We start from the raw sequence: 258,077 nt of genomic DNA, 5'->3' as shown, positions 1-258,077 counted from the left end.
TAGCAAGTTCCTGGCAACAGAGTATGGGATGATTAATTGTTGGATGATTCCAGAAAGCGGCAAAATAGAGATTGTACCTTATTTTCAGAAGTGTATCTTTGACACCCTGATGTTTGTTGTGTATGTAGTAACACTGAGTGACACAGATATATGTTCCTTCAACTGAAGGCCCTCAGCACTTTTGAGGTTTAATCTTGAATACCTGGTAAACGAGCTCTAGCAAAGACCACTGATTATAGCTTCACGAAACATGTTGCCTGCAACTACTGACTGTAAAAATTACAATGTCGATCAGATTGAATCTGTGAACATTTTAGTAGATGTTTTTCTTAACATTCATCAGACCAGGGCTGAAACCAGAATATGAAAGAACAATGGTTGTTGCTTGGCATGGGATTAGTCAATCAGCGTACACTTCGAGAGTAAGGTTAACCAGCCACTGTTCACTGGGGAATGCGGTTAACCAATGAGTGTACACAAAAGCGGGGTTAACGAGTGGTGGGGAGTAGGGTTAACTGGCCAGTGTACACTGGGGAGTGAGGTTAACCTGTCAGTTTGCACTGGGGATTCGGATGAACAGTGAACACTGGGGAGTGAAATTAGCCACCTAGTGTACACTGGGGAGTGGATTTAACCAACCAATAATTGCACAGGAATGGGGGTAATTGGCTAGTGTATGCCAAGAAATGGGGTTAACCAGCAGTGTGTGATAGACAGTGGGGTTAACTGGCCAGTGTACACTGGGGAGTGGAATTCACCAGTTGGTGTACATTGGGGAATGGGGTTAATAGGCCAGAGTATGCTAAACAACGGGGTTAATCACCAGCCAGTGTACACTAGGGGTGAGGTTAACTGGTGGGAGTGTACTGGGAATTGCAATTAGTCAACCAGGGTACACTAAGGTGTGGGGTCAACTGACCAGTTTATGCCAGAGAGTCAGGTTAACTGGTCTGTGTGCACTGGGAAGTAGGGTTAACCAATTGGGAAGTGGGATTAACCAGCTGGTGTGTACTGAGGAGCAGGTTTCACCAACCAGTGTGCACTGGGGAGTGAGTCCAATCAACCAGTATACGCTAGATAAGATAAGATCTCTTTATTAGTCACATGTACATCGAAACACACAGTGAAATGCATCTTTTGCGTAGAGTGTTCTGGGGGCCGCCCGCAAGTGTCGCCACGCTTCCGGCGCCAACATAGCATGCCCACAATGAGAATGGGTTTAATCAAAAGTGGAAACAGAAAATGCATGAAACACTCAGTAGGTCAGCAGTCTGTGGAAAGAGAAAAGGAGTTAATGTTTCATGTTGAAGACCATCTGTCATGCCGGGAAATGAGAAAACAAAATAGTTATAAGTTAAGAATGAATGGGGGAACAATGGACAGGAGAGAGGGAATATCTCTGGTAGAGTGAGGCGAGGGCTGCCTGGTGTTCCCAATGTTTACAGAGCTGTCTAGTTGATTGATTAATAAGAGAGGTTAGAGCGAGTGAGATAACAGACAACAGGAAATGCTGAAGTGTGAAATGTGGATCAGGGCTGTTGCTGAGGGTCAGTGAAGAGAGGAAACCTGAGGTGACACTACAGATGGATGACCTACAGCAGACCCGGCCAGTTCTGATTCAAACAGGAAAAGCAAGTTATCTGAAATTGTTGAATTTGGGATTGAGACCCCAACAGAAGTTGGAAAAGTGCAGGAGCCACAGACGGGGAGGTCAGAGTGGGAGTGGAATGCAGAATTAAAATAACAAGCAACGGGAAGCTCAGGGCTGGGGACCAAACACAGATGCTCTGCAAAGTGGTCACCCAATCTGCATTTGATTTCTCCAGTGTCAAGGAAACCACATTGTGAACACTGAAACAGAGTACATTAGATTGGAAGAAGTGCATGTGAATTACTGCTTCACCTGGAAGGATTGTTTGGGTCCCTGGTTAGCGGGAATGGATGAGGTGAAAGGACAAGTGTTGTATTACCTGCAATTGCAAGGGAAGGTACAGTAAGTGGGAGGGTGGGGTTGACTGGTGGGGATGGAAGAGCAGACAAGGAGTCAGAAAGGGAAAGGTCCATTTGAAATGCTGAAAGGGGATGGGAGGGGAGTATGTGCCTGGTGGAGAAATTTATCAGCGCTGGTGGAATTTGCGATAGCCGGTCTGTTGAATGTGAAGGCTGGTGGGAAGTGAAGGCCAGAGGAATTGCATCCTTGCTCTGTTCCAGAGGAGTGGGGGTGAAAGCAGGGGTGTGAAAAAAAAGACGAGATACAGTCAGGGGCTCTGTTCACTATGGTAGATGAGAAGCCATAGGTCAGAAAGAAGGAAGACATTTCAGAGGCACGTGTGGTAAGTCCATGGTGAAGATAAGCCGGATGAGACCAGGGATCTGGGATCTGTCAAAGTGGTGGAGGGCATCAGAGGTGTCACGACCTAAGTGAAGTGTGACTGGATCAAGGGAGAATGGATGCAGCCAAGATAGAAAGAAATAAGTTTGGTGGGGCAAGAACAGGCTGAAACAATGGGTCAGCCTGGACAGTCTTGGTTGTGGATCTTGGGTAGTGCAGGGTTGGGACACTGAGGTTGGAGGCTGTGCAGGGAAGGTTGCTTGAGGAAATGATGTCAGTGACTATCTAAGAGACTGAGGCCTGATGCAGACAGGACGTATTTCTGCAGAGTCTTGTGTCTGCTCCGGATTCCGGCATCTGCAGTCTCTTGTATCTCCATACTTATCATATGTGGTTATAACATCCTCAGAACTTCTTCCAGTACAGCCACTCTCTTATGAGCCATCTTATAAAACCAAACAAGGGAATGGAATAATTCAGTTTTCTCTGTTAGAGCCAGTCACAAAATCTGTTTAACATATCGGAGCCCATCTTGGATGTGCTTGGGATCACAGCTTGTCCCTTCACACCACATTTCTGTTGCATTCCTGCAAGCATTGCTACCTTCACAACAGAGTTTATTGCCAGCCTAGAAGGACCCCTTCTCCCGCCAAAACTGTTAGTTAGAGTACACTTTCTGTCAGTTAATGAATATAGATGGGCAATGATAGATGATATTTCATTGTATGTTGTTGTCAATATAACCCTCCCCCTTCCCCTTCCCTCCTAGGATCCATTTTGCCAGACAGTGTTCCTCCACATAACAGGCACCTAATCTCTCCCTGCAGTTATAGAGGAATTTTCTTGTAACTGCCATGGATGTACTGTCTACCAGACCACACTCTAGAAATAACCACAAATGGAAAAAAGATACCTCTGCTAGTAAAGCAACTTCTCTAGTCCATGAATAGAACTGCAACCTTTAATAATAAACCATCCCAATTAAAGGGAGCACTGTAGCAAAAATCATTTACAGATAACAGTACACAATAAGCACAATGTTGGTTCATGAATGGGTGGTGTAGTTCACACTACCGACTTCAGCACAAACTGTTGCTCTTCAAGGAACTCAGGCAACGAATTTAGGCTGTTTACAGATGGATTAATTGTCCCACTACCATAATGGGACATTGCATACAGGGAGCCCTCTGTGATTTGGGATCTACTATAGTGGGGTTGGTTCAGGCTGCTCTCCTGGAGAGCTTTTTGTTGTTCACATCTTCTTAGCTTCTTCTGACAAAGCGTTAAATGGTCAAATTCCAAGGTGAAGAAAGCTGCCTTTCACGCAGCAGCTGCCTGCTGGACCACTAGCTTCATTTCTCAGGCATACTCAGTGGAGGGGTACTTCAAACTGCTCCCAACCAGATCTGCATGGGGACCACAAGAGACTGCAGATGCTGGAACCTGGAGCAACAAACTATCTGCTGGAGGAACTCAGAGGGTCGAGCAGCATCTGTGGGGGGAAAGAATTGTTGACGTTTTGGTTTCAAATCCTGATGCTGGGTCTTGACCCAAAACTTCAACAATTCCTTCCTCCCACAGCTCCTCCAGCAGATGGTTTGTTGCTCCAGATTCCAACATCTGCAGTCCGGTGTGTTTCCAATCTGCTGGAGGAACTGAGTAGGTTGAGCAGCATCTGCGGGGAAAGGAACCATCGACATTTCAGGTCGACAATCCCTTTCCCCACCCCCACAGGACCTACACAGGTCCCATTTTAATGCATAGTCAGGCAGAGCACCAACACACCACTTTTAATATGTCTTTGCCCAATTTCAGAAATGTTTACTGGGGACTGATTGGACACCAAGCAGCTTAGACTTGGTGAAGGAACCCAGTTTTGAGTTAATGGCGGAGTTGGTTTTCCAAGTTGCTCAACTACCCCTTTTACTGTTGTTCATCTATTTATGTTCCTACAATAAATGCCACATGGATTCTGCAGTAGGTGTAGAGTCTGAGCCCCGGGAATTATTAACACTCATAATGCAGATTCTGCATAATGCACAAAACAGCAAGCAAATCCAGGCAGCAATGAACGATCATCAAGCTGCTTACAATCAAATGTATTGTCAACACAAATTGTCAACACAATTTGATGTCCCAGCTGTTGATAAATGCTCATGTAAGGAGCTGCAAGTTTTCACCTCAGAATGCACTTTTAAAACAGGACTTCAAAGAGAGTTTTGATTAGTATTTGGGCATAAACCACCTTTGCAGTGATTAGGAACAAATATATAATACAAACGTCTGTTAATTTATTTTAAAGTCATATGTTTGATCCCAACAAAGATTTGCCTTTATTTTCTCTCCTTTGGTTCAGGGGAATGTGTTCTCACCATGTAGGCACTTCTGGCAAAGCTGCACATATCGCCCACCCTCACCTGCCCAAAGAATGAGGCAGCTCTGTCTCCGACACCAGTGGCAGACTCTGTCTGAAGGGAGCAAGCTGGGGAGGAGGCCATGGGGAAAGAGTTGCAGCTATCTGTAAACAGCCACCAATGTTTCAATGAGAGGGTGCTCAGCACTTACCTCTGTGTGGCATGGCCCTGAGGCTCCATGTCTGCATGCTGTGTGCCCCTGCCCTGGCCACTCTCACTGGATGGAGTGCAGCACAATGATACCTCAGAATCAGAATCAGGTTTATTATCACTGATTTATATGATGTGAAATTTGTTGTTTAGTGGCAGCAGTACAGTGCAAAATCTGCTGGGAATATGCTGCAGGGTATCCCTGGATTGAAACTTGCATCACAATCTCCAGGGTGATTCTATACTCATGTGGCTCCTGTTGTAGTGGGAGTGGCACTCGGTAGTTACATAGAACGTAGAACAGTACAGCACAGAAACGGGGTGTTCGGCCCACAATGTCTGTGTCGAACATGATGCCAATCCAGACTAATCCCATACGCCTGCACACGGTCTGTATCCCTCCATTCCCTGCCTCTTCATGTGTAGTTGCTCTAAGTTGGTCTGTGGACTCCTTGTCACCCCCCTCCCCCCCCACAGAATCCAGGCATTGCTGGTCATTGAAAATGTCTGCCATGTGGTTTTCTTGAGGATGAATTGTCATCCATGCTTCCAGGATATATGATACTTCCCTGAGGAAATTCTTCTGATGATCCTGAACAACCTGCACACTGAGGGAGTATAAACCTTTTCTTCACGGTTCCTTCAATGCAAAGATTCAGGTTATTAATGGCAGCCCTTATGGCAGTGTAATCAATGGTTTCCCACACTAGTGGGAAGTCAGCAATGCAGGCAAATTCCCATTGGCCTCGGTACCTGGTGGTTGTCACTGAAATCCAAATAGACAAAATCACTACTGCACAAGTACAGTGTCTGGGTGACTGGTGCAGGGGTGAAAAGTAAATTGGGAGATGTGGCATAGATCTGCTGGGGCTGCTTGGTACTATCCTGTGGTGATGAAGATGAGAGTCACGGTTACCTTGACCTCGGCAGAGAGGGCAATCCAGGACTGAGAGCATGGTCAAATGCCTCCACACAGAATTTTACACACCTATGTGAAGGTAGCCTTGGAAGACTTGAGCATGCAAAGACATTGGTCACACTGGTCATCAAAGAGGTTCAGTTAAGATGCTGTGTCTTTGTAGACGGTGGAAGTAGTGCCTTCACTGATGGGCATATCTTTGCCTCCTCCCCCAAGCTCACCAATCTACACTGGAACACCTTCAGTAATGAAGAATTGCCAGTGGTGACACCACTGAGGCACCCTTTGAATGAGCCTCTCAATGGCCTATTGCTGTAAAAACATCTTTCCCTGTTAGATGTAGCACACTTTGTGAACTTCTGAAGGTGTTTGAGCAGCCTGCAGGTGTCCATTCAGGTCTCCCGATATCAGCAAAACGTCCCTTCAAATAGATGCAAACGCAACATTGTGCAATGTTCTCTTTGTTGTACTCGGACAAAGGGTGCTTCTTTCTGGCATTTATGTTGGCAATGAACAGAGTATGTGGTCTGCGATGAGTGACGTCATTAGGTGCTCATCTGTCACCGGGAAAACGGCAGACCCATTAAGGTGAAGTGCACACAACGATTTCTGGGGCAATTTCTCAGTGGGAACTATTTCACCCTGAAATGATCGCTAATCTAATCTAACCCAGTTAAATGACTTTTATGCTTATTCCACAAAAAAACCTGACATCACTGGATTAAATGTCTAAGCTCAAATGTATAGAGCATTGAAGAGGTAGAAGCCAGTTCTTAGACAATAAAAGCTACCTTTTGCTGATAGTGTTATTGAGTGATATTACGCAGTATGGGCTGCTAGTTATATACCTTTCCCAGTTGTTGTTTCTATCAACAGGAAGGCTGTATAACCAGCACCTCATGTATTTTACACTTCTCCCTTAAACTAAGTTCCTCCCCTGATCTAGAGAAAGGATCTGGGCATTTAATAACTCTAGTTTTACCAGTTTTATTTGCTGCAGAAAGTTTAAATCCCTAGAAATGCCAGCACAGATCTCAACTGAATGTGATTTCCTAATTTAATCAATTTGTACCCGGGGCTTATCCTTGAGGTAACATCAGTTCTTTGTCTGTAATTTAAACAGACAAGCTGTTGTTACATCAAAGTATTTTGCAGACGATGTTAAACACCCAGGGCTGGAATACCTAACCAATCAAAGGCAATGTTAGTACTTTTCCTGGTCCTTTGCAGTCTGAAGTAAATAAGAAGTGAGACTTGTTTATTATGAATCAGTGAAATAATTGTTTTTATCTTGTGGTATATAACATTACATTGTGTTATATATACTATCCTGTGATCTATGCGTACATTTACCCCGTGAAGTGTGTATAGTACTCTTGATGCTTGCTTGTTTAATCCTGTAATGTGTATATTGTCTAGTGCTGTGCACATTATCTTGTGACATATCCACATGCCATTGTGTGATGTTTGCATTATCCTGAAATCTGAGAACACATTATACTACCTTCTCATATATTACTTGTTCCATCCGGCTCTGCTTCCCTTGTCATTAATTTTTCCTTTTAGTCTTTGCTTATTTATCTGTCTTTTAGTCAACAGTTTTCAGCATTAAATTTCCTTTACAAATACCTCAGTCTTATCTCTGACAGTTGTAAAATGAGGGCTGCCTCACCAACTGTCACAGTAAATAAACAAGCAGTTACAATAATGGAGAATAGCTGCCATGATTAAAGGCCACTAATGTTACTGAATGATTCACAAGCTACAAACATGTGTCAGAAGTATAATATTACCTTACAACAGACAGACACCCTCAAACAGACATATCCAGCAAACACTTGCATACATAAATACTTCCCTACATGTGTACACTAGGAGACATATATATGCAAATACAAAGACAAATACACTCACACACAATGCTCCCTATCACTCTCTCTCTTTGTAAGGAAGTTGCATTATTCTACTTTAGGGCCTCATCGTTGCACGTCCCAAGATCTAAGTACAATCCACTCTGAAGCATTAGTATTTGTGATGTAGCTTGTACAAGTGTGTTGACTAATAACTGTAAGTTATTATCTGGGAAATATTTTACTCAATATTTGTGACATGGTGCCATCATGCTTTAATGGAACAAGTTCCACCAGTTACCTCACACATTTTCCTTAGATAGCTGATTTTACCTAGTCAAGTCACCCAGTTTTCTGAAAGAGGGAAGTGGAGAGACACTACTGGACATACAAAGGATGTCAGCAGTGATTTGGCTATCCAATATTTTTTTTAAATTTTCCTGTTTTCTGCTGTTGCCAATATCTATAGCATAAACAACTGCCACTGAATGACAGTAGGAATAATTGGAAATAAAATGTTAAATGAAGCATCTAAATATCATGGGAATTTCCAGATTAGCAGTAAACTGTTAAGACTGTATAATACTGTGGTCTTTAAACGTTGCAAAACAGGAGAATTAATTAATCAAATTCAGCCATTTTGGGTTTTTGTGCCAACACCTGCCTCAGTTTGGTAAGTTTAGATTAAAATATCCCAGTCCTTTACAAAAATGTGTCAGCAGGTTTGTAAAATTAAAATTGAATTTCCATTTCATCCATTATTGCAGCTGATAGTCGTGGTTACAAGCAAAATTCATACCCATAACTGGAAAAAAGAGAGACATTTCCAGCTTTGTAGTATAGTGAGAGTTCAGAATCCATGTGTTCCTGGAAGGGTGAAAGGTAAGGACAGCAAGTCCGGGGAAATCTAGATATCAAGGGATATCAAAGGGTTTATAACGAAAACACAGACTGCATATGCTGGGTATAGGGCACAGAAAATGGGGAAGACCTTCACGAGTATAGAAAGGATAGCAGGGTGATTAAAAGAGAAATTGGGAGGGCAAAGAGGAGCCACAAAATATCACAAAGAAAGTCCCAAGCATTTTGTAAATATATTAAGAGCAAGAGGGTAATCAGGGAAAGAATGGGGGTCATTAGGGAACAAAAGGGCAATTTGTGCGTGGAGCCAGAGGACATGAGTGATGTCTTATATGAATATTTTTCATCTGTGTTCACTGAAGGGAAAGATGTTGCAGTTGGAGATTTCAGTTGGGACAGTGAAATTCTGGAGCATGTTTGCAAGTTGAAAAGGAAGAGGTATCAAATGTCTTAGCGGACATTGAGGTGGATAAATCCCCAGGGCCTGATGAGATGCCTTCCAGGTTGCTGTGGGAGGCGAGGGTCCTGATGGAGATATTAAAATCTTCAATGGCCATGGGTGAGATGCCTGTTCACTGGAGGACAGCAAAGCAAATGTGATACCTTTATTCAAGAAGGGCAAGTAATTACAGGCGAATCACCAGGATGTTGTCTGGGATGGAAACTTTCTGTAATGAGGAGAAACCGACAGGGTGAGTTTGTTTTCCTTGAACAGAAGAGGCTGACAGAGAAAGAAAAAGAGAGAGAGAGAGAGAGGGAGAGAGAGAGAGAGAGAGAGAGAGAGAGAGAGAGAGAGAGAAGATACTAAGAAACCTTTCCCCATGGCAGAGGTATCTAAGACAAAAGGGTATAGGTTTAAGGTGAGGAGTAATAGGTTTAGAGACAGAATGTTTTTCATCCAGAAGGTCGTTAGAATCTGGAATGGGGGTGGTGCAGGCAGATACACTCACAACACTTAAGAAGCATCTGGAATAACATTTAGTTAGTAGGTCATAGTAGGTCATGGACCAAATGGTGGTAAATGGGATTAGCATAGATAGGGACTTGAAGGTTGGTATAGACACAGTGGGCCATGGGGCCTGTGCTGTATGACTCTATGGTGGGTAGCTTCCCTGTGAAAAATCAGGAGCATAGGGATAACCTCCCATCCCATTTCCAATATCAGCTGTCAGTGGTCATTGCTCACCAAGAGCAACATAATCAAAAAGTAAACCCTCAAAGTTTAGTTCACCCTTAAGTGGCCTCATGTGTATGAGCTTTGGGAAACCAGTGACAGCATGAACCCAAAATAATGCAAACATTTCCTTCTCAGACTGAGTTCACTGTCCAATTCATACTGCATGCACTTTACAATCATTGCCTTTATCTTACTGAGTATTCAGTACAATTTTTTTTGAGTGAATTGCTGATAGATGTTTCATTAGTGCTATGGTGTAATCAGAATATAAGCACAAGTCAAGAGTTGTGTAGTTGAATTGCCGTTAACTGTGAGGAAGCATTGGTAAGTGAACCACTATTTATATGTGGTCAGGTATCTTATAAGTTTTGGATTGCACTTACTTTTGGTTTGAGTCTAATGAGCAAAGAACCCCTTGGAAAGTGAGATGGGCAGAGCTGGAGAGGGATTTGGCCATCTGACCTTTCAGCCTGCCCTATTTGGCAGGGCGTTCTGCACTCCTTATGTCCATCATTGCTCATATTTTAGAGTTCAGTCAGACTAATATTGATGAAGGTTTTGTATATTAAATGGGATTGTGTGTGCAGTCCTTCTTTTAGATTGTTTCCAGCATATTACCTGCTCTGCTTCATTGTAAGTACAGGCTTTACTACATTCAGATGCATTTGCTTGCATGAATATTGATCTCCCTCATTTAATCCAGTCATTTATTAAAAATAATAGAAATTTTCTGAAGTAGTAATGTCTAAATCAAGTAAATTGTTTACACTTTACAGGAAAATAAATTGCTGGAAATAACTAACAGGAATGGTTTCAGAAAGTAAAATGTTATTGTTTCTTTAACAATATCAGCACTAACCTCAAATCTGAACTAAGTTAACTGCAGTATGTAGCATTATTCTGATTACTTGTTTAAAAGATTCCATCTCTACATGTCCTTACATTCATCCAGACAGTTAGAGATAACCAGTGTAGGGGAAATACTTGTAACTTTTTAAAAAATCACCTTACTTTTATATTATTAACAAAAATAGAAAAGGCTGAAAATGCTCAGCAGGTCAGGCAGCACCTTTGGAAAGGGAATCAGATTTAACATTTCAGGTCAAGGAAACTACATCAAAACTGGGAAAAAGCCATTCCCAATTTTGATGTAGGATCCTTGACCTGAAATGTTAACTCTTTTTTTTCTCTTTCCAAAGATGCTGCCGGCTCTGCTGAGTATTTCTAGCATTTTCTTTTTTTATTTCAGGTTTCCAGCACCTGCAATTCAAAAAAAAATCACTTTATTTTCACAATTCCGTGTACGATGGCTTTGAACGATTAGGTTATGTATAACAGTTTATCACTAACTTTATCATAGAAGCAGATAATGTTAATTGCATACTTGAATAACACCATCTGTTCATATTTACCATTCCAGTATTTGAAATTATCTTTCCATATCACAACATTAAATCCCCTCCATCTTTTTCTTGTTACTTCAAATCTGTTCATCTCACAACTACTATCTATCATTGCACGTAACATCTGTCTATTTAGTGTAAATGGGAATGATGATGGAATAGCAATGGTGTCACTGTCTAAATATGAATGCATGCAAAGATATCACTGACACCATAGGAATGATTGACAGTTTCGCTGCATCTAAAATAATTAATGGCAATGGTAACACTCTATATTGATGTCATTGATATCGTTGCCTGTAATGAAGTCAATGCCAACAGCATCATTGCCTATATTGCAATCAGTGCCAATGGTATTGTTACATAAACAAAAGAATGCTAATAGCATTATTCCCACTAACTGCAGATAATGGGAATGGTATAATTGCCTGTTCTATCAAGAACAGCACAGATGCCTTGTAACCATTTAATACTATCACTATTAATATCATGATAAATGCAGTGGCATCACCACTGATATGGTCATGAATGACAATCAGGATCACTGCATAACTAATAAAGAGTAACATCTGCCAATATCGCAGTTAATATCAGTCTCTATCTAATTCTCTTCATTCTTTTGAAGGTGTAAAATTTGTATGTGTCACTTTTTACTGTGTTTCTGAGAGAACTGACAATCACTTACTGTATTTGTTACCAAGTTTAAATAAAAAAATAAATGAAGACGTAGGATTATGTGTGTTCTTAATGTTGTAGTTATTGTCTGCTTGTAAATGAGCAAATAATTCATTTGGGATGATCAAAAAGGGATGGGTAATAAATGCTGGTTTTTCCAACAATGCCTATATCCTAAAAAAAATAAAAGAAAATGAAATTGGGTTGGATTTTGTATTCAAGGTTAAAGAAGGTAAAACCCTCTTCCAACATTGTGTCTTGGATGAACTACAGTTTATTCCAACTAAACATTGATAATTTCAAAGTGATTGGCCTCACCTTACACCCTAAGTTTCATACCATTGCTATATGTTCCTTCAATCTCTGTACCAGATTGTTTGGAACCTTTACAGCCTTCCCAACCCTGAACTTTGTTTCAGTCACAAGGACAATTATAACATTGTCTACCTTGAATTGTCCTCTACTGAAGTCTGCATCTATGATTGTTCCAATTGTCCCCTGCCTGGCCTCTCCATTCACTATATGGAGGTTCCAAACTTTCTTACACCAATCACCATACATCAACATTGAATCCTCACTCAGCTAAATCGGTTCCTGCACAACCAGCCAATTATCCACCTCCCAACTTGCCAAATCAATTAAATTTAAAATTCTTGGTTGTAATCTCAATCCTTCTTGTCTCCGTAACCTGTTCCAAGCCCAGTACCCTTCACAAATTCTGAAATTGTGTCAATCTAAAAATGTTAAGTCTTTTCCAATCTAACTTGCTGAATGTTGCCAGCATCCTTTTTTTAGCTCCAGTTTTCAGCATTGGCTGTGTTTTGTTTGTTTCCATTTCTCTGCTCAGACTGAGGATTGTAGCTCTCCTTCAGCCCATTGCTTGTGCTCAAGGCCCCACACTGGAATTTCCTTGCACCTCGTCACCCTCTTTCTGATCACCTCCTATGAACCTTCATCTGGGTACCTATTTTTTCTTTTGCATCTTTGTGAAAGATACATGCAGGGGTGGGGCTTGAAGGGATATGGGCTAAATGCAGGAAATTGGGACAAGATAGGTAGGGACCATGGATTCAATGGGCTGAAGGGCCTGTATCCTGCTGTTTTGCTCTATGACTATGAAATGCCGTGGGGGTGTTTAATTCCGAGTTAAATGGGGCTTTATTAATGCAGGTTGCTATTGGATCAGTTCAAAGCAAGATATAGGAATAGCTGGCTAAATGTCTGTTATGTAAGATCCTTACATGTACACACAAGTGGAGAGGTCTCATGTGCATAGGCAGGTTTAACAACTATTAAACAGCCAATGTACAGACATAGCTCATGCATGATGCCTACCAAGAGGCATACTGAAGTATGGAACAACATTACATTTACCCACTGTTGTAGGAATGTACATGGAATTTTCAAGCATTTATTTCTTTTGGCTTCATATGCAATACATGGAGGGGAAAGAGATCACAAGTACATATTTGTAACATTACACAGAAAGAAGTATTCCATGACTTTCTGTTTTGATGAAATGAATGACATGGTAGATCTGAAACTTAATGCCATGTTATTCTTGTCTAAAGATATATATTTTTCTCAAGGTTCTTATGACTCCATGGCCCTACCATCACTGAGAGCTGTAATACACCCAACATCGTGGTCCTGTTTACATGGACTGAAGGATCCAATTACTTTTATGCAAACAGTTTGCTTTATTTTTAACATTTTAAAATAAATAATACTATAAAACGTGTAGGAAGCATACTGAAATGAGATAGAAAAACACTACATGGTCTTGTTACAATTACATAACAGCATTTGAATATACAAGTAAAGTTCTGTTTAAATGGATCACATAAATGTTCAGAAACCATTCAACATTACCAGATATAAGAAAATTGTGTGTGTGTGTGTGTTTAATAATAAGGAAACACTGAAGCAGGCATTCACAAAACAATGTAAATTCACAAGCAGTAAATTAAGGCAGCTCTTTCATCCTTGAAAAAGAAACATTAGGGACTTGGAAGGGGAAAGTGTTCAATATTAATCATGATCAGACTGGGGATGATTTCTACACACAGAGCAAAGTTCCACAGTGCATATGTGCGATAATCTTCCATCCTCCCAGGTGGTCAGTGGAGAACTGTGCTTTTCAGTTTTCTTTTAATTTTTTTTAAGAAGGTTGAGTGCAAGGTATTTATTGTGGAATTTTGGCATAATTAATGTAAATACTAAGCTTTGTAAGTTATCGTTTCAAAGACCCTTGCTGGGAAAAGTATGGTTTCCTTTATTTCTCCATCACTAGGCCAATAAAGTGACCATATGAAGATGTCCTGTTTAATTGAGTCTGTACCTTTATACACAGTATATCCACGTACACAACATCTGTATACAAATATGCATTTGAATACCCAGCCTATGCGCAATACACACCTACACGACTTGAAGTTTGGTCCTTCAACCTCTTCTTACTCAAACACTTTTATCAGAACTACTTATACTCGGATACTTTCGTCAAAAACTCTTACCTGCTTGTGTAATGAAGTTGCTTTAAGTGGGGCTGTGCCTGATTCTGAATTTCTCATGCTAAAGTTCAAATTCAAAGGCCAGTGCATACATATACAAACAACCACAAACAGATACACTTCCTTCTGGGCATAAATAGTCAACGGTTCTTGATGAGGTTAGACAACTTTACAGACAGCGTGAGAGATTTTCTGGCACCATATTCACCTTTTGCCGATGATAAAAAGGGAACAATTGCGCATCTTCGCTTCAAAGTTGGGAGTCTGTATGCTGGGCGCTTATTCCATCGCATATCATCTGTTCTACACTCAAGGCTAAATCTAAATAACCTTGATCTATGTTCTGTATTCAGCGGTTGAGCTGGACAGAAGTACCGCTGCTTTTTCAAACACGCTATAAACAGGTACCTTAATCCATGGATTATCATAAATTAACTATGAGCACTGATATTTTGCGGTGAGTGATCGGACGAGCACACTTCAGGCTCCCGGAGCATGGAGCTTGTTTCTAACTGAAGAGATCCCCTGCATTATTAAAGCGGATTAATGCACCTCTATTCACTAGTAATCAATGTTGTAGGGCGAGAACAACTGTTGAGTGTTTTCAGCCGATTACTCTTCAGGGAATAGAATTCAACCTTTAAAACAGTGACCATCAGCAGTCAAATCGAATTTGGCACCAAAAGGAACCTTGGCATATCAGAATAAATAAAGAATATGGAGCAACTGGGTTGGGCGGAAACACTGCTGCTACAACTGCTACTCTTTCAAATAGGTCATGATGTGATGCTTTAATCCCACAATATTGTTAGCACATCAGAAGGACTCCCTTTTCAATGAATATGACTGAGTGAAGCCACTTTTGGAGATACATTCGGAAAATGTAACCTCTCCAAGTTATGTCTGTTGTTAATGGAACTGATTCTGCAATTGAAAACAACAGTATATTTTCCTTCAGATTTCCCTTCATATTTCTGTTAGTGTCCCGTCACATTCACACAAACAAGTTAATCCTGCTGGGAATCACTTGCACTTAGACAACCGTGTACACAAGTCGCGAGCAATGCCGTTTTGCAAAGAAAAAGGTTTATTTTGTCTTCCTAAACAAATGATAATTTTACAAGTTTGAGCCTTTCTCGGGGAGAGACCTGCAGATTAATAATTCAGGGGATCATTGGTGTAAGGACACACTCCCTTCTCCCTGCAGCCAGTGGGAATTTGGTTTATTACTTGTGTAGGCAGATATGTTCAGCTTTCCTGGCGGAAGGTAGGGAGCATCATCAGGAGGCTCTCCATTCCTGTCTGCAATTGTCAGATCACCGATGGTCGGAATGTTACTGCCCAGTGTCAAGATTGTTTTTCTCAATTAGGCGCTCCTGGCATGAAGCAAATGGAAATGAGTAGATTATATGTGGAACAAATTGATGGGTTAGAATGTGCGTGTAATGGGTTTAAGTTGTTCTCTGACCTGTTTTAGAGAAGCAATTAATTTTTATTGTGTTTCTAAGGGTGCAATTTTAACGCAGAAATTCAACTGCATATTGAATGAGCTAACAAGTTTTGTAACAGCTTTGCCAGGAATTAAAGTAAGTAGATTAATCAGCGTACCTGGAATAGCTGGGAAGATCAACCAAATCCACCGGTGGTCAAACAGAGGGCACCATAAAGTGAGGCAATGGGGAGGAGACAACGGCCTCAGACACTTTCCCAGACGTTAATTTTTCGCTTGAAGAGCTTTACCCATCTGAAACCCAACACCTTCAGTGAACCACCGGCGACCCACTCATCCGCGCGACGTCACGCCATTTGATAGGAATCCGGGGAGTTTGACAGCTGAGGGTCACCGGGCCGGACTGATGCGCTCCCAAACCCTTGACCGAATTGTGGTGGGGAGGGGGTGGTTGTCGGGGCGGGGGTGGGGGTTGGCGGCTCTATAACATTCTTGCAGACCACAGTAGAAGTCAGCTGACTGTTTGGAACGAGAGAAATCGAGCGCTGCCAAAAGGCAGGAGCAGTATATTGGGCGCTGCAGGCTTCATCTTCCCCCCTACCATGGTACAGTATATAGATATGTATGGTCACTATTCAACGCAGTCCCTGGACGCTGATCTCGGAAATCTGGAACATATGACTGTCGTTTACCTCAAGACCAGGCTGCTCGACCTTTGATCTCAGTGTAGGTCAATAGTAAGTGTGTGTGTGTGTGTGAGAGAGAGAGAAAGTGTGTGTGTGAGAGAGAGAGAGTGTGTGTGTGTGAGAGAGTGTGTGTGTGAGAGAGCGTGTGCGTGGTGTGAGTGTATGAATGTGTGTTTGAGTGAGTGGGTGTATATGAGTGTGTGTGTGAGTGTGTGTGTGTGTGAGAGAGAGAGACAGATAAATAGACAGAGAGAGAGAAAGAGTTGGGGTAGGGTAAGGGTTCATACAAATTAGGAGGACATTCAAAAAGATCATGGTTGATCTGACTGAACTCTCCCTCCCCGTCTACTCCCAGTAACCTTTCACCCCTTGCTTACCAAGTATCTATAGAACCATAGAACCATAGAAAGTACAGCACAATACAGGCCCTTCGGCCCACCATGTTGTGCCGACGTTTAAACATCGCCTAAGACTATCTAACCCCTTCCTCCCACATATTCCTCTATTTTAAATTCCTCCATATGCTTAACTAACAACCTCTTGAATTTGACCGATGTACCTGCCTCCACCACCACCCCAGACAGCGCATTCCATGTCCCAACCACCCTCTGGGTTAAAAACTTTCCTCTAATATTTCCCTTGAACTTCCCACCCATTACCTTAAAGCCATGTCCTCTTGTATTGAGCATCGGTGCCCTGGGAAAGAGGCGCTGACTGTCTACCCTATCTATTCCTCTTAATATTTTGTACACCTCTATCACGTCTCCCCTCATCCTCCTGCTCTCCAAAGAGTAAAGCCCTATCTATCTGCCCTTGCCTTCAAAAAAATATCCTAAGACCTCTTCCACCACCCTTTGAGGGAGAGAATTCCAAACACCACATGACCCTCTGAGAGACAATAAAACCTGTTTTAAATATGCGACCCTTTCTATACCCTTAGTTCCAGATTCTCTGGTAAGAGTAACAATCCTCTCCACATCCACCTGTCAAACCTTTCCGGAGCTCATATGTTTCAATCAAATCCCCTCTCACTCTTCTAACCTCCAGCGGATACAAGCCCCCGGCCCGTCCAACATTTCCTCATTATCAACCCGCCCATTGCAGGCTGAGTGAACTTAGTAACATGTTTAAGGGTACAAGGGCTGTCAACATCTCATTGAAAATTTTAGGCCGGAGGATCAGGGTGCACGGAGCAGCCGGGATCTTACCGACTGGATGGCAGACACGAGGTCCCTCTGTCTTATGTTCTCAGGCCCCAAGTAGATCTTCATTGAAAACAAAAGATGCTCAGTTTGATAATGTCTAAAATGCAACATTTAGTGCAGATTCAGAATGTGGAGACCTTAGGTTAGGGCTCTTTCAGCTCTGGCATCAACAGTAACCGCCTCCGTCGGTAAATTCTACCGCGCCTTGGTTGGGACAGGAACCAGTCTGGTCTGCTGATTTCTCTGGAACTGGCCACTTTACTTCAAGGACAGAACCAACTCAACTTCTTGCTTCTCTCACTGGACGAGTCTGTGTGTGTCTGAGAGAGTGTGTGTGAATGTGTGTGCGTGAGTGTCGCAGAATGCCCACCCCACCCGCAACCCTCCCCTCACCGCCCGCGGGCAAGCAGTCACAACGCGAGAACAGGCAGCAGCGTGTTGGGTGTGGCAGCGCTCTGTTGACCAGCATCGGCAGGACGGCGTCCCTCCCAGGGGAGCTGCACCCCAGCAGGTGGGCAAAACCTTCGAAAGGGGAGGAGGGGGAAAAGGCGGGAGGAAAGGAGGACACCGTGCTCTAGCTTTGGATGGAAATGAGATTTAGAAACAAACATTGCAGCGGTCTTTATTTTTGTTATTTTGATATGCTACTATTCCCGCCCCCCTATTTTGGATTTCAGAAGCCCAGGGACAGCAGCCTAGTTTTACCTCCACAGTAGAAATAAATTTAGCGGTCTAAGTCCCAGCAACTGGCTCCCAGAACCGGATCCGCGTGGAGAGCAGGTGAGAGCCCAGGTGACTCACTGCACATGAAGAGCTGTAGCACAAGACCTGGGACGAGATAGTAAGGCCAAATGCATTCTTAGTCGGCATGGACACGACGGGCAGAATGGTCTCATTCAGTACCCGACATTTCTGTGATTCTGTGCAAGCAAAATGTGCACTGTGCCTGCCAGCCAACATGGAACCATCAGTATCAGGAGTGTTCAACGCTCGACAAGACTTTTTGAGGCGCCTTACTGATTACTTAATGAGCTAACCTTGCATTGTCTTGCTAGTCCCGGGGGGCTCTTCCAGGTCTGTGTGAAAAAAGCGACAACCTCTCCTTCCTCGGAGACCTGTTTTAACATGTTATACATTGCCTGCTGCACTGAAATTCGAACACGTAATTTAGAGATAAATTTTAAACTGCTTAAATCGTTTAAATTGGGATCCACTGCCAATAGGTTTCACATTAAAGGTTTATTGAATTATTCTCATGGAGTTTAGAATTATTAGAAACTCATCATGGGAAACCCTAATTGGGCTAAAATGCAAGGCTGCTAATGCAATTGTAACAGTGAGAATCCTCGGTCTGAGGCAGTGCCCCGTGGGCCGAGCAGGGCTTGCGTTCACTCCAGTCCTGCCGGTTCTGAAGCCAATGTGGGTCTCGCAGACTCTCCCACAGGCCGGGGAAGGGTGTGTTTGATAGGGCAAGTGGTTGCATGGGCGTTTCTGCATGCTCCTGATGAAGGGACTGAGCATTTTCAATGCCAATCAAAATGCACCTTCTCCATCTTGAACAGTCACGGACCAGGATTTCCGCAAGTTAGTGAACTCTTAACACTTTTTAAAGAAGTGTTTGACAACATCCGGAGATCATTTCTTTTTTTATATAAAGAAGGTCTTTAAGAACATTTTGGATCTTTTCCGCTGACCTCCTGTCAATCTATTGCTCTGACAGAGAGTCTGGTGTTGGGCATAGCAACATCGTGGCCACCCACGTTGACACTGACATTGGTTTCTTTATGTTGTCAGTTGATTTGGAGGATGTTGTGGAGAGAGTGTTGGTTGCATCCAACACACCCCAGTGCTCTGAGGTGTCTGCTGTAAGTAGTCCATACCTCAGAAATGTACAGAAGGGCAAGGATCACTTCTGCCCAATAAACCATGAACTTTGTGGTGTTGAGATCTTGATTTCCAACATTATTTTCCTCAGAGAGCCAAGGCTGTACCGGTGCATTGAGAGCAATGGTGGATTTCACAATTTATACAAGCCTTCAAGGAGACATCGACAGCCACCACCACCCCCCACCCCCCACCACCACACACCCCAATGTGGGAAGTGGATCATGTTTTCCAGGGCCTCTTCATGGACCTTCAGTGTTGTGCTGTGTGGAAAACAACAGGAGAACGTTGGTAGAGCACCCTTACTTTGTGAACGTTAAGGTCCATTCTCTCGTATGCTTCAGCAATCGAATGGACGATGACCTGGAGCTCGGTCTCCGTACGTGCTGGTTAGCAAGCTTCATCTGTGATCTGAAACTTGATGACTGAGGTTGAAGTGACCTTGGTTCTGGAATGAAGGTAATGTAGGATGAATAGTTTCCCATTTGTTCTGTGGATTAGTTCCACTCCAGCTGGAAGCTTGTTGACGGCAAGTTGCAGCATTGTGGTGAAAAAGATTGAGAAGGATTGGGGCAACGATGAGCCTTGAGTGACATTCATCGCAATTGATGGAGTCAAAGGCTTTTGTGAAATCAATGTGGCCATTGGTGAAGAACGTGTCTATTATGCCTCTTGAAGGATGGCAACTGCATCCCAGCCCAACCATCACGGGTACTGGTCGTGACACAGGTGATACCAACATCCTTGTGGTGTCTCACTCAGACGATGAGAGAATCTTAACAGGCACCAATGCCTCAGTTGGAGGTGTTGGCATGAGGTCTTGTACTTGTCTCTCCTGACAAAAAGAGCTAGTTATGACTAGACCGTGCTCCAAGCATTTGGTCAGGAGGATGATTACCTAATAGCCAATCTTCTCTGCTCCTTCATTGGCAACTGCACCTTGCTAATCGTGGTGTGCTGGAGGATTGGGTCCTTTCCTGACCCTGATATTGAAGCTGTCCTGAAGGATCAGTTTATCTCTTGCTGGGACACCGCCTCATCCGGAGCTCCCGGGGCTAAGTCATAAGCACTGGGAGCAAGCTTAACCTGACTGGATCTGCGGGGACCTGGCAAGATCGGATTGCACCCTAGTTTTCCTTTCCATTGACATGCATCCGATCAACTCATCTGGCCAGTGGGCAAGTTGGGTTCAAACTACCTCCAGTGTTATTACTTGACGGGCCACCCTACTTTTTATCATCTGTGGTAGACAATGTGAAACTGGTGGAAAACATCAAATTGCAGATTTAATGATAGCATTTCAAAAATGCCATTGGACGCACGCGTTGGGTCCAAGAACTTCCTGGGGCGGAACTGCTCCTGCTACTGCCAAAACTGGGCATCATAAAGTCATAGAGTATACAGGATAGAAACAGGCCTTTCGGCCCAACTCGCCCATACTGAACGTTGCCTAACTGAGCTAGTTGCATTTGCCTGTACTTGGCCCATATAAACTCCCTAATCCTTTCCTATCCACGTACTTGTCCAAATGTCGTTTAGATATCGTAATTGCATCCGCCTGTACCGCCTCTATCACTACCAGCTGCATTTTGCTGCCTCCTTTAACTGGAAGGATTGGTTCATTATTATTGTCACATGTACCGAGATACAGTGAAAAGCTTTGTTTTGCGTGCCATCCAGACAGATCATGCCATATATAACATCGAGGTAGTGAAAATGAAAACAGGGTGCAGGGCAGTGCGCTATGCACGCTGACACGGGCAACGCCTCCCCAGTACCCCACCACGGCTATTCTACTGGCATGGCCGGGCTGGGTGTCCAATGGGTCGGCTGAAGCTATCTTTCACGACCCATGGTGTGAATGTGTTGCCCTCCCTGAGGTCTGCACAAAGCTATCGCGTCGGCTCCTTTGCCTTTGGTCGCCCTCGATGAGACGATGGAAACACTCGGAGACCCAGGACACTCTCTGAACCAGCCTGCCATTCCATCAGTGAGGTCTTCCTCCCTTCGAAATGGTTTCCTTCGCAGGAGAAGTCTATGCCAACCAGCCTCGTGTGGGCTCCCCCAGACAAGTGGCCGCAGAGCGGACCTCTCATGCACACCAACACATCATCAGCAAACCCTCAGCCCGGGGCGCAGTGACCAGGGAGACGCCAGAGACGGAAGTTGCTGCAATCCGGGGCAACAATCTGCTGGTTGAACTCAGTCGGTCGAGCAGCATCTGTACGGGGGAACGATGGAAGATTTCGATCCCAAACGTCGACAATTCCTTTCTTCCCACAGATGCTGCTCGACCCGATGAGTTCCTCCAGCAAATTGTCTAACCGACTGGGGTGGGTGGGCAGAGTGCAGGGGTGTAGAAGGGTAAGGGAGGTGGTAACTATTCTGATTTGCAGCTTCCGTCTCGATGTCCTGGCATTTGCACCCCATCTTAAACATCCCGTCTTTTTTATCCGCCTCAAATCTTTGTCCCAAGTACATAGAACAGTAGAGCACAGAACAGGCCCTTCGGCCCACAATGTTGTGCTAACTCTTACACTCCAATTCTTCCACTGGCTTCAGAACCTTGAGTTTCTTTTACTCCCATTCCGGCGTGGAGCAATTACGTCGCGGGTCTGACCGCGTTACAGGTACTAGGAGGTTTTCGCTTTGAAGGGCAAGTGGCGGGAAGGTTTCCTTTCACTGTCCTGCCACTCGACGCCAGGAAGAGCGACGGGCTGCAGCCAGCCAGGCCATCTCTGAGCAGTTAACCAGGACAAGTGAAATCCATCTGATGATTAGTTCTTGAGGGGGGAGACGGATAAAACATGTAACAGAATAAAAAAAACTGTGTTTAAAAAAAACTCCTTGTGCGGATCAATGGTTACTCCTAGAGCCAGGGTTAAAACGCGCTGTGCCGCTCCCTAATGCTTGTGCAGGGAGTGGGAACGGACCGCTTCTCTCTCGCCCTCTGCTGCAACAGCTTACGTGAACATTACCGGGAGAAGGACACTGGAGGAGCAGCGAGGAAAGCTGCCGATGACCGCAATTAAACGAAAAACAATTTGATATGGTAACATATTTATCGGACTTTAAAAAAATACACAAAACATCGAAACAAACTGCTGATTGCACAACGTAAACCACCATGCAAAATGAGACTCCCGAACTATACATAGCCAGTATCCTTCAAGGGCAGCGCTAGCAGGCTTGTATAGGGCGCACTGTGCATTCTCGGCTTGGACTGTCACAGTGCAGACAAGAATATCCTACCCTGTTTATCCACCCAGCATCCGCGGATTAAATTGCACATTTCTCTTTAAAAACTCAGACAGGAGAAATTAAAAATAAAATACGAGAGCCTCTTTCTCAATCTTCGTGCAGTGTCTGCGTCGGCTACTTTCAATCCATGCCACCTATTCGTGGTGAGTGTGCGTGGTGGTAGCGGAGTCTGTCTCGCCGACTTCCTCCAGCACTGAACGGAAAAAAAACCACCAGGGTTTGAAATGTCACCACTGTTTATCAATTCGCCGAACAAATTACACCCCCTCCGATTACTCCCCTCCTTCGGGATATCTTGGCGTCTAGAACTCTCTCTCCTTCAGTGCTCCCTGAAGGTGTGCTGCCTGGGCGAGGGGTGGGGGTGGAAAGACTCTGAACACAATGGTTGGATACTGAACGACTGTTCAGATCCCCTTGGCAAACATAAACGCGCGGAATAGCCACGGTACAGAACGCACGATTCGCGCTGCTTCCTGTAACAGTTCCAAATAAAAATCGAGGTTGGTTAAAGCACGTAACACTGGAAAACGCGGCTTTCCCAAGAAACCCGAGGGGGTGCTGGAGGCGGCAGCAGCAGTTTGGAAGGAAGAGGCTCCAACGTTAACCACTCCATTTGCACCCTGACCGAGACCACCGTTAATCAACTGCTTTGCTTCGCTCGCACAAGGAGTAGCCTGGCCTTGCTTCCTGGGTACGAGCGGGACTGCTGATCGAGCTGTTGATTGGAGACGAGGAGCTGAACTTGGCCTCTTGAGCAGCTCAACCATCTGGATCCAGTCCATCGATGCGGGCGGGGACAGGCGCAGAGGGGACTGAGAGAGGGAGAGGGTTTCCTTAAAGAAAAGCAAATGCCTCGAATTGGTCCTTGTATCCGTGCTCGTATAGGAAGGGAAAAAACAAAACCAAAAAGAAAACGAGCCCCCGAAAACCGGTCACTTTAGGGCAGAGTCCCGGGGAGAGGAGACCCCTCTCCGTCCCCGGCCCAGTGGTGGGGGGGGGGGGGGGGGGGAGGAGGAGGAGGAGGAGGGGGGGGGGCAGGACAAGCCACACACTCGGTCTGATGGCTGGATGGTGTTTCTGCAGACGGTCTAGCGAGAGGAGGAGAGGCTGGACTCGGTTTGTTTCTGCACGGCATTATTCCACGCTGTCTCTTTCAACTCCGAACACTGAAAGTAGTGCCGCTTCCGATGGGATATCACCTGGCTCGCAGCGTGCCGCTCCGGAGAGGTGCCGGCTGCCGGCGTTTTGGTGGCGGGGAAGTTGACTGCGCTGCTCCATCTCTCCAGGCTGCTCAGCGGACTGTCAACGGAGATCCCTGCAAAGAGAACAAAACCGTGGGTAAATCATCCCAGGCTCCTCTCTCCAGCTTAGTCCTGACCCGTTGCCGCTATTGGCGTGTGTACAGACAGGGGCGGGCACGGAGCACAAAAGGGCGGCGACCCAACCAGCCCAAGTCCACAGCACCAACTATCAAACCCATCTTATGTGGTGACACGCGTTGTAATTGTGATTGGTTAGAATGCGGAACCTTAAGGGGAGGTTGGATTGAGTACAGGTTAGAAAAGGATAGGTTGGAAGCTCGAAAACAAATAAAAAGCAGAACATGCTGGAATACTCAGCAGGTCAGGCAGCATTCGTGGGGGGGGGGGGGGGGGGGGGAGAGGAGAGGAGAGGTGGAGCGCTAACGTTTCAGCAGAAGGAGACGTCGCTGCGGTTGGCCGAGGCAAGGCACATGGAGCAAAACGTTCCTCAAGTGCGTTGAGCTATTTTAAGTGCAATGTGGTACCATAACGTAGAAACATTTCTCCCGAGTCCTCTGGCAATCGGGAAGCTTTGAATTATGAACTTTTGGTAGGAAACAAAAGCGTAGCATCTTTGGAGAATGGTTGGAGATTGAAATGTGATGGTGTTCAGAGGGGCCGGTGTCCGTGTACACAACTCACTGAAAGGTAACATGCAGGGGCGGTGTGCAATCAGGAAGGGAAATGGTACTCTTCAGAAGAGGATTGGGTTACAAGAGTATTCTTGCTCTAATTATCTAGGGTCCCGCAAAGTGAAACTGGACTAGTGTGCATACTTGTGGTGGCCTAAGTTAAGGAAGGACATATTGATAGTAAAGCAATGAAGATTCACCAGACTTATCCCTTGGATGGTAGGGTTGTGATACAACAGACTAACAGATGGAGTTTAAGAAGAATGAGAGGCAACCTCATTAGAACACAAACCTCTCATTGGGCTTGCCAGTGTAAACGGAGGAATAATGTTTCCCCTGACTGGGTGTCCAACACCAGCTCACAGCCTCAAAATAATGGACGACAAAGTTCTTCACCCAGAGGATAGTGAATCTTTGGAATTCTACACCCAAGGTGGCTTTGGGGGATGAGCCACTGAATGTATTCAACACGGAGGTTGATAGATCTTTGGATATTAAGGGAATTCCAGGATATGTGATTAGAGAAGGAAAGTGATACCAAGGTAAAAGGTTACCCATGATCTTACAGAATGGCACAGGTACAAGGGGTTGAATGGCCTACCCCCATTTCTAATTCTTATGTTCTGATGTGAGAGTAGAGCCAGAGGCTTTGCACTTCATGAATTCAGTGGTCTCCATGAGCTTAGACTGGTAGAGCAGCAGTCTGACTAATCTAAACTGTGTGGCCACAATCACCATGTACATGAGGTATGACTATCGGGTACATGTAATGTGACATTAGATGGAGGCTATGTTGGTGTCACAAAGGCCTTGTCACTGAGAGCACAACTGTCATTTCAGAAGGAAGCTTTCACAATTATGATATAAAATGGAGCTGCTAAATTTGAAGCAGGATTTACTCCTACTAATGGTGTAAGAAAGAAGTTTAACATTTCAAGTTGAAGTAAAAGCCTGTGTGTGTGTGCGTGCGCACACACACACCCAGGAGATCCATGCATGCCTTAAAATCTTACTTTATTATACTCACCATCAGAAATCTGAAGAAAAAAAGTTTCACTATAGAACATGCAACTATTTCAACAGAAGTAAAGATATTGGATTGAAAGAGTAAAGTGTAAAGCAATTGCAGTTTTCCAAAGCTAGTTTTCAAAATGCTTAACATGCCACAATAGATCAATGCCTTACCTTTCTTTATTTGATCTTGGGACAAGGATAACACTAGCAATGCAGTATTCATTAGCCCTCCCTGGGGTCATGAGATAACCTGCAAGATTCGATCAGTGCCACAGGTAGGCCTAGGCAGAGTAGAAGCTGCATTTTTCCTTTCCGGATAATAAAGATGAGCCTTTTGTGATAATGCAGCAGCTTTCATGGACAGTTTTCTAGGTTTACAACTTCCAGATTTATTAAAATGAATTTCATAATTTGCCTCAGAGGGACTTTATCTAAACCTCTAGCTTATTAGTCCTGTGTCATAACCAGTAGTCCTGACAGTGACTTTGCTAAATATCAGTAAAAGTGACAGAAATAGAAAATGCTGGAAATACTCAGAAGATCAAGCCACATCCATTGGGAGATAAAGAGTCTTGATGCTTCAGGTCAAGGACCCCTTCATGTAAACTAGAAAAAGTGAGGGAATAAGCACTGTAGGTTGCAGAGGGAGGGATGGAGAGAGAGGGAATGCTCATTCTTAAGCTTCTTGTTGTCTGTCACTTTACTTCTCTGTCTCATTCCGCTCTGTCCTCTGTTTTTGTTCCCCTACACTGCTCCAAATGATGGCCATCGTAAGCTCGAGGAACACCTCTTTTACCATCCAGCACATTTCAGGTAATCACTATTTCTTTTGTCTCTCCACAGATGTGGCTGAACCTTTCTGTGTCAATTTACTTTTTATCCCCTCCTCTTTCTCCAGCTGCCGGCTTTTAAAGTAATTTTTACCTTGACAGTTTTAATCTGCACACTATCACAGAATGATTAAATCACAAGTCTGTATTTCTCCTCAGAGTGTAAGTAATAAACCCAATCTTAGACTGTACCCTATGAAGGTGCTCCATAAATACTCCCTGAACCCAAAACAATCAAATAAAACTGTTTAATATGCATCTCTTCCAGGGTCTTTCACAGAGGCTATTCAGTTCTATGTGCATTTCATCTTCTCAATATGCATGTAGTACAATTCAAACTTTGTTGGTTTTAATGAATTTGTAAAGGTTTTGCTTGTAAATATATTTAGGAACACAAAGCAGGAAAGACAATATTGCACAAAATATCTAACTGGATTCTTTTTAAGAAAATTATCAACTCAAAATTAACTGGATGTTCCATATTTTCAGTGAGCGGTAGGAAAATCTGTACTGAAAAGCAATGAGAATAAAATGTGGATTGAAGTTCTATAGACAATGGAGTAGTCTTTTTATGAGGGGCTAGAGTATCAAATGGGTGACAGATGATAAAATGGGGGTCTGGTGACTGCAATCTTCCCGTACAGCATGCCAGACCTCCCACACGTGAAAGCAAAAGTAGGCAGCAGTTTCAGTGAGTAATCTTGCCTATCCAACATTACTGTAAACATGGTAGTGTTAAAGATTAAAAGCTGTTAGCAACATCTGAAAGTGTGGTGAGACATCACAGCCCAAAATGCAATCATATATAATAATTTGGTCAGGCCACATTTGGAGTGTTGTATGCAGTTCTGGTTGCTGCATTACAGGAAGGATGTGGACACATTGGAGAGGGTGCAGAAGAGGTTCACCAGCATGCTGCCTGGATTATAGAGTATTAATTGCAAGGAGAGGTTGGACAAACTTGGATTGTTTTCTCTGGAGCAGCAGAAGCTGAGGGGAGACCTGATAGATATTTGTATAATTATGAGAGGCATAGCCACAGTCTTTCTCCCCAGGGCAGAAATGTCAAATACTAGAGGACAAAGCTTTAAGATGAGAGGAGGAACATTTAAAGGCAATGTGCAGGGTAAGTTTTTTTTAAAAAAAAGCAGAGTGTGGCGGGTGCCTGGAATAGGCTGCCAGGGGTGGTGGTGGAAGCAGATATGATAGTGGTGTTTAAAAGGCATTTAGACAGACATATTTCATAGTTTCATAGAACAGTACAGCACAATACAGGCCCTTTGGCCCACAATGTTGTGCCGACCTTTAAACCTCGCCTAAGACTATCTAACCCCTTCCTCCCACATATCCCTCTATTCTAAATTCCTCCATATGCTTATCTAGCAATCTCTTGAATTTGACCAATGTACCTGCCTCCACCACCACCCCAGGCAGCGCATTCCATGCCCCAACCACTCTCTGGGTAAAAAACCTTCCTCTGATACTCCTTGAACTTCCCACCCATTACTTTAAAGCCATGCCCTCTTGTATTGAGCATTGGTGCCCTGGGAAAGAGGTGCTGGTTGTTCACTCTATCTATTCCTCTTAATAATCTTTTCCAACAGCTTACCCACCACAGACATAAGGCTCACTGGTCTGTAATTCCCTGGACTATCCCTACTACCTTTTTTGAATAAGGGGACAACATTTGCCACCCTCCAATCCTCTGGTACCATTCCTGTGGACAACAAGGACTCAAAGATCCTAGCCAAAGGTTCAGCGATCTCCTCCCTTGCCTCACGGAGCAGCCTGGGGAATATGGCAGGGCATGGAGGGATATGGATCATGTGCAGGCAGATAGGTTTAGTTTAATGTGGCACCACAGTCAGCACAGAGATTGTGGGCCAAAGGGCCTGTTCCTGTGCTGTACCTTTCCATGTTCTAAAAGTGCTGTGAAATTGGTTGCTCATTACTCTGGGTCATTACATTCTTGTTTTTGAGAGGTGTTGTCATATATTGCTCCTGAGTGAAGCCACGTGTGCAAAGTTCTTTCTGAAGCCCCACAGTGGGGTGGGGGGGGGGTGGTGGTGTGGGGTGGGAGGCCTCCTGCACATTGCTCCATCCTGCCACTAACTCTGGCTCTCTTCCATGACCTTATTCATTTGCAATCCTACTCCAGCCCCAAATGCAGACATACCCAGTGACAGTGGATTAAAATAAACCGTTCTCAAAGCGGACAAAAGTACCAGCACAGCAGGCAGAATTAATTAAGCAGTGCAGAAATGAGACAAAGGCAAAAGGCACAGAACTTGACTGACAGACTGAGGACAAACGAGAAACAAATCTGCTCAGGGGTATGAGCCTGGGTAGAACATTCTGCAGGATTGTTGACCAAACGTGCCACAAACTGCTGAGCAAGGTTTATCTTGTGGCAAACCATCTATTGGGGTAGAATTTATTTCGTAAAAGAGCCGGTTAGGTGAATGTGATTGTATTAAGTTGTAATGGTGTGTTTTCAGAGAACTCTATTAACAATATCCAGAAGTTCACTCTTAGCATGAAATGGACTGGTTCATGTACCAGTCAAACTAGATCATGGGTACACATTTCAAGCATGAAAAGCTGGCTGAGCATTTTCAAATTTCTGGGCTCGTTTTGGTGTGATAATTAAAAGCTCTCCACTCTCTTTTGAAACTGTTGCATTTTTAACTTTTCCTAATTTTGGTCATCCAGGTAAAATGTTGATTCTGTTTCCCTGGACACAGCTACTGCCCGACCTGCTGAGTATTTCCAGCATTCTGTTTTTATTCTTCACTGATCATTGTACAGACCTCCAACCAGAGTTGATCATCAATCATGTGATTATTCACATAAAGAATCATTTCGTCTATCCCACGGCTAGCCAGGCATCCCTTCGATGTTCTATATGTAAAGTCAGAGGTACCTCTGCAAACTTAGATCACAAGAGCAAGGCTGAAGCACCACTCCAGAGATTTGCAAACATAATCTAGCCTCACTAGTATTAAAGAGCAACACAGTGGCACAGCTAATAGAGTTGCTCCCTCGCAGTTCCAGTGACCCAGATTTGATCCTGACCTCCAGTGCTGTCCAGAGTGTGCAAGTTCTCCTTGTAATGGTATGCATTTCCCCTGGGTGCTCTGGTTTCCTCCCACATCACAAAGACATGTAGGTTGGTAGGTTAATTGGCTTCTATAAATTGGCCCTAGTGTAGGTAGGTAGTAGAATCTGGAAGAATACATGAAAAGTAGGAAGAATAGATTACAGGGAAAATACATGAAGGAACGGGATGGTTGGTGACCCAGCATTGACCTGATAGGTCAAAACGGCCTACGTCATTATAAAATATGAAGGATTGCTGAAATGCACCTCTGGCATGCAAAGAAGAACAAGTAGATGTCTAAGTCATTGCTGTTTGTGGGAGCTTGCTCTGCACCATGTTGCTGGGGGTGTTTGCCTATTTACAACAGCAACTATTGTTGAAAAGCACATTGAATGTGCAGTGCTTTGGAAAATACTGCCATCACATGCACAATACAAAAACAAGTTCTCTTCTATATCCTATTCCTTTATACTGATTTAAAGTGTGGGTCAATGAAGACTACCACAGCGTATCAGGACAGAACTGCAGCCTATGTGATTTTGATTGAAATAAACAAGGAAGGCAATTTTAAAACCTTAAGTATTCTACTTTCTATATTGTACTTCTGAGTACCTTTCTCCATGAACAAGGTACTGGTATCATTTTATTGCACCTTACAGATCTTACTGTATACAAAATAACTGATATTTGCCTACATAAGGAACAGTTATTAGAAACTTACGAACTGACACTTAACTGACAAAATAAGTTACTACATATTGAGGTAATGTTACTACATTTTATTTAGAATTACAAACAGAATATGCTGGAAACACTGAGAAGGTCGAGCAGCTTGATGAAGAGTTAACATTTCTGGCCAAAGCTAACTTCACCCAAGTGTTTCCTACATCTTCTATTTTTATTTTAGATTTCCAACAGATGAAGTATTTTTCATTTTCGTAGAACTAACTAACCCTTTGCACCTTATACAGAACTTTGCTGATTATGAACAAATCATAATGAATGTGAATTATGTTTGACTGCCAGAACAGCACCCTGCTATTATAAACAGTCAGGAATGCACCTTGTTCTCAGTAATGAGGAGACTGGGTGCCTCCCAATATATTACAATTAAGTAATGCAACCAGAGTGTTCTTATGACATCATAAGCCACATGAGCAAAGCTTGAGTGCTTTATGTTTGTCATCTGAATGCCCTCGATTGGATTTCTGGTGTAATTCACTGTGAGGCATCTGGTATTATTTATAATGCATGATGGATTGGGAGCATTTTTCACATAAAATAGGCCTTTTGTTTCAGTGTGGGTTCTAAATGGGAATAATTTTAGTGTTTATAAAACTCCTGCCAATTGATTAAATGCAGCCTTATGACTAAGTCTCAAAGTGTTAACTGCCATGTCCATTTTTAGCAGATTTTTTTTAAATAGTACCAAAAAAAATGACTACATATAAAAAGGGAAGGAAATACCATTGGGTAGCAAACCAAATGGTAGTTTGATAATATAAAATGAAGAGTAAATTAGACAAGGAAATAAAATACAATATAGAAAAATGCAAGGTCAAAGAAATAGAATGGCATGGTATTTTTAAAATGGTGAAAATTGAAAGGTGAAGCTGTTCAGAGGGACCTGGATGTCCATATACACAATTCACTAAAAATTAATGAGTAGGTACAGCAAGAAATTGGGGAGGCAAATGGTACTTTGACCTAAATTACAAGAGGATGTGTGTTAAGAATAGAGATGTCTAGCTCCAATTATACAAAACATTAGCGAGACCACAACTGGAATATTGAACACAGGTCTGATCTCTCTACCCACGGAAGGATATACTTGCAACAAAGGGAGTGCAGTGAAAATTCACCAGATTGATTCCTGGAATAGCAGTTTTGTCATACGAGGAGACATTAAGCAGACTGGATCTTTACTTTTGAGTTCTGAAAAATGAGAGGTAATTTCATTGAAACTGAAAATTTTGAAGGGAATTGACAAGGTGTATGCGGAATGGATGTGTCCCCTGACTGGGGTGTCTAGACCGCGGATCTAAAACTACAGGGTTATGAGATGAGGAGAAAAAGCTCTTCAGCCAGAGGTCAGTGAATCTTTGGAATTCTTTACCCAAGGGTTATGGATATATTTAAGGCAAAGATCAATAGATATTAAAGGAATCAGGAATATGGAGTTAGTGTAGGAAAGTAGCACTCTCGTAAAAGATAGTTCGTGGTCTTATTGAATGACAGGGCAGGTCCATGGGGGCAAGTGTTTATTCCTTTTCATTAACTTCTGAAATCCAACTTAATGATCATGTAATGGTATTCAAAGCATCATTTTCCAATATTCTGAACAACATTTTAACCAACCATCAATGGCACAGAGGGCCATTCATCCAATTGCCTTTCATGGAATCTTGCCATGAAAAGCTGGTCATCAAGTTGTCTATCTGATATAGAGCACATCCAATAGTAACTAATATCCATGACTATTTTGGGGCTTCATAAAGATGCAAAAAAAGTACAAGACAAATCTAGGTTCCCATTTTCTTTTTAAACAAGACGCTGTATCATAGTATAAACAACACAATTGCAGGCTATGCTAAGAGCTGGACTCTTCTGTACAAGCATTGGTGTGGTAATACAATTGACAGAGAAATCCACATTTTTCTTCAGGTCTCATTTGCCATCAATGCTTGGGAGCTGATAAAAGAATTCTTAAAGTTCAAGGTAGCACAAGATAATTATTAAAACTGTCAAGCATTGAGGTATCCATCTCTGATGTAGATCCTTCCCTTGTCAACTGTCAAGCCCATTATGGATATCTTGTTTCATCAATCTTAGTAGCTTCAATGTTTGTAATAACCTATTTCTTCATTCTAGGCTTGGGATCACGATCATTTATTTCCTCCCCAACAAAACTTCGAGTAATGTAGGTATTATATGAACTATCAGTGAGTGATGTGGTGCAGATATACAAGCTGTATTAAATCTTCCCTCTGAATTCCATCACCCACAGATTGCCATCTGACCAACTGAGAAGTCACAGCATTTGTCATTTTAATTCTACGAAGTTGGTTGTCCCCCATCTATCCTGGCAGCTGGTAAAATGTGGTGGTTATACATTTTGCTTATAAAGTGAGACAGTTGTCTGGGTGGGAAATTCCAGAATACAGATCCTCTGCAGGAAGGACCGTGCTGAACTGGATTTGTAAACATTGTATCTTCCAGTTCAAAACTTCAGAAAGTCTATGGGCAAGAACAGGTACAACGAGCTAGTGGAACTGCTTTGGTCACTGCCTGCCACACTACCTTGGTCAATGCATTAGTGGATAAATTAATACATAACTGGACATTTCCATTGTCTAATATTTACACAGCTATATACACTACTGCTTAACTAGAGGGATGTGATTTACCAGATTCACTGGAGGATTCATCCATTTTGCTCTTGGTTATTATATCTTGAGCTTCGGTCTCTCAAAGACTTTCTACATGCATTTCTGCAATTGTTGCTCTTTATAGGCAAATAATCCTCAATTAATGGTTATGTTTGATCCAGTTATTGAAGGCAAGTTCTCATCTAATTGTCAGCATCATGGAATTGTTTCCTCACTAACTTATGGAAGTGATTTCCAATTGGCCCACTATTTCCTCTCTGTTATGTTTCTACAACAAGTAAGGAAATAAGGGAGGTGCAGAAGGATCCACTTACAATAATGTGTCTCTTTGTGAGCAACTTTTCTAATTAGTGAATCTGGGTTGCACACTACCCTCTCCAAATCAAGGCACTAAACTATAATCATCACTGGTTCCAATTGCCTGACATCAGCTAGGTACTTTGCTGCTGGTTATCAGAAGTTACTGCACTCGTGTTCCATGCATCACAGGAGGAATTATTCTGCCAAAATCCCCAATGAGGGTCAGCAGGAAACTCAGACCCAAACAGCTGCACTTTAAAAGGAATCAGGAGAAACATAATATAAACATCTAAAATGAGCTAAAAACGTTGGTCAATTAAGTCTACCATCTGTGAGGACTGAGTGAGGATAGAGAGACGAGCCATGAGAAAATGGGCAATTATAATTTCTGATGTCAGTAGGTAGTAGTCTCATCTTCTCCACCTAATATTCAACTGTAGTAACATCACCAATATCTTGAGGGTCACCATGTACTGGTAACTTAACTGAACTAGCCAATAAATGCCATGACTATAAGAATAGACCCAAGACTAAATCACTTCATGACTCTCATTATCAACAAGGGACAAATTGGTATTGTGATGGAATGCTCTTCACCTGTTGGATGAGTGCAGCTCCCAACATTTGAGAAGCTCAACACCATTCAGGAGAAAGCTGCCCATTTAATCACTTCCCCAACTAACACCTAAAACATCTCCATTTCTGATGAACACTCACTACTGTGGTCAGTAGTTACAAGATGAAATCCATATTTCTCAAGAACCTAAGCAGCAATTCACCCAGACTTTGAAAGCACTTCACACTTGTGACCTCTACCACCTAGACAGAGGAGGACGTCAGGGAAACGGGAAGATTACCACCATTAGGTTTCTCTTCAAGCTACACACCAGCTTGACTTAGATATTATATTGCTATTTCTTTATTGTTGCTGGGGTTAAGTGTTGGAATTCTTTCCCCGAACGCAATGTGGGAGCTCCTTCTGTAGAAGGAAAGCAGTTCAGAAGGTGACTCTTTGGGGGTGAACAATAAGTGCTAGCAATGGCCACATCCCAAAAATTTATGACAAAAGTGACCTTGTGCAACTTTTGGAATATTTTAAGGTATCTGGAGGAAACAAAAATTGTATGAGTATACTGACATGTAGGTTCAATTTATACTGGCTTGTTTCAAACTGTTTAGGAGGAAAGCTGGTCCTAGAATCTGTATTGTTGTTTCTAAAAACAACATAATTGGCTGCATGTTCCACAACCTGGATACATCCATTAGCTTTTCATGGACATCACTATTTGGCTTAGATTTGTGTCTGGCATCCCATCTAATATTTGTAAGGTTTGGTGTCAGGTCTCTACTGAAACTGTGTTTGAACCTGAGTGAAGCACAAAACCACATTCAGCCATTGACAAGCTGTCAAATCCAAAAGTGATGGTGATAGTTGACTGATAACTCTTTTACATCTTGCTATGTAATGCCAAGGAGTATCAGCCTTGAGATAGGGGGTATGACTCTTGCTTCTCACTCGGAAGAGTAGAAGTTAACAGTCTGCTTCAGAGACCAAGTCATGTATTTAGGCTGATAGTGCCACGAGGGATGTGCTGCATCAATGAAACATTCCAAAAGTCAGAGCCCTACAGCACAGAGACTTGCGCTTCAGCCTACCAAGTCCAATCTGAACTTTTGCCCATCTGCACTAATCTCCTTGGCACTGTTTCGGTGCTATTATATCCGTCCTATTGTGTGCCAACCAGAATTGCAGACAATGCTCTGAGGCGTATAACCAGTGTTTTGCGAAGTTGCAACATAACGCCCCAATTCTATGCTCTTCTTCACCACCCTACCGACCGATGTTGCCACTTTCAGGGAACTATGGACTTGGATCCCTGGATCTTTCTGTTCATCAAAGTACATCCTCTCAGGTGCACATAGAAGATCACAATATTCAAAACAAAAGGAAAGCAATATGGGTGGCCTGGCCAATACCAAAATAAATCATTCGATTACTCTTTTTTGTGTTATGGATTCTAGTTGCATTTTAATTGGCTGTGAATTGGTATCGTTATTCTAAGATAGTGAAAAATGTTATATAAATTGAAGTTCTCCTTAAAATCACATTAAAGTGGTAACAGTACCCACCCATTTGGTCAGCATTCTCAAATTATTGCTTTTGCAACATTGCTTCATTTAGAATTAATTAAAAAATTGGCACATCATGTACACTAATGTGTCACAAGAATGACAGATCAGCATTATTATAATACAAACTAACATGCCACCACCCAGGAGAGCGACTAAACGCTAACAAATTCAACTGGGACTAAACTGGTAGGTTAAATGACTTCAAATCAATAAAGATCTGCCTGATTGTGGTAACTTTCTTCAGTGCAGTGTGTGGTAGACCTGTTGCATGGGCTTCTGACTGAGGGGCAAGAGTGACACTCCTAAGTCAAGGTTGACACATTTTGCTATTATGTACCAAGATGTAAAGACTTCTCCAATCAGCACTGCATCTATTGCAAACTAAGCTGACATCAATTCGTGGATGGTTTAGCCAAGAAATTGCCATGTCAATAAGATGTTGAGCCATCAGGTGTATTTAGCATTGAGAAATGAGCAGAAAGAGAGAAAGTGGAAGAACGCTTGGAGCACAGACAGACTCATACAGTATGTAAACAGGCCCTTCAGCCCAACTGGTCCAGGTCAACCAAGACTCCCATCTAAGCTAGTCCCATTTGCCCACATTTGGCCCATATCCCTCTAAACCTTTCCTATCCTTGTACCTGTACAAGTACCTTTTAAATGTTGTTAGCATACCTGCCTCAACCACTTCCTCTGGCAGCTCATTCCATATACTGACCACCCTCCAGGTGAAAAAGTTGCCCCTCGGGTTCCTATTAATCTCTCCCCTCTCACCTTAAACCTATGCTCCCTTGTTCATGATTCCCCAACCCTGGGAATAAAGACTGTCACATTGACCCGATCTATGCCCCTCATGATTTTGTACACCTCTATAAGATCACCCCTCAGTCTCAAACACTCCAATGAAAAAAGTTCCAACCTACTCAACTTCTCTCCATAACTCAGTCCCTCGAGTCCTGGCAACATCCTGGTGAATCTCCTTCGCACCCTTTCCAGCTTAATGGCATCTTTCCTAATAGCAGGGTGACCAAAGCTGAACACAATATTCCAAATGTGGCCTCACCAACATCTTGTACAACTGCAACATAACATCCCGATTTCTATCAGTCAGAGCACTGAGTATGAAGGCCAGTATTCCAAAAGCCTTCTTCACCACCCTGTCTACCTGTCGACCATCACCCTTTGTTTCCTACCATCAAGACAATTAGGTAGCTCTCCCTGGATCCCATACAAATTATGGGTTCTAGTTGCATTTTAATTGGCTGTGAATAAGTATTGTTATTCTAAGGTAGTGAAAAACGTTATATAAATTGGAAGTTCTCCTTAAAATCACATTAAAGTGCTAACAGTACCCACCCATTTGGTCAGCATTCTCAAATTATTGCTATCCAATCCAAATTTCTAGAGCAGCCTACTATGCGGAACCTTATCAAAGGCCCAACTGAAGTCCATATAGACCACTTCTACCTCCCTACCCTCATTGACCTTCTTGGTTACTACTTCAAAAAAAACTTCAAATTCATGAGACATGATCTCCCACACACAAAGCCATGCTGACTATCCCCAATCAACCCATCTTCCCAAATGCTTATATTTCCTATCCCTCAGAATCCCCTCTAGTAACTTACCTACCACAGATGTTAAACTTACTAGTCTTTAGTTTCCAGGTTTTTCTTTGCAGTCTTTCTTAAATAAAGAAAGACACAACATCAGCCACCCTCCAGTCTTCCAGCACTTCACCCATCACTAACGATGATGCGTATACCTCAGTCAGGGCTTGTGCAATTTCTTCTCTAGCTTCCCAGTATTCTTGGATATACCTGATCAGATTTATCCATCTTCATACATTTTAAGACATCAAGTACCTCCACTGCTGTAATGCAGATTATCCCCATTAACTATCTCAAGATCTGAACTCTTTATGTCCTTCTCCATGGTAAACACAGAGGAGAAATATTCATTGAAGACCTTGCCAATCTCCTGTGGCTCCACACAAAGATGTCCACTTTGGTCATTGGGGGGCCCTATCCTCTCTCTCCCTTCCCTTAATATACTTACAAATTCTCTTTGGATTCTCCTTAAAAAACTTGAGGACTCAAAATGAGGGGACTTGGTTAACATCAAAAAGGAAGGTATAAGAACCTAGGAAGGCAAATAAGCAGAAGAAGTGGGGGTGGGAGAAGGGTGTTTTAGCTGGGGGTAAAGGAAAGAAGGACAAATGAAACTGAAAGGAGTTCAAATTTGGAGAAGAACCTTCCAAAGAAAAGCAACCAGCTTTTTGGGTTTTAAGTGTATTGAGAATGATAGTAAACAAAGATAATTTTGTACAGAACAATTAAAGCGCAGTGTGCAATTTTGGGTATCCCAGTCTGATAGGAATACTGAACCTATTGAATGTAGATTGCACAGATCTGTCAAGGTGACAGCAGGAATGGAAGGTAATATTATGACAAGCAACATGTGAAAAATGAATGCATTTAATATACAAGATAGATAAGAAACAAAAGATTTGAGTTTTTAAAAGAAAAAAATGAGGAGCTTTAATGAGGATGAAAAGGGAAGGAAGTGACATCCATTTTAAACATCTGTTTAAAATTGTCACTGTGAGCAGAGTCATTTGAAGGAATTCTTTATAAAGAGAATGTAAGCACCACAGAACTTAAAACACTTTTGTTATGCTGTTTGCAATGCAGATTTGACAGACAGCTGGTAATGTATTTTCTTCTTGATTCACTGATTTATTCCTCTGTACAGCAGGAAATGCCAGAACTCCCCAAACTGTTGGCCATAAAATGAGGCTTTGGAACAATTATCTCTGTGGAATACTGTGCAGTCTTGTTCCATTGCTTATGACCTGTTGTGTAGTCTAGGTGTGGGGACTCCACAGCACTTAGCTCACAATGTACAGCTCTGGCCTCCATGTTACAAAAAACATATGGAGGCACTAAAGAAGGTGGAAGAAAAGATTTAAGAAGCTGGTCTCAGACCAGAAAGATGTACATTTGTGCAAGGTGTCTTTTAAACAGTGTTTGACAAGACAAGTGTAGAGAAGATGTTTCTATGTTTGGGATAATCAAAAACTAAGGGATACAAGTATTAATAGTCACTGATAAATCTAACAGGAATAAAGGCAATCTCGTCACCCAGTGAATCATTATAATGTATAGTCTACAACTTCATGAAGTAGTTGAGGTTAACAGCTTAGATGCATTTAAGACCAGGCCAGGTAAGTATGCAAGGGTAAAAGGAACAGAAAGATGCAAGGGTAAGGTGGAACAGAGTAGGAAAGGGGAGGCTCATAAGGACTAGCAGTTGGAGTAAAATACCCAATTCCATGCTGTAGGATGTTTCAGTATGTTCCTATGTAATCTAAGCAGGGTGTTCAATCGGATTGCACTCAACAATAAAGCTACTTGATAAACAGTGAAATACTAGTTAACAATAGTCAGAACAATCAGTTAGTAAGTGGAAACTGAAAGACAGCAACTGTAGATAATGTTACACATACACATACAATGAAACCACAGAAGACATCAAACCTGCCTGCTTAATGCAACTGACTGTAACAGTATGCAGTGGAGTCAGATGCTAGGCTTGTTGTGGCTATGGTGGGGGAGGGTCATGTTGACAAGAAGTCAAAGGGATGAAGAGGAATGGAAACTCAAGCCATTTTTGTGTGAATTCCACAAAAAAAATCTGTGCAATCCTTAAATCCAAAAATGTCAGTATGAAATTTGTAAAAAAAAAACTTTGATTGGGGATCATGAAGGAAAGCAGTTACACAACCTTAATTCAATTCTTGCATTGCCTATCATATAGCGCAGGAAGCAGCCATATGGCTCACTGGCGCTGTGCTAGGGATATCCAATTAATCCCACTCATTCTCTCTCATCATTGCCCTGTACTCCTTTCTTCTTCACACATGTTGTCTGTGGGGGAAGCACTCCTTCCAGTATTCTCAGTGCTGAATGAAATACCCAAGGAAAGAAACCCAGTCAAAGTGACTGGCACTGATGATTGCAGCATTCATAAGAACATAGGAAATAGGAGCAGTCAAGTCATAGCAGTTCAAAATTATCTTCTTTGCTGATTGCAGGGCTCAGGTCGGGTAGCCAAGCTGAACAGTAGTGCTCGAGAGAATGTTTTCGCATTTAGAAATCCTCTAGACACAAGGAGAAAAACAAAATCCTCTCTCTCTCTGCAACCTTTGACTATTATGTACTAATCGGCAGTGATTCTGTGAAACCTCCACTCTTGCTTGGAGGGGGTGCACGGAAGATTTACTAGGATGGTCTCAGGGATGAGAGATGTTGGGTGAGAGTGGAGTAACTGGGATCAGTCTTCAGAGAGCAGCCAAGGTGGTAAAAATATTTAATTTTGAGAGTGGATGAGGAGGAATTACTTTCACCAGCAGTGCAATCACCAACCGGGGGCACAGATTTCAGTTAATTGGCAAAGGAACTGGAGGGGAGCATGAGAATTTTGTTTTAAATATAGTATGAGCTGAAATATACTGCCTGCACAGATGTGGAGGCAGGTTTAAAGTAAAAAGGGAATTGAATGTATCCTTGCACAAGAAAAAAATTACAGGGCTTTGGGAGAAAGAGCAGTGGCTAATTGGATGGATCAAAGATATTGGAAAGGAATGATGGGTTGAGGGCCCTCTTAAGATGCAAATCTATGATTTCTATTAACCTAAAAATATATGGGCCTACAAACCCTTCATCCTCACTAAAATTCAGTGCATCTCTCCCTCTGCTGTTGTACTTCCACAAAGCATTAGAACTGTAGACTTTTACACCTGTCATCTTCTTCTTTGAAACTGAAGCTTAACCTCAGCTAGCAATCATTTCTCAATTTAGACAGGAGTAATCCCAGTAATATTGCCATTACATTTTGCAGATTGAAAGATTTTTGTGTGATTCTCAATCCATTGCAGTCAATCCATTGCAGTCTGGGGAATCTGCAAGGACTGCTGAGGTAGTCCAAGGTCACTCGGATGAAGACTCAAATCAACAGGACAAAGAAATCCTACCAAGATGCAACATCTGGTCAAAGCAAAACAGTGGCAAATATTCCTTAGTAGCTCTCTGTTCAATGATTAAACAAAAGCACTGGATTATAGATCAGTAACTGATGAAATCAGTCTGCTTCCTAGGGGGAGGGGTGGCGAGGAATGTTACAGCAGTACTTACCATTTGTTCTGCCCTAATGGGATTTATTTTAAACACACAAATTTGTTCGTCTCTGAGCATTGCCTAATCCCTACCATGCTGCAAGGGCCAAACACTTAGGAAGACAGGTGAAGTGAGAGAGAAAAATAAAAATGGACAATGATGGAAGGATGGACAAGGTCAAAAGACAAATGTCATTTGAAGAGGGAACGGCAATGAAAAATGAAAATTTTGTATTATTGATATTTTCATTTACAAAACACAGAACTCATTAACATCTGACTTGCAGAACCAAGTATACTGATATATAGCAGTGTACTGAATATATCGCACAGCAAGAGGCCATTTGGCCCAACTGGTCCATGCCAGTGACCATGCTCATCATCTTCATCTGACCCAATCAGCGTTTCTTGGTGTACCACTGCTGTAGGTGTCGCATGTTATGAGCTACCTGACCTGGTAAAAATTCCTATTGCTTCTTCAGAAGTGCTACTGGTACCCTGTAAGTTTAAACAACTCCAAAATAATCTGTTTCATCCAGGAAATGACACAATGTGGGATAGATGCAGGCTACTTCCAAATTTATACTTTATCCTGTAACTCCTAAGTTCTACAGTCCATTGCAGACTGAAGGCTAAGGTTGACTGAATCACTTCGGTGAATTACAGTCCACTCCTCTTAGTTCAAGTTTGCTGACCACAAATTATCTTTGACCCATCCAGATAATAGCACACTTTAAACAAAAAAATGCTTAATTCCTATCTCAATCATTTGATATTATAAATTCAGTAAAAAACTAAATTATTTGAAATTGGCTGTCCAATGTCTGAACCTAAAGTAAGCCTAATTTGAAGTTATTAAAAATTTCATGATGTAATCCAGACAACATTGTAATACTTCATATTTATAGATTTATGTATTTTCTTGTTTAGTAATGAACTGCAATTAGATTTTATGCTTGAAACACCAATGTTATTAACTTGCTGTATTTCAGAAAAGGTATGCAGTTAAAACTCATTTAGTTTCTATCACAAGAATAGGTTTAGTTCAGTGATAGTTATCTTATTCAGCACCTTGATTTGCGGAGTTTACTCAGGCCATATGATAAGAATTACTCTCCTATTCTCGGTCTGCACAGCTTTAGTCACCTAGAGAGCTAAATGTATCACTGTAATTTTTAATGTATGATATTCACCTGCTTTTCTGACCATTTCATGATATTCAGTTTTCCACATCGGAATATACCCAATTAGGGACATTTTATTAATTTATTAATGAACTGGTCTGAAAGTTTGTTGATTAACTGTTGTTGAATATTAAAAACAAGATAACCTAACACTAGGTCAAATGCAGAAATACTGCCCATTTCCACAATAACAGCCACAAGGTAGCATTGTGGCTGTTAGTGGACTAGCCTGGCTTATTGAGTTTGAATTCAAGCAATTAAATAAATCTGGAATAAAATGCTGGATTCTAGCTTTTATTCCAGATAAATTGTAGCAAAGCCCCATCTGTGTCGCTAATGTTCTTCAGGGAAAAAAATCTGCTTTCCTCACTTGGTCAGGTCTATACACAGCTTCCAGATCCGCCAATGTGATTGACTCTTAACTCTAGACTGAAGTAGCCCACCAAGGCAGGAGACAATTAAAGGTACATAACTAATGATGGCCTTGACTGTGATGTTCACACCCCATGAAGGACTGAATTAAAAAGTTCCTATTTGTTCTTCTCTTCAAGTTCAAAGGTATTGAAACCTTGCTTCCTGCATCGTAATTCAGACCAAATCCTTTTCATCTGTTGTTCTCTGCTTGGATAATCTACATTGCTCCTAATTAAGTCACAGCTTAAATTTTAAAATTCTTAGCCTTATTTTCCAATCTTCCCATGGTATCAACCTACATCATTCCCAGCTCTATAATCAGATATTTAATCACTTAAAGCAACCTGAAAACTCTCCAGCTATTCTGCAACTGTTTTCATCTTTAAGACTCTTCTTGAAAGTTCCCTCTTTAACCAAGCTTTTGGTCATCTGCACGAACATTGCCTTGTGTGGCTTAGCACCAAGCTCCTGCCATCCTGCAAAGCACCTCAGGGACGTTTTGCTAAGTTGAAGCCACTGAATAAATGGAATTTATTTTAGTACAATGTTTCAAATACTTATCTTAAATTTTTACATTCCCATGTAACTGTAAACTAATTCAATGAAGAGCGCTCTTTACCAAGTACTTGATGGAACACTCTACATTCCATTCATAGTGGTGACAATCATCATGGTATTTAATTGCATATGGGAGAATAATTCCAGTCCACACCATCCCCTAGCTTTCTCTCCCCTTTACCATCCACAACACTGCAAAACCAGCACACACAAACTTGCCTTTGTAGTAAATGGTGAACCATTTCCAACCCCTCATACAGGAAAATTAGCCCATGAACCCATGCTCAACAATATTGCAAGCGAGTCCTCCAATCTACCATGATTTCATTTATTTTCATGAGAGCAGCTTTTACCTCTCAGCCGAGGTAAAATCTACCTTATGTAAGATAACGGAAACATTAAGCACTAAGGTTCTCCAACAGCTTACACTGGAATTACAGGCAATAAAAATGGTACAATTGCTTTCAATCTGTCCTTTTTACTGCAGGTCCATATTGTGTGTGCTACTAGACCTATATATGAAGAGCACTTTATATAATTCACTTGAACCAGAGGCTTGAGTTATGTCTGCCCTGTCAGTTAGCCAATCCTTTCAGCCCAGCTAACTCACCAAGTCAATTACATCATCAGCCATCCAATTCTTTGACTTTATAGCTCAAACTGTGTCCTTTCTAGTCATAATAGCTCTCAAGTTCTAATCATGGGCTTCTAAGAAGTTTTATTTTACCTTGACAAACTGGTGGGAATTTAAGGACAGCAAATATAACAGTTAAAAAATATAATCATGACAACAACATTTGCAATCTTCATTTTGAGATTCCTGCACTGGTGTCAATCTAATGATTTAAAACAAAATTATTTCCATTTATTTTCTTCTGGCATTGTTCCAGTTTAATGCCAGACAGGATCCAAATCAAATAGCTTTTTAAAGAGTAAACCTCTTCAGAAATCTGGATATTTTTAATCAGCAAACTCAATGAGAACTATGTCAAAAAAAAGTAAATATTATCCACCTGAACTCAACAAGCCAAGTTTTAATAACTTTTCCTAATGCATTATTAATCTTGTTCTCAACATTTTAAGACTGGTGTGAAGGGGCATGGTATAGTTGTCACTTCCAAGTGCTTGTTTGCCTTTTTCCTCCCTATTGTCAGGATATAAACTGACAAAAATTCTGTATCTAGAATACATCAGGAATATAAGACAATCCAATGTTCATTCCTTGTTACTTGTTATATTAAACTGATTACCACATTTTTATCAATAACAGAAGACCAGGTTTCCTTCCATTCACAGGTCCAAAACTGGTGTGAGAAATCAACACCAACCTCATGATTAATCAGCATACCCAAGAGAGTGCAGCATCAATGAGCTTTGCCACTGGGCAACTCACATTTCAAATCACTAAATAATCTATTTGATTACTAGTGCAAACCACTCCCAGACAGGTGGCTAAAGTCTTATTGGAGGAAAAATGCTAAGCCAATCAACCTTAAACCAGAGGCATTTTAAAAGAAAATTTACAATTAATCATTGTTGCAATGCTCAGTGTCATAGTGGGCAGATATGTCTCTTTGTGTCTTCTTTTGTATTCAATATGTGCTGCCTTCAGGTTTTTGTAAACGCATTTCAAAACAAACCTTTACTTGTTCTGGTTTCGAATCCGGAGACATCTGCGTTTCAGTGGCGGCTCACTGTCCTCGGGCCCTGTGTTGAGTATTGGCGTTGAGGTTATGCAGGGTGCTATGGCAGTCTTTTCAGTCGCTTTTGGCACAGGCTGAATCAAGCAGCCCGTCTTGGGTACTACTCTCAAGGCATATGCATGGTCCTCATCTGCAGGATTATGATTTACATCCTGCCTGTCCACCCCACCCAGGGGTGATTCAATTGAGGCCTTCTTACCTGCCTCTAACTCCAGCTGACAGTTTGATGTGCAGTTGTTTTCTTTGACAGACTCCAGCTCGTTGACAGCGATCTCCTCCAGCTGCTGCTGCGGTGGCTGCTGCTGTTGCTGTGGTGGTTGTGACTGTTGTTGTTGCTGCTGCTGCTGCTGGTCTGAAGGATTTTCTGAGAAGTGGGAACCGTCCACGTTCTTTGTGCCATTCATAACCAGATTGCAAGGTGTTAGATCTGAGTCGCCTCCTGAGCTTCCTGAATTTAGCTGGATTGTGCTGCAGTGGGAAGCACCACTACAAGATAACACCTTTGTTTCAATAGGGTTCAAATGAGGAAAATCCCTACAGTCGATACAGTTCCGTTTATCTGGACTGGAAAGAGTCAAATCTACAACACTTCTGCCTTCATTTTCAACTTTCACAGAAGCATGTAGAGGTCTGTGACCAATGTGATTAAGTCTGCTTCTATGGCTCATGGTCAAGTCTATAACCTCATCATGTGGAAAGTCTACTGCATCAGAGAAAGAAAAATCGCTTTTAATTGGACCATTAGGCTTGACAGTTAGATCGACAATCTCACTCCTGCTGGTGTCAAGAAGCACGGCTGGCTGGTTCAAAGAATGGCTCGAGCAGTTAGATGAGGCTTTAATAGGCTTGGAAGTTCCCTGCTGCCCATTATTCGATGCCAAAGAACTACTTGGCTCTTTAGTGTCATCTTCATTGTTAGTTGTGCTTGGAATTAAACCCTCAGCACTACTGGAAATACCATTGGTATTCTTGGAGTCAAACATGTGAGGGATTGGAATGGGGATTGGAATGGGCACAGGCAGTGGGACAATGACGGGATAGGGCACCAGGAGCGTTGGAGGAGGAACTAAGGGAGCAAGCGATGGCACTCCAAAGTTTAAAAGGTGCGGGACATGCATGTGGCTATTTGGCATCAGATTAACAGGTGGAAACGAAACATTAGGTAAGGGCGCTGCTGGGGGAAGTAACCCTTGATGACTGCCTGGCATGGAGGGTGCTGATGGGTGATGGAGATGTGGTGAAAGCATTGGCCTGTGCATGGGGCTTGAATTAGGACCCATGGTCCTGGAGCCACCTGCGGGGGGACCAAGCCCCGATATCATGTGGTTTGACAGGGGACTATTAGGGCTTGGAGTATGCGGTCCTCGGATAAATGGTGGGCGGATCTGATGCATCATCTGCTGTTCCATGAATACTGGCAGAGGGACGGGTCCTCGATTTGTCATTACCATGGAGGGATTACCTGGGGGGACACCCACCGGAGGCACAATGCTGGCTGGCTGCTGAAGCTGGATTGCTGGAACATTTGGACTTTCATTTGCAGCTATTGGCTTAGAGACTGGAGTGTGGATTTTGGCAGCAGAGCTACTGGCAGGATCAGATGGGGAGAGGGCGGTAGATGCGGTAGGGATGGGAACTTGAGTCTGTGAGGAAGGTGCCACGGGAGATGGGGGCTTTCTCCGAGTATCAGTCAGTGGCATGTTCCAAGACTCTGGAGTTAGTAGTTGTACGCCTGTGTTATCAGACTTTTTTTCCACTGGAGGGTGCACTGTATTGCACAAGCCAGCAGGAAGATTGGCCTGCGTTTCTTTGTAAAAAATGTCCATTTTGTACTGATTGAGGCATTTTGCACTGCAGAATTGTAGCCGTCGCTCTCCATCTCCAAAGTCTAGGTATTCTTTTGTGTGTCGGATGTGCTTGCACCAGTCACATACCTGTGGTCAGAACAATTGAAGCCACATTAGAAAGTACAGCCAATCCAAAGCAAGGAAAAATTTTGTAACAAGTAACAAGAAGATATTTAATGCTATCTAGTTGCCAGCCCAGATTCATTTCATCTTTTAAAGAAACAGTGTTTACTTTTCTTTGGAAATAAACTGAATTTTACATTCTAACAAAATCAGGTAATGTTATTCTACAATGGTTGATCATGGCCAATTATTTTTATTGGTTGAAATACGACCTTAGACTTTAAACATCTTTAATTTAGTAAAATGCAACAAGGTGCTTATAACTTGGCAACTGTATTACTGATGTTCTCTCATTGGTTTTATGACTAATGCTATTATGACTCCAGGCTATTGTTTCTCAAAGATCAGAATACAGCCCAGGACAAACAGAAGAACTGGGTTTTGAGTGAGAAAGGGAGGTGAGGCAATAAGTCAACAGAATGAATTACAAAACAGGCCCTTGGGTTAGGAGTTACACCAAGCTTTCCATGAGCTCTATGGGTGAGCTCTTCCTATTGTCAAAGATCAGGCAGAGGGTGGAAGGGTTGAGTGGAGGATGGAACACCAGTAACTACAGTTTGCACTGTAAACAGAAGCAAAATTACATTTTGTCAAACCTTTCATTGTTCTTTCTAATTTCTCTTGTAAAGAAGATCTTATGCTGCCAATGCTACTTGGTATTTAACTGAACAGAACAGTCTTCATGCATAAATGCTGGCAGGCACAAATTTGCAGAAGGCAAAATGCATCAATACCCAATACCCATGGAGCACAGTTTCCAATGGAACTCTTTTTGGACAGTGATCTGGAGCAGATGGACTTGCTGATTCCCCTCTTCCTACTTCAAGGGCACAAAGACGATTACAACATCCCTTGACCATGTGTCACCCTTACCAGATGCATTTGCTGTAAAGCTTGTCTTTTCTCGATAATTTTGGCTTTGCCTTTGCAATTAGTTTCTGCATCATAAATTATAATATTAATAACCAGACCACAGAACCAAGTCCTTTTCCTGGGAGCATCACTGTTTTACTCCACTGCACATCACTTTCTAATTTTTAGGTTCAGGATATGTTTACACTGCAACTCTGTTACCTGTAGGAAGGGGGACCACTTTAGTATCGTTGGAATCTTGCAAAGTTTACAGATTTTTAGAAGCTTAATTCATGAAGGTATTACAATACAAAAGTTCCAATAGCTTAGCTGTTGTATCTAAGCAGTGTATCACATAAATGCAGTATCTACTTTTTATTCAAAATGATACATGCATCAAGGCAAGAAGGTATATTTAGCCCCATTTCCTTATTGTGCTCAATAATGCGTTCCAATGCAGTTATCTAATGCGTGGAATTAGATGCCACATAACTTTGCTACACATGTCCATCTACACAACTACTCAATTTCCCACTCCAGAAACACTAACACAAGCACTGATAAATATCACTGCAGCTAACTTCTCATTGTAGTTTTCAGGACAAGCCAATCAATATACTTGACCCAACGGAGATGATTAGGAAGCTCAGGTTACATAATTCTCCCTTTTTTTTAATATAATGTTACATACGATTCCTCAGGAATAAATTTTTCTTATATTACATTAGTCAGCCTGGATTCTGCTGCAATTATATCAGTGGGAATCAGTCAACCCCACCATCTGCACCGCCTTTTTAGAAAGATTAGATATTGTGAGGTGAGAGGTTTCTGTGGAATGGTATAGATCTTGAGGTGTCAATTATGACGTGGCTGACTAGGAGCCGAGTTGGTTGACAAAATGGACTAATGCTGTCAAGAACCACTGTAATTTTATGATTTTTCACCTTTGGAATTTGATGAATTTAATAAAGAGTGTAGCAGTTTGATCTGCATCACCTGTCTGCCCATTACAAAACAAAAAATTTACTTGTCTTACCACTTTATTGGACTGCATTGTGTTAATGAAGCCTGGCTGATGAAGTACTGAGTAATTGGTTATTCAATTTTATCATGTTATTCCTATTATTGTTTAATGATCTGCAAATTAATTCTTCATAACTGTGTTCCCCATCATGCATAGCCAGAATTACTCAGTGGTGCAACAGTGGACTTAGCTTTGGTGAAACTAATGATTTCACCAGAAAGTCAAGTTTACATTTGTCATTACTGGAGCTGCAGAATTAAAATGATGCTAACCCACTGCATGAAGAATTCCTTCTAGGTAAGGAGGAAATTTCATTTTAGATATACCTACACAAAATCTAAAACAGATATTCTGAGAAGGCCAGTCAACCATGACTCATACAGATAGCTCTCTTCTCTCCCCCTCCCATCAGGCAGAAGATACAGGAGCCTGAGGGCACATACCACCAGGCTCAAGGACAGCTTCTATCCCGCTGTTACAAGACTATTGAACAGTCCGCTAGTATGATAAGATGGACTCTTGACCTCACACTCTACCTCATTATGACCTTGCACCTTACTGTCTACCTGCACTGCACTTCCTCTGTAACTGTAACACTTTATTCTGTGTTCTGTTACTGTTTTCCCTTGTACTACTACAATGCACTGTTATAATAAAATGATCTGTATGGATGGCATGCAAAACAAGTTTTTCACTGTACCTTGGTACATGTGACAATAATAACTAAATTTACCAATTTAGTTAAAAGCCAAGTTTTCTCCGAAACTCAATCCCAATGGTTTTGAAATGAATTCAGGTTTTAACTGCTTATAACTTAGTATAGGTCAACTTCTAGTAGTTACTGATTACCATGTTATTGTGGGCTTACATTGCTCTAAGATATGTCATTCTAGCTCGGGTAACATTTTGAATACTAATACAGTTCATTTCTGTGGAGAATATTTTACATTAATTAAGGAAATTGGTGATCTTGGGTCTTCACAATGCCACTAACAAGGTGATTGGTGTCATTGACCACACTAAAGAAAAACAGACATGAGAAATTCTGAAGATGCTGGAATCTGGAGCAACACACACAAAATGCTGGAGGAACTCTGCTGGTCAGGCAGCATCTATGGAGGGAAATGAACAGTCGACATTCCGGGCTGAAACCCTTGATCAGGACTTGAAAGAAAGGAGGGCAGAAGCCAGATTAAAAGGGTGGGGGGAGGGGGAGGAGCACAAGCTGGCAGGTGATATGTGAGTTCAGGTGAGAGGGGGAAGGTAGGTAGGTGGGGGAGGGGGGCAAAGTGGGAATAATGCAAGAAGCTGGGAGGTGGTAGATGGAAGATGATGGAATCTGACAGGGGAGGACAGAAGGCCATGGAGTAAAGGGAAGGAGGTGAGGAACCAGAGGGAGGAAGATGTGGGTGATGGGCAGGTCGTGAGGGCAGGGGAGGGGAAGAGCAGGGGTAAAGGGGCCAGAGGGATAAGGGACAACAAAAGGGGAGGGGGGAACAGAGGGGAGGGGTTACTGAAGTTAGAGAAATTGATTTTGACGCCGTCAGGTTGGAGACTACCAGGACGGAATAGGAAGTATTGTTCCTCTAATCCGTGTCTAGCCTCATCTTGGCAGTAGAGGCGGCCATGGACAGACGTGTCAGTGTGGGATTGGGAAGTGGAATTAAGATGGTTGGCCACCGGGAGATCCTGGCAATTGCAGTGGATGGAACGAAAGTGATCCTCCAATCTGTGTCGGGTCTTACCGACGTAGAGGAGGCTGCAATGGGGGCACCAGATGCAATAAATGACATGTGAAGTGCTGCCTCACCTGGAAGGACTGTATAGGGCCCTGAACTGTGGCGAGGGAGGTGGTGAAGGGGCAGGTACAACACTTAGCACAGTTGTAGGGATAGGTGCCTGGAGCAGGATTGGTGGGGAGGAATGAGCAGATAAGGGAGTCGTGGAGAGAGCAATCCTTGCGGAAAGCAGAGAGGATAGGGGAGGGGAGGGTTAGACCTGCCTGGTGGTGGGATCCCATTGGAGATAGCGGAAGTTGCGCAGAATGATACGTTGGATGTGGAGGCTCTTGGGGTGGTAGGTGAGGACAAGGGGAACCTTTCCCCTATTATGGTGTGTGTGTGTGTGTGTGTGTGTGTGTGTGTGTGTGTGTGTGTGTGTGTGTGTGTGTGTGTGTGTGTGTGTGTGTGTTGGGGGGGGGGGAGGGCAGGTGTGCAGGAAATGGAGACGAGGGTGAGGGCTACATTGATCGCAGTGGAGAAATAACCCTGTTTTCTGGAAAAAAAGAGGATCTCTCTGATGTCCTGGAGTGGGAAACCTCATCATGGGAACAGATGCGGCAGAGACAGAGGAACTGAGAGAAGGGAATGGCATCCTTGCAAGTGACGGGGTGGGAAGAGGTGTAGTCAAGGTAACTGTGGGAGTCAGTGGGTTTGTAAAAGATGTCGGCGGATAATGTGTCTCCGGAGATAGAAACAGAGGGATCCAGAAAGGGAGCGAGATGTCAGAGATGGACCAAGTGAATTTGAGGGCAGGGTGGAAGTTGGTGGTGAAGTTGATGAAATTGATGAGCCCCACATGGGTACAGGAAGCAGCACCAATGCAGTCGTCAACATAGCAGAGAAAGAGTTGGGGAGTGTTACTGGTGTAGGCTTGGAACACGGACTGTTCCATGTAGCCGACGTAAAGGCAGGCACAGCTGGGGCCCATGCGAGGGCCCATGGCTACACCTTTGGTCTGGAGAAAGTGGGAGGAGCTGAAAGAGAAGTTGTTGAGGGTGAGGATGGTGGAGGGGAACTGGTTGGGTCTGTTATCAAGAAATAAGTGGAGAGCCTTGAGGCCTTCCTGATGGGGGATGGAAGTGTACAGAGACTGAACGGACATGGTGAAAATGAGCTGGTCAGGGCTGGGGAACTAAAAGTTGTTGAAGTGATGGAGAGCATGTGAAGTTCACGGATGTAGGTGGGAAGGAAATGGACCAAAGGGGACAAAATGGAGTCAAAATATGAGGACACGAGTTCAGTGGGGCAGGAGCAGGCCGAAACAATGGGCCTACTGGGGCAGTTGGGTTTGTGGATCTTGGGTAGGAGGGAGAAACAGACAGTGCAGGGTAGGGGAACTATAAGTTTGGAGGCTGTAGAGGGGAGATCTCTGGAGGTGATGAGGTTGATGATGGCGCGGAAGCCTGATGCTTCTCAGTGGGGTTCTGGTTCAGGGGTAAGTAAGAGGAGGTGTCCATGAGCTGCCATCTGGCCTTGGCAAGGTAAAGGTCAGTCTGCCAGACTACAACAGCACCACCCTTGTCTGTGAGTTTGATGGTGAGGTTGGGTTAGGTGTGGCGAGAGTGGAGGGCAGTGCGTTCAGGGTGAGGGTGAAGGTGAGGGTGGAATAGGTTAGGGGAGTGGTGAAGTAGAGACGGTTAATGTCCCTTGGCAGTTAGAGATGAAAAGCTCCAGAGCAGGGAGAAGGCCAGAGCAGGGTGTCCAAGAGGAGGAGGAGGGCTCAAGGCAGGAGAAGGGATCATCAGTGAGAGGTGGGGAGGCCCGGAGACAGAGGCAACGGAAGAAGAGCTCGGTGTCATGGTGGACACGGAACTCGTTGAGGTGCGGGCTTAGGGGGACAAAGATAAGGCCTCTGCTGAGGACGGAACATTCCGCCTCAGAGAGGGGAATGTCGGAGGGGATAGTGAAAACATGCCAGGGGTTGGAGGGGTCAGAGTTTAAAAAAACTGAGTTGATTTAGTTCAATGTAAACCCCAATATCACTGATAATTCTATTTATTATTTATTTTTGCCCCTTGTGAAAATTCCACATGCCCACAACCCACTGCATCACGCAAATGACAGAGGGGGAGGGGGAGGGGGGGCAGGCTGGTTGGCATAAAATTAAAACCTAAGCAATCCAAACTTAACCTGGATTTTCTCCTTAATCAACCTGACCTAGAGGCACCTGCAGAATACCTTGCTGAAAATACACGAGTGGAAAAGGCTCCAAGGCCATGTGAAGGCCCTCATCCATCTTCCATGGGTCAATGTCACCACATAGCTGTGGCACTGAAGCAAACTTGTAGCTAACATTGGGGAAAGCACATCACAAGCCATAAGGCTGATCAAGGCTCCACATGTATTCTGTCATGCCCTGCCACTAGCACCAAGCTAAAGGTGACAATGATACTCGTAAAACACACTTCAAGGCTGGATAAAGCCCCTCATACACAACCCACGTCATGCCTGCCCATGGCATGGAGGTAAACTTGAAGCAGACACCCAAGAACGATCTTTCCTTAGCCTGAGCAAAATTCCACTATCTACTTACTTGTTAAACATCGCTGCTTGCCACTAACACTGGTTACTCTTCAAACTGATAGGCTAAAAAAAAAACCCCCTTCATTTCAGGTCAAATCCTTCCTTCCCTTGCTGACTGTTTAGCTAATGTACAGTTGCCACATGCCAACACTGTCAATGGCATAAAGCTGACATAACCTGCTCTGAACCTTTCAACAAAACATACAACCCAAACCCAACACAGTTAGATCTTGTAGCAAAGCTCCAGATCAAGATCCAGTCCTCATTTTTTTTGTAACGTTAGAGACTTTCATATGTCCAAAACAAAATATGATAACAAGATCTTTTTCTGATCTTTCCAGTTTCTTGGTTCCTTTTCAATTTAGGATTTCACGAACATATCTTTGGATTAAGTGAAAAGTAAAATTATGGCAAATGACACAATCTCAAAGTGAAAGCTGTCACTGCCACAAAATTAACTGTTTTTCTATTTGGTCACTGAAGTCCTCAGAAAAAGCTCATAAGTTAAGAAACAACAAGTTTATTTTGCACATATCATATTGGTAGTCAAATGGGCCCACTGATCTAAGGAGACACTTGCCTTAGAAGCAGTGCAACACAGGTTCACTAGATTGATACCTGTAGAGTGGGTTGTCCTTTGAAGAGGTATTGAGGAAGATGGTTCATTACTCACTGGGGGTTAGGAGGATGAGAGCTGATCTCATTGAGACATACAAGATTCAGAGGGAGATTATTCAGGATAGATGCCTTCTGGCTGGAGAGTCTAGAAATATATAGCATACTCTCAGGATAAGGGTCAACCATTTAGGAAAGTGATGAAAAGAAACTTCTTTCTTAGAGGCATGTGAATCTCTGGAAATCTCTCATAACAATGGCTGTAGATATTCAAGGCTGAAATCTATGGTTTTATGGACACAATGAGAATTAGAGGATATGAAAGTTGGACATCAAAGTGTAATTTAGATACAGTATCAGTTATAATCTTATTGAATAGTGGAACAGACTCAAGGGGGCCAACTCTTGCTCCTATTTCCTAAGTTCGTATGTGCTGCTTCCCAATGTTGCTTGCTGCAACTGGGTTGAGTACGACGAGCAATAATCTGTCCATTTGCAGATGCCTGTCACAGCAGTGGGGGGGGGGGGGGGGTTGGAAGTTATTGACATTTTGAGTCGAAACCCTGCATCAGGACCTGATCTTGAATGGGAACCAATTAGATGAAAATTTCTTCAGACTCATTTGGAAGAATCAGAAACGATTTGAGTTTATTCAGACTTGTAATATTAAATAGATGGTACACAATAGACCCTAATATGACACTATTTAGCAATCTTACACAAAGGGCAGAAGGAAGAATTGCAACAAACAATCTGGAGGAACTCAGTGGATCGAGCAGCATCTGTGGGAGGTTAGTGGCAGGGGAATGATAGATGGACGAAGAGTCTCCAGAAGGAAGTTTCCAGAAGAAGTCTTGTGTCTCCAGAAGAAAGACTCGAGTAGCTTACACTGAGCTCCATTCCCCAGCCATAGCATTCCCTCTTGTCCACAGTTCTGACAAAGGCTCTTGGACCTGAAACGTTAACCCTGTTTCTCTTTTCACAGATGTTGCCTGACCTGCTGAGTGCTTCTAGTATTTTCTGAATTTATTTCAAATTTCCACCATCTGCAGGCTTTTTGATCTTCATTCCCCAGCAACATTATCTCTTGCTTTGACACCACATCAATTAGAAAAAAAATACAGAATTTATTGCAAGGAGATCATTCAAACCACCATGTTAATGTGAAGTCTAATTAATTTATTTACGTAAACCACCTGTCATCTTCCTTCTAAACTACTCTTTTAGCTTAAGATAATTCTTACATCTTCTTGGATTGTTTTCTCTAGAGTGTCGGAGGCTGGGGAAGACATGACAGAACTGTATAAAATTATGAGAGGCATTGATATGGTAGACAGTTAGAGTCTTTTTCTCAGGGTAGAAATAGAGGGCATAGCTTTAAGGTGAGAGAGGGAAAGTTTAAAGGTGGAGATTTGCGAGGCAATTTTTTTTTGTTTTACACAGAGAGTGGTAGGTGCCAAGGGGAAATGGTGGAAGTAGATATGATAGCAACGTTTAGGAGGCATTCAGAAAGGCACATGAACAGGTAAGGAATGGAGGGATTATAGACCACGTGCAGAAAAATGGGATTAATTACGACTGGCATCATGGTCAGCACAGACACTGTGGGCCGAAAGACCTGTTCTTGCGCTGTATCGCTCTGTTTTATGTTGTGTCTTTTCCTGCATTACTGGCTCCATGAAATTCCCATAACCGTTATTATTCTAAATTTCCCCTGTAACCTACAAACCTCATCCTTAATTTATTTCACTTTTAGATAGTCAAACACCCTGAATGTGATTAAAACAAATATCTCTGAGCACCACCAATAAATTCCATAATGGTACCTTTAATTAATAGGGCCACCAATCCTCTTTGGACCAAGTGCTGCTGAATGTAATTAGCACAGATAGGTTCTCAATGGTCAGCATGTGCACAGTGGATCCATTTCCAAGTTGTATGACTCCATCAATCCGGTGAATCTTTGCTGAGCCCCTTCCATAGCAAGAATATCCTTCCTCAGATAAGGAAACCAAAATTTCACTCAATACCCAGAGTGTGGTCTTACTAAGGCCCTGTACAATTACAGCAAGATATTTCTGCTCCGATACACGAATCCTCTTGCTGTGAAGGTGAGTCGTTGACAAAGACAGAGGTCTTGTTGCACCTCTTCCTTTCCCAATCTCTCACCATTCAAGTAATAATCTGCCTTCCTGTTGTTGGCACTAAAGTGGATAACCTCACATTTATCCATATTGTACTGCATTTGCCATGTATCTGCCAGCTTTGTTGGTGACATAAATGAAAATAAAATTAATAGTTAGAGTGAGCTCGTCAGGAAATATTTCTTACATCGGGGTTTCCACTGTAATATCTTGACAAGCAAAATTGAGGTGATTTATAAATTCAAGTAACTTGAACCAGTTTCATGCTTACTATGCCTCAATATCGAAGTGTGTATTAGGTCAAACTTCACTCCCTTCCCAACTTTATATTATCCATAAAATCAAGATGCCACTGTAACAAACTGCAAATGAAATTAAAGGAACACAAGAAATAGAAATGGGCCATTCTGCCCTCATGTCAGCACCATCATCCTATAATGATCTTTCACCTAGTGTCATATTCATGCATTAATCCCATGTGCCTTGATTATAGAGTCAAAGAGTCATACAGCACGGAATTGGGCCCTTCGGCCCAACTTATTTATGCTGACCAAGGTGCCTTCCTGAGCCACCTTTTTGCCTGCATTTAACCTATATCTCTCTAAACCTTTGGTATCCATGAACCTGTCAAAATGTCTTTTAAACATTGTAATTGTACCCATCTCCACCACTTCCTTTCGCAGCTCGTTCCAAATACCCACCACCCTCTGTATGAAAAACTTGCCCCTCAGGTCCACTTTAAATATTTCCCTTCTCACCTTAAGCCTATGCCCTCTAGATTTAGACTCCCTGACCCTGGGAAAAAGACTGACCATCCACTCTATCTATGGACCTCACGATTTTATAAAACATCTATGAGGTCACCCCTCAACCTCTTTACTCCAGGGAAAAAAGTCCCGGCCTATCTTGTCTCTCTTTATAACTCAAGCCCACCAGTCCTGGCAACATCCTTGTGAACCTCTTCTGCACCGTCTCTAGCTTAATCACATCCTCCCTATAGTATGGTGACCAGAACTGCGCACAATATTCTAAGTGTGTTCTCACCAATACCTTTTACAGCTGTAACATGATATCCCAACTCCTGTCATCAATGCCCCGCTTGATGAAAGCAAACATGCCATATGTCGTCTTCTTCTTCACCATGCCTATCTGTGTTGCCACTTTCTGGGAACCATGTACCTGTAACTCCTGGGTCTCTCTGTTCTATAACAATCCCCAGGGCCCTGTCATTCACTGTCCATGTCTTGCCCTGTGTTAACTTCCCAAAATTCATCGCCTTGCTTTTGCCAGAGTTACATTCCAGCTGCCATCCCTCTGCCCTTTTCCCCAGTTGATACAGATCATCTTGTACCTTAAACAACCTTCTTCACTATCCATCACAGCACCAATTTTGGTGTTATCTGCAGACCTAATAATCATCATTCTCATCCAAATTGTTAATATATATGATGAACAACAGTGGACTCATCACTAATTGCTGCAGCACACCACTGGTCACAGGCCTCCATTGTGAAAAACAACCTTCCACTATCACCTTTATTTTCTTAATATCTATAAATCTTTTGAGCTCCTTCTTGAATATACATACCAACTGAGCCTCCAGAGTCCTCTTGCATACAGAATTCCATGATTCACTACCCAGTGGGTGAAGAAATTTCTTCTCATTTCTGTCCTGATTGGCTTTGCCCTTAAACATGGCAGCAACAAACAGGGGTACCACTTTCAAAAAAGGCCAATCTAAAAGAGATAACCTTTCAAATTAACTAATTAAAAGTTAATCCCAACTAGCACTACTTTTGCACCAACTAAACATGGCAATGAAACTAACCCAGAATTTGCAAAGAAAAAGAAGCAACTTCAGACAAAACTTGTAATGAACTACTTACCCACTCACTTACTGTGTACAGGCCAAACTGCTCTGTCAGCCTTTCTCAGTCTACTGGTCTTTTACATTCCATCCTGTGCATCCAACTTGTCATAAACCCACAAACAATTTTCAGAGTATTTAATGGTAAGATCACCTTTACAATTTAATTCATCCTGTAATGCTTAAGCTCATTGCAAATGTTAATAGTCAATGCATATTTCCTATGAATTGAAACTTGATCTTATCAATGGGAATATGCATTGCAGACAAACAATGAGCACTGATTCTTTTGGGAATAGAATATTCAATTTACATATCCTAAATGGGGAAAAGAAACACCACACCGACTAATCATGCAATTTGACAAATACCACTAATTCATGTTCAGGAGCAAGTGATCTAACAGCAGCATCAAAGTCATCTCTTATTTCTCGACAGGGATGTGTTTCCATATTAAAGCAGTTTTCTGTTAATGTCAATTCTGTGTCTGGGATTACCACATACCCAGGTGTTTCATTCTCAGCACTGCAGCAGCCCAAGCCAGACTACTGCTTCAGGTTAGTTGTTGCTTTATGCTCCATCCAATTGTATCAGCAGCACATACAACTTCCCACTGGGATTGTAAGTCAGTGACCTCCATGGCTGCTACAACAAAGGCTCACAGGGTGAACATCCACCAGTCAGTTCAGTGAAATTTCCCATTGGCTTGATCACATTCCTCTGATTGTTACGTACACCTGGTCGAGTAACCTTACACACCCTTCATCACCTAGAAAATAATTTCAATGTCAACCAAGTCAGAATTACTGTGATGGACCACATAGTAGAAAACCTCTGGCCAGTTGCAGAGTGCTGTTACAAATTTTCACACCTGCAGAGGGCTGGCACATCCAGAACTAGGGCACTGCCAAATGATAAGCACAGAGGGTAAGATATGAAAGCAGGTGGAAAACTACTTGAGACAAAGAGCTTAAAAGAACACAAAAATGTAGAAAGTGTTGCAGTGAAATTAAAAGGGAAATTAGGAAAGCAAAGCGGTGGGGGGGAGGAAGAGGGGGGAGAAATGAAAAATATTGGTAAGTCAAATTGTTGATAATACATTGTAAATAGCTGAAGCACTGATCCCTGCAGTACCCCACCAGTCACCATTTATAAACCTGAGAAAAAGCAATTTAGTCCCACACTTTGCTTTCTGCCCATTAATCAGTTCTTGATCCATGTTGGTATATGGCCCCAATTCCATGCACTCTAAGCTTGATACTGAAACTCCTTCAGGGCAAGAAATCTGCTGTCCCAATCTGGGTCTGGCTTATGTCCGTCAGGCAGAAGATATAAAAGCTTGAGAGCATGTACCACCAGGCTCAAGGACAGCTTCTATCCCGCCGTTATCAGATCTCTCATATGCCAAATGGTGGACTCGATCTCTCAATCTACCTCCTTGTGGCCCCTGCACTGCACTTTCTCTGTAAGTGTAACACTATATTCGGCATTCTGTTTTCCATTTTACCACCTCAATGTACTTGGATATGGAATGATCTGTCTGGATGGCACACAAACAAAAATTTTTCACTGTATCTCGGTACATGTGACAATAATAAACCAATTCCAATTATGAACTTTGCCAACATTCTTCTCTGCCTTACAAATGGGTTACCTTTTTTGGACACTCGTAGGTCCTTCTCTTCCCTTAGCTATCCCTTTGTTCTTCATTAAATCTCTGAATTTTACAAAAAAATGTGTCAAAGAATGGTTGCAAGGCATTCTAACAGGGGAGGGTAAACAGCCAGAGGTTGTGGTCTGCACTGGTACCAACAACATAGGTTAAAAAATGGGATGAAATCCTGTCACATGAATTTAGGGAGCTGGATCACAGATTAAAGAGCAGGACCTCTGAGGCTGCAATCTCTGGCATACTTCTGGTGCGATGTGCTATTGAGTACAGGAAGAGGGTGTCAGATGAATGTGTGGCGAAAGGGATGGTGTTGGATAGACGGCTTTAGATTTCCTGATCATTTGGACGGTTTCTTGGGCAGTTAGGACCAATACAAGATGGAGGGTTTGCAACTGAGCTGGAAAGAGTCCAAGATCCTTGCACAGAGTTTGCTAGTGCTGGTGGGGAGGATTTAAACAAATTTGGCAGGGAAATGGGACATAGAGTAGATGTACAGCTGGGGAAGCAGTGGAATCAATTATAGAAGGAAAACTAAGTCAGTCCTGTGGGCAGAGCGGACATGGGTATGATAACTTATCCTGTAACTTGTCTTTATTTTATTGTAAGGTATCTGACTAGCAAGACAGATTAACTTTTTGTAGATCAACATGTGGAAACATGATATTGCTGCTATCACAGAGGCATGGCTGAAAGAAGTGCAGGACTCTCAACTCAACATTCTGGACAACTGAATCTTCAGGTTTGACAGAGGGGGATGCAAAAGAGGAGGAATTGCAATATTGATATAGGAGTCCTTACTGTGGTAATGGGGGAGGATATCCTAGTAAGTTCTTCAATTGAGCCATATAGATAGAGCTTATGAACAATAAGGGGGTGATCACCTTGCTGGGATTATGCTACATCCTAACAGTCAGCAGGTGAGAGAGGAGCAGATATGTAGGTAAATCAGAGGGATGCAAGAATAATAGGTTTACAATTAATGATAAATAGAAATTAAGTTGAAATTCCCATTAATTTCTATTTATCAAGTGTCTTAACATCTCTGATCATCATTCGGTTATGCAAAATCTGTAAATAGGTTGTTTTGGTTAGAGGGAAACAGGATGATGTGCTTCAGCCTATTGAATGAAACACATTAGTCTTTTTAAATGAGATTGTGGCTGCTCTGTATTTTGACTCCATCTGAACAGCTTGGTTCCAGATTCTTTAATACCTTTCCTCAGCAAAAGTCCATCAATCTCTGATCTATTATTAATATTTGGTAAAACCACTCTGAGTTTAAAGCAACAACCTTGTATCAACCAGCCTTGATCTGCTCAACTTATCAGCCACCTCATCCTTGAAGGTTCTTCATATTGGCACTGTACTCTGAGTACACACCCATGCATCATTCATATATTAGTGCAGAGTCTCTTTGTGCTTATATTGCTCTTTTACAACCTTAACTAAACACATGTGGCTTATTCTTTAACTCCACCAGTAATTATAGCTGTACTCTCTATCATTCTGACCTGAAGGAATCACTATGTTTGTCTTTTGTTGCGCAACTTATTTGAACTTACCATCTTACTTGAACAGCCCGATTGATCTCCAGGTTTTTGTTGCTAATATCAAGACACCATGAATCAAAATACTTTACCAATACTCTTTACTTTTGTTCACTGCAGATATTCCCACAAATTACATGCCCCCCACCCCACCATGCTTCTTCTCTTCATCCCATTCCTAGCCTCTTTTCTACTTTTTTTCCCCTTCTCTCTCCTTACCTTTGACCCATCCCCCAGTGGATCTGCTCTCCCCTCCTTCCCCCCACCTGCCTATCACTATCTCTTATCTGCATCTACCTATCACCACCTTGTGCCCACTCTGCCTCCCCTCTTTTGTCCACCTATCACTGCTCTGCTTTTCCCTTCTATATATTGGGCTTCCCCTTTTCCTATCTTCAGTCCTGAAGAAGGGTCCTGACCCGAAACATTGACTGCCTGCTTTTCTCCACAGATGCTGCCTGACCTGCTGAGTTCCTCCAGCATCATCGTGTTTTTCATCTAGATTCCAGCATCTGCAGTCCTGTTTCTCTTTCCATCAGCAGGTTGTACTTTTACTGAACACAACTTGAAATCAATGCTACAGTGCCAATCTTCATACCACATGGCATGAACTGGTTAAAGAGTGGGGCTTGCCAACATTTTTACAGGATTTGTGTTCACCTCTCCTACAGCTCCATTGATCTCCAGTTTAACATTTACATACAATGTTTGCACACTTCATTTCTGGGGATGGTGGGATGATAACATATTAAAAACATAAGACATTTAATAAGACCATGCCTATTCCACCATTCAATAAGATGAAGGCTGACCTCTCAGTTCACTTTCCTGTACTAAGTCCATATCCCTCAATTCTAAAAATCTATCAATCTCTTTCTTGAATATACTCAGCAACTGAGCCTCGACAGCCATTTCGGGTAGGGAATTCCAAAGATTCACTAGCCTCTGGGTGAAGACATATCTTCTCATGGGCAATCCGTTGGAGTTGGGACGGTGAACTTTTAGAGAGATGTCACATTGAAGGTAATATAATATGAAGAAGTGGAGAAAAGGTGTTTTAGTTCCCACCTGTGGAAGCCTGTTAATTTTAAGTTCATGAACAGAACTGCTCTTAAAGATGTCACGTTTGACAGATGATAGAGGTTTTAAAGACAGGGCAAGTCTTTAAAAGGACTGCAAATGTACTGTATACAAATTATTAGGAAATCTTTGGTAAGATTTCTTGCATGAGATGCATTAGAAAAAAATTAAACTTAAACTAACCTGCAAGGATTTAATGTGGATTGATAGATTGGAATCAATTGAAAGGCTGTAAAATGTTAGTGAAGGTCATGTGTCAATGTTTTGGATGAAAGCTGAGTGTATGTTCACAAAATTTGTTAACATTAATGATATTTGGTAGTATAAGGAGGACTAAAATACTTTGAGATTAAAAACAACTCAATGACAAGTGCAATTTAGTGTAAATAAATGAGGTAAAATGTGAGGCAATACATTTTTGGAAAAAGACAAGGAAACTGCAAATATATTCAGTGGAAACCTTGCTGGGTACATATGAGCAGAGTGATCTGGATGTTCCAATGTATATTTCCTGAAATTGTTAGTGCAGACAGATAAAACCACAAAGCCAACTAAATTTTCATTTTTATAAATAGGAGCACAGAGAACAAGAGTCAACATGCAATAATGACTTTATATAAAAACAGTTGCCCGAGGACAGTTAACTTACCTTGTACAAATCTGGCCAATGCAGTATGCTAAAACCACAAAGGACGTGCATTGTAGATTTAGCAAACAGATGTTGGGGATGGAAACAGTTGCTTTAAACCAACACTCATTCAGAATCTTTCTACTCAATGGAGAAGCTAAGAGAAGATTTAATACTATTTGCTTTGAAAAGATGAAGTTAAAGAATAAAGAAAAGAATCCCCTATGCTTGGGGAGTTGGTGATTGTAGAGTCATACAGCATGGAAACCCTTTGGCCCACTGAGTCTGCACTGACCATCAAGCACCCTTTCACACTAATCCTACACAAATCCTTTTTTGTTTGTCTTCCCACAACTCCTTCCTAGATTCTACCATTCACCTGCACACTTGGGGCAAAGTACATTAACCAATTAACTACCAAACCACAGATCTTTGAGATGTGGGAGCAAACCAGAACACCCAGAGGAAACCCATGCAGTCACAGACACCACCCAGGGTCAGGATCAAACCTGGGACGCTGGAGCTGTGAGGCAGTAGCTCCACCAGCGCTGCCACAGTGCCACTCATTATTACTTAAAATAATTATTTAAAGAGTGTGTGTGTGGGGGTGAAATATCAGGATAAAATGCTGATAGAGCTATGCGGAGGGGGTGGAGAAGAGGAATAATTTTTGGATTGAATTAGCCAGGAAACGCAAAGCTGCCTTCTGAATTGTAAATTCTAATGGTTCAACATTTTTAACTGAAATGGAAACTCAGCTCCAAGCAAATTCAGTTTTGGGCCTTGACATCTCTTAGGGATTTTTTTCTTCTTGAAATGGTGTTTTAGTATGTTCAGTTAGAATCTTATTGCTCACTGAAGATTGTACTAATAGGAGAAAAACCTATTATGGAAATGGAGCCCCAATCTTTCCCTCGTGATCTGTGACAAGTTTACTGAATCAGCTGTCAGTAGAGAGGCAAATGGATGCTTTAAAAATAGATTTTGATCAGCTTATACCCAATACACAACAAGTCACTGACATCAGAAAGAGCCTGTGAACCTCTTGTGCATTCATTTCAATCATGTTGCTCAGGTCTGTGGTCCTTTCTGAAGAATCAATCTCAGTGCTGAAATTTCAAATGGATTATTGGGGAGAGGGTTTTGGACTACCAACATCCTCCATGTACAGGAATGCTTCTCTACTTCATCCCTGCTTGACTCCCACTTTAAGGTTATGCTCCCTTTTTGTGGTTACCTTCACCAAAGGAAATAATTTCTCTCCAAGGACTCTGCCAACTCCTTTAAGCAGCTTAAACTCTTTGATCATTGTCACCCCTTAATCTTTTCAGGTCAAGAGATCATCTGTTACAACCAATGGTAGTTCAGACTTCTCTGAAATGGTGTTCTACTGTTTAGAAGTTACTCTTGTTCTCCCATTGGGCTTTTGTAAAATGCTCATTTTTGGTCAGACAGATCATTTTAAATAAAGCAAGTGAAGAAATTTGCAGATGTCACACTGAGACTAAGCATTTTGCCTTAATCGTGGACTTTCCAAGTTACAGCATATCTTAGGAATGTACATTTAGTGAGGATGGAGCTAAAGTACAGAATTCACTGACAGCATTTATTGGGAGTCAAGTGCTGCTGCTTAAGCACCTAAAGATTGTTCTTTTGTCTGTAGTACACATAAATAGTTTATACTTGAACAAACTCAGGAAGTATTGCTGTAGCTTCTTTGGTTGTTGTTCCAGGGCCTGAAACTTAACAAGTGAGAAGGATTCCAGGTAAGCCTTTTTTTTGGACTGGTTTGTTCTCCCACTTCTCCTGTTACTGTAGCATAGCTGCTGCTCCAACCTCTCTAATTGTGCAAAGCCATTATGACTTCTGCAGCACTGTTTTTATTTCATTTATACTATCTGCAATTACAGGATTAAATTTCAGTAAATTCCATACAGTGATGTAAAATGCACGTTTGCCTGGATTTGCACATGCAGGATTATGTCAATTCCCACTCTGACCCGTCCCAATTTAAATACTGGAACCTGGATATGGGGGAAATGTTTAGGGATAGGCAATAAATGCTGTCCCTGCTGGCGATGCTTGCATCCCATAAAATAAGTATTAAAAAAGTCCCTGATCAGGGGAAATAGGATGGCAGCGCAAACAGAGTGAGCAATAACATCCCCATAGTCGCTGGATCCGTTGCAATCTTCCCTTTGCTCAGCTAACTTCATGACTGAAGGCCTTTTCACTAAGGTTGAAGGGGTCCTATAATGTACACGTTACCAGGTTATCGCTCTTGGACACTACTATGCTAAAACAAAAAAGCTGACACTGTTAATTTTGCAGGTATGGTAGCATAGTGGTTAGCGTAACGCTTTACAGCGCCAACGACCTGGGTTCAATTCTGGCTGCTGTCTGTACAGAGTTTGTACATTCTCCGTGTCTGCCATGGGTTTCCTCTGGGTGCTCCAGTTTCCTCCCACGTTCCAAAGACGTACGGGTTCAGAAGTTGTGGGTATGCTATGTTGGTGCTGGAAGCGTGGTGACATTTGCGGGCTGCCCCCAGAATGCTCTATGCAAAAAGATGCATTTCACTGTGTGTTTCAATATACATGTGACTAATAAAGACATCTAATCTTATAAGTATCATTCCAGCTTAAATTAATCTTGTTTTTGTTTTACTCTGCTACTGCAGTGCTGGAAAAACACCCCTCCTCCCCAGGCCCTTAAAAACCACCCTGGACTGTTGCTGCTCTAGATTGGACCCCTACCTGCCTTTATCTGACCTGGTGAACACTGGAGTAGGCCAGAGCTGGTAGGATAACCCAGGGCTGCTCGTTTTTAGCCCACAACCTGCTGGATGAATGCCAACAAGGCATGACCCTCAAAAAGGACTTGGCAATCCAAGACCAGAAGGGAGCTATTGGATATCCTTCATAGGTTGGTTGCCCCAAGGACAAAAAGCTCTCAATATCACTCCCATCTAAAATGCTCTTCAGTCTTGGAAAACCAGTTGAGAAGTGCCCGTTCCCATTCAGTTGTCCACAGGGAAAATTGTTGGGGAAAGAAATTTGATTTACATCTCTTCCTCCAACAAGGTAGCAGCTGTGCATTTCATCTATTCCAAAATTCCACCAACTTCAATGGAATTTAGTTTCAGAAGTGGAGTACAACACTTGGTTGCTATTATATTATTTTTGGTGCAAGTGACTGGTAACGAATTGCAATGTTCATGCAAATACCTAATATGTCAAGGCACAGCCAACTCATTAAAGTGAGCTACTTAATTAGTAGCTACCGGTAAGGCATCAGGAACCAGCCTCATAGATCAGGGACCTTGGTCGAAACCCAGCTCAGACCATCTGGATGAAAGCCTCCCCTGTACGTTGTCGGCAAGTGTCCCGTGTAAAGACTTGATCTAATCTCATCAGGGATCATTCCTTATTCAGCACTAATGAGTAACCTCCATAGAACCATAGAGCACAAAACAGGCCCTTCGGCCCACCATGTTGTGCCGTCCATCAGACCACCCTCACACTACCTAACCCCTTCCTCCCGCATATCCCTCTATCTCACATTCCTCCATATGCCTATCCAACAAGCTCTTGAACCTGTTCAATGTATCTGCCTCCACCACCACCCCAGGCAGTGCAAAGTAATGGCTCACAGCAAAGTAATGGCTGGCATGCAAAGTGGAAAAAAATATCATGTTGGTTGATACTGTACAGGGTATACTTCTGAGGAAGATCTGGAACAGAGTAGAAGCTGTGCTTTGGCTAAGCCAGTAAGGTTTCATGTTGATGACTCAGCAATGGGAAGGCTTGCATCAACCAGCTGCGCCAGTCCTCACCAATGTGAGCAACAAAGGAAAATACACCCACATCATGAGATTCAAGCTTTTCGGGTCAGCCTCCAGCAGATAGGAAAACTGTGTGACAGTCATACTGGTGGCAGCAAGAATAAAGATTGACAGATATGACTGCAAAATAAAGGATAATAATAATGATGCCCAGGCCTATAAGGAACAAAGCAAGAAAAGGCAGAAATTGTGATTTTTTTTTGTTCCATTAAGAAACCTATTTGAACAGATCATATGCCACTTTATGGGAGGGAGGCTGCTAGGCCATGAAGTGTCAGAGATACCCTAAATCCAACAAGAGATTCCTCTACGTATTTACACACCATTCAAAGAAAACAGTGCAACCTATCGCCTCCATCCCCTGCCTGTCTCAAAATCTCTTCGCTGCCAAATAACAGCACAGTTTTGGTCCAAGCACACAACTCTGGTTGAACCAGGGAAGATATATCTGGTGACAAGCCAGGGTCTGCACTGGGAGTGGAACTTCAAAGCCATTCAGAGTGATAATGATAATGGTGATAGTGATGTAGGGTGTGAGGAAGCTCATGTTGAGAATGAATAGCGTTCAACTGCTTGACCAAATGGCCTTTACCATGCTTTAATTCTATCCTGCACAAACATGATGCAGGGTAAAAATACTGAAATACAGTTCTGCTGGACAAGAGAATTTCCTAGACAACTGCAGACAAATATAAACAGAAAATACTGGCAATACTCAGCAGGTCAGGCCACATCTTTGGGAAGAGACACAGAGGTAACATTTTATGTCAGAGACCCTTCATCCAAACAGAAAAAGGAGACAAAAGCAGCTTGGAAAGCTGCAAGGAAGAGGAATGTGATAGGGTAAAACCAGGGTGACCATGGGATAAACTGTAAACAAGGTTATCAAGTCAACGTGTGAATGGGAGCAGTTATAGGGCGAGAACATACATGAAAATGGATGAAGGGTCTCAACCCAAAACGTCGACTGTTCATTTCCCTCCATAGATGCTGCCTGAGCTGCTGAGTTCCTCCAGCATTTTGTGTGTGTTGCTCCAGATTCCAGGATCTGCGGAATCTCGTGTGTCAAAAGAAAGTGGGAGTTGTGAAAAGCAGAGCAGGAGGACTAGCCCAGTAGGTCAGGTTGGTTGCGTCCTCCACTCTCAGAGACACAACAACAAAGGGAAAAAGACAAGCTGAGCTAATATTACAGATGGATGATTGATGCAAACTGAGAAATCGAGTTACCTGAAGTTGGAGAATTCAATAGTGAGTCTAGAAGGCTGTAACATACCCAGACAGAAGATGAGATGCTCTTCCTTAAGCTTGCGTTGGACCTCACTGTGACAATACAGAAGGACACAGACTGATGGGTCAGATTGGGAGTGGGACGAGGAATTAGTTGCAGGCTATGAGAAGCTCAGGGTTGCCCCAATGAACTAATGTTTTGGGCCAATGGCTTTCATCAGTTGAAAGGCTATAACCTCAAATGTTGACTTTGTTTTTCTCTGCACAGATGTATCTGTCTGCTAAATCTTCCCACAGACTTGACCTAACCTGCTGAGTATTTCTAGCATTTTCTGTTTTTGTTTCAGGTTTCCAGCATCTGTGTTTTTTTGATTTTCACTAATTGGGGACAAATTTGGGTAAATCCACAGAAACACTGTGACTGTTAAGAGTTGTACTGCATAGAACCAGGCCCTTTGGCCCACCACATCTATACCAACCATCATGCCTATCTGCACTAATTCCATTTACCTGCATTAATTCCATATGCCTTGTTCATTCAAGTACCTGTCAAGATGCCTCTTAAATGCTGTTACTATTCCTGCCTCCACCAACTCTTCTGTCAGTTCATTCCAGATAACAACTACTCAGTGGGAAAAATCTACCCCTCAGATCCCCTTTGAACCTTGTCCCTCTCACCCCTCAATCTCCTCTCCAGGGAAAACATTCTCAGCCTATCCAATTTCTCAAGCCCTCCAATCCAGGCAACATTTCTGCACCCCTTCTAGCTTAATCACGTCCTTCCTATAGTGTGGTGACCAGAAAAGCACGCAATATTCTGTCTAACCAATGTTTTGTACAACTGTAACATGACATCCCAACTCCTATACTCAATGCCTCGGCTGATGAAGGTAAGCATGCCATACGCCTTCCTCACCACCCTGTCTACCTGTGTTCCCTTTTTCAGGGAACTATGTACTTTTACCCCAAGGTCTCTCTGTTCAACCACACTCTCCATGACCCTCCCATTCACTGTGTAGGTCCTGGCCTGGTTTAACTTCCCAAAATGAATTACTTCACACTTGTCTGAGTTAAATTCCATTACCCATTCCTTTGCCCACTCTTCCAGTTGACCTAGATCCTGTTATAAACCTCAGACAACCTTCTTCACTCTCTACCACACCACCAATTTTGGTGTCATCTGCAAACTTACTAATCATGCCACCTACATTCTCACCCAAATTGTTAATATATATGACAAACAACAGGGGACCCAGCATCAATCCCTGTAACACATCACTGGTCACAAACCTCCAATCCGTAAAACAACCCTCCATCACCTACCACCATGTCAATTTTGTATGCAGTTTGCTAACTCACCCTGGATCCCATGTGTTCTAATCTTCCAGATCAGTGTACCATGCGGGACCTTGTCAAAAGCCTTGCTAAAGTCCATGTAGACGTCTCCTGTCTTGCCCTCGCCAATCCTCGTGGTCACCTCTTAATATACTTGCAGCATCTTTTAAGATTTTCCTTAATCTTAACTGCCAGGGATATCTCATGGCCCCTTTTTGCCCTCCTACTTCCCTTGTACCCAAGGGACTCTCTCTGCCTGTACCTGACACTTGTGTCATTTATCCTGACCAGATCCTAAATTTCCCTCGTCAACCAAAGTCCCCTAATCTTGCCGTCCTTGCTCTTTACTCTAACAGGAACATGCTGACATTGAACTTTTCCTATCTCACTTTTGAAAGCCTCCCAGTTGCCAGATGTTCCTTTACATGCAAACCACCTCTCCCAATCAATTTTTGCCAGTTCCTGCCTGATGCCATTGAAATTAGCCTTCCCCCAATTTAGGACTTTAAACTGAGGACCAGTTCTATCTTTTTCCATAACTACCTTGAAACTAATAGAATTATGGTCACTGGTCCCAACTTGCTCTCCACTGACACATCACCACTTGCCCAGCCTCATTTGTTAAGAGGAGGTTGAGCACAACCCCTTCTCTGGTGGGGCATCTTATTTCTCCTTCAGAAAACTTTCCTGGACACACTTAACAAATTCTGCCCCATCTAATCTTTTAGTACTAAAGCAATCACAATCAATATTAGGGAAGTTAAAATCACTTACTATTACAACCCCTTTATTACTACACCTATATGTGATTTCCTTACATATTTGCTCCTCAAATTCCCACTGATTTTTTTTTGGGGGGGGGTCTATAGTATAATCCAAAGTATCCCCCTTTTCTTATTTCTAATTTCTACCCATATAACCTCACTGGATGTTCCACCTGGGATATCCACTCCAAGAATTGCCATGATATTTTCCCTCATCGATAGTTCCAACTCCCCTTCCTCTCTTTCCTCTACCTCTGTCATGCCAGAATCATCAATACCCTGGAACATAGAGCTGCCAGTCCTGCCCATCCCTCAACCACATTTCCGTAATAGCTATAATATCACAACCCCACAGGCTGATCCATGCTCCGAGTTCACTTGCCTGACCTGTGAGTCTTCTTGCATTAAAGTAAATGCAGTTTAACTATCAGATGTTCCACATTCTCTGTTCTGCCAACTGGATTTGTTTGCTCTAACTTCTATACTTATGGAGTCATAAATATACTTTGCTTCAAATTTCATCTGTTAAACTTCTACTTTGGGTCCCACACCTCTGCCAGACTAGTTTAAACCCACCCAAGTAGCACTAGCAGATCTCCCCACAAGTATATTGGTTTCCTTCCAGTTCAGATGCAACCTGTCCCTCTTGTACAGATCACCTCTGCCCCAGAAGAGATCCCAATGTTGTTTTACAGAGAGTGATTGATATCTGGAATGTGCTGCCAGTGGAAGTAGTGGAGTCAGATAAGATCACTACGTTTAAGAGACATTTAGACTTAAATAGGCAAGGCATCGAAGGGTACAGACCTAATGTGGGCAAATAGAATTAGAGTAAATGGGCAAGAAGTTCAGCATTGACATAATGGGCCAAAAGGCCTGTTTCTGTGCTGTACTAATGCGACGTGACAATCCAGGTAAGAATAGACTGACAGAGTCATGGCTGCATAGAGAAGGCAAGCGACGCCGATCCACTTTGGAAATTCGATTCGGCTTTCCATTTCCACTTAACACTTTTAATCAGTGAACCTGCTTTACCCATGGACATTCATCCAGTATTATCCAAAATAAGCTGTGTGAGATTGGGAGAAAGGTAGAGTACTTAAAAGGGAGGTAAGAGATGCTTTCATTTCTTCAAACCAGGTTGCATGCAAGCAATTTTATATCGTACCATCTATGATCCTCAATGTCCTACCCAGTGTGAAGCCCACAACAGCTCACAGTGTATGAATGGAAGTATTATTAACATTTGAGATAGACTCATGCACCATGACTTTTATATTCCATACTTCTTGTGGCAAAGCTGTATTTTCATCAGCTTTTGTTTATGCAAACATACAAATTAAAGGTGAACTTTAATTTCCCATGAACCTAAACCCCAAGTTCATTTCATATGATGGAGCTTATTTACATTAAATGCATTGCTGTTCTTTTTTTAAATGTACATTATCTCTGCTTTACTGACACTGAATTCTACCTATCATTTTTTAAGCCCATGCGCCATTTTATTATATCCATTTATTACCCACCTGGATCTTTCAGAAAAATTTCATCCTATTTTCGTTTTAAATTCATTGCCACTCCCTCTAGGTTTTTATTGTTTACACATTGTGCATGGAATCATCCTCAGAACTGAACGTGCTTATCATCGCTGGGTCCAGATCTTGTAACTTCTTATCAGTCAGGAGTGTGGGAAAACAATCTCCAATACAGACTACAGCTGCTGAATAAGGCAACTTGCCAGCATTGAAGCATGATTAAGAATAGGAATTAAATGCATTACATGGGATTAAATGCAATTTTTCTTCTTCAGTTTTCCACTCTCAACTCCAATAATCTCCCTTGTAGTAACTTGGCCAAGGTTTTACTAAAGTTGATGTACCTATCATCCAATATTTCTCCTTAAGCTACCACTTCAACTACCTCTGGGATCTGTGCTGGCTACTTCTAACTCTGCTCTTTGCCTAGAAACATAGTTAACTTTATCCAGAATAGCAAGGGACCAGGTTTATGTACTTCGTCAGCCACAGCAGAAGGCACTCAATCCAACTGCTGATTAAAGACATGAGCATTGAGCTCCTAGTGCCATTGTAACTCTGACACTACACATTGACATCATCATTTGCTGGCAATCCGCTGTTAGTGTCTTTATATGCAAGTGCTGTTGCATAATGAATTTCAGTATTTGCATGCATAAATTCACGATTGCTATAATGGAACAGGATTAAACAAAAAAAAAGGACTAAAAAGGATTTAAACATAAAGAAGTATTTTTCTCTCAGTACAATACAGTAAGTACTTTATGTTCTTATTACTAAGGTTTACAATGCATGGCACTCTCTATCCAATGTTTGCTTCAGCTGGAGGTAGCACAATCTATTTTACCACCTTCAGAAATGGGAAGATACCCAATAAAAACCTGTGCTAACCAACTGGTTGGAGTGTTCAGGGACATCTTCAATCTCTCACTTCTGCGGTCTGAGGTTCCCACCTGCTTCAAGATGGCATCAATTGTACCGGTGCCCAGGAGTAGGGTGATCTGCCTCAATGACTACCCTCTTGTTGAGCTTACATCCATTGTGATGAAGTGCTTCGAGAGGTTGGTTATGGCTCGAATCAACTCCTGACTCAGCAAGGACCTGGTCCCACTTCAATTCACCTGCTGCCACAATAGGTCCACACAATAGGTCTGATTCTGAACAGACGCCATCTCGCTGGCTTTCCACTCTGCTCTGGACCACCTGGACAACTGGAACACATACGTCAGGCTGTTGTTCATTGTCTGCAGATCGGCGTTCAACACCATCATCCTTCAAAACTTATCGTCAAGTTCCAGGACCTAGGCTTCTGTACCTCCCTCTGCAATTGGATCCTCGACTTCCTCACTGGAAGACCACAATCAGAATGGATCAGAAACCTCATCTCCTCCCTGACCACCTACACAGGTGTACCTCAGGGTTGCATGCTTAGCCCCTTGCTATACCCTCTCTGTACTTATAATTGTGTGGCGAAGCAAAGCTCCAATGCCATCTACAAATTCACCGATGACAACACTTGTCAGCAAAATCACGGGTGGTGAACTGATTGAGTGATGTCATAACAACAACCTTGTGCTCAACGTTAGCAAAACCAAGGACTTTAGGAAGGGGAGATCAGGTGAATTAGCTCCTGTCCTCATTGAAGGGTCAGTGGTGGAAAGGGTGAGCAGCTTCAAGCTTCCGGGTGTCAACATCTCAGCAGATCTATCCTGGGCCCAACACAGTGATGCAACTATGAAGGCAGCACAGCAACATCTCTTTTCTTAGAAATTTAAGGAGATTCGGTATGTCATCGAAGACTCTGACAAATTTCTACAGATGCATGGTGGAAAGCATTCTGACTGGTTGCATCATGGCCTGGTATGAAAACTCTGATGCGCAGGAAAGCAAAAGGCTACAGACAGTAGTGGACTCAGCCAGTTCCATCACATGTACAGCTCTCCCTGTGATCAAGGACATTCACAAGAGGTGATTTTTCAGGAAGGCAGCATCCATCATCAGGGACCCCCACCATCTGGGCTATGCCTTTTCTTGATGCTCCCATCAGGCGGGAAGTACAGGAGACTGAAGACCCTCACCTCAAGGTTCTTCTCCACTGCCATCAGGTTCTTGAACCTAACTGAAAAACCCTAACACTACCTTGGACTATATTTCTTTTTCTCTCTCTCAACTTGCAGTAGTGTCATTACGATTACTTTATTTTGTCATGCAAGTTATGTATAATTTATGTTAATTTAAGTCTATGTTAACTTAAGTTTGTCATGTGTGTAATGTACTGTGCTGCTGCTGCAATAAGGTAACTTTCATGGCCCTTATACCCTGGATATATATGCCTATGACAATAAACTCGAACTTTATCCTCGACAATTATTTTTAAAATCTTTGTTCACCAAGTTTCTCCACTTTCAATTTTGTCATAAATAACCCACTCAAGTGGTCAAGCCCCCATGTGTTAGCTTCAAGACATGCTTATAGCAGAACGATCTTGTGAACACCAATGTCTGTTTGTGTTTTTATCTGCACTGACCCAAGCATTCCAGTTGATCTACTGCAAAACCTCGAACAGTTGTTTCCTCTATCCTATGCCAGCACCCTCTACGTCAACTGTAGTCATCATTGCACTTTTAAGTTTGTAGGATACTAGACTGCCCTGTTGTTGGAGGTTATACATTTTTTTTCATTCATCAACATTTGTGTTCCGTTCCAATGATGAAAACTAGATCAAGATCTTTATTAGTCATACATACATCGAAACAAACAGTGAAATGCATTTTTTGTGTAGAGTGTTCTCGGGGGCAGCCCGCAAGTGTTGCCATGCTTCCGGCGCCAACATAGCATGCCCACAACTTCCTAACCCGTACGTCTTTGGAATGTGGGAGGAAACCGGAGCACCCAGAGGAAACCCATGCAGTCACATGGGAAGAATGTACAAACTCCTTACAGAGAGCAGCGGGAATTGAACCTGGGTCGCTGGCACTGTAATAGCATTACGCTAACCGCTATGCTACCATGCCTGCCCAAATTTGTGCTTGCTACAAAGTCTCTTCACTCTAGAACAAAACTGGATGAAATAGATTTTCAAAGAACCATGCACACGAACATACTCAGCTTGTCACATCACCCCAATGCCTCAGTGGGTTGAATGTAGTCTCTTGTCCAATAGACTACAGCTTAATCTTGATTCTCCCAAACTTGCATGCTGGCTGCTTGGGATATGTGGGTCAGCTCAAGTCCATACCTCCAAGGTAAGGAGGGAGAGCAGATGAGCTAATTAAGATTATAGAGCAAGATATGATTTGGACATGACCTCAGCTTTGGATCAGCTGACCAACAGGCAGTAGCAGCTAGAATAACAGGAACTATCTGAAAGACAAAGTCAGTATCTTTGAATAGTCAATGTTAGAATCCATGTTACAAAAATCCTGTCTGAATACAAATGACCCATTCTCCAAGCAACAATGAGGTGAATGAAGTGGCTCTCACAAATCACTCACCAAATCAAAGCTCACTGTGCCATTTAACCCTCACACTCAATTACTTGCACAATATTTTTTACCTCAGCAATATAAAATTGAATAGTTTCAAAATAGATCATTTTTTTAAAACATTGTTTCACTTGGTATAAATTTCTAAAAAGACATTTATTTCTATATTGACCAATTTGGCTTCTAATTCTCCAATGTCAGATACAACTAAATAGATACATTCTAACCCAAACACATTCCTGTGAGCTCTCTGAAATTCTCCACCGATTCTTTCCTTTGTCAATAATTCATTACCTTACAAGTGCTTAAGTTAGTGTGGGTGTGAATGGTGCGCCACTTCATATACTATCACTCTGATTAGTACTGTCTGGCCCAGTACACTGCAGCTACACACCAACAGATTCAGTTACTAAATTATTTAATCACCAACAAAAATATCACCTCTGAAATATGTAACTCAATTAATTTCATTGAAATGGTTGGCAACCTCACTCCCACAAGAGTGTTTAATTTCTCCGCCTCCTTTGCGCACATTTCAAAGGCATGTTCTGCATGGATATAAGAGTCAGGCATTTGTATTTAACTCTGATACAGGCTTATTCTTCTGTCTATAGCGGGAAAAATATTTTCCCCCAAGTCGAGGATCCTTTAGTTGCATTTTTATGCATGTAACAGTATGACAATACCAGTTGCAACTTCACACGCTGGGAGTAAAGAAATATGCCATCACTTTGTATCAAAGTCAAAACAAAGTCTGATTACAAGAACATTCAGTGCCTGGTTATAGGTGATGCCTGCTGTCTGGAAATATGTTATCTATTATTTGTGAAATCTTCTTGCACTTTTACCTCAACTTTTTAAAAATGAGTGTTTTTGTTTCTTTAATTAAAGATGCAGTAAAAGAAATTGGGTTAGATATGTCAAAGAAAGCTCTTTTCTGATCACCTTGTAAAAGTTGATATTTTAGAAGTTACATCCTTCAAAGCAACAGATTCAAGTTACTTCATCAATGAGTCATTACAAGCAACATCTTTTTTAAATGCAGTAAAATATTCCAAGGTACTTCAGAGAAATCACCTGAAGAAAAGATGTTGAAGTAATTGGAGAAACTACAAATCTTCCAAAACTAGGTTGAAGATCAGAATGGCAACAAAGAGGATAAGAAAGTGGTGGAGAGGTGGAGCTGTGTGTCATTGATATACATGTTGAAGTTGGCTCATAGGTCATGAGGGGGCAGCTCTGAGGACAAAGAAGGCACCAAGAATAGATACTTACAGGGACTGCTAAGGTAGAAAGGAGACCAGTTCTTGGAGATGCTCCAGCTGTTCAGTGGAAACAAACAAGGGCAGCTGTATTAACTAGAAAACTGGGAAAAAGAAGTAGGGAATGACAGCAAGGTTATGTCCATCAGAAGCTGCAGGGAGGAGGGAGGATGATGTACCAGTGATGGTTACCAACGACAGCATTTGTAATATTGTGAACATTGGAAAGGTTGAAACAAGAGTTGCGAGAATGATGAATGTAATTTTGGGAGGTATACAGGGACCTGAGTGTGGCATTGAGAAACCACACTGAAATCAATGGAAATCAGGGAAAAACTCCTTGGCTGAACCTTTCCTTGAAGTAAGCCATTCATCTTAGCCACAAATACCTTAAAAAGCTTCCCACCATTACAAGGTTGATTGTGGGGGTTTCTCGTTGATGATTGGACAGCACTTTTACAACTCTTCAAATTATTCTGCGAACTGTGTCTCTATGCATCAAAATCTGGACAACATCCAGGTTTGGCCAGTTAAGTAGTAACACTCAAGCTACGCAAGTGCCAGGCAATGAGCAGTTCTAACAAGTGGGCCGATCATCCAATCACCACCCTACTAACCTCTTCAACATGGCAGTTCAAGCAGCTCATCACCACCACCTCAAGTATGAACAAGGAGGGCGATACATCCACTTTTCCAGAGATACCAAAGGCTCTTGCAAATTTCTACAGATGTACGGTGGAGAGCATTCTGCCTGGTTGCATCACTGCCTGGTATGAAGGCTCCAATGTGCAGGATTGAAAGTGGCTGCAGAGGTTGTAGACTCAGCCAGCTCCATCAAGGACACAACCCTCCCCACCATTGAGGACATCTTCAAGAGGCAGTACCTCAACGCGGCGGCCTCCATCATTAAGGACCCTCACCACCCGAGACATGCCCTCTTCTCATTACTACCATTGGGGAGGAGGTACAGGAGCCCAAAGACCTACACTCAATGTTTCAGAAACAGTTTCTTCCCCTCCACCATCAGATTTCCTAATGGTCCATGAACACTACCTCGTTATTCCTCTTTTGCGCTATTTATATATTTTTTTTAGCTTAAAGTAATTTTTATGTCTTGCACTGTACTGTTGCCACAAAGCAACAAGTTTTACAATATATGTCAGTGATAATAAACCTGATTCCTGAGATATATTGAAAGGCAACTAGCATTAGCAACGCGTTAATACAACTGAGAGGATGCAAAGTGCAGAAAGGTCGAGCACGCAAGAACTCTTTTGTGTGAAACAGAGGAAGAAGAGGAGACTTGTTTGAACAGGTAGCATTGCTATACAAGGGAAGGCTTGATGCATACAAGAAGAGATGAGTTCAGGGACACATGAAGACAAGGTGAACTGGGGGAAGGCTTGTAGATAAAAAATAACAAATAGCAATTTGAACCAGCTGTGTTGAATGACCTGTTTCTCTGCTGCAGATTCTGGGCAAGTTTATCTGCATAAGGTATACAAAATGTGTCCAACAACCATTATTTGCCTTCCACTTTCAGGGTGACCTGAACTTGCAGCAAGTCTTGCTCACTTGTCACAACTGTGCATGAGTTTAGGTTAAGCAACATCTTAATTTTCAAAATTCTCATCCTAGTTTTGAAGTCTGCCCATGGTTTTCTTGCTACCACCTGCAATACCCTACTGACAGCCACCACACACTATTCTCTGTAACCTCCTGCAGTCCTACACAGATGAGGTGTTGCTCTTCATGCTTGTGTTGACCCTCACTGTAGCAGGGTAGAAGGCCGGAGAAATGTTAGATTGGAATAGGAAGGAGAATTAAAGTGGCCCGCAATAAGAAGTGCAGAGTCAATGCTTCGAACTGAACACTGGTGCTCCACAAAGCCATCATCCAACCTCTGCCTCTAATGTAGAGACCACCAAATTGTGACCATAATGGTCTAAAGTTAGGGAATTGTCTTCACACCTCATTTTTGATCTGGGCTTGTTACAGCTCTCTGCATGTGATACTGAATGCTCCACTTTAGGTAACTCTTTCTTTAAGTATCAGAACTGGCCATTTCTGCCAGTCATCCATCTTGATTTTGGTTCAGATTTCTCTCTCCATTAGTACAGTCTAGCCTCTTGGGAATGTCCCACACCCCACTATTAGCAGCACAAAACAGACAAAACATATTAACCATATTAAACCCAGTTGGTCTCACTGAATCAGAGATAATTCCTTTGTTCTACCTATCACTCCCCAACCTTCTCTGCAAATAAAAACTAACTTGTTTTCTCTTCATCCCCATTCTGAAAGAGGGTCCCAGACCTGAACATTTAACTGTTTCTTTTTTCACATATGCTGCCTGTTCTGCTGAGTGTTTACAATATTTTCTGTTTTTATTTCAGATTTCCAACTTCTACAGTTTTTATTTTGATTTTCCTAGGCTCTTAAATGTTCTGTCTAAACCTCTCTAGCTGTCTTTACAGCTTGACGATACTCCTTAAAATATAACTTTGACCAATATTTGGTTGTCTGTCCCAATATCTCCCAATGTGTCTTGAGTCAACTTTTGGGAATTTTTGCTACATTAAGGTTAGTTAGTGAATGGAAGTTATGGTTGTTGTAGTGCCTACATTGATGTGAAACAACACACTGACCTGGCAGGTTACTGGTGAATGGCTGCCATAATTCACTATGGTGACCACAATTGGGACATGCCACAAGTGCTGGGAATTAATGCACAGCTGTTACATGGTAGGAAATAGACCTGCTGGGAAGTAGGAAGGGAGTTTGAGAACTTGTTGAATTCACATATTACAAGTAATTTACTTTTGTTCCTGTAGTATTTAGAATTCTCACATGCCAATCACAGGATCAATTGACACTTGTCATTAACTTGTGCCACTCAAGTGCAGCTGCAAGAGACACTGGAGATGTGCATCTTGCAGCTGCACTTAAGTGGCATGTTAATGACAAAGGACATAGGACCAGCAAGGAACTGGGGGGGGTGTAAATATCCCACATCTTTGCCTTTGGTGCTAACAGTTAATGGTCACTTCCCTTCAACACTTAGCTCACTAACTTTGTGAAACTAACCAAATACATTTACACTGGGATCTAAGATTTTTAATACAAGGGTAAGGGACAGCTACCACTAAATGGATAGACAACTGTTAAGGAAAGGAGTCAGTGATAAGCAGAGGAAGAGATGGAGAAGGACTGACATGTTATCTGTGGCTTTTGGGGGATTGTCTTACCATTGTTGTTTCTTTAAAATGATGAAATAAAAACTTTTGCATTCAACTAAAAGTAGTAAATAAGGAGCATTTGAAGTACTCTTGAGGTAGGGAGTTCTTAATTTCAGTTATTATATGTAAAAATGCCAAACATCTTCCTTTTACCTGGAAGAACCCTCAGAGATACCAGTTTTATGAAAGTCAAGGATTTCGACACCATTCAAATAATTCTTCAATCTAGAACAAATGCTTAAAGAGCCATCTGCCTGACCTGCTGTAGTTCTTCTGTTGAAGGTACTCCCACAGTGCTGTTAGGTAGCGAGTTCCAGTATTAAATTCAAATGAAGCCAATGGAACAATGATACATTTCCAAGTCAAGATGGTGTACAGCTTTGAGAAGAATTCACAGGTGGTGGTGTCCCCATGAATATGGTTCCCTTGCCTTCCTTGGTGGTAAATATTACAGGTTTGGGAGATGCTCTCAGAGTAACTTGACTGATCACTGCAGTGCATTTTATAGATGATACACACTACAGCCGTTGTGCACTGATGGCATAGGAAATGAAGGGTGGTTGTGGTACAGATCATGTGGGCTGCTTTATCCTGAGCTTCTTGGAAGTTTTTGGAGCTGCTTTTATCCAGGCAAGTGGAAAATATTCCAGCACACCCATTAATTGTGCCTTATACACAATGCAAAGTCTTTGGAGTGTCAGAAGGTGAATCACTCACCACAGATACCCAGTCACTGACCTACTCTTACAGGCATGGTACTTTATGTGGCTGGTCCAGATGAGTTACTGATCAATGGTAATTCAGAGAAGGTTGATCATGGCCTAATGGTAATGCCACTGAAGTTCAATGGTAGGTGGTTGGACTCTCTCTTGTTGGAAAGTCTAATTACCTGGCACTTTTATGTTTCGAATGTCCATGTCTGAATAATGTGAGATTCTTGTAAGATGCAGACATGGACTGTTTCATTTTCTGAGGGGTTGCAAATGGAATTAAATATTGTGCAGGAGACATCCCCACCTTTGACTTCACAGCTGAAGGTTGTGGAGCCTAGAACTCTGTCCAAGGGTTAGGATGATTGATCTCCAACAACCATAACCATTTTCTTTTGTGTGAAGTACAACTCCAACAAGTGGAGTGCTTTCCCTTTGATGTCCACTGGCTTTAGTTTTACCAAGGCTTCTTGAACAGAATTATTATCACCAACTTGCATGATGTGAAATTTTTGTGTCTTGTGGCAGCAGTATAGTGCAATGATATAAAATAACCAGATATTACAAAAATTAATGAATATGCATGACTCTAACCCCACCTCTAGAATCACATGAAAGGTCCATGTTCAAATGAATGCTGTGATAAGGCCTGCAACTGAGTAGTCCTGGCTAATACCATACTGGACATTGGTGAGCAAGTGTCATTTGATAGCACTGTCGACACCTTCCATCACTTTACTGATGAACGAGAGTAGACTGACTGGGTGCTAATTATTTGGAATGGATTTGTCTTGCTATTGATAGTATAGTCACCTTTACTTTTTGGGGACTGCTTTTGATTTGTTTTGGTCAGTTCAGACTTTAATCATTTGTCAGATGGAGGACTAATATACATTTATCCCTGCTGCTCATAACCCATGTACAATCAAATTGAAATAGCTGATTCTGTTCCAGTAGTTGTGCCGTAGTGTTACTCTACTGATGCGGAAGACAGCTCCTCGATCTGATCAATGGATAGAATGCAGTTGGACTCAAGTTGGACCTGGTAATCCTGTAACAAGTGTTTATTTTCAATAAACTGACATTTCTGCATGCTCAGTACCACAATTCTGACCCAGTGCTTAACAATACCTTTCACATTGGTCCCCTGTTCACTTGAGGAGTCAAATTGGGGCGGTGTGGGGAAATGGTGTCAGAAAAGTTACAAAACTACCATACTGGTCACTTTGCAGCTATTCATAAATAATAGTCACCCAACCAGTGGAGAATTATTCCATATGAAGTACACTCAGAAGTGTTTGCACAAACACCACTTCCAAACTAACAGGTTGAAACCTAATGATAGGCCATCCACACTGACCCATGGTCCTTCCACATGCATAAACCCCTATGAACAATAAGCTGGAACAAAATCAGAATCCAAAGGGCCCTTTCCAGTTCCAACATGCAATCTAGATAAGCACCGCCACAACTAAAAGCTCAAATAGAATGCATTAAGTTCCTATAACATTTCACTGTGTATTCTGGGTTGATTGGTATGAAATAAAATGTCAATTGTGCTGGAAATCATGTCTCGCAATTGCAGAGATGGTTGAAAATTTGCCTCACTGCCTTCAATTCACAGGCAAGTACCTTCATGTTGTGTTACAATGACCTTTGTCAGTAACCTGGCCTCTACAAAATTTAAACCGTGTTCTCTCTTCCCTTCCATTCCATGTCCCTAAATGCACAGAGACCACATTTTGTCGTCAGCAGCAAGGAACGGCAATTCACACAAAGATGTAGTGATCAACACACAAAGGCGCTGGAGGAGCTCAGTGGGTCGGGCAGCACCTATGGAGGGAAATGGACAGTTGATGTTTTAGGTCTCACCGGTGATGTTTTAGGTCTCACCAGTAATGTCAACTGTCCATTTTCCTCCATAGATGCTACCTGACCCACTGAGTTCCTCCAGCACCTTTGTGTGTTGCTCCAGATTTCCAGCATCTGCAGTCTCCTGTGTCTCCAAGGTCTAGTGATCTGTGATGTGGATTTCCTTTCCTGTGATGTTAATTTCATCCTGGTGTCTGCTTAGGGGATCTCAGGTGTTCTGCAACTCTGGTTAGCAAGAGGACAAGCACTAATCACATTGAAGAATTCTCACAGGCTGCAACCCAAAAAAAAAATGCAAAATTTTAACTAATATTATGAACATGTTATGAACAAAATAAAGAGTTAGACACAAAATTAAGGTAGATGATTTATCATAAACCTGCTTTAAAAATATCATTAAAGATGATGGAATTCGAAGAAATTATCTGAGTGAATAACAAATTAAAGTCTTAGGGCCAGAAGAATCGTTAGCTTGTAATGATGGCTTTGAATTCTGTTAAAATCTGACTTATTGCAAATTGAATTGGCTACACCTTCAGGAATTTCTTTTGCAACAAAATAGTTTGCAAAGCTGAATAGTTTTCAGGCAACACGGTGGTGAAACTAATAGAGCTGCTGCCACAGCACCAGAAACATGGGTTCAACCCAGACCTCCATCCAAGTCTGTCTAAAGTATTTGTGACCCGCATTGGTTTCCTCCAGCTGCTGGTTTCTTTCCACATCCCAAAAATGTGCTGGTTGGTGGGTTAATTGGCCACTGTAAAGTGTCCCCTGGTGTGCAGGTGAGAGGTAGAATCTGGGGGGAGATGATAATGTGTGGAGAATAAAAAAAATGGGACTAGTGTAGCTTACTGTAAATGGGTTGGGGGGGGAGGGTTGATGGTCAGCGTAAACTTGATGGGCCGAAGGGTCTGTTTTCCTGCTGTCTCTCTCTATTACTAAATATTTAGGACTCTCTTCAATTCATCAAATACACGGAGGAAGGCTACAAATGCAAAACATGGAGGAGCAGGGAACTTCTGGATTCCACATTTAACTGTAGGTTACATACACCAGGTTGCTCTCAAACTACCCCCCTCCCCACCCCTGTAATGGTCAGTGCTGATGAGCTCATCATTAATCTCTCGGCAAATCCCTGGCCACTGAAACCGGCTGCCAAGCATCTGCTGTGTAACAATCAGCGACAATCATGAAGTTTCCTTCTTAAAAAACTTCACTCACAAAGACACATTTAAAATATGTTGTTAGTTGAAATGCTGCCCTCTAATTAAAAAATCCACACAAAATGGGGAGAGAAGCTAAGTGCACTGATTTCAGGCAATTTAAACTGAGAGACAGAATTCAAGAAATTTGCAGATGCCATTCAAAGCCAGAGATTAGATTACATCCTCATTATTCATGCTCACTCGTCTACGTATTATACAACATTTTATGTACTGTTATATATGTTACCGACAATTGAAGTAAAGCTGAAATTACAACGTCTGAAAAGCAAAGTGGCTATTTGTGCTGTCAGTGCTGCAGATGATTGACAAGTGGGTACAATCAGGGAATTACTGCGCCATTCTGAAGCAGAATTATAAAGAAATTAAAAGAGTAAATATATTCTATTATAATAATAAAAAAAAGATTCTTACTGTTGTGTCTTTTATTCTATCCTAAAAAAAGAAAAGAAAAAAAGGTTTTAATGACAAATGCAACGAACTTTACCCCTTAATAGTTTTCAAAGTAACGTTAAAATTAGAATTTGCTGGACAAATAAAAAACTTCTGTTGAGTTAACGAGTTTGTGTAGAAATCAATGTGTTGTGTTGGAATGCACTATACTGAATCCTCTCCGCGTTGTGCACCATGATTAACGTTCACTCCAGCGTGAGTTTACACGTTACTGTTCTTTAAAACACTTACATTCTCACTTCTGGCTATTTCTTGTTAAATAGTCAACATAGTTTTAAAGTTAACTGCAGTGCCCAATGTGGTACTGAATCATACAAACCAGAATGCTCCCAGATTCATTGTCTGTTCTGTGTCGAGTTGGTGGAGCAACTGTGGTATCTTCGATTCCCTGGCTAAGGTAATAGCACGCAAGATTTCTGTTCCTGATCATCATCCATAGAGAAGAGAGACGCAGGCTCTGGGTGGAGGCAAGACTGGTTGGGGCTGTGTTGTGACTCGTCCTCTCTCCACCTTCCTCCTGCTGACATGCTGACAATCACTACCAAGGATTACAAGTACATTTGTCTACTTTCCCCGAGGTCAGTCAGCCTGCTAATGCCACAGAGCTGTGTCCAAACAAGGATATTACCTGCTGAAAATAGTGCAAAAAAAAAGACAGAATATTGCTGGACCATGGGAAAAAAAAACAAAGAAAAAAAAAGGCCACATCTGGAGTTCCATTGCATTCAATTCTGGTTGCCCATTACAGGAAGGATGTGGAGGATTTAGAGAGGGTGCAGAAGAGATTTACCAGGATGCTGCCTGGATTAGAGGACATGTGATACAAGGAGAAGTTGGACAAATTTGGGTTGCTTTCTCTGGAGTGGGGGAGGCTGAGGGGAGACTTGATAGAAGTTTATAAGATTATGAGAGGCATGAATAGAATAGATAGCTGGTATCTTTTTCCCCAGGGTCAAAATGTCTAATACTAGAGGGCATGCATTTAAGGTGGAAGGGGGCAAGTTCAAAGGAGATGTGTGGGGCAAGTTTTTTTTATGCAGAGAGTGGTGGGTGCCTGGAATGCACTGCCAGGGGTGGTAGTGGAGGCAGATAAGATAGAGGCATTTAAGAGGTTCTTAGATAGGCACATGAATGTGTAGAAAATGGAGGGATATTGACAGTGTGTAGGCAGAAGGGATTAGTTTAGTTAGGTGTTTAATTACTAGTTTAATTAGTTCGGCACAACATTGTGGGCTGAAGTGCCTGTTCCTCTGCTGTACTGTTTTATTGCAGGAAGTAAATATAATCACAGCAATGTGGATCTTTGGTTGTACAAGAATAGGTGAAAAATTGATTTGGAGTCTCTTGGCCAGGTCTATTTGCTTTCCTCAGTGATGGAGTGCATTGAGAGGAACTTCCTTAAACACCATGACATGTATGTAATTTATATATTAATATTCATAGTTCAAACAAATTCAGAGGTTTCCACTGGTTATCACCCAGAAGGTAGAAGGTTTAAGCTGATAAGTTACAAAATGTTACCACAATAGTAGACCTAGAGTGAAAACAGCAAACAACAGGTTGAAACACTCTAGTCCGGCATCACTGGGACCTAAAATCCCGACCACAGAAATTGCCCCCAGTTATCCTCCTCTAAGCAGGAGAGCTGTTCTTTCTTTTTAAGTATAAATACTCCCCAGATTTCCAAGGGTTCCAAGAACTGTCTACAACCCAAAGTTTCTGTAAGATGGGATCTCTGTTGGCTGGGATCGCAAAAGTTAAACTGGTAGGTTAATTTGTTACAGATTAGTACAGATCTTAATTAATTTTAGGTCTTAGATAGAATTAGTTAACTAATACAGACCTGTACTACAGATACAAAACAGTCTGGACCACAGGAGTTGCCAGACCACAAACGGCTGAACTAGAGTTTAAACCTGCAGTTAGAACTTATTCTTCCAAGTCCCTCTGATGTTGCACAAAAATCACTAACAGAAATGCATCGTGTACCTGAAGACCTCCCCACTGCATGTGTATTGTGGCAAAGTAAAGAAAATCTTCAGAATTGCCAGCACAGAATTGTTTTTGTCTCTTGGTTGACTGCAAGCACGTGCAATTATTCTTACATGTAATGCTGGCTGTGGATTCTACAAGTGTGCACATTTTTAAATGTAATGAGATTAAATTAACAGAGATCTGCATTATTATTCTCAGTTATCTAATGCAGGCTCTACCTGAAGCTATTCCACATTTTAAATTACTCAATGAAAAGCCTTCACTAACAAGGGCCAATCTGCAATGTGAAAGGCATAGATAACTGCAGATGACCTGTGGGAATGGAAAAGAGACCCCCAAGGGATTGTGAAAACTATACATAAACATACAAGTTATGTGCTGGAGGAGACTGCTCAGCCCCTCGAATCAGTTCCACAATTCAATTAGGGCTGATCTGATTATAACCTCAACTCCACCTTCTCTTTCACTCCCTTGCTCAGCAAGAATCTCTGCCTTAAGAATATTCAAAGACCTTCTTTCACTGCCCTTTGAGGAAGAGAGTTCCTCAGCTCCAGTCAGCTGAGTTCGATCCTGACCTCCACTGCTGTCTGCGTAGGGTTTGTGCATTCCACCTGTAAACACGTGGACATCCTCCCAAGCCCCCAATAGCATGCTGGCTGGTAGGTTAACTGATTTCTGTACATTGCCCTTAGTGTAGGTGGGTTTTAGGAGAGTTGGGGGTGGGGGAGGGGGTGGGAAGAGACTTGATGGGCATGAGAGAGAGACAGTTTATTGGGAAATAATGAGAGAATGGGATTGATGGGATTGTTCCATGACCTAGCAGAAACTCAACAGGCTGAATAGCTTTTGTCTATGTTGTAAGGAAATATGAGCAATAGGATAGGTTCACTACCCTATCAGTAAAGAAATTTCTTCTTATTGCAGTCCTAAATGTCTTACCCTGTATCCTGAGACTGTGACCCTTGTTCTAGACACAAAAGCCAAGGAAACATCCTCCATGCAGCAAGTCTGTCTAACCCTATTAGAATTTTTATAAATTTCGGTTAGATCCTCCCTTCGACTCCTGTGGCTCGATGGCAATTCAGATAATGTAGCCTTTCCCTACCTCTGCCTGTTGTCTCTGCTCTCTCTCCTCTGTTGCCTCTCTCCCTTCAACTATTTTTCTTTCCTCAGTCTTACTTTTGTGCTTTCTTCCCACCTCTTGAGGTGATGGTGGATGAAAGTGTGGTGCGCAAAAGAAAGGAACCAGCAGACCATGGATAATATTTAGAACTTTTGGGTTGTCGGGGGTAAAGTGTGGTTTGGAGTCACAGAGCAATACAGCATGGATACAGGTCCTTCGACCCAATGAGTTCATACTGACCATGATGCCCACCCATCTAGTCCCAATTTTCTGCATTCGGCCCATATCCCTTTAAGCCCTACTCCTGCGAGTACCTATCCAAGTGCTCCTTAAATGATACGACTGTACCTGCCTCAACCACTTCCTCTGGTTTGTGATGCTCTCCTCAGTCATGACTTCAGCAGAGACTAAACAGGGCTGATAGTGCATGAATAATTAGGTAGAGACTTTACAAATCCAATTCAGCTCAGCATCACAGATCAGAGGAAAAGTACCAAATCAATCCCAAACTTTGATGGAAGACCAACACCCTCATGGGGAAAAAAAAACTTAAGTCATAAAAGACGCAAAGGAATCACTTTAATCATGCTATTGTGAAATAAACAATCAATATTTTAGTTTGATCTTCTCATGCATGAGAAATTTCAGTTAGAGGGGACAAAAAAAATCTTTTAAAGAATGGTATGTGGAAACATTGTGGCCAAAATGCTCATAGGTTAATACATTTTGAATAAAGAAAAGCCACTCTAGCATGTCGCACAGCAAGTACTTAAAATGGTTTTTGAATGTAAGATGTGATTTATGTATCAAAATTAAGGTAGTAAATTTCTCTTCAGAGGCAAAATGTTAATTTATTAATATAGATATGTAAATATATATAATTGTTTACTAAGCAGCAATACAGGACCCTCCCCTCTCCAATGAACATTTTTCTCACTTTTGATGTAAATAGGTGGAAAAAGAATCAATTTAAATTCACCTGTGTTTGAGCTTCAGAAATAGAGTCTAGATTCAATCATAGCTGCCAAAAATAATGTGGACACAAAAATAACTGCAAAGCTTCCACTGAGTCAATAGTCTGCTACACTGCTGCCCAAGTCATTTCAATTCCAACCTCACTGCTGGCTTCATGGGAAACAGAATTCCTATCAGTTGTCACTCATTCTGAATTGTCAGGGTTACAGTGGGGTCCAGGCTGTGTGATTTGGTTTCTGTCTTGTGCATAACCTGTGTTTACAGTAAAGCAAAGCTGTGCTCAACATGTCATCACAAATGTAATGCACTTCCATTAGACTAAAACTGACATTTGACCCATATGAAAAAAAATACAGAATATTGTTCTGAACCATCTGTTGATAAGTCAATCCTTCTAAAATATCTACAATGACTTGGCAAAGTACTATGGTAACTGGCTAATTGCTTAGAAAATTAACAACCCAAAGGGTGGACAATATATTGCGTTCATTAGTTTCAGTGCTGAGGAATCAATTGATATTTTCTTTGTGAAGGCACAAAGAATACAAACAATTAACTTTTAATTTACATTACTTAATGCAGTTAAGATTTTCTTGAATAAAAATAGAATGTGTGCATCACAGGTTAGACCAACATTTATTTCTCAATCTACCAGCCTGTGGAGAAGGTGGTGGTGAGCCGCTGCAATCCTATGGTGAAGGAACACCAACTGTGCCATTGGGTAGGGAGTTCCTGGATTTAGACCCAGCAATGACGAAGGAATGATAATGGATAAAAGGGGCAAATATTAAGGAGGAAAGCTACTAAATATTAGTAATGTTTCCTTATCATTTGCCCCCAAATTGCTGCCCTCCTAAGAGCATGAACAATCTGACCGAGGTACAGTACTACAAGTAGGATGTCTTCACACTCCAACTAAGGTCGTCTTCACTCTCATGGCAAATGACATGAAGGCCCAGCCATCTACTTTTGACTAAAGCTATGGACAGGCATGAATATGCGAGGCTCCCCTTCCCTATATACTAATAAATCAGTTTGCATTTTGCAGCTACAATAATTTGTGGAATTCTGTTTCACAATTTCCCATGGTAGGATTGGTAGTTGCGGTTACTACTCAGTGCTATAACGACTACACTACATTAGCTTCAAGGCATGTACAAATTTGGGTTCCTCTTACACTACAGCGCATTTCAAATTCCCAGTATGTTCAGCACAAAGAACATATTTGGCCACTGGGATACTTTTATCCCCAACTTAAATCTGGGTCAGTACTTTTTAACCTCATCTCACTTTCAGTAATTCTTGCCTTGCAGGTAGGATTGCAGTGTGTTGTTGTGGGAAGCAAGGGGAGAAATTGCTGGGGCCTTGGAAGAGAGTTTAGTAACTTCCTTAGGAAGACTGAAGAGTGCCTAATGTTGTGCCTTTATTGAAGAATAGCTGCAAAGACAAGCCAGAGAATTACAGGCCGATTAGCCTAACATCAGTGGTAAGTTACAGGAGGGGATTCTGAGATACAAGATCTGTCTGCATTTGGAAAGGCAAGGATGATTAGGGCTAGTCAGCATGGCTTTGTGGTTGGGAAATCATGCATCTCAAATTTGACTGAGTTCTTTGGTGACCAAGAGAACTGATGAGGGCAGGACAGTTGGTGTCATCTGCATGGACTTTAGCAAGGCTTTTGATAAGTTCCGCATGGTAGACTGGTCCAGGTGAGATCACATGGGATTTAGGGTCAGCTAGCCAATTGGTGGAAGGAGTTAGAGGGTGGTAGTGGAGGGTTATTTTTCAAACCAGGGGCTTGCAACCAGTGGTGTGTGACAGGGATCAGTATTGGGTCCCTTGATGTTTGTTATTTTTATTAATGATTTGGATGAGAATGTGGATGGCATTGATGCAGATAACATCAAAATTGGTGCTGTTATGGTCAGTGAAGAAGGTTGTCTAAGGTTACAACAGATGAAGATCAACTGGGAAAGTGGTTGAAGGAATGGCAGATGGAATTTAACTCAGACAAGTGTAGGTTGATGCATTTTGGGAACTTAAACCAGGACACAGTGAATGGCCGGGTCCTGGAGAATGCTGTAGAACAGAGAGACCTAGGGGTACAAGTACTTAGTTCCCTGAAAGTGGCCACACAGGTAGACAAAGTGGTGAAGAAGGCACATAGCATACTTGTCTTCATTGGAAGGGGCACTGAGTACAAGAGTTGGGACATCATGTTATAGCTGTATAGGACTTTGGTGAAACTGCCTCTGAAATATTGTGTGCAGTTCAGGAAGGATGTGATTGAGCTAGGGAGGATGCAGAAAAGATTCACAAGGATGTTGCCAGGACTGGAAGGCTTGAGTTATGAGGAGAGACTGGATAGGCTGTGACAGTTTACCCTGGAGTGAAGGAAGCTGAGGGGGTGACCTTATAGAGGTTAATAATATCATGAGGGGCATTAATAAGGTGGATGGTCACAATCTTTTCTCCCCCAGGGTTAGGAAGTCTAACACTTGAGGATATAGATTTAAGGTGAGAGGGGAAAGATTTAGAGGGAATCTGAGAGGCTCACTTTCCCTCCCACAGAGGGTGCTGGGTGTGTGGAATGAGCTTGGATAGGATAAGTTTACAGGGATAAGGGCCAAATACAGGCAAATTGGACTAACCCAGGAAGGCACCTTGGTCAACATGGATTAAGTTGGGCTGAAGGGCTCATTTCCCTGCTGTACAAGTCTATCATTTTATGTACGGCAACAAGAGGAACAGCAGTTCTAAAAGGTTGTCTCTCCAGTTTGTCTCGAGTGGGGCCAGACAGGAGACTTGCCTTCTGAAGTCACGTGGTTAGAAACCTCAGCTGCCCTCCTGGCTGCAGGAGGAATGAAAGAAAGCTGATCCCGCAGGAGGCAGGCCAGCAATGAGCAGAAATTCAATGTTCAATGTATACAGCCATCCTCCCCTTACCCTGCGCCCCCAGCCCCGCAGCTCGTTTCCAATGAAATCAGCATGTATGAGCTTGGATAGTGAGGTATCACACAGGGCAGACGTGACTCAATTCCACACTCAAGTTAGCCGATTCCCACTGTGGGATTGCCATCTTTGACTTCCAGTAAGCTTGGTGGGGAGGAGGTGCAGGGATTCACTTCCAACTGCTCTTTGCAGATTTTGAGAAGGTTTGGTTATCTTTCATTGTTGACAGTTGTTCACAATGTGAAATGACAACCTGTGAGAGTGATGAATTCCAACTTGCATCATAAACATACACTGTACTGCATTTTGACAATGGGCAGAGGAACATGATAATCCTTTGAAGGTCATGCATATTCTTCCTGATCTCACTGCCTAACTATTCAAGATGTCCTTAGTTGTCCTAGTCCTGGGTATCATTTCTGAATAAGCCTTCTTCAATAATTCACAATACTATTAGATGCAAAAACCACTGCTGGTGGTTGACACCAAGGGAATGAATTTAAACCCTCAGATGACTCTAAAATACTTTACATATTGTATCCCATCCAACTTACACTGCAGAACTGTTTAAAAATAAATTGATTTGCTTTGGGCTGTTTCTTTAGCTGGTAAGGAGGAATGTTGGCCTGGACATCAGCAGAATTCAGAATTCAAACAACGTCTTTAGTATCCTCCAAACAGGCTGTAGGGACTTATTTTGATTTCATTGCCTGCAACCCTTCAGTACAGATGTATTTTAGAGTGGGTAATGAATCAAAATCTTTTGGCTCCAGTGGATTTAGCTGAGCTGATCTGACACTTTTTAAATTGTTTGCTTAGGCAGAATTGTTGCAATTATGAAAAACCCTTATTGATTAAATAGTGCAGGAATAGGAAAAAGCAAAGCGCAATCATTTTGAAACCAAGAAATATTTGTTCCCATTCTAGCTTATTATGGTAACCTCTAACGAAATTATGGAAAACAGAATTCTCTCCCTGCTGAACATTTGGAAATCTATTTTGTTTTTAAGTCTTTTGGTCACTTTCTTCATGACTCTTAAATGTCGAACCCAAGGCTACTACCTCACCTCTGATACCTCAGTACTTGTCCCTCTTTATCGACTGCCGTCTTCACCACCTTTTTTTTTTACTAAATATGCTTTACAAGAGACGGTTTCCTTAATTTGTACCTGTCAGATACTGGGATTATCTGGCCTTTTCCATGAAAATATGGGAAATAGAAGTATTTTTAACTGACAGGTTTCTAAAAGCATAACTGCACAGAATTTCAATGGTTGGCCTTCATTGTGAAATAGGTAGAATGTTGTTGACTATTTCACCAGGCAGTCATCTAACATTTATTCTCTCTGTCAATTATTAATTTGCCACTTTGATCACAGGAATGGGTTGGAGAAGGCACCTCGAATTTAATAACAAGTTGTATTTATCTAGCAACTTTATTACAGCAAAGACTTCCAGGCAATTCCCAAAGAGTGCTTTCAAGTAAATTGGACAGCAACACGTGAAAAAACTTACGGGCAGATAAACTTAGGTTTGGTCAAGCTAGTGGGTTTGAAGGATAGACAGGTAGCAGACAGATCTGGGAAGGGAATTCCACAGCTTTAGGCTAGGGAGCTGAAAACTCCGTCACCAACAGTAGATTGATTAACTTCGGCAATAGAAGTGCTAATATCTTGCAGAATTGCAGGATTTCATGAAATTCCAAAGATAACAAGATTTGAGGCCATGCAGGAACTTGAGAAGAATGAGAATTTTAAATTAAGGTATTACTTAACCGGGAAGCAATATTAGTTATTCTGCGCAGGAATATTGGTGAATGGGTGGTACAAGCTCATGCATGTGTAGTAGTGTTTTGAATGAGCTCAAACCTAGAAGAGTAGAAAATAATGGAGGCAGGGTAGTCAAACAATAACAAGGACAATGGATTTAGGTGCGAGCGTTAGGCAAGGTGAGAAAACCAAGAGGGAAAGGGGTGGCGGGAGAAGGTTGAGCCATATTATGAAGACAGAAACAGATTTTAAAAAAATTTTTTTTAAATTTTATTTACAGCATGGTAACAGGCCCTTCCGGCCCAACGAGTCCGCGCCACCCATTTTTTTAAACCCAAGTTAACCTACCCGTACGTCTTTGGAATGTGGGAGGAAACCGGAGCACCCAGAGGAAACCCATGCAGACAGGGGAGAACATACAAACTCCTTACAGACAGCGACAGGAATCGAACCCTGATCGCTGGCGCTGTCATAGCGTCGCGCTAACCACTAAATGATGGTGGAGATTGGTGGTCAAATGTTTATCTTGGGGTCAATTGTGACACAATTATGAACATTAGGTTCAAATTCAGATAGCTCTGAGGAGATGGATGGAATCGGTGGCCAGGGAATGAAGTTTGTGGCTGGAAGTGAAGGCAATGTCAAAAAACAAAAACAATGTTGATGTATTTATGTCTGGAATGATCTGCCTGGATCGCATACAAACAAACTTTCTACTGTATCTCAGTACATGTGACAATAATAAACCAATTACCAAGTGAGCTGGTTTTGATTGACATTGTCCCATTGTACTGTGCAATTAATAAGCCTTTTTATGTTTCAGCAATGGAAAACGTCTCAAATATATTGTACTGAAATCTTGGGGATCCCAGTTTCCTTACAGGGCAGAAATGGAGGGGGAGGGCTTTACAAATAGGATGCTGTACAAGCAGATATGTTTTTTATTAAAGAGAGAAAACAAAGGGCTTTACAGGGTCTAAAAGTTCCAAAGTGCTGGAGATTTACTTTAGAAGTTGTCTTGTTTAAGTCAAGTAAGACAAGCCAATGATTTTCTGTTTTCATTATCCAAAGATAAATCATACAATTTAATCTCAGTTCTATGTGCTCATCTTACTGTGAGATAAAGCAGCTTATTGATTCATATCCCGCCTTGTCTAATAAAGTTTGCTCAGTCCAACTTCAGTGGAACTGAAGCAATGCATGTGAGGATAATATGAGTATCCAGTTTATATCACAAGGGGCTACTACTGTTACATCCCAGGGTCATAATACCATACAAGTAGATTCAGAGCAGAGCGAGTCAACTTCCACAAAGGCAAATTGCTCAGGCCACTTACTGGGCAAATAACACCACTGGATGTGAAAAAAAATGTAATTTACAACTCTTCCTTACCCATAATCTTATTTTCCCTTCAACAAGAATTTCTAAGACATCAATACTGTATATTTCCACTAACATTTCTCTTGCATCCCCAGACAGATTACAAAAGATTTATTGTATAATTTGCAGTCACTTTCACCTCTGTTTCCATCTTAATTATCTCTATCTACCTTTCAAACAGTCATGTAGTCAGTGCCACGAGGGAGTTCTAAATTTTTGTCTTTAAATCTTCCAACCAGTCATCCTACAGATTTGTTCTCTAGTCTTATTTGTCTGAAATCAAAATTCATTGTAATACCATTGTAATTTGCTTTTCCCCACAACAAGTCATGAATTATTGGTTTCCTAACTTTATCCTCTATTGTATAATCTTCCAACTTTTAAAACAAATGTTTTCATTAAACTTGATTTACTTGTCATCCTTCTAATCTTTTTAACTTGTAGGGTATTTCCTCCAATAGAACTTGTGGTCTTCAGAATAAGTAAATAAATAGAAACTGCAATGGTAGCATTTAGATGGGTGGTTACCTACATCACAGTTCATTGGAAGTAGAGTTGACTATGAAAATATTTTAATCCATTGTTAATTAGCCACTAACAGATGTTTTAACATTCAAAATTGCATATTCTAAGAATCATTTAAGTGGACTGACAGTTAAAGAGAAAATTGACATGCCCTTTTCCTAATTATAAAATAAAGTCCACATAACCTTCTCTGTTTCTTGCTTTGAACTTTGACAAGTTAATTTAACACCTCCAAGGTGAAGGCTGATGACGAAGCCCGGAATGAACATTGTCTATGACCGCCCATTACAATTTAACCTTGTTACTTTTGTTTTCCAAACAGCTGATTTCCCCTCAGCAAAAATCTGTAGCTTAAACCTAGTCTAGAACTCCAGACTGACATCAACTGGATGTTTTCCAGGAGAGGAATAGCAATGCAATAAGGTGATCAATATTAATTTATTCTTGAGAACTTTAGCTATAGTTCAGATACTTTTACTGGGTGGGGGTGTAGAATGTCTGGGTGAAATGATTTTAAGAAGTGTCCAAGTCTTCTACCAAGGTCACAGATATTATTGCAATATGGACAGTAATATCTTCCTGCAACTTCAGAGAAACACCAGCCATTACACCATGGACAGAGCCATGGATAAGAAGAGGAAAAAAAATACAAGCAGTTTGATGGTTTTTAACCTCAGGAATTGGTTTGAGGACTGCTCACATTCCACTCAGCCACAAGGTCCCATCAGTCAGGACCCATTCAATGGGAACATTAGAGGTGAAAGGAAACTGGTCACCCAGACCCACACAAATTATCACAAGAAACTTTTTTTTTTACTCATCAGTTCTTGATGATCAACATATTTTTTCTCTGAAAAATATTTTGACGGACTGAAGTGATGTCCTATGGAATCCAATATGTGTTTGCTCAATGGTAATATACAACTAAAATATCACATATCCTGGTTTCCTCTCTCAGGCCTTTCTAACAGTTTCCTCCAAGACATGGAAGCACAGCTGACGCCGATTATTCCAGCTTTTTGTAATTTATAGTTCCAATAAAGCGGCTGTCTGAAAATGACACCTCGGCCCAGGAGGCAACATCACCAGGGAGTAAATTACCACCCAGTACAGAGGGAAAGCTGAATTGGCGCTCTTATGGAAAGGAGTCAGGAGGAAACAGGCACTACAATCTTGGAGCTGGGCCAAGCTTGTGATAATCCAGTCCTAATTAAAGCTTAAGTGGCATTACAAGAAACTGTGTCATTACAGGCAGAGGGCAAGATTAGAATTATTGGCGACATCATTTCTCAAAGCCAGCAGATTTACCTGATAGCCAGCTGAACCAGCTTTCTTCATTCTGTTCTGCACATTCTTAGGGAAGAAATTGCACATATTAATATATTAATGTCAATATAACTGCAGATTATTATCAAAGGAACGTTTCACGTGGACAAGGATTAGTGTGTGTGGGGTGGGTTGCTCAAGAGGCAGAACTTTGACGAGCTTACAGACGACAGCCATGACTGCAAACTGAAGCAATGGAGGAAGGAGGGAATGTTAAGTGGGCAGTTTAGAACAATGATATTGGTATTAGATTGACAGACTAATTCCTATTGTAATTTCTTTGTGGAACTGAAAAGCTAGGAGCAAATGTAAAATCTAAAGTGCAGGCAAACTGATTAGCATGCATGGCACACACAGTCAACCTCCCAGAGGAAGCGAGCAGACAGAGCCCATTGTTTGGCTGATTCCCTGAATCCATCCAGGCAACTTCCTTTCAGCACAAAGATCTCCAAGATCAGAATGGTTCTGCCTCACTAGCAGTGACATGTGGATGTAATATGCCAGCTGAATGTTCAAACCAAGTAGTCAGCAGAAAAGACTTTTTTGATGAAATGCTTAAAGTCTGATTATGCTGTCATCATTACATCCCATCTAACAGTTATGATTTCATAAATCTCTCTTGACCGAACTCTACTAGATTGGAAAATAAGGCAGACAAACTTAAAAACATTGCTGCATCCTCAGCTTCTAACCCAATGAAAGTCATCATTACAAGATGCTGGTGGTCTGGAAACGTCTTCCAAAAACAAAACACTGAAGGTGACACTATTTTGTGCTTCAAAATTTGACACGAATGCTGGCTTGCTCTTGTTTTGCTTCTTCTAAAGCCTATTACCAAATGTGCAAATTAATTGGTCTATGATGCTCAATTTGGATTGATCTTACTTATATTTGAAGGCCCATTGCACAATCAAATAACCTAGCTAAATCCACTTAATTAAAAATCCATTCCTAGATTATCATAAAATTTTCTGATAACCTGAATAACACAGACTTTAAAATAAATATGATAATCCACAGTTGGTGCTAAAGCTGTACAACAACTTTGGGTCCCAATAAAATACTCTCTGAACCCTTGATACAATATCTGCCATTCAATGTGCTTATTCATCACCAGCACACTACCTCTTACAGATAGCTTAAGAATATTGAATTGGACAAATTGGTGCACCCAAGGTGCTTTATTCTAAGTATTCCCACTGGCAAAGTCTGCAACTTTCCTGTTAGAATGAAGACAGGGAAACAAAATAACACATCCTGCTTGATGAGCTATGAAGAAAATCAGCAGAATGCTGCACAAAGTTTTCAAGACTCCAATACCTGCTTCTAGAAGTATTCATCCAGTAAGCTGTGTCAAAATGGTCTTAAAATTTGCCTGGGTTAGGGAAGAATCCTGGACAGAACATCAGACATAGTTCCCTTCCACCCATCTTTCTCTCTTTATTAGTCTTCTACAATTCAAATCATTTCTTTGCATCTCCTGTTCTTCACATGCAGGATCCTCTGGGTTTTGTGACGACACCTTGCAAGCAGTTTTCTAAATATATCCTATAATTACCTGTGAACATGGACCATAGCAAAATAAGGTGGGGAAAATGTAGTTCTATTCCTCAAGAGGCACTGCTTCAATAAAATCAACATGAGCAGATTTGTCTCTTCCAGTAACTTGGAAAGAAGCTGCTGCTAAAAGTGTAAGAGTTCATTCACTAGAGTCAAAATCGCAGTGCGCAGAAACAGGCCCTTTTGGCCCACCTTGTCGATGCTGACCGTGATGCCTATCTGCCTGCATTCGGCCATATCCTTCTACATCTTTCCTGCCTTTTAACCGTTATGATTGTATCTGCCTCCACCACCTCCTCTGGCAGCTTGTTCCAGGTAACCACCATCCTCTGTGTGAAAAACTTACCCCTCAGACCTCCTTTAAATTTCTCCCCTCTCACTTTAAACCTGTGCCCTCTATTTCCAGTCCCATCTGTCCTGATCTATCCATCTTATAAATTTGCCATCATAATTTTGCCAACCTCTCTAAGGTCATCCCTCAGCTTCCTGCATAGCAGTGAAAATAAACCCAGCCTATTCAATCTCCACTAGCTACAGCCCTCCATTCCAGGAAACGTTCTGGTAAATCTCTTCTGCCATCTTCTGCAGTGTGGCAACGAGAACTGTACTCAATACTCCAAATGTGGTTGAAGCAATGTTTTGTACAACTGCAACATGACATCCCAACTCTTATATTCCATGCCTAGGCCTATGAAAGCAAGCATACCAAATGCCTTTTTCACGACTCTAACCACCTGTGTCACCACTTTCTGTGGGCTACGGACTTGCACCCCCCGGTCCCTCTGTACATCAACACTCCTGAGGTCCCCACCTTTGCTACTTATTTCATTTGTAGCTTCTTTGTGTGAACAAGCCAGGTTTATTGTGATAAACAGGTAACTGGCTTCATGGGTCAAAATAAATCATCTTAGATAGATTGATATCAATCCCACAAATGTGCTCATTTTCCTTTTCAAATTGGTACTAAATCGATAACCCCAGATTGACAGACAGAGAATGTCTAGTGTGGGAAATTGAAATGTTCTAGTGTAGTAGAGGATGCTCTTCTACAAGCAGGAATAAATACAATAAAAAAAAATCAACTGCAAAATGCAGCTATCAAAGGGCTTTACAAGTTGCAGAATCAATAAACTGGGGTGTATAATGGGCAACTATAAACCTACATTGCACAATTTCAAACAGAGTTCCTTCGTCAGTTGCATTGTGAATGCTAACTAGAAAAAAATAATTTAAAATTCATAAACCTTAAGGCAAATTTGAGATTAGGAGGCGCTGTGTGATGTGGAGCAGATACCCAGCTAAAGAAACTAACACTGGTTTCAATCAACAAGTTCATATAGAATCGGCTGTGATGGTTTAACTGAGGAGGCTAATCAGCACCTGAGCCAGGAACAACAGGGAGGTCCCAGTTTTCTTCCCTGCTCTGTGCCAGATTTGTTGATGTAAGTCAGGGTCTTTATGGAGTTGCCACAACTCATTTTGCAAACAGCAATGAAAAGGCCCAAGAGTTGAATGCCAGAAGTATAATTCAACTGTCCTCCACGCCCTGGGATAGGCAGGGTAGGGGTGAAATCAGCTAGCATGCTCCATGGAAATCTGGAAGCCTACAAAGCTGTTGAGGGAGTTCATTTGAAAATCTCATCAAAAAAATGGACAGATTTTTGTTGGGATTTAATGAAACCAAGCTACCAAGGATCTGAGACACAGATTTAATTGGATGACCAAATAGGTTGAAAAGGCTCTTCCTGCTCTTCGAATGCAGCAAGCCTGAATGGTATTGCACAAGTTTGCATTGATTGTGGACAGAGTGAGGGTCGGTGGTGGTAATGCCCAGCAACATGCTCTGTCCAAGCACACACCTTCAAGATGGCCAGGAGTGATCAGTATTGACAGCTATTTTACAAAGAACCCATATGCTCTCAATTTCCAATTCCCAATGTGTCCTTTCCCCTTTTGACAAACAATTTTGCCCAAACAAAAAGGATGGAAAATGAAGTAAAATGAGTGAACTAAAATTAAATAAAGATAGTCTCCTTTATAGAACAAATGGATAAACATTGTTGCAAGCAGAATGGATCCTTCTTATTTTTGCAGCTGACCGGTTGAACAATCTGATATTTCATGAAGTGTCACAGCGCTACTGATGCATACAAAAACAAGCAGCAACCAGACAGAAACAGTTAGACAACTAATAAATGAGTCAGTGCAGAACAAAAAATAAACTTGTGGAAAGAAGGGGAAACAGACCCTTGATAAAGAGGTAAAACAAAGAACACTCAAGGCTGTGGAACAGGAAAATCAGTGAGGTAGAGAAAAGGCAATACAGGTCCACTCCATCTTCTGCCACATGGGAACTCAGTTTTGCAGCTGCATTTCCAACTTGCGAACCGTTCAGATTACGAACAGTCCTCTCTGCCGTAACCTGGGGAGGACCCGAAGTCTGGAATCTGTGTGGACTGTAGTATTTGCACATTGCAGTCAGGCTACTTGTTAGAAAAGGGAACTTTTTATACCACCTTAAAAGAGGATTAGGAACAATCTTTTGTATTCAACTTCTTGAAATTTCAAGATTCAAATACAAAAACAAAGAATAATTTTCTGAAACCCCACCCCACCAACTCTCCCTGCAACCATGCAGCATCATTTCGTGTGGAATTGCTTGGAGTATTCACAGGAATTGTACCTGAAATTTATAGGGCAGGAGGTGGAGGACATTGAGCCCAGCATGTTGTGCTAGCTCTTCCAAACACCATTTGCTCATTGGTACATTTCAAAGGGCACCTTTGCCCACAGCAGTGAATAGAAGAGTGTGCATCTAGGACCGTGAAGTGAGGACTTCTTTCACTGATGACAAGGCTACATTATTCTTTAGTAACATCCAATAAAAAGTTAGGTCATCCTAAATTAATATGTACAACCTGTGATTTGCATATTGGTGGTTTTTATGTAAACCTGTGGGATGTATCTCTTGCAAATTAATGCCCATCACTCTGCCATGACTGGAATGTAGCAGCATCCTGGACATTCTTGAATGGAAGGAGCTGGTAAGGTGGTGGAAAAAGTGGGGCAGGTAACAACAACTTGCCTTTGCATAGCACCTTTAGCATAATGAAAACGTTTCAAAGCACTTCATACCAGAAACTTAAGCACAAAATTCTGGACCAATACTCCAGTATAATACTGAAGCCGTGCTGCACTGTGACAGTGCCACCTTTTGGATGAAATACTGAACCAAATCACTGCTGGTTCTTCTCTTGGGTGAATGTAAACCATCATATAGGATTATTTCAAATATTCTGATTAAATGTATTCTCTTAACCAAGACTGAGAATGCCTCAAGCCAAGTCAAATACACTCTGCATGTCAGCCTTTGACGTGAATGCAATCAGATGCACTGTACCTTGAGCTCTTTGCTCATTTCTCCTCCACTGACTCCTCAGTCCCTACACATCCATCAGCTGTTTGTGACCGCAGTCAGTGAGAATGTTGGTGCTGCACTTGATCAGGCTGTATAACCACCACCTATAGAATTCTCTTCTGCCCACTTCGAATTTGCTTGCCTGTTAAAGAGCAGCCTACGCAGTCAGGATGTCTCCAGATGTTCTTTGAAACAAGAAATGGGAATCAAGGGAAGTGAAAAAAGTGAACAGTCCTTCCAGCTGATGCACAACAACGGCCCAAAACACCCTCTGAAGCTGATTAGCAACTGGCCACGTGCAGCCAGTCTGCAGCCCTGAAGGCCTCATGCTACCCCTTTAATGTTGAGCTAAATATATTGTAAATTGTTGAGCAATGTCCTCTCACCAAATTTGGGCTGAACGTCCTTCTCCTCCTCAAACACAAGTTTCTGTAATTCTATAAATAACTCTGTAACCAGCAAATGAGCCAGCTGCTAATTGCCTCTATGGACGTGCATTCGTGAAAAATGAAATTAAAACCAGACTGTTTGTGGTGCTTTGTGTGCGAGTTGTTTAAGTATATCCTACATTACATGTGTTACGATACTTCAATAGTCTGTAAAGTGAGGCACTGGTGGATTTTCTTTTCACAAGAATGAGCTGCATAAGGACATATTGGGAGAGAAAGCTTGTCCAAATGAAGGAACTTAAAGGAAAGATGGGGAGGCAAATGGGTCCAGAGAGGGAGTTTCAAAGCTTGTCTGAAGGCATGGCCACAAATGGTGGGCCAACTAAAGTTGGAGATGAGTGAAAGCCGTAATTGGAAGAGCACATAGACCTAAAAATTGTAGGGATGAAGTAGTTAGTGACAGGGAGAGGGGAAGTCATGGAGAGATTGAACATCATGGCTAGACTTTAAAACTGGCTGCTGCTCCAGTAATGCCTTGTCGTGGTTCAGCGAGCACAGGCAACTGGCTGATACACAGAGAAATTAAAATGGACATGGAGGCTGATGCTGAATGTGAAGGAAGATGGGACTGCATTGATTTGGCGGCTTCGTTTTTCATTATGGAGCCAGTTTACCATCTGGAAAACTGGCTGGGAGGAGGAATTTTTACTCTGAGATATTGAAACTGGCATTTGTGCCACTGAAGCTGGACAGGCAAATGACCTTCATAGCTTGAAAATAGATTGTGGTTGTTTCCCTTGTTTGCCTGAAAATATGCCACATTATGAGGAGGCAGATGGCAGTTTTGTACACTGCTTGAGTGTTTAAATGTACAATACTAATAACGATCTGCAGAAACAAATCAGCAATGTCTAATGGTCAAGATAGCATTGCAAAGTACAGTCTCTACAGCACCCACCTTCCTCAGTGCAGGCACTGGCTTAGTGTCTGCTCTGGAATCAGTAATGCCAATTTATTTTTTTATCAGCGATTTCAACCTGATTTGCACCTGGTGAGATACGAGTCCAGATGCTTCTTGCATTGATTTGCAGACAATTCCCATTGTTGCAGGCGCTTCGGGCACAGTCGGCTAGAGGTATAGAGAAGCCACCAAGAAAGCTTGTGCACAATAAACATCCAGAAAAAAATGCAAGCAGCCAAATACCTCCTTGTCCTCTGCTCCAAGTTGAGCATCAATTGGGAGGAAAATTAAGGTCTTGAACTATTTGTTATTGCTACTCAATATTTTAATTTATTTATACAATTGCCAATCAACTTTCAAGACAGACAAACTCAAAGATAAAATATAGAGAAAAGTTGTAAGGCAGGTTTTTTTCTTTCATTGCTGGCAAGGCTCACATTAATTATCTAATGTCTTAGACCACTGAGGTGGCTGATCAAGCCATTCAGAGGATAGATCAGAGTTATCCGCATTTGGCTGTCTGTGTTGGGATTAGTTGTTGCTGAGCGTTCACTCACTCTTTGGAAAAACTGCATGCATTCAGCTATATGACATCCCTGAAAGAGTGGATTTACTAAGAATTTCTCACACAAGTACAAGCAATGTGTTGAATGACTGGCATTTGGTAAGAAACACTGCCTTGAGGCATTACGTTAACAAGGCTATAAGAGTAAGATCCATAGTTCAATTGGGTTTATTTTGGCAATAAGCAGAATATGACTGCAAGTATCAAAGAATTAGCTGTTCTCCAATCCCTTTGCGATGTTTCTAAATTTGGCAAATGCAGGGCTTCTTTTGATCACTACGATTTTTAATAAAGTCATTTTTAAACTCGTAACTAATGGGCTGCCAAAATGACTTAATATCCGAGTATCACTTCCATTTCACTTATGGTAAAGTGACATTTTGAGTCTTAAGATGCAATTTTGAAAAGTTTTCAAAGCCAAATAGCAAAAAGTCTCAATTTATATAATTCATTTATATTTTAATTAGATTGATTTAAGAACAGATAGTGTACTCTGCCACCCATACTTAACATAGGCACTGTTAACATATATTCATCATTCACCTCAGGCATAGCACATGGCCAAATTTCTTCAGCACCATGTACTTTTGAGGTAAAGTCTGGCTGAAGCCTCAGATTATTTGACCAGGGTGGACAAAAGTTATTCAGGCCAATATATTTCAAACTTTTCAGCATAGTTTTCTAGGTCCATATTTATTCATGGAAACAGGCCATGTACACTTGTCAAACTATAATTACATGTTCTTGCCAATTATGGCACTATAGTGACTCCATTGGGGGAAGAGTGTAATTACACTGTGACAAGTTTACATGAGCAGTTTTCATTATAAATGTGCATATATGAATTCATAATACAAGACCCTGAAAGAAGCTACAGATTTTTAAAAAAATAGATTAATATTTGATTTTCTATGACCATGAACCCAAGGAACAGGAGATGTTTGTTTTTTTTTAAAACTGAAGCAGGTTTAGAAACAGGAGATAAAGTGAATCAGGATGTGAAGTAGTAATCCAATCTACATTTTCATATCACAAATACTAACATTTTTATGTTTATTATAATTTGTTTCATTTGCATATGTAATGCAAACAACCTACATAAATTTACAAAACAGTAATTGTAACCCTATCTCCAAATCCTTTACATTAATTAAACTTACTTTTAGAAATAGCATTTCTAACAAAATTTTGCCAAGATTTTTATTTTGGGTGTTCAGTATGTTGTTTGCCAAGAAGAAAAAGTCACCAGAAAATAAAACTTCAGTAAGCATCCTCAGAAAATTTAAGGATCCTAGGTTCCAAAATGTTCATTGACAAGAAGAATTTGCACAGACAAAGCCCAGAATAAATGCAGACATAGAAAGTACAAAAAAACAGTGAGTGATGCAAACAGGGAACGATTGAAATATTATAGATATAGGTAAACCACATGTTGTCACATCAACAAGGAACTAAAGATAAAAATAACAAAAACCATCACATGAGAATCAAAATTTTAACAATTATTTTTGCTTTCATTAAATAATGTGTGTCATAAGTAAACAACATTAAGGAATTAACTGTACATAATCTTTAACTTTGCATGTGATATCTATAATACCAATTTAGGCCAATATGTCTGATGGGGCAAGCCAATGGAATTTTCTGTTGCCTATTATTCACAGCGAAAGAAGTGCTTAGAACTAATTATGTAAAATATACAACATTAAAACAGGCCATTCATTTCAAACATCTTTGCTGGTGTTCAAATTCCACACAAATCTTATCCCACTCCATTTACCTCACTTTGGCCTTTCCCAATGTCTTTCTATTCATCTTTCCCTCAGGTACGTTTAAGCTATTTTCCTCAACCACTTCCCATGACAGCAACTTTCACATTCTAACTCCCAGGGTTCGATTCTCCCAATCAGAAACATTGTCTCCACATCTATCCTATCCAAACTTTGTACAGTTTTAAAAACCTCCATCACATTACATCCATTCTCTTTTTCTGAAGATTAAATAATATAATATTCTAAGTAAAGTTGAAGAAAGCACATTAAAAGTCACTGCAAAGCTGCTATCAACAAGGATATTGAAGTAAGAAAATACAATTGAACATTTCATTCTGAAGGGAAACCAGTTATTTTATTGTTGAGCTGCACTTGGAATATTACACACAGTTTTGGCACTGAACCATTAAGTGAACACTGAATCTTCACAGATCCCAGGGAGGACTAATGAGGGCATGAGGATCTTGCAGCTTCACATTCTGAAAACTTTACAGTCTGTGAAATCCCTCCACTCAAGACAAAATTTACTGGTTGCAGTGATATGTATGCCTTTTGGTTGTTTTTCCCCTCCAAATCTATACCTTCATCTTTCCTGTCTTCATCAACTTCCCCAATGGACTTGAGCAGAAGCTCAACGCAACTGACTTTCTCCATATTTTCCTCCATGTATAAATAAGGCCACATGCATTCATTGTCTGGTAGGTGACTGAGCTTGCATGATGATCTTGATAGAAACCTAGACAGGTGATGATACTCAAACCTTTAGCTGAAAACTTCACACTTCATCATTCCCACCAAATTTGCTTGAACCTTGATCTTACACCTGACATGCCTGGCTCATGCTCTTCTGTATAGCATCTCTCTTCCATCCCTCTAAATTGTCCTTTAAAAATAGTAATTTTCTGCCTCCCAGCCACCCCATCCTGAGTTTTTCCATTAATATCTTCAGTGTTTTCCTTCCTTAGCTCCTGGGTGAGCGATCACTAATCCTCAGTGATGATATCATCAATCTCACCTCACCCCAGCTCCCCAAGAGTTCACTGCTCTCCCCCTATCCCTTTGCCACTGGCTCCAAATAAGGACACCCTCCACAGCCCACGCTCATAAAATTGTTACAGCACAGGAGGCTGCCATTCAGTGTCCACACTAGGTCTCTACCAGAACAACTCACTCGTTTCACCTCCTGCCCCTTTCTCCATAGCTTTGTAATTTTTTTATCCAATTAATTATCCAGTTCCCTCAGAACCAGCCAACACCACACCTACTGACAGTGCATCCCAGATTCCAACCACATGATATGTAAAGCTTTAACAAATTCACTCTTAATGCTCCTCCCCTTTATTTTCTACCTGTTTAGTCCTCCACCAAAAGAACAGCATGTCTCCATACACTGCGTCTGTCAAATCCACCCTCAGCCATCTCTTCTCTAATACTTCAGCCCTTTCCTTAAAAACATTTTCTCAACACCAATTCCCATCCTCTCCCCATCACTGGTTCAGGTTGAACCAAACCAGTCCCAATCACAGCATTCCATTTAATTCCAAGAAGAGATTCTAATCTTGCCTCCACTGCATTACAAAAACCGCCTTGTTCTACCCCCATTACACTGCCTGACTCTGTCACCACCTCAACTCATCCATTGCTGAATCTCTTGTTTTGACTCCCATTTTCTACCCTGCTTAAAATTTAGCTCTTACAAAACTCTGCTACAGATGTTACAATCGGCAACAAATCACATTGATCCTGTGCTTTCTGAATAAGTTTGGGAAGATGAAATTGATGCATTAATCCAGCCACAGCTTTGCTAATAGATATAGCAATCCACATAGTCCACTCCTATTGCTTATTGGTTCCTCATTCACTAATACCTTAAATTTAAAAAAATCCTTATGTTCTGATTCCTCCATGTCCTTACCTTTTGCTGTAATCTTCCATTTCTAGCATGTTACCCATCTCTACTTCCTTCAACTCATGAACACCAACTCAGTCTGAACTTCATCTGGAAATTCCTCCGTAAATCACTTGGCTTCTCTGCTTCTTTCTCTTCCACAACCCTCATTAAAATCCATAACATAACGTATTTCATTTCTGTCTCACTGTGTTCCTGTGAAGTGTCTAGAAATGTTTTCCTCAATGAATGAAGCTGAATAAATGCGAGATGTCATAATAACCCTCGAGCAAGACTGAAGAACCATGAATAAAAGTTAATACAGTACCGATTACCTGTGGAAGATGAATTTAGATTTTGAGGGCTGTACAGACAAAAATAATCCAAGATTTCATGGAACATTGGGGTTCTTGTGCTTCTCGGTTGGGGTAAGTGATGGGTATGATTAGATGGATATGATGTAAGTGATTAGGATATGGATGAAATAACATTGTGAATTTTGTCAACTTCCTCTGGAGATCAATAGTATTTGACTACAATTGTCCTCATTAAAAGGGTTTGATAGAGTCTACAAAAAGACTACCTCAGCTATGACAGGAACAGGGTTGAAGGTATGAGAGAAGCAATTGTTTTTTCTGCCTAAGCACTCATAACTTCTGGAAGTCAATATTAGTTATTTGTAATCCTACTTTCCAATAGGCTTAAGAACATAACTTACTTAGGACTGTTAAAGAAATGAGCAGCAAGGCAAATAGCCAATTGGAACAGTGTCACAGCTGCTGAGCTGACATAGCTTTGCTTTCTTAAGTCTCAGTTTATCATGGAGACAGGCCAGCCAGAACCCGGGAGTATTCTCATCTGGGGTGGGGTGTGAGGAGCTGAAAGAGGGGGATGGGGGCAGGAAAGTTAGTTGAGGATAACAAAAGGAAAATCGTAGCCAGAACTTCACACGTCCCCATCAGCTGTTGCTCCACATGACATTTGTAGAAACCTCTGATCTAGTCACTTCCCCAACCCGTTGGAACAAATAGAGAAACCAGAGAGGGGGAAGAACCGCCAAAATGAAGGAGAGGCTATTTTATTTCCAAGATGTCTTTCAGAGCCCAAACGGTTAATCTGTGTTGTTATCCTGAACAGCTGCTGGGCGGGTTTGCAAGACTCAAAAGGATAAAGTTTAAAAAAAATGTGTATTTAAATCTGCTGTGGGTGTAGCATCCCTCTGCTGATGCTACAGCTGTGGACAAGAACCTCTTAAAATATAATTACAGTAAAACATATGAGGAGGCACAGAGTGTAATCCATTGTCAGTGCACTTGCTCTAAAAATTCTGTTCTTTTAAAAAAGAAACCTCAATTTCTTACCCCCGACCTTGCATGCTAATTTTGAGTGACGATTAGAAGATGGGAGTTGAACAAGGGGAGACTCATCAGTGACACGCTCATTAGCATGTTCACTGAGCTGACATTTGCACTTGTGCCTATAATCATTTCACCTAATCCCTGTTGAGTCCCTCTCATCATCCGGAAGATCACTGGTTAGCTGCTTCATTCACATATGGCACGCATATAATTATACTCATTCCATTTTGCAATACATAAATATGACGACTTTCTGGCCCTCTGCCATCAATTTCATCTGCTCTAAAAAAGCTGGATATCACAGTGAAAGTGGGGTGGGGAAGTGGTGGTGAGTGGGAATTTAGATTTAAAGCAGACGCATTAGGCTAAAAAAGAACAAAAGCACTGCCTTTCCACTCACATTTCAAACGATGAGTTTTTACTTTAAGTTGAATAAATAATAACACAAAACAATGCTTTTATTTTTAAATGGTTACTTTTTCCTCATGCATTACTGCTTTGATGCTGGATTGGTCTGGGTCCCAAATTTTAGCCATCGTTACAACTTCACCATCAGTCAACTGTAGCCACAGTCATGTGGATGTGAAGGGGTCGGGACTAAGGCGGCAGAGACAAGGGACTTGTCATCTAGCAGGTTGCCCAAGATCTTCAAAAATGGAATGATTGCAGGGAGCTCAGTTGCTTCCATTTCAGTTGCTTCTATTTCACTCAGTAATTATGGGGTCATGTTATGATGATTGACAGAAACCCTTCTGGGAATTGTGGGGTGGGAGGAGCATAATTTAAACAACTTTTGGTTTCTGACTGATTATATTAGGCCCTGGAAAAATCTCTGGAATATCCATGAAAAATTCATGCAAAACAGCCTAAATCCTATAAAAACCTGAACACGCACAGAAACCAAAAGGAATACCAATAAAACACAATGAATAAGTTCTTGCCATCAATCAAGTTGTGTGAGGGAAAGATAGCCAGAAGATTAACCAGCACAACTTCAAAGACCAGTGGCTCAGGACTGGGGTAGATGACCACCTAACTTGTGTTGGCCTAAGTACCCAGGGTTTGGCATGGAAGGAACAAAATGAAGGAATGCGAAAACAGCAGAGTAACTGACCTGCAAGGGCCAATTCACTCCAACATTCCTCCCAATTCAGTTTATTGACTGCTGAACTAGGAAAGGAGCATACTTCTCTCCCTCTTCTGAAAGTGACATCTCCTTCTGCATTGGATTTCATGCTGCAGTCTGGTATCTTATTCAACATTGTGGCATTGGAGGTCAGCCATGACAATGCATATTGGGAGCATTACAGCCAAGGCTCCACATAGCATCCAGCAGTTTGCCCATTGCTTGCTGGTAGAGGTCATTGGACAGGGACAATCATAGAGACTGTGGCTGACTTTAACCTTCATCTCAGCCCTGTATCCTGGAACTGATTTTTGTGTCTGCCCCAGCAGCTAAGCCGAATATAGCTACCTCACTGTGGGTCAGGGATGAGAGCTGGGATCTTGCTGCTCAATTAAACACAGCCCCATATCACGTGGGGCATTTGTCACCCACGGACCACAGTTAACCATTTTCATACAGAGATTTCAGTGTAGGCAGAGGGATGCTTACGGACTCTTTATAAACACATCCTGTACAATTTAACTTTCCACATTAATGAGTAGGTTATTGAATGCTCAGTTACATTTTTAAAATACTTAACAGTATTTTCTATATTATGAAAGTGATCATTGAATATCACCTGTTGAACATGATGGGACCCAGGACTACTTTCAAACGGACAACCTTCCGCAGTAAATGGCATACTCTGGCCGCATCACATGAAATGATATAAATACAAGGTAAAAATACAGAGACTTTGTCAAAGATTCACAAATACAATATTCACTCTTAACTTTAAATATGAAAACAAAATGTCCAAGCACCCTGACTACTACAAATCCACTGCTGATGTATATTTGGGCATATTCAATGGATGAAAGCTGCTGATTTTCTCTGTCCACACACACTGGGAAGGAATACTCAAGCCAATTAATTTCTTCACTATGAAAACTGGCATTCACATTTTTTTTTAGGTTAATAGTGAATGGTACTTCTGTTGCAGCAATTATAGACTTTATAGCTCAGATTACTTTCAATAAAGGTTGTGCCTCTCAATCTACATGTTTAGAAAACTGATTTTTATCAACTATAAACATAGGCCACTGTAGTAATTTATATGTAGTTAAATCTATTTACATAGTTTCTATTTATTATTTAGAGGAAGTGGTTGTAGTGCCTTGTCAATGGGAATCCTGGTTTCATGGTCACAAAATGGGATCTGACTGAACTCCACAGGTCAATACTTATTCTGTTACTTTCAAGAGCAAATGCAAGGACTGTGGTTTGCCTGTTGATTTTATCCTCACTTTAACTCTGCTATGCTGACTCTAAACTATTTTAATTTTTTTCTAACAGCCACAAGTGTGTCCATTTGCTGCCCAAATAGAAGCAGTAATTGTTATGGGAATCAAGCGGTTAAAATCACTTCCGCTCTTTCACATTATGAGTAACACCAAGCTTGAAAGAGTAAAAAAGCTCAGTAGAAGTGTATACAGCCAGCAGCCCCTGTTTATAGAAAAAAACTAAGAAATAGGGCACATTGCCTACTGCTTGATTGGGCTATGTGAGTATGCAACTTTAACCGTGTTTAAAAATATTTTATTTAATAATTTTGACCTTCCCAACTTCCCACCTCAGAAACCTCCCTTCCAGTGAACTTGGTGAATCAGCTTTAATCTCTTCCATTTTGGGGGATTTTGACATCCTATTCCAGATCTATGTATTTTGTGACATACCATAATATGGGCAAGTGTTGTGTTCTATTATTGTGATTATTTCCATTATCACAAGGATGTCTGATGGAAAACCAGTGAAGACCAAATGCTGAAGGCTAAGGTAACCATACTTGAAACCTGCAATGGGTTAATTTGGCACAGCTGCCCCAGAATATTACACAGGTTTGGTGACAAAAGACATCATTGTGAAATGAACAAATAACGGTGCTTTATACACACTTACAAGCTGTAGTCTTGTTCTCCAAACCCTCAGGAATCTTAATCATGACCAGGTTTAAAGTATTGTGGAGCTGTGCTTTATAACTAGTCTCCGCAATGTGATGGAGGTTGTGAGCCAATACAGTAACTAAGTGGGTTTCATAATCGTCTGCTCTCTTCACCACAGCACCAATTATGATGTGAGTCTAAACAAATTGTTGCCAGAAAAATGTTTCCCACTAAGGACAGGAAAGCACAGCCACTTTGGAAGTTCCCAGGACTGGTGAGGGAGAGGTATGGAGACTATTTATAGAGGCTGAAACATAGCATGAAAAATACCTTTGGCATAATTTGGCCCCAGGTACCTAGCTCTGCCTAACTGTATCAGTTAATGGGATTCCATTTCTAAAGATAGAGTGGGTGATTCCTTAGCCAAATCAGATCTGTGCCATTTGGTACATGTGTTTAAGAAAAACATCTGAAGCCGAATTATAATGGTGTTATCTCAAGAACAGGATCGATGCACCAACTCCATTATCTCAGCCTCAAAATGAGATTTATAGACTTTTTAAAAACAAAACTGAGATCTCAAGAAATGGAATGCAATGTTTATGGGACATGGTGGCTCAGTTTCAATTGTTTTTGTGATTGTTGCCGACATAATACCTCCTCCACTCTGTTGATATGCTAACATTAAAAGTCTGCCAAATGATAATCACAGGGGGTGTTACCAGAGACATAAGATCAAAAAGGATAGGATGCTTGAATCACAAAGGTAAAATGACCGGCTTTGAAGTTACCCCAGATTTTCTATCCAAGATAACACATTTATTTCAGAAGCTTGATGGTTAGGGCACTGGGGAGATAAAGAACATAAGTGTAAGTAAATAATAGAGCTAGGTAGCACGAGCTGCAAATGGCTAAATTCACTATCAGCTTACTCTCAATCCAAATTTCTCTGGCAATCCTTCATTAGGTGCAGCCCATGTGGTAGGAACCATGGGCTGTGGGTGCAGGAATAGTGCAAGATGGGATACTGTACTTTTTTTTAAATTAAAAAAAGTGTAATGGATGGAAATTTAGCAGGTTGAATGTTTTAAAGCAGTTTAATGATTTTCTTTATTTTCAATATCTGTGAACCACAGTCCTGCAACAACATGATCTGCTGAAATTTGCCTCACTTTAAGCTATTTTATTGATCTGCTGAACTAACTGGAATTAAGTGGCCAATCCAGCACTTCTGTAACTAGCAGTGTAAAGGTCTAATCTTAAATTACAATCCAACCACATATTTCAAACTCAAAATGTAAGATTGCTGAATTTCTACCTCAACGTCGACAGGAAGGGCAGGCAAGAAAGACCTTCTCTTTAACTCTTTGAGGACTGCAGTAGCACTTCTGCATCAACATAAGAGGAGAGAAAAATCGCAATGTCTTTGTTTTCATAATCCAAGAAAAACCTTCTACAGCTGCTAACACATGTCCAATTCACAGCATTAGATATTTACATATTTTTTAGGGTGATGAAGCAGTATAGAATGCTGCAAAAGACAAAAGCTAATTGAATTTTGTAAGCTGCAAAGGATACTCAGTACTCAAAGGGTTAAAAATCACAGAGAAGATGCCATCATTTGTAAGATTACAAAACTTCAACCAAGAGAATTTGTTAGCAGTTAAAAAAGAATGACAAGGTCTCAGACTTTAATTTCTGATATCCCTTTATAGTAACATCAGGATTAATTCACAGCATGTTGCACATTTACCTGTTCAGTGAAGATTGGGTTCTTTCCCAGTTGAGTTTAGCCACTGTTTCCTGAACATAGTCATGTCATTTTCAAACCTTTGGCCTATTAAACTTGCTTTGAGATGTATGTCATAGCTGATTAAAATCCAACCTTTTTTCTGTAAATTAATCCCACTTTCAAACAGGAATTGGATTGAAAAGTATAGCTTTTGAAACAAAAGCTGTATTTAGTGACAGTGCTATTCTCAGCACAAGTGGAGACAATTAAAGAAATTCCTCTGTCGGTTGAATCTGGTGAATGCAAAGGTCCAAATGGCTGAGAATGATTCCATGTACCTAATTAGTTTGCAACTATCCTCCACTCATGGCATTTTTCTGGAAACAATACCTTGCTTCGTACCTGTGGAGAATTTGCTGTCATTTTAATTATAAATGTTTTCCCTTACTGTTTAAAAATATTCAGTTTTCTGAGTACATTGACTTTGAGGAACAAGTTACTTGGGAGCACAGCCCAGTCATAATTCCACCCGACCTCCAATTCATGAGCTATGCAGTGTTGTCAATAGACATTCTATAAAGGTAAAGTAAAACCAGAGGACAAAAAGGCGAAGGAAAGATAGTAATTAATGTTGAAGCCATAGTGTTGTCACCAAGGAATACCTCAAAGCATGTCCAGTAATCTGACCATTAGCCCAGTATGGAGATATAAAACATGAGTGGTAACTCAGAAGAGACAAGAAAGGAGTCGACAGTGTTATGGTGGTGAGGAGTGGGCAAAGGCCTGAGAAACTTGGGTTGCACAACCTCTGGAGTTAGGTGAAATGGTTAAAGAATATAAAATATCCCATTTGAAGAAAATTTGGAGCCATTAAATTTAAATTAAATTGTGAAAACAGAGCCTGAATTCAGCATTTAGCAAATACATCAGGTAATGTCTTTACACAGGCAGCAATCAATATACTCAGATAGCAATTAGGACTTTCCAGGTGAAATGATGGAGACAAAAACAAGAAAATTACTTAAGAAACATTGAACAATACATTGTGAGAGACTGTAGTTCCTGGATGGATGAACCAAGATGTATTAAACTACCTTCATCTACTTGTTTTTTTTTGATAACCTTAATACTACTCCTTCTATATAAGAAGCCTCATTACAATATTGGAATATTATTTAACACCCCAGTGAATGACATTAAACTTAAGAAACTCAAGCAGCCAGGAGACACCTATAACTGAAGGTCTTACTCCACAGCCTCAAATAATCTAAACATATTATCTTCTTATAACTTTGTTATCTTGTTTTAAAACATCAACTCACCTACAAACATAGCTCTAAAGGAAAAAAATGCAATGACGTGTTTTATTTAAAAATTCTTCATACATTTAAGCTTTCATCATAAGACCCATTACAAAGAAAACTATTTGCAAGAGGTAAATACTAATAGTGACTGGTTCTGGTCTAACATCAGAAATATTCATGTTGTGGCTGTGGCTTTGCCATTTGTTAGTTTGTGTACTGTTTGTATCAGCATCAATAAGAGATAATAATCTGACTGTTAATATTTGCATTTCAGCACTGAGCAGTCAATAACCTATTAAAATACACAAGTAATCCATATGGAAGACTAGACTAGGAGCACAATAACTTCACCTCTTCCTTCACTAAATGGATATTCTGTACTAACTTGTTGCACATAAGTGTGCACCAAAATACCTGATATAAAATGGGTTGAATGGGCACTGTTAACACTTTGGGGTCAAATCTGCCCTCCCATTCCACCCTTGGACTTACCACTCAGTCCAGGGGTGGTTCCATAACTTATTGAGCTGAAGGGCTCAAAATGCCAAAATGTTTTAAATGTCAGATAAAATGGTCATGTACCTGAGTCTGAAAGTTTGAAGTCAAGGTGCTTAATCAAAGCAATTCCAGCAGTATGATTCCTTCACCAATAGGAGGTTTTCACGGCAAAAAGCTAGAAAGGAAAAGCCTCCATAATATTGAGTCCGTTGAAAACTTTGGAGAACTGACTTATTTACACCACAAGAGGCAATGATGGAAGGTAAGACAACTTAAAGATGGAAGTGTAATTAAACAGTCAGTGCATTGACATTTGCATCAGATTTCTCAATTATGGGCAAAGATACTCCACAGAGTTTATATGCAGATTTGGCAGCTGCCAAATTTTCTCCAAAACGAGATCTACCAGCTGAATTTGAAAAAGAAAACTTCAGCAGTATCTGAAAATTAATATAAATAGGGCTGTATTTGTATGTAAAACTAATATTATGGTGTGGAATCATTAACAAAGATATTTCAAGCTACCACAGACAAGAGAACACAAAGTATAATCACAGTGTATGCAAACAGGATGATGTAATGATAGTTGCAAATACTAAAGATGAAAATCTTTTAATATTAGAAATGTTCAGGTGACTACACAAACACAATATAAAGCTCAAAATAAGTAAGTGCTAATTTTTATGCCAAGTAGTTGCTTAACTTGGGCTAAAAGCTGATGCGAAAACTCAGATCAGTCGAGGTAAAGGTGGAAGCAATTGTGAAAGGAAGGAAACCTGATGCTTGATCTCCCAATCTACCTTGTTGTGGCCCTTGCACTTCATTTGTAACTGCAATTCTATTCTGCATTCTGTTTTCTTTTTACTACCTCGATGTAATTATGTATGGCATGCAAAACAAAATCTTTTCACAGTATCTCGGTATGTGAAAATAATAAACCAATACAAAGCTCAGGTCATTCACAGACTTAATAGAGTACTGTGTGAGATTTTTGCCATACCTTGCCATTAATGCCAACACATTAGTTACTGTAAAAAGACAAAATGAAATTGAGGCAAAGAACACCAAATGGCATAGGAAGCATGAAAGAACAGTCTGGTAAGTGAATGTTACAATAACCCAACAGATGTAGAGAAACTTACAAATGATTTTGAATTATAGAGTAGGTGCTGTTTCAAGGCAGGATGAACAAGAACAATCAATCGCATTCACCTCTTGTACATCAACTGAAAACGACTACAAAAATACTTTAAATGGCTGCATTGAAAATGTAGAGTCTGTCAAACTCAAAGGGATTACATGACTGTAAAAAGTTCAAAGGAAGTGTGATGGTAGGTGAATGGCTGAGGTTCCATGAGGATTCATATATAGGGAGTGAAAATAATATGTTGATTTTCCAGTTACTGTGATAGAGACAAGTAAGACAAAAGTATATTGTTCTAAAGTGAGAATATGAATAAACTTAAAAAGGATGTACTGAATCAGACAAATATGCAGCCAAGGACCCAAGACTGTGCTATGAGGTGTTAAATGGGAACATACTGTGCTGAGGAGAAAGCTTTCAGATAGGCTTCACAATGAATCCTCAAGTATCATGAGCATGAAAGCAACAGCCCAAAGTTGTGCTTCTGGCCAAGATTAGGTAAAGATCTTGAAGAGCTGGTGGATATGAATACTGTCAAGAATACAGAACCTAACTAGTGAAACTGTCTTTCAGAAATAGCCAACAAGACCTTCCCAAAGAATATGCATTGATTACTGAAAGGAAGGGGATTAATAACTTCTTAGCACTTAGACAATCACTTGAAATGGATCAGGGTGAAACACATTCATTTCTGTACAACAACAAAGGGTTCTATCAAAGAAATAAGAAAAATGGTCCTCAAGTTTTGTTCTTCCCTATTTGAGTACTTTGTAAAACAAAACACTCTTATATGATCCTCAGAATCAAATATCTGGCTGAGAGCATTGAAGAAACAAGCAGCACAAGGGTGCTCAGGTTGAACAATGAGACAGCGGTTAGTATGTTTTTTTTAAATAACGTACCCAGCAATGTCACATCCCAAAACAGGTTACACTGCTGCTGAGCTACAAATGCAAAAACTCAAAACAAAGTTTAGTTCAGCCAAAGCTTGAAGGGAGAGTGGCAGTTGAGATAGAAGTGAAATTATGGCAAGTTATGGAGAGGAACAATTTAAGCAACATAATAGAGTTTGTGTGTTTACATCACCTAGCAAATCTGACATTTGGAAATGGGACATTGGAGTGACAGTTGAAGTATGCTGGACAATTACATATCTTGTGGAAATAGAGGATAAAATTGGAAGTTTACACTTCAATCACTTCATTCCAGAAACAGATTTTCAAGTTGAGGAGTCACTAAAATGCCAACAACAGAAATTTACAATGATCCAGAAAACGTGCAAATAAAACAGAATATGCTGGAAACACTCAGCAGGTTAAGCAGCAGCCATGGAAAGAGAAATGGATTTAACATGTCACAGATGTTGCACGAGTATTTCCAGCATCTTTTTCTTTTACTTCCGTTTTCCAGCATCTACAGTTTTCAAACTTGGGAATTGGTTAGATCTGTAAACAAGGTCTACATATCATTTTCTTTCAAAAGGTGGAAAGCAGTACGATACATCTAAATGTATGACATACCTGTATACAGTATGTATAATGTATGCACAGATGCAAAATGTAGGCAGGGAGATGAATAAACCAGTTTCTGCACCTTTCTAAGTCCCTGCATATCCCCCAACTATTTCAGAGTTATATTAAGGAATGTGTGAACAAGCACATGCATTACACTAGCCCTATACTTTCACAGTTTACAGGCTGAGAGAATCAATCTGGGAGTGAATGGGATATTGGTTAAAGAAGCCCCAGCAGTGCCCACAAGTTGTCTACTTACTCAGTGGTGAAAATATTCAGATTGTACATACATGGTAACGTAGGGCAGGCACAGCGGTTAGCGTAATGTTATTACAGCGCCAGCGACCCAGGTTCAATTCCGGCCGCTGTCTGTAAGGAGTTTGTACGTTTGCCCCGTGTCTGCGTGGGTTTCCTCCGAGTGCTCTGGTTTCCCCCCACATTCCAAAGATGTACTGGAGTTGTGGGCTATGTTGGCGCCGGAAGCGTGGCGACACTTGCGGGCTACCCCCAGAACACTCTACGCAAAAGATGCATTTCACTGTGTGTTTCGACGTACACGTGACTAATAAAGATATCTTATTTATTTGGGCTTTACTGAGAACTTCCCACCCCTCCCGGACAACTTGCCAGAAAGGTACATACCTTGAGTTCAGATTATCAAAATGATAATGGGTGGGTTGGGGGTATGGTGGGGAGGGGAGGGGAGGGAAGGGAAAAGGAGGGGAAGAAAAAGGTAGAAAGACAAATTGAGGGAATATAAGGCCAGCATTTGCTATATCAATGATCACTGTCATTACACTAAGAATAACTTTAGAATAGTCATATGTACGTAGTTTTGCATGGAGGTCCTGAGGTTGCTGTTAATGAGTTTACTACAATAAAGGGAGGTAAGTGAATTGCTGTGAATTTATTTGCAAATTAATCACACTGAAAAACCTTAGGCTACTTTACATGAGGATTAAGTAGGCTTTACATGGCAAACAATTACACAGCAAACTTTTTAAAAGATAATAATTTGAGGTTTATAATGTCCACAAATGAATATTTCAAATAGAGGATTTATTTTAAAATTAAATGTTTATAATATTGCAGCTTCTACCTTAATCATGTGCATGTTTCAATCTTTATTTAGCAGTGCATAATGCTTAAAACATTAATTAAAATCTTGTCTTTTCCTTTCTGATCTGTCATTTATGTGAATGCACTGATGCGATTGGCTACCCACCATGCGTAACAGCATCAGGGCTGCTGCATAGCTCCCTATATCCCTAACATTACCCCCTCCACCCCACCTTGAATTAATGTTTGTCAGCAACCAATATTGGGAAAAAGATTTTTGTGGGAATCTTTCTTAGATATCAAGATGAGAACAGTTGCATAACCACTGACCACAAATTCTAGGCCAATTGTGGGATCGGGTGTGTAATAATAATAATCCTGCAAAATCACTGATTAGCATACCAAAAGTGACATAGCAATGTATTTCAGTCTAGAGGGGAATATATCAATAAAACAGATAGGGTAAGTGAGAGCTAGTTCATTAATTAGCCTCTGTTGGCTTTTTGCAGTAACTATTTTCTTGATAATAATAAGCAATTGTGTTAAATGCAGCTTGGAGGTTTCACTTACAATCCAAGCATTAGAACAGCTGTGGTCAAGCCAGTAACAGCACCCAGATCACACCCATTCCCCAAAGTTACCTTCAAAATGGTAATTCGAGGAATCTTAACACAATGGCTACAAGCTTATTTTCCTTGAACAAAAACCTATCCCAACCAACATCTGGGGGTTTAAAACCACTTAATCCGATTTTTCTTTTGACTCTGCTGATACCCATGTTAAATAAATTGACCACAAAAGTCGCATCAGTCAACACAAATTCAACGGCTTTGACATTCTCGGTAACTTGATTCCAGTCTTTGTTTGCTAAGATGGCACGACCACACTCAGTGTTGTTGCTTACCCCAAGCTGGATGGAAAATGTTTTATTATCCGCTTAACCAAGATTGAGAGTTACGACATGTAGTGAAAACAAACCATCTGTAGATGCTTTCATTCTATTTTAAAAGTTATCCTATTACTTTCCATTCATATCACCGAGATGCATGCTCTGATCCTAATATTATCAGTGAGGACAGCTATTTATGGACAGACACAGCCATGGACACCATTGGTTCAGAGTTGTTGATAAACTAGTTGTTTCACTTGTACCTTTATGGAAAGTCACTGAGGAAGCAAAAAGCAAATGTGGAACCAGAAGTTGTAATGCTGCAATGAATCATACATTATTTGACCAATGTGCCCAGTCAAATCCTGCATTTCTTCCTTTTCCCCCACACCTTGAAGCAGTTGTCCAGCAAATAAATCCCTTCTGCACTTAATGTCATAGAGTCACTGAGCACGGAAACAGGCCCTTAGGTCCAAATTGTCCATGCCGACTGCGTTTGCCCAGATGTGCCAGATAAGTTAGTGTTATAACATTCAAAGTTCTACAAGTACAGCAAGCCAAAGGTTTTGGGATCAAAGCCAACTCCAGAAATGTCAGAACAATCGTATGTGCAATGGTCTCTCACTATACTGAGGAAGTACTACACTCTTGCATGTGCCCTCTTTCACACGTGATTTTCAAGCATTTCCAAGATAGACACAAAATATTTCAAGGTAAATTTCAGCTAAGAACAGGATCTCACAATCAGTAGGAAGAGAGATTATCTGGTGTCATTGTATTAGCGCTTATAGGAGTTTGTTGTGTGCAAACTTCAGTGTTACAGCAAACTTCTCACACTACATTTGAAAAGGTGCTCCACTGGTTAATAAACTTTAAAATCTGTACATCTCAGTTTTTTCATTTGCAAGTTACAAAATCCTACTGTAATTAACAGAATGTGCTGTAAACACTCAACAGGTCAGGCAGCATCGATGGAAAGAGAAACAGAGTTCATATGTCATGTCCAAGTCCAAGTTAGTGCAGGCACGGTAGTGTAGCGGTTGGCGTAACGCTATTACAGCACTAGCAACCCAGGTTCAGTTCCGGCTGCTGTCTGTAAGGAGTTTGTACATTCTCCGTGTCTACGTGGGTTTCCTCTGGGTTCTCCGGTTTCCTCCCACATTCCAAAGATGTACAGGTTAGGAAGTTGTGGGCATGCTATGTTGGCGCCAGAAATGTGGCAATACTTGTGGGCTGCCCCCAGAACACTCTACGCAAAAGAGGCATTTCACTGTGTGTTTCGATGTACATGCAACTAATAAAGAAATCTTATCTTATCTGTTTGTCAAATCTGATAAAGAGAGAAAATGAACTAGTTTTCAGTTAGAGAAGGTGGGAAAGGGATAGGAAGAATAAAAGGAATGTTTCTGATAGGGTGAGACCGGATGGATTAATGTGGAAATTAGAAGCAGACTATGCCTTTTTTGTATGTTGTGTCGCTAATAGCAGGGCTGTGGACATGCCCTACAGGCTAGGCTATACTAATTAGCTTTCCCTTTCTAGTTATGTTGAGGATCTTGGTCCACAGATGCTGCTTGACCAGCAGTTTCCAGCATCTTCTGTTTTTATTTTAGATTTCCATCATCTACAGTTTTTTTGTAGAATTTTCTTTTACAAGGCACTAGATTAGGGCATCCTGTGGGCATTTTATCTCATTTTATAATAGCAGCAGATGGAGACTAAAGCTTTTCATGCTGGTTGCTTCTGGACACCTGGTTCAGTGTGCTTTGAATGTCAGCCCAGGGGAAGAAAAACTGCCCGTAAACTGAAGAATGATATTTTTGATCCGACCTTCAGCTGAGCTGAGAACTTTGCAGTACTGAAGCTCATTGTGCCCCACTCCAACTTGATGGAAGAACGACGTACTGGAGCCCCATTATCCCTACCCTTCCTCCAGTGCTCCAAAACTCAGTCAGAACAATAAAAGCATAAACCTTGCCAAATCAACATCAGTGTTTACACTCAATGTGAGAAAAGCAGATACACTGGAATGTATGCCATGCAAAAATAAAGAGTAATTTGTTGCAATGGATAGTTGCTGTGAAAAAGGGCCTGCAGCTCTTTCTGTACAGCCCACACCGAGTGGCATGCTCCTCTGTTAGAATGCAAATATCATCAGCCAGTTTACATCAGACATCAGCTTTGCACAGTGCTGGAGAGAACTATTTCTCTCCATAGATGCTGCCTGACCTGCAGAGTTCCTCCAGCATTTTGTATGTCTTGCTCCAGATTCCAGCATTTGCAGAATCTCTTGTGTCTACATCAGATTATTCATTGTGCCTTCTAACTCAGGTTCTTTAAATTTTTTTTTATATTTTATTTACAGCGTGGTAACAGGCCCTTCCGGCCCAACAAGTCCGTGCCACCCATTTTAAACCCATATTAACCTACCCATACACCTTTGGAATGTGGGAGAAAACTGGAGCACCCAGAGGAAACCCACGCAGACACGGGGAGAACGTACAAGCTCCTTACATACCGTGCTCTCTTGTAGTGCACAAGAGACAAGTTAACAGAAACAGGCCACCTAGCCCCTAAAACCTGCTCAGATATTCAATACGATCATGGCTGACCTGCCTCAGGCCGCAACCCTTCTATTGTGCTCCCTGATTTTATGAACTCTGCTATGGGGGGAAAGTTTCTTACAATTTACACTATCTACATCCCTCAATTTTCCTACTCACTCAACCTCCCTAAATTACTTTGAATTCCCTTAGCATCCTCTCACAATTCTACCTAGTTTCATACTGTTGGCAAACTTCATTTGCTAAATCATCACAGAAAGATTTATCTCGAGAAATGAGATGGCATTTCAGGGAAATAAGACAATTTTGAGGTAAAATCAGTTTAAAATGATAATTTTCATAGCTAGATTGCACAAAGTGATAAACTATTGAGCGCAGGCTACCAGACAGAACTGTTACACTGCCAACAGCAATCGTTGGAAGCACTGCTTCAATGACAGCCCCCATTCATCAACCACACCAAGCTACCCCAAGAAAAATTCTCACAAGCAGAAATGTGAACAAGCAGCCTCAATAGTTTCTCATTAACAACTTCCAAGTTCTTTGAAACAATGTATAAACCATGATAAGACCATGATGTAAGGAGCGTGCACTGAAGAAAATAGACATTCATATGATCATGCTGTGTCATCATTTAATAGGAAATAACAGAATAACTTTATCCATTCAATGGTTAGCTGTCAACATATGCCAGACTGAAAGATTCACACTTTGCACCTCCATTACAGGCACTGACAAGACTGCACATGTGTGAGTGAGTATGTGCAAAACACCAAACAAGGCAAAATCTTCTCAAAGAACAATGTATTGGCTGAGAAAATAGATGATTCACAAAACAAAAACCAAACAAGTAAGCCACCTTTTCTTGTTGATATGCAGAATGTTCGAACACTTTTCCCAAAATCTACATCCATAATAAACCTTGAAGCTGCACTCTAATCTCATTCAACACTTGTAGTTTAAAGTTTAACAAAAAGTAGTTCACGACCAGAACAACTTGATGCTTAAAAGACAAAATCCTGATTTCATTGCTCTGCTCTGGCGATATTCAAGTTACTTGATCCAGAAACTGGTTGACGACCATGAAGTCTCCCAAATGTTAGTAAGGGAACAGAGAAATCAGGACTAATGCAAGAATGTCTCATTTATATTTATTATCACTTCAATATTTTTCTGAGGTTCCAGTAATGCTACATCTACAGGTTGCTTTCATAAGCTGAACAAAACATTAAAACAAATTTAAACCAGCACCTTCACAGTAGATCAACCTTTTAAAGTAATTGCAGGGTTCACCCTTCTCTTTATACATTAAGTAACACAAGGATGATTCTATTGAGGAAGGCCTCATTATTTCCTCCAACATTTTTCAAAGAACCACGAGAGATAGATGCATTCCTTGAAACTAACAGCTCAGTAAGCAGGACGGGTTGGAATGATGACAAGATCAAGATCAATGCTCTGGTGCTCGTTAGACACTGAAGTGTGCATTCATGAACTTAACTTATTTGAGCACAGAGTATCCTTTACAGCTTTAAGAAAACCAAATATCTACAAGTCATTTGTCATAGATATATGTAACCTTAATTGCCAAATTCTGATGCTAAATAAGAAAATGGTACGATAGTAGAACTAAAGAACATGGCTTGATTTGCAGTGCTTGTTGAATTAAGAAGTGAACCTTTGGACAGCTTACTCATTCAGCTACTCTTACAAATATACACTTGAATGGAAGGACATGGCACTGAGATCCCAAAACTTGCCAACCTCACAGATTTCTCTCCCCACTGGATCAAAGTTGTATTAACTGGGAGGAGCCAGGTGTTTGAGAACGGAGAGGATAAGGAGAACAAGACCCTGCCACTTTAGCCTTTTCAAACCAATTTGCATCAATCAAGACTGGAGGAGGAGTTTACTCAGTGGGCAAGCATCATCAGTGCAGGGTGGGAGCGGTTGCGGGAGGAGAAAGAACAGCCAAAAAAAAGCAAAAAACAAAACAATGTAAGAGGTTTAATCATAGAATTACTGCTGCAGTCCTCAAAGGATAAATTGTGGTCATGATGGATGCATTTTCCTGACTATTAAAAACAGATCTGCATTGGTGAACATGAAAACCACAAGACGTGAATGGTGACTGTCACTGGAATTGCTCTGCTCAGATTTACTGTCTCTTACCTTATTACGTTTGAAATAAGCCCGCCTGCAAGCTGCAAAGCACTTCTCACTGCAGAAGCTTTTCACCTCACTTCCCATGCTCAGGGAATAACGCTTAATTCCCAGCTTCTGGCACCAGGCACAAACTATCTGCACATTTATCATTTCATCATCTGCAATAAAAAAAAGGATTAAAAACACAGTGAGAAACAGCACCTCTGGTATTTTACAGGTGAATCAGGTTGAGTGTAACACAATTCACTCTATTCCAGTAAAAATGCAGAGCACACATTCAGATAGAATAGTTAAGAAACAATTTTGACATGGGCAGAGCTTTCCCATACAACTTTTGAACGTATGTTATTTTGGAAGTTAGACAAGGTCTGAGCTGCCCACCTCTAACTCAATTTCCCAAAGACGTCCCAGTGTGGGGGATGGAGGAGAACAATTTCAAAATATGTTCATTGAATTGACATTCACAAGCTTTTACTTTAGAGAATAAAAGATGCCCTCACTGGCTGTGCATAGATTTCTTAAAGCTACAGTGTGGGGAAAATTAAATATCACATAGTCCTTGTATGTAATATTCCCATAGGATGGAATGTAACACTGCACTTTTAGTGAACTGCATGCTGACAAACTATCTGATTGAAAAGTTCAATTGAGTGAAGACATACTACAATATTAGTTTACACTGTTGCAAGACATGCATCTGAATTGCTGTAGTCTCTTATTAGACCGAAGGCTATTTAGTTCTGAAGAGCTTGAAGTAAAAGATCAGCTGAAGGAATTTCTCCAAAGATACTTTGTTGCATTCGAGCACATAACCTAGGCTTACCAAAAACATTCATTACCACAGACAAGTTAGATATAGGAAATGCCACCATTTGGGGGACATGGCTATAAAGAAATGGGCTGCCACTTTTCTTACATTGCAACAGTTGTACTTCAAAGGTGCCTGCACAAGAGCCTGAAGAGAGGAGAGTGGTCCTGATGTTAAGATCGGTGTCAGGTAAATGTTCTCCCCTTGAGTAGATGGTGAAGGTTGAGTCTCTTCCAACATTTAGGAAGCATTTAGATAAGCATTTGAATCACTAAGGCATGGTAGGCTATGAACCAAGTGCTGGCAAGTGAGATGAATATTGATGGCCGGTATCATTGCTCGAAGGGCTCATTGCTGTACTGTACGACTCCGTGACCCTTCTTCACAATAATACTGCAATGTGTAATTTCACCTAAATGTGCTAGTGACTGATTTATGAAGCACTGTGAGAATGCATAAAATTGACACGCACAATCATCAGCTGGTCCATCAAGCCTGCCCCATAGCATCATGATCTTGGCACTCCCTCCTTCTGACCCAATAGCATGATGGTCTTGGCACTTCTTCCTCCCAACCTCCTCCTCACCCTTTTTCCTTCTGAAATGCACAGCATTAGCCCTTGACCCACGAAGAACCCTGGGCACAAAAGTTACAGTACATCCTGCTTGGGTGGTGGATGGGAGAATGGAGAGAATTTACAGCAAGGATGTTACAGGTAAATCTTAAACAAAAACAGAAAATGCTGGAAAACCTTAGGAGATCAGGCAGTATATATGGAAAGAGAAACAGAGTTTCAGATTGAAGACCCTTTGTCAGAACTGGGAAAGAGAAAAAATAGTTTTAATTTGCAGAGAAGGCAGGAAGAGGGATGGATAGGGCAAAGGCAAGACTGAGTCAAATGGGTTAATGGACAGTTAGATAGTGATTATCTTTCTTTGTCTGTGTTATGGTTTGAAGTAGCAGGGCTGTGGGACATGCACAGCAGTTCAGGCTGTACAAATGGAATCTCTGATTTTGAACTACGTGATCGAACCACCCACTGAACAGATACTGGTTCAGTTCTTAATGTAGCCTGAAGCGTTTCTGCTTAGAAGAAATTCCACATTTGCACTGCTATTTAAGAAGCTGAACTAAGTTTTACTTTTAGCCTTGCTGGAGGCTTGTTCATTCTGTGCTCACGTTCCTCGTCTGCATTCTTATTCCAATGTAAATACTCCGCATTAAAATTAATCCCAATTTTGAGGACTAACTGGTCGCTATCATTCCAACTAACGGGAAGCTATTTTAGAGCAGGGAAGTAGACCCGACATTTGCAAGAAGTGAAGGTGAAAATTGGAGGGATGCAGAGCACAATAGGACATCACGAACAATTTGCAGTTCCCTTTCCTAACTGTGGTCAAAAAAAACCAGCTGCGGTCAAAAAAATACAACGGCTTAGTTGAGGGACAGGAGCTCTTACTGTGGGAAGCAGTGCCCACAATTAGCTGGTCGGCTTACGTCAGAAGAATTATGGGAGGGGGTAGGCCCACAATCAGGAGCAGGAGGAGGGAGTGATCTCTGACTGGAAACTGGGGAGGCTGCAGGCTTTTAAAGGGGCCAAGCAAATGCACTCCAGCTGAAAAAGGGGCTGGGATCTTGCTGTTCTATTTCTCTAATGAACTTTTCCATCAACTGGAAACTCACAAAGCAGAAGGTAATTTAGAATCCAGCTCCAAAATGCACTGCATTTTGTGTACCAAATAGGACAATTCGGGTGTTCCCAAAGCAGAAACCATGGATGAACCGGGAGATCCACTCCCGCCCCCCCCACCGAAGTCTAGATGACCCTGACCTTTCCAAGAAAAATGTGATACGATCTCTGTAAAGCTATTAGGGATGCCAAGAGACAATACCTGTCCAAAATCGAGTCCCAGACCAGCCGTCAGTTGTGGCAGGGCTTACATGCTATAAACGGGCTACAAAACTAACAGTGCATCCCTTCCTGATGAGTTTAACACATTGTCTGCATGTTTACACCCATCCTGAGAGCCTCCAATACACCTGAACCCACAGACACTGTTGCGGATGCAAGATCAGTCTTCCGGAGAGGGAACCTGCGGAAAGCATCTGGCCCAGATGGTGTCCCTGGCTGTGTCCTTAGATCCTGTGTAGGTGAGCTGGCAGGGGTACTTGCAGACATTTTTAACCTATCCCTGCTTCAATCTGAGGTTCCCACCTGCTTTAAGACCACTATTATCCTGATACCAAAGAAAAACAAGGCAATGTGCCTTAATGACTACTGCCCGGTGGCTCCGACATCCACCATCATGAAGTGCTTTGAACGGCTGGTTATGGCAGGCATCAACTCCAGCCTCCCAGACAACCTCGACCCACTGCAATTTGCCTACCGCTGAAACAGGTCTACAGTGGACGCCATCTCCCTGGCCCAACACTCCTCTCTGAAGCATCTCGACAATAAAGACACTTACATTAGATATTGTTTATTGACTACAGCTCCACCTTCAATACTATAATTCCAAGCAAACTCATCACCAAACTTCGAGACCTGGGACTTAACACCTCCCCCCACCACCTTATTCTGGCTTCTGCCCTCTTCCCTTGCAGTCCTGATGAAGGGTCTTGACGCCAAACGTCAACTATTTCCCTCCGTGGATGCTGTCTGACCTGCTGAGTTCCTCCAGCACTTTGTGTGTCATCTGTATGAACTGTATGCAGGACAAGTTTTTCACCGTACCTCAGTTCATGTGACAATATAAACCAATTCCAATTTCCAATCCCAATATAAATGCTTATTAAGCATCCCATCTCTTCATGGTGGAACACTTGGATGACCTGACATCTATCCCATGAGAAAGGAAAGCAGGACATCTACAACATGCATCACAAAGACCTTCAGCCCATTAATCATGGATCACTTTATGCCATACTTCAGTGAAAAACCTCTTATCGCTTCAGTTTTTCAGATCACACACCAGACTTCTCTGCCTTCCCCTTGATCAGGTCGGCAGGTCAACCTTCTTGGCTTCTGCCTGTAGGACTTTGCTCTTCTGTATAGCACAGTAATGCAGGATAAAGATAACAGTTTATTTCAGATTCAATAAGAGGACTGCAAAATAATATGCTGACAAATTACAAACCTGTTTTAACACCTCAAGTGAGCACTCCACCAATATTTGGGCCGAGGCTTCAGTCTCACTGTTTCCTTACCATCTGCGTTTAAAGATTTCTAACACGTTTCAGGATGCAACGTCTCAGTGGAACTTCATTTTTCCCCAAGTGTCCAAAGCGTAATGGCATCTACCCAGCACTGGGGAAGGCTGCTATCTTATACAGAGAATTAATTTATATAGTGCAACAGGAGGTTATAACATGGGGAGGCCAAGCAAGAGAATGAAGGGCCGATTTTCCCACTCATGGACCACAGGATGGCACTTCACATGTTAAAAAACAGAGATAACTAGTCTCAAGTCTCGCAACTGTTGCATTGTTCAGACTCTGGCTGTTTGGTAGTTGCACTGGGAGCATGCTCTGTTTGTATTTCCATCTGAAGGGCCAAGAGATGCTCAGTTGATGTAGAAATGCCTGTCACAATCACTCAGACTCCACTGAAAACCATCACCACTGACTGTGAATGCATCATCTGCCCAAACTAGTAATTCCAGCTATCACTGCTCCTCTATAACACTGGCGTAAAAGATTAGAGTGGACCAGGTTTCACAAGCTGACAGGCTATCCTCTGCACAGGGCCGAGCATTCAGAACCAATTCTGCACAGTTTCTGATCTGCTGCTCATGGAGATTTGTGTGGCTTTGTAAACAATCCATATTACAGAAATACCATCTTCATTGCCTCTTCTAACTTCCAAACCAATGCAGGGTCATCCTGATGAATACACACTGTAGTTCTAAAGCTCCAAGAAACTTCCTAACTCAAGCTGCATTTAAACCTTCGTAGCTGATCATAACCACATGCAGCTTTTGCTACCAACCTTGCTTCTAGCACACGACACTTAAGAACATTACTTCAATACTTTCTTTGAATATCACATTAGGCAGACTGCATCCCCACCATTGAGTGTAAATATACTAAAGTCTCAAATGGTGGAAAAATATCACAATATAGTTCATCGTACTGATTGAGGAATGAGACTTGCATTCTAACCAGACTTGCTTTGACAATAACATCTCATATTCTAAAGTCCTTTCTTTCTCTGCTCAATAAAAATCTGCAACATCTCAAAAAGTAATAAACAGGGCAGAAGCAGATCAACACGTGCATATGGACATAAAATACACCAGCACACGAGCACAATATCTTTTGCTTGGTCAGTGCCTTGTTCTGTGTGTTTCAAGGCGGTTGATGAGACTACTGTAGGAAGTTCAGGAGGTGCTTGGGGGGTGGGGCAGTTGTGTAGTTTTGAAGGTGGAGCGCTCCTTCTGATGTTTACCCTGGGATTCAGTGTGCTCCTAATGAAGGGATTTGAGCTCATTATCATCCCAAAATCCTCCTCCAACAGGACAGGGTCAGTGGAGATGTAGCACTTTTTCCAAGGAGGCTTTGAGAACGTCCTTGTATATTTTCCTCTGTCGACTTACTCTCCAATGATGGAGCTTGGAGTAGTGTCTGCCTTGGAGATCTAGTGTCAGGCATGTGAGTGACATGGTCTCCCTTTTGGAGCTAACTGAGTATCATTAGGGCTCCAATGCTAGGGATGGTGGTCTGGGAGAGGAGGCTGACATTGGATTATTCTTCCTGCCAGTGGATCTAGAAGATTTTGCAGAGGCAGCATTGGTTGAGTCTTTCCAGCGCTTTGAGAAGCCTGCTGTTGGTAGACAGGCCTCCATATCGACCAGGGGCTTTTTGCCAAGTCTGAATTATTGATCTCCAAACACTTCTCTCATCAGCTGGCTGAAGCCCCTGTTAAAGCACTGAGGAGCAAGATGAAGATCACCACTGTCTGCCTTCATTGAGACATGGGAAGTAGTTGATGTATTCCAAGGTCCTCTTATGGACATATAGGTTGGGGAGCAGCATTTTTATTGGGGTGGTTTGTGGGGCGGGGGGGGGGGCACAGGGGTGCAGGTTGGTAGAGGATATTTGTTTGGCAGATACTTAGTGCAAGGCCCATTCATATTTTTCAATGACCAAGTCGACGATGACTTAGAGCATAGCCTTCAAATGTGTGCAAGTGCAAGCGTCATCAATGTACTACAATGCCAGGAGTCAAGTTGGAGTGACCTTGGAGTGGAAGCTACCAGGGTTACATTAACACAAGCAACCACATGCACGCGTTAAAAGTATTAACACATAAATATGCATCCATGCAATCTCATACATGCACAAGTGCACATATGCACACACGTACACTCTAAATACATCATCTCACAGAACCACAAGCATGCAAACACTCTTACACAACGACAAGCAAAGATAGATTAATATCCGGATATAAAAACACACAAAAGCACACAACTAAATGAACCTATACAAAGTAAATTGCCATCTCCGCAAATTGAGAATATGCTCAGAGGAGCTAGAGATTCATAAAAACCTTTTAACTCCATTGCATTGTATTAATTCCCATTAAAATACTTGGTTTACAAATCTAATTGTTCCCATATCAAAATTCTTACCTATTGTAAGATGAAAAAGTTAATCAAGAAAACATACGACTGAAGTGCAATCATGTAGGTAATGGCTATGCCTAACGTATGTAAAATCACTCTGCTCAGGAAAACAATCCCTTCTTTTAGTCAAACAGCTGCTTAACAGCAATTCATTTGCCTTATCCAGGTGGTTATAATTAAGATTGTGCCATAGTAGAAGTACTGTATAACAAACATATTCCCTCACCAGTGTATAGACCGCAGGCCTGCTATTAAAAATAAAAGAAATTGCCATTTTGACCATGTGGATTAAAAATAGCTTTCCCTGAATTCCAGTAACCTTGATATTTTTCCAATTCTATGGCTAGGTTTCTTTATTCATGAGAGTTGGGGGCATTAAACAAACAGAATACCTCATCAGCCAAGTTCCTCTACCTTGCCCCAATAATGAGGAACTGAAAAACTCATCCTAAAATGCAGAAAAAGATTTTTTTTAAAAAGTGACAATTCTGGAAATGCAAAATAAAAGTCCTCACTCTCACCTCCGAATCAAAAAATTGTGCGTTCCAGTCTCACTTTTTTTTATACATATTCATTGAAGGGATTTGGGCTTCACAAGCTGAGCCAATATTTCATTGCCCATGAGAAGGTGGTGGTGAGCTGACTGTGAACCACTGCAGTTCTTGAAGTGTGGGTACACCCACAATGCTGTACATGCTTAAGCAAAAAAATACTACATATGCTTAAGCAGAAAATCCAGGCTGACATGCTAACTCCGGCGGCACAATGGTACAGCTGATAGAACTGCTACCTCACAGCTCCAGTGGCCCGGATTCAATGCTGACCTTGGGTGCTGTCTGTGGGAGTTTGCACGTTCTCCCTATGATGGCACGGATTCTCCTTAGTGCTCTAGTTTCCTCCCAAATCCAAAAGCTGTGCGGGTTGGTAAGTTATTTGGCCATTGTAAATTACGTCTAGAGATCACCAGTCTTGATGAACTGGAGGAAGGGGAGAGCTATGTTTGCTCATTACATGATATCTTTAAAAAGGTGGATTACACTAAGAATGTGAATCCCAATTGGTCTGTGTGGAATTGATTAGATTGTGGTGAGAATATGTCACAGCAAAAATTAATAGGGGAAATGGGATTAGTCTGTGAGCCAGCATAGACCTAATGGGTTGAATAGCCTCCTATGTCATAAAGAACTTTAAACTTTATTTATAGAGCATGGTAACAGGACCTTCCAGCCCAATGAGCCTGCGCCACCCAATTCCACCCATGTTAACCTACTAACCCGTATGTCTTTGGAATGTGGGAGGAAACCGGAGCACCTGGAGGAAACCCACAGAAGTCACAGGGAGAATGTATGAACTCCTTACAGACAGCGGTGGGAATTGAACCCCGATTGCTGGCGCTGTAATAGCGTAACACTAACCGCTATGCTACCGCGCCACCCCCGAAACTCCAGAAGGGGGATTTGAACCCATACCCATGGACCAGTAGGCAAGGCACCCAAGTATAAGACAGCTCACTTAACCTCTACACTACCACACCCATACTAAAGCACATGCTGGACTAGTATGGGGATTGAACCCACAACCTTGGCGTTATTAGTACCACGCTTTCACCAACTGAGCTAACTGTCCCGCATAAGTACAGACGAACTGGGGAGTGCTGCATCATCTTACAGAAAGTGTTAAACAGAGACATAAAATATCCTGCAACACCACGGCATTCAAAAAGAAAAAGATGGCTTCTCTCAGGGCCTGGGCCAATCCACAAAACTGTACCTGGTAATTACAATGCTCTTTGTGGGATCTTGTTGTGTGCAAATTGATGGTCTCAATTCTAGGGAATATACTTCATTCGTTGTAAAGCACTTCAGAATATGCAGAGATCTGTTTTAAAATGCTGATGGTCTTAGTACAACCTTGGTGCCTGCCTGGTTATCACTCCTAATAAAGCACTGCTTTGGAAAACGAGATGAACCAGAAGTAAACAGAAAAGGCGAGATGATAACTAAGTGGCAAGAAATATCCAAGGGTTAAATGGTTCTTCAGCTTGAGAAAAACAACTCATTGTGATAGTTGGCATACCACTTCAACAGCACCCCTAATGTAGTTTGAATAATATGTTTCTCACTGGTGTGAAACTTAAGGACAGACCTGAAGGACACACTTTCTATTGAAGACATTTCTTTAGTGTCTTTATCTAACAAAAAGTAATGCAATCATTTTTCATTCTGAAATAACTCAGAGTTGGTAATCACATTGAAACCTGTCATTTTGGGTCTCTCTGCCCTCTGATGAGATCAGTTGGAGGAGAGAATAGCATGCATCCTGCAGTAGCCTCATTCACTGTAGTCAGAACTGGCAACAGATCCATCTGGAAGCAAATCTACAGCGTTGGAGGTCTTGGAATAAAACAACCAGATGGATATTTCTATATGTTGACATAGTACTGGGTTTTCATCAATAAAAGCTTCTATTTTACATAGCACATTTAACCTGGTAAAACACCCCAAGGTGCATCACAAGGGATACCAAAAAATAACATTGACATTGAGCCACAGAGAAGTATTAGGACAATTGCCAAGATTGGTCAAAAAGATCATTTTCAAGATTATCTCAAGAGGCAGACATGGAGACACAAGAGAATGCAGATACTGGAATCTGGAGCAATCTGCTGGAAGAACTCAGCAGGTCGAGCAGCATCAGTGTGGGGGGGCGGGAGGAATTGTTGACGTTATGGGTCAAAACCCTGAATCACGGCTGGTAATTGGTATTTGGTTTATTATTATCACATGTACCAAGATACAGCGAATAAACTTTGTTTGCATGCCATCCATACAGATCATTCCAAGACATAAGTAATCGAGGTACTACAAAGAGAAAAGCAATAACATAATGTAAAACACAGTATTACAGTTATCATTACAGAGAAAGCATAAAGCATAGTGCAGGTAGACAAATAAGAGTTCATCTTTATCATACAAGAGATGCGTTCAAGAGTCTGGAGAAGGAAGATAACCAGCATAAAAAGAGACTGAGCAAAAAAGCAAGCTGCTGGAGGAACTCAGCAAAGGGATAGTTACCTCAACCCAAAACATCGACTGCCCTTTTGCCTCCACAGATGCTGCCTGACATGCTGAGTTTTTTGCTCCAGATCCAAGCATCTGCAGTCTCTTGTGTTGCGAGAGAGGAGAGGGGGAGTGGTGAGATGGGGCCAGTAGGTGATCGGTAGACCAAAGAGGGGTGAGGGATGACAGGCAGATGGGGCCAGGTTGGGGAGGGGGTGATGTGGAGTTGGAAGGCAAAGGCAGCTTGATGATAGATGCAGGAAGGTGGAGACAGCTGCTGGACTGTTAAAATTGGGAAAATATAGGGCTACCAGTGCCAGAGCCTGATAAGTGAGGAAGATAATGGGAACCATTGGGGGGGGGGGTGGTGGTGGGGGGAGGTGATGGGCAGAGAGAACCAGGTGGGGGAAGGGGAGAATCAGAGAATCAGGCAGATAAAATGTGTGGGTAGTATGTGGATGGAACCAGGAGGTTCAGGGAAGAAATTCCAGAGCTCAGGTGAATGAAGCCTGATGTTGGTGGAGTGATTAAAACCCGAGATGCCCAAGGGACCACAATATCATGAAGAGTTGCGAGACTGGAGGAAATTACAGAGACTCAGAAGGGATGAAGTTGTAGAGGGCTTTGGAAAGAAAAATAAAAATTTTAAAATCCAAGCATTTTTAAACAAGGGCCAATGCTAGTCCTGGAAATCGGGACTGATGGATGAGCCAGGTGGGATTTAAGTCATATACAGAGGTGTGGGTAGTTTATGGAGGGTGGAAAATGGGAGTCTGTCCAAGAATAGTCGTCTAGAGATAAAGGCAAAGAAAGGGTTTCAACAACAGATAGACTGACACAGGGATCAAGTCAATGGTTACATTTGCTGAAGTACACAGTCTTGGTGATGCCCAGGGTGACGTTGAATATTCATCTCAGGATCGAAAATAACAACAGGGTTGCAGGATTTAGTTTGGCCCCATACATTTGCCAGGTAGACAGATGGATGGGTACTTCAATGTCCCTCAACAGGAGTGGATTGGTTGCACAAGAACAGAGTAGAACGTACGTTGAAGAGTTGCAAACTAGGCTTGTGTCACATGCTGAGAGAACAACATGATAAATCTATTCAACTTATTCATATCAAGCTAGCTATCACAGACGCACTATCCACAGATAGTCCTTGTGGAGATAAAGACCAGACTATACTGAGGTTAGAAACAATCTACTGGAGGAACTCAGTGGGCCAAGCAGCATCCATGGGGGGGACAGGAATTGTTGATGTTTCAGCTTGAAACCCTGCATCAGGTCCTGATCAACCTTGGTCTTGACCTGCTGAGTTCCTCCAGCAGATTGTTTGTTGCTCCAGACTGCAACATCTGCAGTCTCTTGTGTCTCTGATACCATGGTCACCTCCATTAACACATGTGATGAATGGAATAGGTTAACAGGTTGAGTAGTACAAAACCTGGATGTGTAATAATATTCCTCAGCCTTGCATTACCATCAATCCAGGCACTAATCCTGGTTTGCAGAACAATGTCCAAATTTCCATCACTCTCTAACCTGCAGAACTGTTTCCTAACTTAAGCCATAATGAGACCTGGCCCCAGCTTTCAGGCTATTACCCTGGTCCTAAACTTCTTTTTCAGGAAGTCTCTGTCTCCAACTTAGGAGGCAAACTATCCACTGCTTTCTACTATAAATCGATGGAGTCCCATAGCTACCTCAATTACAACTCCTCCACCTGGTCTCCTGTGGAAATGCCATTCCCTTCTCTCAATTTCTCCATCTCTGCCACATCTGTTCTCAAGATGTGCCCTCTTGAAATGCCCTCCTTCATGAGGATACATGGTTTCCCCTCTACCGTAGTTGATGGAGCTCCCACATGCATTTCCTCTATTTCCCACATTTCCATCTGCTTTCAATCACCCCACCTTTCTTCCCAGAGATCCCCAGGTCCTCATCTGCCACCCCACTAGTCTCTCCATCCAGCATATCATCCTTCGCCATTTCCACCAGCTCCAATAGGATCCCACCACCAGTTACATCTTCCTCCCCCAGCCCCCATCCTGGCTTCTACTTTCCCCAGAGACCACTCTCTCCAGGACTCCCTGGTCCACTCATCCCTCCCCAAGCACTTTTCACTGAAATTGTAAGAGGTGTAACATTTGTCCTTACACCTTCTCCCTCACCACCATTCAGGGACCTGAACAGCTCTTCCAGGTGAGACAAAGATTCCCATACACCTACTCCCCTTGTCTACTGCATGTGGTGCTCTTGATGTGGCCTCCTATACACTAGTGAGACCAAGCATAGGCTAGGCAACCACTTTGCAGAGCACCTGCACTCTGTCTAAAATGGTCATCTTGAGCTTCTGGTTGCATGCTATTTCCCACACTGACCTGTCTGTCGTCATCTCCTCCACTGCCACAGTGAGGATAAATGCAAACTACAATAACAACACCTCATATTTGGCCAGGGTATTCCAATTTTGGGTAACCCACACTCCGTGTTGCTTTCCATTTCCACCAACCAAGGTCACTCACTCCTTGGTCACCTTTTCCATTCTCCCTGGACTCATCACCCTCTTGCACCTGGTTCCATCTGTGCATCATCCCTCTCTTACCTGGTCCCACCTATCAACCATCAGCCTGTGTCACCCCTTCTACACACTGGCTATCTTCCCTCCACACTCTCAGTCCTGATGCAGGGTCTGAGGTACAATCCCTTTGCCTCCACAGATGCTGTTTGACCAACTGAGTTCGTCCAACAATTTTGTTTTGCTCCTGAATTTCCCAAACTGATTTTTCTCTTCCTAGCTTCAGAGTTGTATCTTCTTTTGGATACCTCTCCTCTATAATTAGAATGATTGTGCCTAACCCTCCAATTTTACCAGTGGCTCATGAAATTATAGGTCCTAGTCCCAGTTTTACCCAACCAGTGAAATTACCATATCCCTTTTTGCTTCCCCTTAATACAAGCATCCATCAAATCATTGTTTCACCTTCCAAATTTCACAGAAAACTAGCCCCCTTTGTGCTGCTTCTGATTTGTGCTTCTGCTTCTTGCTATTTTCTTTTTATACTCTACATTGTGGGAGTACATTCAAAGGACTGGACTGCTTCAAGGTTGCAACTCCCATTTCAGTAATTAGAAGTGGGCATTAAACAGTGGACTTGTCAGTATTTCCCACATACCATGAATGAAAAAAAAATTATGCTCATACAAACAATTCACTTAAATGGCTGCTAACCACCTTTATTCTATGACATTAACTGAAATGTTTATAAATTTATAATGATCACTCTTTTGAGAACCCCGTAATTATAACAGTGAGTGGCAGAAACAATGTAGAATGCAGAGTTAGCCAGAAAGCACATACTATCTGCAACATAAACATCGACAGTTTTTGGTGCGTGGGAAGATGTGACAGCCTGATGCTATTTGCTTCCAATTTAAAGTCTTGTAAACGTGTTCCCAAGGTATTATTCCTCAAAGGCAGTCATCAGCAATTGTCCAGGTTTAAACTGTAATTACCATCCCTTGTGGCTGAACACAAGTCCAACAACCACCCCACCTCCTAACATAACTAGTTGAATAATATGTGATACACCACAGTGAAATGCTCTAATAGTCCTTTGTTTCTTTTGGATTGAAATAATACTAAATCAATTATATGCTATGTTGTGTATTTTGCTGCTTCCTTAACTATCAAAAAAGCACAAACAGTAAATGAAGGAAAAGAAAAATATTTCTACCAATGTTTTACATCATCGTCTGATACTCAAGAAAAAAAAATAGTTCCAGCAAGGTAGCTGTTCAGTGTGATTGTCCTGAACTTTTATTGATGTGGACTAAATTTCAAATGCAAAGATGATCACAATAAAACAAGGGGTTTCATGGAAGGAAGAAAACAAAACAAAACTACGTACTTATGAAACTGGTAATTATACCAAACAGTTCTTGTGTGCATTTCAGAAATGAATTAAATAAACATGGGGGGGAAACAACACACCAGGAATCTGCAAAAGGATTACAACAATGTAATACAAACTACATCAAGTCTGCTCTTGTATGGAAACTCAACTGCTTGCATTGAACATTTAAACCAAATTCCTATCCTTTACATTCAGACATGTGGAGAGGATTAGGACAACTGCACTAGCACAATAGCAGTAGAACACTCAATTAACCTTTTTTTAAAATGTTCTCCTGGCCTATACTCTGTCATTTCTGCCTTTTTTAATGCTTACTATAGTTGAAATTTCTCATCATCATAATCTTTTTCTTCACTTTGCAGAGATAAGGAAGGAAAAATAACACGTAAAGGTTGCAAAGCTAAAACTGAAATGGAAAATTTAGATAATGGAACATTTGCTATGAAATGTAGGGTAAACAGCAGCTTTTAAAAGGTTGCAGCCAATACATTAAGCCGAGTTTATCTGCCAGATGCTGACAGCTCCACAGTGCACTTACAGCCTTCCTGCTTTCTCCCTTAAATGTGATTCTTTCTGCACATTAAAAATCACAGCCAGAGGAAGAGCTCCAAGGTGGATCTCACCTGACCTGCAATATAATGAACAACTAGACAGTAAGGAGTTTTTCCACCTGCTCTCAGATAAGTCAATCACTCAGCCATTGGCATGTGCTACCACCCTTTCATTCCTGCCAGTATCAGGGTTTCTGAATACTTACCATTAGGACTGCAATGGTTCAAGGGATGTCACCATATCAGGGCAACTAGAAATTAAGCAAATAATGCAGTCTGACCACAGCCACCCATGTGCCAAAAATACACAAGACAGCCAAGGGTTAAAACTTAAGAAAATCCTAGAACACAGGTAGATAGAGTGGTGAAGGCGGGTTATGGCACGCTTGCCATCATCAGCCGAGGAAATGAGTACAAGTGTTGTTCCTTAGCCATGGGTGCGGTGCCAGAGGACTGGAGGATAGCTCATGTTGTTCCATTGTTTAAGAAAGGCTCGAAGAGTAAACCAGGTAATTACAGGCCAGTGAGCCTGACATCAGTAGTGGGTAAATTATTGGAAGGTGTTCTGAGAGATAGGGCATATAAGTATTTGGACAGCCAAGGGTTGATTAAGGATAGTCAGCATGGCTTTGTGCGTGGTAGATCGTGTTTAACGAATCTTGTGGAGTTTTTTGAGGAGGTCACTAAGAAAGTAGATGAAGGTAAGGCTGTGGATGTTGTCTACATGGACTTTAGTAAGGCCTTTGACAAGGTCCCACATGGGAGATTAGTTCAGAAGGTTCAGTCAATGGGTATCCATGGAAAGGTATCCATGGAAACTGAATTCGAAATTGGCCGAGTGGGAGAAGACAGAGAGTGGTTGTGGATGGTTGTTTCTCAGACTGGAGGCCTGTGACTAATGGTGTGCCTCAGGGATCTGTGTTGGGGTCATTGTTGTTTGTTGTATATATCAATGATCTAGACAATAATGTGGTAAATTGGATTAGTAAGTTTGCGGATGACACTAAGATTGGAAGTGTAGTGGACAGCGAGGAAGGCTTTCAAAACTTGCAGAGGGATCTGGACCAAATGGAAAAATGGTCCAGAAAATGGCAGATGGAATTTAATGCAGACAAGTGTGAGGTGTTGCATTTTGGAAGGACAAATCAAGGGAGGACATACACAGTAAATGGTAGGGCACTGAGTGCGGAGGAACAAAGGGATCTGGGAGTTCAGATACATAATTCCCTGAAAGTAGAGTCACAGGTAGACAGGGTTGTAAAAAAGGCTTTTGGCATTCTGGCATTCATAAATCGAAGTATTGAGTATAGGAGTTGGAATGTTTTGGTGAGGTTGTATAAGTCATTGGTGAGACCAAATTTGGAATATTGTGTGCAGTTCTGGTTGCCGAACTACAGGAAGGATGTCAGTAAGATTGAAAGAGTGCAGAGGAGATTTACTAGAATGTTGCTGGGTCTTCAGGAGTTGAGTTACAGGGAAAGATTGAGCATGTTAGGACTTTATTCCTTGGAGCAGAGAAGAATGAGGGGAGATATGATAGAGGTTTACAAAATGATGAGGGGCATAGACAGGGTTAATGCAAGTAGGCTCTTTCCACCTAGATTAGGAGAGATAAGTACGAGAGGACATGGCTTTAGGGTGAAAGGGGAAAGGTTTAGGGGGGACATTAGAGGGAACTTCTTCACTCAAAGAGTGGTGGGAGTGTGGAATGGGCTGTCATCTGATGTGGTAAATGTGGGCTCGCTCTTAACTTTTAACAGTAAATTGGCTAGATACATGGACGAGAGAGGTCTGGAGGGGTATGGGCTGGGGGCAGGTAAATGGGACTAGCAGAATAATGTTTCGGCACAGACTAGAAGGGCTGAATGGCCTGTTTTCTGTGCTGTAGTTTTCTATGGTTCTATGGTCATGTTACAGCTGTACAAATCATTGGTAAGGCCGCACTTGGTGTACTGTGTGCAGTTCTGGTTGCCATGCTACAGGAAGGATGTGATTCAGTTAGAGAGGGTGCAGAAAAGATTCACAGGAACGCTAACTGGACTGGAGGGCCTGAGTTACAAGGAGAAACTGGATAGGCTGGGACTGTTTTCCCTGGAGCGAAGGAGTTGGGGGAGGTAATGTTATAAAGGTTTATAAAATTATGAGGAGTATTGATAGGGTAGATCGTCAGTCTTCCCACCCACCCCCCCTCCCAAGGGTAGGGGAGTCTTAAACCAGAAGGCATAGGTTTAAGATGAGAGGGGAGAAATTTAAAGGGAATCTGAGGGGCAATTTTTCCCCCACACAGAAGGTGGAGGGTATATGAATTGAGCTGCCAGAGGAGGTAGTAGAGTGGGTACAATTACAATGTGTAAAAGACATTTGGACAGGTACATGGATAAGATATGCTTGGAGCGATGCAGGCCAAACACAGGCAAATGGGATTAACGTAGACAAGCACCTTGGTCAGTATCGATGAGTTTGGCCAAAGGCCCTATTTCCATGCTGTATTACTCCAAGTCTAACAAAAGAAAGCCATTTCACTCCGGCCTAGGTGAAGGCCAAATATTCGATGTGAAGGCCAAATATTCGATGTGAACTCCACCCCAAACAGTTATTCAGCTGCACCATATAGGGAGTGCTCAATACCTTCTCCAAAAAAAACCCAAAATTTTATTGTCAAATATCTTAATGTTGGTTCTCAACAGATCAACCGAGCCAAAAAAATCAGCTTTTTTGTACTTCAATTCCCAACCTTCGTTAAGGAAGTAAGTGATTGTTTCCTACTCATTGTTCACTTGGCATCCTTTATGATTTGTTAAGAATAATAAGTCACACAATCAGCTCCAATTATGCAACAAAACTTGGGCCAATTCATGGAAATACCACTCTTATATTCATTCTCCCTGCTTGGGGAAATAGTTCAAAAAGAACCAAAAACAGGGTAGCTGATATTAGGATCAATTTCAATACACGTTTCTTTGAAGAGACTTCATTGATGGGAGTTTTCAAGAGGACCTGAGGTGTACTTTTTTGTTTAAACACACAGAGTGGTTGATATCCTGAACACTCAGGGTCAGAGGTGGTTGTGGAATCAGATACAATTATGTATAAGGGGCATTTAGACAGGTGCTTTAATAGGCAAGGCATAGAAGTATATGGACCTAATGCAGGCAAATGGAATTAATGTAGATGGGCAAAAACGTCAGCCTGTTTTTGTGCTGTTGACTCTATGATTCTACGTCTCCATGACGGTTATAAGTAATACTCAGCAATGGCTGTATCTGAGAAAATCTTAAGCAAAAAAACAAATGGCTAAAGGAACTCAGTGGGTCAGACAGAATCTGTGGAGGCAGGGAGATAGTCGACATTTCAGGTCGAGGATCTGCATCAGCAATGAGAGTGTAGAGGGGAGATAGCCAGTATAAAAAGGTGAGGGAGAGAGGCGAGGTGGGGGCTGGCAGGTGATAGGTGGATTCAGGTGAGAAGGGGGATGATGGGCAGATGGAGCCAGGAAGGGGGAAGGAAAGGTGGAGGTTAAAATCAGAGACTGGAAGGGGATAAGTGGAGACAACAAAGGGCTGCAGATTCTGGAGTTTGATAAGGAAGGTGATGTAGAACCAGATAAGGGAGGCAGCTGGAACCAGTGGGGGAGATGATAGGAGACACAGTGGGTTCAAGTATGTGGGTGACGGACAGATGGAATCAGGTAGGGGAAAGGGAAGAAACTGGCTCTGTGATTTGATGGTGATGGCGTGCTTTTATTGTTGAAACACTAGGAGACACCTTATTTTAAAATTCACCAGAAATCTTAGAACATTTAGAAAAAGTTAAAAATCTCAGTTATTAAATATAAAGGGGAACACTGACTGTGAGGCTGCTTGCCTCTTGAGAGAGAAATCCATTTTCGCTGTAGCTAGCTTGCTCCAATAGACAGACATTAACCTTGGCTCCAAACATACTTCATTTATCTACTGAAAGTGACAGAAGTTCAAGGATACCAGAGTTTAGTACAAGCCAATCAATGAACCACAACATTTGGTTTCAACACTGCAACAAGGCTGGTTACTCAAAGTGCGATTTGAGCTATCCCCCAGTGAGATTAAAACAGAAATGCTGGAAATACTCAACAGGTTGGGCAGCATCTATAGAAAGAGAATTATTCAAGTTTGAGGTCAAAGAGTCTTCATCAAAACTGGGAAAGAGAAAATAAGTGAGCTGAAATATTAACTCTGTCTCTCTTTCCACAGATGCTGCCTGGCCTGCTGAGTATTTCCTGCATTTTCTGTTTTTATTTTAGATTTGCAGCATCAGTCTTTTTTCCCCCTCAGGTGAGATAACAGAACCATACAGGAAACTGCAACAGCCCCTTGAATCCATACTAATTCTATGCAAGAAAATGCAGCAGAACCACTGTCCTGATGTCTCCCATAATGCAGCATTTTTTTTCCTTTCAAGCACTCATCTAGGTCTATTTTGAACACCATGATTTAATCTGTGTTTACTGGGAACCACAGCATCTTAGGTTCTTAAATGATTGTGTAGGCAGCAGATGGATTGGTTATGATCTTACAAAATTTTCCATATTCTGGAAAGATCCCAATAGATTGGGAAACCACAAATGTAGCATTTTTCAAGAAAAGATAGAGACAGAACACAGAAAACTACAGGCTAGTCAACATAAGATGCCGTTAGGAAAATGTTGGATCCATTACTAAGGAAAGATTGCAAGATGTTTCGAAAATCATAATATAATCAAGCAGATCCAACAGGAAAAGAAAATTGTGTTTTGACAACTTTATTATAGTATTTTGAGAATGTAATTGGCAGGGTGGGTAAAATGAACCTGTAGGTGGGTGTATTTGTATTTCCAAAAAGTATTTGAAAAGTTCCTGTAACAGGACTATTCATGAACACAGGGTGTTGGGCTCGCACAAGAGATTCTGCAGATGCTGGAATCTGGAGCAAAACGCACAAAATGCTGGAGGAACTCAGCAGGTCAGGCAGCTTCTATGGAGAGAAATAAACAGTTGACATTTCTGGTTGAGACCCTTCATCAGGACTGGAAAGGAAGAGGGCAGATGCCAGAATAAAAAGGTAGGGAAAGGGGGGGGAGGAGCACAAGCTGGCAGGTGATAGGAGAGTCCAAGTGAGGTAGGTGGGTGGTGGAGGGGGGATGAAAGGGAGTGATGTGAGAAGCTGAGAGGTGATAGGTGGAAGAGACAAGGGGCTGAAGAAGAAGGAATCCATTAGTAGAGGAGAGGAGAGTAGAGCATGGAATAAAGGAATAGATTGGTGAATGGTCACTGAGCTGAAACACCAACTAAGTTTCTCTCCTTATAGATGCTGTCTGATCTACTGAGTATTTACAACATTTTCCATTTTTGTCACAGAAATCAGAGTTGAAGTAGAATCGGTCATTTTCAGGTTGACAATCTTTAACCAGTGAGGCACTACAAGATCAGCAGTGGGGCCTCAACTATTTGCAACACTAACAACAGGAAAGATTGCATTACAGCCATATTTGTTGACAATACAAAGATAGGTGGAAAACAAATTGTGGAGGAGGAGATCAATAGTTCACAAAGATATGGATAAGTGAGTGGGGAAACAAAATGACAGATAGAGTATAATGTAGGGAAATACGTAGTTATCCATTTTTATAGGGAAGATGGAGATTGCAGAATGCTGTTCCACAGGAAGACCTGGGTGTCCTACAAGGAACAAAGTTAGTGTGGAGGTACACCAAGCATCTTAGGAAGACAAACAGAATGTTACCCTTATTGCAAAAGAATGGAGTATAAAATTATGGAAGTCTTGTCCCAGCTGTCCAGGCTTTAACTGAGACCACACAAACCTCTGCATACAGTTCTGGTCTCCTTTTTTAAAAGAGGAATATATTGCATTGGAGGCAGTTCAGGGAAGTGGTAAAGGGATTGGTGAAGAAACATGAGCTTGTACTTGGTACAGTTTATAAGAATTAGTTTTTTTTTCCTTGTTTAAATTTTGGGATCATTGGCCAGGCTAGCATTCATTAGCCACTCCTAATTGCCCTTGACAAAGTGGTGGTGAGCTGCCACCTTCAACCACTGCAATGTTTCTGTTGAAGGTTGTAAAGAACAGAATTTTGAAGCTCGCAGTTAACCTGAAACTCAGATGCACCAGAAGAGATTGTGCCAGATTGTCCAATTCCCCAACCGATGGTTAAGGGAGTAACTGCCACATTTACTTACATTTCAAGTTGGAGGTGGAGGACACTGTGGTCACTGAACCTCCAACCTTTCACCTCCCTGTGCACTATTCAAACTTGGTTACAGCACTCCAGTGTTGGAGCACTAGTGCAGTGAGGAGCCCTGTCAAGATTGTGATGGAACACGTCTCATTTGCCTAGATAAGTGCAGTACTGACAACAAATAGTACACCACCACCCAGGAGAAAGCAGTACTGTTACCCTATCGTTCATCCTAAATACTCATTCTATCCACAACAGGCATACCATGGCTGCAGTGTGCAGAACCAAACTCCCATATGCTAAAAGGTGAACTCTTGATCTCCCAATCTACCTTGTTGTGGCCCTGGCACTTCATTTGTCTACCTGCACTGCATTTTCTCTGTAACTGTAATACTATATTAGAAACATAGAAAAACTACAGCACAATTCAGGCCCTTCGGCCCACAAAGCTGTGCCGAACATGTCCCTACCCTAGAAATTACTAGGCTTACCCATACCCCTCTATTTTTCTCAGCTCCATGTTCTGCATTCTGTTTTGTTTTTACTACCTTGATGTAATTATGGCATGATTCGTCTGGATGGCATGCAAACAAAAGCTTTCACTGTATCTCAGCACATGTGAACCAATAAACCAATACCAGTACAGGCAGTACCACTGCAGTTACTTGCTTAGGCTGTTCTGACAGCACCTCCCAAACACATAACCTCTACCATCAACTAGGACAAGGCTTCAGCTGTATGACACTGCCACCACCTGCAGGTTCCCCTCCAAATCGCACACTATCCCGACTGAATTACATTCATATTTCTCATGACACGAGAGGCTGTTGCAATCCATTAAGTACATCCTGACTACAAGCAGAATGTGCTAACTCCACAAAGATAGCACCAGGGGTAAGGAATGAACCTGTGCCATTGTGCTGATTGGAAATATATCACAGTCCTTTCATCATTGTTGGGTCTAAACTCAATGATGTTGTTTGAGTACCTTTTGCAGAAGGATTGCAAAGTTTTAAGGTGATGGTGAGTTATCATCCTCTCAATGGCAATTAAGGATGGGTAACAAACGCTGGCCTTGCCAGTAACATGCAATTCCCAAAAAAAAAATGAATAGATAAAAATAAACTTTCTTTCAAAGGGGACTGCATTCTATTACTGGGAAAGAAACAGCAATATGCCCATGACTTCCCAAAATGAACTCTGAGAACTGTCAGAACCATAAAAGCCTCTGCATTTGGCCACATCACATCTAAGAATGAGGATGAATTCTGAACAGAACTGCTGTGAACTTTGTGGTAGCAGCTGTGTAATTAAGGAATCAAGTTGTTACACTGCCTTATAAATGAAATCACCCGTCCATTTTACCCCATACACAATGCTTTAAGTGAGTGGTAATTTCCCAGCAAACCCTCAACCATGTACCACAATTTGTTGAAACAGACAAGAAAATATGGTGAGCAATCATAAAATATACCGAAGAAAAGAATGCGTTTTGACACCATGACAGACTAAGTAATAATAAACATGGAAATGGCACAGACACACCTACACAGTCTACCTTGCAAGCTTCTTCTCACTAACATCTGTGAATACGAGCCAAAATTGCAAACTGACTCATATTGTACAATATAGACATAGTCATTAATCATTCTCAAAAGCATCAGATATATTTGGTCTTTTCCTGAGAGCTTCATTACTGCAACTAACTCCATTCACTTCATGTTTCATTAAGGACTGGCTGATTGCACTTGGTACAGTAAAGCTTATGAGATAACATCTGATTTGTAGTGCTGAAGATCTGTGTTCCAAAACGAACTGCAAATCAAGCCAAACCATTACAAAACTGGCACCTGCTCAGCAATGTGGAAAACTTCCTAGGTTATGATCTATTCACAAAAAGTGAGACAAATCCAAGTCAGCTCGTTACCACCTGAGTGGTCTGCTCTCAATCACCGGCAGAACAATAGCAGAAATGATCAATCAATAAACTGCCCAGGGTTGCTAGTTTGGGTACAGACTGCACTTGAGTCTTGTTCAAGCCGGCAGATCACCCTTCATCATCCGAAGTGCAATTACGGAAATGCAATGTATGTTTGTTGCCCAAGCACATGAATGAATTAAAGAGATTTCACATATTCAAGACTTGTAGAAATTGATTTTGTGTCAAGGATACAAGTAATGCATATTACGTGAACACTTAAATTATCATGGCCTCTACTTTTAAGGACATGTTTGAATCTAAAGTCTCACCTTGACATTGCTTGTTTTTTTTTGAAGAAATTATTCTTTCCACATCAAAACTGCCATCTTATTATCACTTCAAACCAAGCAAGAGAGAATTTGAGAAATCTGTTCTGCATCCTTAATTTCAATATTCTACCTCATTTCCCACCCCTCCAGTTTTATTGTGAGGAAGGATAGAACAGGACAGCACAGAAACAGGCCCTTCAGCCCACAATGCCTGTGGTAACTACAATGCCAATTTAGACAGCACATCTGCCTGTACAATGGTCTATATTTCTCCATTCCCTCCTGTTCATGTGTCTGTCTAAATGCCTCTTAAGTGTTGCTGTCTTATCTCCTTCGACCACCTCCCCTAGCAGGATACTCCAGGCACCAACCACATAAAAAAAAAATTGCCTTTTAAATCTCCTTTGAACTTTCCCCCTCTCACCTTAAAGCTAGTCCCGCTAACATTTCACATTTCCACCCTGAGAAATGGAATCCACGTTTGTCCAAACTCTGCTGAAAGCTAACACTTTCTAATCCAGGCAACTTCCAGGTGAACCTGTTCTGTACCCTCTCCAAAGCCTCCACATCCTTCCTCTAATGTAGTGACCAGAACTGTACACGATACTCCAAATGTGGCCTAACCAAAGTTTTATACAGCTGCAACATGACTTCTCAACTTTTATACAAAACACCCCAACCAATAAAGGCAAATATGCTGTACTCCTCCTTTACCACCCTATCTGTCTGTGTTGCCATTTTCAGAGAGCTATGCATTTTACCCCTCATGATCCCTCTGTACAGTAATGTTCCCAAGGGTCCTGCCATTTACGGTATTACTTTCTTCTTGCATTTGATGTCCCAAAGTGCAACACCTCACACTTGTCCAGATTAAACTCTATCTGCCATTTCCCTGCCCCCATTTCCAACTGGTCTATATCCTGCTGAATCCTTTGACAACCTTCCTCAACTCCACCAATTTTTGTGCTGTCTGTAAACTTTCTAATCAGCCCACTTAGATTGTCATCCAAATTTTATCACAAACCAAGATCTCAGCACTGATCCTTGTGAAATATCACTGATCACAGACCTCCAGTCAGAATGACACCCCTCTACTACTACCCTCTGTTTTCTATGGCCAAGCCAATTTTGAATCCACTCTACCAAGTCTTCATGGATCCCATGTGCCTTAATCTTCTGGATCAGCCTAACATGAGCAACCTTGTCAAAAGCTTTATTGAAGTTCATGTATACAATATCCACTGCCCTACCCTCAATCATTACTGTCACCTCCTCAAAAATATCAATCAAGCTTGGAAGTTTGATTCAAATGACAGTCACTTAACTGCAAGAAAACAATGAAGTCCTCCTGTGCACACTTTCAGGCCTCAGCAGACATTTTTATACTGAGAGAGAACTTTACATAAACTGCAAGGTACACGGTCACAGTCTTTCTGCCAGGGTAGGGGAGGTTGTAGCTTTAGGACATAGATTTCAGATGAGGGGAAAGATTTGAAAGGAATGTGAAGGGCAACTTTTTCCTCAGTGGGGGTGGGTTTATAGAACAGGCTGCCAGAGGAAGTGGCAGAGGTGGGTACAATTACAATGTTTGAAAGACATTTGGACAGGTACATGGATAGAAAAAGGTTTAGAGGGATATAGGCCAAAAGCAGGCAATTGGAACTAACTCGGATAGACATCCTGGTCAGCATAGATGAGTTGGGCCGAATGACTTTATGACTCTTGCTGGAAGACTATGAATCCTGGTCATAATTTGACTATTGAATAGTACATACTCCAGAATATAGCCCCCACCTTGGCAGTATGCGTGCAAATTTCACTTACACAGTAGTGGTACAAACACCTTGAGCAGGCCGGAGTGGCTAACAGTCCTACTTCTTATTTTCTTAATCACTATATCAGATTCCTCGGAGCAGAGAAGAATGAGGGGAGATATGATAGAGGTTTATAAAATGATGAGGGGCATAGACAGGGTTAATGCAAGTAGGCACTTTCCACCTAGATTAGGAGAGATAAGTACGAGAGGACATGACTTTAGGGTGAAAGGGGAAAGGTTTGGGGGAACATTAGAGGGAACTTCTTCACTCAAAGAGTGGTGGGAGTGTGGAATGGGCTCCCATCTGATGTGGTAAATGCGGGCTCGCTCTTAACTTTTAACAGTAAATTGGATAGATACATGGACGAGAGAGGTCTGGAGGGGTAATGGGCTGGGGGCAGGTAAATGGGACTAGCCAAATAATGTTTCAGCACAGACTACAAGGGCCGAATGGCCTGTTTTCTGTGCTGTAGTTTTTCTATGGTTCTATCTAACACACACAGAGCAGAGTAACTCAATCTCAAAAATTAGAACAAAGATTTAGAAAACAGAGTGAAAAGTAAAATCTTTTCTAGAGCAACAGTTGCGAAAATTGACGTGAAAAGGTTAGGCAGGCAAAGTTTTGGTCAGTATGCAGTGATTTAAAATCATTAAAAGATCTACTCATGTGGAGAGGATGGGAGGGAGGGAATGGGGTGTGGGATCACACCGTACTCAAGTAATCATAAAACAGTGTCACAATTCAGGAATCAGGTGGTCAGCCAGTAACATTAGATTTATAAAACATTATCATCTTCAGCATTAAAAAGGTATCAGATTGCTCAAAACTTGATTAAGCCGGAGAGATTTTAATAAAACTGGTCACTTCCTCCCTTATCTTTGGTCACCTTCACCAGATCTTAAGTGAGGAAATGAGATTGACCACAAATAGATTCCTCTAGTAAATGTAATAATCTTCCTTGGGATTAGGTTATCCATACATTTCAAATTGGCTGCACTAAAGCAGAATTCACATCTCTAGAGCAGCATCCAGTTTCCCAGGAAAATATTTAACTTTCATTCCTCGCTGTGTAACAGTAAGCTGGAACCAAAACCAATAATACAATTTAGTTTAGGGTACGACAAGTTTCAACAGTTTTCTCATGACACAAACCTTCCATTCTGCCACAAAATTGTACCTGCCAACACCTTGGCACACAATATAACATGGGTCAGCCAAGCAAGGTGGTAACACCACCTTCTGCGTTTGAATAAGCTTGGATCATACTGAAACTTTGATTCCCTCATAAGGTAACTTGATTTGCTACAAATGGCTCGTCAGGTGTGGAACTGCACTCACTGGTGATGTTGTGCAAACGTCAGCCATTCAGACACGCTGAGGCTGAGCAGGGCGTTGGGGATGGGTGCAAATATGTTTAAGTGGCAACGCATCAGAGAAGATGGCTGGTGGTGAGTTGCCAGAGAAAATTTACAAGTAATTCCTTGTGCCAACGATCAAAAAAAATAAATGGAACACGTTCATTATGTAAATATAACAAGGTGAATATTCACTAAAACATGACAACTTATTATACTTCAATGATTGGCTGAGGATTAAAGCTTAGATGTGAATCTCACTTTAGTAATTACCTTTGTTCTTTTGACAGGTCATCCTATTTATCTGATTATGCCACAACCCATCACGCTCAAGAACTAAGCATCAAAAGTAGCAGCAGAGGGGGAACAGCATGATTATTGTTCAGCACACGACGGAGGAGGAGGAGGATCAAGGTGGTTGCTCAGAGGTTACTGCCACAGACGAAATAGTTCTGGACTTTGGCCAGAGTGGTCTGACTACTCCAATACTGCAGATTGAATTGTAACATTTCACTGAGGAATGGTAAAAATGGATGCTCAATTTTTGATAATTGAGCCAAATACAAGATTACACAGAATGAAACTTCAAACTGAAACATTTCCACAAGATCAAATGATGAGGATGGTATTGACCACTTATTATACACTTCCAATTGAGTGGAATTTATAAACAAAACTGGGATCCATTTATGGGTGTATGAACATAAAGGGAACCAAGCTGACTGATCAGCAACCACTACAATTGTAGAAACTGTAATTGTGAATTATAAAGAAAACTTGTGCAACAAAACCCGTTCTACCAGCAATAAATGTAAGCAATGACAGTTTCAATGTAACAGTAAGCAATGCAATTGTGGTAGGTTATGTTGACTGGGCTGCACAAAACTAGAAGCCTGGTGCACAATGTTTTAAAGACTTAAACTACACAACATTGATGAGAATTATTTTCCTGCAGAAATGGTGGACCTGTGGAATAGGTTTGCATTTTATCAACAAATACCTTCAGAAAGAACTGGATGTAAACCTATTTTAGTTGAAGGATTTAACAATTAACATAATGGCAATAATATAGTGGTTTGTGGATATTAGTGGGCTGATTTTGCAGCCAGTGAAGGAACAGCCATCAGCTGCCCACAGACTTTTCAGAAGCTTCTGAATGGCAACGAGCTGTTGGATTTTGTGTGGCAGCCGCTACATGGGAAATGTGGTGTGCATGAGCAAGAAAGCAACAGTGTGTCTCTGAATCCAATCAGACTGAAGAATTCACTATTAAACAGAGCCTAAACTGTTAAATATAAACTAGGCTTAAATTCACGTATGGAAGGGAAAGAGAGGGAACTAAAAATGAGGTTCAGAGAAATGAAACAGACTGAAAGGGTAAAAGAATTCTTTACTTTTAAGCTCTAAGGTCTATTAACAGAAGAGTTCGGCATAGGAACAGGCCCTTCAGCCCACCATGTCTGTGCCAACCACATCTCAAAGAATGAAATGCCGTACATGATACATCTGAAAACCATTAAAAAATTCATAAATCCTGCCTTCTGTCGCTTAAATGACAACTTTACTTTTATATAGTGCCTGATGGATAAAGTAAAATCAACAATGAGAGAGAGGCCAGAAATGGAGAAGTGTCAGTTCATCAGCAACTCTAGAAAAATATTCCACCAGAATATACAAGGCAGCTTTCAGTTTGCCAGATCCAATGGATGACAATATTCATTTTACTTTGTGGTGTCAAGATCAGCCTTGTAGCTTTCTGCTTTCCCCTTTTACTTACTTGAATTACTTAGTCTGACACGGAAATAATTTTGATTCATTGGAAGGAATTTTTCATTATGCCTGCAGATCCCAAATAGTATTCACAACTACAAGCCTACATAATAAATATCATACAACATGCTTGCATCAAATCTTTGTTAGAATAAAACTTCAATCAGCAGCTGTGATAAAGAAACAGAACATCTGCAACACTATCAGAGAGAAACCATAAGGTTTTGATTGGTCGCCAAAGGTTCTGATGCAACCAAGTCTATGGTCAAAGGTTTTAAATTCCGTGTCAATATGCTTACAAGGTTACAAATGGCTGACTTATGGACATGCCGTACATGTGAAAGAGCATTTGGGAGACCGGTGGGATGGATGGGGATGGAATTGCTGGCCGCTGGGGTACTGCAGGCATCTTCTGCCGGGTGGGAATGGGCATTTCTGCGTGCTTTCCCACCCCACCCCCACAAGCCACAACAGTGGTTCAAGCCAAGCAGAGCTGAGAGCGCTGAGCAAACTCACTCGCTCACTCACAGAGTCAATGAAGCCGGCTGGCAGCTGAACTTCCCACTCTTGCTCACTCCTCCTTCACAGCTGTATCTGTGAAGGACATCCACAAACTGTGCTCATTTCTAACCGTTCAGTTTATGAACAGTTCTCAGGAAGGGACCCTGTCATAACCTGAGGACTGCCTGTACAAACATCATTTATGGCTCAGCACATTGACACCACCCACCAGCAGTCGAGAGCATAATTTTAGAATCACATTATGTTCCCCAAGCAATGAAATGCTCAGGAGGTAACCACCACAAAACCTTGTGCAGAGTATTTATTATAAAGGCCATTGTGCACTTACATTACCAGAGCACCTCACTCTATGAGCATTTTGCTTTTGAATAAATTTATTCTGTCACCTAATGCACATCCATGATAATATATCACAAGTCAATGCACAGCTGCTGTACAACTCTTCCTGCTGATTTGTCATTATCCAATGAGTTTCTCATTCTCAAATCATTTCTCTTGTGGTACAAATAATTTATATTTTATACACTGTTGCATTGAAATGTTGCCTTTATGGAAAACTTGTTTGGATTTACTTTCATACGGCTTCATCTTCTCATATTCTCTGACACAAGTTTCGACTTGTTTTCCCTTTTCTTCAGGTTATTTCCAGAGTAGAATGCAAAAGCAACCAGTTCAGGGTTCAGTTGAAATTTTGGAATGACATTTGAAGTCATGAACCACCCTTGTGCTGATGACAGGACTTGTTCTCCAATTACCCATTGGATGGTCTCATTCCCCATGCAATGTCCTCAGGAAATTACATCACGTTGCTCAGAGACACATCCACTGTTTCACATGCCCTGAACAACTACGTTTGTATAGGCAGCAGCATTATTTAAAGGAACCTCTCCTAGCTCTAGAAATCTGATTCAAGTTGATCCCTTTAGATTCTGGAACAGATGTTCACTCGAGAGCCCATTTTGAAGTGCATCAAGAATGCAGTAACTTGGGTCAGCCTTAGACAGGTGTCAGGAAGGAGGGTGGAGTCCATGCCCTGTAAGTGCTGTTTGAGGCAGGGACTGAAGACAATGACTTCAATTTTCTCAATATTTGGTAGAACACTTTTTGCCTGTCCAGAAATAGACGTCAACTTTGACCAATCAACATAATGCTGTAAGTAAGCTGAAACAGAGTGCACACAAGGACAGGACATTTACCTATTGCAATCCAATCTGTTCATATTCACAGAGATACAGCACGGACACAGACCCCGCAACCCACTAAGTCCACGCCAACCATCAACCACTCACTTACACTAATCCTGTTTTTTATCCCACATTCTCATCCACATCCAGCACAGCTGTAACTGTGTGCTGGAAATGGAGGGAATGAATGGTAACATGGTGGGTATGGGACCAACCTAGCAGGTTGCTTTGCCCTGGATAGTGCCTTGAGTGTTATGGGAGCTGCACTCACCCAGGCAAATGGAGAGAATTCCAATACACTCCTGACTTTTGCCTTGTAGGTGATGGAAAGGATTTGGGGTTTCAAGAGGCAAGTCACTTGCCAGGGGAAATCCAGCCTCTGACATGCACTTGCAGCCCAGTATTTATTAGCTGGTGCAGCTGAGTTGGATGGTAAACCCAGGACACGAACGATGGGGGACCCAGCAATGGTCACTGCCTGGCATTTTGCACCATGAATGTTGCTTACCACTTCTCAGCCTATGGCTGAATCTGCCTCAGACTGTTGCATGCAGGCATGGATTGCTTCATTTGCTCAGGAGTTCAAAATGGAATATAACATTTAGAACATGGATAGGATACAGCATAGGAACAGGCTTTTCAGCCCAGTGTTGTGCTGAGCTAATGATGCCTAATTATACTAATCCTTTCTGCCCGTACATGGTCTGTATCCCTCCATTCTCTGCATATTTGTGTGCCTAAGAGTCTCTGAAACACCTCTGTTGTGTATCCGCCTCCACCACCACCACCCCGGCAGCGCATTCCAGGCACTAGCCATTCCGTATATGAAAAAAACTTGCCCCACATATCTCCTTTGAACTTTCCCCTCTCACCTTAAATGCATACTCTCCAGTATTAGACATTTCGACTCTGGGAAAAAGATACCAGCTGTGTAATCTATCTGTGCCTCTCATAATTTTATAAACTTTTATCAGGTCTCATCTCAGCCTCCACTGCTCCAGAGAAGACAACCCTAATTCGTCCAACCTCTCCGTATAGCACCTGCCCTCTAATCCAGGGAGCATCCTGGTAAAATGCTGATGATTGCCTTGCTTTGGGTGTGGGAGAATGGACCTCCAACCATTACATCTACCTTTATGGAGGGAGGACTCAACCACTGGATTATTTTCCCTTTCCTGCCGCTTGACTTCTGTTTTACCAAGGCCCTCTATTATCACTTGGTCAAATGCTCTCTTGAAGAAAGGGGCAGTCACTCTCACCTCTGGAATTCAGCCATTTGGTCCAAGGTTAGGCCAAGGTTGTGAGCAAGTGGTCATGATAAAAACCCAGACTGGGTATTGACGAGCAGGTAATTGATGAAAACGTTCTGTTTGGTATCGCTGTCAACGACACCTCCTCTCACTTTACTTATGATTGAGAGGGTCCTGGGTTATGTCAAAAGTTTCAGGTTGCATGGCTGCCAAGACCTTGCAGGGAGCAGGGGGTTGGAAGGAGAGAGGTGGTCAGGGACAGGACATACAGTCAGGGACCGGCCCCAAAGAGGGCTATGGCAGTGGTGGGTGGGCAGCCTTATTAAAGAGCAGCTGGAGAGTTGGGAAGCACTGAGGAAATCGAGAAGGAAAAGGTGATGGGGTAAAATGGAAGGATGTGAACGAAGGGAAAGGGAGGATATTGAGGGAAGAAGTCAGGAAACTTGAGAACTGAAGGGAAGAGACCAAGATGGTAGGGGAGGGTGGCGGGTGGTCAAGGAAAAGTACATAGACAAGATTGCCTACACACTGTGTCCATGCTACACATATGATGTGTCATGCATGTCTGTGATCAGAGTTTGTGTGCACGTGAACCTATAGACAGCACGTATGCGTGTCCTTGTGATTACTGTGCATAGGATCAGAGTGTGTCTGTTCACATGTGGTCTGAGTGTGTATGCACAAGCTGTCATTGCATATACAAGTGTGCCTGTCTGTATAGGGGAGCCTCGTCTCCGATTGGTCTGGATCATCCCACCCCCTTCATCACCCACCTACCTTCCCCATCTCACCTGGACTCACCTATCACCTGTCAGCCTGTGCTCCTCCCCCTCCCTCGACCTTCTTATTCTGGCTTCTGCCCTCTTCCTTTCCAGTCCTGATGAAGGGGCTCGACCCGAAATGTCGACTGTTTATTTCCCTCCATGGATGCTACCTGACCTGCTGAGTTCCTCCAGTATTTTTTGTCTGTAGCTTTTGGATCTTCTTACCTCTGGACCAAGACCTTGCTGTGTTAGGACCTATGCTGGTGAGCAACAGCCACCCCACATTAAATAATTCACACACTGACATCTTCCACTCCTCAGTACTGGAGTGCAAGTCAGTCATGTGCAATCTGCTTGAACACTCCAAGAACACCACCATGTTGCATCTTCAGGTTGGCCCCCTCATTGTCATGTGTGCCTGGTGCTCCTTCCTGTCCAATGATTTCTGTTTTACGAGGACTCATTACCGTCACTTGGTCAAATGCTCTCTTGAAGAAAGGGGCAGTCGCTCTTGCTTCTGGAATTCTGATTGGTCCACTCCTCACTCAAACAGTTGATCACCTGGCTTGACTGTAGTGGTGGAGTGATGCATATTCCAGGCCATGAGATTACAAGTTGTGGCCATGTACAATTCCACAGCTGCTGCTGATCCACGTTAGCTCATTTAAAGAAAGACTTTGCTATGAATTTTTGCTAAGCATGTTTTAATGCTCTTTGTTTTTCCCTCCTGGGTTCATTGCAGCATGAATTTTTGAGGATTTCACTTTAGTTCCCAAAGACCCAATAGAGGCAATAATAGATGGCAACATTGCATGGATCTGTGTTACTGGTCATTAGGGGTTCCAAAGAGAGAAATGTGCTTGCTGCCAAAAATAATACAATAAATATACACACATAGAATGGCTATAATATCTATGGGCAGCTGTAACTCCAGATTCTGTCATCAGATACATTAGCAGATACATTAGTGCCTTATTATTTCTTTCTCCACGTGCAGCTCAACTGAAACACAAAGCATTCCTTACCTGTTGGTGGCTTGAGTATTGGTGGTGGGATCAATGGGACAATGATGGGAGTACCCCCATGGTCCTTCGAACCAGCCGGTGTATCCGACAACCCATTTCCAGCAGTCATGCCTGGAAAACTTGAATTGGAGTTTGATGGCGAAGTAATAACACTGTCTTCAGAGAGTTTTAGTTTTGGCAAGGAATTTTCTACAAAAAAAGATATTATTAAATATTTTCTATTTTCTGGGACATGTTCACTTTAGATTCTCAATTGAAAACTGGTCTTGATCATTATCATAAGCAGTCTCTCAAACTGTAATGGACAAGTACAAATATACTGATATTGTTATCTGGATAGACTTCACAGATTGAATTAAAATATAAAGCAGAAGCAAATCAATGATTAAAATAACCAGGAAGAGTTGGCGGAATACAAGATTGGGAAATCCTGTTTCTTCCAAGCATACCCTTCCCCTTCAGGATTCTGTGCAGGACCCAGACATCTGCTGCAGTCAGATAAAAGTATGAAACTATTCTGCGTTTTCATAAAGTTAGCTCAGGTTTAAGAGATGGGATTACCTTTAAATTAATCTGGTAAAGAAAAACCCTCCAACTTCTTCCCACATCCTTTACCCGTTAGCAAAATAAAAATAACTGAGAAGCTTCAAAGATTTTTAAGAAAATAGGCTTTACATCCAGAGCACAAGCAACTCCCTGAAACTTGCCTGGATAGTAAATTTTAGATGTTTATTCCTTTTATCCATTTGGAGATTATGTTAAATACAATTCAATTTTGATTAAGAAGAAGAAATTTCCGTTTGACCTGCAAGCCACAAATGTTCTGACATGTCAACTGAAACATTAACTGTTTCTCTTTCCACAGATGCTGCCTGACCTGCTCAGTATTTCCAGAGTTTTCTTTAAGCTACAAATATTCATGCAATTTTCTTTAACAAACAAGATTCCTCTTATAAATTTATTGATCATAAATTAAACCACCTTGGAAATTCAAGTTTTGCTCAGCCTGCATAAATTTACTTACTTTTCCCCAGCAATATTTTCCATTGACTTTGAAACTTATACTATTGTTTTGTTCCAGACCCCACAGCAATGACCTAGACCTTGCAGCCTGAGGGTGGGGAAAGCAGAGCTAATCCATCAACTTTATAAGAACTTAATGAAAATAAACAAGGTTACCTGGATGGACCCAACTGGATTGTTTATACATAAAGCCTTCAGGACTCAATGGATCAAATGGCCTCATTCTGTACCACACGACTATAACACGAGGCAGCTACTCACTAACAAGTCTCACAGGTGACTATCATACCACACGGAACATCACTTCAGAAGAGTTCTGACAATGGATCTTCGCCTTAAAATGTCAACTGTTTCTGCAGATGTTGCCTGGTCTGCTGAGTGTTTCCAGCAATTTGATTTTATTATTGATGATTATGATATCCTCACTGAAGAATTAATGGCCATTGATCCATTGCTAACAATGTAGTCAGCAAAGATGAGACATTAACAGCCCAGCTCATTCCTCCTCGTTTGTATGCTTTACCTCATATGATGCTTTCAAAGTGATTTTAATACCTGGTACATTAACTCCAAAACCTTCTCTAAGTCACATATCCTACCTTAAATTTGCACAAGTGCAGCATTTGCAGCTTCACATGTTACAAAATGTAATGGCAGACACTTTACAAAGCATGAATATATTAAAATCAATGGGAAGCTTATCAATATTCAGAACACCAACAAATGACATTTATGCAAAATGGCAAATTACATACATCTCCAGCAACAATTTGAATTCATATAGTTTGTGTAGTTTGCTTTTGTTTGGGGGGGGGGGGGGTGTGGCAAGAGGAAGAACCACCCCCAAGGCATGTCAAATGCTTTTTATGGCAGCTATCTTTTGTGAAGTAGCCAGCGCAGATGTGGTGTATCCAGCCTCTCCTCGTATTGTTTGTGCTCTGCTGCATGTAGAGAGTGATATCCAGTGGTGGCAACCACTCTTTGCCAAGCACCTGCGCTCTGTCCGCCATAGCCTTCTGGAGCTCCCGGTTGCTAGCCATTTTAATTCCCCTCCCCATTCTCACACTGACCTGTCTGTCCTCAGCCTCCACCACTGCCAGGGTGGGGCCAAACGCAAACTAGAGGAACAGTACCTATTATTCCGCCTGGGTAGTCTGCAACCTGACGGCATGAACATTGAATTCTCCAATTTCAGGTCACTGCTCCCCCCTGTCCCTTTTCTATCTCCTCCTGATCCCTCCAGTTCATCCAACACTCACCCCAGCCCCCCCATCACCCTGTTTCTTACCCCTCCTCTACCCACTCCATCTGCCCATCACCCACACAGTCCTTCCACTGGGCCCCCTCCCCCACTGTTCCCATCTACCCTCCCCACCTCTCATTTGGTTCCATTCTCCACCTTCCCTTCCTATCAGATTCCATCATCTTCAGCCTTTTGTTGCCTCCACTTAACAGCTCCCAGCCTCTGTCGCTACTTCCCTCCTCCATCTGCCTATCACCCCTCCTCATCTGGATTCACTTACCGCTTGCCAACTCCTCCTCCACCTCCTTCCACTCACCTCTTCATACTAGCTATCTCCCTTCTATTTTAAAGTCCAGATGGGGTCTCGGCCCAAGTCATCAACTGTCCATTTCCCTCCACAGATGGATCCTGACCCAATGAGTTCCTCCAGAATTTTGTTTGTTGTCAAATTCCAACATCTGCAGTCTCTTGCGTCTCCATATCCAGTGGTGGAATGGGCAGATTGGGCATACTGGCATCTGATCTCCAGCTCACCTCTGACTTCCGTATTTCACCGTGCAACTGCAATGAGCTGAACAGCAAATTTTGGGACCTCTAACAATGCAGCAGAGAAGCCCCGCCTGCAATACCCCTCTGAAATAGGCCTCACTACAATTTTGCTGGCTGACAAAGAATCTTAAAATGCCACCTAATGTCTGTAACATTGAGGCACTTTTAAAACAAAAAATGCAACAAGAACTAAATGGAATTAATAAGTTGGCTGAACACTTTGTTAAGAATGTTAAACAAAATCAAAACATGGTTAACAAAGTGACTGCCTGCAGGCCAATAACCTCCAGTAAACTGAAATCAAATCATAAACACTGAGGAGCCCAGCAAAGTGGATCTCCATCACTGATATGAATTGACAGATTTTACATGCATAGATATCATGGACTTTTTTCTGTTTAAACAGATAATTTTCCTGCAATGGGAACAGGAGAATCTGTAGATGCTGGAACCTGGAGCATAAAGTGAACTGCTGGATGAACTCAGCGAGTTGAGCAACATCTGTGGAGGCAAAGGGATGTTTGACATTTCAGGTCAAGACCCCGCATCAGGACTGGAAGAAAAATATGCCATCGAAGAGCAGTTGAAAGGACAGAGGGAGAACATCTTCAAAGTGGGCACTCCTTGAGGAGGATTTGCAGTGAAGTAGTAGAATGAGGACACAAGAGACTGTAGATACTGGAATCTGGAGCAAAAAAAAAATGAACTGCTGGAAGAACTCAATGGGTCATGCAGCACCCATGGAGGGAAAGTCCTGAAGCAGGGTCTCAACCCAAAATGTTGACTAGCCTCTTGCCTCCACAGACCTGCTGAGTTCTTCCAGCAGTTCACTTTATGCTCCAATTTACCCGCTATATCTGGCCCAATGTTTCCAATCAATGACCTTAACTCACTGCCTGAAATATCAATTTGTCTTCTCTCTCTCCACAGATGCTGCCAGAGCTGAAGAGGATTTTGAGCCTTTCCTGATTTTATGGCAAATTTCCACCATGTGCATTATTGGAGCTGTGAACTGTGCCAACAGTTAAGCTTCATTTCTATTGTTGTGCTTGCTGATCATTAACATTCAAAAACAAGCATGAACAGAACTGTAATTAAGAAAATCAGCTGCAGCTGGACATAAATGTCCAGTTGCTCCAGTTCAGTCTATTTTAGTAATCTGGGGAGACAGTGCTACATTATTGGAAGTGTCAATTTTGACACGAGACATGAAGCCGATGTCCTGTGTGACCGTTCCAGTGATTCAGGTAGATACTGATCAGTCCAATGACATTATCAATACAATAGGACTTGAAAAGCAGTTTTCCGAGTAACCTAATAATTCTCCTTGCTGCTGTTGGTGGCGGCTTGATTAGGTATCTTGCTGGCATCTGTAGCAGCAATCACTGCACCGTCAAGCAACTTGGTTCAAATATTTGATCAAAAATCAACCATGATTGAATGGCGGAGCAGACTCGATGGGCTGAATGGCCTAATTCTGCTCCTATATCTTATGGCCTTATTTTCATATTCTGATGAAGCACAATCACGTTCAGTTTTTACAAGACTTAGTCTCCTTCCTTCTACATAATTAGCATCCATTATGAAACTTAGAATGATATTGTTCTTTCAAGCCAACTTCCTTCCACACACTCCCTTGCCCCCATCCACCAAAAGAAAACTTTTGACCAACCTGTCCTCTCACTTTCAGAGGAATATTTCAATTGGTGACCTCCTCCTGGACATAATGGGAAACAGATGCTGCAATGCTGGTTATAATGTATTTAAAATACTTGAGAAAATATCTCTGCAGCTTTGGCTGCAAACTCTCTGCTGTGGAAGTTATTTAATTTTTACTGTTGAATTTTTTAAACAGTTGGAATGACATGATATCAAACAACAGTTTGTGTTTTGAAGTTGTGTTTTGCAACCATGTTTGAGCACCACTGTGGTCACTTCCCTTTCGATATAGCTGGGTTTGATGAATATTTACACTGGGCAGTAAGCCCAGCACAACTTGGCTAGCATCCTCAAGTGAAGTCATCTCCTATCTAACTGCAGCCAGAAAGAATGGACTCCTCGAGTGAGACAGCATAAAACAGACCAGGTTTGCAATCAGGAATTAAAGACCACACTGGTGCATGTCTGCAGAAACCAGAGGTTCACTTTCACATGGCAACTGAGTGCTAACAATGGAACTGCGATCAATGCTGAAATTAAATGGATTATGGTTAACCAATGAGACATCATCAACTTTAACAAGATTGCAGACTTTGCCAGACAGCGACAATTTACTTCCTTTACAGACCAGGGGGTCACTTATACTTGGCTTGCATCACATCTCCTTGAAACTTCAAATAAAACCTTTGCACTGCATTTGTTCTTCACTTCTAATGATGTCAGGAAACTTGATATTTTAACAACCACGTATCACCACATTCAGCAAAGCAAAATAGCTCATTGAAAAATGAGACAGTTACTTTGACCCACCTGGAAGGCCAAGTTACAAGGTGGAATATTGGCAAACAATGATGGTTTCAGGAATACAGTGTTTCTGCTAACTGGATCATTAAATAAACACGCATCTCGGGTCTCACCACCTAAAGCACAAGGAGCAGCTTTACAATAACTGAACCTGTGTCACCATGTTACAAATTTACTACTTGAACTACTATTTAGAATAGTTGCATGTGAATTAAATCACCCTCTGGTACCTACACACAAATCATCATCTTCTTAGGTAGTACCCTAGGATCGAAGGCGACTTGCTTCCGCTCTGGTTTAGTGGGTTCAGAGGTGGCTGATGAGGCCAATGTGGGACCCACAGACACTACCACAGATGGGCCAGGAGGTGCCTGTTTTGGGTAGGCAGGTGTGTAGCTTGGAGAATGGTCTGCTCCTTCCACAACTTTTGCACGGCTGTGCACTGCCAATGCATAGCCTTGAGAGTTTCAGTACCATCCCGGATGTTTCTGCGCCACTTTCAACCATCGTGGGCCAGATGTTCCCAGGAGTCAGTTGGATACGAGCCCAAAATCCATTTTTTTTTTAAAACTTTGCCTGCCCGGTAATTTCCACTGTGACAAGAGGTCCAAATACAGTGTTTGGTTAAGGAGCCTGATCTCGAACATGGCCAGCCCAATGTAGCTGACTCAGACTAGGGCCTCAATGCTGGGGATGTTGGCCAGGGAGAAGACACAGATGTTGCTTGATGGATCCTTCCACATACATGTAAATATGCCAGCGTGTCTGCTGTGTGCTCAGCTGTATGGCAACAGCTTCATTGCCACACCTCATCTTTCAACCACAGGGAAATTAAGTGAAGTGGCATACAACACATTACTACTTGCAGATGTAATGATACAACTAAATATTCTCTTTGTTATTCTTTTTTTGTACCTGCTCTAATGTAATTAAGAATGAATTGAAGGAGAATCTGAAAATATTAAAAATATGGATCTGAAGCAAATGACCACCAGGAATGGAATGTAGATGGCAATGAAGACTGTCAGTTTACTTGCCTGGAAATTGTACACATTTGCACACAATTTAAAGCATAAATTGGTTTGGGTATTCATTTGGTGTGGTGTATATGTGCTGCATGGCCCCTTTAGTGCACAGAGATGGTGAATTTGTCTGGGCACTTCCATCCACATCTACTATAGTGTGGCTAATGATGTCATGACACAGGATGTACACCACACATTTCCTTCACCACTGTCAGAATATGGAGCTTTTGAGAGAAATCTGAGCTTTGTTATTCTCTCCAAAAAAAATCCAGGAGCTCATCACAGAATGTTTGGGAATGGGATGGCAATTAAAGCATCAGTAGTTCCACATCTGTACTCCACGTAGCAACGTGCAACTTCACTTTTCACTGGGCTAGCATTTTGTCAAGTAATTCATTGGAGCCGTCTTCACTGATCACAGTTTTTGTTTAATTTTGGATAATCACTTGTGGCCTGATGCAGCAATCACTGGGCTGTTCTTCAGCTGGGGTGGGGGGTGGTGGGAGAAGAGGGTGGAGGGTTGAAGTCACTTGAGGCACAAGTTGATTGGGCAGGTTGTTCACGTGGTGCTGGGTAGGTAGGCAGACACACTGCAGACAACTTGTTCTCCCACCTCCCATGTGTCTTCACTCACCTCCATGGCAGCTGCAGTGCCTTTTCTGCCACTGTTCTGTGACTGCCATGGAGAGAGTTCCTTTCAGTGCTGTTTAGCTTTCCAGTGGCCAGCAAGGCAACAAAAATAGCAGCAGCATAAAGCTCCCAAAGGGAATCACCAATCTCCAGTTTTAGAGCACAAGTCTGTACGCTAAATGTCACGGTGCACTTCTCCCCACCCCAGATGCTTTTGGCCATTTTTGCCAAATCTTTTGGAGCTCAGAGTCACTGTTACCACTATATGCAATGCATGTTTAGATCAACATTAGCTTCCAACTTGGCTTCCAAACAGATGCAAACACAAATGTTATCGGTATACGGCAGCTCGACTACTGATGTTGGGTTGACTTGTTTCTGGGCTGTTGTCATCACAGGTGGAATAATTTGCACTTAGCTCCAAAGATTAGCTCCACTCTGATTGGAAGTCTATACGCAAGGTGCAGGGCTGTGGCAACAAAGATTGAAAATTATGCCAGGGCAATGACACAGCCTGTTTGACAGTAGTTTTCACTGAGGCTGACTCTGTCGCAGACCCCCTGGTTAGGATCATGCTATGCATATCATCAGGAAGTAAAGATAAGATGGACAAAGTTTTTTGGGGCAGCCAAATGCAAAGGAGAGCACTCCACAGTCCTTTGAGGAGGACAAGTCGAGGACTTTCTTTAACCTCACTCAAATAGAGTGGTCAGTGCTGCTTGTTGCATTTCTATTTGTTGTGTGGTAAAGATAATATCCACTGTGTATCTAGAATCCATACAGTGATTGGAGGAGGAGCTCTTCAACCACTGAGTGGTAGTGATTGAGGACCAACCTACTGGTGAAAGACAAAGCCTCTACCATCTGTCTCCGTTGTACAAAACCACCCCTCAACAATAAAGGATCACGGTAAGACCCTGGAAAATAGATCATAAGATATAGGAGCAGAATTAGGTCATCTGGCCCATCGAGTCTGCTCCGCTATACAATCATGGCTGATTTTTTTCAAACCCATTCTCCTGCCTTCTCCCCATAACCCTCAACACTGTTACCAATCAAGAACCTATCAATCTCTACCTTAAGTACACCCAACAACTAGCCTCCACAGCCCTTTGTGGCAACAATTCCCACAGATTCACAAAGTATGGATCACTTTCCATATCTCAGAACCATCTATTGGTGAAAACAGACACTGATAATGAAATTCACCATAAGCTTCAATGCACCAACACAGCCTTTGGAAAACTGAGGAAAAGGGTCAAAAATCTGGGACACAATTTGTGGTTTACTGTGCAGCAGTCATCCCTGCCCACTTGTATGCTTCCAAGACCTGGACTGGAAAGATATAATAAATGCTATCTCTGCAAAGCTACTATAAGGATAGGTAAACCAAAGTCATTTTCTCTCCTACACCAACATCCCTAGCATAGAGTTATACAGCACAGAAACAGGCCCTTTAGCCCAACTCATCCATGATATCTATCCAAGTTAGTCCTTTTTGTCTGCATTTGGCCCATATGTCTCTAAGCCTTTCCTATCCGAATGTCTATTAAGCATTGTACTTGTGTCCATCTCTACAGCTTCCTCTGACAGCTCATTCCATATACCCACCAGCCTCTGTGTGAAAAAGTTGCTCCTCAGGTCCCTTTTAAATCTTTCCCCTCTTACCTTAAAACTATACCCTCTAGTTTTAGACTCCCCTATCCTGGGAAAAAGACTGTGACCATTCACCTTATCTACTTCCCTCATGATTTTATAACGGTCACCCTTCAACCTCCCACACTCCAGGGAAAATAGTCCCAGCATTTAGGATGGTATTGAAAACCTAGTCCATGCATCAGGAACACAAAAAAGCCTTGTGCAAATGGCAGAAGGAGCACACCACCTCACAAACTAAGTCAGGCATCTCCTGCCGCATCTGCGGAAGAGTCTGTGGTTCCTACATTGGTCTCATCAGTCACCACCAGAACCCACCAAAGTAGAGTGGAAGCAAGTCATCTTCCATCCCAAGGAGTGACCTCAGATAGGTTTCAAACAGCAAAAGGGGACAAACTCTTATTTTTCAGTATCTATGTCCAAATGCATGATAAAACATTGAAATATTAGAAAAGTAAAGGATAAAAAGACTTTGACCTAAATTTCTAATTTCCACCGTGATTCACAGACAAAAATCTTTTAGTTACTGCTATAAAAAGGAAATGTGGTAATCAGTTTACACACAGCAAGTTCCCACAAACAGCCTTGTGTTAATGATCAAAACAATCTAAGCTGCATTCACTTGTATCAGGCTTTGTATGAAATGAAAACAGAGAGCCAAGATATTCAGCAGGTCTGATAGGTTTTATGAAAATGTTAACTCTCTCTCCACAGATGCTGCCTGACCTGCTGAGCATCTCCAGCACTTACTTTTTGTATTTTACCTTTCCAGCACCTTCAATTACAGCTTGGTTTAAAGTCTTATCTGATTGCATTGAAGACCATTAGTACTGCATTGAGATGCCAGATTAGATTCTTTTGATCATTATCACAAGGCTGTTCTAGAAAATCAGACATTTGGTATTGGTTTATTATTTGTCACTTGTACCGAGGTACAGTGAAAAACTTGTCTTGAGTCTCAAAGCTCTTTGCAGCCATTGAAGGACTTTGAAGATGCAGTCATTGTTGTGATGTCAAAAACATGATGAATAATTTGCATGCAGCAAGTTCCCACAAAAAACAATACAATAAAAATGACCTAACAGTCATTTCCATTTACAGAAGTTAATTGAGGGATCAGTCATGCCAGGACTCAGAGAACTCCCATGCCCTTCATAGCATAATGAGATCTTTTGCATCCACCTGAGATGGGAGGCTTGGTGTGAAACAAAAACCAAAAGAGCTGGAGATACTCAGGTCAGGCAGCATCTGTGGAAATGTAAACCGTCTCTTCACAGATACCGTCTGACCTGCTGAGTATTTTCAGCAGTAAGTGTTCATATTTTTTATTTCCAGCTCTTGCAGTATGTCCAATTATAGTTCAGTCTGAAGTCTAATCTGACTGTACAAATTCAGAATCAAAGAGCACTGAAACAGGGCCTTTGGCTCACCAAGTCCCTGCTGGCTATCAAGCTCCCATCTTTATCCTAATCCTGCCCTAACCCATCCATTCTCCCACATTCCAGTCAGCTCTCCCCCTGCAACTCACCTACACACTAAGTGCAATTGACAGTGGCCAATTAATCTTCACAAAATCTCGCAAATTGGATGTGGAGGGAAACCCGACCACCCAGAGGAAACCCATGTGCTCACAAGGAGAATGTGTAAACTCCACAGAAACCGCATCAGAGGTCAGGAATGAACCCAGGTCACAGATGCTGTGAGACAACAGCTCTACAAGCTGCATCACTGTGCATTCATCAGCACTGCATTAAGATGACAGCTTAGATACTGTGCTGCAGGTTCTAAAGTGCAGCTTGAACTAGCAAACATTTGACTCTGAGCAAAGTGTGTTAACAGTGAACTAGGGCTGGCACCTATGGCTGAAGTCAGAAAGATTAATTGAAACAATGAAGCATTCAATTACGAAGCACTACTACATAATATTTGCTGTCATTGGGACTTCAGTGAAGAGCAAGGTTGGTGGGTGAAGTTTTTATGCTTTTCATCTCTGATGTATGGTGAAAAGTAATTATCGATACAATTGAGGATTTTCTCTTCCAAACTGGAAAAGGAAGGAAGCCGTTGGTGCAGAATATAGAGTGTCAGGAAATCATTCCCATGTCAGAATTTTGTACAGGAGCAATGTAAATTGCTTTGTAAATATTCAACCTTCACCTTTAATTGCTGTTACATAATGGCTCCAATTTACTGCCCTTTCTCAAGTCCAGTGTAAGAAACAGGGGACATTAGTTCCTACCATCAATTTATACTAGCAACATCACAGAAGCACACTCCGGTCCTCACATCATACAGAGTCCACCTCTTAAAAGGAGCTCTCTAATTTGTTCAACTAACATTGCTTAAGGTGCCTAATAACAAATAGAGCAAAAATCTTCAGTTAGAGCATCATTGGTCACAAGAAGATAATCAATTGCTTGGTCAAATTATACAGAATTTGTAAATATTATCGAAAGCATTTAAAAAAAATATGCTGGAGCTTGTAGAATTTCCTGATCATCCCTTTTGGAGGGCCTATGAGATCCAATCTGGAAACTCAGATTAAGTTAGCACTGGGAGGCGAGGGCAGATAGGGGAGCATTGATTGATGCATAAAGGCTCACCAGTCCAAACCATCCATCAGGCTGGATGTTGTGTATTACTGTAATAAATCAACTCTTTGTCCCTTGTGACTTCATGCTGCATCATTCCCAAGGAAAGTGCATTCTTCCTCTGTTAGTGCTTGGCCAAAAGCTGCACGTTACTCCACATGTAGTCTCATCAAAGCCTTAAACAATGCAGAACAACTTCCTTACTCTTGCCCTCCAATCCCCACCTCTCCCCCTTGCAGATTCCAGCATCAAAATGGGGTTAAGTTTGTTTGGAATACATTAAACAAACTGCTCTGATATTATCTTGAGTAGTTAAACATGTACCTTTGCTCCTGCATGCTTTTTGATACTTCCTTTCCCAATGAATTCCAAACAAGTGGCCAAGAGTAAAGGGGACCCTGCAAAATGTTTGAACTTTTCAATTATGTTTGGGTACATGCAAATTACACCATCTGTGTTATCAGTCATTCAGCTTTGGGAAAGTATGGCCTGTTGGGGAATTTGAGATAATAGGCTTTTAAGGCAGGATACTATTGGCAGAGGCCATACGTTTAACTCAAGAGGGTTGAATGAAAGAGATGAGGACCAGGTTAACAGCAAATATGAAGAAGGAGTGATTTACAAAACACAACCTGCAGCATTTCTCAGCTCCAGTAGGCATGTTTCTCTCCCAGTTTAAGCTGTCATCTTCATTTTTCCCTTGCATATCTGCATAATCTGTTTTCTAACTACTATCCATTTTTAGAGTGCATCTTGGAATGTTAATCAGCAGTATGTCCACCTTGCCCATTGATATCATGGGTTTTGTCAAAGCCGGACACCTGAGGTCAAACAGGCCTTGCACCAGTGAGTCACAGCAATGACAATGTTGCTACTTGGTTAAAGCTTCCTCCAAGTCTGTAGAAGGTTGAAGAACAAGCAATAATGTAGAATAAGGGCAATTTCCTCACCTAGAAGTTAATCAGACTTGCTGTCAAAAGTTACAAGGATGTAGCTCATTGATGAAGATGGAGGCAATTGCCACTGCAATGAAACACAACAGTGCAGGTGAGAGAAGGTATAGAGCATGACTCGAAGTGATTAGAGACTGAATGATGAGTTAAAGAGACACATTAAGAGATCGCACAAATTTCAGTTTATAAGATTATTTGAACACATCTCAAACTTAAGTTAAATGTAATGTGACTACCATGCCCATCTGTAATGTGGAGGGGAAGGGAGGGAAGAATCAGGGGAGAATGGGAGAGTGAAAAATGATTGCTATCAGAAACATTAGACTCTGTCCTCAGAAATTGACCATTACCAGGCATTGTGAAGTATTATTGATTGCTGCCATAAAGAAACTTTATCTAAGGAAACTGGAGTTGAGTTTGGGGGATAAATGTAAAAGTCAGGAATTATAAATAATTGCTATGTACAACATTGACCACTGGACATTCAGTTCTTCCATATAAAATGTGAAAAATATGAAGCATCTAAAAAGCTCTTGGCTGAGGTCACCAAATCCTTGCAAAGAAACTCCAGATATTGAATGCAAAGAAATTGTTTCTTATGCTATATTCAAATGTGCCTCTTGCCTGCGTAACCTAACTTGGTTTGATATGGTTCTCCACATTTATGCTTTCTACACCAATTACTTGTCTACACTTCTATGGTTCCCCACTCAATCAACTTGGAATTATATAGCACAGGAAGTGAATATTCAGTTCATAAGCATGTACCAGCCCTCTTCAAGACTTCTCTGCTTTGTGTCCAGAGCCATGCAGACTTCTACATCTTCAGGACTTGAATATTTTAATTTGTCTCAGTGATCATAATTGGACACAGGTTTCCAGATGCTGTCTTTTAAGAGCAATATATAATTTAAGGATGACATCCAATTTGCATCCTGAAGATCTTTCTGCAACATGATTACATTGCGTGCTGAGACAATTCACGCATCTCTGTAGCTACAGTTAAATCATTTATCTAGCACAGACATTGCCCATTTCTTTAACACCTTAAAACTGCACATTCTATCCTCTACCTTTCCTACCAATTTTTTGATTCAATCTAAAAGCAGTTGTACCTCCTCGGCTTCTCTCATAGACAACTTCCACGAAGTACCACCCTTTAAACTATCACCTGCAAACTGAATCCCTTTCACAATGAGTTTCTGAATCCAAACCACTATGAAACAGACCATTTGGGCCATCTGCTCTGCACTAGAGCATTCTGAACGCAGCACACATCAGCCAGTCTCATTTTCCTGTACCACCCACACCCACCCCCTCCCCCTTCCCCTTCCCCCTTCCCCCCCCCCCCCCCGGCATCTCATCTTTCTTTGATATTCTTTGTGTCTGCCTCACTTTTAGTCAAGTATCACACACTTCATCTCCAGTTTAAAACAATTTCTCCTAACCAGTCCCTCCACATACACAACAACTATTTCAATGATCCTTTGTCAAGCAGGGGTTATAAAACTAGTATTTCTTCCTGCTAAACTGCAAATGAACTTCACTGGAACCAAATTTCAGAAGAGGATTATTATTTCTCAAAGCCACCGCTACATTGCATGTTCAGTACTAATGATTGTGGTTGTAATTCCCCTAATCTTCCTCTACAGATCCCCATATAGGCATTCACTTTTAATGATTTTTTTCCTCTTAGATTGCTCTACTTAAATAAATAACTCCAGTATTTTAAATCCCTGCTGATAGTGACAGCTTTAGGATGCCTATTGCTTTTACCTCCTCCTAAAATATTGTGCAAAATCAAAATCCCTTTGTTCTCTCCACTCCTGCCACTTCTTTGCAACTTAAAATGTACTTGAATTCAAACTTTTCTTTGTTCTGACTCAAGGTCACCAACCTGAAACATAAAGTGTGCTTCTCAATCAACAGATGCTTCAGGAACTATTTTGCATTTCCAGCACAACTTGATTTCAAATGTTCAAATCTGTACTTTTTCGCTTCTTGTTTATAACCAGCTGCTAGTATTCCAGGCTCCTATTTATGGATTCTCAAATTCCACTCTTTTTTTTTGCTGTAATTGTTTCAGCAACTTAAAAGAAAAGTGATGGATTATGATTTGAAGCCTCAGCTCCTCCAGGTCTTTCAATACATTTTCATTGAGTTTTTGGACAATTCCTTGCTTCATTTCCAAAATTCAATGAGTATTCTTTTGCTATGACAGTGGCCGTCATCAACTTGACATGCCCTTACATATTTGGGTTTTTGAATGCCTGATGTGGCAAGTGACTGGAAGTATGAATTGAAAAAGTCACAGTGAGGAAAACCAGATGCTTGGAACCCAAATGAACAGGCAAACCAACTGTGCAATTCCTTAACTGATTGAATAGAAGGACCATAAAATAAATGGCACAAGGATTGAGGTGAAAATGCAAAACAGAAAGGATGAATTTCAATGTTACAGAAATAGAAACAAAATAGGAATTAAGGACAATTAAAGATCGGTTTAAGAGAAAAAAGGAAAACTAAATTTAACATTTTCAACTTGGCATCTATAATCTACAACTATAATTTTAACATCAAGGAATGAGCTTTCACATGTAGAAGAGTTAATTTTCTATTCCAGGTAATTGACAGGTCAACAGTACCTCTTTGAACATGGGAACAGTACAGCTCAAGAGTTGCCCTTTAGCTCACCATGCCTGTGCCAACCACGATGCCAATCTAATTAATCCCATCGGCCCGCACATGGCCCGTATCCCTCTTATCCCTGCTTGTTCACGTGTCTGTATAAATGCCTCCTAAGCGTCAAAGGCTCAGGTCTCCCATCAGCCTCTGACGCTCCAGAGAAAACAATCCATGTTTGTCCAATCTCTCCTTATAGCTAATACCCTCTAATCCAGATAGCATCCTGACTTGGAGGGGAATTCACAGGTGGTGGTGCTCCCATATACTTGGTGCTTGTCCTTAGCAGTGAAGATTGCAGATTTGTGGGGATGCATCAGAGGAGTCTGGACACATAACTGCATTGTTCTTTATAGACGGTACACACTGCAGCAACAGAACACCACCAGTGGAATGAATGTTTAGGGTGCCAATCAGGTGGGCTGTTTAATCCTGGGATGTTATTTTGACGGCAATGGTTATTGTCTGGAACTCTTATGGCATAAATCTTATGTACCATTATCAGCCTATGCCTGAATGTTTTCTAGGTCTTGCTGCATGAAGGCACGGGCTGCTTCTTTTACTGAGGTGATGCAGAAGGAATTGAACCTTGTGCAATAATCAGCAAACATCCCCATTTCCATCTGTTCTTATGATGGAAGGAAGGTCATTAAAGAGCTGATGATTGACCTGAGGAACTGCTGCAGGGACGTTCTGGGGCCAAGATAATTGACTTCTGACAACCAAACCCAGCTTCCGAAGAGTGAAATGTGATTCCGACCATAGGAGCACTTTCCCCTGGATGCCCATTGATATCAGTTTTTCGAAGGCTCCTAGATAACACACTCAAATGCTGCCTTGATATCAAGAGTAATTACTTTCACCTCACCTTCAAGAATTCAGCTCTTTGACTGTGTTTGGACCAAGGTTGTGATGAAGTCTGCAGCTAAGTGGTCCAGACCAAACCGGGCATCGGTGAACATTGGTAGCACTGCCGATGAGAATTTTCAATACTTTGCAAGTGATTGAGAGTAAACCAATTGGGAGGTAATCAGTCTGTTTGGATTTGTCCTGCTTTTTGTGAACAGGCCATACCTGAGCAAATCTTTCACATGGCGGGGTAGATGTTAGTGTTGGAACTGCACTGAACAGCTTGGCTAGATGTGCAGCTAGATTTTGAGAGCAAGTACTGCAACTAGGATATCCCCCAGTCCCAGATCCTTCGCTGTATCCAGAGCCCTCAGCCATTTCTTGAATGTAGATTGGTACCTCAGTGTCTTCTTTCAACACTTACCCATAGTCAATCTCTAATACAGACTGGATCATTACTCTCAACTCTGTGCAGGCAAAACAAAATTTTAAGCCACTTTAATACCAGCACTGTGCAAAAAGAGTTCACATCATGGGTGATGAAGACAATCATAATATCCCAAAACGCTTTGCAGGCAATGAGGTGCCAAGTGGAGACACAAGAGACTGCAGATGCTGGAAGCTGCAGCAACAAACCATCTACCGGAGGAACTCTGCAGGTCCAGCAGCATCTGTGGGAGGAAAGGAACTGTTGACATTTCACCTCAAAACCTTGCATCAAGTGCCAAGTGTTGTCACTGTTATAACGTAGGGAATGCAGCAGTCAATGTGGACAGCAGGGTCCCATAAACAAAATGGGAATGACCAAATGATTCATTTCAATGATATTAAAGAGGGATAAATATTGCACAGGACACTATATCACTGTGCTGTTCTTCTTTAAATAAGACAGCAAAATCCCTTATGTCCATCTAGTGGGGCAGACAGGTGGGTCTTGGTCAAACATGTCATCCAAAAGGTGGCAACTTGAATCACTGCAATGCTTCCTGGGATTTGAGTCTATATTTGTGCATTATATTGGCAGCACGGTAGCGTAGCAGTTAGCGCGACGCTATTACAGCGCCAGCGATCGGGGTTCGATTCCTGTCGCTGTCTGTAAGGAGTTTGTACGTTCTCCCGTGTCTGCATGGGTTTCCTCCGGGTGCTCTGGTTTCCTCCCACATTGCAAAAGGCGTACGGGTAGGTTAATTTGGGTTTAAAATGGGCGGTGCGGACTTGTTGGGCCAGAAGGGCCTGTTATCACGCTGTAAATAAAATTTAAAATATTTTTAAAAATTTAAATTTAATTTTTAAAATTTAAATTTAAAAATTCTGGACTGTAGGATAGGACTGGAACTCCAAACCATCTGAAAGCCATCAACTGAGCCACAGCCAAAGGTGAATAACAATCCACAGACCCAATTAACCACTTCAAGTACTCTGTAAGATTAAGGCACAAACAAACTCTGGGCAAGTGATTTTCAGCTTGTTCAATTTTACGTTCCACTGATTTCTAATCTGACTTGTTGAATTGGGTTACAGTATTGCAACAAGAATAAAGATGATGCATTTGGCTGTGTAAGATGGCACTCTTTTCAATTTCAATCCACGACCACTGTAGAAGCAGTTGCCAGCATCAGTGGTTAGCAAATAAAGAGCAGCAGCTCTGGACACACGTTACTCTGTTCCATTTTTCCAAAATTCAATGAAATTAGGATTAATTGCAGCCCAAATGGATCTCTGCTAAAACCAACTCATTAAGTACACTGCACAGATCAAACCTGGGGTCCTTCCAGATCCTACCTTTATGAGGCAGAGTTATCCGTGACATACATAATTTAACTCAACTCTGTGCAATCTAAAATTAGTTTTTTCATTATAGAAACAAAGGACTGCAAATGCTGGAATCTAGATGAAAGACACTGTGATCCTGGAGGAACTCAGCAGGCCAGGCAGCATCCGTGGAGAAAAGCAGGCGGTCAACGTTTCGGGTTGGGACCCTCCTCCAGAACTGAAGATAGGAAAAGGGGAAGCCCTAATATATAGGAGGGAAAAGCAGAGCAGTGATAGGTGGACAAAAGAGGGGAGGCAGGGTGGGCACAAGGTGGTGATAGGTAGATGCAGGTAAGAGATGGTGATAGGCAGGTGCGGGGGAGGAGGGGAGAGCAGATCCACCGGGGGATGGTCAAGGGTAAGGAGAGAGAGAAAAAAAAGAGGGAGGTAGGGGAAAAAAAAGAGCCCCACCACACAGAGACAGCCTGCAAAAGCTTGTGGAGGAGGGTAAGCATCTCTTCACTGACTCGTACTGTTGCATTGCTGGGTACAAGCCTCACATTCACATGGTCTGGGAACCCAGCCCATTCATTATCAGTGAGACCTGTTCCACGTGCCCTTAAGCTGCAGGGGAAGGAAGAGCTGCGCAGGTTACAATAGAATGGGGTGCTGGTGATGATCCAGCTGTGAGTGGCAACCCCACTGGCGATGAACCCCCTGCTGACAGAACAGTGAGATTATGTGCAGATGACAAAGTAACCCTAAACTGAATTGTTGAAGATGAGCAGTATCCACTGTCCATCTCAAGATTAATTTGGTGAACACATGTTGTTTTAGCCAACTTGATCTGTCTTAGGGGGAGGCCAAATGATCCATCTGCAAGGACATAGAGGGATAGAGCACTGAAACAGGTCCTTGGCCCCTTGAGTCTGTGCAGACCATCAAGCACCTATTTTAACACTAATCCTATCCTAACCCATTTCATTCTACCCATATTCTGATCAACTCACCCTAGATTCTACCACTCTCCTCCACACAAGGGGCAATCTACAATGGTCAACTAACCTACTGATCTGCAATTTTATGCGATGTCGAAGGAAAACAAAGTACCCGGAGTAAATCCACGTGGTGACAGAGAATGTACCAACTCCATGCATATAGCACCAGAGGTCAGGATTGAACCCAGCTGTGAGGCAGCAGCTCCACTGATTGCACCGCAGTGCTGCCCTCAAAATGTGAAGGAAGCAGTGAAATCACAGCTTTGAGACACGGGTGCATCCATCTGTGAATCATCCCTGGCCTTACTTCTTTCATACAGCACCGTGCTTTTTTCCCTTCCACCGCAGGACATTTCCCCAGCTGAGGTGCTGGGGAGTGAATGTTTGCAGATGTGGCTGAGCTCGATGCAACCTAACCTGGAAGGCTAGTGGAGGAAAAGAGGAGGAGTCAGAAGGGGTGGCACAGGTCACAAGGTGGGGAGGGTTGTTTTCCAATAGAGGATTGTCAGGATGGAGCTTTAGAACTACAGTGAAGATTCTGGGAGGCAGGAACTCTATAAAGATGGGTGACGGAAGTCAAAAGGTTTACCCAGATCAATTAATGTATGCACATGATACACAGGAAGATGGTAACAGAGCATGAAGTACAAGACAAGCATGGTGTTGAGTTACAGGATGGTTTCTGTGATGCAATGATTGCAGGACAGAATGTGCATCAGGAGGAACAAGATACCAAAAACCAGAAGCCATGTAGATGGCACATAGCTTACAGGCAATGGTAACCCACCAGAACAGAATATCTTAAGGACAAATACCCATTTGCTGATGAGGAGATCAAGTAGTCAAGAGTATCAAAAGATTGACTGAATTTATAATGATATAAAATTTAACCTACATATAACATGATGTGTAAACAGTTAATGATTTGAAATGCTGTATTTCCTTTTTAAATGGGAGCACCCGGGTTTAAGTGAAAGAGTACCATAAGAACAGAGGGTACCACACGATGTGACCTTAACACATTGTTGTACAAGACATTGTTGTTTAGTTAAGGGTTGCTGCTATTAATAAAAAATGTTCTGTTTTTAGCCTCACCCAATGCTTGCAGCAATGCAAGAGTCAACCGACACAGAGGTTAGTTAAGACATTCTTGTTCCGGCATTGCACTTATGGGGATGTTCCATGTGAAATCAGTTAGTTTACACCATGGAGAGGATGGAGGTTCTATTGACTCATTCACACGGACACAAATAAACAAGTGAATTGGAGATCAGCAGCCTCGGCAAATCAGCATTTTCAGCTGGTCCCTAACCAGTCTGATTCAATGTCTGCCGACCACTGGAGGTAACGCTGTGAACTTGACCTCTTCCAATATCACTCCCAGTCCAGCACTGATCCAGCTTGCAACCTGATGGAGAAACATGGAGCAGGAGTCAGCCCTTTGAATCTGCTCCACCATTCAGTGGCTGACCATTCACTTCAATATTCTGCTCCTGCTTTCTCCTCATATTCTTTGCTGCTTTTAGATTTAAGAAATAGAGCTACGTCCTCCTCCAATATATTTAACAAACTGGGCTCTACCTTCTGTGGTGGAGAATTCCACAGGTTCACCAGCCTCTGGCTGGAAAAAAAACCTCTCCCGATCACATTTCCAAATGGCTTATCATATATCCTGAGGTTATGATCATAGTTCTGGACTCGCCAGGCATCACTTCTTCACTTGTACCACCTCATGCTTTTCAAAATCATTGCTGGAAATATTCAATGGCTCAGGCGTCATCTGTGGCGAGTGCAAGAGAATTAATGTTTCAAGTTGACAAGCTTTATTAATCAGGATTTTCATCTGTCTCTCTTTCATGGCAGATCAAGCAACACCTGTGTAATATTTTCAAGATTCTGTTTTTCAGATTTCCAACATTTGCAGTTTTTTTGGCTTTTTGACCATCTCAGGCTTATCCTGTGAAGGCAGACACAGCATCAGAATGTCTTGTGCAGATATTTCTTCTGCATAGTTTCTTGCAATCAATTACTACTTTTCTGAGGCAAGATGTCAGTCTCCTTTAAGTGCACCACTTACATTCACAGTCAATCACTGGAAAGAAAACAACACTCACATATCATGACTTTGGGATGGATGAACATGGTCTTGTACAATCAAGTGCAAGGTAGAAAGTTAAGGTGGCAAGGAATGCACAAAGTCAATGCACGACACGTGCACAGCGTAGTGGTGTAGCTAGTAGAGCTGCTGCCTTGCTACCTCAGAGACTGGGTTCAATCCTGACCTTGGGTCCCCTTATGCTTGGAGTTTGTACTTCCTCCCTGTGACTGCATGGATTTCCCCACGGTACTCCCGTTTCCTCCTACATCCCAAGGACATGTGGATTGGTTGTTTAATTGGCAACTGGAAATCACTCCTAGTATGAGAGTGGTAGAACCTGGGAGAAGTTGATGAGCGTGTGGGAGAATATTTAAAAAATGGTTTTAATGCAGGATTGGTGTACATGGGCGGTTGATGGTTATCACGGATTCCGAGGGCCAAAGGGCCAGTTTCCGGGCTGTGTGTCTCCGACTCTAACTCCAAGGGATTACTGGCAGCATATTTGAAATAATTATTCTTCCTCACTATGGTCCCCATAAGATTCTTATCAATAAAGCTTCCACTACTTTACTACTAAATGTATTTAGATAAGAAATTGTAGCCAAAGACCTGTTGCAGATTAACGGTTACAGTTTCTCACCTTCTGAGCTCAAAGTATAGGCCTGTACGAGTGTAGCCCTGTTGTCATGCAAGGAGTTATTGTCCTCTGCTGCTCTAACTGTTAACATTGTACAGCAACTCTGTTTGCAAACCAGATGACAGGCTACTTGCAAACAAAATCAGATCCAAAATGTTTAATTTTAGCAGGAATTGCTCACAATTTACAATTAACACTTTCAATCCCAAATTGCTAGTTTTATCGTGTTTTCTAATTACTGATGTGGAGACTTCAATAGTTTAAAGGTTCTTTGAGGAGCATCCCTATAAATGTTATACATTTACTTTGTTTTACAATTAACACTTTCAATCCCATATTGCTAGTCTTATCGTGTTTTCTAATTACTGATGTGGAGACTTCAATAGTTTAAAGGTTCTTTGAGGAGCATCCCTATAAATGTTATACATTTACTTTGTTATCCAATCATCAATCAGCTTCATGCAGTGGTGAATCTCCTGAACTGTTCTCTGTAAGGTGGTCTTGGATGAAATGTATGACTTGGCCCTGGGGGGACTAATTTCCAACTCTATCTACCCAGCCAATAACGGGCAGGTGGGGAGTTAAAAACTCGATTACTTTCCCATTTGGAAATTGACCATTTTCTGCCATTTGGAACAGTAAACTACAAGGTTTTGCATACAAGTGCAGGAGCCCAACATCATCACATACCTTGCTGCGATCCTCACGGAGTTTGAGTGGGCAGGTTGTCACAGCTGGTATCAAGGTACTTCAGGCCTTCTTAAAATTTCCTTTATGGAGCCAGCAGAAGCAGGAGATTTAAACAGCCACCACCCCACAATCATCTTCCCTAAGAGACCTTTCCAAAATACCCCACATTACTTAGCTGGAAACTTGCTGGGAGCTGCGCTGTGCCCTCCTCTGTCAAGCTCCCGGCAGGAAGTGATTTGATACTGGCTGATGTCCTCCTTCCACCTCTGCACCACTAGTAACTTGCTTGATGTGAAAAATCAGTCCCCAGTATGAAAATGCTCCAGGTGTGGTCTCACCAAGGCCACATATAATTGTAGAAAGATAATTTTACTGTTGTGCTCAAATTTGCTAGCAATAAAGGCCAACACACCATTGGTGTGCCGACGCACTCAGAGGGGAGACTCACCAAAGCTATAATACAGGCTGTAAATTTGGCTTTCAGCTGTTAACACAGTCTGACGTGTGCAGGATCAGAGACACAGGGTAGACACAACATTTTATATTTAATTCTTTATACACTGTGTCTACAATACAACATGAGGAACAGATGATAAGGAACAGAAGCTTGCTTATAAACTGAGCAGCAGGTTGCTCAACTCAACTGCAATTCTTTCTAAAAGAGCACGCATTGGGGATTTCAGTGACCCTGGAGAACCCAAAATGCTTCAATAAAACAAACTGAACTGAACAATACATCATCTGGTAAGGCACATTGTTAGCCTCCAAATCTCAGAACTTCCTGATCATAGAACAGTACAGCACAGGAACAGGCCCTTCGGCCCACAATGTTGTGCTGAACGAATTAAACCAGTAATTAAATGCCTGACAAAACTAATCCCTTCTGCCTACACAATGTTCATATCCTTCTATTCTCTGCACATCCATGTGCCTATCTAAGAGCCTCTTAAAATGTCTCAGTTGTATTTGCTTCCACCCCTGGCAGTGCATTCCAGGCACCCACCATTTGGCGTAAAAAAAATTTGCCCCACACATCTCCTTTGAACTTACCCCCTCTCACAAATGCGTTAGTGTTAGACATTTCGACCCTGATAAAGAGATACCAGCTGTCTACTAGATCTATGCCTCTCATAATCTTATAAACTTCTATCAGGTCTCCCCTCCGCCTCTGCCGCTCCAGAGAAAACAATCTAAGTTTGTCCAACCTCTCCTCATAGCACATGCCCTCGATTCCAGGCAGCATCCTGGTAAACCTCTTCGGCATCCTTGATGATCATACTTGATCTGAATTTGTCTACACTATTAACTTACACTAAAGTTTCACTGAATCTCAAAGTTAAAAGCTATCTTGCAACAGCTCTCTCCCCTGCCAATGCACTGCCTGCTGTGGCTCCTACTTTTTCAGACAGGTAATGTGCTTTATTAAAAAAGCAGCATGCACTGTTTAATAGCCAAAGACACAGTCTGCTTTCTGCACTGTGCTCTTTTCACAACTTTCCACAATAAACTCCTTATAAACAAAACATTCCTCATGAAAGATAGTTATGTTAATCTGTGAAACTGGAAATATAATAAAACTACTAATTTGACACGTTATAACATCATGGCAGTACATTAGCTTCATATCTTCTGTAATAATTAACAGAAGTTACATTTGGAATAATAAAAACCATACAGTGAGCAGATGGAACAGCACTGCATGTTGGCTCTTTACTCTCCGTCACAGTCCAAGCCTCTGAGACATGTTGCTATAAAACATCATCCCTTATTAGAAGCATGAAAAAGCCCTCTCTTCTTTCTGCCTCAGATGGACCCATTTATTCACTCAGTGTATCCTTCAATCCCTTCCAGCAGAAAGGGATCAATTTGTCTTTTGAAGCAAATGATAGTAGCACTTCATTGGTCTTTCTGATTAAATATCAGATATTTATCGCCCTTTTGAATAAATCAAGCAAGCAGTGAACATACACATTGATACAGCACCATGGGGTAATTCCAGAAACACTTTGCCTCCACAATTACCCAATAGCAAACTACATCACAAAACTTGCACAAGCAAACCTGCAAATATTGACATCACTTTTTCTTTGCAAATGTCTTGACTAAACAGGAACATATTGCAAATTCTACAATGCAGGTTCGCTGAAGAACTTACTGCTCAAAATTACTAGTATTTCATCAACATACTCATTACAGAGATTAACTGAAAAATTGGAACTAACATTTATGTTAATTAAAATTAAGAACCTTTTTAGGAGCGACAAATGTTCAGAACCAGAACAGAACAGGTTAAGAAGCCTTGGTTGTGACAGACCCACCACAGGCCACCTGTTCATTCAAAAAACCAGTCTTGAAACCATGCAGTGGGATACCAGCTTCCAAACATTTAAACACATCTATCTAAAATTCTTCTGTTTTCCCGAAGAGGCATCAATCCAATTATTTGAAAGGTAGCTATTATTTTGGCTAAATATTAGAGAGTGTAATTTCAAAAATCCAACATTTTGCATACACCTGTGGAAGTTGAACAAACTCTCATTTTTAAGACACATACGCAGAGCTCAAAATCATGCCTGCAAGGACCACAATTAAAATAGGGAAAGGAAAAGTGAAATATAAAAACTTTGCCATTAACCTCTCCCAGGCTAAAATGAGAGTAAATTTGGGCCATAAAGGCCAAAATTATAAATCTTAAACTCCTTACCTGAATTTTTCACGAAAAGTTCATAAATAAATTAATACATTTAAAAACATTTCAAATTTAGTGTTGCAACTAAGGCAGTTAAAATGTATGTGAACTCAGAACGCAATAAAGATCACCTATTCTCTGCAGCCACCTATCCTCTGTAAGACCATGAAATCCAAGCAAACTTCACAGGAAGATGGCTGTGCTCCAAAGCATTGGCTCTGAACAGTTTCTCGCTACTGTCAATCAACAAGTGTGATGTAAGCAAACATAGAAGCACAATGCAAGATAAAGGCTTTCTTTACCTTTCAGCACAGAAACATGTTGGCGGCCCTCAACATCCACTGGGTAGTTCTTAATCTCAATGTCTTCCCCTTCTTTTAATTCCACTTTATCATAGCCATACCAGCCAAGGAGTTCATTCATGGTGTTTTCTGCAAAATTCTGACAGAAAGGAATTAAATGTTGGTGTAAGCAAACAATAATCATTCAGGTTGATGTGTGCATTAATAGAACCTCTCTCTCTCTCTGCCACACATGCTCTTAACAGAATGTCACGTACCACAAGTTTAATGCGGTTGAACGTCACACTAACTGTTGCAGACATTTAATAAAGGACTTTAGTGCACACTTATTCTACTGTGTTCAAAACAATGACAGAGCAGTTTCAGGAAGGTCATTAGATCAGGTCCAGCACAGTCGCTACCAGTCAGTCAAAGTGGGCATCTTTCCAAGTAGCAGTCAGTTGTCACATAAATTACCACTAAATTTTTGTTCTTATTGAATGGACTTCATCTGATAAATGGGATTTTTTAAATTCAATTAGTTTTGGCCTTTATATGGCTAAGCCAGGCAGTCCTGCAGCAGGATTCTTCAGTCGACTCAAAATGCCAGGCCTATTTTCATAAGTAGTTTATAAAAAAAAAAGAAAATCATGTTACCCACTCTTCAAATTTTGGTACCTTACAATAGTAAATGTTAGGTTCTGATACTGGTAACAGAATGCTTGCACTCATGATAATCACAACTGCACTGGCAGGAGAATTTTCTTTAATAAATCTAATTGAGTACATGATGGATAGGAAAAATAAAAATGACTAAGACATGAAACACTACTAAAAAAGCCTACTAAAATATTTATTTGCTTTGCCTCTTTCAAAGTCGAATGGCATCACTTTTCATAGTCACATTTATTTAGAAATTCAAATTAATTAGCTATGTATTGCATCTATTTCCACACTCTACATATCTTGGTTTACAAAACAGTTACGGCAAAGATTATATTAGTTTCTGAAAACATACTTGAAAGGGAGGAGGAAATGCCTACATGTATCACACAAAAAAAATGAACTGCACATGAAGTCTACTCAAATGTAACGTGGCAGTTATAACTATCACACTACTGATTGTGGGAACTTGCTACATGCAAATTAGCTGGTCAATTTCCTATTTTGTAAGTTCATGTGCACCTAATGCTATGATCAAAAATGGAATCCCAGCCTCCATGCAGAAGTGGAATACAGTGTTGCTGAACTCAGCAGGAAGTTCATTGCGTCTCCGTAGAGTTTAAATAAAGCATCATGAAAAGAAAAGAGAAATCCATCAAATTCAACATTTTCCAATTAATATGCCAACAAGTAAACAATACACCAAGGCACTAAACCACATGTTCTGATATTTATACCAACGGTTCCTCAAACTGGAATTACTCCAGTTCAATTTGCAGAAGCTAATATTTAAAATCTTTAGGTTATTTAAGTTGTCACTATGGATTTTGAAAAGTAAACCAGATTAATGTCTTATGCAACAGTTAGTGTCAGCCAAGTGGACATATGATGTATTGCAAATGGGTTTCGAGCAATAAACTGACTTCCTCACATTGCAGCAGTCCACATATCCAGTTTATCCAATAACGCACAGAACCAAAGAGTGAACCAATTGCTCCTTTAAGCTTATTCTGCCATCTGAAGTGACGTATAAAAGCAAATACAATAACCAACTCCTCAAAAGGCAACGTACACAGCCTTCTTGCATGAGATCCACATGAAGTAGTTGGATTCTCCCCACATAAGTTTTCAAATGGGTCAGTGGCAACAGATCACTTCTTATCATTTTTAAAATTAATTACTACTACACCTGGATACAGCATAATTATTAGGCTAGAAGTCATGCTGTGACTTGCTGTGGTAAGATAGTGAAATCTGACCAGCACTTGTGTGATTTGGTTATGAAATATCCCTGTCCATTATTTTAATCAAGCTTTTCAGGCTTCATTGTGATTGCAGTTTTTCAAATGTCCTTGTGACAATTATCAAACCATGAGATTTTAGTTCTATATTATATGGTGAAGTCTCCTTTGTGAACATAATTGACACAACATTTAACATTTTTCTAGATAATAATATAGAACCCTAAAATTACAGGGTTAAACTTGTTAATCATCCTCCAAGTAGGTACAGAGAGGACACACCAAGCCTGATGTGACAATTTGAGTTTCCTTCTTGTGCAGGAGGCATTATATGTTCTTCTTATAAATGAGCAACATCATACTGTAGCAACATCTACCTGCCTCATGAGGAGAACCAACTCCACGTGGTTAAAGGACCAAAACTGTTGTTGAAGCCTGTTAAATCTTTTGATGTGGCTCATTTCATCATTCAGTAATTATTTCAAGAATCTCTGCCATTCCTTCTTGCATCATTTGCTGGACCAAATGGCCTCTTGCTGTGCTGTAACCATTGGCGACAATTGCTGTTCCATTGTTGACCCCCCCCCCCCTTCCCCACCACCAAACATTTCTTTCAATCTGAGTTTAGGAAATAGGGGAATAAACTTGATAATTAGACAATTCCAATAATCTGCTTTTGCAACTTGCAATTTGGTATATCCATCCAAAAGGTCAGAGGAAGGCTTGGTTTAAATTCTCATCTTAAAAGGTAGAGCAACCAACAGTGAAACACTGCCTCAGTAGTGTACTAGAGTGACAGCCTATCATAGGCAAGCAGCCAAAATAAAGACCTCATTATTGTTTCATTCCAGCAAGCTGAAGCGAAACCTGTACACATTTTGCTTTATTGCTTATTACAAAGGTCTATTTGTTAATAATTATTGAAAGTACAGGTAATGGCTACTTATAGATTCAGGTGTGCAGCACCAAGATTTTTAGTATTGTAGATATATCCATTTCAAATATCCAACAGTCTCAGTCCCATTAGTATCTGCTATTTAAATGAGTACGTAATTGGTGATTTAAGTACTTTTCACATGTCCATTCCAAGTGGTGATCACTCTCTGCATGAAGAACTTCCTGATTTCAGCAGTGATGATTATGCCTAGCCAGTTGAGGCAATATATAAAAGGAAGCTGTTCTTTGTGTGAAGTGCAGCTTTTCTTTTACTCATGACAAACAACCAGCTCGTAAAATGAATGACATCCTCTGATTGTATTCCCAGAGTTAAAAGGTGGACAGAATGACAGAGCAGTTAATGAACACCTTTGAAGACTGTCAATAATTGCTGCTAATCATGTTGGCCAGGCATCTCCCCTCTATATTGGGAGTAAGCTCCCTTCAGTAAGAAAAATCAATGAAAAGCAGGCAAAATACTCAGCTAGTCACATTAGCTGCAGCTTTGACGTTCTATAAAGTAAACCTGGAGGCCATTCACCCCCTTGAATCTATTCAAACTTTCATTAAGAATGACAGAATTATTCTGACACAGGAGAAGGCTATTCATTTGATCAGGTCCATAATGCCGCATTATACAGTGATCCAGACAGTCGCTATTCACCCACCCTAGCCCCATTTTCTCTCATGCACCCATCTATGATTGACTCCTTGTCAACCTTACAATTACAATTCCCTTACTATTAGAACATGACTGATCTCTGACCATCTGCCTTGGTTCCATAACCCCATCTCGCACATCAAAAAACCCTCTGTTTGGAGAGTATCTGCACAGATGCAACCTGTTTAATACACTGCCATTGCATGACCCTATTGAAAAGTAGGGTCGATAGAAGAGAACTAAATGAAAATACAGCACTATGTTGCGACAGCAGTTATGCAAACCCACCCTGTACAGCGCTGCCAAGTCTTACGAATCTCGCTAACATCCAATAAATGAGATGACCACACTAGGAACACCAGAGTAGCACAGTTGCTGCTCACAAATGGACAGTATCCCCATTACTAAATGAATGCATGATTCACAAAAAGCTGGTAGACAGGTACAACAAGCATTTAGGAAAATTTAACAGATCATTGTGTATTGTTATGGGAACTGAATGTAGAAGTAGGGAGGCTGTGCTTTAGTTCTGCAAGGCCATGGTGAGATCACATCTGGAGTATTGGGTACAGTATTGGTCTCCTCATTGCATGAAGGATGTTAATATGTTATAAGAGGTTTAGAGGAAGCTTACTCTTCTGCTATCTGGAATATGTAGGGGTGTCTTAAGAGGAAAGGTTGGACAAACTAAGCTTATAATCACTGAAATTTGGAAGAGCGAGAGGGACGATTAAAGCACAAGATCTTGAGGTATCCTTCCTTAAATTTGGAGAGCATGTTCCCTCTTGCGAGAGGATGCAGAATTAAGGATCACTATTTCAGTGGCTGTCCATTTAAGACAGATCAGGCAGTATTATTTCTTTTAAGAGTCACACATCTTTGGAATTCTCTTTGTGAAAGCAGAATCTTTGAAGCAGAGGTAGATAGATTCTTGATAAGCATGGTGGTGAAAGGAAGGTTGCTGCATGGAGGCAGGAGTGCAAATTTGAATTTACAATCAGACCAGCCATGATTAAATGGCAATGCAGGCACAAAGAGCCAAGTGGCTGACTCGTGCTGGGTGTGCACATTGAGTGCACATGTGTGTCTATGCTCCAGCAGTTCTCTCCACAGTCAGCATTATTCCCTTGAACCCTAACAGTGAAGTTTTACACCTTCACTCTCCTGCCTCTTGAGCTCCCCATAAGGCACAGTTGTATGCCTGAGCTCCTCCCCACAATGCAGCTAATTGCAGTTTATTGAATCTAAGTTTTGTAGCATTTATATATTGCAAGAATTTTCTCCAAGATTATTTGTGGTTCCACCAACCACTAAAGCATAATACGTTTGGTACTTGTGTGCACAAAAAAATTTTTATTATATCTGTCCAAATTACAACAGTCAACAATCACACTTTATTAAATTAATATACCCAAGCAATGCACATAATACAGGTTCTCTTGGAGAAACTGGACAAGGTCATTCCCTTAATGACATACCTCACATACAAAACAATTTTTCTGTACCTCCTAAAGTTGTTTCAGAGAATCTCTCAGACATATCAACCAAAATGATCAAAATCTTAAACAAATAGATGTTAATCTTTTTCCAAGGCTTTAGGTCCACAAATATCTCTGTTACAACAGCTTCTAATCTAATATAAACAGCTAAATATTGGAAAAAAATGTCCTGGATCAATGTAATATAAACTAATTCAGTTAGTCTCGTACGAAATAACGTTGGAGTCCCTGGGGGGTTATGAATTATGTAGTCAGGTGTTAGGTATAGATTGTTTGGAACATTACTCAGGTCCAAAATTATGATTTTTTTTAAACACTCATGGCACCACAAGACTGACTCAGACATACTAAAACATCTAATATATTTAACTGAGAAAAAGGCAGTGTAGAAACTTGTCAGATGTTTATTTGAAGGGACCACAACTGCACACATGCAATGTGTGGCATTTGTTTTCTCAGAATTACTGACATACAGAGAGTCAACTGTGGGGAGGTGGTGGATGTTAAGCCCCCCAGGAAGGGCAGGTGGCAGCTGCGGAGTGTTAAAACATCCAGAACCTTAATCCAGGCCCCAATATACTTGAAGCACACCCACCTCTCACTTTCAATGCAATATTGGTATTGGTTTATTATTGTCACTTGTACCGAGGTACAGTGAAAAACTTGTCTTCCAAACCGATCTTACAGGTCAATTCATTACACAGTGCAGTTACATCAAGTTAGTAGAGAGTGCATTGATGTAGTACAGGTAAAAAAAAATAACAGTACAGAGTAAAGTGCCACAGCTACAGAGAAAGTGCAGTGCAATAAGGTGCAAGGTCACAAGGTAGATCGTAAGGTCATGAGGTCATAGTCCATCTCATTGTATAAGGGAACTGTTCAATAGTCTTATCACAGTGGGGTAGAAGCTGTCCTTAAGTCTGGTGGTACGTGCCCTCAGGCACCTGTATCTTCTACCCAATGGAAGAGGAGAGAACAGAGAATGTCCTGGGTGGGTGGGGTCTTTGATTATGCTAGCTGCTTCACCAAGACAACGAGAGGTAAAGACAGAGTCCAAGGAGGGGAGACTGGTGTCCGTGATGCGCTGGGCTGTGTCCACAACTCTCTGCAGTTTCTTGCGGTCTTGGGCAGAGCAGTTGCCATACCAAGCCGTGATACATCCAGATAGGATGCTTTCTATGGTGCATCGGTAAAAGTTGGTGAGAGTCAAAGGGGACAAACCAAATTTCTTTAGCCTCCTGAGGAAGTAGAGGCGCTGGTGAGCTTTCTTGGCCATGGCATCCACGTGGTTTGTCCAGGACAGGTTGTTGGTGATGTTCACTCCCAGGAACTTGAAGCTATCAACCCTCTCGACCTCAGCACCATTGGTGTAGACAGGTGTATGTACACCGCCCCCTTTCCTGAAGTCAATGACCAGCTCTTTAGTTTTGTTGACAATGAGGGAAAGGTTGTTGTCATGATATCATTCCACTAAATTCTCTATCTCCTTCCTGTACTCTGATTCATCACTGTTTGAGATACGGCCTACAACGGTAGTGTCATCTGCAAACTTGTAGATGGAGTTAGAGCAGAATCTGGCCACACAGTCATGAGTGTGTGTGTGTGTGTGTGTGTGTGTGTGTGTGTGTGTTCATGGAGGCAGTGTGGGGAGGAGTGGTTAACAACCTGCTCTACTGGCAAGCAAGTGATTTAAATATCTTGAGCTGACATGACTCAGAGCCCAGCAACCACTTAAAGGGTCATTGGAGCACAGGAGGCAGCCATTTGACCCGTTGAGTTCGATCCTGGCATCGGAGTAATCCAGATGGTCCCATTGCTCCAAATATTCTTCACCGATCTTTCTATTTCACAAACCTCAGTTTTCTGTGGTACTTTGTCAAATGTTTCTTTAAATCCATTGAGACAACATCCCATACATTTTTTGTTAGTAACCTTCCCAGCTACTTAATGAAAAAGTTCAATTTGGTTCATCAGATCTGTCTGATCTCAATGTACCTGTTTGTTATTTTCCTTAATTGCTTCTGGAAATTTACCCATCACAAATGCTTAAAAAACATTTGCACAGGTACATGGACAGAAAAGGCCTGGGTGATATGGGCTGAACACAAGCAAATGCAGATAGACATCTTGGTCATCATGGACAAGTTGGGCAGAAGGGCCTGTTTCCATGCTGTATAAATCAACGACTTTTATGTTGAACTGGCACAGCTTTCAGTTACTAGGAATCTTTTTACACCCTCTCTTTACAAGTAGTTGCCACATTTGCACTTTGCAGATCTTTGGCACCTCCCTCATATCAAAGGAGGACTGCAAACCCTTCTGTCATCTCCACCCCCACTTCCCTTGGCAAACTGGGATGCAAGCCATCAAAACCAGGTGACTGATCCACTTTAAGTATAGCCAATCATTCTAGCTAATCAATTCTCACCCCACATTATCTGTACAACTGCATTTACCAATATTTTGTCAACATCCTTTTCCTTCATCAGGTTATTAATTATTTTAGATTTAACAATTGCAAGCTGTGTTTCTTCAGACTCAGGAAACCCAGCTGCTGAAGGGAGGCAAGAACAGTTCCAGGTGCTAATTGTCTCTCTAGCTTTGCTTATGGGTAAGAATGACCATTAAACTTCCCAGGTCCACCTAAATCTGCTCTCTTCTCTCCAATCGGCTCAATCACTTCATCCGCCAACTGCAGTCTTCAGGACTCAATATCTATATCTCCAACTTCAGGTAACTCTCTTCCCTTTTGTCTGCATCAGAACTTGCAATCTCTGCCTATCATTACTTTGGCTCAGTTTTTCTCTATTTGTGTCATCTGGCCTGCTGGGCATATCCCACAGCCCTAGTAGTAGCATTGCACAGCACAGGTAAAGAAGCAGAGGCTGATTTTAACTGCTACATTAAATTCATTTGGTCTCACAGTACCGGAGTTTGTTCCCTTTGTGCTACCTATCCTATTCCTGCACCTTCTCTGCTATGGAAAACTAACTTGTTTTCTCCCTTTCCCAGTGATGATGGAGTCCAAACCTGAAACGTTAACTGTTTTTCTTGCCACAGATGCTGTTTGACCTACTGAGTGTGTTTTCAGCATCTTCTGTTTTTATTTCGGGCCTCCATCTATGCTACGATAAGCAAAACCCACTTCTTAATCTGGCCAGGGGCTGACAATGAAATGGAACAAAACATTCAAATATAGTCCTGCTGCTAAATTCAGTGGGTCCTCTCCTTCATCTGGATTTTTGGATTTCTTGGTCACTCGATGTACCCTTCACCCCAAGTTCCCTCTCAGCAGTATCAAAGCCAATGAATCATCTCAGCAATCAAATGGGACAAACTACAGTTATGACCCTAAACACAGTATGCATTTGACAGTTTACTTGCTGGGGATCAGTGTTGAAAATGACACAATCATGCAATACACAAATGTGTGCATTCAATGATGCAGTCAGACCATGCATCCTCACATCTCTAATTTAATTGAAGAGTTAGTGTAACAATCCATTCTAGCAGTTTTACAATAGCAGCAACAACCAGCTTACCCCTTACTGATGTCAGCAAGCTAATATGGAAACCTTACCACAGAATTAGCTGTGATGTTTCCACACAATGCACTCATTATGCAACAGCAGCCTTGGAAATAAATTGAATTGTCTGTTCCATGATCAGCTTGTTAGAGTGACAGAAAACATTTCAGAAAAAAATGTGCACTGCACATTGTCATCTCTTCATAAGTGTGCAGCACAGCTGATGCGTTGAAAAAAAACCTGTCTTTTGTATATCAGGACTGCAGAATCTGCTTAAAATGTAGACTTGACTAGCACACCCATGGTAATTCAGTAAACTTGTTTTCAATAAAAAGTGTTGTTATTTATTCTCAGTCTCTTCCCACCCCCACCCCCCCCCCCCCCCACCACCACCCCCAAATGTTCTGACAAACAAAATTTCACATAGAAATTACTATAAGTCAGCATCTATTCTGGAAGTTTGGTTGATATTATAAGCCAAGGGTGAACTGCAACTACTTTTTTTTGCTTGTTCACAAGCTGTGGACATCTTGGCAAACTTGCAACTCACTGCCAATCACTATTTGCTTTTTAATTAGTGGCCATTTCCAAGGGCAGTGAAGAGTCAAACAACACTGTAGCTCTTGAGTCACATACAAGGCGGACCAGCTAAAATAGCACACTTCATTCCCTACAGGACTTTGGTGAATCAGATGGGTTTTTAACAATCCTGAAGTTCCATTGTCAACATTACTGATAAAAGTTCATTTCTTATTCCAGACTTAATAACTGAATTTCCATTCCCCAGCTGTTGTGCTGGGATTTGAACTCATGTGACTGGACTCGTCATCCAGGCTTCTGGATTACACCTTTAATTTGCAATATTGCATATCTCTCACAATTTTGTCCATGCAGATACTACAAATACATTGCAAAGAAATCCATCTGTTTTTGGAACAAAGCACATACCCACCAGACAAAAATAGAGCAGAATATCAAGGACAATCTCAGGGAACATTAACTGTTACCAATAACATCCAGAGACAGGGACAATGTTCTCCCCAACCCCAGCCCCCTATTATGGTTGACCGTACATATTCCCTGGCTGGTCATATTGATTATGATGATCTGACATTTCAACTATTTGTCTATCAACAGTTAAGTACTGGCATGGTAAAATAAGAAAACAAAATGTTCTGTACCAGCAAGAACAAAAACACTGCCAAGCAGTGTTCCAAAACAGTTCATCGATGTTAGAACAGACTAAAGAAATCAGATTGGAAACTTTCAAAGTCAAATACTTTTATTCAGAAAGTAGAACCAGAAAGTTTAAGAATCAGAGCAACTGGTGGGCAGAGAGGAAGAAAACACTGGACCAGATTTTGCAGTCAGCTTTTCACAAACTCATCGTGGGCTTTTGAGAAATGATTTTCTGTCAATAAACATCTTATTCAATGACAACATATTAACCATGGTTGAATGTGTCAATTTTAAGTCAGTAATACAAATGATTCTCTGAATATGTAAAGTTACATGTTTCATGCCTGAGGTTGTCAATAATTAAAGCTCATGGCACTGCTAAATTTCATTCACACCCAAAAGCATCAGCCCTAACTTTGTCTGCCTATTTTAGTGATTTTGATGTGGAGTCTCAGTGAAGCATTTGTAGAACAGCAGAACAAATTGGACGTCTACAAAGGGATATGTGTGTTGAACTGCATGTGTGAACCCAAGGTTCCTTCCTAATTAACTTGAAATAAGAACAAAAGCTTTTATTATTAACACTAATGCAAAATCCAAGCCATCATCATCTCATTGCATGCTGTACAAAAAAAAGCAGAGAATGCAAAACGAGCTGTTGCTTTCAGAGTGTCACAACTGTGTGCACCTAGCATTTCTGTCAATATGGCACTTCTGAAATCCAACTTCTGAAAATGTTTCTAGAAAATAACTTCCTGGGACTATGTCCAACTGTTCCTGAATGTGAAGGTTTACCCTCTCAGGCTGGTTGCAAGTATTTATAGAAGATTTGCCTGAGAAAAATCAACAACATCGATCCAGGATTGCCTTGTTGGATATAAAAGTTTGGATATAAAATGGCAAGTGCTGTGAAACAAGAAAGCATTAAATATTTGAAAATCCTCAACCCCAGATTCCAACCAGTTTATATAACTTTTAACAGACAGAATCCTGGTCACCAATGTGCCCTCAGGGAGGTGGCTGATCAACACAGACATCCCATGGTCAATTTCAGCTGAATACCCAGGAACCCAAGCTTCTGACTTTCTGTACAGAAATTCTCCCCATCTCCAGTTCTTTCATGATCCTGACTAAATATCAGGTTCGACACTCATGGTAGTAGTTTCTGGACAAGCCTCCAAGCTCTTGCTGCTTTCTTCAGTCTAATATTTGGCCACCAGCATTTGCATTCATCAGCCATCCAACTGGTCCACCTCATCATTGGGATAACTTATTAACCAGAAATGTCCAGTGGCTGAAGTATTCAGCCAAGTGTTCTGGCTTAACACACATGGTCCTTGTTAACACTGAAGTCCATGGCTTGCACAGCTCTCAACTGGCATGGAAGTCCACTTGACTTGTCAATATGTCTACCCTAACATCCCATTACTGCGGCTAGATTTTGTTTCTGAAACACGTGTTCCGGGCAGCTAATCTTTCTCAACTAACCTTCTGGAAACCTGTAATCTTGTCTGACAGGTCACAGCTTACTTAATTTAGGTTCTTGGGCCCAGCAAGAGACATAGGTGTTTTTTTTTTAAAAAGTATCTACTCAAGGAAGACCCTCATTAACTACAAATACAGAATGCTCTATATTTGCATTCTTCATGGGTCAATCCTCTATACTGGGAATTGTCATGATCCGCATCATCTCCATGGCCTTGGTGGGGTCCTGCAAGTGGTCAGGCTTTAATATCAGTAAGATTTCAGATTATTTCAGCCTTATGCATCAATTTAGGCTTTTGAATTGTGTGCATGGCACAAGTGTAGCTTCTAAATTTAAAAGCTAAGTCTCAGAAGAACTGATTATGATCCATAATGCAGTCAACAATTTTCTTTCTTGCATCAATTTTAATGCAGTAAAAATACACTATGGAAAAAAAATCACAGGAGCAAAATTTAACCTTTAGCTACACAACAGATTAAGAAGGGAGACAAAAGGCTTGATCAAAAAAAAGATCTTAAAAAGGAGAGTGAGAGAGGGAGAGGCTTAGGGAAGATGTTCCAGTTTTGGAGCCTAAGCAGCTGAAGGCACAGCCACCAAAGGTGGATGGGGGAGGAGGGGGGAGGAGGCAAGATTACTAAGGGGTCAGGAATGGACAAGGCTAAAATTGGACACATGCAGATTTCTGGGAGGACTTCAGAGCTGCAGGGTTACAGCGAAGTTAGTTGCAAAGCCAGGTTAGGATTTGAATAGAGAGGGTCTTTTTAACGTTTAGAACTTGTTGTACTGAAAATCAACATCAATTGCCGAGAGCGAGTGGTTGAATGTACAAGTTAGACAGGGTTTTAAGTGATCAAACTGCAGGAGATGGAAGATGTTGATGCAGCCGGCAGAGTTGTGGAATCATCAAACCAAATACTCAGCTAAGGCAGAAAATAAAGAAGATATTAAAAGCTTTAATTTAGAAAACACCCTTTAACACAGTTATATCTCCCACAACGCTTCACAAGAGTGTTAATATATTTTTGAAGCTGATCCACATGAGGAAATATCAGCACAGATAACAAAATTTTGGTGAAAGCAGATTTTAAAGATCTTACAGAAAAAAAATAGAGAAGTGTAGTGTTGGGGTGGGAAACCCATATGCAAATGCCTGGGTGGATGAAGGTATGACTGCCAAGGGTTAAGCGATTGAATTCTGTGATTATGAATAGGACAGATTTAGAGGACTGTAGTAAGTTCCAGAGATAAGAAAGGGATGATACCAGAGGGATTTGTGAACAAGGATTAGAATGTTAAAACTGAGGCACTGCTTAAACAAGGACCCAGTGAAGGTCACTGGTTACAGGGAAGATGGGTGACCTGAACCTAGTTGATGTGGGACATGGGCAACAGGGTGACAAGTTACCTTGTTACAGACAGAACAACAAGCAAGCGTGACAAGAGTTGCACTGGAATAAGAAGACTGTGGCATTGACAAAGAGAAAATAGGGTTGGAAACTCCGCTAAGGATCCCAGCAGAGGTAATCTCATTCAACAATTATCTCATGCTCAGAAGTGCCATCTTTTGACTCCCAGAAAGCAAAAAATATGTACAAGATACAGTGAAGAAGCAAGAAAAGACATGAGAATATAATACTCAGGACACATCTTATACTGTTTTAAAGTGTTGCACCTTGATTCCAGGAGGGTCAATAATGAAAAAGAATAAAAGATAATGGGAAGATTCTTCAGACATACAAGTGTGGAAATCTGTTTTGGTGTCCCTGGGCTTTCTATGGTCAATCACCACAACATACTTGGAGCATCATGAAGAAAATTTATCAAACACATACATTTTCTGTCAGATAACGTGCAATGAATCTTAGTTTCTGTCCCACACAGACCAAGAACCTCTGAAATAAAGCTGTCAATCTCAAAATAAATCGCAATTTTGCATTGCCATGGTAACAGCAGCTCCAAATAATTCAGTCTAACAAAAGCAAATATACTTTGACCAAGTATACGTTGGCAGCAAGAACAATATCCATTATGAATCTTCTTTGCAGAACAGGAAGATATTTGGCCCATTGGGTCAATGCCAGCTCCCAGCAGAATGAGCAACACATAAAATGCTGAAGGAACTCAGTGGGTCAGGCAGCATGAGGATCAGCCTGAACCACAGAGTTCATGCAGCATTCTATGCATTGCTCCAGATTTCCAGCAACTGCAATCTTTCTTATACCCCAGTAGAATGATCCCACCAGTCCCCTTCCCCCTCTCCTTATTCCCCTGCAACTCACATGCCCATCAATTCCCCTTCAATTCTTCTATCATTATCCTCCATTGAAGGGTAATTTACAGTGCTCACCAGCACTTTTTTGGGATGTTGGAGCAAAATGGATCACCTGACAAATTCATGCAGCCAAGGGAGCACGCAAACTCCACCCGCAATTAGGATCAAACCAGAGTCCACAGAGTGCTAACTGCTGTGACCTCATGCTGTATGTGTGATGAGGTATATAATAGGTCATGAGTACATTATTGATATATCGTCTGCCAGATGTGTCCATTGTTAGTCTACAATTAAGTACACATCCTTGTTCTAAAGCTCCTGCATCTCATTGTCAATCCACCACAAGACTAATATTTTCAAACTATGAAAAACAAAGCATTTTTATTTCAATTGAAGCATTTAGAACTGTTAAGATTAGATTAGAAATTATTATTTTAATCCTTGAACACCTTCCAGGAAACATCCTGGTGAACCTCTTTCTGCACCCTCTCCCATGCAATCATGTCCTTCCTATAATGTGGCGACCAGAACTACACACAATACTCTAGCTGTAGCAGAACCAACGGTTCATAAAGTAGCATCCAGTCCCATAGAAGGATCCCACAAACCATGTAAACAATGATCACCTTCACTTAAATAATTAATCTGATCATTGTTTACATGGTTTGTGGGATTATTTTACATGCATAGGGGAAAAGAGGGATAGAGGCTGGTACAAGTGGCGGTTAGTACCAAGGGTTAAATAAAAATGTTAAAAGAGACCAACCTGTTGAAAAGATCCACATGCTAGACCATGACCCGGGTCTAGCAGATTCAAGTCCATGTATACACACCTGCTCCCACTTTCTTGATACACAGCCTCTTTCTGTTCATAGTATTTATGCTGTTTATGGGACACGCACACACACACGTGCAAATGATCTTTGTACAAACAACACCAAGACTTGCACTGCACACTGTTCAAAGTCATTACAAGTGTCCAGATACCAGAGTCCACAGGCATGGATGACCCAAATCAAAATCATGTAATACATAGTTTTTAAGACAGCTCCATCTTATTTTGTTATTGTCTGATCCTTTCCAAATAGTTAAGAGCCCAGGAGCTCCTCTGCTTTTCCCTGAAGTTCTATCTGATTCCTAGAACTCACTGGCTTTTTCCCTGTTTCAAATTAGACAGCACCATCATTCAGTACTGGTGATCCCAAGTGCATAACTAGTGGACCTTTTTACAAAGAAATCCAACTGAAGGAGATCTCTGGGATTAAATATTTTTCTAATGCCAGGATTTCTTAACCTATTCAAGTCATTGTTATTCAATCAACCCTTTTGCACAGTCATTCTTTCTTAGTAAACTACACATCTTTGCTAACTGTGAAGGACTGTCCCAAGCTCATATCCATGGGTGGCTTCAGGAACCCTTAAAGAGTCAATGGTTCTGCTTCCCACTTTGTCAAAGTTCACTAGACTTATAGGAATACATAGAATGCCCACAAATTACCACCCACCACACCCCTTACTCCAAACTGTCCACCTTTCCCCTGACAGGTGATAGTCACTGACCTCATGATATATTGGTGCATATATTTATCCCATTGTGTCGTTGCTGTAAATTGGTAACTCTGGGCAGCACCGCACTTCATCATTCATCCACATGGACTGCCGCTGTGCACCTCACAGCCATTTTGCTATGGTGTTGGTCAGCTGTCCTGCTCTTCTTGCTAATGCTGTCCGGTGCAGCAAATTATTCTCCAATTTGGGACCGATTCAGACACATCAGAACACATCAACTTACTTTGGGAAGACTGGCTCACAATCTTTCCGCTCGGCCTAAATATAATTTGGGTTGAACGTGTGCAGTTGCTCTTCAGCTTCCAGTTTAAGGCCCCTTTGTCTTCACGTTAAATGGTGTATTCTTTTAAGGGGGCATTTTACCCCACAGTTGTGGTCCCACAGGATGAAGTGTGTCCCCATGGAATCACTACCTCCATCCTCACTGTGCTGCGTGTTCATCCTTGCCTACCCATGATTGTTTCTGGTGGATGCAAAGGAGTAAACCAAATAAAATTTCAAAATATGCTTTTGATTTATTCCTAATTTTGTTTTTGTGTGGGTGCACAATTATCACTCACACCTCAAGGACTAGACCTTCTCAATATGCAAAGGGAAGTGTAGTCACTCCTGCATCAAAGCACAGGCATAAAAAACAAAAACAAAACAGAAGTCTGTTGGGCATTTTTTTTAAGTGAGCCTCAAAAACCTCAAGTAGTAAATCACAAAATCTCACAGCAGACAAGATCACTTGGTCCATTGTGCCTCTAGCCGTTTTTCAAAACCACTCTAATTAACCTTACTCATCTCATCCTTCCAGATAGCCCACAGATCCTGTTTATCTACTCTATTCTCTTTTGAATGTTAATGCTGAGTGTGTATCCACCATCCTTCCAAGCAACAATACTCACAACTCATGGGACAGAAATAGTTCAAGGTAGTTGAAGTTTTGGGTAAGGACTTTGGCAGCAGCTACTTGTTGTGGTCAACAAGGTTTAGTTGGGCTCAACACAACTGCTGCTGCAGCAAAAAAAAATCACATTTATGAGAAGTGATTAATGATGTGACGATCACTGCAATTTCCCTGGAGTAAAATTTACAGTCGGTTGATAGATTGCATTTTGTCTCATTGCCACAGTCATTGAGTGAAGAGGCCAACTGGTTTGATGGATATTAATAATATTACAAGAGAAGGCTCAGGAATCATGCTTAAACCATATTGGATATGCAAGTGTAGAGAGAAAGCTCAATGTGGTTGCATTGACAAGGAAGTAGAATCCAGGGATTTGTTACAAATACAAGAGGAATGTGGCAAGCAGCTTATTGGTTAGAATAGACAGCACAAGAGTAAAAATAGTTTGCTATTCTACATGTAGATCAAGTTATTTGCTGCATTTAAACAATTGACATGCATATGCATAAAATGGATCTGCCTAACCTCATGAACGAGACAATCATGGTCATCTCTGAACAGGACTCTGCCCATTCATATTGCCCACATTAATATGAAATCACCCCACTTGCTCATATGGGAGTTTGTATGGCTTCTCCAGCTCAAGCAAAAATACCGAGCTTGCACATGGATTTCCTGTGACACTATTTTGGGGTCTCGACTGCAGCTCATGGTATTTGGCTGTGAAGCAGGTCTGTCCCTTTAAGGTTGTTATTCACATGTGCACTGAGGATCCCAGGTAATTGTAGCTGTTTGTGAATCCCTAACATTAATTAGGTCAGCAAATTCCTTTTAAATAACAGAATCGTGCCAAAAAATCATTAAGAAAGCTAATGATTCAAAGGCAATTTTGCATTTGTAACAAAGCATGGGCACATATGACACAAAACCTTCTGAACATCAAAAAAGGATCCAAAATTCCAAACCAGATATGTTTTCTAAGATGACTGGAGTGGCACTTTTAAAAGCAGATCAGATCCTTGAGGTCAATCAGCAGTTCACACAAGCCAAGCTGGCTGAATGAGAAATGAGATGCAGTTGTTGCCTGGGAGGCAGCAACTTCCTCCATAGTATGCCTCAAGCCACTGCAATGGCATCAGATCACTATTATTCTGGCATAAAAGGCTTGCAGCTGAAAGGGTCAACACTTTTTGTCCATCAAAAACTTAACAGAAGGCAGGTTGAAGTGTTTGAGGGACAATTCAATGCACTAGTTCTTAAATCTGCCTTCAGCCAAGGTTGAAAATGCAACAAATGGTGCCTCCAAAACACTATGTACAAAAGTGAAAAACAAATAACATGATGCTTTTAACGTCCAGGTTACACCTTCAAAAATTCTGCACCTTGAAATTGTAAAGCTATCAATTCAGAACTGGATGAAACACATGGCAATCACAACTCCTGGATTCACAGAACCGAGAGCATGGATTGAGGCAACTGATGAAACTCTGCAACTGTTGTTAAAACCAACTCTTCATTTAAGATCAGGTACAGTTCTTACACTCTTCTGTTTTGCCAAGTGTGAACATACACTGCAAGCTATCCTGCAGTTAATAAAAAAAATTAATGTATCACTGATGACTGCTGTTATGCGAGTGCCAATCCATCCAGTAGCTCAGGAAATGATTCCACAGACCAGTTAACCACAGAGAATATAGAGGTTCCACTGTTGGCACCCCAGCTTTGTGAAGAGTTACCGGAAACTCGCTCTCCATTCATCGATCTGGGCACACTTCAGCCCTCAAGGCTCAACATGGGATTCAGCATTTCCAGATAAGCTGCCTTTTCACTCTGTGCCAGAACTGGCCAATTCGAGTGCAAGACCAGGGAATGCCAAGGGTGTGGCCATTGGGTCAATGATCTTTCTGTACAGGGTGGGGGAAGAAGTTGACAACTCAAGACATTAACTCTGTTCCCTGATCTACAGCTGCTGCCTTACCTGCTGAGACTTCTCAGCATTTTCTGTCTTTTTTATTTCAGATTTTGAGCATCTAAAATAACAAACAAAATGCTGGAGGGACAGACAGCATCTGTGGATGGAAATGGACAATCGACGTTTTGGGTCGAGACCCTTCATCTGCACTGATGGAGGGTAGGCAGCCAGAATAACATGGTGATGGGGAAGGGTGGATCAAGAGGTTCCAGATTTCAGCATCTCTATTTTTCTGCTTATTAATTTCAGCAACATACATCTATGCAAAATTTAACTGAATGTGTGAGAATTTTTTTACCATTAGAAAAGATCTAAATTTGCACCAACTTAGCCTTTTTTTTAAATGATGCTTTACTGAAGGACAACTTAGAGAGTCATTGGTAAAACAGGGGTTGGGCGAGTTGGTAATCCATTTCAGATATGCCCACATTCTACATTGTTGAACAAAAATTTAAACCAAAGAACAATACAGGCCCTTCGGCCCACTATGTTGTGCCGATCTTTAAACCACACCTAAGACTAACTAACCCCTTCCTCCCACATATCCCCCTATTTTAAATTCCTCCATATGCTTATCTAACAATCTCTTGAACTTGATCAACGTATCAGCCTCCACCACCACCCCAGGCAGCGCATTCCATGCACCAACCACTCTCCGGGTGAAAAACCTCCCTCTGATATCTCCCTTGAATTTCCCACCCATTACCTTAAAGCCATGCCCTCTTGTACTGAGCATTGGTGCCCTGGGAAAGAGGCGCTGGCTGTCCACTCTATCTATTCCTCTTAATATTTTGTATACTTGTCTCCCCTCATCCTCCCCCTCTCCAATGAGTAAAGCCCTAGCTCCCTTAGTCTCTCCTCATAGTGCATACTCTCCAATCCAGGCAGCATCCTGGTAAATCTCCTCTGCACCCTTTCCAACGCTTCCACATCCTTCCTATAATGAGGCGACCAGAACTGGACACAGTACTCCAAGTGTGGTCTAACCAGATTTTGTAGAGCTGCATCATTACCTCGCGGCTCTTAAACTCGAACCCATGACTTATGAAAGCTAACATCCCATAAGCTTTCTTAACTACCCTATCCACCTGTGGGGCAACTTTCAGAAATCTGTGGATATGGACCCCCAGATCCTTCTGCTCCTCTACACTCCCCAGAATCCTGCCATTAACCTTATACTCTGCCTTGGAGTTTGTCCTTCCAAAATGTACCACCTCACACTTCTCCAGATTGAAGTCCATCTGCCACTTCTCAGCCCAGCTCTGCATCCTATCAATATCCCTCTGTAAGCTTCATCAGCCCTCCACACTACCCACAACACCACCGACCTTTGTGTCATCTGCAAACTTGCTAACCCTGAAACGATCCTTGTGGAACACCACTAGTCACAGCCCTCCAATTCGAATGCACTCCCTCCAACACTACCCTCTGCTTTCTACAGGCAAGCCAATTCTGAATCTACATGGCCAAGACTCCCTGGATCCTTTGCCCTCTGACCTTCTGACGAAGCCTACCATGTGGAACCTTGTCAAACGCCTTACTAAAATCCACATAGACCACATCCACTGCACTACCCTTGTCAATCTTCCTGGTCACCTCCTCAAAGAACCCTATCAGGCTTGTGAAGCAAGATCTTCCCTTCACAAAGCCATGCTGGCTGTCCCTAATTAGTCCATGGTTATCTAAATGCTCATAGATCTTATCTCTTAGAATCCTTTCTAACAGCTTGCCCACCACAGACGTAAGGCTCACTGGTCTGTAATTCCCTGGACTATCCCTACTACCTTTTTTGAATAAGGGGACAACATTTGCCACCCTCCAATCCTCCGGTACCATTCCCATGGACAACAAGGACTCAAAGATCCTAGCCAACGGTTCAGCAATCTCCTCCCTCACCTCGCAAAGCAGCCTGGGGAATATTTCATCAGGCCCCGGAGAATTATCTGTCCTAATATTTTCTAACAGCTCCAACACATCCTCTCTCGATATCTACATGCTCTAGAACGTTAACCTTACCAGCACTGTCCTCAACATCATCAAGACTCCTCTCCTTGGTGATTTACTTCCAAGATTAATCACTTTTGCACCGTTTAATGATCTAATTCTGTTAAATGCGGAACCGTCTAAGCACGTTCTCACTCACAAGAAGTGAATCAATGTGGAATGCAGAAAATACACACCAGAAGGTGCCAAGTTCAATTTTTGATTTTGCTTTGTCAGCCAAAGAAAGATTTAAAATGAGTGAATTCACTTCAGAATGAGAGACTATTCATTTGATATGATTTAAATCAATTGATCATAACTGTCCTCTCTCTCCCCCACACCCTTTCTGCACAATACATTTCTTTCACAAACTGCTGCATTCAATATGTAGGCAGTATAAGGTTGATACATTTGCACACTTCCAATCCTTGCTGGGATTTTGTTTTTGAGTGGAAAGTTAAAGTCTGTCCTTATTGTGAGTTAAATTCATCATCTTTCCATGAAAGCATTATGCAAGCATGAGCAACTTCCCAAATAATTAGCTTACAGTTTAATGATTGACAAGTCCATTCAGTGAGGTCAGGAACTGTTCAGCCTCTCCCCACCCTGTGTAAAACAGGACAAAAAAAAACTTTTGTTTGACTTCTGTGCTTGGTTCTTCTGCCCACTTCTCCCCCGCACAGGCCAAAAACATCACAAAGCAGCCAGAACAGCTTCTTGATGTCACCGTCCATTCCATATGAATTTGATGTTTCTTTCAACCCCTTGTACAACAAGAGGTCTGACACTGGTTAATGAATAACTATCAAAAGGTTACTCAAGTCCCACTTGCATGAGGATAACTGTATCCAAAATGCTGGGAAATTAATTTCTCTAGGCATCCCTCAGTAACATGCCCAAGACAGTCCGAGTCCAAAGCACAGCTGCAATCTGACTTATCACAAATAAAAGGCCCCAATGTACATTGTTCCTTTTTCCTGCTGGAGGATTTGATGTGCTATTGTAGGTTGACAAGCATGAGTGACATTTATGGAGCAGGCTGTAAATTCTACCTTGAGCAGAGATCTACTCCAATACATCAAAAAGCAATCCACTGTCTGGAAAGATCCCTGGGCTATTCCAAATTAACTGATCTCAACGGGGACCTACAAAAACCCTGGAGCATATTTTGTCTGGGTGGAAAACTTCAGGGAAAAATCATTATTACTGTTGAGTGACGTTTTTCTGGAGATGGCATATTTGTAGAGCCTACAATTGGATCAAATTTAGTTGCAATGCTGTTCATTGGAAAATTACATGCTGATTGTTAAACACCAACGTTAAAGAAAAAGAGAATCTTGCGATTAATAAGCACCTTTCACATCCTTGAATGCCTCAAACCACCTTTCAGCTGATGAGTTCCTTTGAACTGTCGTCATGATCTTAATGCCGATAACGTAATTATCATTACCGTAATTTTAGCAGCTCAGATCGAGGGATTCATGTTAGTCAGAGCACTGGAGACTTCCCTGCTCTTTCTTCAAAATTATGATGGTTATGTTGCTGAAGCACTTGCACCAATTGGCTTTGATTCTTCAGCAGTGGTGCTTTCACAATGTTATCAATTATGGGACCACAGATGACCTCAATGGAATGGATGGAGAGACTTTAAATGAAAGCAAAACTGACCTATCAATGATGCCTGATGGGAATGAACAGACTAGCCCCTGCTGAGCTCATTTGAAGAATGGCAATAGTGACAGATTGGAGGAGCATTAACAATTGGCCCAATATCTTCTGGAGAGGAAGGAAAGAAAACAGTGGATTGTTTTTTTGTAGAAAAGAAAACATATTTTTGCTTACATTCCAGTCGTGTAATCACTTAACAGCAGTCAGGAAGTGGACCATAAGTTGCAGATTGAGATAGAAAAAGCATGTCAGAGTGACAATGTGAAGATAATTATGGGGGATTTTAACATGAAGGTGGACTGGGAAATGCAGCAAGGTGGTAGTACTCAGGAGAGTGAGTTTGTGGAATGTCTAAGGGATGTTTTTCTGGAGCAACTTATTGAGGAGCCCACCAGGGGATCGGCTGTTTTGGATTGGGTGCTGTGTAGTGAGCCCGAGGTGATTAGGGAACTAAAGGTAAAGGAACCACTGGGAACAAGTGATCACAATGTGATTGAGTTTAGTTTCAAGTTTGAGAAGGAGAAGCTGATAACTGGTGTATCGATATTTCAGTGGAATAAGGGAAATTACAAAGGTATGAGAGATGAGTTGGCCCAAATTGATTGGAGGAGTAAGTTAGCTGAAGGGACGGCAGAGGAAAAATGGAAGAAATTTCTACAGGAAATAAGGACAATGCAGGACAGATATATTCCAAGAAAAAAGGTTTTGAATGGAAAAAAGGCACAGATGTGAATAACGAGGGAGGTGAAGGATAAAATAAAAGCAAAAGGGGCGGCGTACAAAGTAGCAAAAATTAGTGGGAAAACAGAAGATTGGAACGATTTTAAAAATCTGCAGAGAGAAACTAAGAAGGTCATTAGGAAAGCAAAGATGAGTTACGAAAGGAAGCTGGCGGACAACATTCGGAAGGATTCTAAGAGTTTTTTTAAATACATAAGGAATAAAAGAGAGACACGGGTTGACATAGGACCAATTGATAACGGTGCAGGAGGTATTATAATGGATGATAGTGAGATGGCAAGGGAATTGAATGAATATTTTGCATCGGTCTTCACCGTGGAGGACATAAGCAATGTGCCCATTAGTCAGGAGTCTCACGAATTGGAGCTGAGTTCAATTGAGATTAATAGGGAGAAGGTGCTTGGAAAACTAAAGGGGCTTAAGGCTGATAAGTCTCCCGGACCGGATGAGGTGCATCCCCGGGTTCTGAAGGAGGTGGCTGTGGAGATAGCGGAGGCGTTGGCGATTATTTTTCAGGAATCGATAGATTCTGGCATGGTTCCGGAGGACTGGAGGGTAGCGAATGTAGTTCCGTTGTATAAGAAAGGTGGGAGGCAGCACAAAGGCAATTACAGACCTATTAGTCTGACGTCAGTGGTGGGAAAATTATTGGAGTCTATCCTCAAGGAGGAGGTTACCGAATACCTAGAGGCGCAAGGCAAGATAGGACCTAGTCAACATGGTTTTGTGAAGGGGAGGTCCTGTCTGACCAACCTATTGGAGTTTTTTGAAGAAATCACAGGTAGGGTGGATAAGGGAGAGGCGGTAGATGTTGTGTATTTAGACTTTCAAAAGGCCTTCGATAAGGTGCCTCACAAGAGACTGATTAATAAGATGAGAGGTCATGGAATTATGGGCAGGGTAGCAAAATGGGTGGAGAATTGGCTGGTTGGCAGGAAGCAAAGGGTGGAAATAAAAGGATCTCGTTCTGGTTGGTTACCGGTTACTAGTGGTGTGCCGCAAGGGTCGGTGTTGGGGCCTCTCCTTTTTACCTTGTACATCAATGATTTGGATGATGGAATAAATGGTTGTGTGGCTAAGTTTGCGGATGACACCAAGATAAGTGGAGGAGTAGGGAGCATAGAGGAAATAGAAAGAATGCAGAGGGACCTAGACAGTTTAGGAGAATGGGCAAGGAAATGGCAGATGAGATTCAATGTTGAGAAATGTGCAGTTGTACACTTTGGAAGTAGAAATAAGCGGGTAGATTATTATCTAGAAGGAGAGAAGATTGATAGTGCGGTAGTACAAAGGGACTTGGGGGTACTCGTACAAGATACCTTAAAAGTTAACCACCAGGTTGGATCGGTGGTTAAGAAAGCGAATGCTATGTTGGCATTCATCTCGAGAGGTATAGTGTATAAAAGTAAGGACGTGTTGATGAGGCTCTACGCGGCGCTAGTGAGGCCTCATTTGGAATATTGTGCGCAGTTTTGGGCCCCGCATCTTAGGAAGGATGTGCTGACGTTGGAGAGGGTTCAGAGGAGATTTACGAGAATGATTCCAGGAATGAAAGGGCTTAAGTATGATGAGCGTTTGTCGGCTCTTGGACTGTACTCGCTGGAGTACAGAAGGATGAGAGGGGACCTCGTAGCGACATTTAAAATGTTGACAGGTAAGGATAGAGTAGATGTGGCTAGGCTGTTTCCCTTGGTGGGCGAGTCCAGGACCAGAGGGCACAATCTTAGAATTAGAGGGTACAGTTTCAAGACAGAGATGAGGAGAAGTTTCTTTACCCAGAGGGTGGTGAAATTGTGGAACTCCTTGCCACGCACAGCAGTGGAGGCCAGATCAGTGGGGGTATTCAAGGAGGAGATAGACAGATATCTAAATAGTCAGGGTATCAAGGGATATGGGGATAAGGCTGGCAAATGGGATTAGAATAGTTTTTTTTTCTCTCTCTTTTTTCCCACCCCATTTCTTTTTCCCTTTTCCTTGGAGCAGACTCGATGGGCCGAATGGCCTGCTTCTGCTCCCTTATCTTGTGATCTTGTGAACCACAAAATCTTTACAAGTCAATGATTACATTTCCTTGTATAAAATTTCCAACTACCATTTCAATGTAGGTACAAGTGCTAAAATGAATGCTGTTTCAGACCACAAAGAAGTGATATCCATTGGGTGCTTCACATGAACACAGTGTCCAAAAAGAGAGCCACAGCAATCACCTCAAAATGATCAGAGATTGAAGCCAAGTTTGATGACCCCACTCTGCAGAAAATGTCCTCAAGCACCTGCAGGATGGATCCCTGAGGAAACTTAATGTCAGCTACTAGAATGTCTCATCACCACAACTTTCAAACAAACACCAAAACCTTGCTTGCTGGTGGCAAGAGGGGCCTCCCTGTCAGATCCAAAATGCACACCAGCAGTGAGGCAGTGACACTGGGGATGAGAGCATCATCCACTTATCTTCAGAATAGGTATATAGTGTCAGACTGTTGTGCTCTATTGCCTCTTCTGTAGGGCACCCTCAAAGACAAACACCAAATAGCGTTTGCTCAAAGTGTAGCTGGGTGAAAAACGCTCCCAAGTCCATCCAAAACTTGCTGGTCTTCCTGTTCAAGGTGCTGCCTGTGCCAGAATGTTCTTCACTTCCCATTGTGATGCACTCCACGGTCTAGGATTAATGTTGAGAAAACCACTGAAGCTTGATACAACTGTCACAAACACTCAGAGCCATCCCACCACTGCACATAGAGGAACTGGAACACTTGTTAGAAAACCTATATTAGAATATATGTAAATGAAAACTGATGTCATGCTTATGCAATACAAAATGGAATGATATGGTTTATACTGAGAAAGGCTACATATGAATGCACCGTATTCATAAAATTTGCAAAAGAAAATTCACCACCTAACCTACACCTCCCGCCCACCCTTTTCAAACCTGGTACACTCAAGACTACTTGCATACAGCCATCATAGACAAGGAACTGAGAAGCAAAAACCTTCCTGTGTATTCCAAGCACAGGAAAACTATCAGCAGAACAAAATATGCTCACCGATTCTACCTTCAGCTCAGCAAAACTCTCTCTCCCACAAAGTTACAAACTTTTCCACTATTAAGAATAGCTCGCTCCCCCGTGCACCCCCCCCCCACACCCACCAATGTCAATGCAATTCTTAATTTACAGCGCCCCACCCTATCCACCGATGCTCAAAAACAGGGGTCTTTGACTAATTCAAGAACTCATAGAACATAGAACAATTACAGCACAAATCAGGCCCTTCGGCCCACAAAGCTGTGCCAAACATGTCCCTACCCTAGAAATTATTAGGCTTACCCATAGCCCTCTATTTTACTCAGTTCCATGTACCTATCTAACAGTCTCTTGAAAGACCCTATCGTATCAGCCTCCATCACCGTTTCCGGCAGCCCATTCCACGCACTAACCACTCTGAGTAAAAAAAGAACTTACCCTGACATCTCTATATCTACTCCCCAGCACCTTAAACCTATCTTTGTGATGTTCTTCTTGTATGGTTCCCAGAAACAATGTGAAAGAAGGGGTTAGCTGCAGTGTATAAAATAGCATTCAACAGATACACAGGATGGAGTTCAAGGCCGTAATACAATCTCAGGTTTTAAATTACATAAATAAATTGCAAAAGATGTCATCTGAGCCTCTCAGTGTAACAGGTATGTAACTTCCTCCCAGCTATTTCTATTATTCCATATGGAAATTGCTCTGCTACAGGATTACCTTTTAAACATTTCAGGAAACAGTATACATTGTTCCCTTTGATATCTATGCTGCACCATCACGAAACACTAGAAGATATTGATCACAGTATGTATGATAGTGCAATATAATGTTACAATCTCGCATTACAGTCCACAATGTAAGTTGCTGGAAAGCTTTACATCTAAGAGGATAAGCAGCACTTAGTGTATTCTAGTTCAATCACTGCAAGCACATCTGTTATACAAGGAGGACAAAAGCATTTACCTCCCCACCCCACCCCCACACTCCCAACTCCACTCACCATTAATCTGGTTTCTGTTTCACTTAATAATGAGTTATTTTCTCTCACATCCTCTTACCTTTTCTTCTCAGGTTCCCATTCTACTGCACAGAAAGTCAAGAGAAGACCCCAACAATCTCCCATTCTTGAGAGAAACACCTAGAACCATGAGAGGCTTCCCAGGCAGCATAACTGAGATTGGGGATTCAATCTGTTGGGTGCCACCAAAGGATAAACCAGCATGCCAGCGTTCATTGTGGGTTTCACTGTTCAGCTCCCTAAAATCTGCTCATCACAAAAATGAAACTTGTTAATGTACAATGATTACTCCACATCAATCAGAACACAATTACTTTAAACTGCAGATAGCTTGTTATCAGGCCGAGGCATGAAATTTGAGGTTTTAACACTATATATGCACTTTAGAATTCTGTCATGTGAACCCTGGCACCACATCCTAATACTGTTTAATGTTTCTTTTTCAATCTTTTTATTAATTTTCAAATTAGTACAAAGTAATATATACAACATTAGTAATTATAGAAATGGTGTAAAGAGATCAGGATAACAATCATAACAGTGTGTGTGTGTATATATATATACAAAATAATCACAAGGAGTAAAAAAAAAGTAATCTAGACCTCCCGCTCTCTTATTAAGTGAACAAATAGAAAAAGGAAAGATTGAAAAGAAATTTAATTATATGAAAAAGGAACCCCCAAATTAAAATATTATTGATAATAAACCAAAAAAAAACAAAAACTTCAAAAAAAAAACTGGACTGATATTTCTTCAATTAAAAAAACATTATTATGTCGTCAACTCCGCTCCTCTGTATTCAAGGGTTATTGAAAAGGATCTGAAAAAGGTCAGCTTATATCATATGGAAGTATTGAATAAATGGACTCCAAACTTCCTCAAATTTAAGCGAAGGATCAACAGTACCACTCCTAATTTTTTCTAAGTTTAAACATGTTTGAGAAAACCACTGAAAAGTGGTGGGAGGTATTAGATCCTTCCATTTGAGCAAAATGGATCGCTTGGCCATTAATGTGACAAAGGTGATCATACGACAAGCGGAAGCAGATAAATGGCGAGATTCCATCATCGGTAACCCAAAAATTGCAGTAATAGGATGAGGTTGTAAATCAATGTTCAATACAGATGAAATAATGTTAAAAATGTCTTTCTAATATTTTTCCAAAAGGGGACAGGACCAAAACATGTCAGGGAAGCCACCTCCGAATTACATCCGTCACATATAGGATTTATACGATGATAAAAATGGGCTAACTTGTCCTTGGACATATGGGTCCTGTGAACCATCTTAAACTGTATCAAAGAGTGTCTAGCACACATAGAAGATGTATTAACTAATTGAAGAATTTTCTTCCATGTCTCTGTAGGTAAAACTATCTGGAGTTCTCTTTCCCATTCATTTTTAATTTTATCAAGTTCCTCTGAACATATTTTCATAACCCAATCATAAATTACTGCTATCAGGCCCTTCTGATAAATTAAAACCTAAAATCTTTTCCGTAATTTCAATTTTATATGGTGTTGGAAAAGGTAAATTAACTTTTAAAAAATTTCTAATCTGTAAATATCAAAAAACTGTGACCTAGGCAGATTGTATTTATTGACTAATAAATCTAATAAATTATCTGACTAACAATGCTGGAAAAGCACGGTCCAGCTGGGTTTCCCCAAGCACTGGAAAAAAAACCAATTACAAACCCCCTGACAAAATCCAAGGCACTAAGCCACAATTACATCCAGAAAATGTGTTAGTGGAAAGCCCCACCCAAAAAAGAAAGCAATTGCTAGAAATCTGAAATAAAAGCAGAAAATGCAGGAAATACTCAGGTCAGGCAGCATGGAAGAAGTTAACTTGGTTGCCCCCAAATTCACTCTCATAAAAACAAAAGCAGGTACAACCACAGCAAAGTAGGGCTATGTTTCCAGCCAATTTAACCTCATAATAAGCCTCATGGCCAAATTCATGCTCCACCCATGTCTACCTGGTTAGCCGTAAAAAGGAATCCATAACTGGCATGCGTCACTGACCCTCTGCCCACCTTAATCTGCCTACACAATAATGATGGGAGATGCCTTTTGTGGCATTGAATTTGTATAAAGTCAACTACTTGGAGTTAAAAACATGCCCCGTCCCAAGAAACAATGCAATTGAACATTCCATGACATGGCTCAACCATTATAAGCAGCACATTGGTCCTATATGGATCTGCAAAACAAACAATTTTTCCATTCTTCTTTTATATATGCACATACATTTCAAACATTCATGTCAACATCCCAAAAATGCCCAATTTTACAATGGGATGTAGCACTTGGGGGGAGGGGGAAGGTTTATAATCCCACTGCAGCCACTCCAGAACTTAATTAGTAGCCAAAGTGGGCTATTTCTCCCTTCTGCCTGCACTGACATTCAATAAGATTATGGTCTAATCTTACCTCAGTACCACTTTTCTGTTCTAACCCTTTGTCTCTCAATTTCATTCTTTTCGAAAAAAAATCTATTTGCCTTGAGTAAACTCAGTGACTGAGCCTCTAAAGTCCTCCTAGGTATAGAATTCCAAAGATTGATTCCCCTTTGGGTTAAGAAATTTCTTCTCATCCACTAGAACCCTGGCTCTGGACACTCCAGTCAGGGGAACTTCACCACTGCATCCACCCTGTCAGGCCTAATAAGAATGTTTTAATTTCAATGAGATTAGCAGTATTCATCTACAGACTCAGTCAGTTTTATCTTCTCTCAGAGGATAATATTTCCATCCCTGCTATACTATAACCTCTTTGCAATGAAGGCCAACATAATTCTTGCCATAGCAATTGCTTGTTCACCTGCAGCCTAACATATATCCTGCCTACCAGAAAAAACTAACAAGTAATGCACCACAGGGATCAATGCTAGGACCTGAACTTTGTACAATTCATATGAGTAACTTGGATGATGCCGCCAAACTATGGTTGTCAAATTTGCTGATGATGCGAGGATGTAAGTAAGAGGACACAAGGGATATGAATAAGTCAAATGAGTAGGCAAACATGTGGCAAGGGGAGATAATGCAGGAAAATGTGGAATTGTCTGGATCCACCTGACACTTTTCCGTATCCTCCTCAAAACTCACATCCCCACCTGATCTTGTACATATTATACTTCATCCTCTCATCCAAATTATTGAAATGGACTATGAACACCTGGGATGCCAGCATTGATCCCTTCGGCATTCTACTCGTTCAGCCTCCCAATGCAAAAGTTACTCCTTTATTACTACTCTTCACCTTCTGTCTTTAAACTAAATTTCATTCTATGCCGGTGTATTATTCCCAATCCCATGTACTCAAATAACATTTAATAACCTTTTGTATGGCATCTTTTAGAATGACTTTTCCCCAGTTCATTCTCAGATAATATACATCAAATCTCCTGTCATTCCCCTCCTCATTATTTGTGGACCTCTTATGACAGCCAGCCAGTCATGATCTTGACCCGCAAATACAATGCAGTGCTAACACAGGACACCTCTCAGCAGGATGTGTGATGCTGGTTTTATGCAACATAATGACATGTACAGCAGCTATATTTAATAATCAGCTGGCTCTCAATTCCGAGTAAGATTTATGTAGGTTTGTTAACTTAGTTAAAATCCATCTTAGATTCTGTTCAGCGGAAACTGGAAATGTAATAGTGAAGGAAATAAAGGCATTTTGAAAATAAATAGAGCAAATGAACTGGGAGGAGACTCCTGCAGAGCACAATAAATGGCATTGGGCCAAATGGACTGTTTCCATTCTACAAATACCACATATGTATTGGATGCTTCCTGTACACCTGGCAAATAGGCCACTGCGGAGTAGTTAAGCACCACCATTCACTTCATCATGACAAAAATCATAAGTGAATGGCAGAGCCAGATCCAAGAACAAATTGCTCATTTGCATTCTGCTAAGGTGTGAGGGAGTACAGGAGTGGAAGGAAATAATTATTTTGCACTCACTCACCTACGCATACAAGGCCTCACAAGGTAAATGCTGCAACTTTGTTAACCCCGCCCTACTGGGCTGGTTCTGTGGAGGCAAATCCACTCCATTATACTGGGGGAAAGTTTGCAAACTATAGGGAATGCCAGGCATTTGCGAGAGTGTCATCAGAGAAATTTGGAGACTAATCAGTCCATCACATCTATACTGGCTTACGATTAGCTTTTCATTCATCAATTTGAACGGCAGGACAGAGTTGAGGGGTCAGGTGGCTGACTCCAGCTCCTGATCTTATGCAATGTAATGACAGGTAAAGCAGCTACATTTAAAAATCAGTTGTCCTTGAAAGCTGGAATCAAAAATCTCAGATTAAGCAGAATAAGATGTGTTGTGTGGCACGGTGGGTGGAGAAGGTTGTTTGAAAACCTGCAGATTTGGCAGCAAGTCCTTTTCTTCACTCACTGTCATTCAGTCCAGGATGGTCTGGACTGCTGAAAAAAAGAAGAGAATTCTGGAGGTTCAGCTGGAGAAGTGGATGAGAACACCAATAATGGTGCAGCCACTCAGGAAAGTAAATTTTGTATTTCCCTATTCTGCCTAAAACTCACATTGATTCATCCACATTTGCAGTAATGTTCAATGTTCTACTAATTGGCAAGGTCTCCAAAATTCATACACTTACTTCCACTAATGTTTTGAGAGCAACACTTATCAATACTGTGACACTAAATATTCAGTGAAACAAATGAGCAGAACTGTCAGGTTATGCTAAATTTAACATTTTGATCAAACAAAGAGTATTCTAATCAATGCAGAACTTCCTCAGCATTGCACAGGCTAAAGACCTTAAATATGCTCATAAATCCTTGAGCGTGACAAACTCTCCTGCCGGGACCCTGCCAGCCACCACCGCCACTCATCCCCAACCCCCACCACTAATATTTGGCTCATTACATGAACATTACAAAGTGAACCCAGCTGTTTCTGAACAATCCTTCTGTTTAAATCAGCTCTGATCCTTATATCAGAGAGTTTCCACTGTATTGGAATGACCTAAATGCACAAAATTTCATCGGTAGAAATCAATGCATAAAATTCAAGTGAAAACATGGTCAATCCCCAAATTTCCAAGCAAGGTTTGGATGAATATGCATGATCCATTTGAGCTGATTACTGCAAAATACTGAAGTACTACCTTAAAACAACCTCTGCACAAACACAAATTAATGTGACATGCTTAGGCCAGTGCAACACCACCTCAGTGGAAATGCCAGCCAAGATGCTGCTTTTATACATTCCTGCAATACCACCAGCTGGAAGTGGAGAGCACTGTGTTTTGGGTTGTCACTGATTGTGGAGAAATGACCCTGGGTGAAGACATTTTATCAATATGAAAATACCAGTGTCGTCCTTTTTTCTTAATGACATCTATCCTTTACTATCTTTGGTTTCCACTTCCTAATTTAGCCTTTGCTCATTTCAAATAAGGAATGTTCCATTGGATGGCTAAACCTCACCATTCAGCAACAAATGGAGAGAGAAAAGTAAATATTTCTGGTTGACAAACTTCACAGATTGATAATTATGGTTTTTCTCTCCACAGATGCTACCTGACCTGCTGACTATTTCCAGCATTTAGTGTTGTACTTATAGCGTCTATAGTTCTTTACCTTTGGTTGAACCTTGGTATTTCTCATTCTGTTCATGCAGGCCAGAAATTCCCATAGAGGGTGCCTCACAGTGGATCAGACAACAGACCACAGGAAATCCAAGCAGGATTGGGCCAATTGGCCCCTTATGCCTTCTCTGCCCCAGTAGAATTAAGGCTGACTTTTTACTTTAGCACCAGTTTCCTGCACAAGCCCCAACTCCCTCAATTCCCCTAATATCCAAAAAAAAATCTGCTTTGAATAAACTCAGTGAGCCTCCTGGGTGGAATATTGCAAAGAAAATCTACTCTCGGGGAGAATACATTTCTTCTCACCAAAGTCCTGAATGACTGACCCCTTATTTTGACACTGTAACCCGATTCTAAAAAGCCAAGCCAGGGGAAACATCCTTACCACATCCATTCTTGGTTTTCTTTTGTTCTAATTGTGCCCTTTCATGTATAATTTTGCATAATTTATGTTTAATTTGTGTTTTTCTTGTGAATGTTGTCTATCTGATATCATGTGCCTGTAATGCTGCTGCAAGTTTTTCGTTGCACTTGTGCACGTATGTACTTATGCATGTGACAATAAACTCGACTTTGACATCCTGTGAAGTTACACAAGAATTTGCTTCAATGAGATCACCCCTCATTCTTCTCAACTCCAGAAGAGAATGGCAGCCCAGTCCGCTCAATCTCTCCTCACAGAGAAATCTGTACACCCTGGAATAAAGACCTGCTTCCTTTGGAATGTCATTATCCAGACACGTGGAATAAAAGATCACGGGAAGGCCAATTAGCCCCACAGATCTTTACAACATTTAGATAGACAATGGCCAAATTATACTGTAACCATATATTTGCTTTGGTTCCATAATCATAACTAACATTATTAGACTCTTGTTAGAAAACGTACTTGCTGTGAGGTCAACCACCTGTGAATGGCCTCATTCTAAAGCCACACTCCCCTGTGCTAAACCCTGCCACCCCCATCCCGTCACCAGGAGAAATAAATCTCACCATCCACCCTTTAAATCAAACTATCTACCTTAAGCATTCCAAAGGTTCACCTCTATCTTTTGCACTCAAGGAGTACAGCCTAGTCAATGCAATGTCTCCTCATAACTTACCTCACTCAGACCCAACATCATTCAGGCAATCAGCACTCAAATGCCATTCTTATCCTTCCCATCGGAATACAGTCCTGCAGTCCTCTAGATGAAGTTTAATACAACTGGAATATGCCAAATCACCACTCGGTGAATCTGATACACTGGAGGCCTGCTTGATCCTATGAAGTAATCCCTGGCTTTAAACAGCTTCATTAACAGAAGGGAGAGCATCTGAAAAATAAAAAACCTCCTTAATGGAGTATAAGAGTAGCAGGTGGGATTCAAATTCCAGCACCTTCCCCAGTGGAATCTGTGACAGTACTTGCCCAGCAGAATTTTCAGAATAAGCTCTTATTAACTTCTTTAAAAAATTGACCTTGCTTGAGCTGCATCCAAAAGCAAGACAAACCACCAAGAATACAGAAATTGTATTTGTACAGCAGGTTTATTCATCAAAATTTCACAAAATGGAAGTGCAATGACTCTTACATAGGAAAATACTGTCTCCTGTCTGTGTGACCAGAAAGGAATTGATAGTAAGCTAATTATTCTGACGTTGCCGATTTGGGGGAGGTGGGGGGGGGGGGGTGGGGGTGGTGGGGAAAGGGTGGCTGGGGGAGAAAGTTGGCCATGATACCAGGAAGCATTCCTTGCTCTTCCTTAAATTGTGTCAAGGGATTTTTAACTCTCTGCCTAAACTATCAAGACAGCAAGATGATGCCTCATTTCAAAGAATGCACACTGTTTTAAATGAAGCGCAAATCTGTTATTTTATTCCTGGATTAATAATGTGCTCAAAACTGCAACACTTGCAGATTGAAATATCTTTCACAGCTGTTTTTGAAACAAATACATTTCTAACCCTGATTTAATGATGATTCAAAGTCTCGGGATGACTATGATCCTGTTTCAGTTGTGACATTTGGGTCCCATAACACAAATACCTTTTAAATGTTCATTTTCTGCAAGAATATCTGCAGTCAACATGTGAATATAAATTTTCCCCCTCCAAAAACAAAATACTGCAAGTGCTGGAAATTGGAAATAAAAACAGAAAAAGTGGTAAAACTTAGCAAACTGGACAGCATTCGAGAGAAACAGTGGACACTTCAAGACAAATGGGGCTTTTGGCTGAATGACAGAAATTTAAAATTAATCACAAAATGAATGAAAGAGAATTAGAAAATACTGTCTAAATTGAAAAAGTGTTTAGAATGCAGAACTCTGTGTTATAAACTATTCCAGAAATTAAGTCCACAATTTATTTTGAAAGGAAATTGGATAGTTGCTTGAAAATTACAGTTGAAAGAATGGGTGTGGTAAGAAAAGACAGTGAGTGAATAGGCCAAGTGGACTGTGGTGTAAACACTGTAGAGAGAGATACTATCAGCAGGTTGCAGAATGGTGAACCATCCACCTCCTGAAGACAAATGTTGCAACATCAGTTGGATCAAATGTGAATTATAATTTGCACACAATGAAAAATTATACTACTTGTATTAAATCCTGAGCCTTGAGCAAACTATAAAGAATATTTATACAGTTTTAGGATTGGATGTACAACTGGATTCAACTGCACAAAGATAAGCCTTTGTAAATTCTACAGGTGAAGAACAAAGGGCTGACAACACAAATGGTTACCACAATACATTGAACATAGTATCCAGTAGACTTGTCTTCCTGTATAAAAGTCAATGCATAAATTAATTTTATACATTCTATTTACAGAAATGCTATTGATAGAAGAAACCTAATTATCAGACCGTATTAGGAAGACACTTCAAAGTCATTATATGTATGGTGTACATGCCATCATGTTAACTGCTACACCATTATGCTTTCTAAAAATGAATTACAACTTACACACAATTAAAAATTATAATCAAACTCAATGCGACTTGTATTACATTCTGAGCCTTTAAGAAAATGATAAAATTTTATTTACACAGATTTAAGATTGGATGCAAAACTCAATTCAATATTGACCCAACGTTCATAATTGGGTCTTCTGTTCATGCATCTGTAGCAAATTTAAGTAAAAATTTAATAAAAGGAAAGTAACTTTATAAAATGTCTTTTACACCAGGAGTCACTGTGACCAACTCTCAGCATTTTTGACCTTTACAAGATTATTTGCACAATAGCCAAGTGCTGATGACATAAGTGGATCACGTCAGGCAAAGCAAGTGGCTTATTTTACATAAAACAACAGCATTCTATTTATTCAAGATCTTACAGTTTAAAAAAAAAATTACATAGCATTTATTTTAGCTTTTCCAAATCCTCAGGATGTCTCAAAGCACTTTGTTTCCTGTGAATTTGGAAGGCTTCTGCAGACAAAGATGATTTGTGCAGAGAAATTACCAGTGAGATAGATAATGTGTGTCCAGACAATGGATCATTTCCAGTCAGTCTCTCCACTCCAGCTTCAGGCTGAGGGTCAGAATGAAGCTCAGCCTGAAGACTTTTCTATTCATCTCTTTACAGGTTTGGGAGTTATGAATGGTGTGTGTAAATACACTGCAAACAGGACAGAGGGCCTTTTTTGTTCTGTGGCAAGCAGGACTGCTCTTTCACGTCCCAAGTAATGACAATCCCAGATTTTGAGGCGAAATATCAAAATTTATCCACTCTCAACAAATTTGTTACTCAAATTTTCTGTCAGTTGCTCACGTTATTTTTGAAGATTGTGGTCCAGTGGTGGTCTCAGGAAGAGATCATCAGATTTAAGTAATTTCTCAGTCTGGGCCATTAGTTTTCCCAATTCACGCAATTGTGCAAGAAATCCATTTTTTGTGGTGTGGGGGTAAGGAATGGTGAAGTGGGGAGGTTAGATCGAATATGAAGGCTCTCATTGGTTCTTTGTGCTGGTGGATAGGAGAAATCATTGTTGATAGCATAAAAACTCATTACACCATATGCCTCCTCCTACTTCAGTTAAAAGTGGCTGTCATCCTCAATTCCTTGTACATGCTTACAAACCTACTGCATACACTCAGCCTTAAGTACTCTTCCCTTTATCAGTATACAAGGATGCAGGTAGGATTACTTTAATCTCCAATAAATTAATTATTTTATTATTGTTGACCTTATTGTTTCAATTTTGCATCAATAACTACAAAATATATTTCCACTGCTCGAATAGACTGACTGCAGTACAGCAAACAATGCCTTTGTGCCCAGCAAAACTCCCACCCTGGGCATTCCCCAAACATGATGCTATCATTATTCCCAGAAGAAAACCCCATGCACACATCATCTAGGGATCCTTTGCCAAATCTGGCAGGACTGGACACATGCTTGCCTGCCAATAGCTCCCACTGTTCAAACATCATCCAAGAGAACAAACTCTCCTTGTGCTGCTCTCCCTTACTTTTTGCCATCCTCACCATGCCATCTGGATACTTCTTTTGAAATTTCCCTCCAGTTTCCTCATACTTAGACTCTCTCATCACCTACTGCACTTTTTTTTAAGCTTATGTGATCCACCACCTAACCCTATTCCCAGTTAATTGTTGGTTACTAATCATCTACCTGGGTCTATGCTGTCTAATATTGCCCTCTTCCTTGAGGAATTATCCCTCTCTTCAGCAAGACCAAACTCAACCCATGTGACCTACAAACAGACACTCCAGTCCCAAACTCATTTTCTCACTCCAATACACCATCTGCCAGTTCTGTTTTGAGTTTATCCTATTGGACTTCAAGTTTTCCCATGACATAGAATCTGCCCAAAGCCAAACTACAATGGATGCTCAATAAATATAACTGAAACTTTATTTTCCCTCAGCTCAACATCAAGTCCAAAGCATTTTCTTTGGCTCTCACAACTAACTCTGCATACATTCTTGGTCACTGTATCAAGCTGAACCATTTGGAGCTTGGCTTACGGTCAATCCCCAGGTCAATCATAAAAAGCACTCTGGTAACTGACCGTTTCTTCAATTAAATCTGCCAGCAATGGTTTCCAGACTCAGCTGTTCCAATATCAGACTGACAAATCCTGTTTTCTATCCTGCACTGAGTTCCAATCGTCCACAGTCCCAACCATAATGGTCTTTGAAGACTGTTAGCTCACAGACAGTTGCTTCAAATTTAAAATTCTCACAAGCTTAAATCAGCCTTCTGCATCATACGTGCCTCCAATCCCATTTCTTTACCATGGCAAAGCCTCTCCCTGCCCTGGGATCTTCACTCATTTGACTCTAGCCTCTTGCCATTTACCTTTCCCCACATATTTACCACACCAGTGGCAGCTGTGTCTTCATCCTTCAGCCATTTGGCCTCCCCAGTTCTATCCTTGCAATTCTATCTTTGTTCCACCCCACCTCTTGGCTTCCCTTCACTCCTTTTCCACTATCAACATCCACCATTCTGACCAAACAAGAAAAAAAATCAAACCGCTGCAGCAACTCAGTGGGTCAACCAGCATCTGAGGGAAAGAGATGGTCTACGTTTCAGGTCGAGACCCTCCATCAGAATCTGATCCTTCTTCCTCCACAGATGCTGCTTACCCCACAGATTTCCTCCAGTAGTTTGTTATTTACTCCAGATTCCAGCATCTGCAATCTTATGTCTCCATTCTGACCGTTTGGTCAGTCTTTGGCTCACTAATCATCTGGAAGCAACTTGGAACATTTTGTCATAATAATAGCAACATACACAAATGTGACATTAACTTAAACCTGTGGCATGGAGCAGCCAAACATGACACATTTACCACAGCAGTACAAGATCCAGTAACAGTGTTATCATTACAGTTGGGTTCCATTCTCACTCACAGCAAGCACATTCTTAATTACATTCACTGTTCAGAAAGACTGACCGTAGCAACATGCATGATACCCAAGGCTCCCCAAATTTCTCTCACCCTGGCAAACTGTTCCAAGCTACATTTATATTGCAGTTCTACAGCAGCTCATGGACCTTTGATGCCTTATCAAATTGGCCAGCTTTCATACCCCTGGCTGGACGTAGAACCTGAGAAACTCAACTGCAAAGGCACGATAACAGAGCCAATGTCAGAGCTTACTTGCATCCAGCACTCCAAGTTCATTTTGTACCATTCTTGGAATGATCAGGAGCAGAAATCCTAGTACTGAAGGAAACTGCTGTTCCTTTTGTATGAACAAGGCTGAGATTTGTTCATGAAATGTAGACATCACTGGAAAAGATTGCATTTATTGTCAGTCTCTATATTGCCCCTGAATTGAGAGTGGCTTGTTGGGACAACTCAGAGGTAGTTAAGAGTCAATTATATTGGTGAGTCTGGGTTACCTTCCCAAAAGAACTTAAATGAACCAGACAGATTTTTACAATGATGCACGAATTTTATGGTCACTGCTACTAGCATTTATTTCCACATTTATTTAGAACAGAAGAAAATAGCAGTAGTCCAGTCAATCCCTCAAGCCTGCCCAGCCATTCAATATGATCATGGCTGATCTGCCCCTCTTCTGCACCAGTTCCACAATCCTCTCAATTTGCTGATCTTTAAAAATTCTTATCTATTTCCTCTTTAAATACTGTCAATGATCTGGCAAAGAGAATTCCGGTGATTCACTTCTGTCTGCAAAAAAGTTCCAATATACCTGTTATCAATGATGCCCTGTGATCTTGTAACCACACCCCCTCTTTCAAGATTCTCTCCAACTAATGGAGACCTTCATGTCATGTCCCCCAATGATCTATGTTGCAAAAAGATTACCCTCATTTTTCTAAACTCCAAAGAATATAGATCAAATTTCTTTAGCTACTTGTGATAGTACAACCTTTCACCCCAAGAATTAGCACAGTGAATTCCTCTGACACTACCTCCAATGCCAGTGTATCTTTTCTTAATTAATTCTACCAAAACTATGCATATTTATATTATCCGAATTTAAATTCCTCAGCTCCTATGGTGGATGAATGCTTTTAAGTCAATAGTTCAGGTCTTTGGAACCTGGTCTACTAAGTTAATCACTGTCCTCCCACAGCCAAGTGGCTCAAGCTAACCACACAAGCTAGGTGACCCTGTGATCTGCTTGGCTCAGTTCGATAGATGACTACTTTTATCAGCAATTATTGGGGAGTGTCTTAGAGCTCTTCATTATGGATTTACTTTAAATTTCACTATGAACAAACATTTATAGTAGAGTTAAAGTGAAATTGTTATTTTTGAAAAACAAAATACAAGTTTGCTTTAAAGTCACTAGAAAATATACATCAGGAAAGTATTTAGTTTACAATTCTATTTGCTTTTATGATTCTTTGATTATCAGGAATGACAGCTGATAATAACAAGGAATTGAATGCACAAAACACTTTGGATTGAAATTACTAAGGTCATAACACAAAAACATATATTGACAAACCAATATTGTTAAATGAATATTGGACAAAGTGTATAATTGCATATAATTCACTACTGCCTGATTGCAATACCGAAAAATATCAACATATTTATACAGTACCACTAATGTGGCAAAAATATCCCAAGATACTTCAGAGGGCTGATACCAAACAAAATCAATATTGCCGCAAAAGAAGTCATTTGACCAAATTTTTGGCTATCTGGCCTGAGGAGGATAGATTTTAAGGAGAGTCTAACAGGAAGAGAGAAGAGGTGTAGGAGTGGGATTATAGATTCTAAAGGTGGAAGTAAATAAGGCCACAACCACCACTGTTGGAGCAGTTATATCAGGGGATGATCGAGAGGCCTGTACAGAAGGAGAATTGTACATAATTTGATAAGATTGCAGATGATGAGGGGGCAATCCCTCTGGCGATTCTCAACAAGAGGTCCAGAACAAATCTGAAATTCAAGGCTTCAAAAAAAAAGTACTTCAAGAACTCCATGATTAAATATTCTTGAAATTTACAGGTGAATTCTTAACTATTCACATAATGTTAAACAGACACCAACCACAACATAATCTCGTTGACTTCAGCATCCTCATTCATGTCTACAAATCTCTCCAATGCCTCATTCCATCTTTTAATTTCATAGCCAGCCTGCATCCTCTCACCTCAATAGTAATCAAACTAGAAACCTATCACTTTCATGATTTATCATCTGTGACAGTCTTCAACGACCATATATATTCCCCCAGCACCATCATCTCGATCAAATAATTTCTTTAAGTTTCCTGACTCTGACCATTGTCCTGTGCTCCATACTTCCAAACCCAGCATGGCCACAACCCCTTTCCCTCCGCTCTTTCTCCGTTCCACCTTATGAAATATTAGCAGGACTTCCCTCTATAGTCGACAGAAGTTTTTCTTATTATGAGTAAAATAAAATTCACAAGGGAATAGTCTAAGCAAATATTTGCTCTATTGAGGCAATACATTGCACACACACATTGTGCATAATTCAAAGATAAATAGCACTGAGGGATTCATCAATACAAGTCATGAAGCCATACAGCAATAGTTTTTAGCACTGCCACATCAGAATAGGCCAAGCAGAACTGTGGAAGGTTGCCACAATTTGTGGGAAGGGAGCAGAAAGATGTCAAAGGAATATTTCCTGCCTTTAGGTAGCAGTCAGTCAGCAACATGGAATTAAGCTTTAAATCATCTGTTTGTCTACTCTCTTGTTCAGAAATATACAGAACAAGGATGAAAAGAACAAGGCAACACAATCATAAAGCTGGTATATTGGAGAAATCAGCTTTCACAATCTATGAAGGCAAATAGAATTTTTATAGTTGCAAAACAAAATTCAAGCAGCACAGCATTCAGTTGCATTGATCTTTTGTTGCTGGCTGATGGTAGATAATACAGAAAAATGCAAGACTTGCATTTACATAGCACCTTCTATAATCTCAGGAAATCCCAAGACCCATCCACCGGATGAAGTTCTTGTGGTTTGGTGATAGTTGTCGTATAGGAAACACAGCAGCCAATCTGGCTGTAGCTAATTCCCATGAACCATAACCACATGGTGACCAGATAATCTGTTTTGGTCATCTTGTTGGAGGGATTCAGCAACAGCTTGCTGAAGTCCTCTGCTCCTCTTTGCAAAAGCTCCTATTTCTTAGTTGCAAGAATGGACGTACAGAGCCTTGTTGTAACATCTCAAAGTGCAGCACTCTTCTCAGTACTGTACTAGACTCTGTGTGCTCAAGTCACTGCAAGGGGATTAGAACCCACAACTTTATGACTCGAGAGAGTGCAGTACCACATCTGGAGTAGTTGATTTATCTGCACATATTATTATTTGTCTTTTGGTTGTCGTCTTGGAGGAAATTAAATATAGTTTGCCTACATTAACTATTTAAAGAATGGGAAGTTATTTCTGAGGATTCTGCAAGGAATTGCACAGGGAAGATACTGAGAGACCATTTCCATTGGCTGGAGAGTTTAGAATTGGGATGTAGTTTACCACACATACTGAATCATCTTAGAAATGAAACCATGAAAAATGTATTGCGCAGGCATTGGCAAATCTTAATAATTTTCTAGAGACAAGAGACTGCAGATGCTGGAATCCAGACCAACAAACAAGCTGCTGGAGGAACTCAGTGGGTCAGGCAGCATCTGTGGAGGCAAAGAGATAGTCGATGTTTCAGGTTGAGACCCTGCATCAGGACTTGGCTACAACTTCATTTTCTTGCTCCCCTTTTCTCCCCTATAGACCAAAAATCTTTGCCAGCCTTGAATACATTAAAACACAGCCTCAACAGATCTGTGCAGATTCAGATTAGTTTATCATCATATACACCAGGGTGCATGCAAGCAAGAAGCAGCCCACAGAGTAAACAGTATACATAGTAATAATAAATACAACAACCATAAATAGAGATTCAAGCGTAAAACAACAGAATAGTACAAAGATTGTAGTGCAATCTGAAGTAGTGCAAAAATAAATGCTGAAGTGATAATAAAGGAATAACCAAGAGAGGTAGAATTAAGAGTCCAGTATACAAGTCACAACTCCCCAGAAGAAATTTTATCTTAAATAGGCAGCCCCTTATTCTGCAACTTTGCCCCAAGAGGGGAAACAGTTTCTCAGCATTGACCTCCACTGCAGCAGATTATGAATTCCCATAATATTACAAATAATATATCCAAAAAACACAGCAGCAACACCAATAACTAGACAAACACCCCTTCAAAATCAGAAATGCTATGTGCTGGCTGTGGATGTCAAGTGAACAAATGGAATATCTATTTGAGGTCAAACGTATTTAGCAAAGAATTAGTCTTCATATCTGTTAATATGAGCAGAGGTTGGACTGTTGTGTACAGGCTTTGTTACTATAATGAACAAATAAAATGAACAAACTTTACATGTTCAGCATGATATTTTGGGGATGCACTGTTCCACTTGGTAATTACCTATGACGCAAGGAGAAGCAGCACCAATTAATCAATAATGTATTATACGGCGGCACTCTGCACAATGCCAAGTTCAAGGGAGCAGCAATACAACTGAGTGATGGGTTTTTATTTTCCAGCTTGTAAACAGGCCATCAGATCAGTTTGCGCAATCTGTGGTCCCAGCAACTTGGCCATTGAATTCCAGATGCCTCCATCCTGTTTGCATTTGCATTCCTTACTTAACTTTTGTGGCCCTTAAAAGTCTGGAAGGAGAGCTGTTCTTAGTTTTTGCATCAATGGATAAATTCTGAAGAATTAATCTGAAAAGTCACGAATGTCCTTTCCACATCGGCGTATGTGGGAAGACTCCCACTCTCAAGAACACTTGTTCTCAATATCTACTAAGCAATATTTTTCATAAAACACAAAAACTAAAGTCTTATTATTAATTTTATACTTTACTGTAAAATGCATTGAATTGCTTATGTTTTCTCTACTCTTTTAAAACCTTTTTCTCTTTGCCTTGTAATAACTACCATCCATTTCAAGTTTACTTGCATTTCTTTTTCCCCCCTCACAGCTTATTCAACCATCCATCTGGCATTCAGATACCCAGTTTCCAAATCAGGTGAATTAGCACTGTAGCCCTATAAGGCAAGTGCTGAATGCACTAGCAGGGATCACGAGTTTACATATCTCAATGCTAAGTGGTGAAATTTGACCATGGAAATGGCAGATTTTTCATCATTTGTTACAGCCTTTCAGGATGGTAACCCTGCCAATCAAACATGCTGAAGGAACATCCTAACCACTTCCCAAGTTGAATAATTTATTTTCAAAATTATCAGTAAGGATCCAGTCATTATACTAGAACAACACTAAAGCAATGACACAGATTCCTCCTTACTATAAAGAAGAGGAGTCTGGTCCCCACTGAGGGAGAGTAGTCCCGAGTACTAACTAAACAAAAAGCTGACACACCAACTCACCATCCTACTTATCAACTTGTATTCCATTTCTCCACATGCAGATTACATACCAAGAGCCCAACACCCTGCACAAGGCCATGGAAGAACACAGACAGGGAGAGATGTCCCAGGGAGTCTGAAACATAAGAGGAAGTCATGGTTTTATTTCCTATGAAGCCATGGAAAGCAACTACCAGCAGAAGGCATTGGAGCGCACCCACTGAGTTACATATAGGCCGTCTCCAGTTCAGTTTTTATAGACATCTACAAGTCTATTTTGCCTGTAAGTCAGAAAAGACACAAAAATCACTCGATTATAATAATTGCACCTCCACAGTATTTGAATGAATGGCATCAAAAGCACACAAGACTGATAAGAAAGATCAATTACTAAACACTTGTAAGTTTGAGTGTCCATAAGATAGGTGCTCAAAACCCAGGAATGGCCTATACTATCACAACCTGGAATCACACTGCCTAACGTAACCCTCAAACTTCCATCACAATCATGCCAAGAGTCCAGCAGTGGTTTAATATACAGCAAAGCACCACCACTGAGGGCCACTCTGGCCACACCTTGGAATAATGCATCATCCAGCAAAGCTACAGTTAGCTCTATCAGCAGACCCATCATCAACAAGGTGGATGTCCAAGAATGCAACAAAGTGACTGCTAAAGCATGAATGACAAATCTTCAAGCATGAATGTGAAGTAACTGATCCTACTGAACTAACATCCAAGCTCACTACCAATAAGGGTACCATTCATCTCACTTATTTGACATTCCTCTCACGACGATAAACAGCAGGCATGTGCACTGAACACAAATTAACAAGCAAAGGGAAAGTACTCCAGTGGCTGGAGTTATACCTCACACAAAAGAAGGTAGTTGTTGTTGTTGGAGATCAATTATCCCAAAGGTGGGATATCATGACAGGAATTGCTCGGGGCAGTGTGCTAAACCCAATCACCTTCAGCTGCTTCACCAATAACCTTCCTCCACCAGAAGGTCAGAAGTAGGGGCATTTTCTGATAATTACACAATGTTCAATTCCATTCGCAACTCCTCAGCAACTGAACCATTCCATGACAGCATGCAGCAAAACCCAGACAACATTTAGGCATGGACTGAAAAATGCCAAGTTATATTTGCACCACAAAAGTGCCAAGCAATGACTATCTCCAACAGAAGAGTCTAACCTTTCCCTTGACAATTAACGGCATTATATTTGTCAAATCCCAGCTTCAACATCACAGAATCCCAGAATAAAGAGCAGAAGGAGTGCATCACTCACAAACAACCCACATATCCTATCAAGCAGCTCCCGCCTCCCCCCCCCACTGCTGCCATGCCCCAACCCCATGGCAGAGTCTGCAAGTCCCACATCAGCCACCTCAGGACACACAAAACCAGAGTAGAAGGTGGTCATCCTTGACATTGTGGGACTATGCAATATGATGATATAATTATCAGTCAAATTGGTAACAAATTAATCGAGCCATCTGCTTGCATAGATTTACCAATAACCTGCTCACAAATCTACAGTTCAGATTTTTCCAGAAGCACTCAATTGCAAACTTGTCACATGCAGAACCAGCATGGACACAAGCTAAGCGCCAGAATAAACAGTTACTTCAACAATAAGCACAGCACTTAAGGGGCCCAAGCAAAACTAAGTGCAGTCCAAGCATACATTCTCCAGCAGTTCTTAGTCCCATTTTATACATAAAGATGTACACACAAAGATGCATATGGACTTCAGAAAGAATTCATTGCTGAGAAAGATCACTGCAGGAATTCCTCAAGCATCATCAGCCCAGCTATCTTCAACTGCTTCATCCGTGACCTTCTACATACATAAAATAATAGGCGGGGTACCCACAATAGTGATCTGACAAGCCTGAACTCCAGGCTTGGACTGACTGAGGCTGCTCAAGGGCTTGTCCCAATCTGCAAGGCTCAAATTGGGATTATGATAGAAAAGCTGGATGGTGATAACAAGAACTTCAACATAATCCATGGAAAAAGAATGCACTTGATCAGAGTCACCTGCACTCAACTCAATATCTATCATTATTTTTACTTGACTCAGATTGTTTAATTATTACACGACAAATTGCTGGCAATGCAAATTTATAGCTTAATTCCAAAGACTGACCAACCTCTGAGCAAAGAAATCTTTCCTGATTTCAGTTCTCTTCTAAGACCATGACGCCTGGTTCAAAACTCCTCAGCCATGGGAAACAATTTCCCTGCACCCAGACAGCCAAGCCCTATCAGAATTTTCTCAGTTTTAATCAGATCTCAACTCACTCTCTCCTTGTGCAGCAGATCCACCTTCCCTACATCTGGTAGAGTAAATCTTTGCTTGATCTCTCGATCTACCTCATCATGGCCCTTGCACCTTGTCTGCCTGCACTGCACTTACTCTGTAACTGTAACACTATATTCTGCATTCTGTTATTGCGTTTCCCTTTGTAATACCTCGAGGTAGTTATGTTTTGAAAAGATCTGTATGGATGGCATGCAAAACAAAGTTTTTCACTGTATTTTGGTACATGTGAGAATAATCAACCAATTACATCCTTTCAGAAGGTTACAAAATTCTGTACACAATACACCAGATGTGATGCTACCAAGAACCCGTGCAACTACAGTAAGATTTGTGCATTCAAATTCTCCTGTAACGAAGGTTGATATACCTTCTGCCTTCCCAAAGGCTGTTGCACCTGCCTGCTGGCTTTCAGCAATATGTGTACAAACACATCCAAGCCCCGAGGAACATCAACATTACCTTCTCCCACCATTTAACAAATACTCTGCTTTTTCTATTTTGTTCACCAAAGTGAATGGCCTCACATGTTTGAAAGAGAAAGCAGTTAATGATAGAAGAAAACACAGTATTAGAGCCAAATTGAATTTAGTGACAAAGAGGGAAAGATTGGATTTTGAGATTGGATGAGACATAAAGAGGGACAAAAGTTTAAAAAAAACATCTTTCAAAAACCTCGAAAAATAATCTACCACCCTTGGGAAAGGGATCCCAAACCTTCATTGTTCTCTTGCCTGGCCTCTAGGGTTGGGTGATATATCAGGACCATAAATCACATCAATAGCGGGATCCTTGTGGCATGAAATACAGCCTCAAATTGCTGCACTGAGATTGATCTGAGTTAAATATAGTCATTTCCTGACACTCATTGGGGAGGGACATGGCAAATCAGTAACCTTTTAGGGTTCTGCCAGGCTAACGATGGAGCAGCACAAATCAGTCAGCAATTTTAAGAGAATCTGAAATCATGCCTTGCCTCATCAAACTGCTCTTTTATTAAAAATATATGTTTATAGCAGTCAACTCACCATTGTTTATCCAGTGATTTCTCTAAGCCTGTATGTTTGGCAGGACTTTCTTCCATGAGATCCCAACCTCCATCTTCTCCCCTCTTTATTTTCACTCCATGTCACCCACAGTCTCTTCTGTGTTTTTCCAAAACCATAGGGCTAGTGGTTAATGCAACCCTTTCATTCAGTGCTGTGTACCTGCTCAGAAATGCAGCCTTCATAGTATTGCCTTACTTGTTCTTACGAGTGGACCAGTGAGCAAAAAAAACCCTTAGGTCACACAGCTGAGACTGTAGAGAGAAAAGCAAAGGGAAAAGATAGAACGAGAACAGCTATTAGAGGAAGAGCGTTGTCGAGAATTGAGACACTTGAGTGTTCTTTTGGAAGTGGTGGAAGCAGATACAATAGCAACATTTAAGAGGCATTAAGACAGTCACACGAACAGGAAGAGAATGGAGGGATTATGGACTCTGTGCAGGCAGATGAGAATAATTTAGATTGGTGTCGTGATCGGCACAGACATTGAGGGCTGAAGGGCCTGTTCCTGTGCTGTACTGTTTTATGTTACCAGTCAACAAAGTTCTCCAACTGCATCATTTTCAAATGAAACCAATACATAGCAATACAAATAACCTTTGCCTCAGCAAAGATGAATTATATTTGTAGAGCAAAATATTACTAGTGGCATGGTTATCCTTGATGTCTAGAACAAATTGAAATAATGAATTGAAATCATCACCTCAGACACAGCATTGAAGTGATTTAGTTTAAATATGACCGTACACAATCAGTCCCATCTGCAGGAAATGTTCAACATGCTCAAAGTGAGTGGAAACAGACTGCTGGAAACACCCAGCAAGAAAGGCAGCATCTGTGGGGAAACAAAGAGTTAATGTTTCAGGTCAATGATCTTTCCTCAGACTAAAGCATGGCATGCTGTCACAGACTTCGCTTGCCCTGTTAACAACGTTTGTTTCTGGTGCGAGTTGATGCCGAGGGTGCACTGTTGGATTTTGGCCTGATAATCTGACACGCATCAAAACCAAGCAAGTCTTGGACAGGTCTCCATTTTGGACCTCCTTCTCCACAGCTTCCACTGGGAAGCTTAATATCCTTTATTAGATGCAGTAAAACTCTGATTGTTCAGAAATCCTGATGGTTCGGCATCTGGCTCATTCATTAGTCCGGGACATCTGCCAAAGGATCTGGAGTGAGGATGGGCTGTGAGATCAGAGCTGGGGGTCCAGAATGTGAGAGGAGTGCGTGGCTAAAATCAGAGTCTGGACTGTGGGCCAGGTTTGCAGCTGGAACCAGGATCCCGAGCACTTGGACAAGCTGAAGTATACAAGCTGAAACTCACCAGCTTCTATTTCCTGCTCTTGTTAAACTCAATGGATTCATTAAAAAAATATATTGTACTATTGCACAACAGTTTAAAAAAAATGTTGGGGTATTAAAAGGAGTTTTAAGATATATTAGTCACATGTACATCAAAACACACAGTGAAATGCATCTTTTTTGTGTAGTGTTCTGGGGCAGCCCGCAAGTGTCGCCACGCTTCCAGCACCAACATAGCATGCCCACAACTTCCTAACCTGTACATCTTTGGAATGTGGGAGGAAACTGGAGCACCCGGAGGAAACCCGCGCAGACACGGGGAGAACATACAAACACCTTACAGACAGTGGCCAGAATTGAACCCAGGTTGCTGGTGCTGTAAGGCGTTACGCTAACTGCTACACTACTGTGCTTGCCTCCAATATTCCAAAAATTCTGTTGGTCTGGCACTATCAAAACCCTGACGATGTTGGATTATTAGAATTTTACTGTATTGAGTAAAGGAACGATAGTTGTAAAATTCAGAATCATTTTCTCAACAGCAACAATTATTCCATTATTCTATCTGGGCTGACTTGACCTTTTACGTTGAGATGCACAAGACAGTAAGATTGTCCAAACATTAAAGCCAAATCTGATCCTATCCACACCATTCTTGTTTGGGGAAGGGGAGACTGGATAACAAGCAAGAGTGGGAAGCCATCTTTGAACCAGGTGTGCCAAGGTTAACTCCCAGTTCAGCACAGAACTATCCAGTCACAGATCCAACTAAGGACTTCCATTCTGTCTACCTCAATAGCTCCACATTGTTTATTTCTCACAATTAAAAAGTAATTGAAGCATGCAAATGTTTTATTTTGGTAACTGTGCACATATTTGATTGTACCTGTTTTGGAATCCCTTTAATAAACAAGATATGCATTAAAGGATCTTCCTCATTTAATATTTAAGACCATTCATTCACAGCATGGAAATGTCATCCTTTCCATTAATGTTTCTTGAGTGTTTTGCCTTAAAACAATAAAGGCTATCAATGCGTAACAGTTTATTCACACCACCTATTTCAATGTGTAAATATTATCAAATGTCATCAATACAAGAAGCTGAACAGTGCGAAAGGAGCTCCAGCAGCAGTGATGACCTTCCAACCAAAGGAGCCCAACCTCAGCACACACCCAAATTTCACTCAAATGTGTCCAGCTCTAGCATGGCATTGCTCAGACGCTAAATACGGTGATCACCTTTTGAGGAACGTTTGGGAGAAAAAAAAACAACAGGTATGGTCAGACAAAGGAAAGAGCCACAAAAATAAAAGTGATGTTTGGGGGGCAGTATTCCTAGGTGAGCAAACAGGACACATTAAACAGAAGGGATTTCGCTGATCCAGTTCAAGGAGAACGTTGGCAACAATGGGGCTAATAAGCAGCCTCCAAAGCCACCACCCCCACAACCCTCAAAAAAAAAACAGCATATCTGTTTCACCATGTAATCTAAGCATTTCAATTAAGGGATAATTGAATACCAGACTGTTTCTTGTGCAAGTACGGAATATAGCATTACAAGGCATCTAACAAAAATATGGGTTAAAGATACAGATGAATCCTACATCTGCAGCTCCGATTCTCATTCTTATTTCCCAACCAATACCAAACCCGTGAACATCAGTGCCGTTAGTTTACAGAACAAAAGCAATATGATCACATTGTTAAATCAGACCAAACTTCAAAGCCTTCACATGAGTTTCACACAAAAACTTAATATTGTTGTTAGCAAAATGTGATTTAAATACACCCAGGCAGCATCTTGTAAATAAAATTACAAGGCAAAATTACAAATCAAATGCTAGTGACTGTTTAAGTTTCAGACAAATTATACTCTTTCATCCTCTAACTTGAGCCAGCTAATCAACAGATTAGCTATCAACAGATTAATTCAAAATGACAAACATCGTCATCAAAATGATCATAAATCCACATAAAAACAATTGTTATCTAACTGCATCTATCACCCCTTCCTCTTCCAAAACAAGTCATGCAATATTAAAGGCTACTTCAGTACATTTCACATTAAATGCACAGACTTATGTAGAAACTCAAACCAATGGTTTTTTTTATTATCCCAGGAGGGCAACGAAATCACACCAAACTCCCTGTATTTCTGCTAGCAAGGGAAGCAATTTGATCCCATATAAGCTGTAACTCGAGTAGGTCACTGTACACTATGATAAAATTCCCTAATCCTGAGCCAAGTTACCCCGAGGGGCCCTTCCTCCTCTTCCCAAATGGCCTTTCTCATTCCTTGTCTCTCTCCTCCCTCATCTACTGCCCCCCTTAGTGCCCCTACCTCCCCCACTCCCCCCTAACCACTTCTCTTTCATTTTCTCTACCTTAGAGCTTGAAAGTTGATCTGCCTTGCCTGCTCATGTTACAGTTTTTACAGCTTAGGCTAAAGTCGAGTGCCTATTGCTGTATGCATTCCTTTCTTTTTACTTTGCCCTGATTACTTTCCAGGGTTATTTTACACTGGTCCAGATGAAAGTCAGTCAAATTAAGGAAACACACAGAGACTTTCTTCTCATTTTGCAGATACAAATCCACACAAGGGTACATTGTGTTCTTAAAATTAAACGAGAATCCTTTTCACACATTTTCAATTATACATGATATAGAAGTGTTTCAGTCACAGATTTAGATAGCTTTTGAAGTAAGTATATTTACTGACAGAATTTGAACTGAAATGGAAAAGGCACAAAATACATTTTAGTTTGCCCTGAACAATTTTTCACCACAAATGGAAGACAGTAATCAATTTTCAATTGTGTAGGCACTTCATGAAGTAAATGATTTATTACATCCATCTTCTGTCTTTTCATGCTTGTGAGAATGCCATCATTGATGGAAAGATATAGTTTAGACAGAATGCCTTTTAGAAACTTATTGATACCACAAATGTGACACCTCTTTACAAAACAAGGGCTTATCTCCACCCCAAATCATCCTTTAACCTGGCTCACATTTACAAAAGTGAAGTGTTATCACCAGAGCGGTGAACAGCGTGAGCAGTTTAAAGCAATCCTTCCCCCAACAACACTCCTTCACCCATTTCCCTCCACCCTTCACATAACGTTGTTTTTGTTTCTTCCTCTACAGTTCAGACAAACATCTGTTACAGAGGAATGACTATCTCACAAACCACTGAGTCTTGCTACAGCCAAAATAAACAAAACAAACCCAGAGGATCTAACAACCGTCCCGCAGTCACCCTCTATACCCACCAGGATAAAATTTCATAGTAAGACATTTTCATCAAAATTAATTGACTCACAATCCCAAATATGAAGGATTCACATAAGATTTACAGTTTTTCATGATATTACAAATTTCAAACATCCCTCAATAGTGGTCATAAAAACACTAATGTGTGGGATTTTCCATCAGAAGAGCAGGATAAACTATTATCACACTGACACTCCAGCCAGTTAGTAAAGAAATTCACCAAGTTTAACAAAAAAATGAAAATAATTGTTTTCTAATCTTGGCACAATCACAGTCAAACAAGTATTCAGATATTTGTTAGTATTGTTCAAAAAAAGGCAACAAAAATAACGTACAATGCAGATCAGCAAGAGGACCAATGCAGAATTCTGTTTTAATACTGTAGCAGTTATAACAAACTATAAGATAATAATGTTGATTGTAGTTTATGGTGCTACTCATTTGGGAAAGGGAGAAAACAAGGAAAATAATGTTGCAAGTGGTTTGAACTCATATTTTAGACAAAAAATATGCTTCAGTCCATTTAAAACTTGGAATTCTCCAAGTAATCATTTGAAGTTTCATAACAAAAAAATGTTTGGAAACTGAGATAAAGCATTGTTCTCAGTAATAACTACAATAAGAACTATTGCTTTTTCAAACATCAAAATGCGATGCTTTTAGTAGTTAAGATGTTCAAGGCATTTCACACATTTAATCATTTATTGCAATTTAAGCAATAATTGACCATCAATGAAACAATGAGTTCAACACACGAACATCTGGATTACACTGCGTACACACCAACACCTAGCTCCACACATCTGGACAGTGACAGAAGGCAACTCATTGTGTAGAAAACACTGTGGAATAACTCAGGGAAAGGGTGAGGGGCAAAATTATTCTCTGATCAGCGAATGTGACAGTTGTCTTTACCGAACTAGATGTCCCTAGGTGCAAAAAGAGGAAGAAAAAGCGAGGGGGTGAAGAGAAGGTAGAAGAAAATTACAAGGACTGGGTTGCTCGGTACCCAGCCCTCTGAATGGCACGGTGACAATTGCATTCTGGATCTGGCAATAAAGGCGGCATCAAATGCAGAATGATGCCCACTCACCAACTCCAGGAGCACCAATGCATCTCCAAGCGTGCAATAGATCGCTTTCTGGTACGCGTTACGGGGATGTAAAGTGCCATTGTTAAATAGAAGAGGCAAGGGCACACCAAACCTTGCAGAAGAACTCAGCAACCAATATTCAAACAAACAAAAAAATCTCGGCCGCTCCAGTCCTTACAAACACACAAAATACGAGAGGGAAGGAGGGAGAGAGAGAGATGCCCCTTGTGTTCCCGTTCGACAGTGGATGCAAACAACAGAGCGCCGGGCGCCCGAGGAGGAGGCGACTACCAAACCCGTACCTTCATCTCTTCGTTTATTTCCCTCTTGACGGGGTGAGCCGGCTTCCTGCTCCTCTTGTTTTCGGGCGGTCTGCCCTCCTTCTCCATCTCTGCCATGGTGAGTGAGGGAGGGAGGGAGCCGCTCGCCTCCTCCCTCCTCTTCCTCCTCCTCCTCCTCCACCTCCTCCAGCCGGAATGTGACGGCGCCGGTTTCTGCCTGTCTGCGTTATTTTGTTGTTGTTTCTACCACCAGCCTCCCTCTCTCTTTTCCCCCCTCCTCTCTCTCTCTCGTCCCCCTTTTTTTATGTTGTTCCCTCCCCCGCCTCTAGAAGAGACAAATGTCGGCTGTCATTGGAGAGGTGAGGAGGGAGGCTGGGGAGATGGGGCTGGTGTCAGGAGTGAAGCTTGCAGCTGGCCGGCCATCTTCTGCCTGTGTGTGTGTGTGTGTGGAGAGAGACTCCCCCCTTCCCTCTCCTTCCTTCTGTCTGTCTACGACTTGCGGGCGCTACCGACAGCCCACTTATTCCAGGAGCAACCACCACCCCCTCCTCCTCCTCCTCCTCCTCTTCCCCAACACAAACACACAGCCGCCCGGGGCGGAGACAGCAGAGGCGGGGGAGGGGCTTCAGCTCACAGCCTTGCCCAGCGTTGGAGCCCCGGCGTTCACCAACGCCATGTTCTCCGGCCCCGCCCTCTCGCCGCCCCTCCACATCCCACTCCGACCTGACATCCCTCCAACCTGACATCCCTCCTCCCCGACCCCTTCTGACCCTCCCTTCAGCCATTTCCCACCCCCTTTCCAGCTCCTGGCCTTGCACCCGATCTACCCCTCCCTCGCCCATTCCCAACAAGCTCTCGCCTCCTACGCTCACGGCCAGACTCATCTGCTGCCGCTCAGTCCCTGCACTCCCCAGCACCGCCCCACCACTGTTCGATCTCCTCGTCCTGCCCTCAGAACGCTCTCTCCCGCGCCCTAACTTGCTCCCAACCTCATTCCTGTCCCCTTTCCATTTCTCCCCTCCCTCGCTCTGCTACCTCCCTTTCCAATCTTTCCCCTCAAGCACCTCACCCCCTCACTACTCTCTGGAGCCTCACTCCCCTCTGCCCCCTCTCCCTGCCCCCTTCCCCCCCTCCCCTCCCCTCCCCCCTCTCCCTCCCCTCCCCTCCCCCCTCTCCCTCCCCATCCCTTCACATCCTGACTCCCCTCACCCATCCTGTTCCTCCTCCACTGCTCTCCCTGCCCCACCTCCTCCTCTTCCCCTCCCTATTCACCCTCCCTCAACTAACCTCACTACTGCCTTCCACCTTTCCCTGCCTTCCCTACTACTCATCTTCTGACCTACCCCTATCCTCTTCAACCACCCCCCGTCCATCACCCCTCATCCATCCTCCCCTCCCACTGCCCCCTCGCACTCCACCCACTTCCCCTTCTCCCCCTCACCCCTTGTCACACCCCTCTTCTTCCCACTCCACCCATCTCCTCCTTTGGCCCACCCTCCCCCTTTGACCTACCCTCCATCCTTCCTTCCCTCCTCTACCCACCTCCATCTCACCCCCTCGTTCCATTCCTCCAAATTCCCCCTTCTATTCCACTCTCCCTCCCCCGCCTCTGATACCCCTCCTGCTCTGCTCCCTCCCTGCTGCGCCTTGCACCCATTCCCTTCTCCTCTCCCTCTTCTCCTATCCTGCCCCAACTCACCACTTGCTCCCATTCATCTGCTGCCCTTCCATCTCTCCTTCCCATACCTCTGCTCCCTTTCCATTCATCCTCCCACCCTCATTCTCCTCTTTCACCTCTCCCTTCCTTCCCTCCCCCTCCCATACTCTTCCTCCTTTCCATCCACCCACCTCTTCCTCTCCTCCTGCCCTTGCCTGCTTTTTCCCCCTCCTCCCCACCACACCATCCTCCCCCTCCTTTCCTCCCCACCCTCTCTCCTCTTGCAGCCCTCCCGCACCCTCAGCCCAATACTGGACCCCAACAGGGATCAGTGCCATGGATTCCAGCACCTGTCCCCAGTTCCTCCCCTTCTCCTGCCCCTCCTCTCTCTCCCACCCCAATCCCTCCCTGTCACTTCATTGCATATTCTTCTTCACCTGCTTCCCCTGTTTTTGCTTCCACTGTTTCTGCATCCCCCTTCGCTGCTGCCTCTTTCCTGCCCCTTCCTCTCCCTCCCTCAACCCCCCCATACCCTTCTTCTTCAACACCCTCCCTCACACCTCTACTTCCCTCCACACTCATGGTCACACTCCTCTCTCAATTGCTTTATCCTTTTCGCTGCTCCCACCCCCTCCCAACTCTGCACTTCTTCCAGCATGCACCCTATCCCTGCTCTCCCCAACTTCTCCTGTCTTTCCTAAACCCTGCTCTCAGTCTTGTTCCTACCTCTCTCCATCCCCACTCCATCGAGCCTCTCTCTCTTCCCAGATCTCTCCATTCAACCTCCATCCTTCCCAATCTGCCTCCCTTATCCTCCATTATCCCCTCCCTCCCATTATCTGCTCTCCCTTCCTGCATTCTGATCCACCTGCCCTATACACTCCTTAACTCCATCCCTCCCCACCTTATATATTCCTTACCCTTTCTCTTCCAACCCCTCCCTCCTTTCAACATTGATCTCCTTCCATCCTCTCTACATATCTACGTCCCCTACATTCTGACTCACACCCCACCCCCATTCTAACCATTCTTCCCTTTATCTTTCCCTAATGCACCCACATTCTCTGATCCAACCCCCCCCCCCCCCCCCCCCCGGCTATCTCCCGGCCATCTCCCTGCCTCCATCCCCTTCCAGATTTCTCAACCAGGCACTCATCCTGCCACAAAGTTATCCCCTGACTTGACAGCAATGACAGTAAGGGATAAGTATCATGTTTGTGCTTACAGATTGTGGTGATGTACATTTCTCCTTCTGCTTCTGGTCCACAGCACCTCATGGATGCCCAATCTTCAGCCCATGAAGTTTGTGCTGACCATGAAGTCATATTTGATTCTGAACTAATTTTGACCAATTTGAACTAATCCCATCTGCCTGCACATGGTCTCTATCCCTCCACTCCTTGCTTGTCCATGTGTCTGTCTAAATACCTCTTAAACATTGCTGGTTTCACCACCTACCTGGCAGCACATTCCAGGCACCTAATACTCTCTGTGTAAAATAACTTGCCTCATAAATCTCCTTTAAAAGTTCCCCCTCTCACGTTAAATCTATGCTTTCTAGTATTTGACATTTCTACCCTGGGGAAAAAGACCCTGACTACCTACCCTATCTATGCCTCTCATTATTTTATACACTTCTATCAGGTCAGTCCTCAGCCTCCAACACTCCAAAGAAAACAATCCAAGTTTGTTCAACCTCTCCTTATGGCTAATACTCTCAATCCAAGCAACATCCTGGTGAACCTCTTCTGCACCCTCTCCAAAGTCTCCACATCCTTCTTGTGATGCGGTGACCAAAACTGTACACAATACTCCAAATGTAGCTCCAAAAAGTACATGTAAAGTTTTATACAGCTGCAACATGACTTTCCAACTTTTATACTCGACATCCCAACCGCTGAAGGCAAGTATGGCACATGCCATCTTTACCATCCTACCTACTTGTGTTGCCACTTTCAGGAAGCTATGGACTTGCACCCTAAGATTCCTCAGTATATCTATGCTCCTAAAGGCCATGCCATTTACTATATACTTGCATTTGACCTCCCAAAGTGCAACACCTCCCACATGTCCAGATAAAACGCCATCTGCCATTTCTCCACCCGTATTTCCAACTGAGCTATATCCTTTTTTCCTTTGACAACCTTCCCCACTATACAAAACTCTGCCAATTTTTGTGTTGTCTGCAAACTTACTAATCATCCCACCAACATTTTTATCCAAATCATTTATATGTATCACAAACAACAGAAGTCCCAGCATAGATCATTGGTCACAGAACTCCAGTCAGAATAACTCCCATTCTCCACTATGCTCTGTCATCTCTGGCCAAGACAGCTTTGAATCCATTCTACTATGTCACCTTAATCTTTGTTGAATGCTTTACTGAAGTTCATCCATTTTGCATGTCCAATTTGGCACTTTTGGAATGCCACACAACTCAAAGGAATATGTCCTTTGTGTGCCCTTTCTACTGTGTGCTTCTTCCAAATGTCGTTCAACACGGAGAAGCATATCCTTCATCTGTGAAGGATGGTTGGGAGTAATCAGGAGATTTCCTTTCCCAACAAAAAGCAAACTGCTGGAGGAACTCAGCGGGTCAAGCAGCATCTGTGGAGGCAAAGGGACATGACAGCATCAGGACCAGTCTAGCACAAGACAGAGGACATCCGGAGGCCAAATATGATGTAAATGAAGACACTGGTTATTTGGCTGTAACAAGGTTAGCATCTCAGTAACATCCATGACTTCAACAGCAGGAAGAAGACCTAACCTGGGTTGAGGTGTGACCTCCTTGTCTGGTGCTTTGGTGTACTTGACTGGCTCACAATCAACAACTAAGATGCTTCACAATTGGTGAAGTGGAAGATGGAGATGGCAGTGTAACATTCAATATCCCAGTGGTAATAGGACAAAGATGGACAAAATGGTTCAGACCGGGAATGAATTATCAATGTGGTATCATCTCATTGAAGGAGAATAGAAAGGATGGAGGCCAATGGGTCTTGGAAAGAGGATTTAACTCCTTACCAAATTGTGGAACTCAGTGTGAGAACATAGGACCAACACTCATAAGGAACCAGAAGTCTGTGACTGATCTTGTGTCTCGAAGAGTAATATATTGTGCAAGATGTGAGTGCATGTACTTTGTCTTTGCAAATAAGTGCTTGAATAAAGTTATCTTTCACCAGTTGTCTGTTGTGTCTCTATTATGATTGTGTATTAGGAACAACACTTCCCATGAAAGGTGGCATACTTTACATTTGTTGTAGTGAATAAGGTTCAGGCCAATTTTTTTTTATATCTTGCTCTAGATGTAATTTTCCTTTCCATGAAATCAAGCAAAGCTTGCACTTGCACAGGACTGGATACTCCAGTATGGGCCACCTGCAATGCAAGTAAGTAGGGAAAGAAATCTCAGAATAACTGAATGCTTTCTGTCATATCCAGTTTATTCACATACTTTTCAATGTTATGGGAGCACTGTATTTCAGAAAAAGAGCTATTGGCCAACCTTTCTTTCATTGGAGGAAGTAAATTACATTGCACAGTGCCATATATCATTTGAACAGATCTGCTATCCAACAGGCTTGAATAATATACTGTAGCAATTATATTATGCGAGGACAATTCAGAAGTTCTGTTTGAAGTGTATAATACCCTGATATTACCCCATCTGAAAACTGTTCCAGCTTGCATTACCAAGGCACAGAAGAAACATTGGAGATAATGCTGAGAAGATAGTCAAGTATGATTGGTGTTGGTAGTCTGAATGATAAGAAAAGGCTGCAGAGAAACAGTCTTCAGGAATTGATTGGAGGCATCTGAGAGATGATCTCAGAGAAGTTCTAAAACTAGGTGAAGGAACAGGAAAAGATAAATCGGAGGAGGAAGGCGACTGACAGATGGAAATAAGATAAATTGTAGGACTAGTGCTGGAGAGTTCATCCCACATAGAGTGTTTACTAGATGAAGTGAATATTTGGATGAAGCAAAGGAGGCAAAAGACTGTAGAAATATTCCCTCATGCCTGGGCTTGAGAAAACAAACTGATTTTGAATCAACTTTTGCAATCTTTCTGCTGTCATTCTTATTATGACATTGAAAGGCACAATACATTTTGTATAAATAAGTGAACTTTAAACATTGTATGGGGCCGGTGCTATTTAATGTTAACAGAACTGTATGTGATGTTGACCCTGAAGGGTTTGTGTTTATTCTCAGCTCAGTGAAGTGAATAGTGATTCAGGGAGGAAAGCTGAGAATTACAGGACAACTCCAATAATCCGCCGGCCTTGGGAGGCTTCAGTGCTAGATTTTCCGGACACTTGCAAGTTACTCCTATTATGCCCAAACCACTTTTATTTCACTTTTTTAATTAATGTTACACAGTAGTGTAATAATTTTTTTCTTGAACCAGGTGAGTTTAAAGAGAGCATGGGAAATGGGGCTTTGGTGAGCTTATGGAAACACAGGAAATGGGACCCTGGTGAGCTTAAAGGAAGAGTGGGAAACAAGGCTGTGGTGAATTTAATTGGACCATGGGAAATGGGGCATTGGTGAATTTATGGAGAAGGCCAGGAAACAGGGCCCAGGTGAGTCAGGCGCTGAAGTATCAGATTTACGAACAATTGGATTGGAGTTTTACTGAAAAGCAAATTAGAGAAAAATAGAAAGTGGTTGAAGGGGCCAAAAGAAATTTACAAAGGTGAGATTCAGAGTCCCTTGCTGGGTCAGTTGGGAACGAAAAAGGAAAATTACCTCCATATAATCAGAAGTGAACAGTTATGTGCACAATAGTTATGTGCCATCTACAATGCAACCGAAGTGTTGTTTGAACAAAGGTGTCTAGCACTTTTTCCTTTTATATTAGAGTGTTTTTATTTCTTTTTTCCTTTTTATAGAAACACTAATTCCAAAATCTAATGAAGAAGCAATAAAATAACTCAGCTGTGATTGTCAGAGGCAGAGGTTGAGATTACTAGACTAGTAATTACTAAACTAGTAAATTACTGGTTTATATAATTAATTAATACATAAATAATAAATATAAATAATTAAATGGACTGGTAAATTACTAAACTAGTAATTACTAAACTAGTAAACAACTAGACTACTGAGGTTGAGATTACCTTGGTTTTCGAGTGTAGTTGCGATACGTTAGTTTTGAAGATAAACTCAATTCCTGCAAGAAATTTGTTGGAGGTGAGATGCAACACTCCAGCAAGAAAGATTGAGAAAGGTATTAAGGCAATTATGCAGCATTGCTTGACACCAATCTTCACTGAGTAGAATTTTGTTGTTACGGCTTGCATCCCATTGTAGGGCAAGTGTAGGATGGACATGAATTTCTGTGGGAAACGAAAATCGAGGAGGGTGTCCTTCTGAATCATGGAGTCAAAGGTTTTTCATCCCTACCAGTGATGAAAAGGTTACTGAAAACATTTCAAACAAAAAGTCCCAATTAATCTGGACCCTATCATCTTCATTTGATAAAGAAAAACTTGCATTTATGAAACATTTGGAATATCTTTGGGATGTCAAAAAGCAGCTTACAAACAATTAATTACTATCACAGTGTAACTATTGTTCCTATGAAGGCAGATGTGGAAGCCAGTTTGTTTAGAGCAGATGTGTTCTGCCAGTTTTAGTTGCTTGTCGGTCAAGACACTGGAACAACTTCACTTTGAATATCGCTATGGGATATGTTAACATTCACCTGAGAGGACAACTGATTGAACACCTCATTAGGATGATAGGGGGTGCTCTCACATTGTTACACTGAAAGATCAGTACATATTTTGCGTGATCATGTTAAAAACATGATCTTTTAACTGATCAAGACTTTAGTACCATCTCTCCAGGTTAGAAAACACATAAAATCATCGCTATCTCCAAGTCTCCTTTCCCAAGTCACACACACTGCCCCGTTCCTTCAGCCATTGTTGGGTCAGAATCATGGAAATCCTCACCTATGGACAGCGTAGGTCCCCTTAAGGACCAGTGTGATAACCTATGTGTTGGACCACTGGAAATGGGCCAGATCTTAAATCCATACTTCTCGTCTGTATTTACTGTGGAGAAAGACATGGAAGCTAGTGAGTTCAGGGGAAGGAACAGCGATATCCTACAGCATATCTGCATTACAAAGGAGGAGGCACTGGAGCAAGAAAGGAGATTGTTATGGCCTTTGCAGAGATTTTTGTATCTTTATTAGCTACGGGTGAGGTATCAGAAGACCGGAGGATGGCTAATTCTGTTAATAATGCAACTTTCTGTTGTTTTGTACATTGCTGTATTTATTGTTGTATTTATTATTACTATGTATGAGAGGACATGGCTTTAGGGTGAAAGGGGAAAGGTTTAGGGGGAACATTAGAGGGACCTTCTTCCTCAAAGAGTGGTGGGAGTGTGGAATGGGCTGCCATCTGATGTGGTAAATGCAGGCTCGCTCTTAACTTTTAAGAGTAAATTGGATAGATACATGGACAAGAGAGGTCTGGAGGGGTATGGGCTGGGGGCAGATAAATGGGACTAGCTGAATAATGTTTCGGCACAGACTAGAAGGGCCGAATGGCCTGTTTTCTGTGCTGTAGTTTTTCTATGGTTTCTATGGTTTATGTATACTGTTTGCTTGCGTGAAGCTCACAGAGTAAGGAATCTCATTGCACCCTGGTGTAATATGACAATAAACCTGATGTACATGACAATAAACTAATCTGAATCTAATGTTGTACCTTTATTTAAGAAGGGCAGCAGGGATAAGCCAGGGAACTACAGGCCAGTGAGCCTTACATCAGTGGTGGGCAAGTTATTTGGTAGGGATTCTGAGGGACAGGATTTCTTTGCATTTGGAAAGGCAAGGACTGAGTAGGGAAAGTCAGCATGGCTTTGTGCACTGGAAGTCATGTCTCACAAACCTGACTGAGTTTTGTGAAGAGGTGACCAAGAGGATTGACGAAGGCAGGGTGGTAGACATTGTCTACGTGGGCTTTAGCAAGAGCTTTGACAAGGTTCAGCATGGTAGGCTGGTCTGGAAGGTTAGATCGCATGGGATGCAGGGTGAGTTAGCCAAATGAATACAAAACTGGCTTGGTGGTAGGAGGGAGAGGGTGGTAGTAGAGGGTTGTTTTTCAGAGTGGAGGCCTGTGACAAGTGATGTGCTGCAGGGATTGGTGCTGTGTCCTCTGCTGTTTGTCATCTATATTAACAATTTGGCTGAGAATGTAGGTTAGTAATGATTAGAACATTTGCAGATGACACCAAAATTGGTGGTGAAGTGGACAGTAAAGTTGATTGTCTAAGGTTACAACAGGATATTGATCAACTGGGAAAGTGAGCAAGGGAATAGTAGATGGAATTTAGTTCAACAAGTGAGAAATGATGCATTTTAGAAAGTATGCCAGGGTAGAAGATACACAGTGAATGGCAGGGCCCTAGGGATTGTTGTTGAAAAGAGAGACCCTGGGGTACAAATACATAGTTCCCTGAAAATGGCAATACAGGAAGACTGGGTGGTGAGGAAGGCATATGGCAGGCTTGCCTTCATCGGTCAAGGCATTGAGTTAAGAGTTGGGACGGCATGTTATAATTGAACAAAATATTGGTTAGGTCACACTTGGAGTATGGTGTGCAACTCTAATCACCACCCCATAGGAAGGACATGGTTAAGCTTGAGCGGGTGCAGAAAAGATTTACAATGATGTTACCTCTATTGGAGGGTTTGAATTATAATGGGAGATTGCAAAGGCTGGGTCTATTTTCCCTGGAGCAAAAGAGGCTGAGAGGTCACTGAGAGTGTAGATAGGGGAGATATCCAGTGTCTGCTTCCCATGGTAGGGTGTCTAAAACTAGAGGACATAAAGTTAAGGTGAGAGGGACAAGGCTTTAAAGGGGATCGGAGGGGTAATTTTTTCCATAAAATGAGTAGTTAGAACATAGAACATAGAACAAGTACAGCACAATTCAGGCCCTTCGGCCCACAAAGCTGTGCCAAACATGTCCCTTCCCTAGAAATTACTAGGTTTACCCATAGCCCTCTATTTTACTCAGCTCCATGTACCTATCTAACAGTCTCTTGAAAGACCCTATCATATCAGCCTCCACCACCATTTCCAGCAGCCCATTCCACACACTCACCACTCTCTGAGTAAAAAAATTACCCCTTACATCTCCTCTATATCTACTCCCCAGCACCTCTTGTGGCTACCAATTCAACCCTGGGGAGAAGCCTCTGACTATCTACCCTATCAATACCTCTCACCATCTTATACACCTCAATCAGGTCCCCCCTCATCCTCCATCTCTCCAAGGAGAAAAGGCCGAGTTCCCTCAACCTGCTTTCATAAGGCATGCTCCGCATTCCAGGCAGCATCCTTGTAAATCTCCTCTGCACCCTCTCTATGGCTTCCACATCTTTCCAATAGTGAGGCGACCAGAACTGAGCACAGTACTCCAAGTGGGGTCTGACCAGGGACCTATATAGCTGCAACAATACCTCCCGGCTCCTAAATTCAATTCCCCGATTGATGAAGGACAATACACCATATGCCTTCTTAACCACAGAGTCAACCTGCACTGCCACTTTGAGTGTCCTATGGACTCGGACCCCAAGATCCCTCTGATCCTCCACACTGCCAAGAGTTCTACCATTAAGACTATATTCCGCCAACATGTTTGACCTACCAAAATGAACCACTTCACACTTATCTGGGTTGAACTGCATCTGCCACTTCTCAGCCCAACTCTGCATCCTATCTATATCCCTCTATAACCTCTGACAGCCCTCCAAACTATCCACAACACCCCCAACCTTGGTGTCATCCGCAAACTTACTAACCCACCCCTCCACTTCCTCATCCAGGTCGTTTATAAAAATCACAAATAGTAAGGGTCCCAGTACAGATCCCTGAGGTACACCACTGGTCACCGACCTCCACTCAGAATACGACCCCTCAACAACCACTCTTTGCCTTCTGCGGGCCAGCCAGTTCTGGATCCACACTGCAATGTCCCCTTGGATCCCATGTCTCCTCACCTTCTCCATAAACCTCGCATGGGGTACCTTATCAAACGCCTTGCTGAAATCCATATACACTACATCTACTACTCTCCCTTCATCGATGTGCTTAGTCACATCCTCAAAAAATTCAATCAGGCTTGTAAGGCAGGACCTGCCCTTAACAAAGCCATGCTGACTATTCCTAATCATATTATACCTCTCCAAATGTTCAGAAATCCTGCCTCTCAGGATCTTCTCCATCAGCTTACCAACCACTGAGGTAAGACTCACCGGTCTATAATTTCCTGGGCTATCCCTACTCCCCTTCTTGAATAAGGGAACAACATCCGTAACCGTACAATCTTCCGGAACCTCTCCTGTCTCCATGGACGACACAAAGATCATCGTCAGAGGTTCCGCAATCTCTTCCCTCACCTCCCACAGCAACCTGGGGTACATCTCATCCGGTCCCGGCGACTTATCTAACGATGCTTTCCAAAAGTTTCAGCACCACCTCTTGTCTAATATCTACATGCTCAAGCTTTTCAGGCCACTGCAAGTCCCCACTACAATCCCCCAGATCTTTTACCATGGTGAATGCTGACGTATTCATTAGGTACCTCCACTATTTCTTCCGGATCCATACACACTTTCCCACTGCTGCACTTGATAGGCCCTATCCTTTCGCATTTCATCCTCTTACTCTTCACATACTTGTAGAACGCCTTGGGGTTTTCCTTGATCCTGCCCACCGAGGCCTTCTCATGTCCCCTTCTGGCTCTCCTAATCTCTTTCTTAAGTTCCTTCCTTTAAGCCAAATACTCCTCCAGATCCATAACATTACCTAGCTCTCTGTACCTTTTGTATGCTTTTCTTTTCCTTTTGACTAGATTTACTATAGCCTTCATACACCACGGTTCCTGTATCCAGTCATGACTCCCCTGTCTCATTGGAACATGTCTGTTCAGAGCTCCACACAAATATCCCCTGAATATTTGCCCTGAATATATCTCCTGAATATACCTGGAATGAGCTGCCAGAGGAGGTGGTGGAAGCAGGAACAGTAACAACATTTAAGAGGCATCTTGACAGGTACTTGAATGAATAGGACAGAAGAGGCTATATGGAAGCTATTATTAAGGAAGAAATAGCGAGACATCTGGATAGAAGTGGTTCCATCAGGCAGACGCAGCATGGATTCAGGAAGAGAAGGTCCTGTTTGACAAACTTATTGGAGTTCTTGAGGATATAATGATAGTGGATAGTGGATAGAGGGGAACAGATGGATGTTGTATACTTGGATTTCCAGAAGGCGTTTGACAAAATGCCACATGAAAGACTTATCCATAAGATAAGGATGCATGGAGTTGGGGATAATATATTAGCATGGATAGAAGATTGGTTAACCAATAGAAGGCAGAGAGTTGGGATAAACGGGTGTTTCTCTAGTTGGCAATCAGTGGTGAGCGGGGTGCCACAGGGGTTGGTGCTGGGCCTGCAACTGTTCACGATATACATTAACTATTTGGAAAAGGGGACCGAGTGTAGTGTATCTAAGATTGCTGATGACACTAAATTGAGTGGAAAAGCAAATTGTGCAGAGGATGCAGAGGGATATAGATAGGTTAAGTGAGTGGGCAAGGGCCTGGCAGATGGAGTACAATGTTGGTAAATGCGAGGTCATCCACTTTGGAAGGAAAAATAGAAGATCAGATTATTATTTAAATGGTGAAGGATTGCAGCATGCTGTTGTGCAGAGGGACTTGGGAGTGCTGGTGCATGAATCACAAATGGTTGATTTGCAGGTGCAACAGGTTATCAAGAAGGCAAATGGAATGTTGGCCTTCATTGCTAGAGGGATTGAATTTAAGAGCAGGAGGGTTATGCTGCAACTGTATAGGGTACTGGTGAGGCCACCACTAGAGCACTGCATGCAGTTCTGGTCTCTTTACTTGAGAAAAGATATACTGGCTATGGAGATGGTGCAGAGGAGGTTCACCAGGTTGATTCCGGAGATGAGGGGGTTAGCCTATGAGGAGAGATTGAGTCGCCTGGGACTATACTTAGGACAGAGATGAGGAGAAACGGCCTTTCCCAGAGAGTGGCGAATCTGTGGAGTTTTCTGCCCAGGGAAGCAGTGGAGGCTCCCTCATTAAATATATGTAAGACACAGATAGATTTTTGCATAGCAGGGGAATTAAGGGTTATGGGGAAAAGGCAGGTGGGTGGATCTGAGTCCACGGCCGGATCAGCCATGATCTTATTGAATTGCAGAGCAGGTTTGATGGGCCAGATGGCCTACTCCTGCTCCTATTTCTTATGTTCTTATGTTATTATGTAATAGAGTGGGATGGGAAATTAAAGTGACAGGCAACAGAAAGCTCAGGGTTTCCACTATAGAAGAAGTACAGGTGCTCCATATTCCCAATTCTGCATTTGGTTTCTCTAACGTGAAGGACACCACATTGTGAGCACTGAATGCAGTGCACATGAAGTGCTGCTTCACCTGAAAGGACAATTTGGGTTCCTGAATGGTTGGAATGGAAGCTGTATAAGGATAAGTGTTGTGTCATAGTGGCTACATGAGCAGGTGCCATGAGAAGGGGAATAGTTGGTGGGGAAAGAAGAGTGGACCAGGAAGATGTGAAGGGAATGGTCCTTTCAGAATGTTGAAAGGGGAGGGAAAGATCTTCCTGGTGCTGGAATCTCATTGAAGGTGATGGAAATTGCAAAAAAATGCGGAGCCTGATGCATTGGAAATTGAAAACCAGGGAACTCAACCCCTGTTCTGTCCAGGAAGAGAGACTGTGACAGCTGGGCTGCAGGAAATAGATGATGTATGATCAAGAGCTCAATCAACTATGGTAGAGAGGAAGAAGGAAGACATCATAGAGGCACCTATATGCAAAGTCTCATCTTTGGAGCAAGACGAAAAGGCTTGACCTAAGGAAGTGGAGGGGGGTGTGTGAGGGGAAACACAACCCTGTCCTCATCACCAGAACTGCAGTAGATGTGGTCAACAGCTTCAAGTTCAGAGGCATCCATATCTCCAGCAACCTCTCCTGGTCCCTTCATACTGATGCGGTGATCAAGAAGATGTTGCACTTCTTCAAGGAGGCTTTAACTTCTGCCAAAGGATTCCTGCACATTCTACACTTGGGTACCACTTGCTTCTTTGTGCCTTGGTATAGCTCTTAGAGATGGGTGAGGGTTAGGGTTCTCTTCTGCAAGATTGATATCCAGGATTATAAGCAACAAACTTCTCACAGTTTACAGCATGGCCTCAAACTTTCTGCTCAGTTCTAAATTCCGAACCAAGTGATAGGCATCATCTCTGATTTCTCTGTCTTACTATTCATCTCACTATGCAATGGGTGCTTGAGGAATCATTCCTTCAATGATGGAGTGCCATGCGAGTCCAATACTCAAGAGGAGTTCAGCTGGAGTATTTCAGAATATTTGAAGTTTGCTTTGAATGCTGTTTTCTCAAATTCCTGTGGAACATAAATTCCTTACACTCTGAGTGCTTTCTACTTTAAAAAGGTCTTGGCTTTATATTCTTTATACACACTGTTATTTTGTTTACCACTCATCTTCTTGTCAGTTTCTCCAATGAGGTACCTTATTGTTAATGTTCTGGAAATCTCAGATATTAGATATCTATCATTTGTCCCTTTTCTGTAACATTTTCATCATGCTCAAGAAAATTCATTGTATTTTTGCAAAGTGATTTACTTTCCTCAAATCTAGATTGGCTGACATTTATCATATTCAGCTTCAATAGATGTACTTGAATTTCATCATCTCCTAGATTCAAAACTGGATCATCCAATTTATAGCTTCCAGTGACACCCTCTGTTTCTTTGTAAAATAAATGTGACTATGTTAACAATTTTAGAGTTATGTGGTAGATTTCTTTTTCTTTTGCATGAAATGGAATACTTTTGGTAACAAAATCAGAAAATATTGGGAGTGCTCTGTTGGTCAGGCAGCATCTGTGGATAGAGAACCCTGCAGTCAATGACCTTTCATCAGAACTATTGTGCACCACATAAAGCACAGTGGATGCAAAATATAACTGCAGCTTATGTCTTAAAGTGAAATTTGTCTGGAATTAGAAGTACATGTCAAAAAACTGTGGCTACTTATTAACAAAATTTACTTGGAATTTTCTACATGTCATTTGCTATGAAGAAATATTCATGATTGGAAAAGAATACAACAACATTATCATGTCATACAATTATATCTGCTTGCCTCAGGTTGTGTAACTACATGAGAAACTTGAGGTAAATAACTGTTGGAAGGCAATCCAATGTCAGTTATATGAATAAATATATTTTAATGCAGATTAATAAAAATCAAAGTTAACGTGGAAAAAAAGCAAATGAAAATAAAAGTAAACCTGTAGATGCTGGAATCTTAACAAAAACAGAAAATGTTAGGAAAGCTCAGCAGGTCAGGCAGTGTCTGTGGAAAGAGAAACAGCTAACGTTTCAAGTGAAAAACCGTTAATATACAATTTTCTTGCTTTCCCTGCTTTGATGAAAGGTCTTTGACTTGAAACATCAACACTGGTTCCCTTTGCACGATTGCTGCCTGACCTGCTGGATATTTTCACCATTTTTTTTCCAGAAAACAATAAAAATGTGCAGATGAAGATAGAAAAGAAGATTTACTTGGGTATGATTATTGATCACTTAAAATAATTTAAAATTCCCTTATTTTGCTTCATGTACAGATGGTTCAGTGCTTATTTCTCCTGATCAGGTAGTTTGAAATAGAAGACTGTCAAGAACAGATTACTGATGGTGTTAAACAATGCTTTTGTTATTGAATATCTGGTTAAAATATGAGCAAATATTAATGTTACAATGCCACAATTTATCTTACCTATACATTTTTCAACCTGTAATTTGACCTCTCCTGAAGTAACAGCTGCATGTCTAAGGTTCTACAATATCTTCCATTTGTAATACTAACATGTATATTTTTAGGGGAGCTGAAAGATGTATTTGGCAGCTGTATTCCAAGTCACCTCACGTCTCTATTCTATGGAGGAATCACCAAGATTATTGCCTGATTGAGGAGACATCAATGGGAAGATCACAAGATTTGTGAATATATGAGGATGCACCAGTTGGCTCCCAGTAGACCAAGGATATATCTTTCAATGAAGCATGTTTCTTATTTTATTGCCAATTTCATGAAAAGACAGAAGTAGTCTTTTTGTTATGAAGCTTTCAGAAGTTAATTCCAATTTTTTCACATTGTATTTTATACAGTGGTAGAATATTTTCAGCAGGTTAATGTTGATCTGAGTTTAAGGTAAATTATCTATCTCCTAATGGTCACATATATCATTATGATTTTTCACTTTTAGTTTTTAAAATTAAATCTGTGAAAATGGGAAAATAAATGTTATAATGACTGAAGATTTAAAGTGCAACACTTAGTTTCTTTTCCCAATTCTATTTACACTTTAACAATTCCTCTCCCTCTTAGGTGGTCCCTCAGGGTCAAGGATGACTTGCTTCTCCTCCAGCTCTCTATGGGCTCTGAGACAGCTGATGCTGCCATTGTGGGCCCCACAGACTTTGCAACATTTGGGGCAGGAGGTGACTGGTGACACAAGTGGGTAGCTTGTGAGGTGGTCCATCCCTTCCACTGTTTATGCTGCACTTCTGTATGCTTCTAACATACAGGGTCTAAGTTCTCAGTGTCATCCTCAAAGCTCCTTCTCCAGTGGTCTTGGGTCAGGAATTTTCAATAATTTACTGGAAATAGAATAAATAAAACTAAATGCCACATCCTGTATCCTGAAGCTGTGCCCTCTGGTTCTGGATTCAGGAACATCATCCTTGTATCTAGTCTGTGTAGCCCTGTTAGAATATCATAGGTTTCTATGAAGTCCCTCTTATTACCTATAGTCCAGTGAAATATGCCTAACTAATCCTCATATTTTAGTTCTGCCATCCCAGAAATCAGTCAGGTAAGCCTTTGCACCACATCCATGGAAAGAACATCTTTCCTCAGATAAGGAGACTGTAACACCACACAAAGCTCCACATGGGGTCTCACCAAGGCCTTGTACAGCTGCAGCAAGATGTCATTGCTCCAATATTCAAAGAGATTGATTAAGATGGAGGAGATGGAGTAAGAGAGGAAACTTGCAGGGAAGATGACCACCAGTGCATTCACTATTTCCAGGACCACTTCATTTAGTATCCTGAGATGTAGTTATCAGGCCTTGAGGAGTTGTCCGCATTTTGTCCTGTTAATTTATCTAGCATTTCTCTTTTACCAGCATTGCATTCCTTCAATCTCCCTTTCTAGACCTTTGGCTCCCTAATATAGCTGGGAAGTTATTTGTATCCTCTTTTGTGAAGGCATAATCAATGTACGTGTTTAATTAGAGAAACAAAGGACTGCAGATGCTGGAATCTAGATGAAAAACACTATGATGCTGGAGGAACTCAGCAGGCCAGGCAGCATCCTTGGAGAAAAGCAGATGGTCAATGTTTCGGGTCAGGACCCTTCCTCAGGTCAAAAAGGGGAAGCCTAATATATAGGAGGAAAAAACAGAGCAGTGATAGGTGGACAAAAGAGGTGAGGCGGGGTGGGCACAAGGTCATGATAGGTATTGGTATTGGTGTATTATTGTCACTTGTACCAAGGTACAGTGAAAAACTTGTCTTGCATAGCAATCGTACAGATCAATTCATTACACAGCGCAGTTACATTGGGTTAGTACAGAGTGCATTGAGGTAGATGCAGGTAAGAGATAGTGATAGAGATAGGAGGGGAGAGCAGATCCACTGGGGGGATGGGTCAAAGGTAAGGAGAGAAAGGAAAAAAATGGGTTAGAAAAGAAGAGAGATAGGCTAGGAAAGGGAAGAAGAGAAGAAGCATGGTGAGGGGGTGTGGGGGGGAAAGGGGTGTGGGGATTACTTAAAGTGGGAGAATTCAATGTTCATGCCATTAGGCTGTAAGGTTCCAAGATGGAAAATGAGGTGCTGTTCCTCCAGTTTGCTCTTGGAATTATCCCGACAGTGGAGGAGGCCAAGGACTGACATATCAGTGATTGTGTCGGAGGGGGAGTTGAAGTGACTGGCAACAGGGAGATGCAGATCACGGTCATGCACAGACGCACATCTGTAAAACGGTTACCTAGTCCGCGTTTGGTCTCACCAATGTAGAGGAGGCCACACTCGGAGCGCCAAATACAGTAGATGATATTAAGGGAGGTGGCGTAGGGGCAGGTGTTGCACCTATTGGCTGGGGCAGTGGGAAGTTCCCGGGGTGGGAGCAGGATGGGTTGGGGGAGGAGTGAACTAGGGAGTCACAGAGAGACCAGTCCCTGTGAAAGGCAGAAAGGGGTGGGGAGGGGAAGATATGCTTGGTAGTGGGGTCCCGTTGGAGATGGCATAAGTGGCGGAGAATGATTTGTTGGATACATAGGCTGGTGGGATGAAATGTGAGGACAAAGGGGACCCGATCCCTGTTGGGTCTGGGGGGAGGGGGGTGAGAGCAGAGGTGCGGGAAATGGCAGAGGTACGGGTGCGAGCTCTCTCGACCACAGTTTGCGGGGGGGGGGGAAGCCCCGGTTAGAAAAGAAGTTGGACATCTCGGATGTTCTGGAGTGGAAAACCTCATCATGTTTAATTTTTTTTAATTCATTTCTGAATTTTAAACTGCTCCCATTCCTCGGCCTGTTGCATATTTTCTGACATTTTTTATGTCTACTCTAAATCTAATACCCTTCCTAATTTCCTTTGTAAGCCACGGTTGAGCACTTTTTCTTGACTTACTTTTGTGCTACACAGGAACGAATATTATTATAATTCATGTACACATTTGTTAAATATGATCCATTGTCTATACACTGTCAGCCCACTTGGTATAGTTCCTCAATCTCACAGAGCCAAATGGCATTTTGCAATTTCATAGTTTCTGATTCTTCTGTTTCACTTTCCATCTGTTATTATGTATGGTCTCTCTTCTCTAAAGGACCAGGCACAACATTGTTAATTATTCCCTTCTCAGCGCACAATACCCAGTCTAGGATAGTCTGTTCTTGAATCCATTCTTCAATGTATTGATCCAAAAAATCATCACCTCCACACTAGGAATTTCTCCTCTGCAGTAATGTTGCTAATTTGGTTCGACTAATGTAGATTAATCATCTACGATTGCAGATATACCTATTGTATGTGTCTTTAATTTCATGTTTAATTCCTACATTACCAGTACATCCAGGGGGCCTATGGCCAAACCCCGCTGATGTTTTCTGCCCTTAGGTGTTTCTTAGCTCCATCCGGACAGATTCCACACCGTTTTATTGAGCCAGTACCCATTCTCACTATTGCATTGATTTCTTTTACTAATTACTCCTTTCACTTTTCCCTGTCCTTCCTCAATATTGAATACCACAGAAGTTCAGTACCCATCAATGGTCACTCTGCAGACATGTGTCTATTAACAGCAACAAGACCAAAACTATATATATCTTTTTGCACTGCTAATTCATCTACCTTTCTATGAATGCTTCATGCATTAAGGCACAAGGCCTTTAGAATTGCCTTTTTTAACATTGTTATCCCTCAACTTTTGTACTATGGCCCTATTTGCCTCTTGTCCTGGTTTTCTCTGACTTCCACTTTTGTTTCTTCCTCTTCTGTCTTTCATTACTCTCTTCAGATCCCCCTCCTCTGTCTCTCTGCTCAGGTTCCCCTCCCACTGCCATTCTAATTTAAACCCTCCCTCAGGAAATGAGCTGAGTGTCCTGGTTCTCATAATAAACCTGCCCCTGCCTTCAACATTCCCCCACAACATGTAAGGACTTTTCCCAAAATAGAAATACGGAAAATATGAGCAGGAGTAGGCCATTCCACTCTTCATGTCTGCTCTGTCACTCAGTGCCATCACAACTGATCGTATATCTCCATATCATATTCCACCTCACTCCCCATATCCTTTGATACCTTTTGTGTCTAGAAATTTATCTATCTCCTTCTTAAATATATTAAGTGACTTGACCTTGACAGCTATCTCTGGTAGGAAATTTTATAGGTTCATCACCCTCTGAGTGAATAAACTTCCATTCATCCCAGTCCTAAATCTCTATAAGGGGAGCTAACTGAGGTATTTTAAATGATTCAAAGCCTTCAACGGGGAGTTAAGAAGAATGAGTGGCCCTGTATCCTGAGACTGTAACCACTTGTTCTTAACGCCCCAGTCAGGAGAAAGACCCTTCCAACATCCAGCCTGCCCAGCCCTGGCAGAATTTTGTATGTTCCAATTCGATCTCCTCTCATTCCTCAAGGCTCCTGATTGAAGGCTTTTAATCATTTTAGGCTTCCCACCTATAATCTTCTAAAGGCTTCCCACCTATAATCTTCTAAACTCAGTGGAATACATGTCATTTATGTAATTTGACCACATTTCAATCTCATCAGCTCTGTATCTTTCTGGTGAAGTTGGGCTGCACCTAGTCTAAGGCCAACACATCCTGAGCTGCAGGGTTCAAAGCTGAGCTCAAGAATCTAGCAGACGTCTGATCAAGGCATCGTACAACTGAAACATAACACTCCACCTTTGAATTTGAAGCCTTTTGAAGATACAGATAAGCATGCTCATCATTTTTTTTATTTTTCTCTGTATCTATGCTTTGAGTGACTGGGCCACCAGAATCCTCAAATCCCAACCTCTTCCATAGTCCCAAGTCTTTACTACTTCAAAAATATTCCAGTTTATTTTCTTGAGTCAATTGTAGATGCTGCATCTACCATGTTGCTTTCATTTGTTCTTCTGGATGTGGGCATCATTGGCAACATATAATACTCTATTACCTCATCTGTCATTAGGATAAACAGTGGAAAGCAGACAAAGTGCAGTCGAGATCCTTGGTAACACTATTTTGCACACCCTACTAAACAAAGTCCATGATCTTAACTCCTACTCTTTATCTTCCACCAGTCAATCAGTCGCCAGACCGTATCATAGAATTGCCTTCAGTTGCATGCATTCTCAATCTTGCTACTAACTTCTTGTGCAAAGTTTTATCTATTGCCTTCTGGAAGTTCATGTAGAAAACATTCATTGACATTCCCCCATGCACCATGTTGGCAACTGCCCCAAAAAATTCAACTTAATCTAATGTTCATGATCAATCCTTGAAAAATCTACAATAAGTTTCTTTAATGAGTTTGTTCATTCTAATTGTGCAGCTACTGTCTCAGTTGATTCTGATTCATGTTAAACTAATAGTCTGGTAATTTCCTGGTTTCTCCTTTCTTAAATAATAGTTACAATAGTAATTTTCCAATGTAAAGGTGTCATTTTCAAATTTAGCAACCTATGGAAAATTATTATAAATAGATCTGTATTATACTTCAATATCTTAGGGTGGAAATTAAGGTATTATTTTCTCTATTACCATTTCTTTCAGCCTACTAAACCAAATAATTTCCTCCTTCTGTCATGTTTTTGGGTTCCTTTGTACTACTGAGATTTGATTCTCTTCCCCTACTGTGAAAATGGATCCTAAAAATTAATATGTGTTCTGCCATTTCCCTGTAAAATGTTAAAATATCATAACCATTTGTCTTCATTTTACCACTCTCATTCTGTTCAGAGATTTTAGCTGGTTGGTTGGTTTATCAAAAGAACCAGAAGGTGAATGTAAATGGACAAAAAGTGCTGGACAAGAAAGTAATGTGTCTTCCTGGATTTGAGTCGGATTTATGAGGTTAAAGGTGGGTGGGGTTTCAGCAGGAATAGATTTGGAATTGACCGGGGAATTCTGTCGTGGTTTGACTGGTGTTAACAGAGGCATTTCTGCAGGGGATTATTTGGGATGACGGTAGGTGTCCTAGAGGGGGTTGTTGGGATGGTGGGGGTCGTTCTGTAGTGAGTTGTTGGGATGATGGTGGACGTCTGTAGGGGGATGTTGGGATGATGGAGGAGGTCTGCAAGAAGTTGTTGGGATGGTGGGGGAGGTCTGTAGGTGATGTTGTAATGGTGGGGAAGTCTGTAGGGGATGTTGGGATTGTGGGGGTGGTTCTGTAGGGGGTTGTTGGGATGGTGGGGAAGGTCTACAGGGGGTTGTTGGGATAGTGTGGGAGGTCTGTAGGGGGTTGTGTGGATATCCAGCATATAGAGGGTTGGACAGAGGAACTGGAGGGCAGTAGGTAGGGGGGTGGGTGTGGTGCAGGGTGAAGGAGCAGTGAAAACCACTGAAGGAAATATGAGTAACTGGATACACTTAGATTGGGAGCAGGAAGAGGTGGGTGTAGCCGGTAAGGAGCAGTGACAGAAGGAAACAAATAGGTGCTCGGTTGCAGGAGTAGGAACAGGTGACACAGAGCATTGCTGAAAGTCAAGGGCACTCAAAGTGGAGAAACTGCAGCACAAGGGTGGAGCCTGGGGAAGCTGACTGCTCAGTGACAGTGGGGAAAGGTATCAGCAAGTTGTGGAAGGACTGAGAGGCATGGGCAGTGAGATGGGAAGAGGCAGCAGAAGAAATGATGAACCCCTGGGAAAGAAAATGCACTTGGCAGCAAGTGGCAGCACTGGTGAGTGTTGGGGAAAGGCCTTTGCACCTAGGGCCAAGATACCAAGAGGTAGGAGGTAAGACAACTATTTTGTGGAGGTAGCGGTGGGAGGAGAGGATCAGAACTGTAGGTAAAGGGTAGGTGTGGATGGGACAGATAAATAACAAGGGGGATTTCTGTCCTTATCGCATGCAAAAGACTGAAACATTTTCAAATCTCTATCATTGTGGAAGTTCTGTTTTATTTTAACAACAAATACAGTTTTCAGTTACAATCAATGTTAATACTTCTCAGCACTCTAGCAACTTGAATCCATTCCACTGAGAATGCCGCTCTTAGTCCTGTAGAGCTTGGGCTGGTAGAGGTGCAGGGTGGAAGAGGCTGCAGTATGAGGGAAAGCTTGGATTTGTTTGGGTGTAATCAACTGTTAGAGCATTTCCCACCCCATCAAGGGGAGAAGGAAGAGCAGACCATGTTGGCAAGTTTCTCAGAAGTGTAAAAACTATAAGAAGTAATTTAAACTCCCCTAACATTAATTGTGAGAACAACTGTGTAAAATGCATAGAAGGTGCAGAATTCTAAAATGTAATCAAGAACACCGAATTAATCATTACATAACAAGCCCAGTAAGGGACCAAACTGGATGTAGTTTTATTTTGGCAGTCTCATATTTCTTCTGCAATATGCAAATCAGTGAAAATATGATTTTCAAAAAGAAATACACAGTAGTTACTACACAGAATCAGGCCAGTCTTTCGGTTTACAATTAAAGGCCTAAATCAGTCACCAAAAAGAAAATAAGTGTGGGATCATATGAGGGGATTTATCCTTGTTCATTGCTCATGAAGCAACCTGCATGTCAACCTGATACCTGCAAAACATGGTTACCCCTTTCAGCTTGAGCAAACAATGTGTTTGACTGAAAGCATAGAGCACTTGGAGTGGTTGGGTAGAAGGCGAGGTCCATAATCATGAGTGACTGCACCAGTTATGCACTGCTTACATCCTTCCTGCATTTCCTAAAAGGAAGTTGTTTCAGGGCTGCAGTTAGTGGCCGATTTCACGATGATTATCCTTACTGAAATGCAAATGCCTCAAACACTGCCCCTAACTGAGATTCAAACAGGAGAGTGCAACTGGGCAGAAATAAGCTCCTAGAGGGAGCCCTTCTCCCTCTTCATGTCTCCTCTCCTCCAGCACCTTTTCCCGTTGAACATGACTCTCAGATCATTCCTCTAATCTTGCTGCATTTAAAAGGGGAAAGCCAACTAATATTCATGCCTTTTTAAAGAGCTTTTAGAGTGAAAAAATAGATTTGTTGTGGTGCTCTTTTGGGAAAATCAGATATTGTTTCAGCCTTGAAATGCATGAGCTAAAAAATAAGTGTTGTGAATTGCACCTGTTGCTCTAGTCTATGGGCCTGCTGGAAACTGCAGAGTATATCAATCAGAGTGCAGTGCTGATTTGATTTCACATTGTCATTTAGCAGCTCAGCAGTCCAACCATTGCCCTCACTTAACCTTGCACAGCTGAAGTTGCATTCACAACAAGAAGGAACTCCCACCAGTGCAATGAAAAGTGATTAACAACTACTTTAGAATTAAAATCTGGATCTTTTTTTTCATTGTAGCTACAATTATAAGCGTGTACTGACTGTGGTCAGGAATCACCCTTAAATACTCTGACTGATGACCCCCCCTGGGTCTTTATTGTACAGAATTATCACTTAGTTTGTACAGTCTACATATGGCAATTAATTGTTGTCTCCTCCAGTTCCAGTAACTTTGTTATCTGCTGTTGTTTTTGTCAGGATGACCCAAGCTTTGACAATGCTATGTTGTCAGCAATGTCAGTGATACAACAAAAACAATGATTTGATCATCTAACAAGGACCCATTGGTTTTGTAGCGTGAAACATTTGGCTTTTGAGACCATTGCTTTCACATGAGTAACTGAGTTTTTAAAATGTGTTCACAACTTATGAGTTCAAGAGTGATTGGGGAAGATGCAGAAAGAATACAATGATCAGAAGGTTGAATTAATGTTAACAGAAAAAGGGAAAATGTGTTTTAAAAACACATTTTAGTGGATAAAAAACTTCTAAAATTAATTTTATATTTTGCTAGATTTGCAGCATAGATTACAGCTTCTTACAAGTCAGATCTGCCTTAAGAGAAATGGTAACGGTTTATTGGCAAAAGGAAGGAATGTAAATGGATATCGATAGAAACTGAGATTAAGGAGTATGGGGAAGGTGAGACAAAGCAGCAGAGATTTCAAACATTTGCCAATATATATTGCCACAGAAGAAAATGTCATGTTGCCCAGAAATTTATGTTTAGATTATTTTTAAAAATACTCCGTTTTAATTTTTAAACACAATTAAACCGGTTTGAATAGATCAAAATTTATTTTTGAAGATTGTAATTGCTGTTCAGCTTAACAATTCTGTTAAGTCTGGGAGATGGGAACCTTCACCAGGCCAAGTTAGCCTTTATTGTGTGGTCAAAGTGACCTAGATATAGGGATGAATGACATAGTCAAGCTTTAGATGTTTACATTGAAACTCCTTTGATAACTGAAGCGTTCAGGTACATTTAATTTCCTTTCTACAACTTCTATTATTTTTCTGAATGTAAACCAGCCAAATTTTGCATTCATCCTGATGATTCTGCTGCACTTAGATCCAGGATATCGTGGTAGCACTCAACTCAACCTCAGAAAGCTTGGTGTGGAGCTGTTGTGGTCAGTCAGCGTGTTCAATAGAAATAATCAGACAGCTGAAACCCATTGCCTGCATTTGCAGTGCCATTTGGGAACTCCAGCATGCTTTTGGATAACTATGTGTGCAGGAAATGGCTCCAGTGGCTCAAACTTAAGTTGGTGCTCCTGAACTTGAGGAGAGGCTGTAGTTACTGCAGAACACAAAGGAAACTGAGTATTTCCTTGGTCTACCCCACAGCTGCAAGGAATTCAGACAGATAGGATGTTGGTGACCATATGGCAAGGGAGAAATTCTCTGTGTGTGCAATGCTCTCAACCTAGCTTCTACTGCTTAAGGTTGTGAAGGAGACAGCTAACCCGGGTAAGTGACAGCTAGACAGATCTATGGCACCTTGTGGTAACAGTAAGGGGTAGAAATGCAATCACCATATGGGAATGCAAAAGAGATGGGTTATGGACAGGTGATTCTACAACTGTGATGTGAGTTTCATATATTCTGTTG

The 258,077-nt window shown here is 41.6% G+C and overlaps 1 protein-coding gene and 1 non-coding gene across 7 annotated transcripts; both read right to left on the bottom strand.

Moving 5' to 3' along the window:
- Window positions 1-22,588: 22,588 nt before the first annotated feature.
- sobpa (sine oculis binding protein homolog (Drosophila) a) lies at window positions 22,589-233,236 on the bottom strand. 6 transcript variants are annotated; one of them, XM_052025210.1, is made up of 9 exons: window positions 232,660-233,236; window positions 179,985-180,123; window positions 155,155-155,343; window positions 123,048-123,199; window positions 108,869-108,934; window positions 95,195-95,239; window positions 83,128-83,148; window positions 44,714-46,448; window positions 22,589-24,095 (listed from the first exon to the last, which is right to left on the bottom strand). In XM_052025210.1, the coding sequence occupies exons 1-9, from the start codon at window positions 232,753-232,755 to the stop codon at window positions 23,869-23,871; spliced, it is 2,670 nt and encodes an 889-aa protein (XP_051881170.1). In that variant the 5' UTR covers window positions 232,756-233,236; the 3' UTR covers window positions 22,589-23,868. The 6 variants fall into 6 exon arrangements, with proteins under 6 accessions (XP_051881170.1, XP_051881169.1, XP_051881171.1 ...); XM_052025209.1 differs by having other exon boundaries at window positions 23,990-24,095; window positions 44,452-46,448; XM_052025211.1 differs by lacking the exon at window positions 95,195-95,239 and having other exon boundaries at window positions 23,990-24,095; window positions 44,452-46,448.
- On the bottom strand, window positions 131,028-131,102 carry trnai-aau (transfer RNA isoleucine (anticodon AAU)). The gene has a single exon. It is a non-coding gene; the product is annotated as a tRNA-Ile (tRNA).
- Window positions 233,237-258,077: the final 24,841 nt, after the last annotated feature.

Source organism: Pristis pectinata, chromosome 10 (assembly GCF_009764475.1).
Source record: "Pristis pectinata isolate sPriPec2 chromosome 10, sPriPec2.1.pri, whole genome shotgun sequence".
Lineage (NCBI taxonomy): Eukaryota > Metazoa > Chordata > Chondrichthyes > Rhinopristiformes > Pristidae > Pristis > Pristis pectinata.
The sequence above is the reverse complement of the archived record's forward strand: the minus strand, read 5'-3'. Positions and strand labels throughout refer to the sequence as shown.

Excerpts from the sequence above, each read along its gene's own strand:
- sobpa (XM_052025209.1), bottom strand. The coding sequence starts at position 232,755 with ATGGCAGAGATGGAGAAGGAGGGCAGACCGCCCGAAAACAAGAGGAGC. Across the intron at positions 180,124-232,659 it reads AAATAAACGAAGAGATGAAG|AATTTTGCAGAAAACACCAT; the intron begins GTACGGGTTTGG and ends CCTTTCTGTCAG. Across the intron at positions 83,149-95,194 it reads CTGGTTCAGCTGGCTATCAG|GATAGAATAAAAGACACAAC; the intron begins GTAAATCTGCTG and ends TTCTTTTTTTAG.